At 37.9% G+C, this 214,333-nt stretch overlaps 2 protein-coding genes across 9 annotated transcripts; one reads left to right on the top strand and one right to left on the bottom strand.

The window, feature by feature from the left end:
• Positions 1–26,529: 26,529 nt before the first annotated feature.
• Positions 26,530–64,061, bottom strand: EHHADH (enoyl-CoA hydratase and 3-hydroxyacyl CoA dehydrogenase). The gene is made up of 7 exons (XM_033130563.1): positions 63,907–64,061; positions 59,658–59,761; positions 54,780–54,952; positions 52,133–52,244; positions 43,563–43,667; positions 35,891–36,232; positions 26,530–29,391 (listed from the first exon to the last, which is right to left on the bottom strand). The coding sequence occupies exons 1-7, from the start codon at positions 63,978–63,980 to the stop codon at positions 28,130–28,132; spliced, it is 2,172 nt and encodes a 723-aa protein (XP_032986454.1). The 5' UTR covers positions 63,981–64,061; the 3' UTR covers positions 26,530–28,129.
• Positions 64,062–73,925: 9,864 nt separating this feature from the next.
• On the top strand, positions 73,926–214,007 carry MAP3K13 (mitogen-activated protein kinase kinase kinase 13). 8 transcript variants are annotated; one of them, XM_033126513.1, is made up of 15 exons: positions 73,926–74,416; positions 76,220–76,346; positions 173,686–174,272; positions 180,515–180,698; positions 185,239–185,430; positions 188,907–189,065; positions 190,823–190,981; positions 191,393–191,501; positions 198,457–198,566; positions 199,352–199,468; positions 200,183–200,320; positions 204,502–205,258; positions 207,862–207,932; positions 210,314–210,611; positions 211,414–214,007. In XM_033126513.1, exons 3-15 carry the CDS (start codon positions 173,771–173,773, stop codon positions 211,513–211,515), a joined length of 2,898 nt encoding a protein of 965 aa, XP_032982404.1. In that variant the 5' UTR covers positions 73,926–74,416; positions 76,220–76,346; positions 173,686–173,770; the 3' UTR covers positions 211,516–214,007. The 8 variants fall into 8 exon arrangements, with proteins under 8 accessions (XP_032982404.1, XP_032982427.1, XP_032982442.1 ...); XM_033126536.1 differs by lacking the exon at positions 73,926–74,416 and adding an exon at positions 74,473–75,230; XM_033126542.1 differs by lacking the exons at positions 73,926–74,416; positions 76,220–76,346 and adding exons at positions 102,902–102,986; positions 106,142–106,324.
• The last annotated feature ends 326 nt before the right edge of the window (positions 214,008–214,333 follow it).

The raw sequence follows: 214,333 nt of genomic DNA, 5'->3' as shown, positions 1-214,333 counted from the left end.
AGTTATAACTTGTCCATGGGTTATAGACAGATCTAGGGTTAGAATCCTTTCAGTTCAGATGTCATCTGTGAATAGTTAGATATCCCCTTCTTATTCTATTGCTTTGTCTAATGCTTTTTTTTAACATTTGTCTAATGCTAATGTAATTCATATCTATGCACACCAACCATTCTGAACACTTTGATAAATTGAGTCATTACAAATCAGTTACTTTTTGGTTGCTTGATTGAACCAAGCAACTAATTCCACTATGGTTATAAATAACCTGCTAGTAATTGGTCAATTTGTCATATTAAAGCAATTAGAGTGATGAAGTGGATGAAGAAGCTTCCAAATGAGGTACAACTAAATTAGGAGTCTTCTGTGGGGAGGGAGGATGCCTCCTTAGCATTGCCACTGGCATAACAGACCCTTATCATGCCCTTTGGCATAAAGGAAAGAACAGCAGCTTTGAAATCAGAATGGAATCACAGCTCCGCTCCCACCTAGCTGGGTGATCCTGTGTAAGTTATTTAGCTTCATCTCTTAAATGAGAATTACAATCCCTACCTCATACACGTGCAGCTTATACTAAATATGATAACATGTGTGAAGAGCCTAGCACTGTCTCTGGCACATTGCAGATCCTCTGTAAGTATTAGTTCCCTGTTTCCAGCACCTCTAAACACCCTCCCCGTCCACAGGCTCTCTATACTCCAATCCTTCCTTCATAATACTGAGAAGAGATCTTTCTAGAACCTGATCATATCATACCTGGCCTTAAAAAACCTTTGACACTTTTCATAACCTACTGAAAAAAATGTAAACTACTTTGTAGGCTATATAAAGTCCTCCCAACCTCTTCTCCTGTTACCCTTCTCCATGTCTCCAAATTTGTACCCTCCCCAGATTATTGTTTTGTTTCTGGAAATGTAATATCCTCTCCTGCCTTCCTCTGTGGCTTCCCTCATCCTGTTCCCTTTGCCTTGAATTGCCTGACCCCTCTTAATACACAAGGAACCCTACCTTGCCTTCAAGTTCCAGCTCAAATGCTACTTGAAGTTCACTCCCTCATCCATACTCAAGGACATGCTACGCCTACCTCTTGGTATCTCAAGTAGAGAGGCAGATACTATGTATTTCTGGTGCTTGGCATTGATGGGTAGTAGGAAACTTTCAACAAATATTTTTCAGTGAACACATTAAAAGATTTATGACTAAAACTTCATAAATAGTGTGGAAAGGCAAAACAAAGGCAAACATCTGTTTGTCAAAGCTGAGGCCCCGAGAACTAGGAAATTTCTCTGATGCCTTTGAAATTCAAAAGAAGCCTTACTTAATAAACTGGCTTGTAATCCTACTGAATGTCTTACCCCCGTAGGTGATCCAGACTGCAACAACTATAGATTCAAGGAGGTATTTTAGACATTGCAAGAATGACAAACCCATAATAGAGAAATCTTCATGGTTCTTGCCTGTCCTTCTGATACTGCATCATGAAGGGCAGCTTTCCCACACACTATTCCATTGTGACACCATCAAAAGAAAAATACAAAAACAGATGGACACTGAGCCAGTCCAAAATAACATTTCTTGCATTTTTAAAATGGTGAAAGTGGTTAATATTCATGGACACTTTAATATGATTTTCCAAATTCACCATTCTATCCCTCAGCTGCTCTTTGAAAGGAATATACCGTTTTGTGCCAATTTGTTTTATCAGCTAGAGAGATCTTTTTGTCTTTGAAAAATAAAGTTAGTGGAAAAATAAACCGCTTGAGTGGGTATTGGACATAAAAGGGGAGGGTGAAAAGGCCAGTCATTCATGTGCCAAGCAATCAGCCTCCTGTTGGCACCGGTACATACCCTCCGTGTTCAAGCCCAATAACCACTGGACTTTCCCTGAGTGATATGATGTGACGCTAACTGAAGTAGGATCTGAGTCAATTCTGTGCTCCACACAACACAGACCATGCTTTATGCTCCAGTGGTCCACACTTAACTTCTGGAAGCAATGGACCTATCATAATTTAGAAACAAGAGCACTCTGACTTCTTTTAATGGTGGGATAACACACACATTCTGCCATTTCCATTAAAAAAATCTTTTTTCTTGATGATTAGCAATTAAAATAATGCAGTTTAATTAGCTCATTTTAGTAAGCAGCTAAAGGCTAAAATGACAGTGAAGAGCAATATGGAATACAATGACTGGCTGACTCATGGATTATAAATGAGGCAGCGGAGGTACCACATGCAACCCGAGAAGATGCTAGTCTGCAGTCAGCACTCCATCCACACCCAAGGCCACAAGCTCTTAGGCAATGCGTGGTGTCACTTATCCACTCCATAAATAGTGAGTGTCTTCTATGTGCCATGCCCTGGGCTGGATTGGATGCTGGGGATAATTTAGAGGGAGACATAATCCAACCATAAGAGTATAAAAGGTAACTAGTTTGATTTAAGGCGTTTAAACAAAGCACAATAGAAAAATAAGGGAGAAATAGATACATCTGCCTGGAGCCATCAAAAAATATTTCACAAAAAGGATGAGTTAGCGCTGGCAATGCAGACAAGCGTGGCTGAGGTATTATGTGGTATTAGGGAACAACATGCATGCAGGAAGAAAGGAGAAGGGCCACTCTGCAAGGCTGTCTTACTTGAAGTTAACGCAGACCTGAAGGAACAGTCAGACAAGAGGCAGAATTGGTAGGCAGGGGCCAGATCATGAAAAGCCCTGCAAAGTTTAGTGCTCTAACCCAGTCATTATTAAGCTCCTTTCAGCTAGAAGCACTTTGATCAATAGAAAGACTTATCAGAAGGCATAAATGAAACAGATTTATAAAGTCCAGTTACTCCCATGTTGGGCAATGTTGGAACCCCACTTGTTTGTAACCCCCACAACACCAGAGCCAAACCAATGCCTCAGGAGCGGGAAAGTTGTGGGAGACAGCCTCTCACGTGATTCCCAATGATCACCACCTTCTAGTGTTCAGCCCTGCATAATTGTCTCCCCTCAGTTGTGGACTAGACGTAGCAACTCCAAATGTAGTGATGGAGTCACTTCCAAGATTAGGTTACAAAGACTGTGGCTTCTATTTTCAAACCCTCCCCCCCACACACCCCAGAGCTAACTGAGAAAAGCCTACTACCATGGTGTAAGTGGCTCTATGGAAAAGCCCACATGGGAGGGAACTGACATCTCTGGCCTATAGCCAGGAAGGACCTGAAACCTGCCAACAACCACATGCGTGAGCTTGGAAGCAAATTCTCCCAATTAAATCCTCAGATGAAACCACGGCTCTAGCCAACACCTTGATTGCAGTGCTTATAAGAGACCCTGAACCAGTAAGCTGTGCCCAGATTCCTGACCCATAGAAACTATGAGATAAGAAATGTTTTTGGGCCGGCCCGGTTACTGAGGCGGTTGGCGTTCCATGCTCCTAACTCCGAAGGCTGCCTGTTCAATTCCCACATGGGCCAGTGGGCTCTCAACCACAAGGTTGCCGGTTCAACTCCTCAAGTCCCACAAGGGATGGTGGGCAGCGCCCCCTGCAACTAGCAACGGCAACTGGATCTGGAGCTGAGCTGCGTTCTCCACAACTAAGACTGAAAGGACAACAACTTGAAGCTGAACGGCACCCTCCACAACTAAGATTGAAAGGACAACAACTTGACTTGGAAAAAAGTCCTGGAAGTACACACTGTTCCCCAATAAAGTCCTGTTCCCCTTCCCCAATAAAAAAAAAAAAAGAAAGAAATGTGTTTTGTGTTACAGATACTTAAGTATGAGGGCATTATGCTAAGGGAAATAAACCAGAGAAAGACAAGCAGTGTATGAGCTCACTTACATATGGAATGTAACAAACAAACAAACAAACGACCATATAGATCCAGAGAATCTGTTGGTGGTTGCCAGAGGCAGAGGGCTGAGAGGTGGGGGCGGAAATGGGTGAAGGTAGTCAAAGGTCCCAGCTTCCAGTTATAAAGTAACTAAGTCCTGGGGATGTAATGTACAGCATGGTGACTATAGTTAATAATACTGTATTGGATATTTGAAAGTTGCTAAGATAGTAAATCTTAAAAATTTCTCAACATAAGAAAAAAAATCTGTTAACTATGTATATTGATGGATGTAAACTAGCCTTATCATGGTGATAACGTCACAATATACATGTATACCAAATCATTATGTTATATGCCTGAAACTAATATAATGTTCTATGTTAACTATATCTCAAAAAAAGCCGGTATGAAATTAGTTACAGGAAGATGACATTATAATGCTGGAAGATTCTTCCAGGAGCTCCCTCTTTCACCCCACACACACACCCCCAATGAATCAAGTACAAAGAATCACCAACGCAGTCAGTTCCAAACAATGTCTGTGGTGGCTGCATTTAAATTCTTCATGTAGCTGGTTGGAAAATGAAACCCTTCTCTGCCCCAGCTTCAAGGGGACAAGGATGAGGCCTCCTTTCTTTCTCTGCTACTCATTCCTACTTGGCCTACACACCTGGGTGGAATTTGGGGCACTACTCTTATGACAGTCCTGCGTAAAGCTAGTTCATAGAGGGTGGCACCAAGGCTTCTTCTCCCTCACTGGCAGCTGACTTTCCCCAGGGAGCTACTGCCCTGGGGATTTTCATCTTCCACTTCTGAGAGAGAGAGCAAAGCCCCAGTGGCAGCTGTTGTGATTTCCAGGAGGCACAGAGCTGGGGACTCCATACCCTCCTTGCATCTCCCATGGATGTCCATCCAAACGCATACGTTCCTGTTTGGAAGCTGAAAGTGTAAATAGCTTTGAAAGTGACTGAGAGGAAAGATTTGCGGATTCATAGATTGACAGGATTGGTTAAGTAAAAATGTCCCTTTTATAACACAGGAAAGTGTAGTCACAGAATAGTGATTAGGTGACTTGACCAAGGTCATAAAACTACTCATTCCACAATCTATTCCTGGTAGACAAGGAAATAGAAACCATATTTTGTAATTCCAAAGCCACTGCTTTCTTCTACCTTAGAGGCGTGAAGAGGAATTAATTGGCTTCTACTTTTATGCATTTTAAATTTTGATTACTCCTTTTTGCTCTCTACACACTGTTGGGTATTAGGGTGATGATTTGATACTGCGACATTACAGGCAAGGACCCAGCAATGCCCACACCCTGCCTTATACGCCACTTGCTTCTCAACTCCAAGGAAGCTAAGCACAATCTGTAAATAATCCTAGATTGTGAAACAAGATACCTCTTATTAACATGGCCTAGGCACCCACAACCACAATGTAGAGCTCTCTGGTAGAAAAGTAAGTGGAGTCTCCTTCTTGGGATATCCCTGCCCTCTGACCACATGCAAAGAGGAGGAAGTTTTAGAAATTAGGGAACTATATGACCATGTTTGCATAATAGGCCTTAGCTGATTTGCTTACTCAAATGAATGTTAGGAGGAAAGTAGGAGAGAGAAGAACTGGCTAGGCCTGATCCATCTAGAAATGATACAGGAAGTATAAGAGAAGAGCACACAGGTTCACACCCTTTAGTAAATGTAGTCTGTATTAGTTACCTGGTGCTGCATAACAAGTCACTCCAAAACTTAGTAACTAACAACAATAATCATTGATTATTATGGAAAACTCAAAGGCTGAGGACTGGACCCGTCTAAAGGACCATTCACTCACATGTCTGGTGGTTGGTTGTTGGCCAGAACACTTACATGTGGTGTCTCCAGGTGGCTTCCTCAAAACAAGGGAAGCATCCCAAGACACAACCAAGTGGAAGTCGTATTAACTTTTAGGGCCTAGCCTCAAAAGTCATGCAGCGTCACTTCTGCTACATTGGACGAGTTGAGGCAGTTACGAAGGTGTGTCTATGTCCAGAAGGAGAGAACCGACCCCACACCATGATGAAGCATGTCAGCATTACATTGTAAGAAAGGCATGTGAAATGAGATATTTTTGGAAAATACAATCTGCCACATACGAAAATGTCGCAACACGGTGGAAAGTTCATGAACTTAAGTGTTCGACCTCGTAGCCCAATCGATATCTTAGACTTTGACCATTTCGATTAGAAACGTCTTTCTTATTGAGTCGGGAGCTAGAAATAAAGGTGATCTGAGATAAGCATGGCTGGGAAGAGGGCCTAAAATTTTATTTCTCACAGAGCCATCACCCTTTTTCTATAAATATTACTTTAAAGATTCCTTTCCACTCTCTTTGGAACTGGATTGCCTTAGCCAATAACAAAAATTCAAATAAACCATGTGGTTTTGACTTCTAGATAGAATTAGATTGGTGAGTAAGAGCACTACTCAACATATGTAGCTACTCAAAAAGGACCCCTGCCCAATCAACCCCCTTTCAAACCAAACCAAACAAAACCTACCACTTCGTTGTACTGTGCAGGAAAATTTCACATGATAGTTAATTTGTCTTAAAACTATACCAAATGTGAAATTCAAATACAATAGAAGTTATTAATCATGTATACTTCAGCGGAAATTCATTAGGTTTAAACTAGGGGGACAAGGGAACAGAGATGGAGCTGAGAAGCTGGTAAGGGTTAGGTAGACTAGAATGGAAAAGTAGAAAGAGCAGAAGCTATAATTACCTGGAACTTTGCTGTGTTATAGTTTACCAAGGCCCAGTTCTTGAAAGCAGTTTACATGGTTTTCAGCTACAAACCCTCAACATCAGCTTGGGAATCACAGATCTCCTTCCACCCTCACCCAGAGACCAACATTCGAGGCTAGGCTTCTCTTTCATCCTACCCCTCACCAGAAATACCTCTTCCCTCTGAGTTCTCCTATAGAAGAAACTAGGTAATTCGTGTTTTCTAATTAAAAATAATAACAACGACAGTGAACATACTAACATTGATTAACAGCTTATTGTGTGTCACATACTATGTTAAGTGCTCACACTCTCTCATACAATCTTTACAAAAATAATCTATGAGGTAGGTGCTGGTAACAACCCCCACTTTACAGAGGCACAGAGAGGTTCAGTAGCGTGTCCAACGCAGCACAGTGAATAAGTCCTGAAACTGAGATTGAGCCCAGGCGGCTTAATTCTGAAGCCCATAATAACCACTGCATTATGATATAGGGAAACTTCATACAGACCAGTTATTGGGGGGTGGAGGTGGGGAGACCATTCAGAGCACTTTTATTAATAAAAAAGACACAAACATAATAAACTAATATTTCACCTATATTTAATGAGAGGGAAAAGTAGCACATGAAGAGTAGAAAAAAACAAAACAAGAACACATATAAATAAAATAATGAACAAAACCAAGTTAACATTGAAAAAGTAAAAAGGTTTTTTTTAAAATAAATTACTAATGTCTCAACCAAAACAAGAGGAAGAAATACAAATTGATAAGATTAGAAATAAGAATATAATACATAACCAAATGGGTGCTTGCTTACAAAAATATAAAGCACTGTGACAAATCAAATAACTGGAAAATACAAATGGTTACCCCACAAAGATGCCTGGTCCTGATTTTCCAAACTTCTAAAGAACAAAAAAATCCCTGTTACATGTACTTTAAGGGTATGTGAGTGTTCATGTATGTGTTTTGTATGTTATCCAATTTATTTTATTAAATGTAAAGGATTGAATTCACAATCTGAATAGGAAACTGAAATCAAATTATAGGCCAATCTCATTAATGAACATAAATGTTATGATTTTATGTTAGCTGGATGCTGGTGAGCCCTACCATTCATCAACAAACCCTTCCCCAACCCAGACCTTTGCAAGGTTTTCTTGCCCTTTCTCCCTCAATAAACTCTCTAATGCCATGGATTCAAACTCCATGCAGTGTTAGTGCCTTGTTCATGCCAGTGTTTCACCCAAATAATCAATCCTTTGGAAGCTAAAGAGTAAGATTATTTTTGGAAGGCAGCTATACTCACAACTGTACCACCAACACTGCACAGGAGTAAATGCTTTTGAATGGACACAGACAGCCAGCCTGAGGTATTTCATAGCAGTTCTCAGCAAAGCTGGCCATAAAGGAAAATCTAAATTTCATTATCCTTTTGGCTCCCAATTAAAATAAGTAATAGAAATCCCTGGGAAAGTATCCATCAACATTCTCAGTTGAAGACGTTTGTCCAGAGAAGTGCTAAGATGGTCTTTTTTGGACCATTCTCTGAACTATGTGATATTTTCACAATTCTTAAGTTTCTTATTTTTTATTGTTTCCTCCCAGAAATTCACCTGAGATTTCTCCCATGTCTATAGATTCTTGTCTCACTTTACAGTTACCAATACTGGAATGTTTGAGTACAGTAGTTCTCCCTTAATTGGGGAGGGATATATTCCAAGACCCCCCCAGTGGATGCCTGAAACTGTGGATAGTACTGAAGTTTATAAATACTATGTTTTTTTCCTATACATAATACCTATGATAAAGTTTAATTTATAAATTAAACAGAGAAGAGATTAACAACAATAACAAGTAAAATAGAACAATTGTAACAATGTATTGTAATAAAAGTTATATAAATGTGGTTAAAAAAAGATTTTATGTTAGGGAAAGGAAAGAAAAATACTTTACAACTACTAGTCACTATGCTTACTTCTAGAAACACAAACTTGGTACAAAGAAGTGAAACTAATATAGCACATCACATTAAGAGAAAAATGGAAATTATATATATATATACACACACACACACACACACACACACACACACACACACACACCAAGTGGTGACAAAAAAAATGTATACACGTGACTTGTATTCTTTTTTTGTTATCGGTATATATTGAGTACCTCAATTTTAATACAGTTATTTCCTTTCTTAAAATGTGTATACATTTTTTGGCAACCTCTGTATAACATACATTTTAAACATATACATATATATGTATATGTATATATAATTTCCAAAGAGATTTTCATAGTTATTGGCTATAATTCTCATCTCTTCCTGATGAAAACTTTTAAATCAGGTGGTATTGGTAATTTAGAGATTGCATTTTGTCTTGTGGAATTTAGTTTGGTAAGTCAGCAGAAAGGCAGATTCCTGGTCTGCGTGGTTTCAACCCAACTCTCTTATCTGGAATATATCCTTTAGTCCTGGAGAAGGGATGTGGAGGAAGGGGAACTGGTAACAAGAAAAATATCAGCACCTTGTGGCAGGGACCCTCCTATCTACAGACTGTGGCACTAGGGACTTAGGGCCCAACAGGAATTCAAGAGACTCAGGTGGGTGAAATACCTCAGCAAAGTCCAAGGAAAGGGAGTTGGAACAATTGCTTCTACATGTCCTAATGATAGACCTTTTGTTTGGTTTTTTTTTTGCTTATTTTGACTTCAGCTGCATCCAAACTATTTTTATCTTCAGCCTTTCCAAACAGGAAACTAAAAGACAACATTAGCTATGTTGAATTTTTCAGTCTAAACATGATGGAGTGTATATTGAAAACAAAGAGTCAATTTTATTCTTAAAGAAGAAACACACATTGGTTTTCTCAAATCAGAATTTATTGTTCCAAAAATCTTGTCAATAACTATTCAAGAAGAAAAGAAAATATTATGTGTAAATATTAGAAAGGAAGAAACAAATGTATCTGTTTTACAGATGGCATGATTGTAGATCTAGAAATCTAAGGAAATCAACTAAAAATAACTGAAAGTAATGAGTTTAGCACAAGACTGACTAAAAAATTTGTGTTTATGTATATAAAATATATATGTATATGTTATATGTATATGTATTGTATTTTATATGTATATATGTCAGGAAATCCTATAAAATGAATTTTATTGTTGCTCTTACAACAAAAAAGCATAAATATATGAGGATTGATTTAACTTGTGGCAAGGTTTATTCAGAGACATTATAGAGAGGATTGTTAATAAATTGAGTGCTATACTATACCTGCTCCTGATCAGGAAAGTAAATATATTAATATTTCCAAGGTTAATATGTAGATTTATCAATTAAAACCTCAACAGGTTAATTATCTCAGTTCCAACAAATGAAGAGTGCAATTCCTCTGGTATAATAACAAGAAGAATGCCAAGAATATTTATTGTTTTAAAAAACGTAATGACTACTGACTTACCCAATTGTATACTTTGCTTTACTAAATTTTAAAATATATTATAAGGCAACAATTATAAAAGCAATGGAACACTAGGAAAAAAAAACATAATAAAATTGTTGAATCAGAAAAAAATAGATGTAATAGATTAATTCAAACTCTCAGAGTTTAATTTATGATAAATCAGAAGTAGTATAGTGAGGAAAGGAATCATTAATAAATGCTATTGAAACAATTAAATATTAGAACAAAGAAGCATTTACCTACACATAGAGTAATTAAGAATAAAACTGGAATCAGATCATCTTTGGCAAGTATCTTAAAATTTCTAAGTCTCCTTTTCCTTCTTGGTAAATGGGGCTCATAATATCTATCTTGAGGTTAGTTTTGAGGAGTAAGTTAGATTATGCATGTAAAACACTTAGCGTAGTGCCAGGAATGTAGTAAACAGTGTTATAATGAGTCAGAGTGCTTAATACAAACTAGAACAAACAAACTGGTTAAATAATTGAGATATGCAAATAGAAAAACATGTTTATCCCAGTGGTGAAGAAGAAACAAATTTCTGATCATAGAATCATGAAGGACATTATCAGAGACAAGACAGATGTACAAAAACTTTGAAAAAAACAAAAAACCCAAAACAAAAAACTTTCAAATAAAATGTCTTATTGAGAATAAACACGTATTATTGAGCTCCTAAGTGAGGTAGTTTTGGAAAGAGTGTTGCCAGGCCAGTGGGGTGACAGACTGAATTTCAGGATAGCCTGAAGTCTCACTGTTTATTTGTCAAAAAGCCCTTTGACAAATAGTGCTCTCAAATAGGTGTGCCCGGGTCCTTCCGCATTAGCCCAAAGGACCACAAACCCAGCAAAAGTGGTCACCTTCCCTGTTCTATTACCCCCTTTGGCTAGGTTTGCCCAGAGCTGTAAGGTCCCTCCTGCAGCTTGAGGTCCAGAAGGGGTCCTTCGTGTGGGCAGGATTGGTTTATGGTTCTCCCTGGTCACGCTGCCAGCTGAGCCATCTCCCTCTGTTCACAGGGACTGCTCATCAGGCACATCTCTGGCCAGTCCGGTTGCCCCTGCCAGCTGCCTTCCGCCTACCCAATGGTGCCAAGTGCTCTTACCCTTTCCCGCACGTGATGAATGCTCATTGCCTCACTTCTTTTTTCTCTAGTTATCCCAAACTGCATGTCATTAGCACAACTGAACCCCAACCAATATACCTTCTGTATTAGTCAGGGTTCTCCATGGAAACAGAACCAATATATAAAGGGGTATTTGATAAGGAATTAGCTCACACAATTATGGACGCTGAGAAGTCCAGACCCAGGAAAACCGATGGTCTAGTTCCCGTCGAAGCCCGAATCTGAAAGCAGGAGAGACCAAAACCTCAGCTCCAAGACAATGAGGCAGAGAGAGAGAATTCTGCCTTTTTATTCCATGCAGGCCTCCAACGGGGGAGGCCTACCGACTTGGGGAGGGCAATCTGCTTTATCCAGTCTGCCAATTCAAGTATTAATCTCATCCAGAAACAATCTCACAGACACACTCAGAAATAAGGTTTAATCAAATATCAGGGCACCCCATGGCCCAGTCAAGTTGACACATAAACTTAACCATCACAGCCTTGCAGTGCAGTTCATAGCTCCAAGCCTTTGGGCAAGAACAGTTCCTTAGGTCTGGATCACTCTCCCCTTTTCCCTTATTCATCTGGATAGTTACTTTATCCTTTATGACTCAGGTAACGCATCCAGGAAACCTACCTTGACACATCCTAATTGAACAAAAACCCTTTTCCCAAGCGTCATAGCAACCTGTGCTTTTCTCTCTGACTAGGGTGTAAATTCCTTATGGGCTGCAGACAGTCCTAGCTCTTAGGCGTCTTGGTTCCTAGCACAGTGCCTGGCTCCCAACTGTCCTAAGAAAGGTTCGTGCCATCTGCTGCCGTTTCACCCACCCCTGACCCCTAGCATGACGTCACTGTTTGTCCCACTGAAGCTGCTCATACTAATGTTGACAGTGGTTGTCAGCCCTGTCTGCACAATGGAATCTTCTAGGGAACTTGTGAAAATGCCAGGGTCCGCCCCCACCCCCACCCCAAACCCAAATAAGCCGGGGTCTCAGGGTGGGCCCAAGTGCCAGTATTTTTTTCAAAGCTCCCCACGTTGATTTGCCTGTGCAGCCAGAGTTGAGAATCATCAGTTTGGGATGTTATTCAGAGCACAACAAGACATCATCTGAATTCTGAGTCTGACTAGGCAGGTGGGGAATTGCACCCCTGCTGATATGGTTGCTATGCAGAGCTTAGGGGAGTCAGGAAGCATCTCAGCTCCCTCTCAGTGCTTCCCCCTCCACACCTCCACCCCCAGGAGGCTGGATGCTTAGTGGTATCGCTTTCACATCTTCTTGGAGGGTAACTGTTTGAACTCTGGGAGCTGGCTTTGCATGGTGCCTCAGTAATTCACAGGCACCCACATTACTTGTTTGCCTTTACTCCTAAGCAGATGGGTGGGCACTTCAATTGGCATTATAGTACCTCACTCTTCGGCACTCCCCTTAGAGTCAAAAGGTTGTGTGATGGTATTGGGAACAAACCAATGTGAGCCTGAAATATTAGGTTGGTGCAAAAGTAATTGCGGTTTTTGCAATTATTTTTAAACTGTTAAACCGCAATTACTTTTGCACCAACCTAATATATATAATTTTAGGGGCTGTCTTTATGAAAGAGAATACAGAATTCCAAATCCGAAAAGTTGCTAGGGTCTTCCCCAAGTATTAGAAAGTACCAGTGCAAGTGCCGAACCCTGAATTTTAAGCCTCAATAGCTTCAGGATAGATCTGTTTCTGAGGATAATACAATAACTATCATCTATTGTGCCAATCTGTACCAGAGACTTCTCATATAGTATAGCTCTCCTTTCAAGAAACAAGCAAGGTTGCGTTATCATCATTTCACAAATGAGGGAACGCTGGTTCAGAAAGTTTTGTTACTTATCCCAGGTTACACACGTAGAACTAGAATTGAAATCCAGTTCTGGCTGCTTCCTGAACCCAGACTCTTTCCACTACACCAGCAGATCTCAACATCTACAAAACCTGTGCACACCCAGGGCCTGAGGCAGGCAAATCCGTATGTATACCAATTATTGTATGTAGACTGAAAAATTATTGTGACTTGCATATGTGTGGAGTGTTTTCTACATCAGGTAAATGCTGTTATAGTTAATAAAATAAAGCAATTTAAAATCACAAGTTTTCCTTAATAGCTTTAATTATTGTGTCCTTTCTCAATCAATAGTTACGAAGGGTACAACTCTTATAAAAGCACTTGCCAAACTTTTACATCGAAAGAGCCACTGATGCTTGAAAGGGGTGGAAGCCCATTGTATTACTGGTGTAGTGGGAGAGCTCCTGTTCCCTGAGACTGTCATGGCTGGCCTCTTTCCCTAGGGCTCCAAATTCTCAAAAAGTGGTCTCTAAAATGAGGGATTATACAGCAATCCATTGGGATAAAGGAAGAATGTATCAGAAGTTCTATTTGTATTTATTTTGACCCCTATTTCAAATATCCATGTATGTGTATGTTTCATAAGGTATATATTATTATGGTGGCATATGTATGTGATTACTATAAAGAAGTACATGTTACATGGCATAATAATTACGAGCATAGATTCTGGGGTCAGACTGCCTGGGTTAAAAACTTGAGTTTGCCGCTATGTATCGTTGGGGGAAAAAAACCCCATTCTGTGCTTCAGTTTCCTCATCTGTAAAATTGAGATGATAATAATAATACCGATCCACAGTGTTGGTGTGAGAATTAAACGAGTTAATAACTGCAGAATATTAGAACAGTGCTCTGCAATAGTAAGCGCTGTGCAAGTTGTTCTATGATGAAGACAACGTTCATTGTCATGCATATATTAAGGCATATTCAGGGTGCATTCTTGCTGTCTCCCTCTCCTTCTCCTTCTTCCTCTCCCTCTCCTTCTACCTCTCCCTCTCCCACTACCTCTCTTTCCCCACCAAAAAAGGTGTAGTCTTAAAAGTGTGACAACTCCTACTCTAATTATTCTACTAACTCTTGTAAAAGCAAAGAAACCAATGACCCTGGACCATCAGCTCAAGATCCCTCCCCAAGTTGCCTCCTCCTGCTTAGCAAGCCTCTAGCCCTGGGACCTGGGCTCGCCCTGCCACGTTGCCTAACTCCACAAGAGTTAGAAGAGGGTGCTAACATGCTGGGATTATTTTTCTTTGTGTTGTCCTCTGGCCCAGCCCTGCCCAGGCTTGGGAGACAGATTGCCACACAGAACCTTCCCACTGATAACTAGGGCACGGAGAGACTGGGAAACAACGCTGCACTTACAGCAGCTTCCCATTGCTTCCAAGGAAGAAGAAAGGGGTCTGTGTGCTGAGGCTGCTCCCCTGCCAGCAGCCTGGCAGGACAGCTGCTGATCCCCTGCCCCCAGTCCCACTTGCCCCATCTCCAGGCTGAGGCACCAGGAAGTGGGAACACCAGCTGCAGAGAAAAGGAGAAAGAAGTGCATTGAGTTTTGCTCATGACGCCTGCCTTCCTTTCCCCTTCTGCTCTTCCAGTCACAATCTCATAGTCTGTATCCTCCTGCAGCTTCAATGCCCTCAAGCCCAGAGGTCTACTCTTCTGGCTGCATGACGCCATCCCAGTGTCCCTTCTTCCAAAATGAAGTCCCTAAAGATCTTTGTGAAGTCCCAACCCCCACTCCAGGTTCTTCTTCTCTCTTCGTTGGGTCTGCCTCTCATTTGCTCAGCTAGATTTATAATTCATGCAAATAAATCTAGGTGATTAGGCAAATGACTATGTAAATGGAGCCCTCCTTTTTCTCATCCCATTTCTGGTAACACTAGGAGAATGAAACAATGATGATTAAATCCTATCATTCGGAACAACATGGGTGAAACTCTAGGGCATTATGCTAAGTAAAAATGTCAGTCACAGAAAGACAAATACTATATGATTTCACTTATATGTGGAATCTAAAAAAATCCAAACTGATAGAAACAGAGGAGGTTGATGGTTGCCAGGCGATGGGGGTGAGGAAGTGGCCAGGTGGTCAAAGGGTACAAACGTCCAGTTATAAGATTAATATGTTCTGGGGATCTAACACACCACATGATGACCATAATTAACAATACTATGTTCTACACATACTTGAAAGTTGGTAAGCAGTAGATCCTAAATGTTTTCAACATACACACATATGCGCGCGTGCACACACACACACACACACACACACACACAGTAACTATGTGATGTAATGGATATGTTAACTAACATTATTGTGGTAATCGGTTCACAATATACTAACTATATCACATCGTGCAACCTAAACTTACACAATGTTAAACTTACACAATTATATCTCAAGAAAGCTGGAAAGAAATGATTAAAATATAGAAAATAGAATCAATGTATAAAAGGTAAAGGAGCTGAAATTTAATCTAGAAAAGAAAACGTAATGGCTATTTCACAGCAAGATTCCATTTCCACAGAAGATAAAATAAGAGGCCTTTGATTCTCAAATTTCCATAAAATCCTCAAATCCATAGCAAATTATAGAATCTGACTACAGATATCCACTGTGTTTTCCCATTGACATTAGTGGCTTTAGGAAATGTTCAAGTGGACTAATTGTTATAGTTTACCAACAGCTGATACTATTACATTGGTATAGAGTCTATATTATACACTGAAAAAGTCCTGAAGTTTCTATCTAAAAGACAAAATATCTTTGTATAAAGGATGTACATCCAACTGTTCAATTATCGTTTTAAAAACTCTTGTCCATATTTTAAAGAATTAATAAAGCTGGCTTTTCATGAACCACTTAAGAATAAGCAATTGGGTTTTTAAATTGAAACAGTATTATAATGCTCACTCTTGTAGACTGAACAAGGTCCACAAGAAAATTATGTACATCTTATGTAATTTTTTAAGTCTGGAAAAGATTATTGGAAGCCAAATACATGGTGATCACTGGAGATTTAATAATTTCAAATGCTGTTGCAGTTGAAATTCTGTCTCCAATTTCCGCCTACTCAGATTGCCTATTATTTATGAATCTGACCCACGTCGCATCCATACACGAGCTCTCGGAGCCCACAGAACATTTTGTTTAAAGTTACAAAAACAAATGTTATTAGACAATCATCAGTAACATATGAATTATATTCTATTGCTTACTTAAAAGTGGACCCCCAAACTGGAATTTTAAAAAAAAACTTCTTAGCGGCACCATCTAGTGGAGAGTGCTGCAAAAATCTACTCTCAATATACCCAGCTCTTAAAATGATTTATTTAAATTGTACTTAGAGTTTCTTCCTCTTTTGCACATAGAATTTAAATTAAGAGATATTATCGAGGATCAGTTGTATAACTGCAAATATAGGGATATAGCAAAAGTTATATATTCTGCAAGTTCAGAATACATTCGAATATCAAACAGTATTCTTAAATTTTCTTTTTATGTAATGTTATTGTCTTAAATAAAGAGAATTTGTTCATTGTACAACAAAATGTATTTTATTTTTAGTTCTTTGTAAGCGTTTTTTTTAATGTAAGTCACAAATCAGGAAAAATTTTATTGGATAATGTGTTCTATAGTTAGGGATGGATTGGCAACCGAAAGTTAAGTTACCAATGGAAATTTCGTTTTTACACTACCTATGTTAAGATGTGCTAGATAGTTTTTAAACAATGGATGAGCAATCTTTCTACCGCTTTCCTCTGGTCTTTTTAAGCTAGCTTGAGCTAATCTCCAGCATGCAGAACACAAGGTGTGATATTTTAGAATTGTCAGTCTCAGACAAAGGGTAAATTAAGGTTTTTATTTCTTTAACAAACACATTGAACATCTCCTATGTACCAGGTACCGGTCTAGGTTTCAGACACAACAAACAAAATATCCAAAATGCCTGCTTTCAATGATGTTACATTTGAGGAAGGGGGTGAGGTGGAGACTAAGAAGTGAGGTGAAGGAAATCAAGAGCGTGTAGTATCCTGAATCAGGTGAAGCAAGCTTTTTAAGGAAGAGGGAATGATTGATGAGTCAAGTAGGATGAGAACCAGGAATTGACCATTGAATTCAGCAAGAAAAGATTCATTAGCGACCTTGACAAAAGCCATATTGGTAGAGCGGTGAGGATGCCAGCCTGATTGGAATAGGTTCAAGAGAGAATGAGAGGAAAGTAATAGGAAACAATGAGAATAATCGATATAGAAGTTTCACTATGAAGGAAAGAAAATCACTGGTAGCTGAAGAGGAGATAGGATCAAACTTACTAAGATGGGAGAAATTTTTTTTTAATAAGTTTCTTTTTTTTTTAAGATGGAAAAAACGACAGCTTGTATATGCTGATCAGAAAGTTGAAGCAGAAGGAGGAGAGGATTACTGGGAGAGAGTATTTGTGTGGGTGACGGGCTGTATCCAGAGCATCGTGGAGGAGTTAGGCTTTGACAGGCACCAGAGAGTTCATTCACAGAACTAGGAAGGAAGGTAGGCTATATGGACACAGATGCAGGGAGGTGGGTAGATGTGTTGGTGGATGCCTGTGGAAGTTCTCCTTTGATTGCTTCTATTTTCTCTGTGGAGGAAGCAAGAACATCAGGTAAGAAGGAGGATGGAGAAGGAGGTGATGAAATTTGGAAGAATAGGAGGTATGAACAGTCATTTAAAAGAGGGGGGAAATGAACCTCACGTTGCCATTTCTATGACGTAATCCTCCACAGAGTGGGGAAATGAATGGACTAGAGAAATGTAATAGGATGGCTTCCTTGAGGTTAGTGGGCATTAATGTTTTAGTGACCACCTCTTTCTCTGAATTCCAGTACCAATATTCTACATTATTCATTTGGTATGTGACACATATTATATTCTACTACTATTTATCTGGTTTTGATCTCTCTCTCTCTCTCTCTCTCTCTCTCTCTCTCTCTCTCTCTCTCTCACCTAATTATACCTCATATGATTCCAAAAAGGGTCTGAGACAACTTACATGCAATAGACAATTATTTTAAACTACGTAACTAAGGGCTTCAGAAAAAAAGGGAATAGACGTGTGGTGCAGTGTGGCTGCGGCGGTGTGCGAAAGTCTGTCTAATTCTCAGGGGCAGTATTATCAAGCCTACTGAGTTAATGTACCTAAAACCACATCCTTCAACCTGGACTCTACCACTAATAAAGGTGATATTTGGCCCCATAGATACTTTTGGTTTGATTTCTCAATTTATTCAGAAGCTGGATGGTGAAGCCATTCATTGGAGACCCTAAGAATTTAGGCCAAGAAGACAAAGGAATATTCAGAGAAGATTTTGAGACTCAAGGAGATTTTGCTGATGCAAATTATGAATTCCAGAGGATTCAAGGGGAGGATTTGGAAAGTTGAAGGAGACAAGGCATCAGGAGATGTACAGAGATGTATGGGGATAAGAAGCCAGGTGACAAAGTATAGCTGGGAGTTCAGGGCTTCGTGTCGTCAATGACCAAAGCGGGAATTGACGTGGTGAGAGCACTACAGAGACCTGTAAGGCAGAAGCTGCGTAGGGGATGCTGTGGTGCCCTGACCAGATTCCCACCTTTCAGCACAAAGGCACTTGCTCCCTCAGCTGTCAGGAGTATAGGCTGCTGAGAGAAGCTAAGGACCTGAGTTCCTCCAAGTATTCTGACCTTGGCTAAGGTAAATGCCTGGTCCGCAGCCATGCTCTCCTCCATGCCTCCCACATCAAAGTAACTGAAGGTGGGGATAGAAAGGCTAATTCGCTGCCTCCTTTCAGGCCATCTCCGAAAGGCTGTTTGAGCCTCAGAGCTCCCCAAGGGTCTGATGAAGTTTCTGCTATATCGCCTCAGAGTTCAACTCCTGCTCAGTCTTGCATTCTTTACTCCTCTGCAGGTATTGTTCCCAAAGGCACTCTCCCCTGGACCTCCTGCATGGAAATCTCTACCTCAGAGTCTTTTTCCCGGGGAACTTGGTTTATGACAGTTGTTAGCACAAGTGGTCCTGGGAAGCCAACTCCCAAATGGGATTTTGGAGTGGGATCACAAACCAGCCAACTGGTGATGAAAATGGCATCGCTGGTAGTCAGTGGAGCATTGATAGCTCCTAGCATGCTGCAACTGTGCACAAGTTAAAACTTCCATCAGTGGAAGAGTTGAAATGGGATATCAGCAGGAGGTAATGAGAGCTCTATCTCAGGTATTTGAAAGGTTTATAGGAAGTTGTAATTACAGGGAGTCAGCCGGCTGTTGCTGGGGGCTATGGCTACACTAGAGAAACACAATAACAGGTGTGAAGGTAGTTCATTACCAATGTGAGAGGAACTGTGAATACTGGGAACATCAGAGACCTTCCCCAGCAGCATGTAAGAGGCCAATCTCCTGTAGTCACCAGGCAGGAAAAGCAGAGGGTCAGGCCCAGGACTTAATTACAAGGGAAATGGAGTTCCAGAGAAGATTGGAGTCTCATAGCAAATTCTGCTATGCCAGTGTTAGGGCCTTGACTGGGAATAAGTGGGACCCTCTGACTTGCAATGAGGACATCTGGGTCAATTAATTTGAAAATCTCAAGTTCTGAGATTCCCCTGAAAGCTTTGGACCTGCAGTGGAGGCCCGCCCCTCCGTGTTAAATACTAGTGCTCCCCACTTGCTCAAAGACAATTCAGAGGCTTCTGTCTTGCAAGATACATGCCCAGCTTAGGAAACACCTCCCCTCCTAGCCAACAGAACAGTAGTTAGAGTTAACTTACAAAATAACTGATTCAGGGAAGTTCTGGGACTACTAAGGAAGGAAAGGCTTTACATCCTCAAGGAGCTATCAGAGCTAGGCAACACTTAGCAGCAGAAGCTGGGAGAGTATGTTTGGGAGTGGATACTTAGCATGCTGGATCAAGGGGCACAGAACAGAAACTTTCGTAGGGAGAGTTTATTGATATGGGAAGCACTCTCCCTGACACAGGATTTAGCACCTAGGCAAAGACTCTAGGACACATTACTAACATACTGCTAGGTTGGCTCTTGGAGGCTTAGAGAAAGTGATGGCATACTTAGTGAAGTAGAAATGCCAGAACTGCCATGGCCGATGGTGGAAGAAGGAATCAAAAAGCTCAGAGAAGTGGCTGGAGGTGAGAATACACAGGCAATGACAAACAACTTGGATGATTGGTCAGGGCCTGGAAAGAGAAATATGGAAAGAAAAATTGAAGGATGGATCTATGCGAGTGGAAACAAAGTGTGAAGAGCTGTGCATCAATGTTAATGCCGTCCAGAAAACATCTACCACAAAAGATGAATTAAGCAACCAGGTAGATAGAGTGACCAGGCTAGCTGACATCAACCAGACACTATCATCGCCTACTGCAGCCTGGCACAAACGTCCCATGAATAGAGGAGGCTTGGTTGAAGGGTTGGCAGCCTGAGCTCAACAGAATTGACTCCTACTCTCTAAGGCTGATCTAGTTGCCGAATGTACAACTTGCTCAGACACTGTATTATCCTTCAAGGAAACCAACCAACCACTTGGTAATAAGTCAATTACATCAGAATTCTTTGGTCAGCACCTCAGTGATTATCTTGACTGTGATTAACATATATTCCATGTGTGAATTTTCTTTTCCTGATTGCAGGGCTTCCTTTTCCAAGGACCTAGAGAGGAGCTGAGCCAGTGTGACACAAGAGCCTGCATAATATTGCCTCAGATCAAAGGTCACACTTTAAAACAAACATATGATCACGAATTCCCTCCTCTGATCACATACTACGCCACCCAGAACTACTAATTTTTCTAACAGAGAAATGGACTATCTCTTTGATGGTACCACTGAGGTGCCAGCTTGAAGATAACATCCTGTGAGGATGGGATACCATCCTTCAGGATGCAGTTTACACCCCAAATTAATAACCATTATGTGTGTGTATATATTGATGTTACCTAATAGTTAAAATGCAGGGTTATAGGAACCAAAGAGTGAAAGTACAAATGGCCCCATTTATCATCACTGCCATTGACCGTTTGGGGAAATTTTGCTTCTTGTACCAGCAACTAACACTCTGAGATATAGAAGTCCTGGTGCCTAGAGGGGAAATGCTTCCACAAGGGACATAGTAAGAGCCTTTTTTAAGCAAGATGTGCCACTCAGTCCCTTCCAGCTTTTTGTGCTAAGGAAACGAGCCACCACCCTGGCATGGGTAATTGAGCCTTATCACAGGAGGAGGAAGCAGAACTACAGATAAAATATCATCAAGGCTTGACTAACTTTACTAACATAATTAACAAGCTTGATCTTAGAATCCCATATTCATCAAACAGAGAAGGCACATTCTTTTCTAGCGCACATAGACTATTTATAAAACTTGATGACATGTGAGATCAAAAGAAGTCTCTTAAATGCCAGAGAGCTGATAGCATTGGGGTCACCTGTTTCTAAACAGCGTTCATTTTGCACCTCCATTGTGGTAGTTTGGATTCACTGGGAAGCAGACTCTGAGATGGAGATTAGTGTGCAGAATGTTTAGGGAGTGCTCTTGGGATCAACACCTGTGAAAAAAAGGGGACGGAAGCAGGACTGAGCAGAGGGAGGAGTCGCAATGCGATACCTCAGCCCAATGTCACTGGGAGCTCTAGAGATGTCAGCATTTCAGAGTTGTGGCAGGACGATCACACACTTATACTCCTGCACTGAACAGTCATTGGATGCAGGGTACCTTTGGAAGAAGATGTGATCTTGACCAAGGCAGTTCCCAAAGGCCATTTTCTGGCAGTCGTCCTGGCAGCAGGGAGAATAAATCTTTCATTATTAAAAGAGGATCTGGGTAGTACATCACATAAATTTGTAGTGTACATCTCTAATATTCATATGTAAGATGTTTATAAAGTAAATATTTTTACTATCATATTGACCTACAGGTGTACATGATAAAACACAATAAAATAGAAATTTGTAAAAGATGACATAATGAAATAAACAAAATATTAAAATATTTTGCTAATAGGTGATGATTGCATACTATTAACTTCATCATGAATGGTAGGTTATAAATTAATCTTTTTAATAATCTTCTTGATAATTTCAAAATTTCTTGGCCAATTTCTTGCCGGATCTGACTAAATCATCCTACCTTGCAATGCGGCTGACAAAAGCTAACACCAGAACTACCAGCTCGGCCATTTTTTTGTTGCTCACCCTTGTTTGCATTATTTGTATTAACTTCAACTGTGCTTCCTTTCAAGGAATCTTTGTGAGGGTTAATTTAATTTAATTTAATAATTTAGTCCAAATATCTGCTTCCCCCAGCATACATAATGTGCAATATTTCTCAATATGCTGAAAGCAAATGTAAGAGGGAGGAGGCCGCTGTCAGCCTCTCTGTATTTTGGAACTTGCCCTCTTCCTTCAGGAAACTCCATTCCTGACATTTGGCTGTCTGAGATGCAACCTGGTGAGAACAACAGAGTCCATATGTATATGAAATATTAATTTCTTATTTTTTAGGCAAAAATAGCTACTAAGAGTGGTTCTAAATATTTTCTTTCTGCACCTGTATAGATCATCTTTCACACTGTCATGGGTAGGGGCACCTCATTTTGGAGATCTCTGATCTAGTGAGCAGAAGCTTGGTGCACCCCGAATTCAGCATCTCTGTTTTGTCGGTGCTGAGAGATACTGATTCTCTAATTGCTCTTCTTTTCCTTTGTGCCATTGTTGACCACCTTTTCTTCTGATAATACACACTTTTTTTGTGACTGTTTTTAGCTCTAAGTAGGAGTCAATTTGAGGTTCAAGTAGGCCTGTGAGACTGCTCCCTACTAAATATTGATTTAAACTCCTATTCTCAGTTTCTTACTGATGTTTCCATGAACTGCCGACAACAATTAAATGTGAAACATAACATAAAAATTTATGAGCAATTCTACCTGGAGTTGAAAAACATATCACACTGGCAAAAATTTTTTTCTTAAAACAAGAAATCCGGGGCCGACCCGGTGGCTCAGGAGGTTGGAGCTCTGGTGCTCCTAACTCCGAAGTTTGCCGGTTGGATTACCACGTGGGCCAGTGGGCTCTCAACCACAAGGTTGCCGGTTCAACTCCTCGAATCCCGCAAGGGATGGTGGGCTCTGCCCCCTGCAACTAGCAACGGCAACTGGACCTGGAGCTGAGCTGCACCCTCCACAACGAAGACTGAAAGGACAACAACTTGAAGCTGAACAGCACCCTCCACAACTAAGATTGAAAGGACAACAACTTGACTTGGGAAAAAAAAAGTCCTGGAAGTACACACTGTTCCCTAAGAAAATCCTGTTCCCCTTAAAAAAAAACAAGAAATACTATTTAATGAAACTAGATTATCAAAACTGCCTGTGCATCAGACTTACCTATGATACTAAGAAAAACAAAACAAAAAAACAACAAAAAACAAATACATATTCCCCCCACTAAATCCTTGGACCCCACCTGCATTACTTAGGATTAGGGTTAGCTGTGAGTGTTTAAAGACCTATAGTAACACTGGCTTACCCATGATATGAGTTGATTTCTTTCTCATATAAATGACTGTTGGAAGAGAGCATTAACTCTGCTTCATGAGGTCCTCAGGGACCAAGCTCTTTATAACCCTCCATTCTGCTATCCCTAGGGCATGACCTTTGTCCTCGCAGTCCAAAATAGTGGGTCAAACTCCAGCCATCACATCTGCGTTCCAGGCAGCAAGATGGAGGAATGGACAAAAAGGAAATGGGCATCATCTGACTCTTAAAGTAGGTTCCCAAAAGCTGCCATGTGACACTTTCACGTACATCCTATTGTCTGGATCCTAGTCACACATTCTCTTGGATTCAAGAGAGCTGACAAGCATACTGTGTGATTTTGAGCAACCAAGTCTAAAAATTGGGAAGTTTATTACTATAGAAGAAGAGAAACGTTGGGGGACAGCCAACAATCCCTGCCAAAATTTACAAATCAACAACTCTCTAGGACTTGGCAGGCTTCGGGATTCCGGTACACTTATGATTTGGTTAGAGAAGGTTTTACCCTACCTCATCCTAAGGATCTCACATTATGGCTAGAATTAGCAACTGCTTCTGTTAGCAACTACTTCCTCCTAGAAAAGGTGGAATAACCCTAACTGTGAAAGATGTACACGAGATAGATTGCGTCAGCTCTGCTCATGCCATCTTATCAGGGGCTTTCAGGTACTTATTCTGCCAGGCTATTTAAAGTTTGGTGAAAGAGAACAAGTACATATTGCAACTGAACATATTGCCATGAAATTCTTTGGACAGGAATTAAAATCCCTGTGCATCTCTCCTATGTTCTTCTTTCTCAGGGCACTAGAAAAAAAAATAAATAACTTAGAACAGACAAGATGTGATCTTTCTAAGAATTTGGTCCCATTGGGGACACCAATCTAAACGGAGACTTTCCCTCTACTTCTGTCAACTAACTTTTGTTTAAAAAGATACTTATAGCAATAAACAGAAGAAAAAGTTTTGGGCTTGAAATCTCTACATGAAGTGCCCTCGTAACAATACCAGGTGTTGCATTATCTCTATGTGAACGGCAGACCACAGTATGAATGGTTGTCTCCAAGTTGTATAGTGCTGCTGTCCTGCCAGGAAGTGGTGTAATTTGTCTGTTAATCACAAAAGATACATAACCTGGTGGGATAAGCAGATGGCACTGGTAATCCCAAGCATAGTCAAAGACCAGTCTCTTCTTGCAGAAAGCTGTTTCTAATCACAGTTCAGAGAAGTTGATTTATATTAATTTCATCAATGGCTATCAAAAGGGTTCAGACAATCTAGTGAGCCTGCAGTATTTCTGATTTACAAGTATCTGTTTTAAAGACAAATGGAAGACTCTGGAAATACCAGGTTCCTATAGTGCTGTGGAGTATGATTTGCATACAAAATTCTATAACATCATTAATCAGAGTAGTTTGGGATCCCTCACTTTATCGCTCTCACACACACCTGTTCCTGCTGGAAATGAATTAAGTAGATGGCAACTGCAGCTGCACAGTGGCTTTACTGATTTCAGTAACATCATTAGTCACATCTTTAAAGCTGGAGTATTACGGCAAATCTTCAAGGGTGCTTCTAATATATCGTTCTCATCAGAGTCAATTTCCATTGGAACACATTTTTAAAACATCATTCAGAAGCTTTTTTTAAAAAGGTAGTTTTAAAATTATTAACAACAACAAAATAACCCTTTTAGGAAAGTACGTGTGGGGACAGAGCCAGGAGTGCAGTTTCCAGGCTCTCACCCTCACATGGAAAGGTGCTCACTCGGGTAGTAAATGGCCATCAACTGTGATTGGATGGCCATCAGCTGTGGCTAGTTGGCCGTCAGCTGTAACCAGTGAGCCATTGGTCACTAATATAACTGCTGTGGCTACGCTAGCAGCAAAAATGGGGGCTAGCAAGCAGATGGTGGCTGAGCTAGCAAGAGCGGGTTGCAGTTAGGATGGCGGGTTGTAAACAGTGTGGCTCCTGCTTCCTGTATCTCCAATCCAGCTGCCAGCAAGAATATAATGGTATAACTCCCCTATTTATGGCTCCGTGTGTGTTCCTTTTTGGCCTCGCCATAGCCTGAGTGCTTATGTGGGGAGCGGGACTAGAGACCCCGCATGCCACCCCACGTGACACATGGCGCAGCGAGCAGGGTCTCCCGCATGGCTCCCTGCATGACATATGTTTACAAGGATGGGATAGGATATTTTGAAAAGGTTTCATCATATTAACCATTGTTGTGCGTAGGACCCAACAAATTAGAATTAGGTTTGCCTCCTTTGATAACAAATAAACACATATTTCTTCTTCCCATTTAATTTCTATATAGAATATTGGTCCTTAACCTTTATTAGGTCAGAAACACTTTTGAGAATATTATGTCAGATATGGTATCTTTTCTAAGAAATGCATTCAGACACGTGTACACAAACAGTGTAAAATTTAAGGGATTATTGACTCAAAATCTAGTCATAGAAACTATAGTTTCAAAGCTTCAATCTAGAGGATAGTGTAGGGTGAAAATGAGTTTTAAGAACTCAAAATAAAATCCACTCAAGGTCTCAAGAAGAAAAAGTGTGTGTGTGTGTGTGTGTGTGTGTGTGTGTGTGTTTACATTAATTTGAAAATAAGTTACTTTGGAGACAAAGTTACTACTTTCAGGAATCTTTTCTATTGTTTTCTTTAATTTCAAAGACAAATTTATATAAACTCCAGCAATATTCATCTTAAAAATTATTCTAAATTCAACTGCAACTCAAAGCACACTCCAGGGATGTTTTGAGGTTTTTTTGGGTTTTTTTACAATGAAAAATTTATACTATATTCATTCAAGATTCCTCTATCAGAACTATCGATAATTTTGTTTGGGTTCACAGGTGAAAATATTGTGAAAACAGTTCATTTACAGCACACTGAAGGACAACAACTTGAGACCATTTGGTTTTTTACTTATTTATTAACAACTTTATTGAGATAATTCACATACCATATAATTAACCCATTTAAGGTGTACAATTCAACAGTTTTTAGTAGATTCAGAGTTATATATAACCACCACAACAAAAATTTCAGAACATTTTCATCCACCCAAAAAGAAACCCGGTACCCATTAGCCATCACTCCCTATTCTCCCCACCCCAAATCATTCCAGCTTTAGCCAACCTCTAATCTGATTTCTGTCTCTATAGATTTGCCTCATCTGAACATTTCATATAAATGTTCATACACTGTGCCTTTTGTGACTGGCTTCTTTCACTTCGCATAGTATTTTCAAGGTTCATCATGTTGTAGTATGTATGAGTACTTCATCTCTTTTTATGGCCAAAAATTCTATTGCTTGGCTATCCCACACTTTGGTTTTCCATCCATCCTAAGTGATGGACACTTAGGTTGTTTCCAATTTGGGGCTATTATGAATAATTTTGCTATAAATATCTGTATATAAGTTTTTGTGTTGACTAACCCCTCAACTTTTAACACAAAAAAAAGTTACAAGAGAAGTCTTATAATTATAACAAAATTTCACAAAAGATGTTTTGCAATAATTTTAGATTTTTCAAGACTTAACCATTTCTATACCCAACATCACAAAGGCTTTACCATGACAGGAAAAGTGGCATTATTACTCTTGCACAAAGTGAGAGGAAGTTAGATGTTCTCTAAGATCCCTTCTTCCACTAAGTCAGCAACTTATTACTATCTGTTATTTCTCCATGAATAGAAGAGTAAAGAAAGACCATGTTGTGGACATCCCCTGATCTTGGGGAAATTATCAACAAACATTACAGAGCCCTTTGCAGGCAGCAAGCACAACTGTGCACATGTGAGAGGGCCTTGGACAGAACTGATGTATTGAGCATGACTTGACAAGCTACTCTGAGTTCCCTATCCTGGTCTGAAGTACTTGGTTTCCTCACCCGTTCCCAACTGTGTTTCTCCTACAACTTCAACTCTTTTCTGCCTTTGATACCCTGCCCCTCTTTCTGGTTGCTACCTCTGCCTCAGAGACTATGGACTAAACTCATCCATGCTGAGTTAACGCCCCTTTGGACTCTAGGTCTGCCTAGTGCTGTGCAAGACGCTCAGGGAGGCACAATGAATGTTCATTGAATGAAGGGTGCCTAAGATTTCCTATCATTCCTATGAGTGTGAGGATGAAGGGATTCAAAATGAATTTATGACTTAGTTGCTGTTATCAGTTATTAATTGATGACATCTTTCTCCAATGATAAAAGCACTTGAGGCCCTCAACTGATTCCTGAGCCTCCCTCCTTAGCTGTTACGGTATTAACAGGTGATTAGTCATTGGGATTCAAATAATTTATCTGATAAAGACAGATTCAGAGGCATAGAAAGCATATTACTGAATATTTGACCCATTGGAATCATCAGACAGAAGACCCAAAGAGGTTTAGCTGACTGATGATTTCTTTTGCTTTGTATTTCAGAGCAATCTTACTTTGGATCTTTGGATTTAATTTCAATGAAATTCAGTGAGCAGTACGTGATGCCTGCATGTGAGGCACAGCCTTGATAGCTGAATTACAATTTACTGCTGGGGGGTCCTGCCAAGCTTTGCCATTCTTTCAGAGGAGGGTTTCCTTGGGAAGCCAATTTTTTCAGATAGTTACAAGGTCCCAGTTGGGGAATATCAGGATTCTGCCTGTAATATTTCTGCAACTTCTCTAGCACGATGGGCAACCCAACTGTGGAAGCATAGAACATGGGCCCACCCGTGTGCCTTGGCCATCCATACCCATGTAAATAGACAACATCAATGTGCTCTGGGCTAGCAGCCATCCCCTCTTCCAAGATACGGAATGCTTCGTTGATGAGTGAATATAAGCAGCGCTCGAGGATCTCATCCTGGCTAATGATACGTGGTTTAATGTGATAGGTTTCTCTGTACTGTGACAGAAATTTGGAAATCCAGGGATCAGGTTTGTGAATCCTACCCAATGGCTTGTCATATTGGTACCAGCCCTTACCTGTCTTTTGGCCAAATCGTCCTGATTCACAGAGCATATCAGGAATTGGGCAGTATCTCCTGGTGCCTCGCTGTCGGGCAGGAGTTCCTGGAGGCAACGTAGGTCCAGTAAGACCTTGTCCCTTTCGAGATTTCCAACCCACATCTAACCCAGCAAGATCAGATACTCTAAAAGGTCCCATTTTGAAACCAAAGTCTTCCAGCACCTGATCTATCTCCTCTGGCTTACTGCCGTCTTCTAACAAGAAATATGTCTGATTATAATAAGGATTCAACATTCGATTCCCAACAAATCCAAAACAGTTGCCTACAACTACTCCAATTTTGTTGAGTTTTTTTGATAAGTTCATAACAGTGGCAATGGTAGTAGGAGAAGAGTATCGACTGGGAATAACTTCTAACAACTTCATGACATGAGCTGGTGAGAAGAAATGGGTGCCAATGACCAAGTGGGGATGATCAGAGGAAGAAGCAATCTCATCAATGTCCAGGGCTGATGTGTTAGTGCACAAAAAAGCTTCTGGCTTGCACACGGCTGACAGTTTGGCAAAGACCTGCTTCTTCAGGTTCATTTCCTCAAATACTGCTTCAATGACTAAATCGACATCACTAAGCTCGTTCACAGATGTAGTTAACCTGGGTTTTGGTCCTGACCAAGGGTGGCCACTCTGTTCCATTTTGGCTCGTTCCTTTTCTAAGAGAGAGGTTATTACCCTGTTTGCAGTCTCTAGCTGCTGTTTGTCTGATTCTACGGCAATCACAGGGATCTTGGCCTTTGCAAGAGAAACGACGATGCCTCGACCCATTGTTCCCAAGCCTGTAGATAAGAGTAAAGGAAAAAAAATGATTCAATGCTGTTGGAAACTGGAAAATTACTCAGCGGTTGGAAGGCTTCTGTGGCAATGTGGCATTTCGAGAGATCAATTCAAGAAATACAAATGGTTTCAATACTAGTTAAAGCTAGACACTGTGTCAAGTGCTCTAGAGGATATAACAAGAAGTAGGATACACACACACACACACACACACAATTAGAATAAACAAGTTCGGCAAAGTTGCGGGATACAAAATCAATATACAAAAATCAATTGTATTTCTATACACTAGCAATGGACAATGTGAATATGAAGTTAAGATAACAATTCTGCTTACAATAGCATCAAAAAGAATAAAATACTTCAGAATAAATTAAATGAAGAATTGCAAAACCTGTACACTAAAACCAAGAAAACATTACTGAGAGATATTAAAGAAGACCTAAATAAATGGAAAGAATCCTATGTTCATGAATTGGAAGGCTTAGTATTGTTAAGATGGCAATCCTACCCTAATTGATCTGATTTTCCAATGCAATCCCTATCAAAAATCCAACTGTGTTTTTGTTTGTTTGTTTTTTGCAGAAATTAACAAGCTGATCCTAAAATTCATATAGCAATACAAAGAATCCAGAATAATCAAAACAATATTGAAAAATATGTCACTCTTCCCAATTTCAAAACTTATGACAAAGCTACAGTATTCAAGACAGTGTGGTACTAGCATAAGGATAGACAGAATAGAATTGAGAGTGTTGAAATAAACTCATACACTTAATGGCTAATCGATTTTTGACAAGAGTTGCAAAATAATTCAATGGGAAAAGAATCATCTTTTCAACAAATGTTACTGGGACAACTGAATATCCACATGCAAAAGAATGATGGAGCCCTACCTCACACCATATACAAAAATTAATTGGATAACAGTCTGAAGTAAGAGATAAAACAATAAACCTTTTATGAGTAAATCTCATGACCTTGAATTAGGCAATGGTTTCTTAGGTATGACATAAAAAGCACAAACAACAAAAGAAAAACTAGATAAACTGGATATCATCAAAATTTAAAACTTTTGTGCTTCAAAGGACACCATAAAGAAAGTGAAAATAACCCACAGAATGGGAGACAATATTTGCAAATCATAAGTTTGGTAAGAGACTTGTGTCAAAATATATAAAGAACTCTTACAACTCAACAATAAAAGGACAACTCAGTTTAAAATTAGGCAAAGGGTCTAATAAAGATTTATCCACAGAAGATATATAAATGCCCAATAAGCATATGACGATATACCTAACATCAATAGTCATCCTTACAATGAGGAAAAACTGAGGGTTGCTAGATGGGCGGGGGGAGTGGGGGGTGGGGGGGAGGGTGAGGGGATTGGAGGGCAGTCGGTGACCACAGGATGGCCACGGGGTTTGAAAATTAATCTGGGGAACGTAATTTGGTGGTTACCAGAGCGTAAGGGGGTTGGGGGGTGGGGGATGAGGGTGAGGGGGATCAAATGTACGGTGATGGAAGGGGAGCTGACTCTGGGTGGTGAACACACAGTGTGATTTATGGATGATGTGATTCAGAATTGCACAACTGAAATCTATGTAATTCTACTAACAATTGTCACCCCAATAAATAAAAAAAAAAAAAAAAAAAAAAATAGTCATCCTTAAATTAAAATCAAAACCACAATGAGCTACCACTTCATAATCACTAGATTAGCTATAATTAAAAAGACAATAATAAGTTCTGGAGAGGATGTGGAGAAATTGGAACCCTGACACATTGCTGGCAGATAGTAAAATGGTGCAGCTGCTGTGGAAAACAGTTTAGAAATTCCTCAAATGTTAAACATGGAATTACATGGAGTTACCATATAATCCAGCAGTTCCACTCCTAGGTAGGTGTGTGTGAGTGTTTGTGTGTGTGTGTGTGTGTGTGTGTGTGTGTGTGTGTGTCCCCAAGAGAATTAAAGACATATGTCCACACAAAACTTGTACATAAATATTCAGAGCAGCATTATTCAAAATAGCCAAAAAGTAGAAACAAGACAAATGTCCATCAGCTGATGAATGGATAAACAAAATGTGGCATATCCATACAGTGAAATATTACTCAGCCATAAAAAGGAATGAAGAACTGATAGTGCTACATTGTGGATGAACCTTGAAAATATTATGCTAAGTTAAAGTTGGACACACACACAAAAAAACACATTATATGATTCCATTAGTAGCTGCACAATTTTACATTGAATTGTACTGTTTAAAAGGGTGAATTTTATGGTATATGAGTTAAATCTCAATAAAACCATTTAAAAATATGAAAAGTATCAGTCCTCAGGGAGCTTATAATCTAGTGGTGGGAAGAAGAAAAGTTCCCAAATATCCATCTTTATATAAGTGACGTGAGAAGTAAGGTAAAATAAGTGACATTTGTTTGGTGATTCAAAGGAAAGAGATTATATTTGGTTGGCTGAATCAATACAAGCTTTAATATAAAGATATTTGAAGAAATATTTGAAGAAAGATCATTTTGAAATAGGTGAAAATGGGGAAATGCACTATCAAAGTTGTGGAAGGGAAAAGGAGAGGGAATAATGTTTTAAGCAAAGGCGAGAAGAATAGAAAATGTAGAAAAATTATTCAATGGCAAAGATGTAGTAGTTCCTTCCTCATACCATTTCATTTTCCTCCTTGGACACGTTAGAGACTGTATTTTCCACATCACTTGTATGCTGGTAGGGCCTGTGACTAATTCTGGTCAATAAAATGGTTCGAGGTAGGGATGTGTGATCTACGATTGGCCCATAAAATTCCCCACAAGATCCCTCATTATCACCTGAAGATAGAAAATGCAGAGAACAACTCTGAAACCTTGGAGGAGGCCCTAAAGACCAAATCTGGCCCAATGCCTGTTTCTGTATTGCCTGAGAGCTAAGAATGCTTTTATATTTTAAATAGTTGAAAAAACAAAAGATGAATAATATTTTACGACACATGAAATTATATCAAATTCAAATTTCAGTGTTTACGAATAAAGTTTTGTTGAAACACAATCATGCTAATTTGTTTCCATATTATCTATGGCTGTTTTTGTGCTCAATGGCAGAGTTGAGTAGTTGCAACACAGACCATTTGGCCCACGCAGCCTAAAATATTGACTATCTGGCTCTTTACAGACAAAGTTTGCTGACCCTGGTCCAAGAGAGTGGCAGAGCCACTACTTGGAAAGAATCTGGTCCTAGAATGACTTAGTGGAGCATGCAGGAAATTAAGTCTTTATTGGGTTAAGCTCCTGAGATTATTGAGTTATCTGTTACAGCAGCAGGTGATCTGTTACCTAACCAACACACTGTGGATAAAAGAGCTTTGTGAAAACCATATATATATATATGTTACTCTTCAACAATTCATAGTGACGAAAGTACTCCAAGGGAATAATGAAAGACAAACCTAAGGTGAAAAACAGCAGTGCTTACCCCTTTTACCTTTGGCATAATGATTTGGGAATTGATAAGTCTTGGGGATTGATTTTGCGTATACAATGTTATTAGTCATCAGAAATCACTGATTTCATTTCTCTGGAATACAGTTATTTAATTTTCAAAATGTATTAAATTATTTCACATTTAAGTAAACATATCAAATGATTTAAAAACATTTAGTTTTTCAAATTTGCTAAACACCAATAACAAGAAGGTTTCATAGCGCTCACTGCTATAGCAATTCGTATACTAAACTTTAGCCCGGGTAAATGGGAGGTAGAGTGTGGGGTTCAAAACCCTGGCCTCCTAGCTTTCAGTCCCAAGCTTCAGGTAAAATTCAAACATTGTAGAAGTTATGATCTCACAGGGACAATGAGGATTAATTCTTTTAAGTTATGTGAAAGTGCTTTGGAAACTATATCACAATGTAAGTGATATCTCAGAACTGAAAACAGAGCAGGGAAGGAAAACCACCTTGCTGAGGTGGACTCCACCTCTTTAGTGCTCAGCTCTCAGAGCAGATCTGCCGAAGGATCCTGGGGCTACAAACCAACTCATAATCCAAATCACCACAAGAGTGAAACAGGTTGATGCTTTATAGACGCGCCCTAGCTATAATTTTAGATCTTCTTTAGTTTAGTTCTATAAACTGACACTTTTTGATTAATCATGGAAATAAAAACACAGGAAAACACAATACCATTGATCCTTGAAAACACAAGTTTGAACAGCACATATTCACTTACATGCATATTTTTTTCAATAAATACAGTAAATGTATTTTGTCTTCCTTATGGTTTTCTTAATAACATTTCTCTAGCTTACTTTACAGTAAGAATACAGTATATATAATACATATAATGTACAAAATATATGTTAATCGACTATGTTATCAGTAAGGCTTCTGGTCAACAGGAGACTATTGGTAGTTAAGTTTTGGGGGGAGTCAAAGGTTATACGTAGATTTTGGACTGCTCAGGGTTTTGGTTCCCCTAACCCCTGCGTTGTTCGTGGGTCAACTTTATATATTTCTTTCAAAAAGCCCTTAATTCCTAACTTTTCTTCTCACAACCTTGTGTGGCTCAAGATACTCAGCACTGTCAGAGAAAAATTAAATAAATAATGAAGGTCCAAGCTTTGCACTGTTGGTTATTATGTTTTCATAGGTACATGTTGTATTTATACTGAATTTAGTTTCCTAATTTTTCCTCATACAGACAGGGGCATGGAGTCTGCTTCCCTACCAAATCATTGCCTTTAACTGCCATGAAATTAAATTTGGTCAGGAACCTCTTCTACTGAGAGAAGTAAATAAAGAATAAGGGATGTTTTAACTACTGGTTCTGTGCTTTTTGGTCCACTGCAGGCTTCTCCCCTCCTGACAGCCGATCTGAGCTAAGAAGCCTGGGCATGGGCTCAAAGAAGTGCACAGTTGGGATCATCAGGGTTGGGATTCTGTCAGGGGCATGGAAGAAGGGCAATGAATCACAGGGTTTGAGGACATTGACAAAAGACTGGCTGAAGTGATGACTCTAGAAATTGAAATTGAGGGAAGGGTTGCTATCAAGTAATGGTAGTAGTTAGAATAACCAGTTAAGAGATATAAAAAGATACAAGATTGTGGTGAAAAGGTGAAATTTCCAACGTCAGAAGTGAAGAAATGTCCAGGGTGAAGATCAGACCTGTGGTGAGGCCATAAATGTTGATTGCAAAAGTGAAGTGAGGCGACTATCACTGAATCTGAGGAGGCAAAGGAACCTGAAGCAACAGGGCTCAATGAACCGTCCACACAGGCAGTGAAAACAATCAGGATGGCAGCAGGATTCGGGCCAAACTGGACAACTGTGAGCCAGGCACCAAAATTGTCAGCAATTGAGGAAGAGCAATGCCAGTAATCAGGAGGGACAGAGGATAAGACCAGATGGGAGGACCAGAAAGGAGGGTCTTGAAAGGAATAATGGTGTGAGAGAGGAATTAGGAAGTGCCACTGTGGTCCGTGGAGTTTGGAAGAAGCAGTACCGTTCTCTCGAGAGGGCTGCAGTAGAAGCAGGTGCTCAGGCAGGAGACAGGGGAGGGAGCCATCAGGGAAGTAGATGAGGCTGTGGGAAAGTTCCAGAGGGCACCTGGCGCACTGGGAGACTGCATCACAAAGATGAGATGCAGAGCAGTGTGGGGATAAACACGAAGGAGGTGAAAATGACCAAACTCTCAGTTTATTTTTATCCACATTGTCTTCTGTATGTTTAAAATGTTTTTCTTTTTTCAAACATTTTTCAGACCAAGGTGGGCTGTACTTGAAAAAGAAATAACTTCAAACTTTTAAACATTGCATGCCAGGCAAACCTGAAGTCTTTTTTAAAGGCGAGAGAGAGAGAGAGAGAGAGAGAGAGAGAGAGAGAGAGAGAGAGAGAGAGTATTCTTGGGCCAAGACTAAGAGCAAGTGAAGCTTAGGAAAGTGGCCCAAAGAAGGCGATCAGAGAGCTAGCTTCTGAGGAAAGAAGACATTTGTTTGGGAAAATTCCTGGGGGGAAAAGTAGGGAAGCTCCTGTCTCATGGTTCAGATGGATTTGAGGATAGTGGTTTTGAACCAGGAGAAATGAATGGTTCCAGGGACCAGGAAGACAGAGATTTCATTCCAAACACCTAGCTACAAGAGTGATAGGTCACACCTTGAAATGGCTACTACTAAGAATCATTAGTTGGGAAATTCAGACGTGAGAGGTTCATACAGGGAAGAATTTGGGATGAGTGAAAAATGCCCAGAGTCTGGATTCAGACAGACCTAGCATCAGACTCTCACACCACTGGTGTTTAGCTCCTTGTGGAAAAGGTCCAAGCCTCTAGGCCTCACGTGTTAAATGAAGAGAGTTCATGGGCTGGAGTGAAAATGAAGTAGGCTGCCACATGTAATGTATTTAGCATAGAACCTGGCACCTGGTGGCCCTAAGAAAATGGTAGTTGCACCTTTACATGTGCAGAGCTGGAGAACGACATTAACTACCCCCTGTTCTTACCGAGAACACCAACTGAAGAGATGGGCTGTGCTGATGCTGTTTTCCAGGATGCCCCAGAGGGAACCGACCATTTGCTTACATTCCTCTCAGCCAGGAAAGCATATTGCAGGGCTCTCGCTTGCCCTGATTTCCGAAGATACATGAAGAGCTCCTCCTCCTTCTTGATGCCCACCTCGTAGGGGTACAGGACAGCAGCCTGGACCGCACGGACACAAGTCTCCTGAGAAAGGCACCCAGGATGCTGCTTCCGCATCTTCAGGAGGGCTTCACTGAACATAGAGTCCATGTTGGGCAAACTCTGAACGGGTCTGTTGCAGAGTCTACGAGATTCTAGAGATTGAGCTGAAAGAAATAAGCAAGAGAATCAGAGCTTTGGAAATGTTACTCATACCAAGGGAAAATGAGTAAATAATAATACCAATCTGTTCAACTTCAAAGTACAGAATTAAATACTATTCATCCAGATACTCAATGTTACACTAATACCAAAGTCCCTGACATGGTTACCACTTGGTTCCGTAAGAATATACTAGATCCAACGCAATTTCAAGTTACCTAATTCAGGCACAAAAGCATCATTTTTCTTTTATTCCAAGGCCAAGACAATTTTGTAATAGATTGAATAGTAATCTGTCTGTCGGTTTAAGGAAAATAGTTCTGAGTTAATAATATTTTAGATTCAAAGAAATTTTCATTTTATTCCTGAGAATAACAAAAAGTTAATACCTAGAAGACAGTATGATGTTGGTACAAGGATAGAGATAAAAATCAATGGAAGAGAAATGATTTTTAACACAGATGCCGAAACAATTCAATGAGAGAAAAAAGGAGTTTTTTCAACAAAGGGCACTGAGACAACTGGATATCCACAAGCAAAAAAATAAATAAACTTAGATCCTTATCTAGCACCACATAAAAATGTTAACTCAAAGTGGACTATAATTCTAAATTAGAGAATTAAAACTATAAAAATTTCTAGAAGAAAACATAGGAAACACCTTTGTGGTCTTGGGTTAGGCAAAGTGTTTTTAGCATGATCCATGCAAGAAAAATAAATCAATAAATTGGACTTCATCAAAATTAAAACACTTCCGTACTTCAAAGAACACCATTAAGAAAATGAAATGATAAGCCTTAGACTGGAAGAAAATATTTTCATGGTAGACAGAATAATGCCCCCCCTCACCACCACCACCACCACCCCCACCCGCAAATGTCAAGTGTGTGGAGGACCAAGTGGATGAGGGAAGAGGGCCGAGTTGCAGAGTTGTGGCTTTAACAGGGAGCTGGTGTAACCCATGCTCAGAACAGGCATAGACTGGGATACTTTACAGCAACGCTCTGTCCTTATGACATTGCCACGTTCCCACCGGGACAAGTTGATTCTCAACAGCACAGCACATATTACAGTTATTTGAGGAGTTTCAAAAGGTCAGATGCCCAGGCCCCATGGCAGACTCATTAAGAATCTTTAAGGGTGGGGTCTGGGCATGAGTATTTTTAAAAAATTCAATTTGATTTTGAGGTGTAGCTTCTGGGAGGTCCAGGAGCAAAGCATTATGTCAGCCACTGTTTGGCCCACGGTAAACACTACAGCCCCTGGCAAATTTACCCTGGGCCAAAGATTGAAAAAGAAAGAGAAGACTAAGAAGAAAAAAAAGAAGGAAAAAAACCCCACAAACACACCCTACTTAATGGTGTGCAGTAAATATTGCTGATCAGTAACATCCTGTTATCCTGGGGATACTCAGAACCTCTCAGACTGCAGATGGGCATTCTGGGAGCTACCATGGCCTAGGGCCAAGCAAAGTACAACCACTGCAGAGTTTGGGATCAAGGCACCGTAACTGATGTTTTTTCTCTGTTCAATTTCCTTTTCCTTTCTTGCTACAGCTGTAACTGAATGATATTACTATCTTATAACTTCGGTTTATTACAACAAAATATATTCAGAATTTACTCTTTAGGTCTACAGATCTGGTATTTTCAAAGTGTATTTTGTATATGCTTGGTAGTTTTAGAGTCTTGGTAGTTTTAAAGTCACTCAGCTGTACCTATATAATAAGAGAGGCAAGTGTGAGCAGATCAGCACCAGTATTCTCTGCCTGGGAAAATGGAGAGGAAAAGAAATAATTAGTGATTCAAATATGCTTATAATTGAATTCTTTCCTTGACCCATTCACATTTGTTTCTTGATTCTTTGAGGTTTTCTAAGGCATAATATTCAAGTTTTGATTTAAAAAAAAAAAAAAGTGAACCACGCTCCTAATGGGAAGAAAAGGAGGCAATTATTTTCCCTCTTTCTTTTCTGGTAAACTGACAGGAAGTGATTTTTCTCTGCCTAGGATAAAGGAAGATGCAACATGCCGTTTATAGAAATGGTTTCCTAAGACATAAGGACTTTTTATTCTCTAATTTTGATAAACAGTATGTTGTGTCTGTCACAGAAGGTCTTCAAAGAACAGACAGAACAACTGCCCCTTTTCAGACTCCCCGGAGGTCACCCACAGAAGTTGGGCAGTAAGTCAAAAGTAAGACAAATTTAGATGTGTGCTTAGACCTCCTATGTAAGCATGGTCACTTTGCTCTTGTGAAACATGTTTGTATAAACATTCACAGAGAGTGAAAATAAATTACAAAGAGCAAAAGAGAAAATGAAGAGAAAGGCAGATGAAACCACTAAGATTTTTTTTTTAAGTCACAAAATTAAAATGAACCAATAGACCAACGTCATTAGACAGAATTCGAATTGCTAAAAATGGCTAACACAGCCCAGTGCAGTCACAGTACAGGACCAGGGATCATCACAGGGAAAAAGCAGAGCATTAGGTTCCTGAGTGGAGGCTCCCAGTTGGATGTCCCGTGTGCTCATCTTTGAACAACAGCACACACTGTCAGCTTCCTGCCAGAAACATGCACGTGGGCACAAGGCGTTCTAACTCAGCTTGGGTAAAAGCAGGCTGCTGGCCAAATGCAAATGCAAAAAAATAGCATTTTACAGGACCCTCCCTCCCGGGTTTAGCCAAAGCAATCTGGTTAGGCCAAGTGATTCTGAATTGCTCTGCTAAATCTATTGCACTGCAGTAGTCTGAGAGGCGTCATATAACAAGAGCATTAAGATGCATGAAGCTAATTAACTTTCACAGTTAACTCTCCAGGATTCATGTTAAGTTTGTAGAGAAATTTGCAATGACTTCCCAAATCACATTTTTAGATCCATGCTAATCTTCTACAATCCCCTCCCACACGTAACTGGTTCCAGAACTGCTGATTGCAATATTGCCCACTAGAAATTCCCTTCCTTCTCCCCTTTCCTACTGGATGTGGAAACTAAATAAGTGTTCTTAATCTTTCCTTTTGTTGCTGTTGTTTTTAAGTCAACATTTCAGCAGTGGCGCTGGGGGTAGGGAAGGGGGTGGAAATAGGCTGAATTAATGTAACATTTTTACAAGTGGGAATAGGAACCCAAAACTTTACATGTATTTTAAAAATTGAGATATGATTCACATATCATAAATGTCATCATGTTAAAGTTTACAAATCAGTGGTTTTAACTATATTCACAAGGTGTGCAACCACACATGTTTTTTTTTTTTTAACCATTCCTTTCATGACTGATTTACTTTAAGACTTCAGGTAGGGTTTGCATGCCAGGTGTAAAAAAGTCAAAACTACGAAAACCTATCTCCATTCTTACCCTTGTTCTCCTTTATCCGTGGTTCTCAAAGTGCAGGCCCAACAACACAGCATCAGCATCCCCTAAGAACTTGTCAGAGATGCAAATTCTTGGGCCCCACCCAGACACACTGAGTCAGAAAGCATGAGTGGGGTCCTACACTCTGTTTTAACAAACCCTCCAAATGATTCTGATGCACAGTAGAGTTTGAGAACCATTGTTCTAGATCAAGACAATTGTACTAGCTTCACATAATTACAGATTTATAAATGCATATATATTTATTATTAATGTTTTAATATAAAGATACATTAATACATGTTTTATAATAATTATCTGTTATAAATTTTAAGAATATATTTTTATAATAGAGTTTGGTGGAGCCTGTTCTTCAAATCAATCCATCAATTTTGTTCTGCCAAATAACCACATACTAGTAGCTATATTTAAAGGCAAAAAAAAAGGAGAGCAAGGAAACATAAAAAGAAAGGAAAAGTACAAGACTGCGAGTGAAAATGAAAGGCAAGATAAATAAGCCTAGCTGAACTACACATTTGGTAAGATAATAAATGGCAAATATAGGTTAAGATTCTCTAAGCTAGTCCTTCTTTGATTTGCCCTATTTCTTTATCTTGTGTCTCTAGCATGTATCTATTACAAAACACTACCAAGAAATCAAAGAATTCCAAACAGTGAAACTCATTTAAAAGAGAAAAAGAAAGAAAAAAAATAGTAAAGTTCCAGAGATTTCCATGGGATTCTAAGCCTTAAGCCCCAAAAAACAACAGTGCAACTGCACAGGTTGTAGCAAGAACAAAAAATGGGAGCCCAACCTGTGGAGCCTGTGAGGTCTCACAACAGAGTTTGAAACCAACTAATTTTGTTGAACATTTTCCTTTTATTGATAAAGCCCCAAATGCTGATGTGTTAAGGTCTGTATAGCTAAGGTCGAGACTAGAACCCGGGTCTCCTGATTTCTAGTCCTGAGCCCTTTTTTCTACCAAACTGCACCTCTTCTATACTGGCCAAGCATCCCTTTTCCCTTTGGGTAAATTTAATGCCTGAGATATTAGGAAAAGATAAACATTTTCTTTTTTAAATCAAGAGTCTTCATTATCTACCAGCCAAATACAACCACTGTTACAAGTTTGTTTTTCTTCCTTATGCAACTATGCATATGAAGACATATACACACATACGAAGTACACACATTTGTGCAATTTTCTATCTGGCTGTTTTCTACTTAAATATTACATGTAAGCATTTTTCCAAGTTCTTCAACTTTAATGAAAAGTGGAAGTTTTAATGGCAGAATGGGGTTGCTTCATTGAGATCTATGCACTTTTATGTAGCTAATTCCCTAAAATTAGATATTTGAGTCGTTTCCAATATTACAATGATAAATAAAGCTTCACTGGGTATCACTGTACACAAATCTTTGTGTACTTCTGTGATTATTTCTCTATGATAAATTCCTAAGAATACAAATACTAAGTCAAAAGGTATGAATAAGCCTCAATACATGACAGCCCAATTGCCCTCTAATAGGAGGTACTACAGTGTACTATTACAGTGAACTTATTTAAACTCAGTGTCACCGTATTATTTTCCTATCTTTTCCAATTTGCTTGGCAAAAATTCGTGGTCTTTCAAAGCACTAACGGTTTTTCATTAATCACCAAGTTTAAAAAGTATTTGAGAATTAAGCTCACACTTCCTATAGGACCCAGCAATACCACTCTTAGGTACTTACCCGAGAAAGGGAAATATGTCCACAAAGATTTGTGTAGACCCAAAGTGGAAACCACCTAAATGTACATCAACTGATAAATGGATAAACAAACTGTGATATATCCATACTATGGATTACTATTCAGTAATAAAAAAGAATAAAATATTAATACATGAAGCAACGTGAATGAATCTCAAAAACATCATGCTAAGTAAAAAAAGTCAAACACAAAAGACTACATACTATATGTGTGATTCCATCTATATGAAATTCTAGAAAAACAAAGCTATAATAACAGAAAGCAGGTCAGTGTTTGTCTATGGCCAAGGGGAAGGGGAGGGAATCTACTGGAAAGAGACATGAGAATACTTTTTAGGGTGAGAGAATTATATCTTGTTTATGACAGAGGCCATATAACTGTAAACAATTACAAAAATTCATCAGTCTCTACACTTAAAAGGGGTAGTTTGTGTGTGTGCGTGTGTATGTATGTAAATTATACCTCAATAAAGCTGGAAAAAATCAAAACAAAAGCAAAGATCATTTATGAAATTCTTTGGGTAAAACCAACTTGTTTTCATTTTTGCATATTTCCTTTAAACTTTCCTGTATTCATATGTACATATTTTATGTAGCTATAATTATAGAATATATGTAAATTTATATTTTAGACATTTTTATACACAAATAATTTTACATATTTCTACATAGTCTTCATGAATATAATTTAAAATAGCTATACATAATTGTCCAAAGCCCAGAACTATTTCTCTGCTGTTAACAGGTGAATTACCAAATTGTAAAGCAGATGATTCCTCCTCAATATTTGGACGCCACCAAGTGGACAAACTGTGTTATGTTGCTGAGATTGAGGAGACCATTTTATAAACTTTATACTAAACAAAAAAAAAAATTAATGATGAAATTTTTAAATTTAAATTAATTTTTAAAAGTAAATACATTTTAAAAATTGAGAAAAATACCATTTTATAAATCTACTAGACCTTGGTCTCTTAACTCTCAAATCTGAATCTAGGGAAATCAGTTAAGGAAAATAACTTCCTGTCGAAATCAAGTCCTTTACAAACTAAAACTACGGATACAAATAATAGACGTGGGTCTATTTAAGCCCTGAACCAACAATAATTTAGGGAGTTCCAAATGTAAACATAGCCTTTGCTGTTGGCTAACCAGGAGACTTCTAACAAAACAATAAGCCCTCTCAGGAGGCACAATGAAACCAGTGATGAAGACGTGGTGAAGGTTGTCGGCAAGGCAGAGAAAGATAGCAGGAAACTCATTCTCATTTGGGGCAAACACTTGCTCATTTTCTATAGGAGACACCAGTATTTTCTCCACACAGTCCCTGGCCTCTCCAGTTCCAGCTTTTACTGTTGCATTGAAAGGGTAACTGGCTAGTACTACAAAAAGAAAAATTATTTCAGGAAAGTGTTTGGTTCCTGCCAGAGTGGACAAAAGAATGACATTTTCAGGGACACTGAGCCATTGCCTGCCACCAAGTCGGGAGATAAACACCCTGCTCTGCCTGTAATCCAGCATTCCTCCCAATTATTTCTTCTGACACCCTTTAACCCTCTCCATCTTGCTGCCAACTTCCATAAATTGAAAGGGAACAATTAAAAAAGAAAAGAAAAGAAAAACTCTAGGAGTGCCCCTCCAAAGAACTCTTACAGGAATGTCATGAATTTATAAAGTAAGAAACCAGTGAGAGAGAAAACAGCTCGCTGAAACTGAACCACAGTTTTACTGTGGTAAATTTACCGTCTTTTATTTGCGGAAATATTTATTTGCTTTAATTTTAATTATATGTCTTAATAGATAATACATTCATTCAATAAAAATGCAAAAGGTACAGAAGAGTAAACAATGAGAACTCCCCTTTAAACTGCGTCCCTGGCTGACCAGTCCCATCCCCAGAGATGACCATTAACCATTTCTTATGAGTCCTTATGGAAATATTTTATACATAGACAGACGCGTATATATGACATTCTCCCCATACTGACATTCAATCCCATTTCTTATTATACAAATGGTAAACCACTCTCCACAAAGATGCTTTTTCCACTTAATACAATATATCATGGTGTTCATACCACATCAAGACATAGTTTCCCATTGATTTCAAAGCTGTATCATATTGCATCATATGGATATACCATAAGAGATTTTAAAAGCTCCTTATTAAGATGGACATTTAGCTTGTTTTCAATCTTGTGCTATTTTTATTATCATCTTCTTACCTGAAACTCTCTGGGCAAATTTGATAGCTTCTTCAACCGGGTCTGAGTTCACAATTTCATCCAGAATACCCAGCTTGAGAGCTTTATCTGCCAAAATATGTCTTCCTAAAACAAAATGAAGTAAGTCAAAAAATGATGTGCAATTAAAGCAAAAGCATTACTCTCTCTAGTAGGGAAGGGTGCTGGACATACACATCTATTATTAAATGAAATAAATAACCACCACACTGACTGTTGTAATAGGAAGATCACTGCAGAGGTAACCAGAAAACTTGGATTCAAGATCTAGCTCTACCTTTTACTATTTGTGTGACCATGAAAAACTGTATAGGACTGCAATTTCCTTATTTTTAAATGGGAATAATTATGCTTACCTTAGTAATTCTGAGCATTAACTGAAAACAATGTATTATCTTTATATTCTATAATTCTCTATAGAAGCACTTTATAGATCTCTGTATAAATATAAGAGGTGATTGATTTTTTTTTAACTTTTATTTATTTTAAGTGTGTTTTTCCAGGACCCATCAGCTCCAAGTCAAGTAGTTGTTTCAATCTAGTTGTGGAGGGCGCAGCCCACCATCCCATGTGGGGATCGAATGGGCAACCTTGTTGTTAAGAGCTTGCGCTCTAACCAACTGAGTTAACCGGCCGCCCCTGAATTTTAATAATAATAATAGAGGTAGTAGCAGCAGAGTAGAGGCAGTAGTATCTCTTATACCAGCATACACTAAGGGCTGTTGTTGACTACAAAAAAAAAGAAAAGGAAGAAGAAAGGCAGTGTGGACAGGGAAAAAAAATTAAATTGATATTATACAAGTTATAATCAAAATTACACAAGACACCAAAATGGGGTGGACTTATGCTATCATTTCATTTCATTTCATTTCATTTCACTTCACTTCGCTTACTTTATTTTTGGTTATCCAGTATCTCAACCCTTCCCTTCATTTGTGCAATCACGATTGTGTGAGCTTTGGAGACCTAGCCCCTACTACCAAAGCTGAAAAAAAAAGACAATTGTTCCTTCAGAGCCATGGCAGGTATGGTGTGTCCTATGACAACAAGCTTGGCGAATGGAGGGTTCTATGGAGGGTTTTTAGTCTGGAGTTAGTGACACCAAGCAGCAGCAACAGTTTTAATCTCATTTCACAGGTGGCAACATTGAGTGTCTGGTAGTGGTGTTGCCGCCTGTGAAATGAGCATCTAGCGTCCAGTATAAAACGTCAGCTCTAGGGCGGTACAGGAATTTGACACATTACTTGCTTTCTTGCCGATACCGTGCATCTTGCCCTGAAAAGTGATCATCAAATCAGTGTCGGGGGTAGTAATTCCAGTCTTTGCTGCTCCTATGGTGTTGGTGGATGCCATCTCTGAGACAAATCCTCCGTTCCTGGTTCTTAATAGTGCTTCAAAGAGCTACAAGTGGGTTTTCTTGATGAGATAGATAGTTCAATAATTTTTGGCAGGGGTCACTCTACAACAGCAATATTTGGGTGGTTTTCTGGAAGTGCCTTTGAAAACAGGCTTCCAAATTTCCTCCTGGGGTGAGGAAAGTGGTGGGGAATGGGTGGCTTCAGGGGTCATGTCTCCTCTATGAAACTCACTTTGCCGAGAGGTGATTGATTCAGGCTCCCCAGGTTAAGATGACCAAGTGAACAAAAAACGGAAGATCATGGAAATCTGGGTAATAAAAGGATCTCTGAGGCAACTAACCAGGGGAAACATGAGCTACTGTGTTTCCCCCAAAATAAGACCTAGCCGGACAATCAGCTCTAACGCATCTTTTGGAGCAAAAATTAATATAAGACCCGGTCTTATTTTACTGTAATATAAGACCGGGTCTTTATAATATAATATAATATAACATAATATAATACCCAGTCTTGTATTAATTTTTGCTCCAAAAGACACATTAGAGCTGACTGTCCAGCTAGGTCTTATTTTCAGGGAAACAGGGTACTCACATGATGGACTGAAAATTCCTTCCATTTTAATGGTTTTTTTCTGGCCTGGATTTTACAAAAGCAAAGGAGTAAACAAACTACTATTCTTACAACATCAATGAGATTCCAGGTACTTTTATTCTGTGTGAAGGACCTAATGACCCAGCTCTTTACATGCAACCCAAATTCTCAGGCTGAGATTTCAACTTGCTTTTTCATGTGCTGCCCTCAGCGTAGACAACAACCACAGTCCATTGGGCTCTAATAAGAGCCCTGCCTAGAGCTACTATAAAGAGACCCTGGGGCAACTGAAGCTGAGACTTCTCTTCTCCACCCTGGGTAATCTCTTTTTTTTTTTTTTCCAATTGTCTTCGTGGCTTCTTTTCCAACCTTTAGAAAAAATTTTCTACATAGACTCTTTCCAGATGTCATTTTAAAATGCTCCTAAAATTGTACAGACTACTTAAAAAGATAGGTGTATGATTCTAATGTTAGCTTTCTTCTAATTCTCTGTGACCTTTTCTATGCAAATCAAAATCCATCATATTCTTAGTGTTTTTACCTCTTCTCCTCATCATGTTAAAAATATGGCATTTCTATAAGCAGCAGTGTTTTGGAAAAGGCCAATTTCAGTTCATTTCATTGATTTTGGTCAAAGAAGCCAGATTTCTCCCAAAATATTTTTGCCTTTCAGACTTAATACTGAAAACAGGGCCACAAAATTCCTCAATGTTCGCCCACATGCTTTAATTTCTGTAAACCTTAAATTTCTTTGTTTTTTTTTTATTAGTTTCATGTGTACAAAACACTGTAATAGTCAGACATTTATCATTTATACCCCTCACAAAATGATAACCCCCTGCCCTCAATCTTAAATTCAAAGGCTCATTTCACACTAAAGTTGACCCCCTTGAACAACACGGGTTTGAACTTGCAGGTCCATTTATGTGTGGATTTTTTTCAATAAATGACAGTACTGTAAATGTATTTTCTCTTCCTTATTTTCTTTTCTCTAGCTTATTTTATTGTAAGACTATAGCATATAACACATGTAACATAGAAAATATGTGTTAGTCGACTTATTTACGTTACTGGTAAGGCTTCGGTCAACAGTAGGCTACTAGTTAAGTTTGGGGGGAGTCAAAAGTTATACGTGGACTTTCGACCATGTGGTGGTGGGTGCTCCTACCCCCCACGGTGTTCAAAGGTCAACTGCATTATGATTTCCCCCTATATCTTATATCTTATTTTGTCTTTTGCAGAATAAACTCTCATGAGCTTTGAATTTTCATAGTATGTTGGATTGCGTGCGTCCTCTTATAAATTCTACATTAGATACTTAAAGTAGTTCATATTCTTAAATGTGTACTTTATCATACCACCATCAATTATAACAATTTCTAATTTATTTATTGGTGACAAGAAACGTAATACTTTTAGTTTTTCTAACTCCCCTTTCTTACTCTACAGGAGTAGGAATTTGGATATTGTGTACACTGTGTCAAAACATATGAATTTCAATGAACAGTTCTCAAACTTTTTAGTCTTAGGATCCCTTAGCATTCTTAAAAATTATGGAGGACTCCAAAGAGCTTTTGTTTATGTGGGTCATTTCTATTAATATTTACTGTATTAGAAACTAAAACTGAGAATTTTAAAAATGTTTCATTATAAGTCACTTTAAAATAGTATGATAAACCTATGACGTGTTAACATAAATACATTTTATGCAAAATAATTATGTGCTCAAATTTTTAAAAATTTAGTGAGAAGAGTGTCATTGTTTTATATTTTTGCAAATTTCTTTTATGTCTGGCTTAATAGAAGACAGCTGGATTCACATATCTGCTTCTGCATTCAATCTGTTCTGATATCACATGGTATACAATAGCCTCTGGAAAATTCCTCTGTACACTTGTAAGAGAATGAGAGTGGAAAAGGCAAGTAATGTCCTATTATTATGAAAATAGTTCTGACTTCATAGTGGTCTTAGGAATACCCAGCATTCCCTGACTCATACTTTAAGAACTCCTGATTGAGGGGATCATTTTAAAGACTACTGTATAGCATCCTAGTATATGAATGTTCCACACGTTTAACATTTGCTTGTGGCTGGAGGGATTTTAGTTATTTTGAAAGTAGCCTTTTGTTGTGTTTTGTTTTTATCCTTTGGAAGCTTGCAGGATTCTATTTCCTGCCAGTTTAAATTCTTTACCAAAATATACCAGGGCATTAATATCTCATCAGTTTTCATAGGAAAGTTGTGTGCTTGCTAAAATATAATCTCTGATTCTAGTTCCTAACTGAAGAGTTTCTTCTATTTTTTTCCTTTGATTATTACTTCTCACCTTTTTGCTTCATGCTTTGGAAGCTCTTATTATTCATAGCAGAGACCTCTATTATATGCCTTCCATGTCTGCTGCCTTCATTTACATTTTATGTATCTTTATGTTAAGTTCTTCTGAATTCTATAAATGTGTCTCCTCCATTTTGCTGATTCAGTTGTCTGTTGTACCATGTCTTCTTTTTATTTCTTCAAAAAGAAATAGCTTGAGCTAACGTTTTGATTTTAAACAGGATGTTCTTATTTAATAAATAAACTGTTTTCTTTTCTAATTTAGAATAATGCGAGTTGTCTACATTTTTGTTTTCTTTAATGTGCTCAGCAGAGTCACATTTATTTCATTTTTCTTACGTCACAATATTTTCATAGGTTTTAGGTTTTGGGTTTAGTTTTAAGATTTTGGTTTGTCTGGTTTTTTTTTGTTTTGATCAGGGAATGGTGTTTGCTGATATTTATTATTGCTGCCTGGGAGCTCTGGGTATTAAAACTCACCCTCAACATCTTGTTCAAATATACAGAAAATCCACCTGGACTTAATTCTGAAAGGCAGGCTCAATAAAGGTACAACTCCCAACCCCTCGCGTGAGTAATAAGAGGTATCTCATCAAAATCTAGGACCCTGGGGGTATCCCTGTCCCATGAATGATCACAAAGAATCAGGACTGGGGCAAATCTCTAAGAGAATAGAGCAGAGGCTTTCCACGCTATTCAGTGAACAAGGAGGACGGGACCTAGAAAGTCCTCCTTGGAGAAGAAAGAGGAGGGCACTGTACTTCTCACCCGATTGGACAGAGAACATCAGGGAATGAACTGTAATGTGCTCAAGCATATCTTTTGTGGTTACTGCTAAAAATTCAGTCGTTTTCAGGTGGTACTTCAAGGGAATTGTGAAGAAGCAATAATTAGTGCTGTCATTGCTCCACTTTCCAGAATTATCTCTCTTATGGATTTCAGAAGATCAGAAAACGTTAACTATTTACTTATTAGTTTAATCCAGATCCACTTACTTATTAATTTCCTATGGGATTAGTTCCTGCAATGCTGGTGTTTTTTTCCTCATTCACCTCAGTAGGGAACCTTTAACTTTCAGTAACAATTAATTTTAATGTCCTTTCTTATAAAATTTTTTTTCCAAACCACAAAGCAAGATTCTTAATATCATCATTGTTATCAGCTACTGTATTAGTTTCCCATTGCTGCTATAACACATTACCATACACATACTATCTGAAAACAATACATAGTTGTTATCTTAGTTTTGGATATCAGCAGTTTAAAACAGGTCAGCAGAATTGTGTTCCTTCTGGAGGCTCTAAGAGAGAATCTCTTTCTGTGTCTTTTCCAGCCTCTAGAGGCTGCCTATATTTCTTGGCATGTGGCCTTTTCCTCCATCTTTAAAGCCAGCCATGGCTTTAAAGAGGTCTCTCTGACCTCTTGCCTCCCTCTTCCAAGGACCCTTGTGATAAATTGGGCCCACCTGGAAAATCCAGAATAATCTCCCATCTTAAGGCTCTTAATTTAATCACATTAGTCCCTTTTGAATGAACATATTCATTCACAGGTTCTGGGGATTAGGACATGGACATCATTGGGGGCCATTATTCTGCTTCCCACACTTACCATTTATAAAGTATCTTCTATACGACAGAAGCATGTCATGTCATTTCATTTTTCTTAAAATCACTATGTGATTGTTTTACTAATGAGAAAACGGAGGCTGAGAGGAGTTCAGAAGACCTCTCTCTTAAACTCCAGGCTAGTCTATCCAACTATCACTTGACATCTCCACTTGGATGTCTAATAGGCCTCTCAAACTTAACACATCCAAAACTAAGTGCTTGTGATGCCTCCCTACAATCTGCTCTGCCAACAGAAATCCTCATCTCAGTAATGGCACCATCCTTCCAGCTGCTTAGGGCATTAGAATCATCCCTGACTGTCCTCTTTCTCTCACATCTGATCTGTCATAAAATCCTGTTGTCTCTACCTTCAAAATATATCCAGAATTTGACCATGTCTCACCATTTACATTGTTATCACTCAGGTCTAAGCTCCCATCAGCTCTTCCTAGGATTATTAGAGCAGCCCTTCTAACTAGTCTTCCTATTTCTGCCTTTAATTAATGTATTTTCAACAACCAGAGTGATCTTTTAAAAACCTAAGTGAGAGTATGTTATCCCTCTGCTCAAAACATTTCAATCACTTCCTACTTCATTAAAAAAAAAAAAAAGCCAAAGTTCTTTCTATATACTTCAAGACCCTACATGATGTGACTTCATCCTCTACTAAACTTCACTCCAGCTACATTGACCTTCTGGCTTTTCTTTGAAACTTCCAAGTATGCCCCTACCTCAGGGCTTTGCATTTGGTATTTTCTCCCTGTGAAATATCTTCCTCAAGATATTAGCATAATAAGTTCCTTTACCTCTTTCAGGTCTTTACTCCAATGTTATTTTATGGGAAAGTCTTTTGTAGCTCCCCTACCTAAAATATTACCCACCCCCATCCCTACCATTTCATATTCCCCCTTTCTGCTTTATGTTTTCTCCTTGGCGCTTATCTCCATCCAGCCTACTATATATATTAGGTAGGTGTATGTCTGAGAACACTGTTGTGGTAGCCAGTCTCAAAAATGATCCCCAGTGAGTTTGGCCTTTTGGTGTTCAAGACCCCTCCCACGATGAATAGGAGCACATGTATAATCAATAGGATAGGTCAGAAAAGATGGCATGTGACTCTAAAACTAGAACATCAAAAACATTACAGATTTCACCTTGCTCTCTTTTGGATCACTCTAGAGGAAGCCAGCTTCCTCTAGACATGTTGTGAAGATACTGTGCCAACTCTGTGGAGAGGTAGACGTGGAGAGGAAATGAAGCCTCCTGCCAACAATCAGCACCAACTAGCCATCCATGTGAGTGAACCACCTTGGAAGTATATCCTCCACCCCCAATCAAGTTGTCAAATGGCTATAGCCCCAGTTGACGTTTTGACTACAACCTCATGAGAAACCCTGAGCTAGAACCCAACTAAACTGCGTCTAAATTCCTGACCCACAGAAACTAAGAAAGAAAAAAACACTACCAATCAAGCCATGACTCACAATGAATGTAAGAGACATTCTGATTTAAAAGATATGGAAAAACACTGTGCATTGAATTGATGAAATCTGACAATATGGTTATTGTCATTGTTGTTTTCTCCATACAATTTTCATGAAGGCAGAATTTTTGTTGGTTTGGTTTGCTACTATAGGCCCAATGCCTAGAACAGGGCCCAGCACATGAGAGAAGATGAATAATAGTTGCTGGATGAATGAATGAAAGTTAAGTTGCACAAGGCATATTGTTTAAATGTGGTAGAGCTGGTATTCAAATTTAGGTCTTTGAGTCTGACGCATGTGCTTCTTTTATTGTCAGTTCTTCAGGATATAGTCTATTACCAAGATCCTCAGCTTATTTTTATTCAATTCTCCTTTTTAACTAAGAAGAAAGATATGGGAATAATAATATATAGCTGAAACTTACAAAGTTACCATGTCTAGGACTATTCTAAGCACATTGTATGCATTAACTTATCTAATCTTCAACACACTGTATAAGTATATGGTAGGCATTATTATTATCCACATTTATGAAGAAACTAAGGTACAGAAAGGAAAAGTGACTGACCCAAGGTCTCATAATCATTTATACCAGTTTTCAGTAAATAATTGTATATGTTCTTTCTTCCAACTTCACCTCATCTGGAAATATTTTTATATGTCTATGATATTTGGTAAAATCTCTAAATGTTTTCTAGTGTTGCATTGTTCACATTCCCTATTGAAAGGGAACAATTTCATATTTGTAGCTAATATCTCAATACTTGGGAAATGTAAAATTCAGTCATTTCCACATTAAAACTTAAAATCATTCCTTGAAAATTCTGGTTTTAATTCTTGTTTATATTATAATTTGTAAATTAGATGTGAATATAATGCACCCTATCTGAACACCAGTGTCTATGAGTAGACACTTAAACTATAATAAAACCCTTAATGTGATTAGCACTTTGTATACTTTCATTTGGAAGGCACTCACATTTGATCTTCATGTTAACATTTGAGAAGCTCTCATGGAATGTATTCTTTCAATTTTGTAGACAAGAACATTGATAGTCAAAGAAGTTAAAGTATCCTCTTAAGATCACATAGGTAAAGAATGGTCAAGCCACTTCTCTAAATCCTTGTCCAGTTCCTCACATTGATCTAGACAGCTGTTGGCAGGGTTTGTACTGACCTGAGGTAATTAAGTCAAGTGCAGCAGGAACTCCAATGAGTCTGGGGAGAAGTTGGGTTCCTCTTGCACCAGGAAGGAGTCCTATTAAAACTTCTGGAAAGCCAACTTGAGCCTATCAAAGTTTGAAGGCATGAAGGTCATTAGAATGAGATGATATGTAGAGTAGAGGCAAACATTACCCGGGATTTCCCAAATTCTCAGAAACTTTGTCTTATAGGACTCAGATCCAAGATGGCAGAGTAGATAAACGCTGTGCTTGCCTCATCCTGTGAACACATCAAAATTACAACTAAGTTATAGAACAATCAACCTGGAGAACCATCTGAAGAGTAGCTGAACAGAAGTTTTATAACTAAGAATATAAAGAAGTCACATCGAGACTAGTAGGAGGGGTGGAGACAAGAAATAGGCTAGTCCCAAACCCATGTGTGGTGGATGAAAATCGAGAGCTCTCAGCCATATAGGTACCCCATGAAGGAGCAAGGGACCCTAGACCCTCATACCAGGCTCCCCAGTCCAGAGTACTGGTGCCAGGAAAAGGAGCCCCCACAACTTCTGACTGTGAAAAACAGTGGGGATTCCGACTGTCCAAGTGGGATGGAAGGCTGTGCAAAAGCCCGAGATCCTCTTAAAAGGCCTGCACAGGCACTCACCCTGGACTCCGGCAGAGGGATGGTGACTCTGGTGGCATTGGAGAAATATGGGGAGAGAAAAACTGAGTTGTGCAACTTCAGGGAAAGGACTGGAGGAACAGTCCCCATTTTCCTTGTGTGGGGCCCTACTCCCATGCAGCCAGCACACAGGTACAATCTTTCCTGGGTTGAGACCACCCCCATAGGCCGAATCTGAATGGCCTGATGAGCTCCACTGCTCCACCCTGCTGACTCACTGAGACCTGACTGACCCAGTTTGAGAATGAAAGCTTTCTCAGTGGCTAAACCTTACAGGAGCCAGCAAATGGCAGCAGGCCTCAAAGTGTCCTAGCTTTTTGTGGAACTACCCTAGACCTGATACTAGTGGCAGCCATCCTCAGTTCACAGTGTGGCCTCTCCCAGGTGCCTCCAGCTACAGCACAGGCGGCGACAAACCATGGATCGTTTTGTAGCTCCTACCAGGTACCCCCTGGCTGGCCACAGGCAGTGTCTGACCTGGGCCTGCACAAGAACACCTCCCAAGAGGACCCAGAACCAACATACTTTGAGATTGGCTTCAGACCACAGCAGAGCACTCCTATGTTCATTGCAGCACTATTTACAACAGCCAAGATATGGAAGCAACCCAAATGCCCATCAATAAACAATTGGATAAAGAAGATGTGGTACATATACACAACGAAATACTACTTGGGCATAAAAAAGAATGAAATCTTACCATTTGCAACAATATAGATGGACCTAGAGGGTTTTATACTAAGTGAAATAAGTCAGACTGAAAAAGACAAATACCATAAGATCTCACTTATATGTGGAATCTAAAGAACAAAATAAACAAACAAAACAGAAACAGACTCATAGAAGCAGAGAACAAGCTGATGGTTGCCAGAGGGAAGAGGCGGTGGAGAGCTGGATGAAAAAGGTGGAGGGATTAAGAAATACAAATTGGAAGTTACAACATAGCCTCAGGGATGTAAAGTACAGCAATATAGTCAATTGAGAATTGACTATAGACTAGAGAATATAGTCAATAATGTTGCAACTATTGTGTTTAGTGTCAGGTGGGTATTAGACTAATCGGGGGGATCACTGCATAAATTATATAAATGTCTAACCACTATGCAGTACACCTGAAACTAATATAAAATAATATTGAATGTCAACTGTAACTGAAAAAAGAAATAAATATTTTTTTTTAATTACATAGGAAAAAGACCAGAACAAAATAAAATTGAATGTTAATAGTGCTTATTTCTGAACGGTGAGATTATGGTGATTGTACTTTACATCTTTATACTTTGCTGTGTATTCTAGTCTATCACAATGATGACCATTATCTTTATTATTAGAAAACTATATTACTTACAAAAACGTTACCATTATAAGACTGGTATCACAAACCTCATTCTACATAGTAGCCCAAATTAAATCTATTTCCAGAAATAAATGGATTTATTAGTTTTGTGCTGTTTTCTAATAGGAATGTTTCTTCTTAGGTACTGATAATTATAAGGAACCACAAAACTGTAATCTTAAAGATAGGAAATAAAAATTTAAATAAGTATGCATACTCAGGGATGATAATCAAAATATATAAGACCTCCTACTGCATAAACACGGCTCAGTGAAATCTGACATGGGCCATAGTACTAGAGAAGAGTTCCAGGGGCCCTCCACTGACCCAGGAGTTCCACTTTAGTTGGTGTTTCATGGGGAGGTCCAAGGGCTAGGGTTAGGAGAAGCAGAGGGACAGTCAGGGAGCTCGAGGTAGCAGCTACTTACCAGCCAGAATAGATGTACTTTAACATTTTAACAACAAGTACCATTGAACTGGTACATAATAGCTGAGCACCAGTGCTAGAGGTACCCAAGAATTGTCAACCAGTAAGCTAACCATTTGAAAATGATCACCTTTGATGCTTACGACTACATTGTAAGGTTGCCCTAAAGAAAAACCCCACACACCAAGCCTCTTAAGTAGCCTCAGCTGTTACCTTTGCATGGGCAATCCTATAGTGACAGCCCAGGGCTATCTCTAGCCCGCCTCCTAAAGCCACGCCTTGGATAGCTGCCACCACAGGCTTCTCATTTCTCTGTATTTCATCTACTACATGTCCCAGTGAGAAGTTAGAAGTAACGGGAGCGCTGAACGCACGGATATCAGCTCCTATGGACACAAAGACAAGGAAAAGAGGGTTGACAAAGACATGGGCTTTATTATGTAACAATAAGGTACCAGATAATTCTTAAGGAATCTCAGACCTCTTTGGACCCATAAAACACTTCATCCTTTGGGTGGAGACACAGTAAAGGAACAAATAGCATGGAAAACGTAGACCAATATGAAAGAAAATCCTCAAATCTTTATCAGGAATCCTGTAATCTTCTAAAATCTGTGTTTCCATATTCTAGGTAGCAATTCTATCTTTAGAAAAATTAAAAAGATCAGAGAAGTAGAATAGACATTCTCTGTCAGTGACCATTATTCTGAGACTGAGTCAGCCTCTTCCATCTTTTCCATGATACTGCTCAACAAACCCACTCACAGCAATTTCAAGCCATATCGTTGTTAAGGGTGAATCATTACAATAGAAAATCACAGGGAAAATGCATACATATTTATGAGTTATACGTTAATCAACCAGCTTAGAATTATGTTTTTGTGATAGATTTTTTTTGTGTGTGATCAATAACAGTAACAACACTTATTGCTTTTCCTAATTATAAAAATAACATGCATAATGGAAATTTTGAAAAATACACAAAGTTATAAAGAACCTAAAGATCACCCCAAATATCACCACACACAGATAACAATGTAATGTTTGATAAATTCTTAGTTTTTTCCCAATGCAAATATATAAATGGCTTTGGGACTTTGAGTAAGTTATTTAACCTTTTTGTCTCAATACCTATTTAAATGACTGATGTCAGAATTAAGTGAAAGTTTACTACAATATATATTATTAGTAATATTGAGAGCATTCTGTAAAATCATTTTTATATTTTCTTTTTTCACATAACATTATACATAATGATCTTTCCCCCATAACATAGTATTTCTGGAAAACATTAAACTTGATACAAGTTAAAAAGTTAAAATAATTACTTCCTGTTCAGCCTATTTGTCTTATTTTGTTCGTTTTTGCTACCTGTACCTCATCTAACATCAATTGAGGGATTATGCTTTTTTCTCTCTAAACCATCATATTTTACACTCTAGCTTATTGTTGTTGTTGTTGTTGTTGTTGTTGTTGTTATTTAGGTTCCTTTGGCTTTAGCAAAACAAGGTAAATTTCAATTTGAATCCCAGGCCTATCATTCCTGTGAATTTAGATTTAAATGGTTTCTCATGTAATAATACCAATTAACATTTATTGGATAAATACATCAGGCACAGTGCTAAGTTATCTCATGTAATTTTCTTAACACCTAGGTTAAGTAGTGTTAACTCTCCCCATTATACAGCTAAGGAAGTTAAGGCTTTGAGATGTTAAGTGACTAGTTCAGACCTATGACTAGTAACTGGTAAAATAAGGGTTTCCACTCAGGCTGTTTGACCATAGATCACATTCTTGAGTTTCACACTACATTCTTCTTGCAGCATAACGTTAGTATTATTATACCAATTGTACAGAAACCGAGGCACAGACAAGGGTGTAGTGATTTCACTTTTCAACTCTTTGTTTCTGGCGTATAGAAATGCAATTAATTTTTGGATATTGATTTTTAAATCCAGTAAAATTGCCAAATTCTTATTAACCCTAATAATTTTCTGATAGATTACCTTTAATTTTTCTATAGACACTATCGTATCTTCTGGATAATAAAGTTTGTTTCTTTCATGCCAATCCTTATACCTTTTATTTCTTTTTCTAGCCTTACTGAGCTGACCAGGGCCTGTAATGCAATGTCAAATACAAATATAACCAGCCTTGTCTTGTTCCTGTCCCATAAGGAAAGCTTTCAATTTACCATTTTGTTTGATGTTTGCTGTTTGTAGGTTTGTTTGTAGGTTTTTAAAAGTAGATATTTTAGCCTGATTAAGACATTTCTTTTCTATATCTAGTTTACTAAGAATTTTTATCTTTAATCCATTTCAAATGTTATCAATGCTTTTTCTGCATCTCTTGAAATAATCATGATGGTTTCTCTTTTAGTCTTTTAATAAGTTACATTGTTCTTCCAATGTTTAACCAATATGATATTTCTGGGATAAAAGTGATATATTACACTTTTATATATTGTTAGAGTTAATTTTATAATATACTGCTTAAGATTTTTATATCTGTAGTACGAATGAAACTGGACTGCAATTTTGCTTTCCGTTCTGTCCTTGAAAGGTTTTGATATCAAGGTTACACTAATCTCACAACATAAGTTGGGAAGTGTACTGAGTTGAAGCATGTCTACCCAGAACCTGTGAATGTGACCTTATTTGGAAATAGGGTCTACCTAAATGTATTCAAGCAAAGATGAGTCATAGTGGATTAGGGTGGATCTATATAAGATCAGGGAAGTTTGGACATCAGGGGGAAGGCCACAGGAAAACAGAGGTAGAGAGGGGAGTGATGCAGCAAAAAGCTGAGGATAACCAAGGATTGCTATCAACCACAGGAAGCCATAAGAGGCAAGGAAGGGTTCTTCCCTACAGCCTTGGGAGGAAGAATTGCATCGCAGATATCTTTATTTTAAACATTTAACCTCCAGAACTTTGAGAGAATAAATTTATGTAGTTTTAAGTTACCCAGTTTGTAGTCATTTTTCACAGCGGCCTACGGAAACTAATACAAAAAGTGTTTCCTCTTTTATTTATTCTCCGAAATATTTGTGTAAAATTAGCATAATATTTTCCTTCACTTTTCAGTAAGAGCTTGCCAATGAAGTCATCTGGGGCTGGAATTTACTTTGTGAGTTTTTTTTTTTTTATTACTGATTCTTTTTCTTTAATGGTTATAGAACTATTTGAGTTTTCCATTTCTTCTTGAGTCAGGTTTTGTAGGCTGTAGTCTTCTATTTGTTCATAATGCCTTCATTATCTTTGTTAATCGCTACAGTATTCACAATGATATCCTTCTTGCCATTTTTTATATATTGTTTTTCTGTCTCTTTTTTTTCTTGATCTATCTCTCCAGAGGTTTGTCAATTTTATTAGTCTTTCAAAGAATTAACTTTTGACATTGTTGATCCGCTTGATTCACATTTATTTTCTATCTCATTAATTTCTTCTCTTTATTATTTCCTTCCTTCTACTTCATTTGGTCTATTTTACTGTTTGTTTTGTTAGTTCTTTGATACAGGTGTTTATTATGTTTTAGTCTTTTTTCTTTCCTGATATATAAAGCTATAAGTTTCCTGCTAAGTTTTGCTTTCACTGAATTTGTCAACTTATATATGCTGTTTTCATTATAATTCAATTAAAAATATTTTCTAAATTCTACTATGAATTATGCTTTGATTCAAAGGTTATTAAGAAATCAATTTCATTTCTAAACATAAGAGAATTTGTAGTTATATTTTTGTTATTGATTTCTAGTTTAATTGCATTGTTGTCAGATAACATTTTAAATAAAATTTATTGAGATAAGGTTTCATGGTCCAGTATCTGGTCAATTTTTGTAAATGTTGCAGATTTGAGAAGAATGTGTATTTTGCAATTGTTGGGTACATTGTTCTATATAAATATATTAAGTCAAATCTGGTAATTCCTAAAGTTTTCTAGGAGAATAATTTTTTCTGCCCTGAACCCTAATTACATTCTTTCTCTTCTATCTCCTTACTGACAAAGAAATACTAAGTTCTCCATAATTCTGATCCCTCTCCGCATGCCTCAAAATCACCATCTTGGGCTTCCCACCTTAAGTTTTCAAATAGTTGAGTAAGCCATTTAATAGCTGGTTAATGTTTCGTATATTATTTTAATCTTTCTCAGGCTCAGCCTTCTCCTCTGTAAATAGAGATTATAGGAGTTACTAAGGATTAAAATATAATAAGCATACAAATACTACTATTTTCATTATTAATAAATAACCTATACAGTGCTGGTACATAGCAGGAAAGATATATGATAATTATTATAATGATTACCATTTTTATATTTATTTATTGTCATGATTCTAATATCTATTTCTTCTCAGGCTACTATTAATATACATGAAATTCCTTTGGCTGCAGTAAGATTACATAGGCCCTCATATCCATGTGACTTTGTCTAAGGATATAATATATTCATTTGGGAAAAAAGGGAAAGTGTCACAAATACCACCGAATCACCATTTCAAATACTTTTGCAGTATTTTGTTAATATTTTGTATCTTCACAGAATAAACCAATAAAGACTGGCATGGTTACTGAGATAGGTGATTATCAGAAGAAAAAATGAATTCCATTTCAAGACTTTGTGTGAAATAAAGAATAACATTTATTGAACATCTTCTGCATGCAGGCTCTGTACTAGAGGCTGTCAGATATGTTATCTCATTTAATCTCACAAAAACCCATTGAGACAGATATTACTGTATCTACTTTACAAATAGAGAAATTGAAGTTCGGGAGATTAAAGGGACTGGCTCAAGTTCACATAGGGTGAAGAAAATATACAGAGCAGGTATGTGCCAACAGGTATATACTAGCAGGTATAACAGCCATCAAGCCTGCACCCAAATATCTTCCAAAGGTCCAATCCAATATAAAAGAAAGTTCTTTTCTCTGAGTCTCTCCTGTGATTTCTGTCTCTTTCTGCACAATGCTTCTCATTATCACGCAAGTTTCCTATATCCATTACCAACACTAAGGTATTACCCACAGGCACAGCTGATCTTGGTCTGTGGCTGGATTCCAGAGATAACTGGAGAGGGTTAGATACTGGTTACCTGCAGAGAATTTGCCATCTGCTCCACAAATCACAATGGCTTTTATTGTAGGGTCTGCTATAGCTTTCTGCAGTCCCTCTTTTATTCCACTGAGTACAGCCGTACTAAAAGAAAAAACATACATACAAGAAGCATTAGTCAGAATTAAATTTCTACCATCTCAGAGTTTTTTCCTTTCTTAACAATGAAAAATGAAACACATACACAATGGATAAAAATCCTAGACATAAATCATTAAGCTTTCACTAATTTGTTCAACAAATAACATATATATTTACTGTGCAGATTAAATAAATAAACTTTTTTTAAAAAAAGTATATTCCTGCACTTTGTTGAAAAGTTAAATACTTAGAATTGGCACTAATTAATTTAAAAATATTATTATACATCTTCTAGGTTTCAGTGAAAGGAGTTTGTAATATCCTAGGGAGAACAAAATATACACAACAAAATATCACACTAAGATGAGTGCTATAATAGATACAAAAAAAGATGTGGAAGTTCAGAGGGGGAAGAAATTATTTTCAATGTGTCATGTTGTTAAAATAGAAGAAAACTGAAATACTCCAAAAGAAACAGAGGTATGGCAGGGGCTCCAAATTACCCCATAATATCCCTCCTTCCCCACCTTCCTGAAAGTATTAAATATCTGCTTTTTAGCTGGATATATAACTGCCCCAAATAAAGACTACATTTCCCAGCCTACTCTGCAATATGGATAGAAGCAGATTTGGTATATGCAACTTTTGGGAAGAGTCCTTAAAGGGCTGGGTATGCTTTTTTCTTTTCTTTCTTCCCTAATCCTAGCAGAAATGCAGACGTGATGGTTAGATCCGGAGCAGCCTTCACGGACCAAGAGTTGAAACCATGCATTGAGGATGGCAGAGCAAAAAATAGATGGAATTGAGGTCCCTGATGATTGTGGAACAGCCATACCATTCTAGGACTCTGCTGTGAGAGAAATCAACTTTTTCTTGTTTAATCCACTATTATTTTGAGTTTTCTGTCCTGATAGCCAAACCTAATCCTAAATAATTTAGGAGGTAAATGCAAGGTCTGGGAAAGAAATGGCATATAAGTAGATTTTGCCAACTTTCAGTCGATGAGGTAGTCATTGATAGAGAAGATGGTTAAAGCCAAGATTGAGTTTGCCAAAGGAAAAGAAGAGAGAGTTGAGAGTAGATCTTCCGGATATACACTCATATAAGAGGTGGGAGAGGTTCAGCAGAGTGCTTCAGCACCAAGAGAGGCCAAAGTCACAAAAGCCAAGAGAGGAGAATTTGCCAAGAAGCAGAGGATCAATAAGTCCCAAGGGATGGTGGAGGAGAACCTAGGGAAAGTGGTGAAGAATTGCTTAAAGGAAAAATGATAGAACCAGAGCCTAATCAGTTTTGCCTGGGAATTCTGAGTACAATGTCTGTTCTTTAACATATAGCGTGGGAAAAAGAATATTAATACAAATGAAAAAAACCAGCAAACTTCTAAAAAAGCCAGATTGGTCAGACGAGCAACTCTGAGTTAAAACCTGACGGAATAAGGGAGATACTTGCCCTTGTATACGATAATCCCCTTTCACCTTGTTACTTTTCATCAGTTAAACTAGATGAAATCAAACAAAACCTCTTGTCTTCGACTGGTTAATTAGAAATACACTGGTTAACAAAAAACAGATTCTGAACCATCCATAATACTGAGAAGTCCAAAAGGCACATATTTCCTTTTGGGTAAAAATTAGCCAAAATGAGCTTAATCAGTGCCACTGAGGAGAAGAGGGTGGTTTATCCCATTTCATCCAACCCCTACTCTATTTCTTATGTTCTTGTTAATTTTGTCAAAATCAAATACAGGACATAAAGAAAAATGAAAATGGCTGTAATAGATACAACTTTACTAGATTCAAGTCTAGTGAAAGGGACCACAGCCTGGTAGCAATGTCAAGGTCACAGAGGTTAAGAAATTGTTTTGTCCTCTTAATATTGTCAGGTATGAAGGAATGGAGTTTAGAATAAAGATAACAGTTAAAGAGTGCTGACCAAAACTCTTTAGCTTCTGTGACTATATGGTTTTTGTGACAGTTTTTATTTTTAAACTGAATGCCATCAAATGAAGTTTGTGGCTTGTGACCAGCATTTTTTAAAACAAAGAAATAGAAAAGAGGAGAAAATAGAATATATCGAACTATATAACACGTAAAGATAAGTTTTGTTTTGTGAAACTTAGCTTTCGGTTATATATTTGTATGTGTGTGTGTTTAGGTTGCTTTGTAAAACATGTGGTTTCCATGTGAAATGACAATAAAAAAAAGTGTGAAAGCCATTGAGTTGAGAGATAGGCCTAGGAATCAGGCATGTCCTACACTTGTAAAGAGGGTTAGCATTCATCTGAATTGAAGGAAACATGACTTGCTAAACTAGCAAAGGATTTAAATTATGTGTTTGGGCCCAAAAATTCTTCAGATAAGAATCTCTTAGTGATCTAGGAAGAGATAATTTTCCACATAAAATTAGAAACAGTACAAGGAAAAGGAAGGAAGAAAGGAGGAGAAAAAGTACAAAGAAAAAAAAAATCGGGAACCTGTTAAATTGAATGAACGTGCTGGGATGTACACCTCTACCTAAAACAGAACTTCAGAAGCAGATAGAAAAAAGGGCAGGAAAGTATTTATTCCCAAGTGGGGGAAATTGTAATAAATCTGAAATGAATCCTGAGCAGCAGAGCCCGTGGTAGGGGCTTGTAACAGGCCTCTGCTTAACAGAAATAATGATAGCTAACAGCTATTAAATGCCAGTTTATAATCTCTAGCATTTAAACTTCACAACAACTTTTATGAGGCAGATAGTAACATTTCTCCTGCAAGGTCAGTGGAGGGTGGATTAAATACTATAAACTTTAAAAAATAATTATAAGAAAATATCCCTAGTTATGGGTATTAGAGTGTAGAACATCCCCCCTCAAGTTCCTGATGGACATGGTTTCCCATTATGGGCAGAGGTTGAGGCAGACGGTCCTAATATCTAATAATTCTAATGAGAATATAGACACGTCCAAAATGGGTATGTAATTATATTACTTATGTTTTTCTTCATCAAAATCAAAATAACGAATATTTTACTTTTTTCTGAGAATGGCAAGTAAATGATCATCCTTGTGTGATTTTATTTCTGCAATTCTTTTGTATTATTCAATGTAATAATTCGTATTAAAAATGAGAATTATAATATTAATACAAATGATAAAATCAAATCGGATGATAGGATAAAAATTCAGTTAAAATTAGTTAAAATTAGCAGGTCTCATTTCGCCTTTTTTTTTTTTCCTCCAGCAGCATGTGATAGTAAGAATTTTAACCAAAGGTCTTTCTCTCTATACTGTATATATTCATCGTAAATTACAACTTCTACTAATTTTCCTCCCTGTGGATGGGTGGCTCTTTCCTAGGTTGATCGATCATATACTTTTTTCAGAGATATGGGATGACCAAATCTATATAATAACTTCATTAATTTTCAAAAAGCAGCATTAATCTCAGTTTTAAAAGTAATGCTGTAAGTGCATTGTACAAATCTGGGGTAAGAGAGTTTAACAAGAAAGGTATTCCACGGTGAAATAAAAGATAAAGTGCACAGTTTTTCAGAAAATGGTATTTAATAATCTTACTCTTACTCTTACTCTTCTACTGAAGCACTAAGGCCTTGAGGTTTAAACAGATCAGGAGATACGACTGCATTTTCTGGGCCCGGGCTCAATTCTCTTTTCCTCACTGCGTTGGCAATGAGGACCTTTACTGATTTTTTAAAATGTGAAGCCACACGGTCAGATTTCTAAAGCTTTCAGTCACACATGTAAGGGTTGCCTGGGCTCCAGGTTGAGAAATGAGGGATCAAGGTCCAGCCAGCATTGCACTAAGACCTTTGGAACACAAAGTGGGCCACATAAGTCAAAGTTGCAAGCAAGCAGAAGGGTTCAGCACGAAGTTGGCATGCGCAGACCCGGTTCGAGTCCAGCTCCCCCGCTTCGTAGCCATCTGTCTGCCTCTCAGCCTTGGTTTCCTCCCCAGCGAAATGGGCATGAAAGTTCTCTGCGACGATTCACCAAGCTGACCTATGTAAAAGGCCCTGGCAAACGCCATCGTTCAATTTGAGTCAGTGTCTTTCTCCGTTTAAACCAGGAGGGGAGAGTCAAAGCCTCCTGAGCAAGCAGGCGGGGAAGGCCCCGCTGTCCCCAGGCTGGAGGCGACCGAGCCCGTTACCTGATCGCGTTGACCGGCGGGTTTCGGAGGCGAATCAGCGCCAGAGAGTTCTGTAACCGCGTATACTCGGCCATGTTTCCCGGGTCGCTGAAGTCGCCTCCGCCAGCCGCCGCAGGGCGATGCCACTTTTCCTTGCGCACCGGTCCAGCCCCGCGAGGAGGGGCGCCCGCGGGGCCAATGGGAGCCCAGCGCCGCCTCCCGCCTCCCGGCCGCCCCCCCCCCCCCCCCCCCCGCACCGACGCGCACACTACGTCGCCGCCCTCCTGCTCCCCCTGACCCCAGCTCCGCGTCTGCAAAAGTTCGTCGTCTCTTTCTTTTTTTTTTTTTTTAATTTATTTTTAATTTATTGGGGGTGACAATTGTTAGTAGAATTACATAGATTTCAGTTGTGCAATTCTGTATCACATCATCCATAAATCACACTGTGTGTTCACCACCCAGAGTCAGCTCCCCTTCCATCACCGTACATTTGATCCCTCTTTCTATTTATTGGCTCCCTACCTGCTCCCATCACAAAGCAGATCTAGGAGGACAGTGGAAAATGGGTGGAATTGCCAGCAAGTGGAGGTTTGCAAACCCGATTTCTCTGGGCAAATTCTGAGTTCACTAAGTTGTGGAGCTGTCCTTATCACAATTTTCATCTTCATGATCCTTAACAGGGACCGATATATGGGGTCCTGACAATTACGTGATATGACACAAACCTGGAATATTAAATCCATGCATCATGCATTTCACCTAAATGTTCACCTACTGACATGAACTGAGTATTTACAGAACAGTCGTATGGCAACCTAGTGAAACCTGAGTTTCTTTTCTGCCCAGTCCTCATATTTCTTCTTCTGCCATTCCTTAGGCTTGTGACTTCTAATACTGCATTCATTCATGAATTGTGCACCTATTATGGGCCAGGTCTAGGCAGGTGACTAAAGATAAACAAGGCTCAAACCCTTTTCTCTAAAAGTTCAGGTTGGACTTTTAGATGTGATTGGCTTCTGGTGGTCTCCACAGTCTGCGAAGTGGTCCGAGGGCAGTCTGGAAGTTTCAGAGGAAAAGAACAACGGAATGAGTTTGTTCACTGGTGTTCCACAAATTTTAACAATGATTAAGGACTATTTTCATAGATATTCTTTCACTTCTTGGAATTCAAAACAGGCTCCAGCTCCTGTGAAAATGCCAATTGCCTTGAAGCCCTGGAAACAAGTAGCAGTCAGAAGGGATCCAATCTGTCAAAGACAGACCTCACTTGTACCAGTCACAAACAGCCCAGTGCCAATGCCTCTGGGTGCCAACAACCAGCTTCTTACAGGTCATATCAATCTTTAATGCCTCTGCAGGTTCGCCAGTCCCTGAACTCTACCTTGCCCAGAACCTCGATGTAAGATCAGCAGTTTGCTTTGCTCAGAGAGCCTGTGCATGACCTGCAGAGCTTTCCCTTATTATAGGAAGCAGTAAATTAAACTTTGTCTTCTTATTTCAGACATTGGTCTCTAGGAGAAGAACTCTGCCGTGGCATGCTAGCAAGTTTGAATGCCTCCACAAAGGCTGTGTAGGCAAGGCATAACAGCTCTGAATGGCCGGAAACTCTTCCTGGAGCAAGGGGACATCAGGAGGACGTGGAGCCATTTTGAGGCAATTTTTCATCTTTACCTTGGAGGAGTCAGACACACATCATTTCTCATCTATCTCCTAGTTTCAGTTGAACACAGAACTTTCTGCTTTGAGTCCCTCCACCCCCATCCCTTAGATACAGCTGCAAACTTCCATCAAATTTAAAATTTAAGAGGGCACTTACTCTCAGATTTCTGCAAGTGGTGACCCTGCCCTGCTTCTCAACAACAGAGCAACTTGGTTCCTGTCATCCTTCATCCAGCACTTTCTGTTTGGTGTCATCCTGTGGGACTAGGAACACAGGGAGCTGATACCACGCTGACCTTTCTTTTGCTGTCTATGTAAATAATAAAGTGTCTAAATTTATTTTGGGCTCCTATGGGCCAAATCTGAATGTGGCGAGCCAATTTAGCAGATGGCACCATGCTGCTTCTTGCAGACTGCTTGACCATTGATCGTTGCTTGATGATTGTGATGAATTGTTATATGCTTAAATTGTCTTCTCATTCAATTTGTCTCAGTAAGTGCTACTTAACTGGATGCCATTCCTCTTGGCTAAGGCACTTCCACATCATTTGCATGTTACTGCTTTTGCTTGTTAAATATGCTTTTGTCATTGTTGTCATTATGTTGCAGTTCACGAAAATAGATCAGTGGATCAGAAGTGGTTCATTAAAGATCTCAGGAAAAATAAAAGAATGTAAATATTAAAATTTATGTGCTTACTGTGTACTCACAGGAAGAACAGAGATGCCTACCTAAACTTGGCTTTCCCTGCATGGGTGACCTGTAAGCCCTGGAAACTGACAGGGTATTGTGTTGTGAAACTTCATTTCACAGTGGCATAAGTCCATCAGAGCTGAAATCTCTGGTAAACCAATCAGGTTTATCCAGAACAAATGCAAAATATTGCTTTCCACCTGGAGTGATAAAATCTCACATGTGCTCTTCCCTGTCCTTTCCCCTTTTAATGTGGGATACAAATGGACCGCAGGCCCCAGGGGAAGACAGAGCCAGAGATAGAAGCCTGACCGCCCTAACAACTTTGAGGAGAGAGGTACCCCATTGACTGGAACCAACATGGACTGCTACAGGAGAAAGAAAGAAATGTAGGTCTGTTTGTTAAAACATTTCAACTTGTCCTGACTAAAACAGTGAAGCAATGAGCAGTGAGTACACTCTTGAACAGGGAAGTTGGCTGATGCTTAAGAAAAGCTGCCCACGCAAGTGTTGAAATAAAAGGTGAGATATAAATATTTTCTTCACTATACCAGTAATATCAGTAAATGACCATTTCTAGCATTTCAAGTGGCTTGCTCAAGTGTTGAGCCTTGGAGAGACACACACTCGTGTACACACACATATATTTAGTATCATAATGATGAAGATTAACCAGCTATCAGGATTCCTAAAGAAAACCCAACTGTGGTGAAAATGATGCAGTCATTATCTTCACTGATTGAAATAAGTCCTTAGGACTTTCAACTCCCTGATTCTACTTTTATTCTCAGAAATAATTACTCCCTGGGTCTACTTTTGTTATACGTTAAGTCTCCCATTAATAAAATTATTTTTCAGCAAATATTCAAAGATGTTAACAAATTCTGTCTTAAGTCTGTTCCTTTTCAGGCCCTTTCTCAGGAACTATCATTTCTCATATGATAAGGTATCCCTAGTTCTTCACGCTGTTGGTTGTTCGGGGCATTCTTCGTATTTGTCAGTGGCCCTATAAGTAGCACCTATTCTCTGGATTCTGCACCTGTCATCAGTCAGGTCATATTCATGTTTCCCTAACTCATATTTACTCTTTATTTCTTATCCATAAAGATATTTCTTTCCTTTCACTTTTTTAAAAGGATAATTAATTTTTATTGATATAGCTCACATACTATACAAATCATCCTTTTAAAGTGTACAATTCAGTGATTTTTAATGTCACAAAGTTGTGTACCATTACCACACTCTAATTCCAGAACATTTTAATCACCCCAACAGAAGCCCTGTACCTACAATTCCCCTTTCTTCTTATCCCCTAGCAACTACTAATCTACTCTAACAGAGACACTAATCTGTCTCTACTGATTTGCCTATTCTGGATATTTCATATAAATAGAATCACACAATATGTGGCCTTTTGTGTCTGGTTTCTTTCACTAAGCATAATATTTTTAAGATTCATACATGTTGTAGCATGTATCAGTACTTCATTCCTTTTTATTACTGAATAATATAGTTCATTGTATGTACATACCACATTTTGTTTATTCATTCATCGGTTGATGGGTATTTGGGCTGTTTCTACTTTTTGACTCATGTGAATATACTGCTATGAACATTTCATGTATGTGTTTTTGTGTAAAGTATGTTTTAAATTCTCTTGGGTACATACCTAGAAGTAGAATTGCTCGCTCATATGGCAGTTCTGTTTAACATTTTGAGGAACTGCCATATTGTTTGATGTACAATCCATATAGCAATGTATAAGGTTTTCAACTTCACATTCTCGTCAATACTTCTTGTCCATTTTTATTATTATTATTATTATTATTAGGCTAGTTGTTCTTAAATACGAGTTATATTGTATTTTTCTTTATCACCAAGCATGGTCTTCTCCCTTTGTGAGTGAATACACATTTAGAATCTGTCTGGCTTACGAAAGCCACTAAGTAAAAATAGTCATATTATTAGCCATTATTAGTCTTATGTTCCCTTGAGATGAATCAAATTGAATTGTGTCTTTTCTCTAGCATTATATTTCCATCTGCTTTGAATAGCAAACAGGATTCAAACTAATAGACCATTCATTGCTAAGGTCAAAATAAAATAGGTTGGCATAACTCAGACCTCCATTAATAGAATCATCAAATATTCTAGCATCTGTTATTTATTTCCAGATTGCCCCATCAAAGTGCCTTGATTTTAAGCCTGGAGATTATGTGGACATGATTATAGCTTTCAGAAATCTGAAGTAAAAGGAAAGGGGCCAGAAGACTAAAGATGGGCAAATGTTTTGATTTGTGAATAGGCAAAGAGATGATAAAAGATGTTGTAGACTGGTGAGTTTTAAATCAATACCTTATGAAATTTTAGAATAATTCATTAAGGAGATGGTTTGTGAAAAGGAAGTTGTGATCATCAAAGATATATTGTGCTCACTAAGAACACGATATGCCAAATTCATTTTATTTCAGTTTTTGAGAGGATTAATACATTGGAAGTTAAAATAAATGTTGTATAGCAATTCCTAGGGAGATTTAACAAGGTTAGATAATGGAATCCTTGTAAATATGATGTGGGCTATTTGATAACTGTTTTATGAATAAGTATTTAACCAATCATATTTTGAGCTGTTGTGTGTGCTAGCCACTGCTAAAGCAGCATGAGCAAAAAGAGACGTGGTACCTGCCCTCATATTGTTTGCTTTATGGCATTATGGGATAGTAGATCTTAATGGAGAGAGGGGGAAGGAGAAACATGCATTTTGAAAATATACACATCTGGCACTCCGGGATATTTTGATTCTGGGTGGACTCAGAAGTTTAAGAAAACTCCCCAGAGAATTTTAATGCTCATCCTTGGTTAAGAAACTCTCATGAGGGAAGCTTTTGGTAGTTCACTGCACTGTCCTTGACTTGATTCTGCCTTGAACTATATTATTTTTCAAATTGAGCAACTAATAATGTCAGAACAATTTCATATAGTATAGTTGCTCACATTATAATAGAATTAAATGAGAGAAATTGTCAAGGAATTTTCCTGCTGCTTTGTACTCTATCCACAGATTGATACAGCTGAATTCTAGGTGAGTCTGTGTCAATAAGACCTAAAATATAGAGCTGGCTTTGTGACAGTCATTGGTGCTATTCACAGTTACTCCTGTTTTCTCCCCTTCTCACCGTGATAGGGCTGCACTTCCCTGCCCACTTGAAGTAAGTGAGGTCATGTAACATTTTTGTGGCCAATAAACGGTGAGCAGAAGTGATAGAGCTTCACCCAATTCTTTTTTTTCTCTGCTTCGTGATTGACAACATGCAAGACAGTGGCTGCTCAATCAGCCTGTAGTCACAGGTTCTTAAGTGACTACAATGCTCAGCGCCCTCTGCAGACCCAGAGTGATCTTGTAGCACAAGTAAGAAATTATCCTCCTGGTTTTAAGACATTTCGGTTTGGGGGTTGTTTATTTACTGCAGTATTACCTTGCCTTGCCTAACTGATACAGAATTCTAGGGTGCGTATGTGACAGTATGACATGTAATGGTGACTAATGTAAAGCCGTATTTTACAGTTGAAAAGATAAAAATTGTCAAGAGTGTCCAGTCCAGAAATGCATGTCTGTTTTTCTCTTTTCTAGCCTGAGAATCACCTTGGAATTACTGACGGTGTGTCCGTCCTCTCACAGTGGAGTGTGCACAGTGTGTAGATGTGTAGATGAACTGCTACAGCCATTTGTCACCTCAGGGGAATCTGGCCATAAGCTGAAACAGATGCTACTGAAGGCAGAGCAAAGAGGGAAATAGATAGGGGTCCTGGATGATATGATTGAGTGCTGGGGGAACCAACCCTGGTGCCTGTCATAAGAGTCCAGTTACAGAAGCTAACACATTCCCTTATTGTTTAAGCCGGTTTGTGTTGCGTTTTGTGAAAGATGCAAAAATATGCTGCCTGGATTCCCTTTCAAGAAAGGACTCGCTGCACAGCTCTGCAGGGTGGTTAACAGGCAGTCCCAGATGTCAGCTTCTCCAGGGTCTACCTCAACGCAGAGAGCCACCTTGTTTGGGATCACACCCTTCCTTGGGCGGACTGTATCCAGTAGAAAGGGCTGGCCATTTTCAACCTGACACCAGCTACTCTGAGGGCCAGGACTTACTCTAGAGCTCCCTCCCAGGTTGGCTGATGATTCCTTGGACTCAAGTAGTAATTCTGCTTCTTCTTCTGACCAATCCTGCTTCCTGTCCATTCCTAACAAAAAAAATCTTTGTCCCCATCTCCATAGCAGTGTCTACTCATACTTCCAAAAAACCCAGTCTGTGACAACTTTTCTGCAACATCAGACAAAAGCATCCTAATTGAAATTCAGTGGGATAATTTGAACTTGATCTTGTTTAGAGGAAGGAAAATGTACTCATGATCTCTCTTATTTTTAACCGTGTAAATTTGTATTGTGTAAATTTTCAAGTATACACAAAAAAATAGAAAGAATATGAGTATAATGAAACCCAATATACTCAGCTTCAACAATATCAATATACAACAAATATTGATCATATGAACCCTCCCATATTATTTTACAATATTATTTTAAAATAATAATTTATGTTATTTCATCCATTAATCCGCAATGCACTGATATTTGCTTTGGGATGCAAAGCAAGGCCTTTTGTGTTCTCCTCCCAATCCAACTTGCATGCTCCTCCTAATATAATTCCTAGCTATTGTCTCATCTTTTCTTCCTCTTCCCACCACTACAGCTTTCAAAAAGAAGCAATTATTTTAATAGGAGAAAGGGGCAGTAGTCGTAGGAGATAGAAAGTCCCAGAACTAATTAATCCTGGAATCCATTCATTCTTCACTTATTCAACAAGCATTTTAGACCTGTCATCTCCCAAAGTCTTGGATACTCAGCGGTTACCCATATAGGTGGTTGTTCAGATAGGTGGTGTGATGATGACTTTGGTCAGAAAAAACGAAGAAAGAGGGAGAGAAGAAGGGAAAAAGGGAGGAATGATGGAAGCTGGCCATCTAGTGGTCACAGTGGGAATGTCATGCATTTTTTTCTACTAGACAGAACAAGACAAGGTTTACTCTAGGAAGGACCTTCAAGAAGAAATTGAGGCCCAGCGGTGAAGTGATTTAAGGTCACATGGCTAGTTAATAGCAGAGTTAGGCATGGAACCCAAACAAGCTGACTCTAAGACCTGTATAAATTTTGATTATTTGAAACTCTTAAAAAATGTGGTTCCAATGATTTAAAATTTGAATAAAACATATTTTGTATTTATTTTTATCAAGTTATGGTATATTGGTAGTAATGGGGTAAAAGTGCATTCATTGAATGAAGGAACTAGATGAATCTATGATTACATTAACATCGAATTATTTTTCCATTAAAAAGTCTGCCTCCCTCACCAGATAGAAGTTCCTCAAAGGCAGGAGATTATCTTATACATTTTTGTACCCCTAATGCCTGGCCTGGTGTCCCAAATGCCTGAATGAATAAATGAGTGAATGGAATTTGGAGGCTTAGATGCTAAACTGACTGCCATTGGCTAACTTTGTGACTTTCAGCAGATTATTTAATTCTTCTGTTCCATAGATTCATTAAGAATTCATTGACCTTTTGTTACGAAAGAGTTGGAAGAAACCTTAAATTTGGTCTATGCCAACTATATTATATTGTGGGTCTGTGGGAGTATCTGGCTATTTAGAACACAGACTCATTACCAACATTTCAATAACAATATCTATGCTAGTTTTGTCATATTCCTAAAACAAAGGCTGAATATTTAAGAGAAATTGCTTCCAGTAGAGAAATCTAAATAAACTGGTGCTGTGCTATTCGCAGTACACTCATAGAGTCTTTATGTTTACCTTCAGGAACTGCTTGGATCAGTTATTTATTCCCATCCAGCCAGTTAAAACTGAAGGTAGAGCTCATAGGAGCTGATACTTAGCCCCTAATTTCTGGGTAAATATTAAGTTTGCCAGGGGGAAGGGGTGACTGTGTTTGAAATGAACCCAGCAGTGGCCAGACCAGATCATTCAAATTGTTAACCTAAAAATAAAAGGCCTTCCAAAGTGAAAGGCAACAAGCATTTATTTGAGATAAAAACAAACAAAAACATTAGCTATTCCATGAATCACTGATTCAGGAAGAAACCCAAATAGTTTTCTGATTAGAAGACAAAAGCAAGGCATATTTATCAGAAAGGGAAGGGGAACAATTACAGCAATAGAAGGAAGGCATTTTTATTGGTGCAGGAAAGCAAACATAGTGAGATGCTAATTTTAAAAAAATTTTCAGTAGTCACGGTTATGTGCTTTCTTGTTATCTTTGCAAACAATTCTTTGGGTCACAATGTTGCTTTAGGCCCAGTCCAAAGGTTATTTTGCCCTGTTTTAACATTCTAAAGGTTTGAGGCCTAAAGTGTACAAGGCAGTTCCTCTGGGATGGCAGCTCCAGCTCCATTTTAAAGTGGGTCACGCGGCGCGGCCTGCGGGTCTTGCTCTGCTCCCCACATAAGAACGCAGGACATGGTAAGGCCAAAAAGGAACACTCACGGAGCCGTAGGAAGGGGAGTCATACTACTATATTCTAGCTGGTGGCTGGGTTGAAGACACAGGAAGCAGGAGCCACACTGTTCGCAACCCTCACTGCACTGCTTGCAGGCTCAGCCACCATCCTCTTGCTAGCCCCCATTTTGCTGCTAGCGTAGCCACAGCAGTTATATTAGTGGCCAGTGGCTCACTGGTTACAGCTGACAGCCAACTAGCCACAGCTGATGGCCATCCAATCACAGTTGGTGGCCATTTACTACCTGAGCCAGCACCTTTCTATGTGAGACCAAGAGCCTGGAAACTGCTCTTTGGGGCTCTGTCCCCACAAGTGGCTCTGCTTATACTATTTTTTTTTTTTAACAAAAATGATCGTCAGAACTGTGTGGAATCTGCTAGGTTACATTGCTCTTCTCTTCTGCAGACTGGTAGTTTCCTAGTCCTTTTTCACTTGAGAATAAAGGCTTTCAAAGTGAATCTGCTTTTAACAAAGTGAATCCTTATTAACACCTTGAGGCAGATTTGGGGAATGGGTGGAGATGGCGAGCATTTTGAGACTCCACTTCTGGTCCTAGCCCTGCCACTAATTGTATGGCTTTTAGTCAGTTGCTTCTCTGAATCCAATTTACCTTACTTGTAACATCAAGAGGTTAATTAAATGATTATCTCTAACGTTCTTTTTAGTTCTAATATTCTGTGAATTTTTTTATTCTAAGGATAAATTCTCAGCTGAGCGGGTCCCCTTTTTTCCCCTGGTTGACTTTCTTCCTTCCATAATTTATTAGGTATCTCCATGTTTTGAGGGCAGGGCCTGGCTTTTGTTCATCTTTCCCCCACTTTCTAGCACAATAACCAAGCAGGTGATTTCAAGGAGGACTGAAGTTATTTCCTACTAACATTCCATCTGTGGGGGAGGAGTTCAGAGGGGGAAGATGCCAAGCATTATTAATCAATCAATTACTAAAAGCTGAGGATACAAAGGGTAACAGGCAAACCAGTTCCACCCTTCCTTACCACTTATATGTTCCAACAGGGAACAAGAGCTCTTGTAATACTTAACCCTGACTGAGCACTTTCATCTGTTCCACAATTGAGGAAACGGGCACAGAGAGGTTAAGTAATTTGCCTAGTTACAAGTGAGGCAGATTGGGAAACTAGGCAGCACAGCCACAGAGCCGGCATTCTACTGGGTAGAGGAAACGAAAAAAATCAGAAAAATCACAAGAACAATCCTGGGATTTCTTTGAGGGGCCTCTTGAGTTTGGAAAAGAGTGATGGAGTTCGAAGTACAGAAAGAGCAGAGAGAAATGACTGCAGAAGGGAAGGCTGCAGAAGCTGGCAAAGAAGTTTGAAAAGCAAAAATGCACCTCTCCGGGCTGGAGATTAGGAAAGCAAGCGGAGAAGAACAGGGTAAACCAACTGCTCTGTAGAGCGCCAGGATCCCCGGGGAGCCAAGGAACACGTCACAAATGACATCAACAGAGGGGTTGGGCGTTGAGCTGAGCCGGGTGGCATCCGGCCGGATGTAACGTACAGGAAGCCCTGGAGGCGGTGCCCAGTTGTGAGGGCGTCACGATGGGCGGGGCGGACCTTCTGTGGTCCTCCTGACACCCTGTATCCTCGACAGGTAATCTGTGGGCCGATCGCGGACCTGGGCAAGGGGGGAAGTTAGGTTTGGTGACCCAGGTTTCTCGGGGCTCCGAGCTCGGACAGGGAGTCGTTGATCTCGCGTTAGGGGGTGGCTGAGGGAAAGGCTCCTTGGTGTGGGGCTTCCTGGGGAGATAGGGATACGAGGAACTTTGGGAACGGGGTCGTGAGGGCCGAGGTCGTCGAGGAAATGCAGACAGGCTGAGTCTTCTCAGGAATCGGTTATGGCTGGCGTAATGGGCTCCGGAGCATTGGCGCTCGGGGATGCAGAGATGGAGCCTGGGCACTGAGATGAGCTGACCTAGGGTTCATTTCCCACTTACCTTGCCTCCCTCCCCCTTTCTGCTAGTAGTGGACAGGGACTTCGTCTTTTCATCTCTTCATCCCGGACAGTGCCTTGCCACTATTAGGCATTTTTTTGATGCTGTAGAATGAATTAATGAACGCACGAACCTGATTCTTGAGATGCTGTCGAATGAATGAATGAATGAACGCTTGAACCTGATTCTGGCTCAGCTCCGGGAACCTTCTTCCGGATTTCGGTATCCCGACTTCTGCATGTAGAAGTGACTCCAGCTTAGTTTGCTGACTAGTGATTTATGAGGATGCCGGTGTAGTTGAGAGATTCAGGACATTGTTGTTTTGTGGTTATTGAAATTTTGAAATGTGCCTTCGTACTTTACTCTGGTGTGGGTAGAGAGATACGGCGATAATTGGGCTCCTTTCGGGTTCTTTTACTTTTCTGGGAAGAACTTACAGGTGAATGACCCCGGCGTGCAGTTGACCATCAAATAGTAAATTGGAGTTGTAGCACTGAGCTTCTAATTAGTGTTCTATGAGCTTTCTTTCATAAATACGAACTTGTTTTCTTTTTTATATTGGGATACTTCTTACATTTGAGATGTAAATGAGAATTATTTCATAACACGGATGAAACTAGTAATTCATAAAAATACGGTCAGCGGTTTCACCTGGTGTGTTCACATAATGTTAACTTCTTCCCAGCAGTTGCAGAAAGCCTCCAAAAGAATAAATCCCTGAAGATTAAATTGTGTTCTTTATAAAGTATTTGTTGAGATGATTTAAATGTGATGAAGAGTGGGCATAGACCTCAAGAACAAGTAGTGTAACCAGATCGCTTTTGGTTGTCAGGCATGAATCACTATCTGTCTGCAGTGTCATGAGGTCATAGTGTGTACGGGCTTCTTGCTATCAATTGAGATAGTAGCTCCTAAGAGGTTCTAGAATCTCATCATTAGGTTGGACGTAATGGAGTAGGAAAACCTAAATTATGGCTTGTTTTGTTTTGTTTTGTTTTTTATGAAGAAGAAGCTAGTAAGCATTTTTATATTAAAAAATCTAAGATGTTCTTTAAAATAGGTTGAGGAAAACAAAAAGTAGGTATGTAAATACATATTGCAGTCATTTAAATTTAAAAAGTTTGCCTGCCTTTCAAACTTATTTTCCCAGTGTCTCGAAATTGTTGGTATCCAAATCATCACCATCTTTGTATGCTCTTACTATTGTGGTAGCTTCACAATACATATAAATATGGCACACAGTAAGGTTTTGAGATCCTTTAGATTTACATTAATGCTAATGTCTTAACTTAAAAATAAAGTCTAATTTTGCTACCTCTCTCTACTGTTCAATGTCACGTCCACGAATTTTGTACATCTAAATGTCTATGTTCATAATAATAACTATTATAACTATTATTCATAATAAATTGGTATCCAAGTGGTAACTTCGGGGTGTGCATTGACATTCTTGAGGTTTTCAGTTTTGCAGAACACTGATATCTATGGACTCTAACATGGACTTCATTTAAAGAAATCTACGGACCATTCATGGACAAAAACATGAATCAATTTGTATTGTGGCATTCAAATCCTAGCACTTTGGGAAAGGTAAGTTGTTGACTGTGTTTTACATTAGGTGAGAAATACAATAGCCCTAGATTGGTCTAGGAAATTGTAGGATTGTGATTGAAAAATATAGGCCGAATCTCTTTCAATTATGCTTTAATCTGAACCTTCCAGAAAGAGGGTTGTTCTGTATTTATTAGGCAATCATTACTATTTCCCTGTAAAATTGATGAGAAATTAGAGAACTTAACAAGGTATATAATTCTTGGAAGATTACTGTTCTGCTTTCTTTTTCTGGGAGACCTCCTTTCAAAACTTTAGAATCTGGTAGACTATGTCAACCTATGGATACCCTGTAGGAATGGGACCTCAAATAGTCATTTAAATCATCTCATATTCAACTTTGGCTCTGTAATAGTGTATGTCCCATATTTGGCCTTAGGTTCAAACAAGAAAAGAGGCCAAAAAAACTGTCGTTTTTTTTTCTTTATCCTGCCTTATTAATGCTATTTTCTTTTTTCCTTCTTTGTTCTTCTTTTAGAAAATCTCTTCGATGATTCATTCTCGAGGTCTATCCTGGGGATAAAGTTTTTTTTCTTGCTCTATTTTACCTTTCCTAGCTTAGGAGTTTGTTAATTTTTAAAACTATTGTGTCAGGTGGGTACTAGACTAATCAGGGATATTACTTCATAAATTATTTAAATGTCTAACCAGTATGCTGTACATCTGAAACTAATATAAAATAATATTAAATGTCAACTGCAATTGAAAAACAAACAAAAAACTCTTCACTTCTAACTTTGTGATAACATTTGGCACCTTTTAATCACTAAGCATTAATTTTGTGTTTTTACTGGTCTCCTTTGTAGATACACTGGCTTCTTGTTTAAAATTTGTTCAATTCTAAAATCAGACAGTTCTTCTAGGAATTTGTCTTTTGGATCTACTTGTACTTGCACACAAATAGATTTGCATACAAATAAAATTTGTATATAAAGATATTCATCGTCATATTATTTGAAATTAAAAAAATAGAAATAACCTAAACATTCCTCAACCTAGGTCTGGTTAAAAAAATGCCTTCATATGATGTACTCATAGTACTTTGCAGCTCTTAGAAAGGATGAAGATCCGCAGATGGAGATAAGGAAAAAATCTCTGAGATGCATTGTTAACTGAGAAAAACAGTACAGAACTGTGTGTATAGTATGCTTCCATTTGTGTTTTTAAAAGCATACATTTATATATCCATACAAAATTTCTTCAAATATATATATATGAATACACACACACACACACACACACACACACACACACACACACACACTATTGACAGAGGTACTCCTGGGGAATGAGACCATAGGTCTAGAGTAGGAAGCAGACTCACATTTTTCTGTATACTCTTTCTGGTGGATTGAATTTTTTACTGTGAACATGTTTTTATTTTTATAATACTAAGAAACAAACAGTAAGGCTTTAGGCTAATTTCATAATTATGGGAGCCTCCTACAATTCCTTATGACTTTTGTCCTTTTAATTAATTGCACCATTCAGAAGGAATGAGGTTGCACAAGTGAGTTAACTTTTTTCAGAGCTTCACGAAAGGTTTGGTGATAAATTTTAATAGGTTTTTCACCTTAATTTAGATTATTACTCTTAATAAGGATTTGTGATAAACTAAGTGCTTACTGTTGCCGCATTCAATACTCATGTACAATTTATAAGCATGTTGCTGACTTTACCAGGCGATAAGGATGTTATTACTTTTGTTTGCAAACTAGGTTTGTATTGCATTGGTGAGGTTCTTAGAGCCTTTCAGTATTACCGAATGGGATGGACTTTGTTTTATTTGACTTGCTATGTAGGGACTCTACTCTTTAAACAAATCTTAGTTATTATTCTACTTTGTTCTTGATGTTTAGAACTGGCTTAAGGCATTTCCAAGAATGGATTATTCTCTGTTAGTAAAATCAGTACACCAGATAGATCATATATGTGGATAATCTCAGTATTGAGGATATTACTTTGAATTGGCTGATTATTTGCCTTGGGACTCAGCAGAAATTTCTGGTGACTTTCACTTCTCTAGCCATCTTTGTCTTTTCACACTTACATTGTGAGACATTTGGAATAATAGTAATAGGTGAGTAAAATGAGTTACACAAGTGATTTAATGATATGTTAATCTTCATTTTACTAGTAGAGGGATTTTATTTGAAACTTACTTGAGATAGGCTATGTAAGAGACATACCCATATGATACCACTGATTGTGTAACTTGTTAAAATCAAATGAAGGTCTCTAATGTAAAGGTTGAGTCATGATTAATGGAATGGAACAGGTTATGCTATGTCAGGTGTTTTATACCCAATTTTGACAGAGTATTTTGCTTATAATCATTGCTGTTAAATGATACTTTGCTTCTTGAGATCCTTGGACTAAATCGTAACTAGCCACAAAATGAAAATCATGAGGCAGGATGCCTACAGTGGGACTCCTTATTTTGCTAAGAGAAGGGATAGTAATGAATTGAATCCAAGGGTTGATTGTGTTTTCCCGAGTGAAGATGAATACGGTAAAGGTCACATACAGAAAGAAAGGAGATGAACATGAATGTGAAAGTCACGTGTAGATAACATAGAATTGAGGAGGATACATGTATATGTGTGTACCTATGCACATAGATATATAATACTATGTATATAAAACATGTGTATATATATATATATTATATATATATCTATATTATATATATCTATATTATATATATATATATATATATATATATATATATATATAATTTTCTGGAAAACCAAAAATTCCAGATAGAAAGATATCCAGTTAGTATAAATGAAAAAAGTCAGAATTTTAAGGCCTCAAAGCTGGGCTTATGATTAGCTTATTCGTGATTGTAAACTCAGTTTAAAGAATTTTGTATGTGTTAAGATCATTCACAGAATTTAAGTGATGGGAAAGCAGACAAAAGCCTGAGAGTGAGAAAATTTAAATCTAGCAACATATACCATCATGGTTAAGGGTATCTTTTAAGATTCTGTTTTGTGGTATTGTTTGGGGGAGGGGAAAAAGAAGAGAGAACTCAAAACTTTATTGCTGTTTAATTTGAATTTGAGCTATGTCTGTAAGGCTTTCCTAAGCATTTCAATTGTGTATGACCAAGATGGATTAACTAGATCTATTAACCTATAAAACATCAATGTACAAAAATTAGTTTCATTATTAGATATATCTTGAATAACAAGAAAATTGTTTTAAATCAATTTTGTGATTATATGAACCTGCAAAGTGGTCTGAATTTTTTCATCCTAAGGCTTTGTTATTTTTTCTTCCTGTTTAAATATTTTCAAGCCATAATATTTCTCTTTCAGTTTCTTTCTCTACCCCATGGAATCAACTTCATTTTATGCCATCTCTTCCAACAAATTATTTTGGCCATGCTTTCAAAGATCAAAAGCCCTTTGCTTTTCATGGATGTCATGGATCGTGATCAAAGAGATTCAGGAAATTATCATTACATCAGTTTATCTTACTACATCCCAAGGTGGTTCTGTAACAGCTTTAAATTCTGTTGCAATTTACAGTGAAGAAACATTAATCTAAGAGATAAGCCATTGAACATATTTAGCCATTCTGTATACTATATCTTTAAAAATCTCTTTATTTCCTTTTGGTTTTCTCTTTTTGTTCTTTCCGAATGGCACCTAGTGATCTGATTAATTACTGGCCAAAGAGTTACAGCTTTTCAGAATCCTTTAAAATCTTTTATTAGACGTGCTAGTAGAATTTTGTGTGTGTTTGTTTGTTTTTAAAGCATCAAGTACAAGTTTTTGAAGACCCTGGGGCCTACCATCATTACGCATTCAAGATTTGAGTGTGAATAACTTCATCAAGACTTAGATCCTCTTCAAAAGCCTCAAGTCTCATCTGCATTAAAGCTCTCCATTGAACCCTGTCACAAAAGTAAAAGCTTAAAGAGACTAAAATCCATTAATACATTCCATTTTATATCCTTTTCTCTGATTTCTCTTGTTTCCTTCGCCTTTAGAGTCTTTCAAATTGCTTACATTCCTTTAGACTAGAGCCAAGGAAACAGTGCTTTCCAAAAGAATATATATCCTGTGTCCATACGTTTTCATTGGTAGAGAAACATAAATTTGGCATGATAAGTTTAAAATCAGGTCCTTTGTTGTATTCTATAAAAACTCTAGTCAACAATAAGAAAATGAGGATGAAGTGGTAAAAAATATTTGAGGTCAGATTATACTCTCGAAGGCTATGTAGTTTAGAGAAAAGAGCCTCAGACTAGAAGTTAATGGTTCTTATTCTCTCTGCCTCTTACTCGATATTTAATCCCTGGGTCAGTCACTTAACCTCTGAGCCTTAACTTATCTGTAAAGTAAATCTGATAATATTTTCCCTGCCTACCTCACAGGGTTGTTGTGAGGATCAAATGAAATGATGTACATAAAAAGAACTTTTATATAAAATGTGCAGTATAGACATAGGGTCCGTTACATAGTTGCAAGTCATTTCCTCTGTTCTTGGGCCTGGGAAGGTAGGTGCATTACCTACACTGAACCCGTGTGCACCGTGTCCAGGCTGGATACATCGTAACAAGGCCGTTAAATTTTGTTTTCTCTGAGTACATAGAATATTCTTGTGGGCTGATTCCAAGAAGGAGGAAGACTATAAATTTCCCTAAAATTGTAAGTTAGCATAGATAATGCTCTAGAGCTGTTATGTGTTCTAATGTATTCATGGTTTGCAAAATTTAATACTAAGTTGTGAGCTGAATTTTTTTTTTAATGAAAGAACATAGAAAATTTCACAATGCACCCCACCTCATAAGAGTCAATATTGTTTTAGCTATATTGTGTGTGAATGTGTGTGTGTTTGTATTTGTGTACTTGGTCGTTAAATAAAATGCATTTTTCCTATAAGTTGCAGTTGCTGGTATAGGAGAATCATTTTAGTACCGATGCCTTTCTGCTACTAATTTGGATTCTTAAGAGACTGTTTCTTTTCACTTCATGTTACTACTCGTAACAAAGGAATTAACAATTAGTATCAGCTTGACTTTTGGTCTAATTAATGAGATACATTTTTTAAATTTCAGAGTACAGAGAAAACCTATAGGCCTTCTGGGTATTTAATATTCTAATATCATCTACTTTGACACCCAGACTGTTACAACATTTAAGGCTGTTTAAACTTCATACTAGTAGAAACATTATATGAAATGTTTTTTTCTTTTTAAAAATGTTTACTTTTATCTTTCTGGCCTAATGGAAAACAAAAGACTCCCACTTAGTGTACCCTTATTTGAGGATTCCATGGACATAGGCTACAGAGAATATAGTTAACATGACTAGGAGTTTGATGATCTGTAGAAGAGAAAAATGCCAATTTTTCTTTCTCTGAATAACTACATTTATCTATAATGATTTAAGATAAATAAGTAACTGGCATTAACTTATTCAACAGTTTTCCCTAAAAATAGATATCCACCTTTTTGGTAATAGCATTGATTAGGATTAGATGACTTTGATAGCATCTGTGAACAGTAGGGAATGGCTTCTTCCAAGGGTGGTACCTTCCAATTCACTGGTGAAGAACAAATTCTTTAGTGTACTAAAAAATTACATTTGGTGCCCTGGGAGTACTTATTTAAGCTTGGATGGAATAATGTAGAAAATATTGATTTTCCCTCCCTACAAATTATATAAATGTATTTAATCCTAACGACATGAATATTAGAAGATTTAAAATATAAAATCCAACTGCTTCGTTTTTCTGAACAGTCATAGCCACGCTTCATACATTGATAGAAACAGAACAAATTGCATAGATTGTACAAATTGAGGCTCTTTTGTGTATGAGAATTGGAAGCATTGGCATAAAGGTTCATTATCATATACGGTCAACTTTTTGTTGTTCCGCCCCCCAAAAGAATCACAGATATTTACCTGTTCTCCATGGAGAAGATAGGATCTACCCACAAGAAAAGGTCAAGAAAAATAGTTAGGCAGCCTCAGCCATCCTTAACCTTCTTCCTCAACCCTTATGACTCTAATACCTCATCAAATTCTGTCTTTTCTACCTCTTAAGTATCTTTCAAACTATCCATCTCTTTCTGTTCTCACGTTCACTACACTTATTTATGCTGCCATCATCTTTGTGTGCACTTCTACAATAGCTCTTGACTGGCCTCCTAAATGACTCTTTGCTCCCCTAATCTCTTTGCTTTTGGAGTCATCTTTAAGAAATACAACTCTAATCTTTTTGGTCTCCTGCTTTAAACTCTTGTTATCTTATTGCCCTTAGAATTCAACCCAAAATCTTTAGTCAGTCTTCTTTGCATACTTAGCTACAGCCACAATGGTCTTCCAATTCCCGGAAGATCTCTTTTTTTTTTTTCTTCAGGGATTTTTGCAGATACTTTCTGCTTGGAATGCTCTCATCCTTATCCCTCATTACTTAACTCACTCTTATATTACCACTCTCACCTTAAATATTTTTGTCCTCAAAGGCTTCTCCCACGGCCCAGACTAGGTCACAGCACCCTCCCTCATTATTCTTTCATAAATCACCCAGTTCATCTCACACCTCGTATGGTTGTCATTATTTGTCTAATCATTTGTTAATATTCTTATCCATAAGAATAAAGCTTCATGAGGGTAAGGACTTATACCTATGTGTGTTTTATTTACCACTGTATGCCCAGGGCTTTGGACAATCCTAGTAAATAGTATGAATTCAGTAAACATTTGTAGACTAATTCTTCTCATAGCCACCACTCTTTTCATTTAGACATTTTACATACTCTAAGTTCTAGGTTATTTAACCTCTGTTAAGAACCCTCTGATTGTTTCTCATCTCACTTCAGTTACAAGGCAAAGCCCTGACAATGGTCTCTGGGGCCTTACCTGATCTGCCTTTGCTCTCTCCTGACCTCTCCATCATTTCCTATCTGTTAGCCCCAGCCACTCCGGTCTCCTCACTGGTCCTCAGAAATGCAAAGCTTTTTTCTGCCTCAGGAACTTTGTACTTTATATTCCCTGTGCCTGGAATGCTCTTGCCTTAGATGTCTATGTGGTTTAATTCCTCATCTTCTCCAGATCCTTCAGGTCACAATTTTCATCTCAGTAAGGCCCTCTCTGGGCATCTTATTTAACATCGTAACACCACCTCCCCATGGCCCCTTCTTACTTTTTTATCTCTGACACTGTTCACCTGTATTTCCCCCAGCACCCAGAATAGTGCCTGACACATGATAGGCACTTAGAACTTATTTATTAAATGAATGAATTTAACTTGTACTCACAGACATGTGTATTTGGGACAATGTGACCTATAACCTGAATTGCGGGGACTTCATATTTTAAAATGATTTTAAAAATTGAGTTAATTAAATGTATTTATATCTTGCTCTGTTCTAAAAAAGATTTGAAATGGCTTCTAGAAATGCATATAGTACAATGGGATGAAGACATGTAAAGAGAACAAAACAGAATTTAATAGTAACGTTAAACTGGGTAAAGTTAATGTATAGAACGTCCTCTAAAGTGGCTAAAAACAGGTTGTAAATTTGACTCCTTAAAGAGTTAGCTTGCTCAGAAATAATAATTGGATTGGAATCATGAACTTTGTTCTGTGGCACAGGTCACAGACATTTGAGTCTTACATAGGAACCCAGAGAACATACTTGATCTAACTATAAGGAATTGTGAAATTGCTCTTCTAGAAAAAATTGCTTTCTCTGTTAGGAAATCTTCTGTTGGTATGAAATACGTACCCAATCTATCCATCATGAAGCCTCTGCTATGTCCGAGAGATGACAGCCTCTGCTTATGTTATGTCCAGGCCATTTCCAAGTTGATTCAAACTTAACATTTGGATATTTTAGAAAATCTGCTCTCAAAGTTACCAACCAGCACGTTAATTACTCTAGTTTCTCCGACTGTAATCATGAGGTAGAATGAGATTTCAGTGGTTGTGGGTTCCTTCCTTTTGAGGGAGATAATTGCTGGCTTAGAAATAGGTTTTTCGTTTTGCAGTATATACATGTATCAGATCATAATGTACACCTTAAATTAATGCATGGTTTTATGTCAGTGATAGCAATAAAACTGGAAAAAAAAGAAATAGGCTTTTGTACAATCAACAACTGAATTAGGTGGGAGGATTGGGAGTAAAGCAGATGAATAGGCTTCAAGAAATCTTTCACCAATATACTAACCCAAATCAGAGCTACATTGTGTGTGTGTGAAGTTAAATGGAACATTGTATAGTCTGTGTCTTTCTGTTCATGGGATGTGTACTTTCATAATTCTGTTCTGTCTTTTAAAACAGAATTGTGGAGATACCTGCAGGCCACTGATAAAGCAGGGGCGGAACTGGAGAACTTCAAGTAAACTGTAGTACCTCATTAAACAAAGCTGGTTTTTTGAGGCAAAACATGTGAATATTTAGCTAAGTGGTGTTGGACTGGCAAAATGTGCTCTTATTGGACTTTTTCTTCTTTTTTAGCTTCCTATCTTTGACCTGAAGATAAACAGTGCTTTTTGAAGTCAAATCTTCTATCCTGCCCCATTTTTCAGGGTTGAAAGGGGAACTAAACCAACATTAGATTTTTAGAGAAGCAACAGAAATATGTACTTTTAAAAAATCATTCATGTTCCACGTATTTCAAAGAAAGAATGTGAGTAGACATAATAAGAACACCATAGAACCATTCAAATAGACAATTCTCATAAAGGGAAAGTAATTTTACCAAAAGCATTGTGAATAACATATTGCTGATTAAATGATCCTATTGGGTTATATTTAATCTATAAGTATACATTATTGTAACTAGTTTAAAATGTATTAATGAATGTGCTTTACACATTTTATTTATTTGCTGGAATTTTACATTCATTTTAAAGAAATCAAGCATCTCTTCATTTTGGTATTTAATAACAGTAGAAAACCTGAGGACAGACAACTATTAGTGTGAAAATAATGCAAAGGTCATCATATCTTCTAGCATAAGTGATGTGGAAGCAGAAAGATCTTATTTTCAGTAAAAGTGTTGAAGTGGCAGAAAGAAAATATCCCCCAATTTCTTTGCTGACACAAATTTTGCTACAGTAAAGACAAAAAAAAAAATATCGTCTTTTTTGTGTGTATGTTACTCAGAATGCCTGACACAGCTAAAAGATACTTTGCAAACCAAAAAAGTTCTGTAACGATTTAAGTTTGGAAAATGTTACATTCTTTTTTGGAAATTTATAATACAAATTTATAAATTTTCCAAATGTATGTGTGGCCAAAACACTTTCTTGCTCACAAAATCTTAATAGCCCTTGGTTAGTGTTTCAGGAAATGCTGTTCTAGATTAAAAAATAAATTTTAAAACTATATATGCATGCATATACACATATATTACAACAGTATTTGATATACTCTAAAACTAAATAAATAAATTCTAATTATCAAAAAAAAATTTTGTCCAATATCCTTAATGAATATAGATGTTAAAATATGAAAATTATTCCAAAATTGGTACATATGCACTAAGTCGACTGTGTGGTCATTACATAATTTGTACAGCATTGACACAGATAATCACTTATCTTTCCCTGGAAACATTTTCTTTATTTGGTCTCCAGTGTATCACACCCTTCAGGCTTTCCTCGCACTTCTCTGACTATTCCTTCTAGTCTTATCTGTTGATTTCTCTTCATTTTTGTGAGTCTAAACATTGGAGTGCTCTAGAGCTCAAGCCTAGGTCCTTATCTCTTTTCTACCTAGACTCATTTATCTTCATGACGTTATGTACTCTCAAGGCTTTAATACCACCTTTACTTGAATATTTCTATTTCCAGCTTAGACCTCTCCTCTGAACTCTGGACTTGTCACTGCCAATTTAACATTTCCATTTGTATGTCTCATATTCGTCTCAAACTTAACATGTTCAAAATTGAACTCCTAATCTTCCCTTTAGTTTTTCAGTAACAGTTTTTCAGTAACAGATAAGTCCATCCTTCCTTGACTCCTCTCTTTCTACCTCTAATCTGATCCTTTAGAAGAAAGTCCAGTTGTCTCTACCCTAAAAATATAACCAGAATCTAATTACCTCTGCTGCTACCCCTTGCAATTTCCTCCTAATTTATCTTCTGTTTCTACCCTTGCCCCTTTCAATCCATTAACATAGCAAAGGGATGCTGTTAAAACAGAAGTCACATCAGGTCACTCCGCTCAAAACTCCAATAGTTTCCTGTCTCACTAGTGAAAACCCTTTACCTCTTTGACCTGATCTCCTGCTTCTCTTCCCCAGATTCACATGCTTCAGCCTCCTCTCTGTTTGTAGAGACTTTGCTGGTGCTGTTCCTGTGCTTGGGATGTTCTCGTACCTGCCATGTGGCATTTCCCCTTCCCTCCTTTAGGCCTTGACTCAGAGGTCACTTCCTCGGTGAGGTCTTCATTAGAAGCACCAACTCTCAGCCTCCTCCCATGCCCACCACACGCACGTCTCAATGCCCTTTCTTGCTTTCTTTTTCTCCTCAGCGTTTCTCACTACGTAACATTCTATATATTTTCCTTAATTATCTTGTTTGTTTCTCTCTTACAGTACTAGAATGGAAGCTGCATGAGAGCAGGGTGATTTGTCTTTTTTCCTTGATCTCTGTTGTAACCCTAGTATCTAGAAGAGGGCCTGGCTCAGAAGGTATTAAATATTTGTTGAATGAGTTAATCATGTACGGAATTGCTTAATCGTCGTAATAAGCTGAATATAATATTGTTTATTTGTCTTAATATGCCTGAATATAAAATAAAGTTTTCATTTATACATAAATCAAAGTAGTTTTAAGATAATGGGGAAAATCCCATTTAAATTGAGAATTTCTCAAAATGTCGGTATACATTTATACTTACTCATTCAATTACTAATAAGTATAAACATTTGATATTTTCAGACATGCTGTCAAATATGCAATTAGAAATTGTGCTTTCAGCAAGTGAGAATTCAGTAAATTGCTCTTGAATGGGTAAGGTAAACATAGTCAATATAGCGTGGTAGTATATTTCTCTGAACTTACCATAGCACGTAAAAATGGATGTGTAGAAAACGGTAGCTAATTTAATTGGAGGAAATATAACAGCACATATAAATAGAAAAATCACTAAGGAAAGCACAAGAAAAGACTGACTTCCAAATCTTTATATCATGCAACTGCTCTTATAACCATGTGGTATTAGTCCAAAAGAATGAAAATGTAAGTAGCAAGATTGACAACCACAATTAGATAACATCAGTATTAAGAGGTTTATTCTGAAAAACAAAGACAAAAACTTAACCCATGAATCAAAATTTGGCATGGTTCCAATTCAGAGGAAAAAGCACAAGTATATGTATTGTAGGTACATATGTAGAATGAAAACAAAAGTTGAAATCAATTTGTTTAGAGATTTTAATGATAAGCATGAAATATTAAATATAACATTTTCTTAGTATATATAATTTATGCCGAAGTTAAAAGTATTAATAAAGAGAGAAAATAAATGAGCCAATGTGTTTGCTAGACACGGTTTTAGATTAAGAAGTATTTACAGTTATATGTAAATTAAGTAAAAATCTCTCAAGTCCAAAAAATTCATATTAAATTATGGGAAGAGAATTTTGCTTCTGTTTAGGATATAGAAAGTTGCAAGAGAACATTTCTCCCCCCCTAACACTGAGAAAAAGCCTGATAATCCCCAGTCAACTTGTCTTGAGCCCATCAGAGAGCTGAGGTCACAAGGCAATCAGGTGAACTGAAATCCCAAAGAGAGACAAGCCCTTCTGAGGAGAGATGGGACACAGAAACTGTTTTTACCTTTGGTAGAGCATGGGAGGAAGAGGCAGCCACCATAAAAAAGGGTAAGAAAGCAGGTAAAATTTTAATGAATTCTTAAAGTCTGAGTACGGGTTAGAGTAATAATTTAAAATAACTGGGAGCCCAAGACACAAGGGGAGTCTGCACTCATTTCAAGCTCTTTTCTATGGGTCCCTTGTTTTAGTTTCATAGGGCTGCCAAAACATAAGTGCCACAAACTAGGATGACTTAAAACACCAGAAATTCCTTCTGTCACAGTTCTAGATGTTAGATGTTAAAAATCAAGGAGTTGGTGGGCCATGCCCTCTCTCCGAAGGATCTAGGGAAGAATCAGCTCTATGCTTTTCTCGTAACTTCTGGTGTTTGCTGGCAATCCTTGGCATTCCTTGGTTTTTGGCAGCATAACTTTCATCTCTGTCTCCATCTTCACATGGCTGTCTTCCTTATGTATATATATCTGTGTCTCTGTTCCTTTCTCTCTCCTCTCTTTCTCTCCTCTTAACCATTTTTAAATGTACAATATAACAGTGTTAACTATATGCACATTGTGCCATAGATCTCTCCAGAACTTTTTCATCTTGCAAAACTGAAACACTATGCCTATTGAACGACTCCTTTTCCACCCCTACCCCCAGGCCCTGGCGACCACCATTCTACTTTGTGTTTCTAAGAATTTGGCTACTCTAGATACCTCATATAAGTGGAATCATGCAATATTTGTTTTTTTGTGACTGGCTTATGAGTATTTCACTAGTATCATACTTTTTTGATTTCTGTAGCTTTGTAATAAGTTTTGAAGTTAGAAGTGAGCCCTCCAGCTTTGTTTTTCTTTTACAAGGTTGTTTTGACTATTCAGGGTCGTTTGAGAGTCTGTCTCACCACAGAGTATGATGTTTGCTATGGGCCTTTCATATATGGCCTTTATTATGTTGAGATAATTTCCTTCTGTTCTTAGTTTGTTGGGTGTTTATATCATGAAAGGGTGTTAAATTTTGTCAAATGCTTTTTCTTTGTCAATTGAGATGATCGTATGGGTTTTGTTCTTCATTCTGTTAATGTGGTGTATATTTCATTGCTTTTTGTATGTTGAACCATCCTTGCATGTCAGGAATAAATCACATTTGATCATGGTGTATAATCCTTTTAATGCATTTTTGAACTTGGTTTGCTAGTATTTTGTTGAGGATTTCTGCATCAATATTCATCAGCAATATCAGTGTATAGTTTTCTTGCAGTATTTTTGTCTCCTTTGAGAATCAAGGTAATGCTGGCCTCATGAAATAAGTATGAAAATGTTCCTCTTCATTTTTTTTTGGAAGAGTTTGAGAAGGTTTGGTGTTACTTCTTTGAATATTTGATAGAATTCTCCAGGGAAACCATCTGGTCTTGGGCTTTTTTCTTTTGGGAAGTTTATGATTACTGATTCAATTTTCTTACTAGTTATAGGTCTGTTCAGATTTTCTATTTTTTCATAATATATTTTTGGTGGTTGTATGTTTCTAGAAATGTATCAATTTCTTCTAGATTATACAATTTGTTGGTGTGTAATTGTTCATAGTAGATTCTTTTGATTCTTTTTATTTCTGTGATATCAGTTGTAATGTCTCCTCTTTTGTTTCAAATTTTGTTATTTGAGTAATCTCCCTTTTTCTTTTTTGAGTCTAACTAAGAATTGTCAATTTTGTTGATCTTTTTAAAAAACCAGACCTTAGCTTCATTGATTTTTTTCTGTTCTGTATTTTGTTTATTACTGCACTATCTTCATTATTTCTTCCCTTCTGGTAATTGAGTTTAGTTTGTTATTCTTTTTCTAGTTCTTTGAGGTATAAAGTTAGGTTGTTGATTTGAGATCTTTTCTTCTTTTTTAACGTAGGCATTTACCACTGTAAACTCCCCTCTTAGTACTGCTTTTGCCTCTTCCCATAAGTTTTGGTATGTTTTATTTTTGTTTTCATTTGTCTTGATATACTCGTATTTTCTAATTTCCCAGGTGATTTCTTCTTTGAGCCATAGTTGTTCAAGAGTGTGTTTAATTTCTACATATTTGTGAAATTTCCCATTTGTATTCTTTAGATCCAGAATTTCTGTTCGGTTCTTTTTTATACTTTCTATCTTTGTTGATATTCTCATTTTGTTCATGTATCATTTTCCTGATTTTCTTTAGTTGTCTATCTGTATTCTCTTGTAGTACATTGAGCATCTTTACAATGATTATTTCACATTCTTTTTCAGGTAATTCATAGACCTCTGTTTCTTTAGGGTTACTTTCTGGAGATTTATTTTGTTCCTTTGATTGGACCATGTTTCCATTTCCTCATATGTCTTGTTATTTTTTCCTGGGATTTGTGCATGTAAAAACACAGCCACCTCTCCCAGTTCTATGGACTGACTTCATACAGGAGAATACCTTCATGAATCAGCTGTACTAAAGGTTCTGGGGGGTCTCTCAAACTTAGTTTGGAATTGTGTCTTCTTTAGGTTTATGCATGTGCTTTCCCAATGAAGAAGTTTGCCAGTTTCTTTTTCAGGAGTTTATGAACTTTTGCTGCCTCTGGTGTGGGTCTGTTGTATTACAGGTTTTCTGGTACTGCAGCTAGCCTGGATGCTCTCCCCTGCTCTCAGTAGCCCCTAGGCCTCCAAAGTGTGCTGTGTTCCTCTGCACTCTAAGTCAGGTGAGACAGACACCAGTCTCTCAGGTAGTCCCCCCAAAACCTGGAACGTTACACGTACATTGTACTCTTCTCTCTCCCGCCTCACGGAGAAGCTGTGAGTAGGATGTTTATTCCTGATTGTGCCAAACTATGCCAGCTTGAGGGAAAGGCTGTAACAGGTGAAATGAAATGACTTTTCTACCCATCTCAATGTGGCTGTTCTTGGCTTTGAGCTTTTCTGGGGTACTACAACTTCTTAACTAATTTCTGGAAGTCACATAAAGACTTTTTAGACCATATATTGTTGTTAAGTTAGTGTCTCTGAGGGAAACTAGATCTGGGGCTTCTTATTCTGCCATCTTGCTGACCCTCTGTGGGGAAATGAGGTCTGGGGCTTCCTATGTCACCATGTTTTCTCTACTTATAAAGACTAGTCATGTTGGATTAGGGCCCACCCTACTCCAGTATGACATCATCCTAACTTGATTATATCTGCAAAGAGCCTGTTCCCAAATACAGTCACATTCACAGATACCAGGGGTTAGGACTTCAACTTACCTTTTATTGGTGGGGGGTGCAGGACGAGGATATAACTGCAGCCTCCACTGGTGCTCATAAAAGATTGAGGGCAAGACATAATATTAGAGAGAGACACCCTTTAGGACAAACAGTTAGAAAACCCTACCCACTTTACCAGTCATTGTCTCATATGAAACAAAAATCTTGAGGCACTAGGGGAGGGACAGGAAACCCTTCTGTTTTCAGGATCCAGGTGAAGACTTACTGGTTCTTGGGGTCGTGTAGAAGCAAAGGATATCTTCTTGGGGAGGGGCAGGTGACTCTCTACTAGTGATTGTTGCTACATTATATTTAGTGTGGGATCTGCAGTGCTGGAGAATGTTTTGCAGTGTTCCCCCACAGATGCTAGGTAGAGTTTCACTGCCCTAAGGTTGGGGTGGGGATGCAGAAAGCCCTATACCCAAGGTGGATGCATAAGGCCTTCCTAAGATTGAGGCTGGATGAAGAGAACCAAGTTAGTTAGCACTGAGTAACAAACAACAGTAATCTACTTATGGAGGGGCCAGGATTCAGAGAAAGAACCTCTGCTGTGGCACAGGCATGCTGTGACTACTGAAAGCTGAGGGTGGAGCAGGAACACTGAGTAAAACCCTTAAGTGTCCTGTGCTCCACTCTAAGCACAAAGCAGCTGCCCACTGCTGGAGGAAGGTGCACAAAAGGTAGCTATAGCAACAATAAAACAATAAACACAGCTCAACTATTGACCAGATTATCTCTCTTTGGGATTCAGTTTACTTGGCTGCAGAACAGAAGAATAAGCATGCCCATTACCAAGAGTAAGTATTCTTTTTCTCAGTGTGTATGGTTATTCTATAGACAATGTCTGGCATTTAATCAAAAATTACAAAATATGTGAAAATAACAACAACCCATTTTTCAAGAGATAAAGCAATAGACCCAGACCCAGAGATGACTCATGTTAGAACTATCAGGTAGGGACTTTAATTACTATGTTATAGAATCTAGTGGGAAAGGTGGGGCATGTGCATGAACAGAGGAGGAATTTTAGCAGAGAAATATAAACTATAAAAAGAGTCAAATGGACATATTAAAATAAAAAATAGGATACCCAAGATGAAGAACTTTGATGGGCTTATCAACAGACCAGACAGAGCTGAGAAAAGAATAAGTGAATTTGAAAATAGGTCAATAGAAATTATCCAAACTAAAACACAAAAAGAAAAAAAGAGTGATGTGAGAAGCAAAAGAAATGAAATTAATATGGCACAAATTTATCATGTATCTACATTCATTTTTGTGTTCCTTAAGGCTTCTCTGTTCTAGCTACTTCTGCTTCTGACATTTGTGGGGGTGAATGTAAGCTACGTTCAACTTTCCAGAAGAAAGCCAGGCTTTTTTGGTGGAAGTTAAGACAATTTCTAGGAGTTGAGTCAGAAGGCACTTCAAATTAAACTGTTTTGTGTCTCAAAATTCTATGTCTCTAAAGAGCTCACACCAATGGTACCTTGATTCGACTGGTCCCTTAATTTTCTCCTATTTTAGAATGAGTTTCCTAGGAATATCCCTACTCCAAATAGCAGTCTCCTTTATTTCTTCCCTTCTTTGAGAATGTTAGTCTCGAAATCCCATGTGTTTTCTGTCAGCCCAGAGACATTTTTACTCATTTTCTTGGCACCCCAGGAAGGTCCTCAGTCCCATTAAGATTCCAGCCACTGTTATAAAATAGTGTAGAGGTATTCTAGGAAAAAATATTAAAAAGTAGTGCTCCTTTTGCTAACTTTTCCTGATACTCTCCTCTTTCTGCATTCACTCGTTTACCCTTCATCTCAACTTCTGAAACACCAGTATATTCTGTAGAAACTCAGATTGTGAAATGTTTAATTTTTTCTGTCCTGAAACAGCTTTTGAGAGCAAGATAGATGACTGGGCTTAAATTCCAGGGCAACACTGATTGTACTTTCACCTTCTGAAAGTGAGGGAGTGAAGCACCAAGGTTAAAACTAGAGGTGTGGCCTAAACTGGGGAACTATTTTGTTTCTATTCTAAATCATCCCTATGACTACATTGATTTTCAATGGTGTAGGGTTAATTTCATAACCATCTCACACTGGAATGGACAGGTTCCTTATAAGCCTTTTCACACTAAGTCTGAAATAACTTCTCAGTGAAAATAGTTATTTTAGAAATTCCAAAATAAAGCAAAAACAAAGATGCTTTATATCATCTAGATTTTAAGGTAGTTATATTCATGTAACAGGAATTAATTATGGACTCACTTCAGCATGATATATTCAGTGTTTGACATACTTAAAAATTGTCCTGTCTTTGATAGTTTGAAACTGTATCAAGGGTAAATTTCTTGAATTTGATAAATATATGAAGTTTTTCTCTATATAATTGATCCTATAAATATACAGTATCGTATATATTTAAATTGTATCTTTTCTTAAATGGTCTAAGGGGAAAAACAGCCTTTCATTTTGTGTAAAGTTTATTGATTCATCTGCAATATACTATCTGAGCTCAAGGTGCAGAGACAGATACCACTTGGCATACCATTCTCATGTATCATGTGAAATTAGTTTCTATTTGAAACTCCAGATAGAAACTCCAGAACTGATGGGGAATTCCAGCAAGGTCACTCACCAGTTACAACTTTAAAGTAAAATCATAAAGAGAGAAAAAGTGCCTTTGTGTAAACATTAACCTATCTGCTTTTAAGTGGCTTTTTTATTTTTAATATTAAAGGGACAGCTCAAACTGGATTTATTTTATCTGTCAAATAAAAATAGTAAATTTAACTAATTTGGAGGTTAAGTTTATGTTTTTGTGGTCTACTATATCTTCTGGATTGGCAAAATATCTAATGCTTTTAACAGAAAAGGAGAGAGAGTACAGGTAGGAATTCTTTAAAATGATTTCACTGTGTTTTCCTTGGTAGTTATATCAGTTGAAACAGACCCAGTTGTTGCTCTTGAAGCTTTATAAACCTGCCCTTGAATGACATTGACAAACAGACAGGCATTTGATTAAGCACACATTGCTGGATATACATGATGAATTAAAGTATTGTCATTCTGTAAATGTCTTTTGTGTGGTCTAGATACACAATGAAATGTTGACTGTTTAGAAAATAGCAAGAGAAGTTATTCATCCATAAGCTGGCAGTTTATTCAGTCCTGATACTATAAATCCAGATTTTATTTAATGTTAAAATTTGCATATATGGTGCCTTATTAAATGATAGCATATTGAAATTAGTTTTAACTTTACTATAGGTATAGCTTTCAAGTCTTTCATTGTTGTAGTTGTGTCTGAATCGGTAGGGCCTTTGATAAAGGTTCAGTGTCTGACCTGCAGCATTCTGTATAATTTGGTGCTTGCTCTCCCTTCTACCCCTTGCACCTCCTTCTGTTGCAGAGAAGGAAGATGCCTTCCCTGTCTACCTTTGGACAAAGTATGGCTTTTATAAAAGATGTTTATTAATTATTGAGTAGATACAAAATATTTACAAAATATCCACAAGGCTTATAGAATAATTATATAGAGAACATATGTGTACCTATAGCCCAGTTCAAAAAAAGCAACATTACCATTATCTCCTGTGCACTCCTCTCTGATCCTAAATTTTTCTTGCTCCCTCAAAGGTAACCAAAGTTCTGAATTTTGTGTTACTAATTTTTTTTGCTTCTTTCAATGGTTTTATCACATGTCTGTATATCCTAAACGGTATATTGATTAGTTTTGCATGTTTTTAAACTTTATGAAAATGGAGTCATAGCGTGTGTAATTTTCCTAGCACTCACTGTTTTTGTTACTCTATATTATAGTCTTTGATTTACCCATGTCAATGCATATAACTATTGCTCATTAGTTTTCACTGCATTGTGTGAGCATTCTGGCACTTTTTAGCAGAAAAATTGATGAACGCACATTTGGGATGCTCCAGTTTTTAATTATTACAAACATTGCTCCTATATATGCGTATATCTCATATGCAAGAACTTCTCTGTCAATGTTTCCCAACCTTTTTCATGTCACATAGAAAATGATAGATAATATTTGTGCAACACACTGCATTAAAGAAGCTGTGTCTCTGGCTTGGGGGCTTCTGCTTGGCTGGAGGGTCGAGGAGAGCCATATCTGGGCATACCTATAGCCCATTTGTTGCAAACTCAGGTACTATGGCACAGTAGTTGGGAGCTCTGCTAGGGTGTGTGCCTGGGAGTTAAACTGCTGGTTTTAGGAACAGCCTTCTTCACCTTTTCTAGGTAATACCGAATTGCATGCTGGTCTTAATAATTCCATTTAACTCACACCCAAAGTGCTTATATCAATTAATATTCCCTGAATATATAAGACAAAAAGGGAATCATTGAGAATTCTACCAATCTCATGATTATGAAAGTCAAGTAGAAAAAGGAAATAATTTATGATCCCCTAGGATATCAATTCAGATTTACTTTCTCCAAACACAATAATGTCAAAATTCCTTTAAAATGTGACAGCAGAGAGTTGCGGACAATCCACAATGTTAAGAAGTGGTAACATGTCCCCTTAGTTGTTATTAATTGTGAAAGCCAACACCCTAGGCTGAATGAAATGCTGTGAGAGCTGTAATTCTGTCTTCCAGGTTGAATGTTGCATTAGCTTTTTGTTTCTTAGCCTCAAGAGGTTCTTTCAGACAATATATACAAGATGCAGTAATGAGAGCTATTTACTGTAGAACTTTTAGTTTAGAAACCCAAACATTTAGAAAAGAAGACGTTATGTTTTGACTATTGGTAACATTGGTTTTCTTTAAACAGTAAAAATTTCTATCGGAAGTACATTAGGATAATAAGTGATTATATTAATACCTCTAGTTCGATGATATCAGACTAGACTAGAGTCAATTTTAGAAAAATTATTAACCCTACATATCTTTCCCATGACATTTTCAATAAGCTCCTATACATTACTCCTCTAATGGCTTAGAGATATAAAAGATATAAAATAAATCTTTACTTGGTGCAAGTATTGCCTTATAGACTGAGGACTGTTTAAAATTAGATGGAGAATATCAGCGCAAAGCTTTCAAATTTATGCTTAGCCTGGTTTATGAAGACCTAATGCTAAAGTAGTATCTTACTTTACTTGGCAGAGAATTATGTATGAAAAACTGTTTCCATTTTACTAGTACACTGTGCAGTGCACATGTCAGGATTTCACTTGTCTTCATATAAATTAGAATGTGAAGCACAGTCACCAATTCTTGTATAAACACTTATGTTTACATTATGTGTGTGTTCATATACATGCATATACAGTAATCTGCCCCCTTATCTCTTGGGGGGTATATTCTAAGACCTCCCCAGTGCATGCTTGAAACCACAGATAGTATCAAACCTATACACAGAGGGTGCCAAAAAATGTATACACATTTTTAAAAAGGAAAAAACTGTATTAAAATTGTAATAGTTAACATATACTGATAACAAAAGATGAATACAAGTCACATTTGACTTCTGCAATTATAAGAGGTGCTCAAAGTGGTTACCATCAGCATCCGGACACTTCTGATTATGGCGAACTACTGCTTGAGCAACATTGACCGAAGTGTCCACTTGTAATCATTTTTTTAGCACCCTCGGTATAATAAGTTCTCACTTATTGTTGTCAATAATGTTGTCAACTTTAAATGAAATGATGTATAAGGAAACTAATTTCACCATAGGCTAATTGATTTAAACAAGAGTTAAGTTTCTATGGCATCTTATCAACGTTATAATGAAACAACGTTGAATGGAATGATGTTATTCAAAGTCCTGCTGTATACTTTTTTCCTATACATGCATACCTGTGATAAAGTTTAATTTATAAATAAGGCACAGTAAGAGATTAACAACACTAACTAATAATAAAACAGAATAATTATAACAATATACTGTAATTAAAGTTATGTGAATGTGGTCTCTCTCTCTAAATATCTTATTGTACTGTACTTACCTTTTCATTCAAAGGAAGCACTTTACAGTTTCTCTTTGGCATATTTGAATTGCCAGCATCACTGCTCTTGCATTTTGGGGCTATTATTAAGTAAAATAAGGGTTACTGGAACACAAGCAATTCATTACTGAGATAGTCGATATGATAACCCAGATAGCTACTAAGTGACTAACGTGTGGGTAGCTGTACAGCATGGATACTGTAGATGAAGGAATGATTCACATCCTGGGCAGGATGGAGTGGGAAGGGGCGAGATTTCATCATGTTACTCAGAATGGCGCGCAACTTAAAGCTTATGAATTGTTTATTTCTGGAATTTTCCATGTAATATTTTTGAACCACAGTTGATTGTGGGTAACTGAAACCATGGAAAGCAAAATGGCAGCTAAGGGGGGACTACTGTATACACATATATATTAATTTGTGTATATGCGCACACACCACCCAAGTATATGTATATACATTATGTGTGTGTGTATAGAATTGGTTGGTACTTAGTATATATTCATCAGTCTCAAATAGCATTGATTAAGTATCTCAGTATAGTTGACACTGACTTTCCTGTAAGTGTGTAGCTAAGCTCTAGCTACAGATATAAAGGATAAATAATATATGGTTACATAAATAGCAATAGCAACTAGTGGGAAATATGATAAATTCAAGATTTTCTTCATTTTTCTTCTTTAGATATAAAGTATTTATTGTAATTTGCCATGCAAGGCCATAGTTCATAAAGTTTAAATTATAGGTATCCTGTGTTTTAATAGCAAGCCCACATTACAGCCTAGCTGACCATTATGATTTCTACCCAAGTACACCTTTATAGGAGTGGAGAGAGAATTTGTAGCCCAAGAAGAAGCAAGGTCACCTCCTATAAAGACATTCTATACTTTCAATTTCAGGATTTATCTTAAAAGCTCATGCAAATTTTGCATTCTTCTCCTGTTTCAATATATTTTCCTCCAGACAAAGCTGATGCTGCATGAAGATCCATCCTGTGGCTTCAGATGCAGGATCGTCATGCTTTCGGAAGCATGACAATAAATGGAATCCCATTTCCCAAAGACCTTTAAATCAGAAGTGCTTCCTTGTAAGAAAATTTTGACTTTTGTGGTTGGAGTTCCATTTAAACTTTACTGAAAGTATAAAGGTCTCTCAAGTCACCTCCCCCGCCATCAATGATCTATTTTTAACCAACTGTCTTCTGGTCTTTTGCATATCATTTCTTGGACAGTGCATTTGATGAAACCCTTATTCTTTGATCTTTATTTTATCTTGGTTTCCAGGAAAATTTCCCTATCCTGTTTCTTTTCAAAATGCTTTGGCCATTCCTTCCCTGTCTTCTTTGCTACTCCTCTCTTTCCCTGATTGTGTTTCTGTCCCCAGTTGAGTTTTAGCTTCTCCTCCCTCATTCTATATCACCTTTCTTAGCTATTCCAGTTCTCTCCGTTCACCTGAACTCTCAGCTTGTAATATCCAGATGCCTTTGGGACAAATCAACTAGGACACGTTAGCGTCCCTTCATATTTGGCATTTATAAACTCACTCCCACATCCCAGTGCCTTGCAGAGTCTAGCATAGCAGGGACCAACAAATAATTATTGAATTAATGAATGAAATGAATCTCATTCCCCTTTAAACCATCTTCCTCTTCTAATTTTCATTTTTGGTCACTGGTATCACTGTTCTTATCTCTGCTCTCTGCTGTTACAAATTTTTTTTGTTGTTTTTTTTTCTGTGGAAATATATCTCATATATATATATATATATATATATGTATATATATATATATTAGTTCTTTTCATTGTATTTTCATGACTTTTACCCTATTGAGACCCTTGTCACCTCATTCCAAGGTTACTCCCAGTTTCACATCTGGCCTCTTTGGTTCTAATCTCTCTCTCCAAGCTATTTCTACCATAGCTACCCTAATAACTTTTATATATTTTTTATTGTTTTAATAAGCTTTTTATTTGGGAAATAATTTTAGGTTTACAAAAAAGTTTGCAAATATTTTTTATTGTTTTAATAAGATTTTTATTTGGGAAATAATTTTAGGTTTGCAAAAACAGTACCTTCACCAGTTTCTCCTGATGTTAACATCTTATATAAACATGGCTCAATTGTCAAAATTAAAAAGTTAATATTGGTACATGATTATTAACTAAACTCATTGATTCAGTTTTCACCAGATTTTCCACTACTGTACTTTTTGTATTCCAGGATGCCACATTGCCATTTAGCATATCTATTTATTTTTAAGTAGGTATAACCAGCTTTGGTAAAAATTCAAAAAGGACATAAGGATATATAAGTCTGTTTTCCACCTCTGAACCATAGCTATGCAGTCCCTTTTCTAGACTCAACCCGCTGTTTCTTGTTTCTTGCATAGTCTTCCACATTCTCTACACACACACACCATTACATTCTAAATATACTACTCTTACCTTACTTTTTAAAACTTAATATTGCTCGATCATTCTTTATCAGTAACACAAAGTTGCTTATGTTTTCATTCCAGCATCTCATTGTGTATCTGTACTGTAATTTGATTGACTAATGCCCTACTGATTGGCATCTTTCGCAAACAATGAATATCCATGGCCGTGTGTCATTTCACATGTGTAGGTTTTTAGTTTTTGCTTCGTTAAAAGGGTATGTGCATTCATAATGTGATTGCCAATTTGCTTTCCAGAGGGGTCCTCCCAATTTATCCTCCGTTATTTTCCTGTAATCTCACCAATATTGTGTCTTATGAGACTTTTGAATTTTGTCACTTTGATAAGTTAAAATATAGATTAAAGTTATGTCATTGTACTTTTAATTTGCATTTCTCTTATAGTGAGTGTGGTGTAATGTCTTTTCATATATTTAAGAGCCATTTATATTTCGTCTTCTGTGCACAGTTCATATACTTTGCCCATTTTTCAGTTAGGTTATTAAAATATTCTTCTTACTATTCTGTTTTCTTGCTTTAAAATCTCTCGGATTTTCCTATTTTCGAATTCATTAATTTAAAATTACCATTTTCGTGTACCGTTTTCAAGACTTTACATCTTATGTTTCAACTCATTTCACACTAGTTTCCAACAACCACTGCTGCTCTGACCAGTGTGGTTTACATACTCTCCTGAGGGTATGCTCGTGTCTCGCTCGTTCCTCCCATCATACCTTCTTTCTTTGTGTCCCCCCTCTTTCCCCTCCACTTGTGTCTCCTCTTTTGAGACAGAGATCATTGCCACTTTCTACAATTGAATAAACTTCCTTTAAATTTCAAGTAGACTTCTAGAAAGAATAATTAATTAATAGTTTATAAATAGAAAATGATAACCACTAAGAGACAGCACCAAATTATGGGAAAAAAAACAAACACCAACAACCCAAAAACCTGCTCATATCAAACTAACCACTTAAGTAAGTAAGAGTTCTAGAGGATTGGGATGCCATAGTCATATCTTTATTTATTAAGGCACTTTATTCTTATTTGATAAATTTTGTATATTTGAGGAGTTATTCTTATTTGATATATTCAAGTAGTTAAAAAAAGGTAAGCTATACGAGAGTAGGTGATTTTGTAGCTGATCAAACTTGTGTACCTAAAGTGATTCATAGATCAATGTTAAACCGAAAGTCTCTAAAAACAGAACTCTGTTCTCTGTTTCAGAACTCTTTTCTTGATCTTGACTGCTCCATATGTATTTACTAAAACTTGATGAATACATGGACATTAAGTAAATGCAGTTAGGCTTAAAAAGGATACTTCCTATGACAGAGTACACAGGCATGACCCCAAATTATCTTAATAGTTTGGAAAGATGGGCTAAAACCAATAAGGTGGAATAGAAAAGAATTGAATGTAAAGCTCTGCATTTCATCTCCAAAATTAGTTGAAAAAAGAATGAGGATAGAGTCATGGATCTGGTTTGATATAGTTTGTATGACAAAAACTTAGGAGTCCACTAATTTAAGAGTATAATGCATTCAAAATCTAATACAATCTTTAGTTGCATTTATAAAATTATAGCATTCACATTAAGGATCTTGATAGTTACACAATTATTTTTTTCTTCATCAGACCTTATTTGGAGTATTTTATTCAGTTCTGGGTTTTATATTTTCAAAGGGACATTTTGAAATTAAAGTACCTGTATTGTTTTTCTATTGCTTCTATACCAAAATTATCACAAATTTAGTGGCTTAAAACAATGCAAATGTATTACCTTACAATCTGTAGGTTAAAAATCCAAGATGGATTTCAGTAGGCCAAAAGCAATGTGTCATCAGGGCTGCATCCCTTTCTGGAGAATCCAGGGGAGAATCTGTTTCCTTGCCTTTTCCAACTTGTAGCAGCTCCTCCCTCCATCTTCAAAGCCAGCACAAGTCACGTCCTCACTTCGCCTGTCTCTGACCACAGCCTGGAAACGTTCACGCTTTTAGAGGATTCATGGGATTATATTGGACCCATCGGGATAATCTCCCCATCTCAAAATCCTTAACCTTAATGGCATCTGCAAAGTCCCTTTGGCCATGCAAGATAGCAGGTTCACAGATTCTGGTGATTTAGGGAGGGCATGCACAGCTTCTGGGTGCCACCATTCGTCTGCCTCCCCCAGTGCTTATTACAGATCCTTATTACAGGATCACCAGGATATTGGAGGAGCTAAACTGGATACGGAGAATCAGACAAAGAACAACTGAAGATGATCCCAAAAGTCATGCCGAGGACAGTATGAGATAATAAAGTGATAGTGCATTAAGTACATAATAAATGGTTTCTGCTTTGAAGGCAAATGCTACAAATTACAGAAATATAGTAGCTCAGAAGGGAAAGAATTTACGGATGTGGAAGGGGATGAAGCAGCATAACATTTTGTCTTGCAAAGAACAGAATTTGGGATCCAAGTTTTCACTTTACATTAGATCAGCAGGTGGTTTCAATGATAGAAAGCACTAAGTTTAACAAGAACTTGGTATTATTTTCCTAACTAGTGAGGGTCGGGGTTAATGGGGGACTACAGTAGAGAAGCAGCTTTCTGGCTGCTTTTGCCATTTGCTGAATGTATAGATTCAGAGGAGGAGGGAGAACTTTTACCAAAGGAAGAAAGCAAAATTTTTGAAGCTCAGAGAAATACATATACATACATATATATACATACATATATATGTACATACATACATATATGTATATGTATATATGTGTGTGTGTGTGTGTGTGTGTGTGTGTGTATATATATATATATATATATATATATATATATATATGTATGTATTTAGTTTTCCTCCCCAGGAACATATGAGAATGAAATCCCCTCTAAAACTAAAGCCCAGCCATCAGGGATTATTGAGATTTTTCAGGCTTTCCCTATAATCTTCCTCCCATTTGTCCCTTTAAATGCACTGAAATCAACCTTTAAGACGTTGCTGATAGTGGTTATCAAGCAGGAGTTAAATTAACAAACCCTCCCACCTCCCTCATGGGGTGGTAGCTTCCAAGGCCAGAGTCAATGTGTATCAGTGTGAACCTGATCCAGAAACAGCCCGCAAGGGAACAAAGTTTAGTCTGTGAGGAAATGGGTGGCTGCTGATAGTTTCATGCTGTCTGTCCAGACTCAGCTTTCTGTGGTGTAAGTAGTTTTATTTTTAAAATTATGATATTTGAATGGAAAAGGGATTGTAGGAATAATTGCCATCTAAGATTAAATTAAAGTCCTGCCTGGCCCTAAATCTTGTGTGCTAGACCTACTTAAAAGAAAGCTTTGGCTTTTCACAAGTAGTTTTATGATAAAAAAATGAAAAGGAAAGCCACGAAGTTTTTTAGCAAATATTCTACTGCTTGCATAAGATGATTTTTTAATATATTATCTGTGTTGAGGGAAGTTGTTTACCATCAGAAAGTAAAAGTGAGTGAATAGATATCTGTTGCCCAGAGATTGATTATTTCTACGTAGTGCTTAGATTTCTCCCTGATGTTCTTTCCAGATGTTTTTCCTTTAATTTAGGTTCATGTTACAAGTTTATGTTAGCAAATATTTAGTAGCCTCTCAGGTAATTAAACTGAAGGTTTTGATGTTCAAATAAATTAAATAAATGAGAATAAAGTAGAACTTTAATACTGTGTAATAAAATGTTGGAATCCTAGATTTGAGAGCAGCAGAATGTATTTTCAAAGAGGAGGAATTTTGTGAAATGGATGGAAATAGCAAACAGCCTTAGAAATTTCATGCAACTTTGGAGAAATCTGTTTTTAAGATTTTGACATATACAGTAATTTTCCAGACTAAGTTTCTAGTACTAACATGTATAAAATTAATTTCATATAAGAAGTCAGAATGGTTGTATTTCAGTTGCTATACTTCTATGTGGAGATTAGGATTCCAGGAACTACACAAGCATTGTTGCACAAGCATTGACTTTACTGAGTGCAGCTATGATTAGAATGTTAAGGTTGCATTTGGTGTTCGAAAGGTTGATGTTTTCTATTTCCCTTTTGCCACAATGTATTTAAAAAAAAAAAAAAAAAACAACTCCCAGAACAGGACAAATTTATAGCTTTGAATATAGAAACAAAGTTTGATGTGGTTAATATACAAAAGTTATAAAGGCTGGCTAGTTGGCCAGTAGCCTTTTAAATCACTTAGGAAGTGCTGAGGAGACAGATTGTTTATGTAGAAATACACTGGATTTCCTCTTTCCTCTATCTTCATGTCAGACCTCAGGGACATTCAGTCTATTTCTCTAGCCTGCTTCTTGTTCCTGCTGGACTGAGCCCAGGAGCCCAGATGGTGGTACTGGGCCCCATCTGACTCTTGATGGGATGGAAGCCTAAGACACACTATCCTAGCAGGCTCTAGGACTATAATGAAGTGAAACCTTTACTCATCCTTTAGATTGATAAATTTCAATGATTTTAGGTTCCTGAGCTGAGTAACTTCCCCAACTCAATAGCCTCTGCTGGGCCAGGCTGCTTATTTAGTTGTTAGTTCATGGGGTGAGGGGATGGGGGTGAGGAAAGGAGCCAACATGGAAGGGGAGACTGTAACCATGGGAACAGCTGTTTCCTAAAGGATTGAAATACTTCAGTGTTGTAAAAACACCATGCCGGTGTGTACTGGCGGAATCTTAACCTCCAGTAGCTGCCTCTACACCCAAACCCTTGCCCTTGCCCGACAAAGCCTGCATGATCAACTTCTGACCGTTTGTTTAGCATCATGCCTAGCATGCTTCTCCTGAGTCCGTTTGCTCCAGGTTCCTAGGAACACATCAAACTTGTTTCTGCCTGCAGGCTTCTGCTGCCTGGAGAGCGCCTCCCCTACACTGTTTCTTCCCTCCGTTCGTTCAGATCTCTACTCAAATGCCACTTCCTCAGAGACACCGCATCCCCACATCCACTGTAGTTTTCCTTTACCCTGATATACTTTGTTTTTCAATAACTACCTGGCATTATTTCAATATATATATTTAATTTATTTTCTATAGATATCTAAAATATATATAGTATTTCCCGCAAGAACACAAGTTCTATGAAGGCAAGAACTTCTTTGACTGAAATAAAAATGACAGTGTATATATCATGATCAGGGAGTATAAAATTCAAAATTGTTAAGACACCAATTCTCCCTAAATTAAGCTATATATCCAATGTAATCCCTATCAAAATTCAAGCAGGCATTTTTGAAGAAATTGTCAAGTGATTCTAGAATTTATCTGGAAATGCAACTGATAAAGAATGGCTAAAACAATCTTAAAAAGGAGCTGTAAAGCTACAATAATCAAATATTGCCCTAAGGATAGACAAATATATATGTGCAACAGAACAGAGCATCCAGAAATAGACCCACACATATGAAGTCAATTGATTTTTGATCAAGGTGCCAAGTCACTTCAATGGGAAAAGGGTAGTCTTTTTAAACACATTGCTGGAACAAATGGATTTTCTTGTGGACAAAAAAGAAACTTCCCATCTTTTTCACTCCATACAGAAAATTAAATAGACATGGGTCATAGATCTAAACGTGAAACTCAGAACCAGAAAGCTAGAAAAAAATAAAGGAAAAATATCTTTATAATCTTGGGGTATATAAAGATTTATTGAGCAGGACACTAAAAGCACTAACTATAAAAGTAAATTAAATAAAATCAAATGAGTTTATGTACTTACTGTAAGACTTCTCAGGACTTGTAATAGGCTAATGTTTCTAGTAAGAGGGTCATGCAGCATTTCCCCGAGTGTTTGACCACTGAATCCTGTTTTCATCTGGAGCATTGAACTAACATGCAGGAGTGAGTATGCCATAGAATATAGTTGGAGAAGTGTTGCTTTGGCTCTGTCCTCAAAACATACTATTTTTGAGAGCTGTAATAAGTTTCTCTTTCTTTGGTGTGAATTAATGTAATTGCATCCAATTTAACAACCAGAGTAGAGAAAACCTTTCTGCCAAAAGAACTGTGATCACGCCTCACTCCAGATTGACTGGTCAGCCAGCCAATGTCGCAGTTGTTATTACTGATAGGCCAGTGTCATATTGGACTGGAATTCGCCATAGTAAGAGAAATAAAGAGTGATTAAAGGTGCAAAGCATTTTTTCCCTGCTGCTGGTTCCATATACTTGTTAGGCCTGCTCTGCCCTGCTCCCTCACTGCCTGTCAAACTCCAAGTTGTTAACCCTTTGCCTCTTTCAGATTGCTCAACTCCTTTGGTTCTCCCAGTTCCTAATTGCTTGAAGGCCTTTTTTTCTGTGGCATTCCTAGTCTCTGACTCATAGTTCACTGTCCAAATCAGATTCCTCTACCTGCTGTTGCTGCCCATCAGCTGATTTTTATGGAATATAAATTGTCACATAAGAAGTAGGAGAAGAACCAGAAGAAAAAGTAGAAGGAAACCAAAGCCAAACTCCACCGAGACCAGAATTTGGCCCAAGGCTCTTACTGCTCAGGGAAAGAGATCTCAGAAAGAAGTCAAATGGTATGTAATGCCAGGAAAAATATACAGAGAAAAGAAAGCTTAAGAAAATTGTATTTAAAAAATTGAACTACTATAGTATATATTAGTTTGTCATGAATGTGAAAAGCTAATAACCAGATATGGAAATGTCATCTGAATAGAGCTTACTAGAAAGACTATACATGACTAGAAGTTAAGAGGCTTTAATTTTAGATCTTCCACTAATTTGCTTTATAATAGTAAATAAATATATTCTTTTGTTTTTTGTTTGTATTTATTTTTTAAAGATTTTTAATTAAAATATAGCTAACATACAATAATATATTAGTTTCTGGTGTACACAATAGTTATTCAACATGTATATGAGTGTACCTAAAGAAGTGATCACCATGATAAGTCCAGCTACCATCTCTGACACTGTATCACGCTATCACAATATTATTGACTATATTCCCTATGCTGTACATTACATCCCTATGACTTACTTCTTTTATACCTGGAAATTTGAACCTCTTACTCCCCTTCACCTTTCTCTCTCCTTTTTAGTTTTCTCAGTTACAGTTGACATTCAGTATTATTTTATATTAATTTCAGGTGTATATTATAGCAAATATATTCTTTACAGAGAAAAATCATTGCCCTCACCCTCATTGCAAAGAAAAATGGTATGTGTATATATGTGTATGTCTGTGTATGTATATATGTACACACATGTACTTGCATACTGGGCTTTGTCACAGATACTTTCTCATGTGTTACCTCATTTAATCATCTCTGTCCATATCTCACCTTTGTCATCTGGAAAATGAGATAATGTCTCACTCTGCCTTCCTCACAAAACAACAGGTATAATCATAGCCAGATAAGAAAATATACTACTTTCAGCATTACTCTAGAATTAAGGAATAAATCATGAATGCTATGTTGAGAGATGTATACCAGTATTTCCATAGCAAAATGGTGTGATGAATTCTGGTACAGTTTATTTGAAAAAACATTTGCAGACCAAACTTAGAAGAAACAATTTACACAGGATACTTCATAGACATAAAAGACGATTATAGAACACCTGGAAAGTACAGAACAACCTTTTTTCTACTTCTCAATAAATTGTAACTCAAAGTAAACAGCTTTCACAATACTTTATGACACACTTTATCAAAGAAAAACAGGCAAGAGAGATACTTAAACAAATAAATAAGGGCAGGATAACAACATAGATGACAATAAAACTTTTACATTACAAATTGAAAAACAGTTTTTAGCCTGTATTAAAATAGGATGAGAAATACCACAGAAGGCACCCAGGGTTATGGGGGTCAAATGGATTGATGTTTGTATAACTCTACTGCTTATTAACCTGGAGCTGGGAGCGAAAAGAAATTTGATCACTTTTCTAGCAGGCTGATCCTTTATTATAATCAGAATGGCAAGTTTAGGAGCTACTGAACCCCACCTCTAGGCTGTTTTTCCACTGTTCTTATAACTTTCAGAATTTAATAAGGGGGTGGGGGTGGGGGCACAACAGCTGCCAAGTGTCTGGGAACCTACAAGATTTCCTCACTGCAGTTCCCTAAAATAACTAGGGGATCATAAACTAGCAAACAAACTCATCAAAGAAAGACCATAAAAAATTACTATTTGAAAAAGGCTACCTATATAATCTACTATCTGGAAAATGATTAGATAATAAAGTCCAAAGGAACAGACATGAAAAACAAAGTGGCACTGTGAAAGAGAAAATAATTTTTGTTAAACCTTTTTCCAGTTGGAAGATTCAAGAGTAAAGTATTCAAAAAATACAGTTAAGAAATCATACAAGACAAACATTAGAAGCAATAAATAGCAAATTGGAAGTCAACATGTAGGTGGGTGAATAAAGAAAAATAACCGAAAACATGAAAAATTACAAACTAGTATAAAATTTATCTTTGCACAATACCAAAGTCAGCTTTACTCAACACCATGTGTCCACCAAATTTTGATATTTGTTTTTTATTTCTAGCATTTCCTTTTGATTCTTTTTTATACTTTCCATCTCTATGATTAAGTTCCCCATTTGTTCATGCTCGTCTTTTCCACCAGATTCAACAGAGGGAGTCATTGTGGTGGCAGTTAAAATAATCCATACATAAATTAAAACTTGTAGAACTGTCCACCATAGAAAGTCAATTGTACTGTGTGATAATTCACACACACACACACACAAAATTATGACCTGTTTAAAAAAACAATAATAGGGGCCGTCCCAGTGGCTCAGGCGGTTGGAGCTCCGTGCTCCTAACTCCGAAGGCTGCGCGTTCAATTCCCACATGGGCCAGTGGGCTCTCAACCACAAGGTTGCCGGTTCAACTCCTCAAGTCCCACAAGGGATGGTGGGCAGCGCCCCCTGCAACTAAGATTGAACACAGCACCTTGAGCTGAGCTGCGCCCTCCACAACTAAGACTGAAAGGACAAAAACTTGAAGCTGAACGGCACCCTCCACGGCTAAGATTGAAAGGACAACAACTTGACTTGGAAAAAAGTGCTGGAAGTACACACTATTCCCCAATAAAGTCCTGTTCCCCTTCCCCAATAAAATCTTTTTAAAAAAACCCACAATAATAATGCACAATAGAGTTAAGAGCATATAAAAAGTAAAATATGTAAGAGCAAGAGCACAAAAGGTGGGAAGGAAATACGATGTAAGACTGTAATAAATTAAAAGTATACAATGTAATCTCTAAAAGAGTGGTCCTCAAAGTGTAGTCAGATCACCAGCAGCAGCACCTGAGATCTTGTTAGAGATGAAATTCTCTGGCTTCCCTGCAGACCTAACTGAATCAGAAACTTGAGGTATGGCACAACAATCTTTCTGTTGTTTTGATGCATGATAAAATTTAAGAACAATTACTTTAGAGCAAGAGTTGGGAAACTTTTTCTATAAAGGGCCAGATAATAAATATTTTAGGCTCTGTGGTCTCTGTAGCAACTACTTAACTCTGCCACTGTAGCATGAAAACAGCCATTGATGATACATAGAATACAGTGGGGCATTTCATGTATGTAAATTATATGTCAATCGAAGATTTTTCTAAAGTACAGAATAAGAGTCTGGAATAAAATCTGCCATTCACATTAGGTGATATCCTTATTGCAGATAAAATAAGGTAAAATATGGGGAATGAGTATAAATTCTTCAAGAAGAAAGATGGGGAAGACGGTCCCAACAGAGGAAACATTTATAACATTTGGGAAGATGTATGGGAATGAAGGAAATTTGGGATGCTGTTATATGCAATGGGAGCTAGCAAAACATTTTCACCAGGGGAATGAAAAATCAGATTGTATTTTAGAAAGATCACTCCTATGTGAATTGAAGGAGAAAGAGATTAGAAACAGGGAGATAAGTTTAGAAGATATTGTTACGGTCCAGATGAGAGAAAATAATCCAAGGCAAAGACTGGGAATGAAGAGTAGGGAGTGGCACTTGAATAATATTTAGATGGAGTCAATTGGATTTAGTGACTGGCTGGATTTATTAAAATATGAGCAAACATTCGTGAGCCAGTCATTGTGCTTTGGGCTGTCAGGCTTTTTATCTCATTCACCCTTAACAACAGCCATATAGGTAGGTGTTACAATTATCACCATCACCACTGTCATCATCGTCATTTTACAGATAGTGCTGGGTAACTCGCCCAAGGTTATACAGCTTGAAAGTGGCAGAGCCACCGTTTATAATGTACAATTTCTCGGTAATAAATTGTGGGAATTCTCAAAATAATTTATGTCCAAAATTGCTAACATAATAAGAAGGAAAACAATGATGGAAAACTAATTTCATGACCAAATATAGAAAAATCAAGCAAATTGTAATATCAAAGGAACCATTTGATTTAAATAAAATCCTAGGAACACACAACCTATGCCATATTTTCAAAGGAACAATTAAATAGAATTTCATATAAGTATATTTCTTTCTCTTTATATTAATTTTCCCCAAAAAGTCTTTAGCAGCAAATGTACACTTTATTAGTATAGCTAAGAAAAGACATAATGTTGAAATCATATTTCAATATCATTAAAAGGAGTCAATATTTTTACATAAAATATAGAAAATACTTGTCATAATGTTCAGAAACATGATAAACCAGAGATTAAATTTAATACCATATGAAAAGCCTCTTAAGCACTGGTAGAGGAAAACTATATGCATTAAGTTTCTCAAAAAGAAATATATATTGATGACGCTGATACATTTTAATATTTTAACAATATAATTTAAAAAATCTATCATCCAATAAAGTTTTCAAATCATTTTTAACAGTGATCCTCCAATTAGTTAAAAATGCATGTTATCAAACAGATTTTTGTTCAGTATCTCTAAAGAATATATGCTCATTGATGAAAACTAGAGTTATGCCTAATAGCAGAAGGTGGTTCAATATCAGGAAAAAGTAAGACTGGTGCAGTCATTATGGTAAATAGTATGGAGTTCCTCCAAAAAATTAAAACTACATTACAATCCAACAATCCCACTACTGGGTATAAATCCAAAAAAAGAAAAAAATGAACTCAGGATCTTGAAGAGATATCTGAGCTCCCATGTTCATTGCAACATTGTTCACAATAGCTAAGACATGGAAGCAACCTGTGTCCATCAATGGATGAATAGATTAAAAAATGTGATATATATACACAATGGAATATTATTCAACCATAAAAAAGGAAACCCTGCCATCTGTGACAACATAGATGACCCTGGAGAATATTATGCTCAGTAAAATAACTCAGAGAAAGACAAATACTGTATTATCTCACTTACATGTGGAATCTAAAAACATTGAACTCAAAACAGATTAGAATGGCAGTTACCAGACACTGGGAAGTGGGGAAAATGGAAGGTATTGGTACAAGGGTACAAACTTTCTGTTATAAGGTGAATAAATTCTGGAGATATAATGTACAGCATGGGAATGTTGTTTAGGAATGCTGTATGTTATATACTTGAAATTTGTTTTTTTTAATAATAGACTTTATTACTTTTTAAACGGGTTTAGGTTTATCCAGAAGTGAACAGAAAGTACAAAAAGTTCCCATATTGCTGCTCACCCCCACCCAGTTTTCCCTATTTTAATATCTCCAGTAGTGTGGTACAATTGTTAGAATTGATGGGCCAATATTGATATATTATTATTATTAAGTAAAGCCCATCATTTACATTAGGGTTCATTCTGTGTGTTGTAGATTCTGTGTGTTTTGAAAAATGTGTAATGACATGTATTCACCGTTACAGTATCATCCAGAGTAGCTTCACTGCCATAAAAATCTGTGCTCCACCTCTTCATCCTTCCTTCTTTCCCCTGATTCCCTGGCAATCACTGATCTTTTTACTGTCTCCATAGTTTTGGCCTTTCCAGAATGTCATATACTTAGAATCATACGTATATAAACCTTTCAGATTGGCTTCTTTCATGTAGCACAATTTGTTGTTTCTTCCCTTTCCCCCATCAGTCTCACTAAGTTATTAACAGTTTTATTCATTTTTTTTTAAATTAGCTGTAGGCTTTATTGATTTTCTCTATTGTTTGTTGTTGTTTTTTTATTTCATTGGTTTCTGTTCTTTTTTTCCTTTCTTTAGGTTTAGTTTGTTCTACTTTTTCTACTTTTTATTTTGGTTTTAGTTAGTTCTACTTTTTCTAAAATTTTTTTGGTGGAAACAAGATCATCGTTTTTAAATCCTTCTCTAAAATACACATTTAAAGCTATAAAATTTCCTCTAAGCACTATTTTTGTTGTGTCTCGTATATTTTGGTATGTTGTTCTTTAAATTTTCATTTAGTTTGAAATCTTTTCTAACTTCCCTTGTGATTTGTTCTTGCACCCATGGGTTATTAGGTGTGTTTTTCAGTATCCAAATATTAGAGATGTTTTTTAGAAAGATGTCTTACTTATATATAAAAAATACATATCTTACTGACGTCTAATTTAATTTGTATGTGATCAGTGAACATACTCTTCAATCTTTTGAAATTTATTGAGACTCATTTGAAGGCCCAGAATAAGGTCTATATCTGATAAACTTCTTTGTGTTTATTCTGCAAGAATTCTTGTTTTGCATGTATTTTCCAGTTGTTAAGTGCAGTGTTCTATTAATGTTAATTGGGTCAAGATTGTTGATAGTATTATTTAAGTCTACAGACTGATTTATATATATGCATATATATACACATACATACATATTTCTATCTATTACTAAGAAAGGGATCTTAAAATTTCTATGATTGTGGACTTATGTGTTTCTCTCTTTAGCTCTGTCAATTCTGTACTTTGGAGCTCTATTGTTGACTACATTCACTTTAGGATTGTTATGTCTCCTTGATGAAGTGCCTATTTTATTACTGTTAAATCTTCCTCTTTATCTCTGCTAATACTCTTTGTCTTGAAGTCTATTTTGTCTTATAATGTAGTCATGCAAGCTTTCTTATGCTTAGTACTTGTATGGTATATCATTCCCACCACCCTTTACTTTCAAATAATCTCTGTTTTTATAGTTGAGGTGTATTTCTTATAACTATGTATAGTTGAGTCTTGCTTCTTTATCCATTCTCAGAGTCTCTATCCTCCAGTCCATCTACATTTAATATATTTATTGATATGGTTGCACTTAGGTGTACTTTTTTCTTTGTTTCCTGTTTATCCCATCTGGGTTTTGTTCCCCACATCCTCCCTTTATTGATTGATTGATTTCAGTTTATCAAATATTTTGTAGTAATCCATTTCAATTCATCTAATGACTGGTTAGCTATATCTTTATTTTATGTTTTAATACTTACTCTAGAGAGTTTAATATGTACCCTTAAATTGTCACATTCTATTTATTAACATTATAGCATTTCTTATAAAATGCAAAAACTTGATATAAACTATATGACAATAAGAACACAAACGTAGGGATCTAATAGAATTATACTGCATTAGGGTAACATGAGGGACACTTGCAGTTTTGAAACTTTTTAGTATCTTGGTGGGTAAATGAACCTATACAGATGATAATATTGTATAGAATTTAATACACACACAAATGAGTACAAATAAAACTAGGCAAATCTAAATAAAAGCAATGGATCGTATCAATGTCACTATCCTGATTATGATATTATACCATGGTTTTGCAGAATTTTACCGTTAAGGAAAACTGGAAAAAGTTTACAAGGGATCTCTCTGTATTATTTCTTATAACTATGTGTGAACCTACAATTATCTCAATAGAAATTTCAATTTAAAAAACTGTTCTTGGTCACCATAAGGTCACCAAACTTCATTGTTTAAAGTAAGGGGCCTTCATGTATAAGGTTTCTATTTTGACCCATATACAGTATTATAAAATAGACTATTCAGCACTGCTTTATGGTTCCTATTGCCTGGTTGGTTGAGAGTAGTAGAAGAGATTCAGAACAGTGTTTATCAACTCACCTGCACTTATGTGGGCCAGCTGTGTACCCACCGTCCTTCAGTGTCATGGCCTAGGCCTATGGAGACCCTCATAAAAGTAATTACTAAAATATCAAATCCAACATCCTGTGTTCATGCAGGACTGGGTTCAAATTATCTTAACCCATAGAGATTTTATCCTGTATTTAAGAATTTATTTACAAACAGAAACTTCTGTAACTTGTTCAATCGACAAATGTTTCTTGAACACCTTCTGTTTATTTCAGTATTCTGCTAGATGCTGAGGACACAGAAATAAAAATGACACGGTTACTGACTTCAAGGACCTCAGGGTTTAGTGCAGAGTACAAACATGTACGCTTGTCATTACTGTACAGATGTGTTAGAAATATGCGTGGGTGCTGTGGAAATACAGGAAGGATCTCCTACAGATCCAAGGGAGTCATCAAGGACTTCGAAAGCAAGGGATATTTGGACAGAGTGAGTATTAAAGGATAAGTAGAAGCAAGGAAGAGATGACCAGGCACTCTAGGAAGAGGCAACAGCAAGGTCATGTAGCCTAGCAGGTTAGGAGATCAAGCAGTTCACTTTTTTTTTTTTTCAAATTGGAGAACAGGATGTTTTCCAATCTAGTTGTGGAGGGCGCAGCTCAGCTCCAAGTCAAGTCATTGTTTTCAATCTAGTTGTGGAGGGCACAGCTCACTGGCCCATGTGAGAATCGAACCAGCAACCTTGGTGTTTTGAGCACTGCTCTCTAACCAACGGAGCCACCTGGCTGTCACTTTGACTAGAGCCTGGAGCTAGGTAGGAGTGGTAGGAAACGAGGACAGAGAAGTTGGTAGGATTGCACAGAAATGGTTTTAAGTGCCAAGTTAAGGAGTCTGTATTTTACCCTGAGGAATGCAAGGAACTTCTCATACATTTCAGGGCTTACTTGTGTGTTCTCTCCTGTTCTTATAAAGACACCAATCATTGGATTTAGGGCCACACCATATTCAGTATGACCTCATATTAACTTAATTAAATCTTCAAAGACCCTCTTTGCATATAAGATCACATTCTGAGGTTCCAGGTGAATATGACTTTGGAGGGGGACACAATTGTGTTGTGGTGGGTTGGATAGGGTATGCCCTAAATCGAATGGCTGCTGCCCTTATAAGAAGAGGACAGGACACACAGATATAGACACAGAGAAGAAGGCCATGTGAAGACAGAGGTAGATATTGGAGATTGGAGTGAAGCAGCTACAAGCCAAGGAACGTCAAGGATTGCCAGGAAACACTGGAGGTTAGGAAGAGGTAAGGAGGGAGTCTTCCCTAGAGCCTTCAGAGGGAGCGTGGCCCTTCTGACACCTTGATTTTGGACTTCTAGTCTCAAGAAGTGTGAGGAACTAAATCTGTGTTGCTTTAAGCCACACAGTTTGTATAATTTATTAACAGTAGCCCTAGGAAACTAATGAAAAATTTAACCCATGTTCTGTTTACTATGTGTTAAGCCTACTGTAGTGGTTTTAAACTATGTCCACAGATTCTTTTCTTCTTCATTTCAAGAAGTTGAGACTAATTCCTCTCCCCTTGAATGACTTGCTTCTAATGAATACAATATAGAGAAAATGAGGGTGTGCATCTTTGGCGTTCAGGTCAGGGGTTGACAAACTACAGTCTGTGGGCTGGATGCCTATTTTTATAAATAAAGTTTTATTAGAACATACCATCCCCATTTGTTTACATATCATATATGGCTATTTATGCACTAAAACAATTGAGGTGAGTAGTTGCAGTAGAAACTATATGGCATGCAAGCCTGTGTTGACATGCGAAGCCAGTACTTACTATCTAGCCCTTTAAGAAAAAGTTTACTGCTCCCTGAACTAGGTCTTAAAAAAGCACTGCAGCCTTTTGCTTGTTCTTAGTATCTTCCTCTGGGGAAAGCCAGCTGCTGTATGAAGACAATCAGAGAGCCCTGGTGAAAGGCCCACGTAGCAAGGAACTGAGGCCTCCTGCAAACCGCTAAGTAAACACTTCGCAATCGTTCCTCAAGCCCCAGTTAAGCTTTCAGATGACTGCATGCCTGGTTAACAGCTTGACTGCATCTTGATGAGAGACCCTGAGCCAGAACCGTCCACCTAAGCTGCTCTCAGATTCCTGACTTTCAGAAACTGTGGGAGATAATAAAAGTTTGTTGTTTTAGCTGCTAAATTTGGGGGCAATTTGTTACGCCGCAATGCATGACCGATACACTCCTCCTGCCCTTCTGCAGGTGTGAGTGCAGCCTGCTAGCTGCTCTGTGTGTCTAATCGATGCCACAGGCTTTTGCTGTTTTAGAAACATACTGCGAAACGCGACCTTTATATGAAGAAACCCCCAGATGACGTAGACAAGACTTTTAGGAAACAAAGGATATTGGAAGGCAAGGGCTACCTCTTCTATGTTTTTCATAATTCTCCTCACTACCTAACAGAGCACTATGAGATCATTGCTGCTGATTTTGACTGTTACTAACCAAGTAATTAGGTTTGTAAGCCATGCTTATTTGAGTCATCAGGCAGGATGTTTGCTCTATTATGTTACTTACTCACTATTGATTATATAAAAAGGAGTATTAAAGTATGCCATTGTAATCTTTATTAGGTGTGCCTCAAGGGTTTTGGTTGCTTTCTATAAATGTAAACTAAGTTGTCTCTGGTGGGAATGGTATTGAGGTCTGTGGGTATATTAGTTTTCTATTGCTTGTCACAATATCATCACAAACTTAGCAGCTTAAAATTGCACACATTTATTACCCCAATTTCTGAGGGTCAGGACACTGAGCATAGCCTAGGTGGGCCCTCTGCTTAGGGTCTTACAAGGCGTCAATCAAGGTATTGGTCAGAGCTGGATTCTTATCTGGAAGCTCCATGGGGGAGCTCACGTGGTTGTTGACAGTATTCAGTTCCTTGTGGTTGTAGGACTGAGAACTTCAGATTTTGGTTCTGGGAGGTTCTGTTGTTTGTTTTTGGTTATTATTGCCTCTTGGCCAGAGATTGCCCTCGGTTCATAGAGGCCACCCATACTTCCTTGCCATGTGGGGTTCCCTAACGTGGCCACTTGCCTCCTCACAGCTAGCAAGGTAGAGACTCCAGCCAGATGGGCACTATAGTTTTAAATAGCATCGTCACATAATCATGTGCGTGTAATCACACACCTCCCAGCCCCTTTACTGTATTCTATTCATTAGAAGCAAGTCTCACTCACACTCCAGAGGAGAGATCACACAAAGGAGTGAACAGTAGGAGATGGGGATCATGGGGACCACCTTAAGAGTCTGTCTGCCACAATGGACTTGGAGGTCATGCAAATCCTCCTGCAAGGTGGAACTGATGCCTTACCGGAGATGGTTTCTGTACCTAAAAAAGGGAGTGTGGTGCATTGTTTTGTTTGTTTTTTCCTCCTCTGCTGCAAATGGATGACACCCAGGAAGGTGTTGAATAGAGCTAGGTGGATGAATAGAAATGGGATAATAAGAAGCAAGGAAGGTAAAACATATACCTAATTTCAAAACATACCTTTAGGCTGGAAAATACTGTAGTTGGACACAGTTGGCATGCAGCCAGCAAGATTGATCCTAAGCAAAGGCTTCCTACCTTTCTTATATGTTTTAGTATATAGTTTGCAAAGGTTTTAAATATTCTCTTGTATAGTTTTACCATAATTTAGTTAACAAATATGCCCCTTAGGAGTATTATAATATTCCCAATTATTTTTGTTTTAAATAATTATGTGATGAAATCTTTATAGCTAGATCCTTTTGCAAATCCTGATTATTTGTTTAGAATAAATTTTTTGAAGCTGAATTTTGGATCAAAAGACATTTACGGTTTAAGCCCCCTGATATCTATAGCCAAATAATTGCACTTCAAAAATGTTGCAGTCATTATTTAACCATCAGCAGTGTGTGCAAGTGTCTGTTTTCCCAAACACTTTTGCAAAGGAGAAACTGGTATCTGATTGTTTTAATTTGCATTTCTTTGATACTGACGTTGCAGTATTGCAACTTCTTATTGGCTATTATATCTCATTTTGGGAATTGCCTGGTCACAAATCTTTTCTTCTCTCCCCTTCATTATTTGTATGTTTATCTACCTTGATAGTTTTTGAACTCACAGTTGTTCAAATTAGTAAAAGTATATTTTGTACTTCATTTTTCTGGTAGCTCTGAATTGGGTTTTTCTCAACACAAAGGATAGCCCGGCTTTTGCATATAAGATAGAGAAAAAAATGACATATATGATATATATATATATATATATATATACACAAATATGTGAGATGATATGATGATATATGATGTCAAGCTGTAGCTTGACAAAGTCACGTATGAGTAAATACTGTTCTGTGTAATTTATTTACTCTATTTCTTTATGCAACATTACCTTGTTGATCACCATTCAGGGTTCTGGAATAATTGGTAGCTTAATTAAAAGTAAAGCAGAATGACATTGTCTACTTCTCTGACTTATAAATTATTCTTTAGTAATACTCTTATATTACAGTTTTTAAGTTTTTCAAACACATTTTTCAAGTTTTCAGTAGGTGGCAGCACCAGAAAGCATTCTTTCATCTGGTTCAAATGTAATCAGGCATCTATGGGGAACAATATAAAGGAACTTGCCCTAACTGTGAAGAGCTTTGTGATAGAGGCTACTTAATTCCATCCCAGCTCAAACTCGGTATATGAACATGTATTAAGAGAGGGATGTTTCCAGCTCTAGCCTGTAAGATTCTTTAGAGACTATGACTAGTATTTATCACCAGATCTCAGCTCAACTCCAGCATACACTCAGTGCCCCGCAAGTTTTTTTGTTTGTTTTTTTAATGACTAGATGAAGATAACTACCTCATAATGACCCTCTCATTCTTACCTTGCATAGCTCCCTAAAACTGCCCCTTTCTTCATTGAGGTGCTCTGTAGCAAACTGTGTGCTTACAATGAGGTATGCATTAACTCTTCCTCTCAGCAAGAGTACCGCTTAGAAGAGAGGATTCTGCTAAAGAATGACTAGCCAATGCAGAAGAGATCCCTAGGTTGAAGGCTTTTGAGGTGGTTTTCAAAAGATTAAAGCTTGAAACTTTCCAGGCTAAAGGAAAAAAAGGACTTTTATGAGAAATGAAAAATATATTCCCAGGCCCTGGCATGTTTAATTAGGTTTCAACAAAGCACTTAAAAATTGATTCAAGTATTCTTGAATCATATTTTCTGTATTTCCAAAACACTTGTTATCAGGAAGTGAACTGCTCCTATAATACTTTTATGACTCTTTCCACATACAGCTTATTGGATCTCTAATTGCTTGGGTCTGCTCTTGTTTGGTTGTCCTTGGTTTAATAGTACCATATAAGTTACACTAGTATTTTCTCTTGTGTTAGATTGTAGATACCTTTGATACAAAACATGTGATTTAAAAAATTCCTGTTGGCTTTCCTTTGGAACTGAGGACAGTATTCTATGTCCCAGGAGTACTGAGTGAGTATTGACTGACTGTGTCAAGAAAACAAAGAGGGAACATTAGTGACCACTGTTATCCCACAGATAGACAGGATGATGTAATACAAAAACACTCAGGAGATCTGGAATTAATTCCTGGCTCTGCCACAAATTCCACGACTATGGACAAATCTCTGAACCTCAGTTTCTTCATATGTTTTTTAAAAAAGAAAGAAACAGAGTAGATTTGTTTTAAGAGTTTTAAGGGTTCTCCCAGCTCCTTGATTTTTCTGAGTCAGTATTTTGCCTCAGGATGTCGGGAACAACACTGCTTATTTATCTCATTTAGGAAATAACCATGTACCACCTAGTAACAGGATATATTAGTTGGGATACAGATTAAGCAGCAGGAACAGAGAGTCTCAAAAATTTTCGTGGCTCAGAAAGGGAAGAATGTTCTTTCAGCCTTCATTAACCATCCTAAAGTAGGCAGGCATTCCAGGACAGATAGGTGACTCGGATTCACTAAACATAAAAAGCCCAAGGCTACTTCCGTTTTGTTTCTCTGCCATATCGTGGGGTATGTTCATCACCTGCGTGGTAGAAGCTGACTCAGCACGGGAAGGACAAGCAGCTTCATCTCCAAGGAGACCTGGAAGTTGCAGACATCACTTTCATTCACACCCCATTGTCTACAACCTAGTCGTGTGTGACATCTATAGCCAGAAGAATAGAAAAGTCTTTAGCAGTTTGGCAGGTACCCACCTAAAACTGTAAGAGTGGCTGTGAGGGGAAGGATTCTGTAATTAATCGGAAAGAGAGGACATTGGATACTGGCGGGAAGAGGAGGGGACAGTCTCCACCACTATGCCTTCCGTTATGATTTTAAGTCACTATAACAATTTTTATTTTACTATTTATTGTATTTCTTTTATCTAATGAAATCGGCAGAGATCAGGATCTATGATTTATCCCTGTATGTATACCCCACAGCACATGTCAAGGTATCTTGAATATAGATGCCATTCAATAAAATTATGTATGTTTGATTTATAAATTGATTTTTTCAGGACATCTAAGTAAGCACTGTATCCAACACCCTCCCCCGCCCCATACCCGGCTCCATCTACTTATTGCTTATTCAGTGAATGTTACATGTAAAACTTTTATCCTCAACCTAGTTGAGGAGACTAGATCGGAACCTATGCAGTAGTAAAATTTAAAAATATATATTATAGATCGATTGATAAATTTGGTGCTGGTTGCTATTAGTAGCTAACAACTACTGTCTTTTACTACTAGTATGATAGTAAAGATAGTACTACCTTATTTTGGGTAGCATGATTACATGTAATGGAAAACCAAGAGCTTTCCAGTGTGGCTTCATCATTTGGTTTTAAGTGTATTCCCTGGACATCACATAAAATTATATTTATGAGTAAACATTGAAACACGTCTTTCCCTGAGAGATTTTTGGTGTCTGTCTCTGTTATCCCGTTTAGTGTTAAAAATAAAGAGCCAGTGCAGTGCTGAGTGTGACTGTGTACAGTGTGAGCCTATTTATGAGTAGTCTTAGGGCTCATTTTACAAACAGGCCGCAGTTTACTGAATCAGGGTTAACATCTTGTCCACTCCGATGTCCAGCTCTTTGTCGGCCACGCGTGGACACTATGATCCTATACTGGAGTGAAAAGGATTGGATGTGCCTTGCCAGTTTTACACTTGATATGGATACTTTGGAAGAATTGTCCTTGTTCTCTCATAACCAGGTCTCCCAAATCCTTCCCCTTCAGGATCGAGTGCCAGTTTACTTCCTTTTTAGGACTGGCTATAACCACCTAGCCCCAGATGATTATTCTATCAGAAAAATAAGACTTAATTCAAGCCCTGGGCAAACTGAAGCATAAGGACAGGGTGTGTTTGTAAAAGAACAAGCCTTTATTCCCTTTACAAACATGCCAGCTCGCCAAAGACAAACCGCAAGTCCTGGCCATAGTCTGGCCCAGGAAGAGTGGCTCCCAGCCTTTAGGCAGCCTCCCTCGACTTTCCCTGAGCTCTGGCTTAGCTTCAATGCCAGGCGTCTTTGTTCTTGGTACATTTTTCTCCAAGAGCTTATATTTTTCCCTAAGTGACAGGACGCGTTTTTCCACTAAGGACTTGATCTTACCTCTCTATGTCAACAGAGGGCACCAGCGAACATCACCCTATAACCTAACCTGTAGGTCCCAATCCCCCAGGGCCTAGGTAGACAAATACCTAGGGGACGTTTCTTAACCTATGACAAAAACAGGGGCTGTTACAGGCATGGGGAGTGCTAAACGTTTTGCATTATGTAGAAAGGTCCCATGCAAGGAAGAACATTCTCCTTCCTAAGTGTCAGTTAACTGCCTTCTAGTATCATTCTCCAAGTTCAAGTAAAATATTTCTGCCTACCCTCACTAATTTAGCACTTTCCCCATTTTGTGTAGTTATTCATCTCACCAAATCTCCTTGATACCAAGAACTGGCCTTTTCATCTCTGCATTGTCACTTCTTAAATTCACTTTAAAAAATTTTTTTTAATAGTCATTGGATGATTGTAAACAGGTCTTTAACTGGGGGTTGGGAGTCATGGGATAATGGATAGAATTTAAAAGTACAATAGTCCCCCTTTATCTGTGGTGTTGGTTTACGTGGTTTCAGTTACCTGCAGTCAACCACAGTCTGAAAATATTAAATGGAAAATTCCATAAATAAACAATCCATTTTTAAATGGCACACCACTCTGAGCAGTGTGATGAAATCTCCTCCCATCCAGCTCTGTCCTACCCTGGATGTGAATCATTTCTTCGTCCAGCATATCCACGGTATACATGCTACCTGTCCATTAGTCATGTAGTAGCTATTTGGGTTGTTAGATCAACTGTCGTGATATCACAGTGCTTGTATTCAAGTAACCCTTATTTTACTTCATAATGGCCCCAAAATGCAAGAGTAGTGATGCTGGCAACTGGAATATGCTAAAGAGAAATCGTAAAGTGCTTCCTTTAAGTGAAAAGGTGTGTAAGTATAGGTAAAAACATACTATGTATAGGGTTCAGTACTGTCTGTGGTTTCAGGCATCCACTGGGTGTCTTGGAACATATCCCCTGTGTATAAGGTGGACTCCTGTATATTCAGTGGATTACAGAGTTTAGATAGAGCTAGATTAGATGAGCCGATCTTCCTGAGCCTGAATTTCTCACATATAAAATTGGACTAACACCTACCCTATTTTAAAGTACTTTGTAAATTGTAAAGTGAAGTACAAGATTGTTTACAAAGAATGCCTAGGACCACATGTGTTCCCAATGATTATTTTTGGAATTTAAATATCTGAAACTCCAAGAGAGCACAATTATATAAAGATATTTTAGCACAAAAGGCATGGTATATAATATGGGACATAAAAAAATAAACAGATACGTGTTAAATGTATATATCATAGAATTTAAAATTTTTTATACCATAACCCACAGTAAGAAATACAACTTTCATAGTCTCCCATCATATAAACACATATAACAAGTCTCCTTGAAACAATATACTCAATCTCACCACATGGGACATATTATACTATTTTCTATTCTGTACTGTCTCATTTATTAAATGATGGTTATGACCCACTAAATCAATACCATGGTCCACTAATGGGTTGTAACTGCAGTTTGAAAATACTTTCTTAAACAACCCCTTATATATCATGTGAGTCTATTAAACAATGCATTTTCTGTCATTCTTTTGAATCTATCAAATATTTGTTCACCTTAAAGTAAGAAAAGCATATTATAAACTCTTTAGGAATATGAACATATTTGTTTTACTTATTAGTTCTCACACTGAAAATTATTATTTGTAATGCTTATTCTTTACCTTAAAAATATCAAAAAGCATCATGCAATAACTTTAAAGTACATGAAATCTTTTTGGCTGTGTTTGTGTGTTCTGTAAACAATTTTCTTAACAGCTTTATTGAGGTAAAATTGACATACAATGAGTTACACATATTTAAAGTGTACAATTTGATATGTTTTGACATAAGTATGCACCCAGGAATCCATCACCACAATCAAGATAATGAACATATGCAGCACCCCGAAAGCTTCCTTGGGCCCCTTTGTTTTCCCTCTCTGTCACCCTTCCTTTTACCTGGCAGTTACTGTATGTTTTCTGTCATAATGCATTAGTTTGCATTTTCTAGTAATTTATATATATGGAATCATAGAATATACAATTTTTTTTCCAAACTGCAAATTGCCCCAAGTTTTATTTGTAGTCCATACAAAAGGGGAAAAAATTAAGGTTTTTCTAACACCACCTACTTGGGGAGGTAGGGAAGTGGGACTGTACCCCTCAGCATCAGCTAGAATATCAGGGGTGAATATACACTCTTATCTGGCTTCTTTCACTCAACATAATTACTTTGAAATTCATCAATGTTGTAGCATGTATCAACAGTACATTCCTTTTTATTGCTGAGGACTATTTCCATTGTATGGATTCACCACTATTTATTCATTCACTTGATGGATATTTGTGTTTTTTTAATTGAGGGCTATTATAGATCAAGCTGCTATGAACATTTGTGCACAAGTCTTCATACGGGCATATGTTTTCATTCTATTTCCTATGAGTGGAATGACTCTCATACGTTAGGGTATATGCTAAACATTCTAAGAGACTCTGGCTATGTTTTAACAGCTTCTGTTGAAGGACAAGCTCAGATAACAGTTCTTTTTTTTTTTTTAAGATTTTATTGGGGAAGGGGAACAGGACTTTATTGGGGAACAGTGTGTACTTCCAGGACTTTTTTCCAAGTCAAGTTGTTGTCCTTTCAGTCTTAGTTGTGGAGGGCGCAGCTCAGCTCCAGGTCCACTTGCTGTTGCTAGTTGCAGGGGGCTCAGCCCACCATCCCTTGTGGGAGTCAAACCCGCAGCCTTCGGAGTTAGGAGCACAGAGCTCCAACCACCTGAGCCACCCGGCCGGCCCCCGATAACAGTTCTTTTGAAAAGACTCACCAAGGTAGTCGTATTCCTACTGCCATACTTGTAGTTTCCAGCTTGCTCCTTCCGATGGTACATCTTGAGTACCTCCTGCTTAGTTCTATACATTTATAGATACCTTTATATATCTATAGATACCTTTGTTCTATACATTTATGAGATTATTATGTATTAAAAGCCAAGACTGGATTAAGACCTTTATGGCCCCAAACCCTGAGAAAAATTATCTCTTGCCCAAATATTAAATCAAAATCATAAATTCCCCACAATAATAACTTTGATTCTTTAAAACAAATGCATCAAATCTCTGATTCTATAAAAAATATGTATTTCAGGTGCCTCTTTTTTTCCTGGAGCTCTAAGCACGTACATGCATGATCTGCCCGGGTAGTCCTGAACAATTCACTTCATGAAATAGGCTCTAACAGATTGCTTTTCCATTTGACTATTACTGTCCTTACCCCTATCATAAATTGTGCTGCCAGGTCTGTGGATTATTCAGAGGCTGTGGATCATACCCTTAAAATGGGCTTCTTCAATAATTACTGCAGCAAAACTTTTTAAATGGATGATTATGCACATTTCTCTGAAAACATATCCAATTGTTGGCTATTTCTCGTGTAAGACTCCCAGTTAAATTATCCTTTTTCTTACAAACAGACTAGCATAATAAGAGCATAGTTTCTAGAGAGTGCTGCCTTTTTTTTTTTGAACTGGCTCTGTGACTTCTAATTATTTAGGCTTTCTGTGTCTGACATTCCTCCTCTTAAAATGGGGATTAAAATACCCACCTCAAATCATTGTGTGAATGAAGTGAGGTATTTATATGGGGCACAATGCTTGCCTTATAGTTCAAACTGGTGAAAGTCACTGACTTTAAAGTATCAACGATAGAGCTTGCTCCTGAGAGGAAAGATTGCGTCTTAAGAATGTTTAACCTTCGAGGGCGACAAAGACAATAATGAGGTATAAACACTAGGTGAGAGTTAGAGAACAGAACTTGAAAGTAATCCACTAAAGTACTGAAATTATTAGTGTCAGAAAAGGAACACTCGTAGTACAGGGAATCTGATATTAATTGGAGTGTCGTGAGTATGACAGAAGAGAATCAATTAATGACATTACGTTAATAGAACTCATGTGGCTGCAAGACAGAAACCCACGTCAAATTGGTTTAAGCTCCCAAAAACGAGGGTCAGAGGGAAGGACTGATTGGCTTATGTAGTTGGGAGGTCCCGCCGAGTTACGAACCTCAGATACGACTGAAGTTAGCTGTTCAGTTACTGTTGTCAGGAATCTGTCTTTGCTTTATCTCTCAGGCCTGCTTTCCTCTGCCCCTTATATGGACAAAGATGAAAGCTCTCTGTTTGCATTAGACTTATGCCTAGGATCCTGATTAAACAAAAGTGCTCCCCCCACCTCCACGATGTATGTGGCATACATCGTGGGGATGACTCGGATAATTCTCATTGGCCGGGTTGGGTCACGTGTCAATCATTTCACTAATCATTACGACCAAGCAGGTGAGTTGGCCAGCCTTGTGCCACATGTTCACGCTTGGAGCGCTAGCTTCAGTGGGGTTGGCGCCATTTGAACCCTTGGACTGGGAGTTGGGGAGAGACAGTTTCTCAAATGGAAAAGATGCAAGGGCAGACCCAAAAAAATGGCAGATGTCCACTATTCCTGTGTTTTGATCTTCAATTATGTTGTCTGCGCTATGAGGCTAAAGTGGAAATGCCAATTTGTATCTAACTAAAAAGGGGGGGAAATTAAAACAGGATAAAAAAGTTTTCTTTTATATAACCTCTCAGGAAGTAGTACGCATTCTATGTGAATGAGTAAAATAATGTATAAAGTTTCCTTTCATTCTTTCAATATGTAAAGCGCCTTATAAAGTCAAGATATTATTGTTAGTCCTCCAAAGGTTTGGTTTATGGTACCCTGCCAGAGTTTGTATATTATGGAATGATGTATTTCAGGGATGTTAAATATTTTATTAATTGAGAAATTCATGTGCTTTTGATTTGTTTCGATGCATTTTCATTATCGATCAGAGAAGAATTCTTACATCCCTCATTTTTAGTCATCATTTCGACAGGGATAATACATTAAAACTTCATTAAGCTATTAAGACTTATTCTGAATAACATATAAAATCTCTAAGCAATTGCTTTTCTCCAGGTGACTATATGCTTTATTAACCTTTGATTAAAAATATTGAAGACTTCAAATTCACTTAACTCATGATATTCTTCTAAGCTTGCCATAATAGTGTGTACCTTTAGGGTTTTCTTTTATCATGAAGATGATTGTAGAATTTACCAACGTAAGTGTTGCATCGTTTTAAACATTAAGAGGTATGTATTTAGTATTTTTATTTATAGTCTTCCTTTTCAAAAATGACTTGAAGTGTTTATCATGAAGTATATATACAATAAGGTTAACAAAAGGGAAATCAAACTCAAAACAAGGATGAGAAAGCAAATATACTAATCACAAAAGCTAAAATAAATTATATGCAGATATAAATAGATAGACTGATTTGAACATTAAGTTGGCTCTGAGCTTCCAGCAGCTTTCTGTCCTAGCAGCAGGGACACACAAAAAAATAGATAAAAGGGAGTTTTGGGGATTATACTGTTGTCATCTAAAGGTGGATGCCTAATAATTCTTCAAGAACAGAACTTTTCCTTGTTATTAAGTTCTAAAATGAATTCCTCATTTGAATTCCTTATATATGAGACTTCATGTAAGATAATGGACAACACAGAAGCAATATGGCTGTGCCTTATAAAATCCTTGGTAAAAGCAAACCAAAACATTAAAATTTAATTCAATAATAGTGATTCTCCTAAGGGGTACTAGGCTAATGATATTTAGGCAGCAGGTAGTTTTCAAGAATAGATTTTTAGTGATACTTATAAGAATGTTTTTTCCTTAGATGTTTCTTAAACATCACGTTCTCAGTTAGGCATGTAATAGGAGCTAGACAGCAACAACAACAAAAAAATTTGAAGTGATAGTCTGCCGAGGTCTTTGAATATTGAAATGTAAATATTGAAATTGTTGACTAAGGATCCATATGCTTTGAAAACAGGGAAAGTTGGGGTTAATATTCTGACATGGAAGTGGAAAATTCTGACCAATGTTCCCACCCAGAAGACAGATTGTTTTCCAAATTAGTTCATATCATTGTATAAAAACTACATCTTTATGAAGAAAAAATGAGCTTTCTTTCTTTCTTTCTTCTTCCTTTCTTCCTTTCTTCCTTTCTTCCTTTCTTCCTTTCTTCCTTTCTTCCTTTCTTTCTTTCTTTTTTTTGTAAAAAGAGTTTTTTGATCCCTAACTTAACTTTCTGAGGGTTTCCTCCTTCCCCACCCCCCCAATCCCAGCTTCAGAACCTCATAGAGTATTCCCTAACCTCCCAAATAAAAATTATTTGGATAAGATTTTCTTTGGAAGATGTGTCACTAATACATATTGTTTAAAAATTTCCTGCAAAGATCTGTTCAAGTTTTATTATAAGCAAAATAAAGATGCTATATTCTCTCCTGTGGTTTTTATTCTTGGATCTGCACAGTTGTTGAAATTTCCCTTGAGAAGGTAGAAGAGCCATGGTATTTAAATAACAAAAACTGCTACCAGTGTCATTTACTGAGTATTTTCTATATGCACGTATTATGCTAAACTCTTTACATGTGTTATTTTATTTAACTTTCATATAATAGAGCGTATTATTATCCCCATTTTAATAATGAGAAAACTAAAACTTAGGTTTCCCTGAACTTACATAACTAATAAGTGGCACCATCAGGATTTGAACCCAGATCTCTTTACTAGCTTTTAACCATTACACAGTGTTGCCTGTGAAGGAAATCTGAATCTTCATGCATTAGCATTTGAGGTCATTATGTCACTTTTTTTCCTGGTATTTCTGACAAAAATTGCCACAGGGTCATGATCCTTTGTACTTCTCTTAGATTCTGGCTTAAATGAGTTATTTTTCTTTAAAAAACATAATTTTTCTAAAAAATACCAAAAAACCAATTTACAATTGCTCATATTTTTTATAGCAGAATAATTATATTTTACTTCTATTCTTAGAGCTTTTCTTAATAATGAGTTTTGAATATCTTCTTTGGAATGAGACCAGAGTGATCTTCCAGTCATAACTGAAAGTCGAACAGGTTCATTTGTTCCATAAAAAAGCTTACTCACCTTGGTAATGGCTTTGTAGTCTTCCACACTTAGGATGCCCACATGCTGAAATAAAAAATTACTTCTGATAATGAGACTTGGCTTAATATCCCTATAGTTGCTGCATCAAATACTGTAGCCAACAGCCACATGTGACTATTTAAATTTAAATTAATTTAAATTAATAAAATTTAAAATTCAGCTCTTAGCCACATTTCAAATGCTAAGTAGCCACATGTGGCTACTGTATTAGTGCAAATTATAGAAAATTTCCATCGTCACAGGAAGTTTTCCAGCAATGCTGCTCTAGAATGTACCTTTTTCATGGCCCCTTCCCCTGCCTTCCTTCTGTCCCCAAAACAAAATGGCTTCCTCCAAGAATGACCTCTATTGCTTTCCTAATTAGGGAGATAACTCATCTTCTTAATGATTTCCCATGATATTTGACATAGAGAATTTTTTGTTGGCCCAGTTAATATTTCTGTGGGACAGGGAAAGCATGCTAACCCAGACTGAGTTCACCTTACTAAAAAAGCAAGTCCATAGAGCCAGCTAGTTTTTATTTGCCAGATTATATATTGAGCCAACATGTTAGGTGGCAATTATTATAAGCATTTATAGGCTCTGTTTTGTTGAATTACTTACTTCAAAGATTACCCCGATCCCTCATGGATTTATTGTTCCTAATGATGTTGCTGTCAAAACTTACAGCAAATGTAAGCTTCTATAACAGATTTGGTCATTTTATTGAGATGTTCCACAAAGACGTTGCCTCCTTCTATTAGTTAGTCTGTATTATTTTGGAAGAAAAAAATGTTTTGTGTAAATCGTATTCTTTTACCCTATCCTGGTTGGCTTTGATTACTGTTAAACGAAAGAGACGTATTTTCCGTATTGTCTTTTCATTTGTGGGTTTTAAATAATCTGGGTACATGGACATATTGATATAGGCCAACATGGTGCACTCAGGCCTACGAGGAATGTACCAGCATGGCATTGCTCTTGACCACTCCATCTCACATAGCTAAATTTCTTTGATCTATCTTTTCCGTAGTGATATTCCACAATAAGCTCCTGTGAGAAATTTGTGGAATATGTTGTTTGCCAATGATATTTTATTGCTTTAGTATATACAACAGTACACTGAGCATCTTTGCTGTGTGTAAAATAGTCCTTGAAAGTTGTCTTTTTCCAAATGAACTAAGCAGTGTGCAATACTCACTATTGTCAGGGTTGCACCGTCTGTAAGAAATTGGTAACTGCTTTCCTTCTCTCAGCTGTACAAATATCTGATTGAGAGAACAGACCTCTGTTCAGAATATTCCTGGTCATTGGACATCTCATAACTGAGGCCTTATATTAACCATTATTGTTCCAGTTTCAAGGATTTAAGGCCATTTCCCAACTTCAAAAAAAGTTGTAATCCGTATTAGTAAAGTATTAGTAATTGTGAAGCAAAGTCATGGGGTATACGGGGCAGTGTGTTATATTAATCTCCACTTTTGTGTAACTTTGAACATTTTTTAAATAGTAAAGAAATGTCATGAGCTATTTGTGTTTGTGCTATTGAGTTGTATGAGTTCCTTATGTATTTTGGAAATTAACCCCTATCAGATATATGGTTTGCAAATATTTTCTCCCATTTCATAGTTGCCTTTTCATTTTGTTGATTGTTTCCTTTGTTGTCCAGATGCTTTTTAGTTTGCTGTAGTCCCATTTGTCTATTTTTGGTTTTGTTGCCTGTGTTTTTGGTGTTATATCCAAGAAATCATTGCCAGGAGCAATGTCAAGGATGGGCCAAGGACTTGAATAGACATGTCTCCAAAGAAGACATACAAATGGCCAACAGATATATGAAAAGATGCCTAGTGTCATTAATTATCAGGAAAATGCAAATCAAAACTACAATGAGGTATCATCTTATACTTCTTACGTTAGCTATTATTAAAAAAATAAAAGATAAGTGCTGGCAAGGTTGTGGAGAAATCGGAACCCATGTACACCCTTGTTGACAAGGTTGGTGGGAATGTAAAATGGTGCAACAGCTATGGAAAATAGTATAGAACTTCTTCATAAAATTAAAAATAGAAGTACCACTACCCAGCTACCCACTTCTGGGTATGTATCAAAAAGAACTGAATTCAGGAGCTTGAAGAGATAGCTTTACTCCCATTGCAGCAACTATTCACAATAACTAAGATATGGAAATAATCCAAGTGTCCACTCACAGATGAATGGATAAAGAAAATATGGTATATACATACAAAGGAATATTATTCGGCCTTAAAAAAAAAGGAAATCCTGCCATTTGTGACAATGTGGATGAAACTGGAAGACATGCTAAGTGAAATAAGTCAGTCATAAAAAGACAAATACTGCATGATTCCACTTGTATGATATCTAAAATAGTCAAACTCATAGAATACAAAAGTGGTTGCCAGTGACTGGGGGAAGAGGGAAATCGTTAAGTGGGGAGTTGTTATGCAATGGTTATAGTTTCAGTTATGTTAGATGAATAAGTTCTAAAGATGTGCTGTAAACATAGTGCCTATAGTTAGTAAGACAGTATTGTATTGTGTACTTTAAATGTTGCTAAGAGGGTAGATCTCATGTTATGTGTTCTATCACAAAAACGAAAAAAAAAAACAACAAAAAAATACCCACAAAGGAACACAGGAAACTCTGAGTGATGTTGCATATATCTACTACCTTGACTATGGTGATGGTATCACAGATGTTTGCAGATGTCCAAACTCATCAAATTGTGTACATTAAATATGTGCAGTTCTTCGTATCTCAAATATACTTTAATAAAGTTGTTAAAGCTTATTGTAATTAAAAAATGTCATGAGCCCTTTGGGTGAATTTAATACAGTTGTTTTTGCTGTTAATAAGAAGGCATCTTAATAAAATCAAAATTTGCTCTAAGATTCATTAAGAGTTCTTTCGGAGCTGTGTCTTAGTTGAATGTCTAGAAGTGTAATAAACCAATGAGGAAATGTTCTGCCTTATTTAAAGGTAGCAATAGTTATTCTTCCACACCCACTTTTGATGCATCACAAAGGTCAGCAAGATGATATTGTTCTACAAAACAATTACATTTATGTAACGTTATCTTATATATGTACTTATATGTCCTTAATCATTAGGTTATTTCCCTACTATTTTGTTTTGACAGACAAGTCTTGGTGTGCCGGACATACATGTCTACTAGTCACCAGTTTTAGAAACTATTTTCCAGACTTTGGTTTTTTTTAATCACCTCACATCATGCACATTGCTGAATAGCAAGAAAAGGATTAAACAAAAATAGCAATAATGTTTTCAACACTATCACAGCTACACACACACACACACACACACACACACACACACACACACACGCACACTCGTCACGCTGACAGTCTGTTTCAAGGCCGTGGCAGACGCCTGATTGGCGGGCTCTGTTTATTCTGTGATCAGATTCCTTCTAAAAGGAGGCAGGCCATGACTGCCTGAAGCCTATTGGCCAGCACTGCTCTGAGCCCTCCCTTTCTTTTTCATGGCACGCATCACAGCGAAGTCAGTGCGGAATCCTAAACCAGCCCAATTTACATCCATTCATGAATCTGTGACGTCAGCAAGCCTTCGGGCTCCTTTGCGGTGGGCTGGAGGATTGTGTGGGTGGAATCCCCCTCCCCCTTATTTTTCTAATTCTGCAATGTTTTAAATTAAATCTTCCATCTTTTTAAAGCAAGAAAATGGAACTGCATGTGTAGGAATTCTTCATTGTTGTGAGTACCGCACTCTGTTTTTTTTCTGTTTATCAGCATACATTTCACAAGGACAGAAGGAAAATCTATTTGTGATTTGAGGTGATTAGAAAGCTGATATTATTGAGGGAGACAAGGTGAAGAGACAGACAGACAGAGACTGAGAAACCTGAAACCCCGTTACAGCTAGAAGCCTCTGAAACTGACAGCTGGTTTTCCTTTGCTTGTCTGCCTGCTAGACGTGGACATTTTTCATTTACGGTTCTGCACGTTACCTTTTGATGCTGGCTTGGCTTTCCTTAAAGGGGATTCATTTCTCTGAGAGATGATATGAATTGCACTAGCGGAAACCGGAACTGATACCAGAAAGGTGCTGGGAAAAGCCGGGCCAGCTAGAAGGAGCAGGTTCTACCCTGCTGAGCATTTGTCTTCCTTTCTGCCTTCCTTTCTGTTTCTCATCCTTCACCTTGCCTTTGTTTCATAACTGTGTGACAATCAATATCTTGGAATTGCAATTTGGGGAAGATAAATACTTGTCCAACCATTTTTTACACACGCTTTTATAATGGGAGCTGTAGTGCTGTATTTATACATCTTTGTAGCTTTTTATGTCACTCTGTACCTTTTATTTATATTTTCAAAAACTGAAAAGCCTGCACCAGAAGCAAAAGGGGAATTAGCCTTTAATTCTGATTTTTTTAATATTCCCTAATGAAAACGAAGAAATGGTTTCTCAATATATTTTATAATTACATTGTGTAGAAATGCACATGAGTGTTTTGCTAAGATACTGAAAATAGTTTATTTCAGAGTGTTTGGGAAACATGGAAAAGTTCTGATAGGTTCCATGTATTAAGTTGGCTTGGTAGTTTGCTTGGAGTTTTAACAAAAAGTTAGTGTTTGTGATTGAATTTGTTTTCTAAGGCTCTGCTTGATTCTGGTGAAAATTGGATAGTAAAGAAGAGGGATGTGACATTGTGACATGTTCTGCCCCTGGGCAGCTCCTCAACCCAAATAATCTAATAGCATTTTACAACTGCCTCACTTTGAGCAATTTATATTCTAGTTGGCAGCATGTTCCTGGTTGTTCTTTACAGTGAGAGGGAAAGCAAAATGTCTGTTATTTCTTATCATCCACCCTTGTCATGTTTACTTTGTATAATCAATATTTAGTTTTGAGAATTTCATATTATAATCTTTTCTCATGAAACAAGGCTTCTAAATTATGGCTCTAATGATATCTTTTGAATTTTCTTATTAATGAATCTTCCAACTGTAAACTCATTTCATTTCAAAATTACCCAAGGATTTAGAATTTTCTTTTGTTTCTTATCTTGGCATTGCCCTCACTCATTTTGCTTTTTGGAGTGGATTTGAACTCACTAGAGTTATAGAAGGGAAAACTGACTGATTCTAAACTAGATCTTTATCCTATTTTCAAACAACTATGGTTTCGTATTTTGCTATTTGTTACTTGCTAGGTTAAACAAATGACACAGTTCCCTATATTTGTAAACATCTGGACTCCTTTCAGTATTTTTGTGTATGTGTACCTTCAGAGACTTTTTGAAGGTAACAATTTCAAAGTTATTTTAAACTACTGAAGTTTACTAGATCACTGCCAGATCAAAACACTGAATTCTTAGGATTTTTTTTAAAAATGTGTTTAATAATCAAATTCACCTTAAGAAATGTTCATCAGACTGTTTTTTATATACATTTTGCCAAGAGGGCTTTAGTTTCATGAAAGAAATACAGTCTGGACTTTGGACTTGGTAAAGTAAAACTGTCCCTTTAAGCGCAGAGTGGCTATAGAATCTCCCTCTCTTCTCACTCCTAGTGGCTGTATTCTAGATTATGTTTATTTTCATGTATAGTGTACTTGTAGGGAAAAAAACACACAAAAACTCTTAATTGTTTAATATCAAACAATAAAATCCTGTGTATCAGTGACTGTCAATAGATGGCTTTCTGTTTAAAAATTGAAGCTACTCCAGAAGTAGGAATTAATTTATTTAGTAAACAAAGTCAGTCAAACCAGAGCCATGTCCTGGGGAGCTGTCAAAAGAATGGTTCCGAAGGGCCAGAGGCCACATCCACTGGTATATGACGGAACGATCGTACTTTGGATGGCAGAACCGGTCAGTTTGGTTTGCATTGTCTACCTACCCTCTCTCTACGTGCTACAACTGAATTAGTTGCTTGGGGAGTTCAAATGAATTGAGATAGCCAAGGTGACCAATTCTGCCAGGTGCCGGCCTGACTCTTGTAATTTTAATTGAAATAAATAACATTTCTTAAGAATACTCTTTTACTTTAAAAACATTTTTAAAAATATTACACTCCTGCTCTGTGTTAGGTATTATTTCTTAAGGATATGGGGGAGAGAAACATTGAGAAGATGCCGTCTTTATCCCTAAGGAATCCAGGAGGTAAGCTACCATACAGTATATAGTGTGTTGTAGTTCAGAAACTAGTCTCTGTAAATAGACTTCAAGATTAGAATAACCTGGGGAATTTTCTCTCTTTCTCTCTCCGTCTCTCTCTCCCCTCTTCGATAGTTTTGAGTATATTCATAGAGTTGTTCAACCACCACCACAGTCAATTTTAGAACATTTTCATTATTGCAGAAAGAAACCCCATACACATTAGCAGCCACTCCTATTTCCCCTCAAGCACCCAGCCCTAGGCAACCACTAATCAGCTACTTTTTCTATACATAGATTTGCCTATTCTGATAATTTCATATAAATGAAATCATATATGATATGCTCTTTTGTGACTAGCTTCTTTTGCTTAGTATGAGGTTTTCAAGGTTCACCTATGTAAACATACCAGTGTTTCATTTCTTTTATTACCAAATAATATTCCATTGTACAAACATACCCCATTTTATTTATCTATTCATCAATTGATGGACATTTGAGTTGTTTCTACTTTTTGGCTGTTATGAATAATGCTGCTATGTAAATTTGTGAAACAGTTTTTGTATGAACATGTTTTCATTTCTCTTGATTATATACCTAGCAATGGAATTGCTGGGTCATATGATAACTATATGTTTAACCTTTTCAGGAAATGCCAAACTGTTTTCCAAAAGCAGCTGTACAATTTTGCGTTCCCACCAGCAATGTATGAGGGTTTCCATTTCTCCACAACCTCTCCAACACTTATTGTTTTTCTTTTTGATGGCAGCCATCTTAGTAAGTTTGAAGTAGTATGTTTGTGGCTTTTGTTTACATTTTCCCAACGGCTAATGATGTTGAGCATATTTTCATATACTTACTGGCTATCTGTATTTCTTCTCTGGAGAAATGTCTATTCAGATCATTTGCCCATTTTAAAAATTAGGTTATTTATCTTTTTATTTTTGAGTTTAAGTGTTCTTTATATATTCCGGATACAAGTTCTTTATCAAATATATGACTTGCAAAAAAATTTTTTTTTTATTCTCTGGGTTATCTTTTCACTCTTTTTATGTTGTTCACAGCACAAAATTTTTTATTTTGATAAAGTTCATTATTTTCTTTTGTTGCTTGTGCTTTTGGTGTCATATCTAAGAAGGCTTTGCCTAACCCAAAGTTATGAATATTCACTCCTATGTTTTCTTCTATAGGAGTTTTATAGTTTTAGCTCTTATATTTAAGTCTGTGCTCCATTTTTGTGCATGGGTTCAATTTCACTCTTTTGAAGGAGGATATCCAGTTCCAACAATATTTGTTGAAAAGACTGTTGTTTCCCATCATTGAATTGTCTTGGCATCCTACCAGGGAACTTTAAAAAAAATACTGATGCATGCTCCTACCTCCAGAGATCCATATTTAATTCATCTGTGATGGGCCCAGACATCTACAGTTTTAAAAGCTCCCCACATGATTCTAATATGCAATGAAGGGTGAAAACTATTGGTATGGACAGAAAAGAAGAGGGATGCGACTTCTGAATCAGGAGAGAGGATGAGTGAAGACATAGGATTCTGATATGGAAAGGAGGGAAGAGAGGAAAATTAAGAAGATCCATACCAGAAAGCATGGATTTTCTTGCTAAGTATAGGAGTTAGTCACTTTTAAAGAGTGAGGGCATCATTGGAGGTTAGGGAAATATGTTAAAGGAAGAGAAGGAACTAACATTTAAGCACCTTTTGCATGCTTATAAATCTGCTAGGAGCTTTCGTATACATTATTTTATTTAAAATATAATCTTAATGATGTGAAGTACGTATTATTACTCCTATTCTACAGATGAGAATACAGGCTCAGAAAGGTGGCTGACTCAGCCAAAGACACCAGGTCGTGCACATTCATACCCAATTTTCAAAACCAGCTCTAATTCTTGAGTTCATTCTCTTTCATCTGTGTACCATGGATTTTGAACCTAAGTCCTACCAGGAATTGTTATTGCTCCAGTCCAGCATGAATCTAAGATCTTCTCTAGCAATGCTCTGGACTGGACAAAGAGTAAGATAAGTTGGATGGTGGGGGTAATATAGGGATAAGCGTTGGCACAGCAGGTGCAGTAGAAGATAAGAGGGTGGGGGCAAATGAAGATTATCATGTGATGGCTAATCATGGAGCCCAGGCTGGCTATACACTGCCTAGGTATAGCTGGAAGGAAAAATTCTAAGAGGATGGAGGGCCAATATACCGGGTATGCAAGAATGATTGAAGGAGACAGCGGGGAGACCGTGATGGAAAAGAGGATATATCAAATAGAATTGGGAGATGTAGAAGTGTTGGCATTCATTTAACCAACAAATACCAATTTTAATACATTTTTTTCCTTTCTTAAAAGTGTATAAATTTTTTTGGCATCTTCTATATTTATTGAGCATTTACTCTGTGTTCTAGGTACTGGGTACCCAGTAGTGGAAAAAACAGACAAAAATTCTTGTCCTGTTGGGGACTTATTTTATTGGGGAAGACAAACATTGAATAAGTAAACTGTGTTTAGTCATAACTGTTAAGGAGGGAAAAAAAATGTGGGAGGGGAATAAAGAATTCAGGGAGTAGGGTAAAGTCAGAAATGGACTTTTTCATTGTGTGGTCTTTGTGAAGATAATAGATTCCCCAAAGAGATTAAGGAACCATCAAACCAAGGGGTCTGGTGGTTGACCACCGGGTATGTAAACAGAGCATCTTCTAAGTAGTAAAACTCAAAGTGAGCATTTAGAATTAACTTTTTGTTTACCACTTTTTACCCCAGGCTTGGCACAGAGTAGACACTCCATAAACATTTGCTTATTGTGACACCATTTTTTTGGTTTAGTGATTTTTTCCCACTGGGCAGCGGCCATGGCAGAGGTGGTGCTTGGTAGACTTTCTGCTTGCTGCCCTATCAGGATAGATCCTTCTGAGTGTGTGTGTGGATGTGTGTGTGCCTGTGTGTCCATAATGTCACCACTGAAATCAGTGCAGAGTGAGCGATAGTTAATGAGGGGGGTGTGTCTAGTTCCCAGATGACTTGGGCAGAGAGCCACCAGTGCAGACAATATAGGAGACATGTTTCTTTTGCTTGTTACATTTTAATAGGAAATTCATATGCATCACTGTGAAGAGAGGGTGAAGTGAACCTTTGGTGTATAATAAAGTTTTTAATAATGAAATTCTGTTATGTAACCATATATCTGCTTTTTTTTCTTTATCTAGAAGATTACTCATATTAAGAATATATAAAATCAACAAGTTGTCTGTTTACCTGCTGGAAGGCACAGTGATACAATAGGAAAAGGACCGGACTAAGACTAACAGGCCCAGGTAGCAGTGTCAGGTCATTCGTTGCAAGACAATTCTCTCAGCTTTTTAAAATTTTTCTCATCTTTGGTTTTAACATATGAGCTGAAGAAATTGTTTTTATTGATCTCAAATGTTCTTTTTAACTCTAACATGTAGGATTCTTGGAATCTGGTTATTACCGAGATCAAATAGGTGAGTGACAATTTCTAAGACTATCTGGTTAAACTATCCCATTCTTCCATAGTACTTTTGTAGGAGTTTAACCCCCATGGATGCTGCTACAGCTGAGGAGGAAGTGCAGCGTCACAAGTGTTTCAGGTGGAGATAACTGAGTGAGACACAGAAAGGTTAACTCAGTTTCAGATTTGCCCTGGGACTTCCTCCTAAGCAGGAAATAGAGCCCTGATGAGACCTGACCTTGCCATCTTTAGCATGCTCATCACAAATGTCATCTGTCTTGGCCATTGTGCTTTGTAGTTGAGAGCGTTTTTCATGAGACTACTGATTTGGCGGTCTGGGCTCAGAGGGGATGTGAGAACAGATAGTCTAATAACCTCAGTTTGGTTGTGTGTTGTAGCTTTTTCCTTGATCTTTTCCTTTGGCTTTTATTAGTGCTCTTAAGAAACAAAATTCATCATATTGGCCTTTTCTGTCCATCTCTCACTACCTTCTATCATTCTCTGACTCAGGCTGAAGCATGAGTTAGAGAAGGGGGAAAAATTGCAGTAAATAAGAAAAATGAAGACCCATAAAATCCGTAAATGGTATAACCAGTCTTTGAAACAATAAGATTTTGCTATTTCATATGAGGGTTGCTAGATTTTGAAAATTATTCTTTTCAGAATTCTCCAAATAGCAAGTTGGTTGATGAATTGGTGTTTTGAGTTTGCAGGTTTTGTCAGAGAAAAAAAGATAAATTTAAAAAATTACAAAACAGAAAACTTCACTTTCACTGTTCACCAGTCTAGAATTTTTCTTATATCCTTTTTTATTTGTGTAACAGTCAAGCAGAGAGGGCTAATGCTAGTCCTAACATCTATAGTAATTTTGCATAGTTCCATTTAGTAATAATACTTATACGTGTAGCAATGTGGTAAAAACATCTTGCAAAAAGTAATCATATATTGCAATTGCAAGGCAATCCTAAGAGAATGTGTAGTAACTGTGCAATTTCAATAGTTTACAATTTTTAAGGAAAAGCAATATAGGATTTCCCACTGACAGATAGTATTTGTCTTCAATGTGCTAATTTGTATTATGAATTCCTGGACGGTAATAGTAGAATTGAGCAGTACTAGGAGGACATGTTAGTGAAGTTCTAGATTCTGAGGGTGAAGGGCTTAGGAAATAGCCAAAGACAAAGCAAGGAGATAGGAGATAAAGAAAAGGGAGGCAGAGCCCAGGAGACTGTGGCCAAGCTGATGGCTCATGGGTTCAGGCAGGTGGCAGCCAAGACAGCAGTTTCCACCTTAAACCAGAGAGTGGATCTGGGACCCAGACTGAAAAAGACTCTTTTAGAGTCCTAAGGAGGGCTGTCACAGTAGCTATTACAAAAGAGGGCTCAATTTGCAGAATAAGCCCACTGAGGCTTCTTTTTACCCCTGAGGCTCTGTGCCTGCATTTCTAGTAGCTGGCCCGCCTGCCTTCAATGGGACACATTAGGCTATCTGCAGGCGTGAATAATTGAGACTAGTGAGATCAAGCCCACTAAAGTACAAAGCCATGGTTGCTTTTTCCAGGGAAAATACTCTTTTGATTAAAGTGAGATTAAGCATTTTACTAATTACTCACCAATTATCTCCTTTCACATAACAAATTCAAGTACATATGCAGAGTAAGAAGAAACAGATGCAACATACCTCTGGAAATTTCTAGTCACCACTTTCTAGACCTAAATTACAGACTCATTTATAACCTTTGCTAAGCACAGAAACTCCTGGGAAATACCCACCTGATATGGCAGCTGCTAGGGTCAAGAGCCAATGTGAAGAGAAATTTTTCTGCTTTGCCAGGTTCTCTCTCCCTTCCTCATCCTCCCCCTCTGATTTCTGGCCATTTTTGAACAGAACCCCTTCCATCTGTTTGTCTAATCAAAAATAACTGAACATTTGCTTTATACTGCTTGTGTTAATGATCAAAGCTAGGCCCTAATCTAATCCTTAAGTATTCTCAGAGACCTGGAGACCAGAGGAGATTTCTTTGAGAAAGACAAACAAGCACATAATCCTTTATGTTTTCTTTTCTCCAGTCAGGGTTTCTGCCATAACACATTGAAACAGTACTCACCCCCATCACCTGCTCTCCTTTGATCAAAAGGTTATCTATATTGATAAGGATTTCCTTTAAATGAATTTTATGCCTTTGATACTGGCTTTTCTTAGAGTCAAACTGCTTTTGCCACAGATTGTTTAATAAACAGCCTTTGTCTTTTTCCTGCTATTTGAAAGGCCATGGAATATTTTTTTTTTTTTTGCTGTTTCTTTTTTTTTTTTTTAACTTCCTCTAAAGGGAGTTTTTTTTTTGTTGTTGTTGTTGTTGTTTTTAAGATTTTATTGGGGAAGGGGAACAGGACTTTATTGGGGAACAGTGTGTACTTCCAGGCCTTTTTTCCAAGTCAAGTTGTTGTCCTTTCAATCTTAGTTGTGGAGCGTGCCGTTCAGCTTCAAGTTGTTGTCCTTTTCAGTCTTAGTTGTGGAGGGCGCAGCTCAGCTCCAGGTCCAGTTGCCATTGCTAGTTGCAGGAGGCGCAGCCCACCATCCCCTACGGGAGTTGAACCGGCAACCTTGTGGTTGAGAGGATGCGCTCCAACCAACTGAGCCATCTGGGAGCTCAGCAACAGCTCAGCTCAAGGTGCCATGTTCAATCTTAGTTGCAGGGGGCACTGCCCACCATCCCTTGCAGGACTTGAGGAATTGAACTGGCAACCTTGTGGTTGAGAGCCCATGTGGGAATCGAACCGGCAGCCTTCGGAGTTAGGAGCACAGAGCTCTAACCGCCTGAGCCACTGGGCCGGCCCTGGAATATTTTTAAAAATGAAGAACAATTAACCGTCCAAAGTCTAAAAGCCTTGGACCAAGTCTGGAAAATAAAGAGGAATAACCAAGAGGACCTTATTATTAATGCAGAGCAAAAGGGCCCCAAGGGTAAGGAAAAGGGGGTCACTCCCAGGTAGCACCTATTTAGGTAAAAACAGAAAATAATGTCTTATGAAAATAGTTCACCAAGCTCATGAACAGTATGAAACTGCAATTGTGATTCACCTCAAATGCATATGGCTTGTACCCAGAAATGCCTTTATTCTGGAGAATAGTTATGCATCGGAATTGATTGTGTGCTGTACTTGAAGGTGCAGGGTGAGGAATTCATAGTTTCGAGGCTTCCGTCTTCTAAGAGAAATCTCTTCTGGTTTATTCCTGGGTGGTTGCAGCCAAGGATTTGCCAGACAGCCAGAAAGTAAGCTTTGGGGCCTTGTTTTAAGATGTATTCTTTCACTGCTGTATATTATCACAGGAAATTGAAAAAGTAAAAAATAAAAATAAATAAATAAATAAAAATGTTTCTTTGACACTTTTTACCAAGCAGATTCTTCAGATTCTCCTATTTTTGTATATAATTCATAAAATATAGTTTGTGAGAAACTACTCAAGACTTTTTTCAGATACTTTAATCATAGATTCTTTCAAAATGTGTCTAAATAACAAGAGGAGGGGGGAAAAAAACCAGCGTTTTTTCCCTCAATTTTTGTTTCTCAGTTGACCCACCCATATGGATCGCCCCCCACCAGCCATGACTAGGTCTAACCATCCTGGCTAGCCTACCCACCTCCACAAAACCTGGCCCTAGTCAGTGAGGATTTCTTTTGATGAGCTATAAATTATTTCTTTCCCCTCCCTTCCACCAAAAAAAGATGCATTAGCAATTTAATAACATTAATCCTGCAAGGGACTTAACCCGTGGACCAGCTTATACAATGGTTCTCAAAGTGTGATCCCAAAACCAAGAGAATCAGCATCACCTGGGAACTTGTTACAAATGCAGAGTCTCAGGCCCCTCCCCAGAGGGGCCCGGGCATCTGTTTTAACAAGCTGACTAGGTTATGCGGATGCATACTAAAGTTTGAGAAGTTTTGATTTCTAGCAGAGCTTCTCAGACTTTTAATGTGCATAGGATTTTGTTAAAAACCAGATTCGGATTTACGTAGTAGTCTGAGGTGATTTGGTCAGCATTTCTAATTAGCTCCCACGTAATGCTGATGCTGGTGGTTCTCGGACCACTCTTTACAAGGAGCAAGGATCTGAAGCATTGCCAGGAGCCACTCCAGAGAATGCTGCAACAAGGAGGCTCTATCAAAAGTATAACTATCCCCGTAGTTCCTAAGGAAACACTCCTAAATGAGGAAGAAGTTTTACGCATAAAGATAGTAATCAGAGTATTATTTTAATTGAAAGAAAAAGAAATAGCCTAACTCTGCAATAGAAAGAAATGCAGATTCCACATTTGTGAATTCACCGACTCACTAAGAATTTTTTAGCCCCCACATCAATGCTTGCAGCACTTGTGTGGTCGTTCGTAGACATGTGCAGAGCAGGGAAAAATTTGAGTTACCTGATACACATTCCCACCTGAGAGGGAACGAGGTGACTGTCTCTACCTTCTTATTTCAGCGTTCATAACTGTAAACAAGTGTCCCTCTGGAAGTTGATTTAGTGCCCTGTTTTTTGTGCTTTTTATTGGTGATTTTGCTGTTTAAAATAGCCCCCTAGCATAGTGCTGCCTAGTCTTCCTAAGCGCAAGAAGGCTGTAATGTGCTTACACAGAAAATGTACTTCATTTAGGCATGAGTTAGGGTGCTGTTGGCTGTAAGTTCAATGTTAATGATCAACAACGTATATTAAGTAAAGTGTCTTTAAACAGGAACACACATAAAACAAGGTTACGTATCAATCAGTCGACGAAAATGTTGTGGCCAGAAAGGCAACCCTGTATTCCTCCCAGAAGCAATTGTTAGGTATTCACTAATTTGGTGCCCTGGTGACTTTATAGAACATAACTATCACGAATAACAAGAATTAACTATAGTGAATGGTCAATTGATAGAATAGATGCTGCCATTTAAAAATGATGCTGATGAAATCCATGCATTCATATGAAAAATATGTATGATGGTAGTGGTTAAGAGAAAAGAAACAGGAGACAAAGTTCCAAATACAGCACAATTAGAGTTACGTTTAAAATTTTTTCAAGTAAAAAATTGAAGAAAGTACAACAATTTTTGAGTTAAAGGGATAGAATTACTTCTTTATTTCTGAGGTTTTTGTAATATTATTATGTAGCTTTTATGTTTAAAATTTGTCTTACTTGTTCTTTCAGAGGTGAGAGTTTCTAAGAGGGACCACCTTTTCACCTCCTTGAGTGGCAGAGGCAGTACATTCTGGTTAAAGAGTTGACCTTATTAGGAAAAACCGTATTAACATTAGGATAAGAGAGTGTGCTCTCTGTGTTAAACCAAATAAAAATTGTTCCCAGTCACACTATGAATATCCAAGAGAAATCCAGAATTACAAACCTCTAGCAAAGGTAAACTAGGTTCTCATTTGATAGATGCTACTGGAACCATGCTTTGTAAATAATTTGTCTTGCCTCATCAGAGCTTTTCTAATTTCTCTACATTTTCCCACTCTTTTGACATGGTTCAGAGCTTGGCTTCTAAAATAAGATGAGAGTTGAGTACTGGCATTTCCATTTATTAACTATCTATGCCTTAGGTAAGTTATTTAACGTCTCGGTTTCCCACATGTATATAATGGGGGTAATTCTAGAATCTAGTGAGGGTTAAATGAAAGGCTGAGTACAGTACATAACATATACTAAGCCCTGAATAAATCATAGTTGCTACAGTATGTTAGCTTCATTCCTCTTATTGATTGTGTACATTGTAAAAAAGGCTGTCAGTTGATACTGAGGGAAATTAAAAAAAAAAAAAAAAGGAAGAAGCAAAAAAGAAATAAGTAAAATAGTGTTCCTGTCCACAAACATTCCCAGTCAGTTTGGAGAGATTGACACATGCACTATAATATAACAGAACAGTTGCTCTCAAACTTTTTGGTCTCAGGACCAAAAAAAATTATTAAGGACTCCAAAAGGCTTTTGTTTATGTGAGATGTCTCTTCTACATGTGCCACAGCAGACATTAAAACTGAGAAGAATTTAAAGGCTCTTAATTTAACTTTTAATAAACCATTGCACATTAACATAAAGAACTTTTTTGTGAAAAACAATTCTAGTTCCCAAACCTCCAAATTTTAGGTGAGGAAGGTGGCATCAGGAAAAGAGATTTTTGCAAGTCTCTTTTTATTGTCTTTTTATTTTGCAAGTCTCATACATATTAAGTGTATGACTTAATAGATTACATGATAGCTGGATTCTCATCTCTGCTTCTGCTTTCAACCTATTATAATATCAAATGGCATATAGTAGCCCCTGGGAAATACCACCATATACTTGTGAGAGAGTGTGAGTGAAAAAAGAAAATAACATCTTATTATGAAAACAGTTCTGACATCACAGACCCACTAAAGGGCCTCGGGGATCCCTAGGAATGCCCAGAGCATGCTATGAGCACCAGTGCATTAGACGTGAGTGTGAAGGGCAAGAATAATAGCTACTGTCTATATTGTGCTTACTCTGTGCCAAACACTGTTCCTAGTGCTTCATACGAGTATATGTAAACCTCACTACTCTTCGAAATAGGGGCTATTATTATTGTCCTTAATTTCCAGATGAAACCCAAGCACAAAGAGGGTAGATTCTTCAAAGTGCGGGTAGTATTCAGTTTCAGATAGTCTTGCTCCAGGGTCCAGACTCTTCTCTATGCTTCTGTACTTGGGAATTGAGTAAGATTTCATAGCAAAGACAACATTTTTCTTAAGAATGGGGGTTCTTATAGACAATCATGAGAGAATACTTTATTGTGGCTAAATACAGAACAGGATTTTATTCTTGTAAATGTTTTCAGCCTTCAGCTTTAACTAATAAGTTTCTTCTAAATCACTTTACAGTCAGATTTTTTTCCTTTCTCCCAGTTTTATCAACAGCACTGCTCTACACACCCCAGTCTGTCCAGAGTTCCTGTCAGTAGCTGCCAGTTACTGCAGTTTCAAGGCTAATAGGATTTTTCCATTCTTTTTAAAATTTTGATAAAATATGCATAACATAAAATGTACGGTTTTAACCATTTTTAAGTGTATACTTCAGAAATATTATGTATGTTTATGTTGTGCAGGCATCACCACCATCCATCTCCAGAACTTTCATGTTCCCGAACTTAACTGCTTTACCCATTAAAGAATAACTCCCCATTCTCCTCCCCTCCCCCGTTCCTGGCAATTAACATTCTACTCTTTGTCGCTATGAATTTAACTATTTTAGGTACATCATATATTAGTGAACTCATACAATATTTGTCCTTTTGTGACTGGCTTATTTCACTTAGCATAATGTCTTCAAGGTTCATCCATGTTGTAGCATGTGTCAGACTCTTCTTTCTTTTTGAGGTTGAATGATGAAGTCAGGGTTTTGTTTGTTAAGAATACATCATAAACACAGGACCTGAAAAAATATCAGTTACGAAAAAAGAAAAAGAATGTAAAATACTATAAAATTTAAAGAAAGTACCATAAATCTATAATATACTGCTTCTATGCCTTATTACAAAGCTACTGTTTTCAACATTTATCCTAAAACTTGATGCTGCTTGGGTAAAACAAAATTTAATAGGAGATTTAAAAAAAGAAGAAGAATGGCTAGGCAATAGCTAGAACCCATCACCTGTACTGCAGCCATTTCTCATGATTCTGGCCTTTCTTTTTCCTTCTCATGCTTTTTTCCTGCTCCCATTCTCTTTTCCCCATCACAGAGAAAGTAAAACAAAACCCTCTTTCATCTCTCTAAGGAATGGCCATTTTATGGAACTGTTCGCAATTTAAAAAGCAGAGAAGTTGAATATTTTCTCTGACAGTATAAAATGAAAGGCTAAACACACTGAAGCACATTCTATTTAAGTATAACCTGTGCTTTTTTGTAGGGAAGGGGGTGGGGTAGGTCATGGTCCTTGAGAAGGATTGGTATAGGCAAGTTTTAATTATTATCCTGGGACCATACAGAGAACTTAGCTTTCAGTATATGCTCTTGAATGACTACTATATGGATGCTATGCTGTGCATATAGTGAGGACACAGTGGTGAACAACCTCATCATGGCGCTGCCCTCACAGAATTTACAGCCAAGTAGAAGAGATAGTTAAAGAGCAATTATAATGTGGTGATATGTGCTCTTAGGGAAGTGGGGGGTGAAGGAGTACAGGCAGCTGGAGGAGGCATAAGTGGAGCATCTAACCCAGACTTGAGGAATGCAGGAAGGCTTCCCAAAGGAAGTGATAACACCCCAACCCTGAAGAACAAGCAAGAACTGGGTGGAAAGAGGTGCACAGAGTGTGTGGCATGCAAAGAGGGCTGCAAGTGCTAAATTCCAGAGATGAGGGAGAGAACAGTGAATTCAGAGACGTGAAAAAGAGTCTGGTTGGTGAATTATAGGACTATATCAAACATGAGGCGAGAGAAGCAAATGCTGAGAGAGCTGGACTTTATTCTAGGAACAGGACATTGTGTATAATTGAGTTGTATGTTCAGAATTACATGCTAGAAAAAGCATTTTGGCTATGGAGAGAATAAGATGGAGAGACTAGAGACAAGGATAAAATTAGGGGATTATTAAAATAATCTAGGCAAAGATGATGATGACCTATGCTAGAAAGGGTTATTGTGATGGAGAGAAGTGCACAAGTTGAAGAGATATTTAGAATGTTAAAGGATACTTTTTAAAGGGTAAAATAATGACTCATACACACAAAATGACTATGTGTCAAATATTTTCTTTAATTCATTAATTAATGAGGGAACCAGTAAGATGTTATAAGGAAAATTCAAAGAACACACATATATATGAAAGCAATAGGGAATGCTGAAATCAATGTGTAATCAGGGTCAATATCCATAGGGCATTAATAATCGATTGCATTCCACCAGATACAATTCATTTCTGTGTACAACAATCAGTTGCATTACTAGATGTGTGCTATTTTCAGAGTTGTAAATATCTCAGAAACAAGGAAAATCCCTCATAAACTGAGAATGGTGCCCTAGGAAGGATAACTCACTAATCTTTCTTGCCTGTTTCAGTCAGTTTTCCCTGACAAGAAAATATCCACAGGATTTTGGTGATTAGTTGGATGTGGTGATGGTGAGCTGGGAGAAAAAGAGAAAGAAAAGTCACTGTGACCATTCATTCAAGGAGGTTGAGGGAGCATTCAGCCAAGATTTTGAAGATGAAACAGGAGGATACAGTGGAAAAGTTTTGGAGAGAAGGGACAATAGGAGATGGGGTCAGGGAAACAGATGTACAGAGAAGTACAGGGTCGATACTGTAAACCAAATCTGCTTACTTCTTGGGCAGTAACAACGGAGAACAGAAATGTGATGCAAGGTGGAACTAACTGGCTACAAGGTTTGAAGAATTATTTCCAGTAGGCCTCTAATCTACAGTGTCGGTGTTAGAACTCTTTATTTATCCTGTGTCCCTCTGGGCACCTGTCCCTATGCACCTGCTTGCTTGGAGTAGAAGCCTAAAGGATGATTTCGAGAATGGAGAAGGTGATTTTGATGTAACTAAGTTGATTTGATGAAAATAAACTCTGAGGATTGAGAACCATATCTTGTGCACTTTTCTAGTCCTGGGATGCCTAGCATAGCATCCAATAATTATGTTTCATAAATGTGTAGAATGAAAGACTAATATTTTGGATTATGGCCTAAAAGGAGTTCAAGCGCTTACCACCAGATCACGTAGCTGCTTAAGTCAGGATTCTAGGATTCATACCCAATTCTTCTGATTCTAAAGCTCATGTCACTAGGATGAGTGAGTTAAATTACAACATCTCATAGAATTTCCAGCCTGCCAATCATTAGGAAAAATGAAAAAGTATTTTGAAGGTTTTTTTTTATTTCTCATGTTTTCAGTAACTAAATATAACTGCAAAAGTTAGATATGCTTTTTCTAAGGAGAGGTCACTTTCTAAAAAGACCTAGTTTGAAATCAGATGAACCTAAGAATCCATTTACTAACTGTAAATTTGGACAAATTATTTACCCTCTCTGAGCCTCAGTTTTCTCATCTACAAAATGATGATAATATTGATCTTCGTGAAGGTATAAAGATTAATTGAGATAAAGTATATAAAAAGTATAAGCATAATAGATAACAGATACTGGCATTTTTCTTCTTCTAAGGCTTAAAGCTTTTGCATGCTTACTTTACAACAAAACCTGCCTTTATTTGAACATGGCTATATTTAGCATATAATTCCTTTGCTTAATTCTTGATGAATCTAAATTTAGGTTTTTAAATATAATTTCTATAGAAAGATCTTTATTTCTTGATATGTTTATCACCTATTTCAAGTACTTTGTTTTTCTTTCTTCCCAGTATACTAAGCTTTACCATTACATGTTTCTGGAATCACATTCCTGGATTACAACTTCAGTTGGGTTTGGTTTGTTATATAGTTTTTTTGGTCCCCTTTGTTAATTCTCAGATGAAACTGGCATTTCTAATTCAAAATCTATTTCTAATTTTGGTTTTCATAATACCATTACAATTCAAGATTGTTGTTGTTGTTGGTTTCCTTTTTAAAAGATATTTCCTGAAAGTCCATAATTCTATTATATCCCTCTGCTATTTCCTGAATATATACAAATATACTGAAATCATAAATGGATAGATATATCCTATCAGACCTCTGTGACAAAAAGCATTTAAGGGAGTTAAAAGTGATATAATAAGGATTTGATCAGTTTCCCATTGTTGAGGAAAGGGAATGTTACTAAACTGTAGTAAGCCTCAATTTTCCTCGGAGAAGGGTCAATTATACCTGTTTAGCCCACTTCACATGGCGATTATAAGGCTCAAATGAGATTTAAAATATATGAAATTACTCTGGCAACCCAATGTATAAATGTAAGATAACACAGTGATTATTATTATTATTTCCATTCTCTTGATATATGTCCTAAGTACGTAGGCCAATGGGTCACCCAGTATAGGAAGTGTCTGTATGCCCCCAAACGAACGAAAGCTGGACTGTGACATTCTTCCATCCTCTTAGTTTTTCTGACTGGCCATCAGAAGGCTTTATGTGATGAAACCCCATATGCTCACTTTGGAGTGACTGAAGGCATTTAGACCTTTTCATTGCTGGGTGTTGTGTTTGCAGAGTTATTTACCCCACCTAGCAACCTGGCCCAAGACAAACAGTCCCTGTTAGCTACACAGTGACTTGCTATACCTGTCATTGCTCTGCTAATGTAACAGCAAACATTTACTGGACCTAAAAGATGGCGTTCCCCTCCCCCCATTACTGTTGAATTAATTTCTTTCTCTACTTGTTTTATGGTCTCCAGAACTAATCTGTAAGACGAGAGAATCTTACACCTGAAAGTCGGAGAGGTCATTTGCTGCAATCCTCTTTACCAAAGCAGGAGTCTTATAATTTCTCTGATAGATTGAGCATTTCCAGGGATGGGAGAGCTAATCAGTCTTGCGGTATCCTTTTCCATTGTCAGATTGTTCTGATTCCTTATATACACTGACTTTTTTTAATCATCAAAAGGGACTGTAGAGACCATTCTAGTCCAATTCCTTCCGTTTTTAGATGAGGAAATTGAGGCCCAGAGAGGTTAGGTGACATGCCCAAGGCCAAACAACTAATTTATGACACAGCTGGGACTCCTGACTCCTGGTAGTTTATTTCCAAATCATTAAACTGCAAAATTACTGAAGTCATAATGTTGAGTAGTATTAAATGCTGTTATGCAGTATATAAATGCTTTACTGTGCAGCATATTTTAGCATAGCAAATATTTATGTTGTATCATAACCTTATTTTGATTTTGATGGAGAAATCTAAATCTTTCCTTTTAATTATGCACAAACATCTCCTTAAAGCAGAAACTCCCTGCTTTAAACAAGACCTTTTTCCCTTTGCTTTCCTTTTTAGAGTGGGAGAGAGGGAGAAGTCATCAGTCTGATTCTTATACCTCAGAAGTCATACGGCCAAAAAAAAAACACAAAAACACATTTTTCTGACTGACATGAGGGTTGTGGAGTGGACTGGAGCCAGGGGCTTTTTAATATTCCTGTCAGGCTTTGGTCCCAGGCCTGTCAGTGGAAATGTGGATGAGACAGGAGGACAGCCTGCCCATATGCCAAGGGGACTTTGAAAGGTCGCTTGGCCTCTCTTTTCCTTCTGGAAGGACTGCACTTAAAGGGAATCTGCAACCTCTTTGTCCTGTGAAGTTACTCACTGGAAGCTGTAGGGTCAGCCCTTGTCCTGTGGGGGTGGTGAAGGGGAGGCCATAACACTGGCTATGATGGGAGAAGCTGATAGACTCTGAGAGGGTTTGAGGTGTGTGGACAGACGGGGTGGAGGCAGGGGGAGGAAGGAGCACTGGAAATGGTGTGGTATGAAGAGCAGACGAGCAATGCTCTCTGTTCTGAGAAATTACCAAGAGCTTGAGAAGGAAGACCTCGCAGCTTTGAGCCTGTGATCCAATGGGCTAGCCTTTATGTCTCTTCAGTTGTAGATATACAAATATTTATTTCAGATGCATCAGCAAGAAAGATAGTTTCTCTCTAAATTTCAAACTTTTGGCCTCATTTCCTTGTGAAGACAGATGACCAGACTTGTTTCCCAAAAGCCGAAAGCTTAATCTATTGCTTGTGATCCCACTGTGCGTTGTATCTCTGTTATAAGCAGGTATCATGGCCTGCCTTCATTTGTGTTTGTAGCTATCTCCCCTATTAGACTTGAGTTCTAAGGAACAGGGACTTTTCTTTAAACTATGAAATATGTAAGGCATGCCAAAAGATAAAGAAGATACCATCTTTACACCTTTTTATCCCTATATGGCTTCTAAGGAGCCCTGTATAGCACGTAGCCTGCATCAGGCACTCAGGAAAGGTTTGTTGATTTGCAGCACTGACTTCCTTCTTCTGTCTGGGCAATCATCATTTCTATCCCTTTCAGATTATGTGGAATCAGAATCATTTTCTCTGGGGGGCCTAAGCTCTCAGGGTTAATGCAAATATACTCTGATATTCATGGAAATCATAGCTGCTCTGAAAGGCTCGTGGAACAGTGGTGCCCACATTAGACAGTCCCAGTAATTGTTGATGGTGATTAAAACTCAGAAGTAGTGTTCTATTCAGAAGACAAGTTTTAAGCAAAGAAATGAAACAAAATAAAGGTATAAATAGCTAATGGGAATATGGATGTAGCCTTAAATGACAAATAGTTTGTTATTTGTGTTCACTGTTGCATCCTTTAGCCATTACTGATTTTTTGAGGAGACTCAAAAACTGGCTCATGGAAGACAGAGGGTTTTGAAGGTAGGAATACTCTTGGGTTGAGGAAAGGATAAGAGATTTTTCATGTGTGTCTGGGTATGTGGTGTGGGGTGCTGGGTGATAGATTCAGGAGGCTTCTGAAAGAGACAAAGGAAAATAATAAAATAGCCCTTGAGAAAAGATTAATGCTGATGACCAAGGTAAGGATAAAGTGAGTGCATAAAATTTATAACTCTCCTGATGTGAGTATAATAATTAGGTGAAACTTTCCCCTCGTACTTGTCTCCCCAACAATAAGTAGCCCTTTGTCCCAGTTTCAGTGTAGCTACTTCCTTATTCCGTTTCCAACTGCCTTGCCTGATAGAGTTATGTGGAAGTATAAACACTAACTTGTTACCTCCTCACTGGGGCTCCCTAGATGGCACCTATTCTGGATTTCCTGCCTTGCATAGGGATAGTAGTATCTTGTCATCTCCATTTGGAAACTCTGTCACCATCACATTCAGTCAGCCACTAAATCCTGTCAATTCTGTTTTCTAAATATCTCTCAGATTCTTTCCATTCTCTCTATACTAGCTTTTCCCCATCCTTTTCCCCACCCTTAAACAGAATCAGCTTTCAAATCTAATCACGTCACTTCCCTTCACCTTGCCATACTTCTCTGCCCGTAGGAGAAAAAGAAAATCCTCTGATCTGCCTTTCCAGCCCTATCTTTTTCATCTCTGATCATCTCCTGTCAGCCCTGCTGACGCGTTTCCTTCTCCCCACGTAACCACATGGTTTCTTTCACACCTCTGTATTTGTGCAGGGTCTTCCTCTGACTGGTACCCCTTATACCCCTTCCCTATTCATCCTGGACAGCAATTTCCCGTTCTTTATACTTCAAAAATGTGTTCCCATCTCCCATAGAGAGCTTCTCATAGTACACAGTGATCATTTATTTGTACGTTTCTCCTCTAATAGTTTGTGAGCTCCCCCAGAACAGGGGTCTGCTTCTTGTTCTTCTTTGCATCACCCTTTTTGCTTCACGTGGAGCCAGTTCCCCAGGTGATTAATGAAGCATTTGTTGAATCAGAGAGTGAGCTAAAAAGAAAATATCTGATAAGCGACCACCTTCCTCACAGAAATGGGAGTTTTTAGATGTAGTCTTGTGATTTCGGTAGCAAATCTGATGAGTGCCTTTCTCAGATGGCTGTCGTGAGAACTGATGTGAGAATGTCTATAAAAGTCCTTGAATATCTTAAAAGATGTGTCAGGTCTAAACTTTAAGCAGCATACCAAAAAACAAAACAGTTGTTTTAACACTTCTAACATGTGTTCTCTTTCTAAGAACTATGTCAGGTGCCCTTTAAGGCTTAATGGAAGACCTCAAAAAGTTATCCTAACTGTAAGTTTGGCTTTCAACTCGTAATTTTCTGATGATTTTTACAAACTAGATTCTCTGCACTGTTTGTCTTTATTTTTACCTGCTTATGCATTCCGCACAATGATCATATTTGGAAGAAATAGTCCAAAGCAGCTAAGCCCTTAGCTTGCAATAAGAGGCAGAGAAGGACAACCAGCCACTAGGGCCTGTCTGGGGCTGCGCAAGTTTAGACAAGCACGTACATGCAGAATCACATACCTTCTTGCTAGGTTAACTCCTCGGTTTTTATTCTATGGTAAATAATGTCACCTTTTACTTTTCAAAACACTAAAAACAGATGAAGCAGCACTGAACCTATTGTTCTCTCCCACTTCAAGGTTTTTTTGTTTGTTTGTTTGTTTGTTTTTTGCCCAGAGCTTCTCAAATCCTAAATTCCCATTTAATTGCCAATATTTAAAGTGTAAGAATTTTCCCTAAAATTTCCTGAATTCAAAAATTTGGTATGAGGTTTGCAGAAAGGAGGGGGCGGGACGAGCCTGAGAGTTTGTTTTGAACATCTGACGGCCCTGTATCCTTCTGCTGGAGCCAAGTCCCTGGTCTGAACTCAAAGCTGCCCTGTTCTTCAGCCCCTCCTATGGATGGCTGGGCGGCACTGATAGATGGATTCTCCTAGGGGAGCTTCATGGATCAGCCCTCCATACATTACCATGTAGCAGGATTATAATTTACAGCCCAGATGGTGACTAACTACCCTACCACTCCCTATTTACTTCAGTAAAGCAGCAGAGGTATTAACCATTAAATTGCTTCCCTCTTTTTAAAATCATTGATGCTATCTGCAAAGAACTCTGTATAAAAATACTTGTAAAAACAATGGGAAAAGTTAAGTTTCATCAGAATGTGAAGAATATTACACATTAAAATGAAAAATAAATAACCACGTGGTCAGGCTTATTTTCTTGGCCCACCTCTGTGTGGAAATTAGGTTTTGAGGCACAAATTCTGGTCAGATTACTGAAGTGAGTGTTGGCTCTTTCCTCTACTTGGTTGATTATTAAAGCTTACTGAACTACCTCTTATAGGAAACCCCAGAATATTTGCATGTCAGGTTCTTGCCGATGGAACCTATAATTCTTAGCTATTCAATACTTTTGAAAGCTCGAGTGTGATAAATACTGGTCAGGAGAGATTTCCTGAAGAAGACATAGTCCATGCCCCTTTGGATTAAACCAGACTTTCAAAGAGCTGTTTACGTGGACTCTTTTACTGTAAGTATTACTTTTCTGGAATACTTGGGAATCTTACCCTGTATAGAGAGGTACTCTAAAAACTCTCCTGGGAAAGATGCTACTGTATTTGCTGCGAGGGTATTGTTGAGGCTATCTTATAATTTTGTGCGGATTAGTGGGAGAAAGTCCCCTCAGGTTTTAGTACAAGTAAAAACTGCTTCTCCTGGAGAATGGGTATGTTTTTATCTTACTTGAATAATTAACTGTGTCGTTCTCTTTAATTTGATCCGCAGAAAGTTCTGATCCAAATTTTCGAACCATCTTTAACAGTTGTTAGCATACAAATTATTTTTGCTTACTGGCTTTTACCTTGGGTTTTGGGGGGAGGTGTGGTAGCATTTTATTCTTATTTTCCCTTCCCCTATTTATCTATTGTACTGTGTGCATTTTTGTCAACAGCCTCAAATCATTTTTAGGACAAAGTCCATGTGTGTGTCTCCTGATATGTGTGTGTTTATTGAAATCAAGTTAAGAAACTGAGCCATAATATTCAGTCTCAAATAAAACTTTTGTATGATCAGTTTTGGTTTTTAGTATGTAGCTGTGTTTTTGAACTCTTAAGATCTTTGACAGCTCCATAATGTGAACGCTGGACAGCATTTATTAGACAGGATGTAGAGGCCAGATGACGCCTAGAAGTCTTACTGTGTAATTTAATCCTGGGTGCTGTGTTGTTTGGCTTCACTGGACGCCAAGTGTGCATATATAATTAAGTGCGCATGTGTAAAAAGCCCAGCCCTGATAGGAAAGAGGGAGGACCATCATTAGCAGAGATTAGATTTGTCTCTCCAGCTGGGCGATGTGCCTCTGAATTCCATGGGCTTTCCCCAGTGTAAATTATTAGACTGACTCAGCTGCTGTTCAGTTCCCCTCTGGCTGAACTGCTTTTGCTAATGCTGTTAAGCTGTGGCTCAGGAGGCAAAATGTCCTGAAGTTCTATTAGATATAGCTTCTTCATGTAGAAAGAAAAACCGCCCTCCTCATATTCACAGGATAGCAGTGTATAGTCTTCTCAAGTCAAAAACAAAAAGGCAAAATGGAGAAAAGACTATGTGCCAAACTTCAGCTACATATACAGATCTTTGGAAATTGTTAGTAGATTGAATTAATTCCTATCCAGCTAAGGCAAATAGGAGTAATCTAATCCAAAGAATTTACTTTGGATCACTTGAGAGTATCTGACTTTAGATCTGCTGCTGTTCTGAAATTGGTGAAATCTAAACAAATTAACCTCACTTAGACAGCACTCGGAACCAAATACAGGTTCAGAGCCACATGAGGGTCTTGTCTGAAGTTCTTCAGCAATAATAATAGTAGACTAATAATATGAAAACTTGTACCTTTTTAGTGTAGCATGAAGCACAAGCCTTAGCTTAGCATACTATCCCTACCAACTGGCTGAGTAGAATTCACAGCTACAGTAAGTGATTTGTTTCAATTTTTTTCTATTTGACAATTAAGTCTATGTGTATGTTGTACTAATGATACAATTCTAAAAGGTATGGTGTCTTCTCTCTGATTTTATTGCCTAAGATAGCCAACTTACTGATACAGGTAAGCCTAATGGTCAATCTATCTATTAAAGGCCAGGGAGAATAAATGAAATGCACAGATCACATAGGAGCTGTAATTAAGTAATTATTTCAAATCTTTTTTTAAAAGTCATTAACAGTTTTTTGTTTGTTTGTTTGTTTTTTGGTGTTTTTTTTTTTTACCAACCCTATTAACAAGTAACAAAATTGTCGGACCTGAGTGGTGTTTTCTTTTTCCCTCCTTTCTTTGCTTTTCTTTTGGGTATTTAATAGGCTGAGGAATAGGATTAAAATACAAAGAACAAGGAAATCAGATAGGAATGGGGTCTTCCACTGATCAGTTTTCAGGTCTGTATAATGCCCAGCACAGTACCCAGGCACTTAGCCGCCAGCAACAATACTCAGAGCAGCAGTAGCAGCTATACTTACCCTCTGCATAAAAAGCAGCTGAAATAATGCGTCCATTTAAGATTAAATACTGGATGAGGTTGAGAACTTATTACCTTACCTCCTATTAGTGAAGACTTTATAAAGAGGAGAGATTTTAAACACAAAAGATTAAGGAGGGAGAGGCTGAATTTTCAAGGAGCAGAAGAATGGCATTGTAAAAACAGGCGAAGGACTTAGCATGTCTCCAAGAAGGGCTCTCATGGTTACTTACCATTGTCCATGAAGGCAGAGAGGAAAAACATTGGTGGGGGCGGGATAAATTCTAGGGGGTACGTTGGTGGCGAAAATGTACACGTGAATGTGAGAACTGCTTTACACTTACCAGGCTGTAGGCACTAGGTGGGTTATCATTAAAAGTTAGACTTGGCAATCAGGCCAGCTTCATAGGTGTGGCGTGCAGCTACACGGGGTCCTGTGCTTGTTTGTATGCTCTGCTGGCTCTCTCTTGAAATTCTGAATAGTTTTTGAACGAAGGGTCTCACATTTTCATTTTGGACTAGTCTTGCAAATTTTGTAGCCAGTCCTATTGGCAACGTATAAAATTGTCCTTCGATGCTGTTCTCACTAGCAATGTACCTCAGTATATTGAACACTTCCCGTAGCATGCTGCTTTTTGCTTAAAGGCCAGCGTGTGTATTCCTTCTTGGCTACTGTTGGATTTCTAGAATTGGCTCTGAAGAATATGTTTGTACCAATTCATGACTCAAAGGAAACTCTTCCTTGATTTTATGCCCAAAACAATGTTATCTTGCTAATAAGGTATACTCGTATATACGTTATTTAATGTAATAGCATAATATCAGAAATTGCATATTTGCTCATTCCAGTTACTGTGGTCTTGAACAAAAGTTTTCTGGACATTGCATAAGTAATGAGTCATGGTTTTTATGAAGCCAAATTCTTCTGATCAGAGAAAAAAGACTTGCAGCCTAGCCTTCAAAACCTTTCATGGTGTGACACCACCATATAGTTAGAGCTGTGCTTGTACTGCCCTCCATGCACCTTATGGTCCAGCTATTCGAGACAGCTTGCTATTTCTGGAAAATGCCATTTATTTTCTTGCCCTCCATTCTTTTCTTTATGAAATTCTCTCTGACAAGAATGGCACCCTTGCCTCCTCCATCCTTCGCCCTTTCTCCGCTAATGTGACTCTTAACTCTTCCTTCATGGTCCCACTTTGTTGATCTCTTCCACTTCCTCTATGACATTTTCTCCTGATAGTCTCAATCAGAGTTAGTTATTGCAATCTCTGTTGTGCCACGGCTTGTACAGCTCTTGAAGACTTACTTAATTCTGCTTTGCATTGTAATTAGTTGTTTCCTTGACTGTCTGACACACTGGGTTGTACACTCCTCAAGGGTAGGACTGTCTAAACTATCTCTATTCCATCATCCCCAGCATCATAACAAAATGTCTGGCACATGATCAGTGCACGTAACAAAATGTCTGGCACATGATCAGTACTGAGTGAGTGTCTTAGTCTGCTTGGGCTGCTATAACAAAATACTACAGACTGGGTAGCTTATAAACAACAGCAATTTATTGCTCACAGTTCTGGAGGCTGAAAGTCTGAGATGAGGGTGCCAGCAGGGTTGGATGAGGCCCTCTTCTGGGTTGCAGGCTTCTCATTGTATTCTCACGTAGCAAAAGGGCAAGGGATCTCGCTGGAGGCTGTTGTATAAAGACACTAATTCCCTTTGTGAGGACTCCATCCGGTGACCAAAGTACCTCTCAAAGGCCCCCACCTACTAATACTATCGCCTTTGGGGGTTAGGATTTTAGCATATGAATTTTGGAGATACAAACATTAGACCATCTCAGTGAGTGAATTGGAAGGACTACTCTAGTTCCTTTATAGTATTATCTCGTGTGTTTAAAGCACTTGGTTGTGATTCCCTAAGATGAAACAACCAGTTGATGTCAGTTGATCTTGTTGGACATCATTTGACTTCAAGAAGTATTTGTGGAAGAGAGAAATAAAATAACAAATGCAGGGCTGTCACTGGGAATAAAGCCCCCTAGAATTGTATAAGGTAGTGGCCCTGGGTGAAAGAGTAGTGAGAGTCCAGTAGCAGTAAAGTTAAAAAAGACTGGAAGGCCCCAGAGTAGTCAGGAAAAATTACCTAAAATAGTTTGAAGTCAGAAAAACAGGAAGCCTAAGGTACCACTTGACTCTCAGTTTAGCCATCCCTGGCCAGCAATTTAGTTCTCAACTTTTCTTTTTGTAGCACCTTCCTTTAATTAAATTATAATGCCATGTCAAGAAAAGGTTTGAAATACTACCAGTAACATGGCAACCCTATTAGAAATATGCTAAGTACATTTTTATTCTACCACTTTGACTCTGAAACTAAATCCTAGCTATTGTGAAATTGTAGCCTTCCTTTTGGTTCTACCTAGGCTATGTGAGTAATAAAGAGAATAAACCCGAATGAGAATCTGAATCTCCTGGGGTTTAGAAATAATCAGACTCTTCTTTGAGCTTCTCTGTGACCACAGCCAATCATGGCTTTAATTTTGTCCCATGGGATTAGGTATATGTAGTCTAAAGGAAAAGGCCACTGATTCTAAAACCTGGGTTGTCCAAGGTATTGTAAGTGGGTTAATTTCTAAGTTACTGGTACAATTAACCTTATTGTCATTTCAGTGATTATGAGAAGAAGGCCATTTAGTAGAGTAGGTACAAGGACTGTGTGATTCCTCATAGGTATTTAATGATTTATTTTCATATTTAAAATTTTGGTGCTCAATTCATGTCAGTCTAATGAGGTTGAATGGATGCCCAATTGCAAAAACCCATGCTTGCTAATGAATCTACTTGTTTTTATGCTGGGCAAGTAAAACAGGACTCTGTGGAAAAGTCCTTCAAATGAAAGTTGGAAATTATGGAGGGGTGGGATCATCCCAAACAGATGTGGGGTATAGTACTACAAAATTTGTATCCAGTAAAATAAAGGTAAAAAGTACTATTAAAAGCATGCCTGAAAAGGAAAGAAAATCGTAAGTGGACAATAGAAAAACTAAAGATTTTATGAGAAGGACACTTTGATTTGCCTCAGTAAGTGAGAGAAAGGATTTGGAGGTGATTATGTGTCTGTCTGTGAACACCCAGAATATAACTGATGTCTTCTTCCTTAACCATTTTCTGCCACTGGACTCTTCACCTCAACATTTAACTCAACACTGATTCTGGGATGGGACACACTAGGGATGGCTTTTGGTGTCTAAGGACATGTAACCTTGACTATGCTAAACTCTTACCTTATTTTATTCTCAAGACTCGTGTTTAGTAACTTTCATTTAGACACAGGTAGAGGTATCTCTGTCTCGATAAGTCAAGGATTCTAAATGCAAAATTAATTCTAAAGGGTACATAAATGGAAAGTTTTAGCTATAAAGCAAGGTGATTACGTTTTAACGAAGCTTACCACAAGTTACACAACTGAATGGGCTTTGTCTTTATCAAGGGCATCCTAGGAAAAGTGTTAGTGTCCTTGGAACACTGATAGTTTTGAAGGAGGCTGTTAAAAGGCTATCGGTGTGTTCTGGCCATTCTGCCACTGCTCAGGTCAGCTTGGGCACTGCCTTCAGAATGCCATTTGCAGATCTCAGTATTGGAATTAGGGGGAATAAAAGCTCAGGTTGGTCCCCTCTCCCACCACCCTGCCCCTGTTAACCATTGTTCTATTTTCTGTCCTTGTGATTTTGTCTTTTCTATAAATGGATTTCATATAACTGGAATCATACAGTATGTGGCCTTTTGCGTTTTACTTTTTTCTCTTAGCATTGTGCTTTTGAGATTCATCCATGTTGTTGAATAGCATATCTTTTTTTTTTTTAATTTGTCTTGCTTTCATCTCAGTGGAATTTGGTGCAGGGAGGGAGGAACCAGAGATAAAATGTTTATGTTCCATCTACCACATTTATTAATTAGAAATTTTATTTAACAATTTTAGAGAAAAAAAAATCAGAAAATGTGAGCACAGAGTGAAATCTTCCAATTTTGCAATTAAACTTATCTCCGGGGCCAAAATAACAGAGAAAAACCATTTGAAGATGTGTGGGTCTTGTTTATAGTAAGCACTCAATAAAATGCTTGTTAGTTTGATTTGAATCTACAACAATCCCAAAAGGGAGTTTTATATTATCTCCAGTGTACAAATGAAGTATTTATGTACCTTGTTGAAGATTTCATAGCTGATAAGTGGCAGAGCTAGGGTTCAAATACATAAGATCTTTCCGACTTGAAATCCCACATCCTTTCCTATTACAACGCATCATAAGCATACTGTAATCAACATGGGGAAAACAACTATTTATTTTATTATGAGCTTCAGTAGGATCTGGTTCATTACAGGCCTGTGAGGAACCTTGATGTAATGGGAGGCAATGGGAGGTTATTCACTGATGAAATTTGCTCTGTGTGCCGTGTATGGTCAACTCGATAACGTGTTGGGCATGCTCAGAAGGGATATAGCAATGAAATAATAAAAAGTATGCCCTCAGCAGGGGGCAGTAACATTTAGAGCATAATTCTGGGTGGTAATAGTAAAGAAAGATCAAGTAAAGATGAAGGTGGATCAGACAGGACAACGGAAATGATTCAGGGTGTGTGTGTCCTGCCTTAGGAATGTAGCCTGGAACTTTGAAGACCCATCAGTGTTGAAGAACAAAGGTTGATATTTATAAAATCATTGTGTACAAATTCTGGAATCCTGGACTTTATCAGCTAGATAAAACTTGAAAGTGTTTTGGAATAAACTTTTAAAAGTATTATTTTAAAATATAAAAAGGTGGGGGGTTTTGGTGTGTTATTTTTGTTGTTGTTGTTTTGTTTCTGTTTTTTTTTTACCTCAGTTCATTGATTCATAGGATCTCTGTTAATGTTAGGTTCCATGTTAGGTGTTGGAAAAAACAGTAATAAGATGGTCCCTACTCTCAGCAAGCTTCTCTTCTAGTGAGAGAAATGTATGTGCTGTGGAGTCATCTACAATATGAGACGTTGGTGATAAAATAGTAACTACTCAAGCAGATTTACTAAGAGCCATGAGAAGTGATCGTTAACGAGTTGATTAGTGGCTTGATACCGACACTGACACGGGAGAAAATTCAAATTAACTAAACAAGTACAATAATTAAAAAATCATTAGTATTTCAAAAGGATTTTCTACTTTGCAAACAGATTTGTCAGTGTTGCTTTAAATACTAGTAACTTCTATTGGGAGTTTTTAAATGGTAACTTTTTTTAAAATGTGATTTATATGCAACTTTTTAGGAACACGTGTATTGAAAATGTGTGCTTGTCATGAGTTCAAATTATAATTTCTGAAGGGAGGCACCTAAATATGTCTTTAAATTGCGTCCTCTGTAATATTAATGTTTGTATTTAGGCACTGCATACTGTTTTCTGTCACAAATTGTTTGTCATTCTGCGTTTATTATTCTTTCCATTAGAACTGTCTTATAAATTTATTATTTTTTAACACTTAGAATAAATATTTAATAGTAATTGATGTTTTCCCTTGTCATCCTCATCTTGGACAGATGGGACCCATCAAGGATCCTTTGCAAACTTAAGCTATATATTGGAAGTAGAAATGGAAACTATACCAATGAATAATTAAATATTGGGTTTGGGTTACTCTCTAGCACAAAGTCAAATACACATTCCAAAACAGTGACATGAGATAGGTGAAAAATGATTGATCTTTGCCAATTTCAAATTTCTATTCTTGGTAAAGCTCAAAATGTTCTGTCAGACATTTTCTAGGGTATTATCTTGACTGAATCATTACCTTAAAAAATTAAAACTCAGGACTGCTTCTGTGAACAAAAAAAAATGTAAGGAGAAATGTAAAAGTCTAAAGCAATAGGATCTTTCTCTAATATGGTTTTAATTACATCACTATTAAAATTGGACATTGGATCCAGAGTCTAGAGTTCCTTGATCCTCCTGGAGTTTTTATCCTGGTTACCTGTAATACAGTCTCCTCTGAGAAGTTACAAGAGCTATTGGTGATTTGGTAGAAACTTCTGGTCCTGTTCACTCTTCCCTCCATTAGCCATTCCTTAATTTTCTGCCTTTCACCTACACTAGGACTGTGATTAAAAACTTCAAGGAAGGGTAATTTTAAAACTAGCAGTAATCCAATTGCAGTTTTAAAATTCTGCACAAATGACTGTTGAAACTACTTAGGTATTTGAAAATTATTCCTTTGACTCTTCTGATGATTTTAGATACCTGGCTATTGGTCCCTTGGAAAACCCTTTTTTAAAAAAAAAAATCTCTGCTTTAATTTGGTCCTGACAAACCGTCATTAGAATGAGCTGTACTTAAATCACTTCATCTATAGGGATTACTAAAATGTGGTAGTAAACCTGTTATTTTAAGGGAGGTAACGGAGTTCTATGCATTTAGCAAATCACCATGTATGGAGGGAAACCACAGTTTTACTAATCCTCACCAAAAAAAACCAAAAAAGTCTATTAATATGAATAAAGCATGTAGAGCACTGCTGTCCAATAGAACTTTCTGTGATGATGGAAAGGTTCTATTTCACATTGTCCAATATGGTTGTCACTAGCCACATGTGCCTTCGAGCACTTGAAACAGACTAATGCAACTGAGGAACTGAATTCTTATTTAATTTGAATTAATTTTAAGTTAAATGGCCACTTATGACTAGAAGCTGCCATATTGGACAGTATAGCCACATATAACTAGAAGCTACCATATTGGAATATGCAAGTATAGGGGTTCAATGTTAAAACAGAATGAAGTAAACCCTACAGAAAGTGGGCATATTTTAGTATTCTCCACTTGCCTTTATTTGTTGCTAGGAATTTTCACCTTTCGTCCTAAGTATAGAACCTAAGTTCAAGGTAAGATGTGAGTCTAGTCTATATTTTTCTTAGATCTTTTTTAATTAAGTAGAAGCCTATTATAATATTGACAGTAGAGTGTTGTGATTAAGGGTGCCTGCTTGGACTTGTACTCAAGCTCAGGCTCTGGAACCGGAGTGGAACTGGGTTCAACTCCTGTCTTTACCACTTAGTAGCTATAGGTCGGGTTTTTTAACTCTCTGTGCCCCAATTTTTTATCAGTTATTATCAGGGGTAATAATAGTACCTTTCTCAAAGAATTGATATGAGGATTAGGGAAGTTAACATAGGAAAAGTGTTTAGATTGGTGAGTGGCAATAATCTTAGTAAATATTAGCTATTGTCATTAATATTTTGTTTATCACACTGCTCTGTGTGTGTGTGTGTGCATGTAAAATTCTCCCATCCAAAAAGTAAAAATTGCATCATGTTATATCAGGTCCTGTACTAGGTACTGAGTCTAGATAGGAAGGAAAAGAAGAGGGACAAGGTACAGAGATAAATAATACTTGGATTCTACTCCTAGTAAATTTACAAACTAATGAGAGTGAGTTATTTCTCTTGAAAAATAGAAGTCATGACCCGCTCATTGCTCCCTCTAATTCTAACAACTTCTGATTCTATCATTCCTAAGCAAGACTTGAAAAAGCAATGCAAGGATGGCAGAAGGACACTTGCCAGCTCCTTGCTTGCTAAGTACATGTAGGATACGCTTAGGAACAGTCTGTAGGATCTGCAGCTTCGTGGAAAATTCCAGCTCTTGTTGGATGACTTTCTTCTACAGCTATGCTCTCCAGGTTCTGGTAATCATTTTTTCCCTGCCCAGTTAATAGCCTCCTGGCTATTACTAGCTTTAGGGAATAGCGTCCTTGTTCCTTTTCCTGCCCCTGCCTTTGTAAGTAGTCTCTTATTCAACTCTCTTTATTTGCCCCATTTGAGTGTACCATCTGTTTTTTGCCTGGGCCTGGGCTGACACACACAACAGGGCACAACAACTGTTGTGATAGCGCCTCTTTCTGCTGTCACATAGACAGTGTTTACGCAGACTTCAGAAAAATCTTAATTCAGAAAATTGATTATATACAGCATAAATCCCTAGTATAATTCAGTTTAATCCCTAGTATATTTCCAATATGAATTAATCTCTAATTGTATTTTGCTTATTTGTTTTCTTTAGAAACATACTTAGTCTACAAAGGAAGATAGATATGATGTACTAAACAAATGTGGTTATATGTTAACATTGTGATATTTATTAGAAGTAATTATTAAATATGTTTTTATTCTCAACATCAGATTACTAGCTTGTGCTACTTGTACTGTTTCCAAGTTAGGGGATTATTAATCTCTCAGCATCTATAATTCTCCAAATTATATCCAAAAAACAATTAAAAAAATTTTTTTTTTTGCAAACAACATTGAAACTACAAAAGAGATCAGAGTAGTCTCAGGGCTTAGGGCCAATGTATAGTGATGTCAAATTCTAGGCTAGCCCGTTGCTTATTTCTGGACTAAGCTATTCTACTTAACCCCTTGGAAATACATGTCTTTTCATTATAAAATGGGAAATAGCCATAGAAACCACTTGATTTCATATATATATTGAGCATATTGACATATATCTTTTTATTCCAGTTTTTCTAGTTAAATATTTAGATAGCTAACAAATAAAGGATTCACTGTGTACCAGGTAAGTGTTATATATTCATTGTCTCATGTAATCATCTAATCTATTCTATGAGGTGAATTCTGTTGTTTTCACTAATTATAGATAATGAATTTGAGACTTAGAGAGAGAATAAGGTCAAGTTATGATTAATATTTGAATCTAGGTCTCTCTTCCTCTACTGCTTATCCTCTTAGCCCCACACAATATTGCTCTCTATATGATGAAGCGCATAGAAGGTTCTGAATTGATTTATTGGGAAACAGTATTAAAATTTGTATTATAGCCCAATTTTTTAAAAATAATTTTAATTTAAAATAATTATTTTTAAGTAATTTCAATTGTTCTCCTAAACTGTTTGTCTTAAGGAGAGTCATAGATTTAGAAAAAGAGAGGGCATAAGTACAAAGTAACAGGAAAGGAAAAGAAGAAAAGAGACTAGCATTTATTGAGTGCTTACTGAATACTTGATGCTTGTATCAGGGACCAGCTCAAGTTCATAGTTCTATGTATTCTATAGATCTCTCTTTTCTTCTTTTTTTTAAAGAGGGGCGCTTACAGGGTCAGAGAAGCCCTTTCTGAGGTACTGAGGTGAAGGAGCAAGCCTTGAGAAGATCAGTTCTCAGGCTTAGGAAAGCAAAGGTAAAAGGTACTGAAGTGGACATAGTTTGGACTTTTTTTTTTTTAATTGGGGAATACTGGGGAACAGTGTGTTTCTCCAGGGCCCATCAGCTCCAAGTCGTTATCCTTCAGTCTAGTTGTTGGAGGGCGCAGCTCACTGGCCCACATGGGAATTGAACTAGCAACCCTGCTGTTAAGAGCTCATGCTCTAACCGACTGAACCATCCGGCCGCCCCCTCTTTTCTTTTTTTAAGTTAAGTTGTTTCTATATCTATTCCTTTTCCATGAAGTAAGTGTCTTGCTCACAGTTCCTAAAGATAACCAAAGTTGTTTTTGTGATCCTAAATGCAAGTGTTTTAGTGCCTTAGCATGTAATACAGCTGGACTTTAGAACTTGGAAATAATCAACACTTACATATGCCCTTGTCTCTTCATCTGTCTTGAGTTCCAGTTCTGTTAGGCACAATTATACTACCTTTTCCTGCTTGAATATGATTCTTACTAATAGAAAAGGTAAAAACAAAATAGGAGTCATCAAGTTTTGTTTCCTCATTGTCATCTGTTTTTTATTCATTTTGCTTTTCATTTTGAATTTATAATTATTCTTCTTAAGCCTGTTTGCAAGCCTCAACATACACTGACAATTAGGTTTCCTGACAATGTCCTTAACATTTCATACCATTTGTCACATATGCAAATATAGGAAAGTTGGCTCATTTGTCTATGTGTTTAAAGCAATGAAGATTTGAATTGAAAACTTTGGATTAACAAGTAATGCATGCTAATAATAGAAATTTAGGAAAATAGAGAAAATTTAAAAGAACAACAGTAGTAACCACTATTGACCTTTTAAACCTATTTTTCTCTTTTCTTGTAATGTTTATATAATTTTTTATTTCTTAATGTTTGTATATTTAAAGTCATATATGTCTTTATCTTATTTTTAAAGACATTTTAAGTGAATTTGTTTAGTCGTAGATTTTCTTCATATGGCAAAGTCAGAGTTAGCTCAGGAAGTGTTGATTCTGTTCTGGAATATTAACATTAATGGTAGTATGTATTATTTATCATAGATTTATGGAGGTTATAGAGAAATCATTACTTTGGTCGAGAGACATGTTTGGCCCCTGACTTAAGGTATTCTTGAAGCCTCAGAAGTTTCTATTTCTTCATAAGTTTATAATCTACAACTCTGAAAATGAAGCATATTTATTCATTTTAAAACCAACATTATAGACTTATTTTAGCTTTAATCATGGTTGTATTTATAGGTACTAATATGTAGAAGGTAATCCGTCAACATGGAGGATTTGCTTTTTTGTAACTTGTATTTTTTGCTGGCTCCAGCATACTTCAATATTATTAAACATTCATAATCTTAACCAAAAATATAGGTATATGGTAGGCCCTGAATCAGTATTTTTGAATTGTTGAATGAAATATTATAAAGAAGATGGGATGAGGTAGGTTGGTGAATTTGGTTGATGTGAGTTAGTTATTGTCCTTTCAAATAGGAGTTTCCGTGGATGGTCCTCAGGTATGAGAGCAAGTTAGGGGTAAAAACATGATTGTAGGCTACGCTCTTGATGTGATTTTTAAATCACATACTTATTTTAATTCCACTAGAAAAAGCTATCTAATTTTTTCAAAATTCAAATCAAGATCTAGGCGACAGACCTCTGTCCCGGGAAGATCATTTTATGTTATTACTATGAACAAGTGACTCAGTCTCAGTTTTACAGTATCAGAAATCTTTCTTATGTTCTAAATACTACCATATGAATTTTAGAGAAATGACCAGAAGGTTAGGATGGCAGCGTTGTGTTTATTTTAAGTCGAGAAAATACAAAATAGAGAGAAGACAGTTTGGGAAGAGCTCAACGGCAATTAAGAAACATAAGCAGTAATGCTTAAGTTAAATTTTTATTCAATTTTAGTCATACTGAAAACTTTATCTGTGGGGCCAAATTTTCCAAAAACTTTGATTTACTCATATTTATAGTATGAAACCCAAAATATGATCTATCATAAAATGATCCTCTATTAGCAACATGGGGGAAATCGTCTTATAAAATAAACACAAGATTTGAGGGCCATTTGGCTACATTGCCTCTTCTATTCCTCTTTTTCTCTGTGCTGGATCCATTTTGGCACAAAGCCAAGGTAATTTCCAGAATTTGGCAGTGCCCAGCAAATGCACAGCTGCTGCTGTCTCCAACCCTGGCCTACTAATTTTGCACAAACCACTTCCTCTCGGGGCTGAGAAATTCACGGGGCAACGGAAGTGTGCCTGGAGGGCCATCAGGGAAGCACTTCGCACTCCTGGCAGGTTCAGAAGCCCTTGTGAGGGTAGCGGCAGCATCACTTCACCTGCTGCCCTGCCCATAGAGTTCCCTAGAGATAAGGGTGACATGCCAACCTTGCCCCTGTACCCCCTACTCTTCCTTATCTTTTTCCATTTGCCTTCCAGTGTTTAAAAATCTTGCCTCATTTCTTTTCTGCCCCCTTCTAATCAATACTCGCTTTGGCTTTTCATGGATTAAAAGATCCAAACAGTCAGTTCCCACGCGGGTACCTGAGCCAGAGCTCAGGGAGAGAGGACCTGAGAGGCAAAGACAGAGGCAGCGATAGTGGCTGTTTGTGTTCCTTTGGTTTCCACTCACCAGCTTCTTCACTGTGCCGTGGCAATTGGTGGGTGTACATACAAACACAGGTAAAATTTAGGTATTGTTATCCTCCGACACTCTTCTTAAATGTAGAGTCAGCTCTGATCATATTTGAATATAGTCATGGTGATGATTTCTTTCCCTTTGTTCTTGAGTCTCTCCATTTCTCCGCCTTTGTTGGTTGAGATTGCACCTGGTATTCCTGGTGAGCAAAGGAGAGCCTCTTTGACCACACGCCTTTGTACATACCTTGAGGTTTCCCTCGCCTCTGCCCACTCCCAGTAGCTGAGTGGCCTTTCACTGGTCCGTTGACAGGGGCAGGGTCACCCCTCTGAGTGGGTGCCTGTGCTTCCTTGGGAGGAGCTTTCGGGCGTCTAGAATAATGACGACTTACTATTGTTTTTGTCATCAGGAGTTATATCATGGCTATTCGTCGCTCTGTCTGCATAAACGACCAGACTAGGGGAAGAGCATAGGATGAGGAAGGAGGACTCATCCCAGCTCTGCCATTATTGACTTGTGTTGAGCAAGTCAGCAATCTAGCTGAGATTTGATTCTTATATGTAAAACAAGTAGCTTGGACGATATTCTTTGAAGGTCATGTTGTTCCTTGATCTCTTAAATATCAAACTAAATGTGATGACCATGCTGAAGTTCTCTTCTTTAGACTCATCCTCGGTGCCAGCAGGGGAACAGATCCACTGCATGTGCACCCTTAACCTTGTAGACATGGGAAGAGATTACAAAACAAACACACGTTTTTTTAACTTTTCGTGATGAGCTCATTCCAATATGATGTCATCAGGGAGAAACTCAGGATAAAAGTGGACAGAATGGAAATTTACCAGGAATTTAATATAAAGTCCTGTAGTTTGACTCAAAGAACAAATTACACAAATAGGTGTTTGGCTGAAATTCACATACACATTTGGGTATTTGCGTTATCCTCAAGTCTGATGTGAGCCAATAGCATAAAGGACACGCTGTGCTGTATAGGATAACCACAAGTCCCAAAGGCAAAGGCAGACCGGAAGGAACTGCTGAGGCAGTGGCCAGCTCAGATAGTCTGAAGTCAGCAGTCTTGAAAGAGATCAGGCAGAGCAAGGTTGGTGAAACCAAAGGCAAGTTACAGCTCAAGGTTGGGGTAGGGGGTCAGCAAGAAAGCAAAATGCGGGGATCAGTAATGTCAAAGTATAGAGATGATCACAAAAGGAACAGAGTGGAGAGGATGGAGTGAGGGAAATGGAGGTTCACTCAGCCAATGGCTATTGCTGTAACAAAGGGCTCCAGCCCTTCCTTCCTTCCTTCCTTCCTTCTTCCCTTCCCTCCCCTTCCCTTCCCTCCCCTTCCTTTCCTTTTCCTTCCCTTCTCTCCCCTTCCCTTCCCTCCCCTCCCTTCCCTCCCTTCCCTTCCCTTCCCTTCCCTTCCCTTCCCTTCCCTTCCCTTCCCTTCCCTTCCCTTCCCTTCCCTTCCTGCCTTCCTTCCTTCTTTTTCCCATCCTTATATTCCCAGGCATCTTCCCAGCCCCTAAATTTCTCCATACCCTAGAATTTAAGTTATATGCCCTGGTCAGTTCTGCTTCCCTGCCTCTGATAATGCTCTTTTTCCTCCTTGGCTTCCTTTCCTCTGTCAGTTTCAAATACATTGTCCTTTCAAAGCTTCATCGCAAGTCCTACCTCTGTCAAGTCCTACCTCTGTTATTCAACCCGAGTTATCTACTCCAGCCCCCATTACTGTTTTTTTGTGTGTTTTTGTTTGTTTGTTTCACACAGTTGTATATAACAGAATATGGTACATTTGTTATGGGAGGGGACAGTCAGGAGGTGATTCCCTTAAGTAGTTTGTAAGCTTTGAAAGGCAGGAACTGTGTCTTACAGAAACTGCATGGTGCAGGACAGAGTTTGGGGATAAGGAAAAATAAGCTGGTATTCAAGCTGGCTCTGTGACCTTTAGCATAGATCTCTCTCTAGGCTTTAGTGTCCTTCTGTGAAAAACAAGGCAAATGATTCCATGCTCTGGCTTCCTTACATAGGGCATGGAATTTTTAGATCAAGATCATAGGCAGCAGTATGTTTTAACCTCTGAAACACTCCAAGAAAGTGAGGGGTTATCATAAAAGGGGCCACCGTGTTGTAAAAAAGGCAAGGGAATTTGGGGATCTGAATTTTGAGCTAGATTTTAATTCCTGCTCTACCACTTACTCCATATATGACCTTAGAAAAGTTTCTTACTTCTCTATGAAAGGAGGACACTCTTACAGGGATTACTGGTGCTAGAGCTGGCTGTATATACCAATTTGTAAGAGCCAATTGTTAAATATTTAGTAACTTTGCACGCAGATTGTTAAACTGTTATTAGCTTGAAATCTGCCATGGTGGGAGTATTTATACCAGGGAAATCGGCAAACACTACAAATTGGATTGTTGGGTTTTTTGTTGTTGTTTTTTTCTGGAGAGCTGGTTCACCAGCACATCACTGATTATCTAAACAGAGCACTATAAACAGTAAAGCTCTTTGTCATAATTGTCATTAAAAGTAGTAATGGCAGCAGTAATGCCCTGTATCCAGAGAACCTAGCCTATTGCATGGCACCGCTCCTAACATTTCTTCAATAAGTACATTTTTAATTTCACTTGAGGTCACCCTTGTATTATTTTGACACTTCAGCCCCTGAGCTAAAGGACCGTCTTTACCTCTCTTCAAATCCCTTTCTACAAAGTGTCTCTTTATTATTTATTTACTTATCAACTACATTTATTGGGGTAACATTGGTTAATAACATTATATAAATTTCAGGTGTACAACATTCTAATACGACATCTGTATACTCAATTGTGTGTTCACCACCCAAAGTCTAGTTTCCTTCTGTTACCATACATTTGACCTCCTTTACCCTCTTTGTCCTCCTCCAACCCCCTTTCCTCTAGTAACCACCTTTCTGTTGTCTGTATCTATAAGTTTGCTTTTATTTGTTTGTTCATTTGTTGCTTTTTGTTTTATATCCCACATATGAGTGAGATCATATGTCCTCTTCTGTCTGACTTATTTCACTTAGCACGATACTCTCAACAAAGTGCCTTTTGAAAATCAGATAACAAAATAAAAGCCTGGTTCAGTGCATGACATCCACAGTAGGACTCAAAGCCTCTAAGTCTATAACTGAGCTAATTACCTTCTTTTCAAATCTTTTCTTCTGATATTTCCTATCTCTGTTAATACCATTGCCCCTTTATCCATTATCCCATGAAGATTATCTGGCAGTTATTCCCCTCCTCTCCCTTTTCCTTACCCAGCCCTATGTCTAACCGATCACTAGAGCTTGCCAGTTGTACTTTTTAAATCTGCACCCCCATTCATTGCCATTTCTACTGCTTGATTCAGGCCCTCATCATTTCTTACTTGGACTCTTCCTCCTAAATGACATCTTAACCTTCAATCTTTCCCCTTCAATCCAACCTCTACTTCTACAGATGTGATTTTAAATTACAAATCTGACCAAATCACTCCTTCACTTAGAATTCCTTAATGGCTCTCTGTTGTCTTGAGGATAAAATCCAAAAGCTGTAGCTCATCATACACCACCATATACACTGACCTTTGCCCACCTTTTATAAGGGTTATCTCCTGCTGCTCCTCAATATTGCCTGGAAGGCCTCGTTTCACTTTCCTAGTAATCCCTGGTTCATCTCCCAACCTAAACAAAATTTCCTCTGTGACCCCTCAAGACATATTTGATGTTTATTTTCTCGAGTTCCACAGTATCCTGTACATATCTGTGTGTCGTATCTAACTACATGGCTGTTATTATCTATTGGGCTTTCCCTCTATATTTTAAATTCCTAAAGGGTAGGAACCTATGTACCGCTCATTAATGCTTAACACATTGAATAGTATGTAATAGGAGCTCAATAAATGTTTAAATGAATGAATGAAAGTTCAAAGGATAAATTATTTTCCTTGGTTCACTCACACAAACTATTCATAGGATGTGGAAATGAAAAAAAGAAAGCTTAAAATTTGTGTCTCAGTAATAAAGATAAGAAATTAATAAAATAAGTATGGTTTATTTTTATCCATAACCCCCAATATCGGATACTATGACTCCTTGTCACCTTCAGGATAAAATCCAATCCTCTTAGCTTAGCGTACAAAGCTTCTTACAATCTAGCCCCCAACTTAATCCCCATTCTTACCTTTCTCTACACACACACACATATAACCTACATATAGCCACTTAGATTTCTCATCTGTTCCATAATCTTTCATCTCTCCATGGCCTCATCCATACTTTCCCCACACCTACAATACCCTCTCCCTCTTTTTTCAGTCGCCCCTTTCCTGCCTGTCTGATGAATTTCTACACTTATTTCAAACTGATCAATAGTTACCACCTTTAGGCAGTTATCCCTGAAACTATCCCTCCCTCTTCTGTGCTCTCAGAGCACTTGGTTGATTCATTGTAAGCATTGTACTGTCAGTCTTTGTTAGTCTGTCTTTTGCCCCCTCTGCAAAGCAAGATCATCTTTATACCCTGGCCTCTAACGTATTCTAGATGTTAATACAATGTGGGGGGAAAAAAAAGACTATCATATAGGGATGTGCAAAAAAAGGTAAGTTTCTGATGAGACCCTACATTGAATAAATTTAAGATTGACATTGCATGATCTGGCCAATCTAAAATAATTAATTCCATGTCTTTATTTTCAGAAGTATGGTGACCCTAAGAAATTGGTGCTAATGGACAGATCAGAAAAATGAACAAGTTTAAAGAGCTGGGGCTTAGTTATGTTGCCCCAGATTTGATGCAGTACAGTAAAAATAAATGTTATATCTTAGGAATTTCTCCTGTCACATACACAAGACATTTATCTACATGAATTAATGAGTGCCTTAGAAAGTAATGCAATGTGCCTGTGGATAAGACACTAAAGCAACGAGAAAAGATGAGCAGTGACTTATAATAACAGAGGATGTAGTTTCTAATAAAAATATATTTATCAGGACACAATTTCCCTTTGGGAAGGGAAATAAATTTTTTATTTCTGATTATAAACATGATATATGTAGGTCTTAGTCTGTTCGGGCTGCTATAACAAAAATACCATAGACTAGATGGCTCAAACAATAAACATTTACTTCTCACTGTTCTGGAGGCTGGGACATCCAAAATCAAGGTGCTGGCAGATTTGCTCTCTGGTTAGGGCCTACTTCCTGGTTCATAGACAGCCATGTTCTCACTGTGTCCTCACTTGGCAGAAGAGGCAAGGGAGCTCTGTGGGGTCTCTTTTGTAAAGGCACTAATCCCATTCATGAGGGCTTCACCCTCATGCCCTGATCACCTTCCAAAGGCCCCATCTCCAAATACCATCACAATGGGGATTAGGTTTCAACATATGAATTTGGAGAGTGGTGGGGGGGACACAGACATTCAGTATATAGCAACATGTTAATGCAGAATGCTTGGAATATCTTGAAAAACACAACAATATAAACCCCTCCCAAATCTAACCATCTAGCATTAACTATTGTTAATTCTTTAGATAAATCCTTCCAGTCTTTTTTCTTGTATATATGTTTGTATATTCTTTTACATAAAAAATTTAAAAAGTTTGTGTTGTATATATTGTTCTAACTGGTATATATTGTTCTAACATGTCATGAACATTTTCTCATGTGAGTAAATACTCTTCTACAACATGGTTTTTAATTGCTGCACAGTATTCCATCATGCAGCTATACACCACTGTTTAGTCCCCATTGTGTCAATGTTTTTATTATTATAAACAGAAGTGTAGTAGTGTGGATAGCTAAAGAAAGGGTGATCTCATGTCCTCCTCCTGTTTCCCCAGGTTTTGGAGCCCTCTCTTACGTCAGAACTCTATTCGGGTAATCCTCTGAGTGTCATCTCAGGGCCGTGGGCACACTCATGGCACGATGGCCGACCCTCAGGAGTACCTGAGCTGCAACTCTTCCCCACACTTACCCTTGAGTGAAAACAAAACCTTCAATGGACTACAAGATGAACTTGCACCCATGGGGAGCCACCCTTCACCCATGCTCCTTAAGGACCAGCAGGAAAAGGGGGGCGTGCAAACAGAGCTAACGGAGGGCATGAACAGCCCCGTCACCACAACAGTGTTGACGAGCGTAAGCGAGGATTCCAGGGACCAGTTTGAGAACAGCGTCCTTCAGCTAAGGGAACAAGATGAATCAGAGATGGCCGTGTCTCAGGGGAACAGCAGCACTGTGGATCGAGAGAGCATGAGTGGAACTGAAGACATCAAGATTCAGTTCAGCAGGTCGGGCAGCGGCGGCGGCAGCAGCGGCGGCGGCAGCGGCAGCGGCGGATTTCTTGAAGGACTATTTGGATGCTTAAGGCCTGTGTGGAATATCATTGGGAAGGCATATTCCACTGATTACAAATTACAGCAGCAAGGTAAGCTAGAATATGGACCTGGAAGATACTTCCTGTGTAAGCACACCACCCGCATTAACTGGGTAACCTTTGACCTTGGATAAACTAAAGAACTAGTGCTAGATGAATACCTCCTATCAATTTCCCATAGACATCTGAATGGAGCAGGTTTATACTTGGTTGGTCTTTTTCAGTCAAAGCCCATCTTTTGTGGTTGTGTAGTTCAGTGGCATGCCGAGTAGAGTACGCATAAGACAATCCATTATTTTATGAGGAAGAAAATGTTAGAGTGCCTGTTCTTTTATCGCATCATTTCAAATTTCTGTTTTTATTCATGTTTTCATATCTTTTTGGTATTTTAATAAAGTCGTGCAGATATATACTTTGTAAATAAATCACATAATGTTTACATGTTTAAATTTTTTAAATTGAAAGTTTATACAATCAAAAAGTCTGATGGCCACTGGACTAATTCAACCCAGAGAGAAGCTACATGGGGTGGCCGCTGAAGACTGCAGGCCGGCCTTAAGCTGTAGTAAAAGGAATTTTTTTCTCACAGTCACAAAAGGTTCAAAAGGCTCACATTTTGAGGAAAGACAAACTATCTAGCCATTCTTAGGAAGCATTATTATTTCTAGATCCCACAAATTTTTAAAAGGTAAATTTTTAACTCCCATCATTGAGTAACATGTATATTTATATATTCCAGTTCAAGCATTTTGAAGTAAAGAGAACACATGGCCCTAGTGACCTTTATAACCTCATTTGTGTTCTTTAAAATAGATTTTTTCCCCTGATAATAAAAGTAATATATGTAAAAAATTTGGAATATACAGGTAAATTCCCCCCCAAAAAAGTTAAAATATTCTGTGATCCCCCTTTTCCTGAAAATAACTAACGTTAATATTTTTGGTACATATTATGTTAGTCTATTTGTGTGTGTATGTGTGCCTTAAAATAATAGAGTTGTACTATTTTTCCCTTCATATTGTGAACATTTCCCATATCATGAAGTATACTTCTTAGCATCATTTTTAATGGCTACATCATATTAAATTGTGTGAACATGCCAATATTTAAGCAATCCTCTATTGCTTGACAATTTGTTTGCTATTTTTAGTAATTATAAGCCATATTGCAATGAGCATCTATCTATTACTTAATTTCTGCTAGTATCTTTGATTACTTCTTAGGATAAATTCCTAGAAGAGGAATGGTTGTGTTCAAAGTGTTTGTTGCTTATAAGGCTTTTGATACATATCTTTGTAGCCTTCTGTAAATGAGTCTGTTGTAAGTTCTCTCATTAAGAAATTTTGGAAAGGAAAAATATGGCCCAGAAATAAGACAGTTCTATTTATTTTATAACTGAATGTTGGACTCTTTGGCCCTCCCTTAAAAACATATTCATCTCTTTTAGTCAACTGTTGACAGCTTTTCCACAACAAGTCAACATTACTCACCATTAACCACTCTCATGCATTCTACTTTTCCTATTTATGAAATACTTTCTCCTAAACCAATACCAACTTCTTCCTCTGTACCCCTCTTCCATAAGGATTTTGGGATTTACTAGTAAACCTGTCAATTCTGGATACACTTTTCTGGATTTGTCAACCACAGCATCCATTCCTGCCCCATGCAGACATTCTTTGTCAGTCCTGGAATTTGTCTGTCTGTCTCTCTCTGTCTTTCATTCATACTCCCATACTATGCACATTCTGCCCCTTTTCCCCCTCCATGATCTTAAGGTTTCAAGGAAATTAAAAGACCATTCCTTGTCACACAAATGTTGGGGACTCATACGTAAAACAGTATTACTGTTTTTTAAGTTGGGAATAAAGATAAGCACAATGAGGAAAATAAAAATGACTGGTCATCCCACAATTCAGAGATAACCACCCTTAATCTATTGTTTTTTAAAAGTCCCCTCTCCTCTCCTCTGCACAAAACCTACAAATATCTGCTTATGTGATAAACTACGTGTGGTTTTTAGGATCTTAACTTGTCCAGTCTCATAATTATTTTGGTGGTAATTTGGAGATCTGAGGATCCAAATGCAACGTTGAGGTTCAGACTCATAAAAGGTATAACAGACACATTCTTTGTTTGTGAAAAGGATCCTTTAAATTTTTCTTATTGTTCTATAAACTTGTATTTATTTTTTCTTCCAATGGATTATGTGACTTTCAGAAAGGCTTATTTCAGAAATAAATAAGAAACAGTCCTGTCAGCCGAAGTTTACAAGGGCACAGCAGCTGCCTAACTCTTCAACAGATGACAAGATATCCTACTGTGGTCTGTAAAAGAGATTTGCTAGGCAGAAACTGTAGTTTTTTTCCTTGTCAGCTCTGGGATCAGGGAGCTAATCTCTAATCCTGGATTACAGTCAACCTAAGGATAGCACATATAAGAGATATGTCCCTGCATTTTGGTACTTAGGTGGAAATTTCACTAGATTTTAAAAAATTTTAATGATATCTTCATCTCCCATTTAGTATGTTGGTAGTGAAGTCCAAGTAAGATAGTACTATGTGTAATTGAAATTTTTTATTTCCATATAGTTCTCATCCTCAAAGCAAATATTGTCATAGACATGTCTGAATAAACAAAGGAGAACTTATGCATTAAAGTAGGTGGGCGTGTGGCTTTTTCTCAGTCTTGGGGATCATGGTGGATGTTGGAATTAAGATAGTAGTCATAGAGATGAATCAGAGAGAAGATAAAAGCTGGGGAAGAGTACCAATGGGACAGACGTAAAAGCAGCAGAAAGCCTGGGACTAACCCTGGAGGGAGTACAGCCAATTTCTATTCTTACCAGGTTAGTGGGCTTGCTCATCAATGATCTAAGCCCCCAATTTTTCTCGTCCTATTGCTAAGGTGTATTTCTTTTCCTGCCATTTTCCTGTTCCTTGACTCCCTACTAGATATTGACAGGGACATTGGGACAGGCCAAGAGGACTAAATCACATATATCAACTTTACTTCTGGTAATCAGTCTAGTAAAAATATTGATACGAAGATAGTTGAAATATTACTTTATTTTATTCTGTGTTCTTGAATTACCAGTGCTATACCCTTTATTTTTCCACGGATAATTAAGACTTAACTGAATAACCCAGGCATAATCCATTCCTTATTATAATATCCTCAAACTTTGCTATTTAAGTGCCAAATGTACTTATCATTTGTATTTTAATAATTCATTTATTTCTCATTTTATAAAAATACTAAATAATAGGCATTATTTATTAAAAATATAGTAAATTACAATGTAAGCATTATAAAATAATATAAAAAGGGTTATTTAACAAATTGTGTTAGAATCACTAAATAACAATATGGAAAAAAATTAACTTGTGTCTGTCCTCATACCATATACAAAATAAACTCCAGATGGATATAAAGGTTAAACTTTTAAAAAGTCAACTACAGATCACTCTTAGAGGATAGAGGAGATAGTAGAAGAAATTACAAAGGAAATGACAGGGAACTACAAAATTATTTGGTTTAAAAAATAATAAAATTAAAAGGCTTTTTAAAAAATATTCTCTTTATATTTTCAAATAAATAGAGAGGAAGCTCCTTCAAGTTTATGAGAACTACAAGACCCTGTTAGATAAATGGACAAAGGATAAATTTGACAATTCATACAAAGTGGATGTATTAAACAAATGTAAATAAAATATTCTACATCATTGGCAATTAAAGTAGTACAAACTCATAAAATACTATTTTATACCTAATTAAATTAGTACCAGAAAATAATTGGCGATATTCATTGCTGACAAAGTCATAGTAAAAGGGACACACTCACATTACTGCTGTCAGCAAAAACTAGCAAAATCCTTTTGGATAACAATTTGGAATGTATACCAAGAGCCAGGAAACTGTACTCTTTAACCTAAGGATTGAGTCTGAGTACATAATGTAAAGAAAGGAAAAAAGTATTTGAATTTCAAATTTAAATTAGCAAACAAAAAGATGGAGACACTCAAGTATCAAAATAGATAAGAGGGTGCAGTAAATAATTAGAGCTTATAATAAAAACTATATAATATATAAATACATGGTGAATACACAATACATGAAAAAGAAAAAAATTATACATCACATACAACTTTTACATAGCTGTATACATATAAGCAAAGACTAGAAGAGAAGATTAAAATTGAGTATGGGACGGAATATCAGATAAAATACACATTTTTCTGATATTTTCTGATGTTTCTAGTATTTAACAGGAAATAAACATTGAGTAAATAGGGGGGAAAGACACCCAAAGATTGTCTAATTTTAATTGTCATTGTATTAAAACTTAGAGTAACTTGGGCTTTTATAAGATTATTCAGAGAAATAGTACCCAATTATGTTCTTGCCCCGTATCCTATAATAGTACTTTATTCAGTCCCCAGAATGGTCAAAATGACACTGTGGTTAGTCCCTCACTGTACCTCTAATAGTAAAATTCTCTTACAGTATGCCATCAATCTCTGCATCCTGTGTGTGCTGCACGAATAAGCCTATGGGGACAAAATTGAGACTGCTTAAGATACTTAATACTTGTCAGTCATTAGAATCCATAAAGATATTGAAAGAGTGAAGCTTATAACTTACTGCTTCCTCCCAAATCTCACTTGGTATCATTTGTTGCTTTGGTGATTTCACATTTGTGAGCTATTTGTATTTTAGAGAGATCTGCTTTTGTGTAGCAGCTGCTCGATTTCAATAGAGCAGAAAACTTTAATATTGCTGATATCAGAAGAATGGGATGAATGCCCATGATATAAACTACTCTCACTATAAGTTTTTCTGCTCGATGTAGTTATATTTTGAAAATCATGTTTTAGCCATTATAATGAGAAGCCACATTTTATTAAGAATCTATAGAATTTCGTTTCTCTTAAGGCAGAGAAAATTAGAGAAGGGGGAAATGTAGTTCCCTTCCAAATACTGATGAACTCTTTCTGCTCTTGCTTCACATGTTAGATGGTGAGTTGATTTGCTTTCAGGACCAGAATATCTTCAAAGCTAACTCAGCAGTACCTTGTTCAGTGTTCTACAAATAATGGCCTTTTAGTAATCGGCGATCCCACAAGAATCTGTCATAACCTTTCGTATTGTCATCATCCTCTCCTCACTCCGTGGGGCTCCTAGCTCTTTGATGTTCATTTCTTACCAGGCAGAGAGAAAGCACTGGCAAAAAGGAGGACAAGGCGATCAATGGATTATATTCTTCTTTTTAAGTATCACAAGATTAAAGCACATATTGATGCAATTTTTAAAGTGCTTTATTTGAAATAGCATCTTATTCATGATAAAAGTCAAACATACTTATCGTTAAAATTTTTTAATATTGAAAAGGATAAAGAACATAATATGAATCACCAATAATACAACCAATTAGAAATGACCTCTGTTACATTTTTGGTGCGGAAAAAAAAAATCAAACTCTAAGAAAAAGAAACTTGAAAATATTGCATCTATATGAGTAAATATATCATCACTAATGACCCTCTCAGTTACTTCATGAGAGGAAATGTGGTATAGTGGAAAAAGCACTCTCCCTGGAATCAGCCAGTTCCAGAGTTCTGGGCCCAATCCTGCCAACTTACCCGCTATATGATCTTGAATTACTAACTTACCCACCCTCGCCTTAGTTTTCGCATCTCGAAATAACCATAATAAGATCAAATTTGTAGGACTGTTGTAAGGATTAAACACATGAGACATGTAAAGCACTATGCTAGTATCTGGCATATAGTAAATACTAAATAAAAAGTAAATACTAATATAAGTATTATACATAATTAGGTCCTTATGAGAGTATCATTGAAAATTCATTCTGCAAGGATTAATTGAGCATCTGGCTAGAAATTCAAAGAGGAATAAATGATACTTATAATGGGTGATGGAGTAGGGATAGTGGTGTAGAGACAGTAGGGTGAATTGACTAAACATAAAGACTTGAGACGAGCAGGTGGGAGTGTCAGAATACATTTTGTTTGGAGGAGAGTGTATTGGATATCTCTGATCTGCTTGATTTCACTGGTTAAAAATTGATACAAAGTAATACAAGGGAATATCTGATCTATAGTATCAAGGCCCATAGAAAGGTTATATCTTTTGATGAGTTACCAGGTGGGAAACAGCGTAGAGGTCATTTTGGGTGATGGTGAAGTTGGCAGCTTTGGAGTGGCTTTGTAGAATGGTCCCTGCACAGATTCCAAGATCTTTTTAAGCTTCTTTCTTGCTTGTGTGCCTAGATACTTGGGAAGTGCCATTTGAGGAGATCTCAGAGCTGCAGTGGCTGGGTAGTGGAGCCCAAGGAGCTGTCTTCCTGGGCAAGTTCCGAGCGGAGGAGGTGGCCATCAAGAAAGTGAGAGAACAGAATGAGACGGATATCAAGCATTTGAGGAAGTTGAAGCACCCTAACATCATCGCTTTCAAGTAGGTCAAGGCTTTTTTTTTTTTTTTTTTTTTTTTTTTTAAGAAATAGAAAGATTTTCTTTTCCCAAACACGTAAGCTCCAGCTTTGAAAGACATGTTAAGAATATCCTATAGACTAAGCACTGTGTTAGGTGCTTTGGAAGGGTACCAAAGAACTATTGAATTAGAGTCGTGTCTTTAAGAAGTTTATAATCCAGTAGTTCTTTTTGCCGGAGAATGCCCTGCTGGGAAGGGATGTAGATGGAGCAGAGAGGGAGAAGGTGGATTCCTGCCAAGCAGTCAGCTCTGCTGAATCAACCTCATTTATCAATAGGATGACAGAGGTCACTTTCAGATAGCCTGAAGGTGCTAAAATTCAGTTAAGAAAACAAAGCTAACATCTAGGTGATCAGAGAACAATTAGTCCCTGTGTAGTAATAGATATGTCTTTTATTAGTTTCTATTAGTGTCCCTTCTTAAATGTTAACTTTTAATAACAGGTACCTTTGGAGTATTTCTCCCTGCCTCAGGTTTTGCTAGATCCCTTTTCAAGTAATGCCAATCACTCAGCTTTCTAAATCTAGTGATAATAGAGTTATTGATCATAGTAAGGTATGTGCTATTTTCATTTCACAAAGTAGTTGTTTTCAAGATCTTTATAGTTTAAGACCATTACTTTCATAATATTGGCAGGGATGCCTAGCAAAAGGGGGAGGCTCAAAGGTAAACTTGTGGAAATCACCAAATTTGGCAAAAGGGGGAGGCTCAAAGGTAAACTTGTGGAAATCACCAAATGTACACATATACACTCTCTATATGTGTAATCTCTTCTGCCTGTACCTTTCCCTTGAGTTTCCTCTTACCAGCCTTTAAATGTTGCCCTAGGCTTGAATAAATGCATGGTGAGTGGCTTCAGAGGAGGGAAGGTAAAGAACGGGAAAAGTAGCCATTAGGTGGGGTGATAATTTACAAACTTGAACTTCTTAGCACACACACACACTGTGCCAAAAAATGTATACACAGCTTAAAAAAGGAGAAAACTGTATAGAAATTATGCTGATGGCAACCACTTTGAGCACCTCTTGTAGTTGCAGAAGTCAGACGTGACTTGTATTCATATTATATTTTGTTATCGGTATATATTGAGTATTACAATTTTAATAGTTTTTTCCTTTCTTAAAATGTGTATACATTTTTTTGGTACTCTTTGTGTATATATGTGTGTGTGTGTGTGTGTGTGTGTGTGTGTGTGTGTGTGTGTGTGTGTATTTCAATTCTGGAAAATGAGGCTACAGTTAAAAGTGGAATACATTATAAATCCCCCTTCCCTAAATTAGGAGGAACTTCACCCAGTCCCCAAGAGGGATCCTTTCTTGATAAAACTATCATTATAAAGCTAAACATGTGATGTGATAATTTTTCATTGGAACCACATCCCCAAAGTAAAGAATAGAAATCTTAGGTACAGGTTTTATAGAATGGGTTTAAATAAGTATTGAAGCTGAGTTATGATTTTCAAAGGCCCATTAAGGAAAGGAAAGGGGGGTGTAAAAGGAAGAGAAGCATTCAACTGGGATACTGAATGAAGTGCTTGTATTTATTTCCTGTGGAAAGAATATCCACGCAGAGGGCATGGGAGAGAGCTTCAACTGCTGTAGCAATTCTGTCCCTGGTTGCCTGGGAAGGGCTAAAAAGATGTGAGACTAAAACAAAATGTTCTAGAAACCAATTCTCATCTCTCCAAAGATTATCATTTGAAAAGACAACAGGAGGATTATTTTAAAGCCGATTATCAGAGACTCACTTCTTTCATTTTACTTCCCTCAGAGGATCCTCACTCCCAGTATGCTACACCATCCTAAATGGAAGGAAGGCCTTCCATTTAACTAAACTTTTAAGCTTAGATCACTAGGACGCTCAGTTTGAGACACAGAATATTCTATAGATTAGCATGGCCTTTTGGCCCTCCTGAAATGTAATAGGCTGTATGTGTCCCAGGTAAGAGGGCTTTCCAGGCAGAAGTGTGTCCTAGGAGGATGGATGTGTGAATCTTTATTTTTCCTTCCTTTGTTTTGCTGCTTCTTTTTTCTTCCCAGTCTTTACCCCCACCTCACCCTCTGACCCTCCTACCTGCATATGCAGTTTTCAGCATTTTGGACAAATATTGCCATGCTGGTGCCCAACTATTTAGGCTGAAGATGCTTGAATAGTCTTTACCTCTACGTGGAAAAAATAGCGAGACTGTGTCCCTGGCCTATTACACCATGCTCTTGAGGCATTGTGCTGTGTTATGTTTGCAGCCATCTGTGCCATGTGTTGCTTGGCCAATGAATCATTCAGGACCGTCTGGAAGACATGAAGTCAAGATTACATTTTAGTACGTCTCTCTGGATACTGGTTTCTGTGCTTACAGCTTCTTTGGAAGTTACTAAGAACGATGTGCAGAAGGGAAAGTGCAGGGAAAGAATACTATATTCTTTTTTCTTCCAATTTTTAAAGCTTTCTTTTAAGAAAACCCAACCTGACTGTTCCTAATGGAATTGAGTGTCAAAGGGAATAAAAGGTAGCAATTAGAAGTGATTATAGAGCTGTTATTTATAGCTACTAAGAAGCCTTGTCATAGTACAGGGCTGATGGAATGATTGTTCCTCATTCGTCAGTCAGGAAAGATGAAAAGTGTATAACATATTACTGTTAGGCCCTTTCTGTCCGTGTGTGTGAGAAGTTAGAACATAGTTGAATAGGATACTGAATAGCTTCAAACAAATCTTTATTTTGATATTCTTAAACATATTACAGTATTCCTGCCTTATCATTTCTCTGTAATGAAAATTAAAATTGTCTGTATGTAGTTCCTGTACACTCTTGCTCCACTGACGTTTCCTAAAAGTCAAGTAACAGAAACTTGAAAAAAAAAATCTTTCATTAAAAATCAAGGTAAGAATTCTGGGTAGCTTAGAAAATGATTGAGAGTAATAGAAATCGCTTTGTGGCATTTGACAGGCACATCAAAGCAGGGAAAATGAAGACTAATTATTTAATTTCTCCATAACCTGCTATTGTTACAAGATTTTCACATGATCACAAGCCATGGTCTCTAAATTCTTTCATCATTTATGGCAGCCTAAGAGATAGGATGTGAATTGATAGCTGGGTGAGGAATTTAGCTTGTGTGTCTTATAGGTAGACTATCCTCAATAACTTCTCTAGAAAGTTTTAAAGGAAGGCATACATACCATTAAGGGATGAGACACAGAATTGCATATGGTCGTTTTTCTTCTCTTTTCTCATCCTCAGAACAAAGTTGTGATTGAATTCATGTGATTATCCCCACTTTTATAAGGTAACATTATTAATACAGGAATCCCCAATGCTTGTCTATATAGAAGCTGAAAAGGTAAAAGGGGGGCTTGTGGCACAATGAGTGGAAAGAGCATGGCTTTGAAGTCAAACAGACTGGATTTGAATCCCAGCTCTGTCACTTATTAGTGGTCTGATCTAGGACAAGTCAACTTTCCCTTTTTGAACCTTACCTGTAAAAATGGAACAGGTAATTTCTATTTTAAAATGGTTTGGGGCAGATCAAATAAAACAATTAAACAAACATGTAAATATGCCTGACAAAAAGAAGATGTGCTCCCATGTTATTGCTCTTCTTCCTACCTCTGGCCTCGGCACATGTTATGTGAAGGCTTTATCAGCAAAGAAAGGTAAGGTGAAGTTAAGAACTGTTTGTAAGGGACTTGCTGTGCGCGTTTAGGCCTTGTGGTAAAGAGAAAAGAACTTGAATACCTTTTCCCTTCAAGGAACCTGTAATCTATATCAGGAGAGAAACATCACATATAAAAAAATGAATGGCTCCCATGTAGCATAGGAATTCAGAGAAGAGAAAGATCTTTTTGGACTGGAATAATCAGGAAAGCCTTCATGGAAGGTGTAGGAAGTGATGGACATGCAGGCTGCCTAAGTGTATAATACATTGTGTAACGTTATTTTTATTCTAAACAGAAATCGTTTTCAAAGACAAAATAATATAGAAAATTCTTTTTTTGGTCCTCATTCTAGTTAGTTGTCTTAAATTTGTAATTTAAAATCCAACAAATAATAGTAAAAATAGCAACATTCTATTTGAATTCTCTCTTTCTGCACACTAAGTATAAAACACTCTATTTAATTTTTAAAGGAAGATATTTAAATTATTCTTAGCAATCAAAAACAACACAATATCCAGCCCATTCAAAACCTCAGACAAGGGTGCTCTTTGTCCCAGAATGGAATGGTCCCACAGGAAAAGCACCGGATAGAACACAGCATATAGATATCTGGAGTGAACAAAACAAACTAAAATTATCTATGTGCCTAACAGAGAAACCTGTAGACGAGAGAGGGTTTCATGCTAATTTAAGAATCAGGAAAGATTATCTACATACTTTTTAAAAAATAGTTTGGATGGAGAATTGGTCTTAATGATTAAATTTATTAAATATTTCTAAAATATAAATATGTATACATGTATGTTTGTATCTATGTATTTATATACATGTTTGTGTTTTCTTGAAAGGGGTGTTTGTACTCAGGCCCCATGTTATTGCATCATCATGGAATACTGTGCCCATGGACAGCTCTACGAGGTTTTGCGAGCTGGCAGGAAGATCACGCCTCGGTTGCTAGTAGACTGGTCCACAGGAATTGCAAGTGGAATGAATTATTTGCACCTTCATAAAATTATTCATCGTGATCTCAAATCACCGAAGTGAGTACTGGAGCTAATTTTTCAGCCAAGTTGTTTTATTGCTTTGAAATAAGGAAATCTATCAACCATCGTTGAAATTTTCAGATGTCATACTTTCATGTTCAGTTTAAATCAGCACATGGGTAATTCTATTTGCATATCTTTTGGATTATTGTTGACATACTTACTTATCTATATGGCAGATATGTCTAAGCACCTGACACTTAGCACCTGACCTTTTTGTTGCTTTTAATTGTATAATTATGAAACAAAATTCATTATCACCAAAGTATTCACCTTACATCATCTTGAATAATTAACACCAAACTTCCTCACTTAAAGGCTTATTTGTTGTTTTCTTAGTGTATTCCAAAAACACAGTTTTTTTAAAAAAACTGAGTTTCAGAAATGTATACAACAGAATAAAAATGAATAAAATGATTAAGAAACAGAGGCAAAGAGAAAATAAAAACATTAGAACTAAAGCTTTTTCTCAAAATATATACCACAATAGTCCATACAGTTAGAGGCGGACTACAAATTTGGGTTTGAGCTTCCATGAGTCTAAGCAAAGAAGGAAATAAATAGTTATACGGTTCACAGTGTCCATAAGAAAAATACAAACTCGTTATTTAAGAGAAGCAGAGCTATTTCTAGTAATCTCTGTTTTCAAAATGATTCCTTGGCTGCCAATAACCACCTTAAGAGGAGTGTTTATTCAGTTCCCCAAATGGCATAAAGGAAAGAAAGGAATTGGTAAAATGGCATATTTCAGTGTAGCTCCTATTTTTCAGCATTACTTTTATTATTTCTCATCACATTTTGGTGTAGAGGAGCAGAGAAGGATTCACCTTTTTTCAAAAGCATTGAAAAAAAAGCATAGTGCTTTTATGGTTTACAACATTCTTTATATCCATTATCACATCTGCTTTGATCTTAGCAAAAGCGGGGGGGTGGGGGAGTATGTATGACAAGTACATTCTTAGTTTATATAAGAGAATGTGGGGCTCAGATTCCAAAGTTACAAGCTAGCACTTGAACCCAGAACTTTTGGACCAAACACTCCTGCTTCCGACCTCATCAGGTGAAGGTGAAGGTGAAGGATTTGCCAGGCATTCTGCCTTTGTATCTTCTCCATGGAAGATACAAATCAGTCCTTGAAGTGATTCAATGATGTGCTCTCCATTTATTCATAAAGGTTTTGTCCCTTGGGGAAGTACATACATCCTGAGACTTATGGTGCAGCTGCCTGCAGGCAAGGGTGGATTGTCTTGAATCAGTTTCCTATTATAATGTATGGGATTCACAGATCTTGAGATTGACAAACTTTATCTCCTTTACTTCCCCACCTAACTAATAAAAGTTATGCGTAGGCCCGATTGGAGGCTCAGTCCTTGAGGCTGGAGTCCCTTTGCCCCACTGCACTCTAAAAAAAAAAATCATTCCTTGATTAGAAACTTCAAAGCAGCAAATATATGGTGATATATTTATCACCATAATTTTTAACAATATTTATTAGAGTCATTAGCTCATTGAACAACTTCCTTCTTGCTTTACTTGCAAATAACTTTATTATATGGTGTTCATTCTGTTTACATTCTTAACAGAATGTAAGGAAACTGTTGCTTTTGTCACTCACTTCATAAAGTACCGAAGACCTCTTTGAATGGTCTCCTTTTTAACCACCTTTTTCACCTTGAAAATTAATTTTAGAGGAAGAAGCCAGGAAATTTTAGAATATGTAAAATCACATGCTACTCTCTTTAACGCCTGTCCTTTAAAGATTAGAGTGAGTTGGTTACTCAGAAAGCTTTTCCCTCTTGTGAGTACCACACTGACGCCCCTGCAGCCATGGCCTCTTTGGGTTCCAAGGTAACTTTGAGAAGACAAAGATCTATCTGGCTTGCTGTAAAGAGATTTTATTAAATCTTTAGGCTGTGCGACCCCAACTTTATCTCAGAAGATTTCACAAAAGTTCCAACATCATATCTTCTCTAGTCTCCTCCCGTGTCCATTCCCTCTTGTCATACCAACAGGTCCCATAATAAGCAGCACAAAAGAGGCAGAAGGGGAAGATTCTAGTGTTTCCCACCCCTTGGGCGCTTACCACCTTTTCTGACTTTCGTGATATACAATACCATCAATTCTCCAATTATCTCAGCTATCCCATGATATTTTATGCATTTTCACCAAGACTAACACCATTCATGCAAAATTCCTAAACTACATGAATTTTACATATCAGGTGCACAACCAAGGGTTGGTGGATGAAGGTATTCTAATGCAGTCGTAAGCACTGAGCTGTTTGGTAAATAACTATTTGACATGGGCGGGCAGGGGGGCAAATGTGAAGTCCCTGGTTCAAAGAAGGGAAGAGAGATACTGGGACGTTTCCTGTTTTCTAACACCTTGATTCTGATGCTATTGGAGTCTTAAGCCTTCTTATTGTTAAAAATAGTTCTCTAGATCATTAAGCCTCTGAAACCCTAACCCATGAACATTCTAAAGTTCTAAATAGGTTATTTCAAGTGAACTCAGGGTAGTGTGTGAGGATGTTCATGTGTTGGATTTGACTGGTACCAGATTGTATTCATGTTTACGGTTAGCAAAAGCAGTTTGCCTCAGGTCACAGTTCAGACAACTTCTATGAAAATTAAAACATGAGTTATGTGTCATCTACTTAAGCTTCAATTTATTCCTGCTTTTCCTCATCAACGTTAGTAGAATCCTATGATACTTATTAGCTTTTTACTGTAACAAATCCCTAATATCATGATCCCATGCATGATTCTGGTTGGCCATCACTTAAACAGTGTTTTAAAAGAAGTGTTTTTCTTAGTGGGTTGTCTGAGACGGGTAAGGATGGAAACCAATGTTTATTGAGCATGGGTGCTTTACTTATCTCATTTAATTCAAATGAAAATTTTATGAGGCCATTATTACAGACCCATAATCCCTTATCCAAAACTCTGGAGTCATGATTCCAGAAAGGTAATCTTGTGCATTACCTTACACCTCCAGCGAAGACTGGAGCTGCACCCCCTAATCAGCCACATTCACATGTCTGTAGCAAAACCTATGATAGTCACACAAAGTAGGGTAAAGTGAGTTTGCTTTATACCTATGAAAAATATTTATACACTGTTTTCAGAGCTTTTTGCATTTTTGAATTGTGGATAAGATAGTGTGACCTGAATTGTCTCCATCTTACAGATTGAGAGAACTGGCTTAGAAGAGTGAAGTAAGTTGGCAAAGATCACACAGTTAGCAAGTGGTGATGGCAGGGTAAAACCAGGGTAAAAGCCTACTAAGCTATGCCACCTCACAGGTATGAATGATGCTGTTTCTAGTGTGTAGTTAGTGTCCTAGTAATACTGGAACTCGTAAGCTGAATTCTGCAAAGTAAAGGGTAGCAAACAAAGTCTTTGGTGCCAGTTTGAGTCATGTTTTTTCATTAGTACTAATGATCTGGATATTTTCTTTATTTCTTTTGAAAGTGTTTTAGTGACCCACACAGATGCAGTAAAAATTTCAGATTTCGGTACGTCTAAGGAACTCAGCGATAAAAGCACCAAGATGTCCTTCGCTGGCACAGTTGCATGGATGGCACCAGAGGTGATACGAAATGAACCTGTTTCTGAAAAAGTCGATATATGGTAAGCAGCACCGCCTGTGCCAACCAGAAAGCCTTTTCTCACTTTCACCCAGTAGCACTTTCCTCCGTCAACACATCTACTTTTCCAAAATATTCTTTAGTGTTCCTCACTTCTGCTTGATTGCTGTCTCACATTAGCTGAGGTACTACCCAGTATGATGATATATGGTAAGAGGATTGGGAGAGGAATTAGGGTGACTATCTATATCTAGTCAGTAAATCATCAGTTTGGGGGACCTTCAGAGAATATGCTAACCGTTCTGCAGGATAGAAAGTTTACTTCAAAAAACCATTTAGTATAAGAGTCTTTTTGAAATGTATTACATAATTCTCAGCTTCTTAAATAAAATACATTAAACAAAGTTTACCTTTTCTTGGTGACTCAGAACATCATTTCATATATATATATATGTATATGATATTTATTTTATATATATATATGTATATATATGAGTCATGTACTGATGTGACACAGTTATGTGCTTTAGACCTGTTTGATGTATATAGGGCTGTTTGTCCATTTACTAAACAGCCCCTATCGGCTATGCTTTTTTTTTTGGAAGGCCTTTTAAAAATCTTTATCAGTTTTTCCTCTGAGGTTACAAATCTTTGCTATTAAAAATATATTTCCCTGTAGTTGCTTTTCTTCCATTCTTAAAATTGGCTCCTAATAACTTTTAGGCTTAAAACCAAAATAATAGCATATATCAAAACTGCATGTAACACCAGAATAAATAAGATAAAGTAGAAACGTGAGATCATTTGTAATTCGGGTAATTATTACCAACGTGTCCTCCTTAGGGATTATACCAATTTATGTTCCCAACAGAAATGTTTAAGAGTGTTTTCTCAGTCTCACCAATAAAATGTGTTAAACTTTTGAATTTTTGCCAACCATATAGGTAAAAAAAAAATGGTATAATATCTTAGGTGCAGTATTAATTTGCATTCCTCTTCTTGTAAGAAAGGTTATACAAAAAAAAAGAAAGAAAGAAAGAAAGAAAGACTGTACATTTTTTCACGTTTACAAACCATTTGTAATTTCTTTGTGAACTATTCTTATCTTTAGCTGAGCTTTCTGATCTTTATTATCAATTTATAAGAGTATTTTATATATTCAGCAGATTAGTCTTTTGTGTATGTGAATTACAGATACTTTTCACAATGTGTTATTTTGTTTATGGTGGACTTTTTTTAATTCCATGCCAGATTTTTTTCTTAAATGTAGTTTAACTTGCCAATCTCTCCTTTTGTGGCTTCTGGATTTCATAACTAGAAAAGACTTCACCACTCTTAACATTTTTTTTTTTTAAATTTCTCATGTGTTCTTTCAGAATTTTTGTGGTTTCATTTTTCACTTTTAAATCTTTGATTCATTTGGAATTTATCTTGGTGTAAGATGAAGTATAGATTTAATTTTTTCCCAGTTGTCTCAACAGCATTTATTGAATAATCAATTTTCCCCATTATGATGTTACTTTTATCATAATACTCAATTCCTATATGTATTTGATCTATTTCTGGATTTCTGTTCCATTCCATTAGTCTGACTATCTATTCATGCACCAGAGTTAATTACTGAAGTCTTGTGTCCTAATATCTGGCAGTGTTGATTACCCCTCATTGATTTTCTTTTCTGGTCTTCCTGTTTCTGTTTTTCTTGTAGCCGTATTAGAATATTAAAACTACATAGGCATTTGATTAAAAATTAATACAGAACTTTAATGTTTTTTATGTATGTTCTTGGTGCTACTGTAGGTCTTTTGGAGTAGTGCTTTGGGAGCTGCTGACAGGAGAGATCCCTTATAAAGATGTAGACTCTTCAGCCATCATTTGGGGCGTTGGAAGCAATAGCTTACACCTTCCAGTTCCTTCCACTTGCCCTGATGGATTCAAAATCCTTATGAAACAGACGTGGTAAGAAATATATTTCTCCCAGTATTCTCCTTTACCTTCTTCCTCAACACTACACTTAAAACTTCTCTAAAACTGCAGGAAGTCTCTACTGTTTATTTGGAATCGCCTGGTAATGTAAAAATTGGGAGCCTTGGAACCATTTATAAATAAATCAGTAAATGATAGCTATTATTACTTCATCAGTCCTTAGGGACTATTATTATCAAACAAGTCATTGATCCTAGAGATTTCCATTGCACTACTAGAGGTATCTCGTAATTGTATTTTCCTTTTGCTCTACAGTACATCAACATTGCCTGAGATATAGCCATGTATGGAATCAAATGTTTTTCATAAAATAGAATAAAAGATTTTTCTTTATTCTCCTGGACATAACTTCTGAGATGCACAGGCTGTCTTTTTTACTTTTAGGCAAAGTAAACCTCGCAACCGACCTTCTTTTCGGCAGACACTCATGCATTTAGACATTGCGTCTGCAGATGTTCTTGCCACCCCACAAGAAACTTACTTTAAGTCTCAGGTAAGTCTGGAAACTTTCTACCAGGTGCTATGACTGAATGGGCAGTCAGGGAACTACCAATGAAAAAAAAGTAACTCTTAGAAAAGGGCCATTCTGATTCTTATAACAGTTATATAATTCTATTCATTGTGAAACCATAACTATGACACCTTACACATAGGACATTTTGGAGTTTTTAAAGCATTTATACATTATTATCTCATTTGAAAAGAACATGTATCAGAATCTGATTCTCATAGTGGTTTCTAGTGAAACTGTTGAAGAAAAAAGAGGAAAAGAAGATATGAAAACTGTAATGTACATATACATATTTGAATTAGAATTATTATTGAATTTCATGAGAGTATTACTTCCTTTGAAGCAGAAAAACTGAAGTACAAGGGAGGGAAGTTAAATATCAGAGAGAGTCCATGACAGAAGTAGGCCTAGAGAGAACCTTTTCTCTAACTTTATGTGTCACCTAGTATAGCACCAAATAAAATATAATTTAATGTATCTGTTAGCTTTTACTGCATTACAAACCATTCCAAACATATGGCTTAAAACAATAAGCTTTTGTTCAGCTCACAGTTTTGTCGGTTGGGATTTTGGGCTAGGCTTTGACTGGGCTCACTCACATGTCTGCTGTCAGTTGCCAGGTCAGCTGGGAGGCTGGCAGGTTCCAGATGGCCTCATTTACAAGTCTGGTGATTGGTTGGCTCTTAGCTAGAGTACCTCTCCCCCACGTGGTCTCTTATCCTTCAGCAGGCTAGCTTGGGCTTGTTCACATGGTGTTCTCAGGTGACAAATGCGGCAAGAGAGCAAGCCCGAGTGCACAAACGATTCTCAAGCCTGTGTGTGCATCATGCATGCCAATGTCTCATTGTCCAGAGCAAGTCACAGGCCAATCCAGACTGAGAAATAGACATCACCTCTTCACGAGAAAATATGCCATACACATTGTAAGAGCATGGGTGCAGAGAGGGGAAGAATTTGTGACTATTAAATAAAAATGCTGTAAATGTGATAAGGATGGCCTAACTAACTATGCATACAGATAGGGAGTGGAGGGAATTAAGTACGCTTGAGGTCCTTATCCCTTCCAGATCCAGCAATAATAAAAGGAGTAAAATGGGATGAAACTATGGCTTTAGAAATAATATGATGATCCTAAATTATAGCTTTAGACCTGCAGAATTTAGCTACAGTATTACATAATTCTTCTCATACAGCTGTGTCTCACTCAGGTTATTGTGTTTCTAAAATGAATTTTTGTAAGATGAATTCCATCTCCAGTACAATTTCAAAGATTCATTCTCAGAGAAGACATTTTATGAGCGATTGGTGTCTCCATCTACTCCTCCCAGCCCCCCACCGCCAGTGGGTGATGCCCTTACCCACCAGGAAGCCTGTTGAGAAGAGTACTGGACTAGGAGGGGCCTCATGCTGGGAGTTAAACAAGTCCTCCGACGTGCTGTACTGCTCGCCCCAACCCGAGGCTCTGCATGCTTGCTTCTCGGGTGTCTGATAAACAGAGAAATACTCTGCCCATCAGACACGGGGAACTATCTTAATAAATGCACACGAGTTTGGCAGTTTCTAAGGAATGATAATTCAGACTCTTATCCTGTTGCCCAGGGTTCCAACACACTCTTTACCACCCACAAACTTAGCCCTCCCCACAACTGTGTCTTTAAATAGTAAAACTTGCCCCTATAGTTTTTTTTAGTGTTTCTGAGGAATTATTATGTAAGTAAAGTGTTTGATTTCAGAGGAAATAAGAAGACATAGGAGGTTGACTTCATGCCATTTCTTACGTTCTTTGCTACACATTCAGATAAACTCCCTTAGAACTATTGAAACTATTGTCTATCTATTCGAAAAATGTAGGTGTGGGGCAGTAGAAAATAAATCTGTCAACTAACTTCTTCTGTTAGTGTTCAGAAGAAGACTCAGGCCCTTTTATGAAGTGAAAAAGAATAATGGTGAGTACTCTCTAGGAAACCTATCAAACTTGAAGATACGGTTGCAATCACAGCTTTGCTTCCTTTACAGTAAAACTATACATACCACAATTTTGTAAAGCAGGTTTTGGTGAAAGTACTAAGTCACAAGCCGTTGAGAGAGTGTAACTGTACATAGCTGGAACATTTCAAGTTCTAAACAGATTTCACTTGAATGCCCCCAGAACGTCACTTCTGACGCCAGTGCAACGTATTCTGAGCACCCCCCACCACCACATGCAAAGCGCTGAGTGGTGCAACTAAGCACCCACTATCGGTGTCCTCCCGTGTACAAACTCACTTTCATCAACACAGGCAGCACTAAAATTGAACTCAGAAAAGTTACTTTTGGAGCAAGAATATGGAAGAGAGAAGAAGGGGAGGGGAAAAGAAGGAAGGGAAGGGAACAACTTAGTACATGGGACATGTTTTAATTTTCATTAATTCTTTCACATTTTTCTCTGAACGTACAATTTTACCTCTCCTTAAATAGCCCCAAATCTGCTGTCTTTGCCAGTTCCTAGAACTTTTCAGGTACTTACAAGCTGATGTGTCTCTGGGTCTGAAATTCAGACTATCACTGGCTGAAGATAATAAAGTGTTTATGAACTAGCTAGTGAGGTATTAAGAAGAGCAACAGACCCTGAGACTAAACCCCTGTCCTGTGATCTTGGATAAGTCACTTAATTTCTCTAAACCTCAGCTTACTCATCTAAACAATGAAATCGTATCTTCCCTTCCTTGTGGAGTTTTGGTGAGGATTAAGTGAGATGATAAAGATGCAAGTATATTGAGCTGTTTGATTGTAAGATATTATTCACCTCCCACAAAGCTATAAAAACTAAGCTTCCTTTGGGTTGTTACATTCTGGGTACTTTTTCTAATGAGCTCCTGAGATGGATAAGATGGCAGCTAGGCAACTCCTATGCATTGTGTTTTGACGTTGTGCTACCCAGGGGGGAAGAACTCGTTGTTTAGCACATGGTTTTGCTTTTCTATAGCAAAACCTCACCTCCTCCTGCTTGCTGATAAAAGTCCTCTCGGCATCAGTTATCAGCCACTGGTTGTTAGCCACTGCTCTCCAACACCCACCAAAACTGTCAGTCAAGAGAGCTGCCAAAGGCCAGATGACTCCTTCATGAGAGAAAATGCTTCATCTGTTTCTCATCAACAGCACATGTATTAAAGATGCAGCATAGATAGCACAGATGAACAAAGCAACCAATTTCAGTCCAATATTAGATTCTGCCAAAGCTATTGCTTCGTTTCTAGACAATAACCCATTTCTCCAAGTAGGCAATTAGTGCTCCTGGTATTCAATTACATTTGATACCAGTCTTTAGATAACATTTTAGCCGAGTCCCAGCTGCTAGGTGGGTCATGTGCCCTGCTCCCTAGCTCTTCCACCACCCTCTGCCTTTGCACCATTTTGCTTTCCTTTTGAGTGCCACAGTGACAACCCAGAAATTCAGGGGCGAGTCAGAGCCATTAAGCTCATTATGGGGATAGACTGTGCTGCCTGCAGAGTAATCTCATCATGAGCGAGTAGGTGCTTAGGCAGAGGCTGGGCACTTACCTGGGAGGTAGTCAAGTCGACTCTGTGCTAATCAAGAGTTGGACCTGACAGCGTCTAAGTCTTTTCTCACGCAGAGTCTGTGATTTCCTGCTACTTAGCCCCCAACACCCTGCTTTTCTATTCCTCAAGCAAAGCTGTAACTCATTCATGTTTTTTTTCACTTGTGAAAAATTGTGGTAAGATATATATAATATAAAGTTGGCCATTTTAACCATTTTTAAGTGTACAATTCAGTGGCATTGATTACATTCAGTGTTGTGAAGCTATCACCACTATTTCCAAAATGTTCCATCACCCCATTAGCAATAACTTCCCATTTTCTCCACAGTCTCTGGTAATCTCTGTTCTAATTTCTGTCTCTATGAATTTAACTAGTCTAGATATTTCTTTTAAGCAGAATCATACAATATTTCTCCTTTTGTTTCACTTAGCATGTTTTCAAGGTCTATTTATGTTGTAGCCTGTGTCAGAACTTCATCCCTTAATATGAAAGAGTAATATTCTGTTGTATAGATGTACCCCCATTTTGTCTATCCATTCATGTTAACTCAACTTCGTTTTGACACCTATATTATGGGAAAGAAGAGGAGCAAAATTTGAGTGCAAGAGCTTCAGTCCACTGACTGAATAATTGGAAGACTGGCGAAGACAAAAATCTCACTGTTGTGGCCTTTCCCAGGCCTCATCTGGAGGCCTCATCTGGGACATAAAGAAGATCCCATTAATGGTGGTAACTCAAGTGTCACTGGATTTTTCCCTTTACTTGCTCACACAGGACTTAAGTACCTTGTAAAGCACCCCCTACTCCCTTCCACCACTCTCCACATGCATTGTGGGGGAAATCCCCATAAAGAATGGGGGTCTCAAATAGCTTCATATTAACATCTGCTCTACTTTTCACTGACTCTGGCTAGACACAGCAGTCTTCCGCCTAGCATCTGCTGGGTATTACTTTATTGGCTAGCACTGTTTTCTGCTGAAAGACTGTAGTCCCCAGCTGACATCCATTGGATGCTGCCATATCCTTAAGGCACTGCCATCACGCACCCGGAGCTGTTATTTCCTGCTGTAACTAAAGCTCTGGACTTCACAAGATTCCAAAGCTGCACGTTGTTCTGTTTACACAATGAACTCTTCCTTTTCCTGTTGAGTTAAACACTTCGTTAAAAGTAACAAAGCAGTGCTGGTTATGGCCTAATGTTTTACAGGTATTTTCGTGAAACAATGGGAAATGACCCTCCATTCCTATGATGGTGGCTTTGTCATAGGTCAAGTTCATGCAGGACTCCTCCTTTCCACAGGATGTGTTTTCTCTCACAGGCTCCTCAGTCCCTGTGCAAATTGGCCCCAGGCCTGCCTACCCTCCATTTCCTTAGATGTGCCCATACGTGTCTGAATGGCAGGTTAAGTGCCAGTTGGAACTCCTATTACATAACGCTTCTAAGTATACGTGATGGAACTCCAGAATTAACATCTACCCATAACAGATACCTTTGGTGAAAACACATTATTAATCATTTCTCACACATCCTGTTCCCTCTTCACAGGAGAAATCTACTTTCTTAATAGGTTTCAATCTTCAGAAGATTGTCTTTAAGTTTCCTATTTCCTTAAACTATATATCAGGAGGTTTATAGCCTCTAGAATTTTAAATAAAAATTGATCTGTGATGTTTCATTCCTCACCACCAAAAGGAGGTAGTCCTTTTCCTGGTCGCTTTAAATATTGTGCTAGAATCCACTGACATTCTTGCACAAAAGAGGATACTTTAAGGCCCAAATTTGGCTCTCTCCCTTATTTTTTTGGTCTAACAATTCTTGATTGTCAATCTTTGGCTTCTTAAAGCTTAAATACTCTTCCTACTTTGTGATTTTGATCTGATGATTGAGAGGACAGTATTACCTGGGGCTCAACCAAACCTGCATTTACTGCTTAGATACTGTCAAAGACTGTTACCAAACAATGGACAGTGCATTCTAGATCTTTGCTTTCGGATGGTTGTTTGGCAGGTTTGGAGCCAGAAAGTCAACTGTCTAACAGAAATCTTTCTTCAATGGTCAGTCAACATATATATATATGAAGACCTAGCATATTATAAACAGACAAGCAGATATTCACTTTATAAATAATTACAGTATAATTTTCTCTATAAAAATAAATGAGAAATGTCAGATTTGGGGAGAAATCTTCTGTAATTTCACAATCATTTAAGCATAACTTCTTCCATGTTCTAGAGAGATAATTTTTAACATGAATCTAAAGGTAATAGAATAACTCTAGAGGAAGAATATACAAGTAAAAACATTTAGCCTTCACTGGAAATTACCTTAATCTCATTAGCTTCATAAGATGGTGGTCTATACATAATTTGAGGAAACATCTCCTTTAGCTGTTTTTCTACAAACTGCCTGCAGACTATATTCCAGCAGACATTTTCCTGCCTCCTAAAATTTAGATAAAATTGGCTTGAAATTCTATGACCTGTGGAAAGTCCAGTGTCCTATTATTTCTGTGAATTCCTGGAGATTTATAATTTCATGGCCACCCTGGCTCTGCCTTCCTAAAATTGTTGGCTCCCATTCCTGTCATCTTGTGGTTGTTCCTTTATATTTGTCCTGTCATTGACTCAAACATGAAGTTCAGCACATTTCCTTGATTTCTAAGGCAACAAAAACACTCATCCAAAGTCAGGGCGAAGGTCAAGAGACTTTACTAAAAACTTAGGAAACTGGAAGAGACTTATATTTTGAACAACTTAAATCACATATTAGATATCCATTCCTGTCCTAAAAATTTTGTCCAACTACCTACTAAGTTATTTAGACATACTATTTTTCTTCCTCCTCCTTCTTCTCTTTTTCTGATCTTTCCCTCACTCCCTAATTCCTGTATAATTCCCTATATTTTTATTCCCATCTTCTGCTGTTCATGCCCCTTGGGTCTTCTACTCCAAATATTTTTCAAGATATTTTCATAAACAAAGCCTAAGAGGATTTCTGGTGCCCATTGTAAGGATGATCGTATTCTCGCTGACACATACTTATACCATATGGTTGTTAGAGCTATTCTTTCTGGCCAGTCTTTCTCAGTCATGCATCTTGACTTCCCGAGGTGATGGCTAGTATGCCAGCTGTGATGTTTGTGCTGGCCAGTACTGAAAGGAAACTGGAAAACAGTATCGCATATTGGATCAAAGACAAAAAAATGGGGTGGCGTGGGCTGTGCAGATACATCATCATGAGATATTTTGCTATAAACTAATATTTATGGAACATCTATTCTGTAAGGCTCTTCAGGAGTAATATGTAAGGGGAAAAAATCTTGTACACGATCCTATGGTCATAACAGGGATTGAAACTCCTGGAATATTAACAGAGTCTAATTTGTCCTTGCCCAGGCTGAATGGAGAGAAGAAGTGAAAAAACACTTTGAGAAAATCAAAAGTGAAGGAACTTGTATACACCGATTAGATGAAGAACTGATTAGAAGGCGCAGAGAAGAACTCAGGTCAGCTGATCTCTCCTTCTTCGCCTCTTCTTATCCCCAAGTCTTCAGATATTAGTTGGAACTCTCTTTGTGAATTTCGTTTTCTATATACCTTTCACCTCTGCCATTTATTGTTATTCTCTTTAAAAGTTTTCCTAAAAATTAGCTCTCCTTTATATCACTATTTTATCCTCTCCCCGCAACTCTGTTGTCCTCCTTTATTTTATCTCTGCAACAAAGATTCCTGGAGCTGTTTGTTCGTTCAGCCGTTGTCCTAGGTGACATGGAAGGCCAGAAATGTATAAGATGTAGTCCCTGGTCTCAAGATGCTTATAATTTATTAAGGGGTACAAGACGTGATCATATATAACCACTATAATTAGGCGAGATATGTGCCATGGGTGAGTATAAATGAATGATCATGATATTAGCTCTAACTGCATATTTCCATTGACATATGAGTTGTACTCTATCTCATTATACTGTATTCTTATTAAGATATTGCTGACATTGCACAAAGGCCACAAATTATACCCAAGTCACATTCAGATATTATCTGTGGCCCTCCTGGCTATTCTGTGTGGCTGGATGGTGGCCCTTAAAGAGAAAGCAAATGGAAAGCTTAGATTTGCCTTCTCCTACTCCATCTTGCTTGAGTCGTTGCACTAGACATAGGAGCCTTAAATTTAGAGGGCCCTGGGGCAAATGCTTTTGAGATAAACCACTGTGGTTCTTATTTCATTAGAGCTGACGTTTGTTGTCCCCCAAGTTAGTTGGTTTCATGAATCCTGTGTTTTCTTCGCTAGGCATGCTTTGGATATTCGTGAACACTATGAGAGAAAACTTGAGCGGGCTAACAATTTATACATGGAACTGAGTGCCATCATGCTGCAGCTGGAAATGCGGGAGAAGGAGCTCATTAAGTACGTAGCCAGCACACTGTCTGCCCTTATTGATTTGGGTCTGTCAATGAGCAGAAATGTACTACTTTTCCATGTTGCTGTACTCAGAACTGGCAGATGTTTGATTCCTTCCCCCACCATGCCTTCAGGGATGCGCTGTGCACAACCCCCTCACCCTGGTGAGGTTTAAAGTTGCGTGGGATTGCCACAGAGCTGGTTGTCGGGGAACGTGCACTTGACAGGCATTTGCTACTTCACCCTGCTGAATGGCTCCGAAAAGGGGTCCTCATTTCCTGAAGGAGCTTGGTATGGATGAGTGGGGACTTATTGCCCCCTGGGGAAGTAAGGTGGCTACTGCAAGTGGTTTAAGGAATTCCGGAGAATGGCAAGAAAAACCATAGGGTCCTGAATGAAGCAGCTGCTACTGAAATTGTAGGACTTCTGCCATTGCATTTTTGTCTCTCATGAGGTGTGTGAGCTGAAGGAAAAAATGAAATCAGGTTTGACTTTAGTATTCTTTTTTGTTGTTCCTGTTTTACCTGAATTACAAAAAAAATTAATTACAAAAAATTAATTACAAAAAAAACGACACCCTGTCCATCCAATTACCTGCATAGCAGCCTTGTTATTCAAATAGCCTGTATCTGGTAAATGTGGCCAGAATCTGTGGGTAGAATTAGCCTGTGAAAACATTCGGCTATCTCCTCTGTCTGCTCTTTTTCTTTCATTCTGCAGGCGTGAGCAAGCAGTGGAAAAGAAGTACCCTGGGACCTACAAACGACACCCTGTCCGTCCAATAATCCATCCCAATGCCATGGAGAAGCTCATGAAAAGGAAAGGGGTGCCTCACAAACCTGGGATGCAGACCAAACGGTGAGTTTGAGACACTGGTGCTGATCTGATATTCAGATAAATGGGAAAATACCCCCCTCAACATGCATTGTCAGATCATGACGGGTGTGGCCACTCTACCTCATCATTAGCACACTTGCCTGTAGATAAAACGTAGGAAGGTGAGGAAAAATGTGTCATGGACTCTAGGAATCCAGTTTCTACTATCTGAGGCATAGCTACTTCTTATGTTAGCATGGAATAATGAAAAGAGAAATAAACTGGGGCCAGACAGACCTGGATTCAAATTTCAGCTCTGCCTATTATAAGCTGTGTGATTTAGGCCATGTCACCTGCCCTCTTTCAACCGCAGGAGTAAAAATAATTTATTATAGCACATGAGGTTTCTTTTTCTTTTTTTGACCCCTAATGCACAGAATTAGGTTAATCATAATTCTTTTTTTTTTTAAAGATTTTATTGGGGAAGGGAACAGGACTTTATTGGGGAACAGTGTGTACTTCCAGGCCTTTTTTCCAAATCAAGTTGTTGTCTTATCAATCTTAGTTGTGGAGGGTGCCATTCAGCTTCAAGTTGTTGTCCTTTCAGCCTTAGTTGTGGAGGGCGCAGCTCAGCTCCAGGTCCAGTTGCCATTGCTAGTTGCAGGGGAGACAACCCACCATCCCTTGTGGGACTCGAGGAATTGAACTGAAAACCCACTGGCCCATGTGGGAATCGAACCGGCAGCCTTCGGAGTTAGGAGCATGGAGCTCTAACCGCCTGAGCCACCGGGCTGGTTAATCATAATTCTTGATTTATGCAACATTGGTCAACGCGTGTCCCACTTTTATTTATTCATTTAGTTAGTTCTTTTTAATAATGTAACAAGTGTCTGTAAATCCACCACCAAAAATGAAAGCACAGACTTTGATAATTACCTATATCTAACCATATGGTTCCCCTCATTCCACTCCTGCATGGGACTTTTGTGAAGTTTAAAATGAGACAATATGTGCAATCACCAAGTAAATCACATAGGTGCTCAAATAGATTTTTAAACAGTGTTTTTGACTGCGCTTTTTCTTAATTACAACACATTTTCCTTATAGTTGACCCTTGAACATCATGGGGATTAAGGGCGCCGAAGACGTGCAGCAGCAGAAAATTCGTTCATAACCTAACTCTGCCCTCCACGTACCAGGTTCCTAACTGCAGATCTAAAATACTATATTAGTTTATCTTAGAAATGCTCTTCCAGCCAGTTTTTATTTGCTAGAGCCTCGTTCTTCCCAAATAATGGAGAGTTGACTCTGTCCTAGTTAAATTAATGTAAAGGAAAGAAATGTCCCTAAACTTGGGGTGTGGACCCAACAGTGAGACTTGAGTGGAATGCGGTAAGAATAAAGATAATGAGAAAATGCAAACCAAAAATGTATTTTAAGGCTTTCAGAATGGTGGTCATTCTACCATAGCATGACTAATATAAATCTAAACTGCCGATTAGTAACTCCATGGATTAATTCCAGTTTTGATTTTACTTACCACTCCTGACCATTCTCTAGTAAAGTTCTGAGAAATCGTTTTCAGATGGCACCAGGCAAAACCCTTGGGATACCCCAACACCTGTCTCTTTGAGTGTACTACGTAAGTAGGGCCAGAGTTCGCCTGCTGGTTCCTCCCTGCATTCTGCCTGTAGTCAAAACTAAGAGTATCGGGAGAAAACTGTACCTTTTTTAAAAAATATGAGCTCATGTTTACTTTTATTTTACTTTTATTTGTGCTGTGAGAAATATGTTGGAAAGAGTTTGACACCACCAGCAGATGCTTAGTTGACAAGCTAACTGAACTTATCCAGAAAGGCAACGTGGATGGGTAGTAGAACTGGGAAGTGTTGTACTTTCAGTTGATTGCCCCTTTAAGAAGTTAAGTTTCAGATTATGTGGACAGTGCAATGATTATCAAGTCAGAAGTCTAATGACCTCTGAGGAGATCAGAGAAATCAACCACCATCCTTTAGCCTAGGTTTCAGTTTGTGTTTCGTTAATGAATAAAAAGGAAAGAGAGTTCAGTTATGGATCCACTAAGCCTGTAACATGAGAGTATAGGCCAATAAGATAGGCTGAATACCTTATAATAAGGAGAAGCTTGGAATGGGAAAAGAACTATTCCTTGGTGTCAAAAGACTTGGGTTCAAGTTATAAGTTCTACAAGTTACTTGCTTTGTGATCAGCATAAGCCAGCTAACCTCTCTGATCTCTTAGTGTCCTTCTCTGTAAAATGGATATCGTAATAGTAGGAAATAAGTATTTTATATACAGCAAAGTGCTTTGTAAACTGTGAACTGTTGTATCAATGTTATCCTAGGATTTTTGCACTGCCAGCTTCAAAAAAAGCAGCCTTCATGGGATTTAGGACACTTCCCTCTCAGCTCTCCTTTAGATCCCACCATAGCAAGGTCTTCAGTAAGTAGACAGCCCTAACTGAGCCTTGGAAGGCTCTCTTGCCTCAACAAAAGCCCCAGGGTCTCCTCCATCCAGAAGCCTTCTGGGGCACAAATTAGCCAGCTGACCATACAACTGTGAATCCGAGACAGGGAGCCACTGATAGCAGTACCTACCTTATTATAAACCAATAACTCCTGAAACTTCTGTGCTAAGACAAGCCTATAACTGGACTTCTCCTGAAAGAAAAGAAAAACCCATCTCCTACTACCTGATGTCAGCTAATTTCCTATAAGCCTTAGATATTCAAAGTCTGGTCCTCAGTCCAGCAACATCTGAGAGCATGTTAGAAATGCAGACTCTTAGGCCCCATCCCAGATCTACTCAATTATTTTAACAAGATCCCTTCAAGCGGTACTCGGACTCTACAATAAGTAAGACTGGAAATTAGCAGAGTCTTCTGGTCTGGATTCTACCAGTCACAAGCTGTGAGACCATGAGTCGCTCTGGCTGAGCTTGGGGGTCCTCGTCTCAGAGAGTGGGGGCAGGAATGGATCTGTGTTTCCAAGCAAGGTCCGGGATACCCCAGGGCCTGCATAGAGAAGCATCTGGGGACTGCTTCGGGGTGGGGAGGATGAAGAGGTGGCGCCCTAAGGGAGGGGCCTCAGCTCTCCCACCCCTCTCCAACTGGTCCACTGTATGTTTTATATACTGGGCTTCTCCTAATGATTAATTTCAGAAAAGGATTCTGTTGTTTGAAAAAACAAAGTTTGGTCCCTCCAGTTCTGAAATCTCCTGCTGATGTGTGTGTCTGGTCCCAAAGAAGGGCGAGCCAACTCTCTGGTGGAAAGGAAGTAGCAATACTACCTGGTATCCTAGAATCTCTGCTCTGAATCGTTTCATCAGTTCAAACTCATGTATTATTTACCTGTATGCCTTGGAATCAGTGTGCACAGGGTTTACCTTCAGGCACTGGCTTCCTCCTGCACAGGACCTGTGTGATTGGCCCAGGGGCACCTTTAAAACAGGACTGTGAGGGGACCTCCTGCCTTTAGGAGCACAGCACAATGCCAGGCTCACTCCTCACAAGCCCTTCTCTTGTGGGCTTTACTCAACCCCCTGGGCTGTCTACTATTCCCCTCTCCTCTACCCTTACCCCGACAAATCCCCCTTCCTTAGGCATTTATTGAGTACCTACTCTGAGAAAGACTGCCTGTCAGTATCTTCACATACAAGGATGGATACGACATAGTTACAGCCCTCAAGGAGACTTGTCTAGACCAAACTCCCTGAACTTAGCCTCTTGTCTAACTAACCTGAGGTTTCCTTTTCTGGTACCATACCTCTTTCCTTTGGATTCCTTGTAGGATCTCTCCAGATCCATCAGCAGATTTCTGCAGTTGTCAGCAAGCAGAATTCCTATGCCTTGGCATATTGGCACCAAGCTGATAGCTCATATTGTGAGGAAGAGATCAAGAAACCTGTAACAGTAGAATTACAATTTAAAGGAAAGGGAGTACCTTGGCCATTGCGGCACAGAATAAAATCCCAGAGGAACAAAGGGCACCCTTTATAAGTGGATATCTAGGTTATTTCTAACTTTTTGCTATTTTAAACAATACTGTGACATCTTTGTGGAGGTCATTATCTCCATTGGATAAACTCCTTCCTGTAGGTGTGACTGCTGATTCAAAGGGGATGTGCATTTTAAGGCTTGGGATATATTTACCCAAACTTGAATGAGTTTTCATATGTCTAAAACTAAACCTGTTCTTTTCTCCCAGGCCAGATCTGTTGAGATCTGAAGGTATCCCCAGTACGGAGGTGGCTCCCGCTGCATCCCCTTTGTCCGGAAGTCCCAAAATGTCCACCTCAAGCAGCAAGAGCCGATATCGGAGCAAACCACGCCACCGCCGAGGGAATAGCAGAGGCAGCCATAGTGACTTTGCAGCAATCCTGAAAAACCAGCCAGCCCAGGAAAATTCACCCCAGTCCACTTCTCTACACCAAACACAATCCCAATACCCTTCTTTGCAGCAGCAATACCAGCATCCCCCTCCTGCTACGTCTCAGAGTCACCATCCCAGGCTCAATATGCATGGACAGGACATTGCAACATGCACCAACAACCTGAGGTATTTTGGCCCAGCAGCAGCCCTGCGGAGCCCACTCAGCAACCATGCTCAAAGACAGATGCCTGACTCTAGCCCTGACCTCATCTCCACAGCCATGGCAGCAGATTGCTGGAGAAGTTCTGAGCTTGACAAGGGCCAGACTGGCCCCTGGGGCTGTTGTCAGGCTGACCCTTATGACCCCTGCCGCCAGTGCAGGCCAGAACAGTGTGGGTCCTTAGACGGTTCCTCTGCTGAGCCAGCGGGGAGGAGCCCCGACCTTTTCAAGTCACCAGCACACAATCTCCTCTCAGAAAATGCCCAAGGGTCTGAGAAAATGGAAGAAAACGAGTTCAACGGCTCATCTCTTGGTGTCCCTCATCACATCACCCCCCCAGTGCTACCTCGAAAAACAAGGCCCCTCCAAAAGGTAGGCGGCAATGGTGATAGCAGTGTATGTCACTGCCTTCATGGAATGTCAGAGGCCATCATGTTGTATGCAGTATGAAACATACATAAAAAGCGTCCATTTTATAAAAGGATGAGATAACAAAAGCATAAACAGAAGGTTCTTTTACTTTAAATACTTTCTTTCCACACTGCTGAGGTGATGGACTAGGAAATACACTTTGGGAACTACCAAACCAGGGGACTGATTCAAATGGATATAATTTATACATAGACCAATAACCATATATTAGGAATATGTAATCAAAATACTTTGGAAACCTCTTCTCTAGCCTAATCCTGAGGGATGATGCAAGAGGAAGGATCCCATTATAAACAGCATTCTCTGTCCCCTCGGCTGTACATCAACAAGTCCCCGGCTTTGAGAAATCATGCAGTAACCTTGTTTAATCCAGCGTTTCCCTCACCTATTTGACCATACTGCCCTTTGAAAATAACAGCTACCGGGGGTGCCAAAAAAATGTATACACAGAACTTGTATTCATCTTTTGTTACCGGTATATATTATTACAATTTTAATAGTTTTTTTCCTTTCTTAAAATGTGTATTCATTTTTTTGGCGCCCTCTATGTTGGTGCCCCCATGAAACTAGCTTTCTTCACAGCGTATTTTGGAAAAAAGTGCTGTGATTAACAACCATCATGACCCAGCCGGGTCTCAGTGATGGCAACCTGTTACTGTCCTTGCCCACTGGCTGCCTGGGGTGTGTTAGCTGGGACTCAGGGTACAAGCTTGGGAGTCAGACAGACCTGAGTTCAAAGCCAGGCTCTTCCACTTAGCACCTCTATGAACCTTGGTGTCCTAGTATATAAAATGGACCCTGCCTCATTGGTTGATGTGAGGATTAAATGAGTCAATACATGTAAGGCATTTAGAACAAGGCTTGGCACATAGTAACCTTCCAAAAATGTGAGTTCGTCTTGCTAATGAGTTAGAAATAAGATTATGTATGAAAAGTATTTAGCACACAGAAGATATCCACTCAATTTTAAATATTGTTTCACATCATCATCATTATTCATCAGGAGTTTAGTTGAAGGAATGAAAGGGTCTAAAATGTAAATGAGTATGTTTTGGTCAGCTAGACATTTAATAGAAAATAAACTAAAGCTGAGGGCTACTGTCTCAGAACTGTATTTCTTCCTGCACATTAACAGTGTTACTACAGACTAAGCATTCCCAGATATTAAATTGTGTTTCAGGATTTGGGCAAATCCATCCCCTGTTCCCTCCACCCTTCTGGCCAATCACATATATTTTTTTGGTAACAGCTTTACTAAGATATAATTCACATACCATACAGTTCTCCCATTTAAAGTCTACAACTCAGTTCTTTTTATTCAGAGTTGTACAATCATCACGACTAATTTTAGAATATTTGTATCACCCCAAAAAGAAACCCTGCAACCTTTAGCAATCACCCAGTCCCCAGTCCCCTCCCAAGTAATGTGTATCTTTGGACTATGCTGATGCCATTTTGATGCCATCAGTGGGTCTGCAGGTTACAGAACATGCACCTTACACATTTGGTCTCATTAGAACCACATTCTTACAGAGCAATTCCACTTCTCTCTACCGAGATACACTCCCACGGTTACTCCTGCTCATCTCAGCATTCAGGATAACTCCATCCCTGTCATTCCTACTCAGAAAGCACATCAGAATGCAGATGGGTAAGAGTGACAGTATTTTAGAACTGACTGTCAAAGTAAATTACCCTCAATCTTTGGTACAATTACTTGGACCCAGTTACCCACCTCACAAGAGATTGTAGTAATCCAGTGCATCGTGACGCCGTGGTTAAGGACACTTGATCTTAGTGTGACTGTTTCTGTGCCTCTGAAAAGAGATGGAATCTTCCCTGTAAGGGAAGAGCATCTTCTCAGACAGGACACTTACCCAAAGCTCTGGTGGTCACGAGACCTCAGATGTCCCTTCTCCTGCCAACATGTGACTCAATGATGTACTAAGCACCTATTTTGTATGCAACATTGTATTAATGGTGGAGTGAGGAATACAGTACAAAAAGATAGGGTCTGACCCTCAAACGATGTATGTCTTAGTAGTAGAGATGATACAAGCATAATAACAATAATATTAGTGGAAAAGTGAATGGTACCTAAAAGGGAAAAAGTAATTGCTGGCCTCTGAAAGATCATTTCTTGGTGGAGTCTCTCTGACAGAGCCTGGAACCACTAGTGACAATAATTACGAGAGACCGCCCCAAAAATCCAAGACCTCTTCTCCAGTTGCCACTCTCTATCACTCACCTCTGGATATTTTCATGGAGGCTTCACCTCCCTGAGGGCAAAGATAACATTTTACTCTATCGGCATCTAGTGCAGGGCCTGTCACATGGACATCCAGGAAAAGTTGTTGAATGATTGAGTGAAGATATGTATGTTTAAAGATAACACTCAGCAAGTACTACTCAGTGCCTTTTGATTATAATAAAATCTATACAAGGACTGTGTGTGTGTGAGCACACACACACAAGGGGGGTGGGGAGAGGGAGAGAGAGAGTGAGAGAGAGAGAGAGAGAAATATTTTCCTTGTTTTCCTCAGAGTGGAGATGACTCCTCAGAAGAGGAAGAAGGAGAAGTAGATAGTGAAGTTGAATTTCCACGAAGACCAAGGTAAAACCACCAAACACATGTGATTGCTTTCAGTGTGTAAACGGGGAAAACCCTGAGTTTGCCCCACTTCCTGTTCCGTTGTAGGTGAGTTTCTAATAGGCACTTTGTAGGGAAATTTGAACTCACTGTGTTCATGGTTCCCCATTGACACGTTTCAGCAACTGGCTATGCACACCACAAATCCCAGTTCATCAGAATTCATTTCATAGGAACTTCAAGATGAGGAGCATAAATATAGAGTCAAGGTTACAACTGAGAATATAGTGGGCAGTTTATGAGGGATGGCCATGTATTTTATGGATAATTTTATTGGTTTCTAGCGTACCTCCCTGTTTGAGTCTGTTTGGGCTGCCATAACAAAATACCAGGCTGAGTGGCTTAAACAATGGAAATTTATTTCTCACAGTTCTAGAGGCTGGGAAGTCCAAGATCAAGGTTCCTGGTGAGAACTCTTACTCTGGCTTGCAGACTACAGCCTTCTTACTGTGTCCTCACGTGGTTGGGGGGTGGCGGTTGAGGGGGAGAGAAAGAGAGAGAAAGACCTCCCTCCTCTTATAAGGCCACAGTTCTATCAGATTAGGGCCCCACCCTTATGACCTCATTTAACCCTAATTATCTCCTAAGGACTCTGTCTCCAGATTCAATCAGATTGGAGGTTAGGGCTTCAACATATGAATTTGGGGGAATACACAGTTCAGTCAATAGTACTGTCCATTCCTGGGATTTTATGCTTCAAATTAACTATAATTCGATGAATTGAGTCCTCCTTTAACCCAGCCTTAGAAAGAGCTTCTTGCTTAGACATGGATAATAATTTTGCTTGTAGGATTGAAAAAGGACCACACACCCCTATTTCTAAAATAAGCTGTTCCTATGTAGGAGTAGGGAATGCAGTTTTCTTCCTGGGAGACTTTTCATTCTGCTAATAGGCGTTTCATTCTTGAAGAGAAAAGCTCTAAGAATCCCTGGAAGGTTTGTATACCTGCCCAGAAACAGGAATTTCCTGCAAACCAAGGGACTCCTACTCCTTTGATAAATTGTATTCTGGGTCCTCACTCTGTGCACAAAATTGAAATCTGTTCTTATTCCCTGAGCTATTCCTGCCATGTCACTACTGCTGTCTTACTGTCTCCTTGGACTGTTTTCTCCTATGCGGTGAGACTGAGCCTGAGCAAAATGTCTTTTCATTCTCTGAACTCATTTCGCTGGCATCACAATGATGTTACTTCCCGCTTTTGTTCCTACGACAACACACCATGAACTCAGCCCACCTAATGGCTTCCCAGCTTTTCTGCTATGATGCAAATTACATTTACGTTTTGACTGCATGGTTTTTCTTTTCATATTATAACATTCTTCTCCCTGTCTCCCTCCTGGATTACCAGCCTTGAGAAGTTGTGAATCTAACTTTCACTTCCCTTTCCTACATGGGCTCTTTTCATGTGTCATTTACCCCCCACACCCCAGCCCACCCCCTGGCCTGGGCATCAGCCAGGCTGAGATCATACACCATCAAAATCACTTTGTATGACAAAATACAGAAAGATCAGACAATGACAAAGGAAAAAGCAGTCTTTCTTATTATTTGTTTTGTTTTTAAACAAGTATGAGCTAACAGCATTCTTATGTATTAGGCTACTTGTAAACAGTGGGAAAGAAATGAGGAACATTTGCAAATTCTTCTCTCACCACCCCCCAAACTTTGCCTTATCAGAGCTAAACCCAGATAGTAACGGGAGTGAGCTACTGACTGGCTGGGCAGTGCCCACAGCTGCACAGAGAATGTTGCTTCCAAGCTCATTTCTGTTGGGGGTGTTGATTGACAGGGGTGATGAAGGTGCTTTTCAGGGCTGCCATGCCCAATGGACAATGCAGCTGGGGTGGAGTGGAGGGTAGAGAAGGACCCTGAGTGGGTAGGACTAGACCTGCCCGAGCCACTCTGCCTTTTCTGATATTGTGGCCTGACTGAACAAGTCACTTCCCTTCTGTGGGGCCAGTTTTCCGATCTAGGAAATGAGTTAGACCAGAGAACCTCCGAAGTCTCTTTCATCAGTGAGGATCTAGGATTCTGCGAATAGGAAGCATAATTTCAATTTGAACATTTCCATGCCATGCATAGGTATACACAGTATGATGAGACTAGCTGATTTGTTTTCAAGACCAGGAGTCATCAGCTTTGGAGTTTGGTTCCATAAACATATAAATGTCCCTCTTTGTTGCTTTAAAATGAAATAGTAATCGTTTCAACCTATCTGGATTTGAATCTCCCTGAAGGGCAGGAAAAAAACTAGACGACCTCTCACCAAGGCTGTGATTGACAGACGAGGTAAGAAAAGTGGTTGTTCCTGTGACTGAGTCCCTCTGGTTCTTTGTGGTTCTAGACCCCATCGCTGCATCAGCAGCTGCCAGTCATATTCCACCTTTAGCTCCGAGAATTTCTCTGTATCTGATGGAGAGGAGGGAAATACCAGTGACCACTCAAACAGTCCTGATGAGTTAGCGGATAAACTTGAAGACCGCCTGGCAGAGAAGCTAGATGACCTGCTGTCCCAGACACCGGAGATCCCCATTGAGATATCGTCGCATTCAGATGGGCTCTCTGACAAGGAGTGTGCTGTGCGCCGCGTGAAGACGCAGATGTCCCTGGGCAAGCTGTGTGCAGAGGAGCGTGGCTACGAGGTGGGTGCCTCTCCTGTCTCCACTCATCAGGGCTCCCTTCTGTAACTCTTGGCTTACAACATGGTCAGGTTCCTAGGGCCTTTATAATGATCACTTAGTATATGAGATACAGCAACTGCCTCCATGAAGTAAGCAGAAGGACAAAAATCAACAGAGCTCCCCAAAATGAGTCTAGTTCTCCCAAATGAGGCACAAACTTTGAACTAGTCAGGAACCGTTCATTCCAAGATTAACATCACCTCCTCCTGAGCCCATCTCCCAACCTGGTTAAGGGTATGAGCCTCCCTCTTCCATGTCCCCACGATCCTCTGGATGATGCTATCACAGCACACGTAACACTAGTTCATCTTTTTAAGGCAGGATGGCATAAGGATTAAAATTGTGTGCCCTGGAATCTGACCACCTAGATGCAAAGCCCAGCTTTTCCACTTACTGTGTAATGTCGGGGAAGCCACTTAACCTCTCTGTAGATCAGTTTTCTTATCTGTAAAATAGATATGATAACAGCATCCATCTGATAGGGTCGTTGTCAGGATTAAATGGATTAATAGATATAAAGCACTTACAGCAGGACCGGGGACATAGAAACATTATATAAGCGGTGATACTGTTAGAATTGTCATCATTATCTTTATGTCTTCTTTTTCCATAAGCCCCACAAGGACAGGACCTGGTCTCATCTGTCTTTGTCACCCCCTTACCCACCAAGCCAGCACAGTGCCTGCATGTGGGACGTGTTCATATATGTTTACTGAGTGATGGAAGAAATGAATGAAGGTTTTATTTTGTCTTGACTTTGCAGAATCCTATGCAGTTTGAAGAATCGGACTGTGACTCTTCAGATGGGGAGTGTTCTGATGCCACAGTTAGGACCAATAAACACTACAGCTCTGCTACTTGGTAATGAGAGAAGACCCTTCCTGAGGATCTCCTGACTATACCGGCATTTCAAACCCATCCCACTCCCAGACTCTTCCCACTCTCTCCCCGCTATTTTTGTCTGGGAAGAGAGCTGTCCCGTCTTTCTTACCCCTAGAAATGAGCTGCAATAACAGGACCATGAGACTTTGCAAATCTCTGGAAAAAATATCCAAATGAAATTAAGTCTCACTGAACATTTCAATCAAGAATGGCAGGGATCTATTTTACTGGATATTCTAGCTACTGTAACATTGATATTTATTTTTGTTTGACATTTTAACACTTTGTACTGTAAAGAGTGAACTATATGTGATATATAAAGAGACACAATAATTTCTTGAAAAAAAGAGAAAGAAAAAGTAAGAAAAAAAGAAGTGGAATATAGGAGCAACATTCTTGGGAATTTGAACAGGGGACCAGTTCTTTTTTCCATAAGTGACTGAAGAAGAGCCAGAGCAAGACATGTTGAACGTTTTATTAGAAAACAAAGAACAGAAAAAAAAAAAGCAATTCCAGGTAACCTGTGAACAGACTGCATTAAATTCAACCAGCTTGTCCAGATGGGTGATGGAAATGACCTAGAAACATTTGATGACAAGGTCTTTGAGGGCATGTGCTTCCTCTAGGAGGAAAAAGAAAACTATATGTAGGAGCTGGTTTCATTTTTTTCAAATTTTAAGCAGCATTTGGTAGTGAGACTTACAGATAGAGTCAAACAAATATTGATAAATATTTCCCATTTTAATGCTGTTATTGTCATGACCTTGACAAATGTGTTACCTTGACCAATGTGCCATTTTCCTATAGCCCATTTCATTTCCACTTGTGGACCAGTTTCCTTAGGAAAAGGGGGTGGGGGGAGCTGAGGAGGAGAGAAAAATAAGAGAAAAAGGAAATTGGCAACAGTGTTAGAAAAGCAAATATGGAATTTGTAAAAATATATTGTCAGAATATCTTAGTTCAGCTACATGGAGAAGATGGGATCACCCCTCTCTGGAACCAGGTTGCTTGTCTACTAGAGTCATATTGGTTCAAACAGGAGAACAGACTCTGAAGGCAGCTAGGACGTGTGTGAGTCTGTCCAATGTCCAATCCCAAGCCATCCTGTGTTGATTCATTAACTCATTCTATCCTGGAAGCTTTAGTATCTGGCTACCACTATCAGAAAAAAGGCAAAATAAGTAACTTGCAAAAGGCACCCCCCTCTCCCACTTTTGTTAAATGCTATTTGTAAAATGTATTTTACTTCACTTTGGATCGCTGCAGTTTTGAATAATTCGATTTGGAAATTTGTGAAAAGAATAGCTGATGCTGAGCAGCAATTGGGAAGGTTTTACATTGTCCAAGGCCTGAGGTCTCCTGCCTCCAGGGTCTCGGGTTCTGGGGAGCATCCCAGGGTAATTCATGGTGCCTCGGCTATAAGGAAACTTTTATCTAGAATTTTATATAAAAACAGATGTTGGCCTCATTCCTATCTCTGTCTCCAAGATAGGTTACTATCAAACAACCTCTCTAGGCTCAAGACCTGAAGAAGGTAGATGGCTAGACTCTTTGATAATTCATTACATTGGACACTAGGAAAGACTTACACAAACATGTAGTAAACTATTTCCAGTGCAGATAAAAACGTCACCCTCCTCTAGGTTTCACTGATTGCATCGGCCAAAAAGGAAAGGCTGGAGGGAATTTAGAGCAGTCCCTTTTGCTTGTTTGATCCCTCCATTTGTTTACAATTTATGTTGAGATATTGATTTAAAATTTAGTATCTATAATTTATAGCTCTTAGGTAGGATGAAGAAAAATGTTTAACTTATACAGAGAGCAGTATTGTTTCCATTAAATTATTCCATTTTGTATAAATTCTGTAGCTGGACTACATGAAAGATCTTAAGTTATGGCATTATTATCATTGTTATTTTATTTTATAATAATTATTATCATTCTCATTTTCTGTCGATCAGAAAGTGTGGTTTACGGTATAGCACAATGATTGTGTTTATTGATAACCATGAATTATTACAAATTTTTATGATTTTTATGAAGGAATGAAAATGGAACTGCCATTTGGGAGCTCTCCAGTATTCATCTTAGGTGCATTCCCTCATTTTCTGTGAACAACAACAATCATCTGACGATGCGTTTTCTGCCCTGGAGCCCAACGCATACATTGTGATTTTGACTTGATCATGAAAGCTCCTGGGTGGGCAGGTTGACTGAGTGGATGGACAAACAGTTCAAAGCTGTAAACTTTCTCAAGTTTCTTAAGAAATAAAATCATGAGACTACATTAGAAGCAAAAAGAGAATTGTTTAATGCCCTAAGAGGAATGGACCTAGAGAGTTTCTGCATGGAATCTGTGGGTTAGATAGTTTCAAGAATTGGTAGCATAGTTTGTAATCTCGTTCCTGCCAGATCCCACAAAAACAATCTGTTTTCTCCTAGTTGGGAGTAGCAGGTAAACTAAAAAAAAAAAAAAAAGGGGGGGGAAAAAAAATATATATATATAAAATCAACTCAGAAAGTTGAAAATGATCCAGTATGGCCTACTTGAAATTTAGATATTTTAGAACTTTAGTGTATAAATATATATATATATATTTATATATATAAAAGGAAGGTATATATATATATATATATATAATATATATCATAAAATGCCTAGCTATGAAGTCATCCTATAACAAGACTAGAGAAATTCTAGAAAGACCTGGTCACTTAGAGGATCAAAGGAAAAGTACTACCTTAAATGGCCCTATTTTCCATCCTCTGACTTCAGACCACACTATACTATGAATCTCTCA

This window comes from Rhinolophus ferrumequinum, chromosome 2 (genome assembly GCF_004115265.2).
Source record: "Rhinolophus ferrumequinum isolate MPI-CBG mRhiFer1 chromosome 2, mRhiFer1_v1.p, whole genome shotgun sequence".
NCBI lineage: Eukaryota > Metazoa > Chordata > Mammalia > Chiroptera > Rhinolophidae > Rhinolophus > Rhinolophus ferrumequinum.
This window is presented reverse-complemented; position numbering and strand designations above follow the sequence as displayed.

What these genes read in the sequence shown, in the direction of transcription:
- EHHADH (XM_033130563.1), bottom strand. Translation starts at nt 63,980, where the DNA reads ATGGCCGAGTATACGCGGTTACAGAACTCTCTGGCGCTGATTCGCCTC. An exon ending in CCGCCGGTCAACGCGATCAG is followed by an intron (nt 59,762 to 63,906) that starts GTAACGGGCTCG and finishes TTTTTCTTTTAG; the next exon opens with TACGGCTGTACTCAGTGGAA. An exon ending in AGATGGCAAATTCTCTGCAG is followed by an intron (nt 54,953 to 59,657) that starts GTAACCAGTATC and finishes TTGTGTCCATAG; the next exon opens with GAGCTGATATCCGTGCGTTC.
- MAP3K13 (XM_033126513.1), top strand. Translation starts at nt 173,771, where the DNA reads ATGGCCGACCCTCAGGAGTACCTGAGCTGCAACTCTTCCCCACACTTA. An exon ending in AAACTTACTTTAAGTCTCAG is followed by an intron (nt 191,502 to 198,456) that starts GTAAGTCTGGAA and finishes GTCCTTGCCCAG; the next exon opens with GCTGAATGGAGAGAAGAAGT. An exon ending in CAGAGGAGCGTGGCTACGAG is followed by an intron (nt 210,612 to 211,413) that starts GTGGGTGCCTCT and finishes TTGACTTTGCAG; the next exon opens with AATCCTATGCAGTTTGAAGA.